Source organism: Lepisma saccharinum, chromosome 10, assembly GCF_977018435.1.
Source record: "Lepisma saccharinum chromosome 10, izLepSacc3.1, whole genome shotgun sequence".
In the NCBI taxonomy this organism is placed as follows: domain Eukaryota; kingdom Metazoa; phylum Arthropoda; class Insecta; order Zygentoma; family Lepismatidae; genus Lepisma; species Lepisma saccharinum.
In genome coordinates this window covers 18,016,113-18,304,470 of record NC_139238.1, presented here as the reverse complement: position 1 = coordinate 18,304,470, position 288,358 = coordinate 18,016,113, and the positions used below count along the sequence as shown (strand labels likewise).

Sequence of the window (288,358 nt, the reverse complement as noted above, 5' to 3'; positions counted from 1 at the left end):
ATGGGTATTACCGTGCAAATTGTCCATCGCCATGTTCGTGCACTTCATTTGACCCAATAAGGTGAATAGTGACACTCCCAATGCCGTTCACTTTATTTAGTTTTGCTCCTGTAGGTGAAACTAAAAATGTTGTTTATAATGAAGTTTTGAGTTCAATTAATATTATAGTGAATCTGTAAAAGATTTTACTTTATAATTTGTATACTGTACTTATACTTTTAAATACGTACCTGTAAATAAAATTAGTTACATTTTACACTATAGTTAGAATTCATTATTTTCCTGTCTAATAGAAGATTGGGATAAATCAGATCAGGTTATCAAATGAAACAGATTATTGTGGTCTGAAACTGCCATAAACTACGATACATGTATGTGTCACATGATTTGTCACATTAAAATGATGTTCGGAATGTATACGCTCGAGGGTGGGAGAGACGAATGAGTGCGAGCGAGTGAAAGTAGCTTCATGCAGTAGTCTAGTTTCTACAAATATCAGAAAGAAAGTTAACACGCTTTAATGCACTTTATTCTTTATGTAAAAAGAAAAACTTGGTTAGGGTAATGTGTTAAGATTTTCTTGACAAGAGTTTCTCTCTCGTTCTTTTTCTCTCATTCTCTCTCTCTGTCCCTCATGCCCTTATTCTCCCTATACACTCCCTTACATTCTCTCTATCAATCTCATTCTCTTAATGTCCCTCTCTTTTTCTTTATGTCTCATTCTCTTAATCTCCCTATATGTCTCTCTCTTACATTCTCTGTACCAATCTCATTCTCTCTCATTCTCCCTCTATATACAATCTCTCTTACATTCTCTCTCTATCAAGCTCATTCTGAGTCACATGACTACCAGGTGCTTCACTACCTCCGACTAACACAGAATTGGTGTGGTGGCAACGTCGTCGCCTTGTAATCAAGGGATCCCGGATTCGATACCCGGTAGAGGCACATGGCACAGTGGTTCGGATCCCACTTTAAACTGTAGGTTCAGTCTCGATTAGCCTTCTTTCTATGCACAAAGTGGACATAAAACAACAAATGTAGAAATTCACAATAAAATAAATACTACCAAATTAAGAAAAGACGAGCCAATAAGACGACTGCCCGGCGCCTCCACCACGTTCCGTTCCTGTAGGGAACTGGGATCGAATCTGGGTAGCGTAGCTCATTCATCACTCACCCTCAACAATAGCGCACTCGATATTCGTGGAGAGCTTAATGGTAACGCGCGAAAGGCAAATGGCAAAACACAACACTGACTGACAATTGTCGAACTGCTTGGCCTGGATCAGAATCGTGCAACGGACCGCCGGACAATCGTCTTACTGGTTCGTACTGCCCAAAGCTCCCTAACCCCTCACCGCCCGTTGTTCCACTTATTTATTGCAGTCGAATTTTCCTAAGCAATGCAGAGTCAGTAACCTGTATCTTCTTCCTCGATTACACCTGTTTACATATTTACACCGTTGGTGACCCGGTAAGCTTAGGTAATGTCTGACAAGGCATTCCTTAGATACGAGGTGTGGCTAGAAAAAAACCGGACTGTTGCTAAAAAATCTTTTATTGGTTATTTTGTACAATACGAACATTATCCTCTTCAAAGTACTCCCCTGAACTATCGATACACCGCTCCATACGAATCTTCTATTGCTGGAAGCAGTGCTGGAAATCATTTTCCGAAACCATGTTCATGACCTCCGTCGCTTTTGTTTTCACACATTCTACGGTCGTAAATCTGGTTCCTTTTAGTGCTGATTTAACCTTTGGGAATAAAATAAAGTCGCACGGAGCGAGATCCGGCGAATAGGGTGGATGTTCTAACACTGGGATCCCATGCTTGGCCAAAAAAAAAACCTTGACTGACAATGCCGTGTGGACAGGAGCATTGTCCTTATGAAGAATCCATGACTTGCTTTTCCACAAATCAGGTCGTTGTCTTCTTGGTCGCTCACGAAGGGTCGTCAGCACCGTAATGTAATAATGTTGGTTGTTTTTCAATAGCTCGAATACTCAAGCGACGATCTTTTCGAATCAATTCACCGACATTTGCAATGTTTGATTCCGTGTTTGACGTGCAAGGCCGTCCAGGACGCAAGTCGTCGACGATCACTTCTCGTCCCTCTTTAAACCTTTGAAACCACTCAAACACTTGCGTGCGTGATATACACTCATCTCCGTATACTTCCTTTAACAAACCATAAGTTTCTGTGGCGGATTTTCCGAGTTTCATAAGAGACATCAAATTAATATGCTGTTCCACTTTCACACTTAACATTTTTCCGAGCACAGATGTAGGGTTCACTTCGTCCACAAGCTACAGCGGAACTGATTGCCGCGCACCCTTGGAAATCACACAGTCCATAGGCAGGATATCACGTTATACACTCATGCACCGCTTGACCCTGACGCGCTTGCAGTTTGTCGACAGCAACATCAATCCGGTCTTTTTTCAAGCCACACCTCGTATTTACTGTCTGGAATACAACGGTTGGTGTCTGGGTTTTGGAGCTTTTTCATACTGATATTTCCTATTATTTATGGATTGTTACGATATTACTTCCAAAATTAAATCCTTAGTTATAGGCTCATAGAAACAAACTAACATAGAAAAGGTATCCGGCGAGCAGCGGATTAGATTTTATTTTTTACTGGTAAGTACTACAACTGGTACAGACAGAAAACGTGCTTCATCATTTTTTCTTGCCGCTCAAGAAACAAGTGCATAAATTACCCTTATGCTGCAGCATACACGATCAGTCAAGGACTGAATAAATAAGCATTTGTCCTCCCCTTTCCATCAATCACCCAAAGGGGTAAGAGTCGACTTACAATGTTTAAGAAAATTGGCGCTATAAATTCGTACTCCGCAGGAACAGGGCCAAAACAGGAAACGGGGTAAGAAGCCAGATGCAAAATAAATATGGATCCGATTTTAACTCACGTTGAAAGCTGCCCTGGATGCAACCAACCCCCCTCCTCACGAGAATTCCTTCCGCGAGGGAACGGTGGTGGGGGGTAAGTTGATCATAGCAACGTCTACGCGTGTTTATACCCTTTGACACCCCCAAGAATCCATGGTTTATTTGGCTAAAGAAATAACTCGTCTGCCGCTACCAGGAGCGATGCCTTTTTGTCTTCTTTCGTAAACCTTGACAACGGTTCCTGTTGCCGATAGGACAGTGAAGTTTGGACCCTGTCAAAATCTTGCAGAAGGAAGGAAGAAAAAAGTACTGGAAGGGGGAAAACCGCTGCAGTGAAAAAGAGGGAAGAAAAGTAGAATTAAAAAAAGGGGTAAAAGGGAAGGAACAACAACATACAAGAGTGAAAATAACCATACCTTGTGCGATGATGGTCGAATTTGGGAAAGAATGCATCTGTTTCGTAACCTTTTTGTTTTACTGGGTTTACCAAAATTCAGGACTGCCGAACAACGTAAGAAATGTTAAAGCCGTGTTGAGGCCCGTATCCAGAAGCTCATCCCTTATCAGCATCCGCCATCTTAGAGCGAAAAGGTGGTGAGTAGAAGCCACGAAGATGAATTACAACTTATTTACAAGATGTTTAATTCTGCTAAGGGTAAAATTAATTACCACTACCAACGAAACATTTGTAGGATTTCGGGGGGGGCCTTGAGCCCTTCAGAGGCCACCCCCTGGCTACGTGCATGGCAGTATTGGACCTTTCGTTTGCACCAGAAACGTTGTCGTCGAAAATTAATTTGATATTCCACATTCACATTCTGTAATATTACATCTGTTTAGAATTCCTTCCAAGAGCATTGAGTAGTGTGCTGTTGGAAAAAGAGAGAGGAGACACAAAAGTGGAAAATGAGAGAAAAGTAGAGGGAGAGTAGATGATGATAGAGAAAAGTGAGAGAAAAAGTGAAAAGAGATAAAGGGGAGAGAGAAAGGCGGGAAAGGGAGCGAAAGATTAGACAGAGGAAAAGGAAGGGGGAAATGGGAAAGAGAAGTTGGAGAAAATGAGAAAGAGAAAAGGGACAATCAAGGGAAGATAGGGAAAAGGACAAAGGTAGAGGGGGTAAAGGGAAAGGAAAAATTGGAGAGGAAAGGGGAAAAGAAGAAAGGTAGAGGGAGTAAAGGGAAAGGAAAAAGTGGAGAGAGAAAAGGAGAAAGGTAGAAGGAGTAAAGGGAAAGGAAAAAAGTGGAGAGAGAAAAGGGGAAAAGGAGAAAGGTAGAGGGAGTAAAGGGAAAGGAAAAAAGTGGAGAGAGAAAAGGAGAAAGGTACAGGGAGTAAAGGGAAAGGAAAAAATGGAGAGGAAAGGGGATAAGGAGAAAGGTAGAGGGAGTAAAGGGAAAGGAAAAAGTGGAGAGGAAAGGGGAAAAGGAGAAAGGTAGAGGGAGTAAAGGGAAAGGAAAAAGTGGAGAGGAAAGGGGATAAGGAGAAAGGTAGAGGGAGTAAAGGGAAAGGAAAAAGTGGAGAGAGAAAAGGGGAAAAGGGGAAAGGTAGAGGGAGTAAAGGGGAAAGAAAAAAGTGGAGAGAGAAAAGGAGAAAGGTAGAGGGAGTAAAGGGAAAGGAAAAAAGTGGAGAGCGGAAAGGGGAAAAGGAGAAAGGTAGAAGGAGTAAAGTGAAAGGAAAAAAGTGGAGAGAGAAAAGGGGAAAAGGAGAAAGGTAGAGGGAGTAAAGGGAAAGGAAAAAGTGGAGAGATGAAAGGGGAAAAGGAGAAAGGTAGAAGGAGTAAAGTGAAAGGAAAAAAGTGGAGAGAGAAAAGGGGAAAAGGAGAAAGGTAGAGGGAGTAAAGGGAAAGGAAAAAGTGGAGAGGAACGGGGATAAGGAGAAAGGTAGAGGGAGTAAAGAGAAAGGAAAAAAGTGGAGAGAGAAAAGGAGAAAGGTAGAGGGAGTAAAGGGAAAGGAAAAAAGTGGAGAGAGGAAAGGGGAAAAGGAGAAAGGTAGAGGGAGTAAAGTGAAAGGAAAAAAGTGGAGAGAGAAAAGGGGAAAAGGAGAAAGGTAGAGGGAGTAAAGGGAAAGGAAAAGGTGGAGAGGAAAGGGGATAAGGAGAAAGGTAGAGGGAGTAAAGGGAAAGGAAAAAGTGGAGAGAGAAAAGGGGAAAAGTAGAAAGGTAGAGGGAGTAAAGGGAAAGGAAAAAGTGGAGAGAGGAAAGAGGAAAAGGAGTAAGGTAGAGGAAGTAAAGGGAAAGGAAAAAGTGGAGAGAGGAAAGGGGAAAAGGAGAAAGGTAGAGGATGTAAAGGGAAAGGGGAAAAAGTGGAGAGAGGAAAGGGGAAAAGAGATAAAAGGAGAAAGGGAGTACTACAGGGAGAAGAGAGAATAGTAGAGAGAGAAAAGGGAGAATGTTAGGAGGAAATCGGAAAAGAGAGGACAAGGGAGGGAGAAAAGGGGGAAAGGGAGAAAGGAGAAAATTGGAAAAGAGAGAAAGGTTTAGAGAGAAAAGTCAAAAGGGGGTGGGGCGAACCGTCAATAACTGTTCGCAGGAACGTTTTTTTGTTTTAGGGAGGATACCACCATATACCTCCTACCCCCGACGGACTAATTAAGGCCAAAAATAAAAAATGTGCAGGATTTCAGTCCTTGCCAAGATGCAGCACACGCTATGAATTTTCATGGTGTTCATTGAGTAATTGAATGGCAAGAAGTGCATCAAGGGTATTTTCAACATGATGGCGCCAGGTGCCACGCAACAAAATGACTTCCTGGCGCTGATCCAAAGATAAAGCGACGGTGTAATTTCCTGAAACTTATGGCCACCGAGACTACCTGACTTAACACCCCCAAATACTTCTTGCTGTGGCGGTATCATGAGGAAAACGTGTGCGCTACTCACTCTCGGCCATTGAAGGAGAACATTACAAACAAATTCACCGGTACCTACTGACAACACACACTAACGAACGGCCAGAAACCTGGACGACGTGTCCTGTTGTGCCTTCAGGAGAAGGGAGGACATTTTCAGAATGTAAAGATTATTAAACTTTCTCTTTTACTCTACATTTCAGCTGTAATAACGTTGCTAGCTTTATTCTTGTTCACATACTTTTAAGATGAAATGTGTCAGTTTTATATGAATCACCCTGTATATAGATAAGTAGTAGATTTTGATTAGGATCACACAGCATGGCGTTGACAGTGCGTGCAAAAATCTATGCGTACTACTAATACACACAATCAGGGACTACACTTGTGATCAGCTGGACTTATGCTATTCCACAAATAATCCATTTAAAATTTTTGACAATTTATTTGATAGGCCAGCTGTTTTTATACAAATGTTACTGATCTTCATTAGACGTAAGCCAGATAATGAATACTTGTTTATTTTAATCTGCCCATGCAATAGTAACCATAATAACTCATTTACCAATTATAATATTATTATATGAATCTTATTAACATATTGATTATAAATATTATTATTATTACATGTGACACACTTGGTTCCGACCTCCTCCAGAAATATAATTTTATATATTAAAATAAATTGGGTCTTGTGAAATATTTTAGGGGGTGGGGAGATTTTCCCCCACCAATAATCTTATCCTAAAAATCCTCCCAAACACAAATTTTCAGGGGGAACAGTCTGTTATAAGATCGAAGACAAGCAATTAGTTTTAACTTCAAATACATTTTACTAAGAAATAATTTGTGGGTGTTTGTGAGTGTTGCAATAATAACAAAGTATGCACAATGAAAGTAAAACAACAATGCAAGAAAAATATAAGTATGAAACCTAATTGATATATGTTAATAAAGAACAAACATTAAACTAAAACATAATAAAACAAGTTCGATTTATGGACAATTTCTAACATTTCGTAAAAGAATGTTGGCTACTTCATAAATATCTGCTATATATAAAAGTAACATATGAATTCCTTTGGAAATATATTTAATAATATTACATATTTAAATATATATTAAGTTACTTTTATATGTAATATAATAAATATATGTCTCATATAATATATATATTTATGTGCGTGTAAAACTTCAGATCTTCCCCTCTCCCACCAGTATTGCCCTGGAGTTATTCACGTCGACATCTAGCGGTTGATTCCAGAACTAGGATAAACCGGAGAGAGAGTATCCATGGTGACAAGCTTGTGGACGGTTGGGTGCATCGGAAGGGTAAGATGAAAAAAAAGAGCGCGCTGGCAGTTGAGAGAGGCGCTGCAGACGAACAGCAGGCAGCATCGGGATGTAAACAGTATGACCTTGAGGCGAGGGAAGGTCAGGAGAGATCTTGGTGGGAGGGAGAGTCACATGAGGGGGGGAGGTCCACACATCTAAACACACGAGAAGGGAATGGCAAATGAAGGATGCAACAGGGCGAGGGAGAATCTTGCTGAATGAACGAGATGGAAGATTGATTCTCAGGGCTTACAAACGCGGGGGCTGACAAGACTACGGGCAGGGTGCGAGACAGTGATGTGCGTCTACGCGTAAACAACGATAGCCTACATTCAAAACGTAAACTATTTTATACACGTAAATTACGTAATCTATGTAAACAACATGGCAAAAGGCGATAACTTAGCAAAGGGCGCCGTGGAATTAAAAGAAAATTATACTGCCTATCAGTTGCTGATGTGTGAGGAGAACTTTTCATACTCTTTCTTCCAAATTAGAACAATTTCTCACCTAGGAAGAAATCTAATATAGGAAATATTCTAGCGTTTTATGGGGGAAATACCAATCTTACCTCACGACTATCTGTTGTTGTTTTTTGCATACTATTTATCTTCATAGTTGATAATAGAAGAGAAGAGAAATTTTGTTGTAAAAGGATTCTTTTCATTTCGTTAGGAACCAATACAGTTGAAAATGTCACTTTCCTTCATGAAACCCTTGAAAATTAATTTAATGCACTTTAGATTGTCTACGTAGTCTATGTAAACTACAACCCAATGTAACCTACACGTAGATTACGTGTAGACAACGCATGTAGACGTAAACTTGTAGTTTGCGGCACATCACTGCTCATTGAAAAATGGTGGGGGGAGGCAGATCTACATCTTACACACACGCACACAGATATAAATTATTACATAATGCAAATATGCAAACATTATAAATGTTATTAAATATAAAAAGTAAATTACTAAATATTTAAAAAATCATTATTGTTAATTGCATGTAAAGGATTGATGTTAGGTATCTGAACCGAACCCAATATGGTCTACTTAAGGTTGCGATCTTTTCTAATAGTGTACAAAGCCAGAAAGGTAAAACTAGTGGCAAGATCAAAAGATGGAACATTCCTGGACATTTACTGACAATTGGAGCCAGTTCCAAATAATAACATGAGTGCAGTGCATATTTTCTTAAAAAGTAACGTTTAGCTCATATTGGGTGCGTAGGTACCCAATATAGCCTAGTAAAAAATTGTGTTATTTCACATTAAAAAAATGCAACAGAAATTGTAAAGAAAGTACCACAATGTTATTTTATAGGTAGATAAGTGTATTGATACACTTAAGTTTATATACATAACGACATAATGAGATTACACAAAGAAATGGTGTTGTTTACAAACAAAAGAAAACAAGGGAGCGACATCTTACAATTTGTCACTAGAAGGCCATGGATTACAAATCACAGTCTGGGCAAATGAAAGGTCTTTCATCGTCCTTAGTGACACTTACACACTCTACGTGAACATAAAAGTAACAAATGTTACATTTCCTTCAACATATATTCATATGTAGGTCATATTGAGTGTAGTACCTTACATATTGTTATTTTCTCCTTCGTTATAAACAGTACTGTAGATTAAAATCTAAACTAAGTACCATAATATGGACTAGAGATATAAACACCTATCACTTAGAAGATGCAGTAAGTAATAAGTTCCATATGAAATTTTAGGTCACGTAGAACACAGTCACGAGGTTCAGCTATTTCGCTTCTGTGTCCTCAAGTTACTGCACTGTAGGTGCAGCCAACAGGTTCAATCATGTCTTTCGGACAATCTAAATGACATACTATCGTCATCTGTGGAATTAACCTTGTAACCACTTGGAAACAAATGGGCCATATTGGGTGCTTGGCCATATTGGGTTCAGGTACCTTATATCAGATATTTATAAAGTAGCAAACTAAGTACTCTACTAACTGGTTAGAGATGAGGATAAATTACAAACTAGTTGGAATAGTTTTATTATGTGTAGGTTTTTGTTTAGTTTTTTGCTTTCTATTAATAGTAAATCAATTAGATTTCACAATTATATTTGTCTTGCATTCTTGTGTTACATTATTGTGTGCAGTGGCGGCGATTGGATCAAAACTGGGGGGGGGGGGCAAAGACAGAATATTTCCCTTTCTTGATAAGGTTTAGCAAGAGTGGCTAAAAGTGGAGGAGCAACCGGCCCCATCACCCCCCTAATCGCCGCCACTGATTGTGTGTATATTGTTATTGGTGTAAATCAGTTAATGACTTCTTGAAAGATATATATGTTCTTAGTAAAGTATATTTGAAGTTAAAACTAATTGCTTAACTCTCCCCGCAGAAAGTCTTGATGGGAGGGAATTTTGAGAGCAAGAATGTTGGGGCGAAATCCCTCGTCCCCCCAAGGCTTTCGCACCCTGATGAAGGGTGTGCGGAAGGGGTTACAGTCAGATAAATGTTAATTTACTATTTAGTGCATTCATTTTACGTCGTAGACTGTGTAAACTGTTAGTTATGTAATCTACGAGTGAACCGGATGTAGGAGGGCGGGCTGAATAGTAATGCCTTCTATTTTTTTGTGACTGTGTAGACATTTAGGATTTTGAACAATCATGCATTGTACTCTTCAGACTTACCCCCTTCTCCATTCCAAGTTTCAAACTTCTATCACCAGGGGTTGCTGAACTAGAGCGAGGAAAATGGCAGCATGTAACCTTACTATGTCAGTGCACCTGAAACTGCGTGTGGTGACAGAATTTCTAACTGCAGAAAATGTGTCTCCCAATTGACATTCATCGGAGAATTAAGGCTTTTTGTAAGGATGAATGTGTAACGTGAGAAATGTATGATGTTGGACTGTTCATGCTCACAATGAAAACCCCTGCTGAGGAACTCTCAACGTGTGTGACAAGGAACTTCTTGAGAGTTAAGAGTTCCTCGGCAGGGGTTTTCATTGTGAGCATGAACAGTCCAACATCATACAGTACTGACGTTACACATTCATTGCCATAAAAAGCCATCATTCACTAATGAATATCAATTGGGGGACACATTTTCTGCAGTTAGAAACTCGGTCACCACACGCAGTTTCAGGTGCACTGACATAGTAAGGTTACATGCTGCCATTTTCCTCGCTCTAGTTCAGCAACCCCTAGTGATAGAAGTTTGAAACTTAGAATGGAGAAGGGGGAAAGTCTGAAGAGTACAATGCATGGTTGCTCAAAATCCAAAATGTCTACACCGTCACAAAAAAATAGGAGGCATTACTTTTCAGCACGCCCTCGTAGATGTAGACACATCACTGCATGTCTGCAGGTTGTGGATAGCTATTCTTCCTTGCCTCAAATTGATGCTCATCACTTCATCAGATGTAATATTATATCATGAATCATGATGTAATAATATCAGTACTGATATGAAAGCTATTGGGCAGAAGCATCACCAAAAAATTGATTCAGCGGATTTTAAAATAATTTTCTGTATTTTTCTACCAAGCTGTCGCACCTGTTTCCGAAGATACCAGTAGTATAGTTTGAGAAACTCTTATAAACAAATCAAGGGGATATAGGAAGGCAAACGTGAGGCACAAGAAATTTCTTAAATAATTTACACAGGAGGCTAACTACAGCAAAAAGAAAGGTGTAGTCAATAAATGGTTCAAAATAAATTGTTTCAGAAATGTGCTGTAACTAGGAAGTTGAACCTATAGCATTTTATTGTTTATTAGTGTTATTATTGCCAAGAAATGCAGTGGCACAAGGGCGGTGCAGAATTTAAAATAAGGAGTGTGTAAGCATATTTTAACACTCTCCACTGTGCCGCCATCCAGTGACGTATTCTGAAAAATTGACATGGTTCACCGCAACGATTCTTATTTATTGTATGCCTATTACGTTTATGCATAAGTTCATAGCGCTTGTGTTTGACATCACTGCGATGTTAGGAGTTTGTTTAGGGCATTCCAGCGTTACGTGTGTGACATTTTACACACAAAATTTAACTTTCTAGACAAGAGATTTGATTAAAATGTTCATAATGAACTGATTTAATACAATTTTGAAGTGCTTGATGGTGTCTGGTAATAAATGAAAGAAGTTGATTATGATGCCATAGGCTGAATGCATAGAAAGCTTTAACCAAAGTGCGTTACGTGTGTGACGCTTTAAAAATGTAGCAAATTTTGACTTCATTTGTCTGCGAAGCATATAGGCTGCAGATGCTAGTAACTTTATTGGTGAAATGTGCAAAGTATATGCATTCACAAACATCTAAATCTTAATCCAATTAAAAACGGCTTTTAACGTTCGTTCATTGGAGTGGCATTGTTGTGCATGTGAATAAGCATTGAATTTTGCAGATTTGAAGGAAGGCAGTGTTATTTGTGTGCTAAAGAACAATAAGTGTCAAGTGGGGGAAAAAACGAACACTTCTGTCTTAGTTTAACAGAGGAGCATAAGCAGAGGAGGCTGGTCGAAACGCTTGTGCCGTGTGGGGAGAATACCAACGGAGAAAGCATGGAAGAAAATGGTTTTGTCATTTCAAAGAGGGCAATTCTGACTTCAGTGATACTCCAGGTTCAGGAAGACCCGTTTAAACGCTCTATTTCACGATGATCCACGTCAGTTGACCCAGGAATTAGCAGCGAATGTCGCCATTAAACCATCATCGTGTTACATCTGCATTCCATGGGTAAGGCTCAGGATACCGCACGCTTTAAGTGAAAACAACAGAAATCAGAGAGTAGGCCAGGAAGACTGCATCAAGTGCTGCTGCAACACGATACTGCACGCCCACACTCCGCTAACATAAGAGCTGCTATCCACGAGCTTGGTTAGGATGTTATTTCACACCCTCCTTACTTCCCCGATCTTGCGGCCTCGGATTTCCACCTTTTCAGCTCTCAAACCATCAATCTTCAAGGAAGCTCCTTTGGTGACGAAAATGCTTTTCAAACTAGGTTTGACGACGCTTTTAACCCCAAATCAGCTGATTTATTCAGGCGTTGAATTGAAAAACTGCCCCAGCCAGGGGTGCTCACAGGAGGGGGGGGATTCATGACGCGCCTCCGTCATGGGAAAGTTTGGGGGGGACAACATTTTGTAGTTTAGCTACCAATTCTATATATCTTCACACAAAAATGGGGGGAATCGTTTCGTTTGATTGACTTGTTACTGATGTTTAGTTATGGTCATTATGTAAAGTTTTTCTACCTACCTGTGGGTGATCGCGGCGAGGGGGTTGAAATGAAACACCACCTCTTATGCCTGTACAATCTGTTCGGAAGACAGGGGGTGTGGCACGTGATTTTCGCATTAATACAAGGTGAATCAAGCTGGCAAACTGTTAAGAATAAGTTCAGTACACTAACAATGGCAGTGATCCTAAGCAGTTTTGTACGTTTTATGTTAGCAAACATGAAAGTGAGCCATGCTTTTTCTTTCTTTAATCTTTTAATTTCAACTGCAATGAAAGGTTTCGAAGTCATGCGCCTTATTATTGGCATCTCGGCCAGTGGTTAACAATGTCTGGTGTTTTGTTTGTGGTATCCCTGTGCTATGACTGACTGGATAATTGTAAAATGCTGTCAGTTTTCGTCGTCTAAAGCTTCCGTATATCGAAAATTTAATATTTTAAAAATTAAATCAAATTTATCGACGTTCAAACAAAAATCGATTACTGCGTGTTTATCCGAACTATATTTGCGCGCCGCATGTGTTTGGGGGGGGGGGGGTATGATGAACAATTCCTTTTGGGGGGGTTGATGAATGACTTTCGGGGGGGGCTGCGTCCACGGATTTGGGGGGAAGGGCACCCCTGGTTTCAGCGTTGGTAGACAATCATAGACAATGAAGGAAAATATATTACTGACTAATTTCGGTCTTTTGTTCATCGGAAATGAGAATGATTTTAAAAAAAACATTTGCCACTGTTAAAAAAACGCTACCAACGTATGCATCAACCTGATATTTATTATACACCACATCTAGATTAATCAGTTACAATAGAAATAAAACAGCAATGCAGGTATGCAAGTATAAAGAAAATACAGAAGTCCCCTTCACCTTCATGTAGCAACACTGCTTCTGCCAAGCGCGGCACAAGAGCAGAAAGGTACAAGCAGTTTCCTCCTGGCAATGCTGTTTGCAGCGGTGGAACTGACCCCACAGGACACGGTTTTAAATAGCCACTTGCCCACTTTTTCTTTGGCTCCTTCGTCTCTCCTTTAAGTTTTTAAAAATAATTTACTTAAATTCTGGTTTAGAAGCTTGTTCTAATAGTTTGCATAATATATCTAGTCCGTAGCAAGGGGTTAGGTTAGGAGGGAAAGGGGGGCTGAGTCTTTGGGCGCCATTCAATCCCTCTTTCTAAAAGAGAAGGCAACAAAGTCAGAATATGCGACGGAGAATAAGAAGAACTGCCTTAGATTGCCAATGGATACGAAGAGGTTAAATAGTCTCTCGTCATTTGTCAATTGAAAAAGAAATTTACAAATGGTGAATTCTGATAGGACGATCTACGATTTTGCTTCTTTGAAAACAAGAAAAGTTAAATTCCAATTATGTTCTTTCTAAGATATCAGTCGGGTTTTATAAATTTTACTTAGAATAATGTGTAATATATATAGTTTATAACGATCTTATTTTTTTTCAAGCAGAGTTGAATAATTTTAAATCACAATTTTTTCTACTGAAAATATACTTACTGCACACCTTTACGTAATCTGTGCTGCACACTGCATTATTTATTTTAATTATTATTCTTAACCTTTTTTTCTTATTTTACTTGTAGGCTTAACACTGCTGGAATTGTGTTTCACAAAGTAGTAGTGCATATTTAAAGATGTTAAAGTATTCTTAAATATGTTAATTTTTTTTTAAAATCAGAAATGCAAACTACAAATCTTTAAATATAACCTATATTATATAACCTAATCTCAGATGTAGAAAGTAAATATCACAAATTATGGCAGATTAAAATATTGAAGGAAGCAAATAAAATGTCGGTGCATGATGGTGCGGAGAGGTGAAGGGCCCCAAACTAGGGATGGCCAGATCCGGATCCTGGCGGATCCGAAATCCGGATCCGTTTGCCATCCCACATGCGCTTCTTTGGAAAGTAAGAATGTGCTTATAACATATTGTTACCTGCTAATATATATATATATATATATATATATATATATGTTCGATACCCGGTGGAGGCACATAGTGGTTCGGATCCCACTTTAAACTGTAGGTCCAGTCCCGATTAGCCTTACTGTGCATAAAGTGGACTTAAAACACCATCTCAATATTATATATATATATATATATATATATAATATTGTAGTGTGACGTCGGGTAAGGTATTGGATCGAGTCACGCCGGGTTGTAGCTTAGATAAATACGATAGGATTTAAGTTTGAGTTTGTGAGTTTGTGTAGCAAATTATGTCATCCGTATATGCAGATATCTCGAAACTATCTATACCAAATAAAAGTATAGATATTATATTGTTTATGATTTGACTATTTGTTTTCAATATATATAGTGTGTGTGTGCGCGTGCGCAATTTGTAATTAAATAATACACTTACAAGGGAGGTCTAAGTCTCCCCCTCCGATTTCCATGAAACTTGGCAGGTGTATAGAGGCCCCCCTCAAATGTCAAGATGAGGAGAAACTAAAGTGGGGATCTGACCCCGAAACCACGTAAATATGGCATAGGAAGAAACAGGGGGCATAGGGCCTCTCTATACACCTGTCAAATTTCATGAGAATCGGAGGGGGACACAGGGGTCAGATGATCCTCACGTCAATTTGTCCTCATTTTGACATTTGAGGCGGGTTTTGCCCCCAAAAACAGTTTTTTAGCCGAAACAAAAAAAACTTGTATTTCTTCCTTTGGGCCCCTCTATACACCTGCCACGTTTCATGGAAATCGGAGGGGAACACAGGGGTCAGATCCCCACTTCAATTTGTCCTCATCTTGACATTTGAGATGAGGTTGCCCCCTAGAACAAATTTTTTGCCGAAACAAAAAAACACGTATTTCTTCATTTGGGCCCGTTTATACACACACCTGCCAAGTTTCATGGAAATAGGAGGGGGACACAGGGGTCAAATCCCTACTTCAATATGTACTCATCTTGACAATTGAGTGGGTTTCACCCTGTAAAACCGTCTTTTAGCTGAAACAAAAATTTCTTCCTTTGGGCCCGTTTATGCACACACCTGCCAAGTTTCATGGAAATCGGAGGGGGACACATAAGTCAAATACCCACTTAAATTTGTCCTCATATTGACATTTGAGGGTTGCCCCCTAAAACAGTTTTTTCGCCGAAACAAAAAGAAACACGTATTTCTTCATTTGGGCCCGTTTATACACACACCTGCCAAGTTTCATGGAAATCGGAGGGACACAGGGGTCAGATCCTCACTTCAATTTGTCCTCATCTTGACATTTGAGGTTTTTTTTCTAAAACCGTTTTTTAGCTGAAAAAAAAACACGTAATTCTTCCTTTGGGCCCCACTATACTGCCAAGTTTCATGCAAATCGGAGGGGGACACTTAGATAACCTCCCTTGTTAGTCTTACACTTTTTAATTATTTAACACTGCATATATTATAATGTTTTATTTTAATTTGTAAAACTGTAACTGTAGAACAATTGTATAATATTTGTATAACATTTCTATCTTGTTATATGTGTTAAAGGTTTCATCCTGGAATGGAATGTCTCACATTTATGTGTGTTTTCATTTCCAATACATTCGAATGAATACATATTCGTTTCAATGGCAATTACAAAATCACCTCTGACATGTGTGCACGAGTGTGTTAGCCGATGCGTAGCAAAGTATTTTTGGAACAACACTTGAAAAAAATTCTTGTAGGACTAACGAAAAATTTCTCTGTAATCGAAGATCATAATACCTTTTAAGGTGTGGTAATATTATAATGGGATTGAGATACGAAACTCTCGGATCCGGATCCAGATCCGGAACTTTCGGATCCGGATCCAGATCCGGAACTTTCGGATCCGGATCCAGATCCGAAACTTTCAGACACGGATCCGGTTCCGGAATTTTCGGATCCGGATCCAGATCCGAATCTTTCGGACCCGGATCCGAAGTTTTCAGACCCGGATCCGGATCCGCGGATCCGGAACTCTCGGATCCGGATCCAGATCCGAAACTTCCAGACCCGGATCCGGATCCAGATCCGGAACTTTTGGATCCGGATCCGTTTGGCCATCCCTACCCCAAACTACAATCCTGCTTAGGGCGCCAAAATACCTAGCTACAGGGCTGTAATATATAATGAGCAATTACCCATATATTGGAGCTAAACTTGTAAAAATACATGGTTTACCGGCGATAACATAGAGAGCACGCTACTAGTGCCATCTATGTTCAAGAAATTCCAAAGCGAATGTAATTTCGCATGAACTGTTTGTGTAGGAAACAGCATCCCCTAAATTTCGTATTCTTTCCGTTCACGACTTCAGCAAGGATGAAAGAATAAAAGAAACCAAAAAGCAAACAAGGCAAAAGGAACTTCCCTACCCCTTGTACAATATAGCAGGACCATTGCACAATCAATACGTCGAAAAAATCCACCCGCCGTAGCAGGGAATTCGTGGAGGCACGTGATCCGACTCTGTGATTTCGGTCACGCATACAACCCCACGTCCGTCTTTCAGTCTGTCTGTGGCAGGATGTGCTCAATGCGTGTGTGTGAGAGAGTGAAACAGATATTCTGTGTGGTCCGCTTTGTTCCTGTGGAATCACAAGTGTTTTTTTTTTTTATTCTCTCTGGTGACGTTTCAGAAAGCCAATTATGTGCGAAGCGGAATAAATTTTGTTCTAGCCATATCTGCAGCTACATCTATCTTTATTTGCTTCACTTATGTTTTCAGAAGTGTTCAGTTGTTTTTACTATAAACCTGAAACAAATCGGTTCGTCCGTGATGATGATTGATTTGGTTTATTTCACCTCGCTTTTCTGCCAGTTTTGACTATAGTGCTGGCATATCCAGTTGGCGGCTGAGAAGCAACGAATCAGCGATCAGTTGAATTCTCTTCGACTGACATCGGACATTTTCGAGTAACAAGGTACCGAAAGTTTCTGGCGGGACGAAACAAATGAGCGTCGGATACACAACATGTTGCCAAACGTATTGTAAAACGGGGGAGAGAATTGATCAGCGTCGATTCTAGATAAAAGTTGTACAATAGTACACAAAACACGGAAAAATAGTGCACAAGACACCCAAATACTGTACAAACAAGCTAATACCGTAAAAATAACTGGCAAAAACAGACGTTTGGCAACGTTGTAACGGGAGAGCGATGTTACCCCTACAACAGTAGCGTGTATTGAGTCCAAGATCTGGGCTATCCACTATGTCACGCGGACCTAGGCAATGAATAGAAATAAATTTACCAACTCCTAAGAAATCAGGTTGCCAACTCCTAATAAATCAGGTTGCCAACTCATAGGAAATTAGGTTGCCAACTCATAGGAAATCAGGTTGCCAACTCATTGGAAATCAGGTTGCCAACTCATAAGAAATCACGTTGCCAACTCATCGGAAATCAAGGTTGCCAATTCATAAGAAATCAGGTTGCCAACTCATAAGAAATCAGGTTGCCAACTCATAAGAAATCAGGTTGCCAACTCATAAGAAATCAGGTTGCCAACTCATAAGAAATCAGGTTGCCAACTCCAGAATCAGCATCATCATCTCACCGATATGAATAATAATATTTACAATTTCTGATCGATTTTTCTCCTGAATTTTATTCTTTAGACGTCAGGCTTCGCTGATAGCCTAGCTAGCCTAGAATAGACGCTTCTGCACTACAACTTTTACTTCGCAACTGAGGTTGTTGACACTCATCGAGCCCCCACCCCCAAAAGACGATTGGTGGACAGATAGAGCTACGTAGGTCCGCCACCAGTTGGACCTGCGATCAGTATAATTGCGAAGATGATGATGAATGATGATATGTTTAAAATTGGTGAAGTGACACTGAAAGAACATCCATACCCAGACCGAAATTCGAACCCGGTGTCCCTCGCCATGAACCTAAATATATAATTTCGTACTATATAAGGGCAGGAACATGATAACTTCAGACCAAATCAGTGATTCTTGAGGAAGCAAAACTATTATGGGAGGAAATAAATATGCCTCGCTTGCCTTCACCCCCTGAAAAAGTCGAGGACGTCAATGCTCCTGGCGTCGTAGGACGTTGTAGTAACCACTCCGTCACGGAGGTCGCTTTGTTCATTGCTATGATGTCAGAATTAGCCCTAAACCCTGTACCAGCTAACTGTAGACCAGGCGAACGAGAACAAGTCTCTGCGCAAGTAGTGACGCGAAAAAGTCGAGGACGTCAATGCTCCTGGCGTCGTAGGACGTTGTAGTAACCACTCCGTCACGGAGGTCGCTTTGTTCATTGCTATGATGTCAGAATTAGCCCTAAACCCTGTACCAGCTAACTGTAGACCAGGCGAACGAGAACAAGTCTCTGCGCAAGTAGTGACGCGAGACGGCTCCACCAATGAACAGTGAGAGAAACGGGATTGCGCAATGGGCCGCTGGAGTTGCCCGATTTCCCTGCTTCGCTCTGTCAGCGTTGCAAACTTTTGAAAGCGACAATACCGTACGCACATGACAAAAGGGCCGTATTTTTGTCTCCAGGTCCGTACGCTTGGTTTAAGAATTTCTTAGAGAAATATTAGAGATAAAACAGCAAGTGCCGTGCATTTAGCGTACGGACTAAGGTCTGAACCGTAAATCCGAACATGCCATGAAATTTCCGTACATGTACAGTCAGGACCGTACGGTTGGTAACGCTGCGCTTTCACCACTCGATTTCCCTCCTCCTCTGCCGTTATACGTGGCCCTGCTCTACAGTTAGCTCGGACAGGGTATAATGTGGAGCAACAGGGACACTTGCCTTAGGTACGGCGATTCAAAGGGCCCCTGGGCGTGACCCGTTGAACATGTAAATAAAAAATATATAATAAAAATAAATATATTTCAAATGCAGCTATACTCCATGAGGCCTTAAAAAGATCGCGACAATATGGTGGTGTGTCTGCGAGAACCAATCAGGTCCGCGAATGAGCTAGCCCGGTTGCCACAGCTAGCGCGCTGCTGCACCCTTCTGGAAGGATGAGTGACCTCTGTCTCTTGCTACCTCGGCCTGTTTGTTCAGCTGAATAACAGACGACACGAGAGTATCGGCAACAGTGTGCAAGCGACGTCTGCTGTTAGCCCGCGAAGCGCTCTTTCTAAGGCCTCCTGCACTATAGTACTTTGGACTCATAATATTCGTTATTTCAAACTCATAAAAAAAAAAGACGAACTGTTTTGACATGTTTAGAAATTTCGGACATTACTTTTCTGCCACTTTCAGTTAATTGTGACGCTGAGAAAGAATGCTGTTTGTCCACAAGGTGATCGAGTTAAGTGGTTGACTTTCGATCTCGCCTTCGAAGTTCGCGGGTTCGAATACAGGCTTGGACATGGCTGCCTGTGAATGTGTCTTCACCAGAAACACTATGGCATGCTTAATTTCAACGTAACTTGAACCATTCTACTGTTTCAACCCAAAAATGTTTGGTTGGCGATTATGCACACCCGAGGAAAGCTGGTGTACAGACAATACCAACTCCCCTCCCCCCCCCACTTCCTTCGCTAATTCTCTCTCAGTTATTCAATCACATTTGCTGCGATTCAACAAATGCATGAAGTCCCTGATTAGTGTTGCCCACGGGACGAGACGGGACAGGCTTTTAAAAATTCGAGACGAGACGAGATTGACCATGTGTCATAAGACAAACGAATATTTTTCGAGACGAGACAGCATTTCCACGAGACTCCACGAGACGAGACAGGCCAAAGTCTCGTCTCGTGGGCAACACTATCCCTGATAAGCCATAAGAATGGGTCTAGATTTTTCGGTGTTATAATTTTCTAAAAATGGTGTTATTTCAATTACTTTTTCGTTGTTATTTTCCCCAAAATTCGCGTTTTTATCGTAGCACACTCTTTTTTGCGAAATATATCTAAAATTATAGTTTTCGGGGGTGGGGAGCGGTGTTGGAAGTGGGATAAAATTTTAGAAAACGTGCCCGTTATACACGCATAAATGTGGAACATTTTATTTTTAAAAGTCTAAAGAACACAAGAAATGTTGAATTTTTTTAGGAATTTTTAGTTTTATAAGCACAAAATGTGTTGAAATTCGCGAAGAAGGTCACAATTCACATGCTAAATTCGCGTTATTTCGCGATTTGGAATACATGAGAAGTGTGTTTAGAACATACCACTGCATGTACCCCCAAAGGGAGGCTTGATGGGGTTATAGCCCCCCTTTGGCCCAGTATTCCTAAAAAAACGTCAAAGGTAGGAAAATATGACAACATGAGGACTGACTGCTAAGAAAAAGTACACATAACCCCTCCCTTCCTGGGCACGCCACTGTATACATAAACACACTTTTGCAACAACATTTTTCAGTGGTGTTATGACAAGGGCTCGGAAGTTGAGGAAAAATCCTTTTTTTTCCTAGTGTCCGAAGATGAGGCCCAACATAATATATGTTCATTTTGGGTCATTGTAGGCCCGAAAATGGTGGGTTTTATTTGTCCTTTTTTGCCCTTTTCGGCGTTTTTTTTGGCTTATTGGTCCTTTTTTAGTCTTTTTTTTAGGTCTTAACGGCTTTTTTTGCCACTGCACCTTCTTTCGACTACGTTTTTACTGCCCATTCTCAATTCGAATCATCATCAGATCATCACCTTTTAAACATCCTTTCTGTAGTAAAGAAATAAAAAGAAACAAAGAAAGAAATATATTTGAACCATCCCTGAAACGAGAGAAAAACATTTTTGGACGACTGAAGCAGGTACGGTACAAGGTCCTCTAACCTTAACTTGCCTGGAAGGTCGCGCTGTAAGTGACAACTTTTTCTTGTTTTGAAGCTTTCAGTTTTTTCGCACTGTGTGTTCCATACCACCAGAATTTTGTATTTTTTTATTCATTAAATATGTAATTAAAACTGAAGTTATTAATTAATTTGGATCACATTTATACGTCCTTTTTTCCGTTTGTGGTCGTTTTTTTTATATTTTTAGGTCTTTTTATAGGTCCTTTTTGGCAATTTATAGGTCAACTTCCTTGTCCTAGTTATGACATTTGATAGAAATCAAGGCCCCTACCATTATGGCGTTATGCATCGGTTGCAAAGGGGGTGACTAAATATGGAAATCCAGTTTCAAACCTTGTGCGGGTAAAAAAGTGAACGAAGACGAAAATGCGTCACCGAAACACTATCGGGGGAAACCTACCATCACACAAATTATGAGCGATCACTTTATTGTTTGTGGAAGGTGCCAGTGATGTTTGTCTATGAACCAGTCTTGTCACGTGCTTCTCTCTTGGCCACCAAACGTTAGAAGCGTCTCGTCATTCATGTTCGTGTGGGGGACGCTGGATTCTCCGTGCTGGAGGCTTAAGATAACCAGAATCACGTGAAGTCTTCTGTTGGGAGTTTTCATAATGCACCCTCAGGTGTGTACCTCCACGCAATGGACTCCACAGGAGCACGCACGAAGTACGAAGGAATCCCGGCGTGTGTGCTTCATTCATATGTGCTCATCTCTTTCTTAGTCAGGCAGTCCTGCCATATAATGTGTCGTCGATATGCACATGATATTGAAAATGTGTTGTTTTCTTTTTTTAGTAGTCCTACATTTCGTGATCAAGAGATTCCGGTGGTTTGGTTTGGACTTGAGAACTGAACCCTTGAGTTCGTGACGTCGGCTAATTATGTAGCAATTAAAGGTTTGCGTTCGAGAACTTCTGTTGTCTGCTTCTATTGAAATCAAATGATGTAACTCCCACTACAGGGAAACGTGCGAAACCGAAGCACGGAATTTCCTGCTAAAAGTCTGCAGGTCATCACCCACTGAGACGCCGGAAGTAGGTCTGTTGAGTTATGTTGCGCTTCCGGTGTCTCAGTGGGCGTCAAGCTTAAGTTTTCTTTTAAGTGTCTGTTCGCTAATTCTAGCTATTCATAATAATTCATCCCCATCGTCGCGATTGGTTTCAAGTGACAGAAAAGTGATATTTAAGAAAATACAATACATATAAACGCCCATACATACACAGCGGAACCCCGATTTAACTTTTTCGGATTTTATACTTTCCCGGATCATACATTCAATTTAATTTCATTCATACAAGGAACAGTCAAATGAATCATGAATTTGTTTTATTTTCTTAGCTAGTAGATTTCTGCATCTAGAGTTGCACAAGATTGATGCATTTTAGTATATATTCATTGCTGATCTACATATATTTTCAAGTCTTGACTTAATACCTGTATATCTCAGGATCTTTGGGATGCACATAGGGTAAGGTCTCATAAATTGTACCACTTCCAGAATTTTTCAGATTTTCATGGAGACTGTAACAGCTTATCAAAATGCAATGATACCATACAGTAGCCCGTCATGTAGGCATGTATATATAAATTGTAAACAATTAATATGTTTTGGGTTTAAAGGCTGTGACGGAAAAAGTGTGAAGATGCAAAGTGGTACAATTTATGAGCATGTACTATAAATTGTACCACCAGACTTACAAATCGTACCATTAATACGAGGGTTGCTATTTATGTAACCGGAATAACAAACAACAAAAAAAATGTATCACTGAAAATGGTTTTATTGTTTTTCAAAATATTCTCCATGATAATCGATGCACTTTTGCATACGTTTGAACCAAGCATTTTGTCCATTCCGATTGAGGTATATCGAAAACATGCATTTTGAACGCATCAATCGCTTCTTCTGGCGTCGAAAATCGTTGACCACGTAGATTATTCTTCACGTACGGGAACAAAAATTATTGGGCGCTAAATCAGGTATATACGGCGGATGACCCATCAATTCAATGTTTTCACCGATCAAATACTGAGTTGTTTGGACCGATGTGTGACAACTCGCATTGTGAAGAATGATCCTGCGTCGCTGGTTGTTTTTGCTGATTTCCCCAAAGACTTCTGGCAAACAAATGGTTGTGTACCATTCTGAATTGACGGTTCTACGATTCTCTAGTGGCACTGCAGCCACATGTCCATTTTTCCCAAAAAAACAGGCGAACATTTGCTTCGAAGTGCTTCTTGCACGAACAACTTTTGTTGGGTTTGGCTCATCTTGGAACACCCACACCGTTGACTGCTGTTTGCTTTCGGGCTCAAATGCATAGATCCAAGATTCGTCACCTGTGTAGATGTTATACACGGCTTTTGAAGCACCACGATTGTATTTTGTGAGTATTTGTTTGCACCAATCGACACGAGCCTTTTTTGAGCGATTGTCAAATTATGCGGGATCGAACGCGAACAAATCTTCTTCACGGCTAAATGATCATGCAATATCATATGTATGCTAGTCATACTAATGCACAGGGATGCCTCAATCTCAAGATATGTCACATGACGATCTTGTATTATCAGTTCTCGCACAGCATCAATGCTTTCTGGCACAACAAACGATTTTGGACGGCCTTCTTTAGATTCGTCCGTGAGCGAACGACGGCCACGATTGAATTCACTAAACCAGTGATATACAGTGCTTCTAGATGGTGCTTCATCGCAAAAAGTTGAAGTGAGTTGATCGATGCACTGTTGTTGAGATAATCCACGTCGAAAGTCGTAGAAAATCATTGCTCGAAAATGTTCTCGAGTTAATTCCATTGTTGGCCTCCGAAGAAATTTTCAAGTCCCTGTAACAAACAAAAATAGCATCCGTAAGCACAACGTTCTGGGTACATGTACCATAGAAATGTCCAACTTTACGATGGATATATTAGATGTTACCTAGCAACATTAGTGTTGCCAGTTCCGGATACATAAATAGCAACCTATGTAACATGCAGGACCGTTAAGTGTGATTCAGTAATGGGACTTTAATTACGACATAGAATGCAATAAATGCTTGTTACATATTAATATATTGTAAAAAGAAAATAAGTAAGCTCTCATATAATTACTTGACAAAAGCAAATTGTTAAGTTTATGTAACCATCGGTCCAGGTTATTTTGGTCCACATTTATCACAGTAAAATACTTTCTTCTTTGCACTTACTCTCGCACACCTTGTATGAAACCAGACACTACACTTCAAACATTTGATCATATCTTCTGTCTTGTTTGCGTCACAGAATTTGCATTACCAGCTAGTCGAGTTGTCAGCTTCTGGCAATGTTAGTGATTTCATTGCACTACCCTGTGAAGGTTTTCAGTTGTCCGAGATATGTTTTTTGTAAGGACTACTGTTAAGCACCACAGATGAAGAATTAGCTCGGCTTCTCTTTCTTCTCTGCAGAACTGGAACTGGTGATTTCTCTGGGGTCACTTTCGGCATTTGGTTAGGAGATTCCTGGCTGCGACGTTCTGGTGTAGCTGGCGCTGCTTCTGCAATTTGTTGCTCAGCTTGTATTTCATCCCTACAATCTGGCTCCAAGTGAGAAGCTGTGGGCACAAAGTCTGAATCCTGGAAAACATTAGGATCCAAAGGCCAAATTCCGGTATGTGAAAAAACAGTTATGGAATTCTTCACAGTTGCAGCTCTACCATATGCTTCTCCCAGCAGCGTTGTAACTCGTGCCGGAGTAATGTTACTATCTCTGTTTGTGCGAAGCCATTTGTCAGCTGCTTGGTTATAATGTGTGTCCAGTGGTTGTGAGTGGTATGTGGTGGAAGGCAGATCATTATCACACCATTATCTCCGGCTAGATTTATGGCTTGGAGATTTTTGGTGCGTGTGGCATGTCCATTTAAAATCAACAGTACTTTCCTATCGACAGAGGGCCTTGCGGTTTTGATTAAGTGCTGCATCCTCTGGACAAACAACTCACTTGTGATCCGTCCACTATCAGAAATAGCAAATAGTGTTCCAGGTGGAGCACCAGGCTTAAGATCATCACAGAACCTCTTCCTCTTACAAATAAGCATTGGGGGCACATACATGCCGGCAGCACTGAAACAGCAAACGCAGTTGGTATTTGTTCCTCGTTCCCCGCTGGTTACAGTGCCCACTTGGTGCTTCCCTTTCCCAGCAAGGACTTTTTGCTGTTTTTGAACAGTTGAGACACTAGTCTCGTCCACATTGAATATCTGACGAGCCTCAAAACGATTTTCACCAATGATCTTCGTCAGAATATTAAAAAAATTCATTACATCATCTTTATTAAACCCAAAAGCCATTGCTGCTGAAGTAGCCTCTGGTTGACGGAGGGACAGACTCGGGTGGCGAGACATGAAACTGTAGTACCACTGTTTCCCAGCTTTCCCGTTTTGCAACCTATGTTTGATACCATTGGCTTCAGCTAAATCAGTGGTTTCCAACTTCAAAAGGTCCGAGGGCAAAAATTATATCCAGCAGTTGATTGGGGGGCCGCATTTTTTGGGGGGGATTAAAAATTACAAAGATTGTAAGTACAGAACAGAAAATTGAGGTCGATCTGCTTCTTTCATTAAAGTTGGAATGTCCACTTCAATTTCTGTATTTGAAAGTCTCAGAAGGTGAGGCAGTGAAGAATCTGCCAGTCGGCTTCTGTAGCGGTTCTTGATGAACTTCATTGAAAAAAAAAACACTTTCACACGTGTATGTACTGCCGAACATCGATGTCATTATTTGCCCAAAACTACGAAGGTTTGGAAAGCGTTCCTTTGAAGGGTATTTGAAAAACTCGGGCCCCTTTTCTTGCCTAGTTTGAAGGAACACATCGCCTTGCAAATCACACAATTCAAGTAGGAGAGAAAAGCTTCTTGTTCTTCGATGTTAACTCCAAGAGGATTGCTAAATAGCTGGATGCTGCTTTTAAGTTCTTCAAAATCTTTAAATCTGGAGTCAAACTCGTCCATTATTTCTTTAATATTTGCACGGAATTCAGAAAAGTCCAGTGTTTCTTCATCTCCTGCTAGCCGCCAACAGCTTGGAAAATGGACCAGGTTATTCCTCTCCAAAGTAACGTTGAAAATCGTCAGTTTATTACGATTCCCTGCAATTCCGCATAGCGAAGAGGTGGGAAGCGGGCAAGTTCATTCTGCATAGTGAAGGGGTTGAATGCATGGTGTGAAGAGAACGTTACGACACTTTAGATTCTTCTGATGATCATTATTGACTGCAAAATGAATTCTACCTGTGATATCGTCTTGATCACAGAGCTTCCGTTCATTTAACAGCAAAAATAGAACGTACTTTAATAAAATTACATGAAATTAATGTATTTTGCAAACAGGCTTCGCGGGCCGCAAAAAAAGGCATCGCGGGCCGCCAGTTGGAAACCCCTGAGCTAAATCATATGCTAATTTCTGCAGATCTTATCGAGAGCATTCAAACACATGGGATTCCATCTGAAGAACATAACTTACCAGCTCATCCTCCAGTTCACTAGGGAGGTCGGTGCCACGTCCAAAACTCTTGATATATTCGCAGGCTTTCTGGTTTTTGTTCTCCAACCTCCTCTTCAATGTGGGCTTCGGAACGCCGTAAGTTCTGCATATTTCATTAATACCAGCATCACCATTTCGGAAGACATCTAGTGCTCTCATCATATCTTCTTGCGACCACAAACCATATTTCTTCGGTTTCGCCATCTACAACAGTAAATAATAATAATATAAATCATACTAATAATAATAATAATAATGCGAGTAATAATAATAAGAAGAATACGAATACGAATAATAATAATACGAAGAAGAATACTAATAATCAGTATTGTTATTATGAAAAATAATTATTCTTGTAATTAGAATTACGGAATTCCTTCTTTACTATTCTGCTGATTAAACTTGTATAAATGTCCATCTCTAATTATTTTTAAAAAGTTCCTTTAAAATGTACAAAAAAGCTAGTGGTACAATTTAAACGACACGCCCATTTTCTTTCCAGCAGAGGCCCATTTTACAACGAAGTAAAGCCATTTCAAGTAATCCTGCCCTTAAATATTAACATACGTTAAGTTATTTATATTTGACCTGAGACTGGATTCAGACTTACCTGTGCGTATGCAGAGGCTTAGATGTTCGAGGAATTATTTACTTGTGAACCACAAAAATGAACAAGCTGCTGCTTCCAAGGCAATACTGCTTCTAACTGACCCGTCTTCACACGAGCTTCTCAACTTCTTCTAATACGCAATCATTCCAATACGCAGTGCCACTACTTGGATAGGTCGCCAGATATGCGAGCGGTACAATTTACATGCCGGTACAATTTATGAGACCTTCCCCTACAGTCACTGATGACTCATTGCGATGGCATTTCCACCCATTTGCCTGCGAACTTAAGCCATTGTCGGACGTACCTCTCCCTCCATTCGTAAACTTGCTGGCATGGTAATCATGCATAGAGATATTAAATATTCATTTGCCAGAGAATTTCTGTAAGTTTTAAGCTTCCAGAGGGCAAGAGACCACTGCTCTTCACTGGTGCAAGCGCGTGAAGCCCGCGCCATCTTTAAAAATGGCGAAAATGGTGTTGTGATGCTCACTTGATCAGTGTTGCATCCTTGACCTTGAGGTCGTTTTGTAAATAACAGTTGATACCTAATGTAAATTTGACCTGTATACAGTCTGTTATATAATTTTTATCGAATTTTGTCATTTGACTCATGATCAGAGTCGACAAAAATCATGATTTTTATTTAAAAAATCACTATAGATGATTTTTTTATTTAAATCGGATTTTTTTATTTAAATCTATTTTTGTTAACATGCTTAAAATTGCTTGTGTGGTTTTTGGCAGCATGTATATAAATGTTTTTTTATAGTAAATGGCAGTGTAAAATATTTGAATTTTTTATTAAAGCAAATAAATTATATGTAAATGTACATTTTTCTGTTTCTGTACATATGAACCTATTACGGAAATGTTTGTTGAGTATGTTAATGAAACTATAATACATAATTTCAGTATTTTTTTTCCAGTAAAATAAAAAAATTCTGGATGTACTCTACAATTGTTATTTAAAATATTTTTTAGTCTTTGTTGCTGAATTTTGGCAATTTTTTAAACAATAGTTTGCAAAATATCAGCTGTCATATTTATTTACAGTATAATGATAATGACACTATTAAAGGTATAACATAAGTATATTGTATATTTCTCTACACAGAATGTTTGCTATTTCTGCCTATAAAAATTATTTAATTTTAAATCAAGATAAATTTAAGTGTGTTTATAGTTTGCACATTATATTTCCTTTCGTATGAGCTTCACCTCATCAGTACATATATTTTGTTTCCTTTCTTTTCCTTTCTTAGAGCCTAATAAACACTATTAAAAAATTACGAGATTATTGTAGTTTCACTAAAAGTGATTCTGATATCTACAAAATCCTTATGTACGTTATTCTATAAATTATATATTTAAAGTGATTTAAAATCAGTGTTTGTTTTTTTTTAAAAAAAAATCGCCTGATTTAAATCAACCCACCTTGCTCATGATACATTCAGAAAAGTGTCGCTGGTACAGTGGGATCTATGAGTATTACCGTGCAAATTGTCCATCACCATGTTCGTGCACTTTATTTGACCCAATAAGAGCTTCAAGAATAAAAGAAGTCAAAGCAAGCTGTTGACAACTTCTGCACCAGCATACATAAAAATCCATCGCTTAAGAACACACAGGATGTAAGAGAAAAATTAATGAAAATAGTCATGGACAATTTGTACGATAATACTCATGGATCCCACTGTATTGTATATCCTCCAATCCAAGATGCAGATAAATGCGAAAAGGACATGTTCTACAGTTCTTCAGGGGACAGTGGACAAACACAGGGGACATGCAAGGCATTTAATGATCGTAGTAGGAGGTTAGAATGGCAGGGTAGGAAATTTAGAACAGAGGCGCCATTGGTGTATGGTGGCAGACATGCAGCTGAGAATCGTGTAAATACAACGTAGATAGACTGATTAATTTCTGCTCATAGGGAGTAAGTTCATTATTTACCCACAAGCTGATTCATTTATTTTATCAACTTCCATAAACACAGGGTTACTATAAATGATTAATTCGATTTCAAAACACTGTATTTTCCAAAGTATTGCGCATACAGATATGAATGATACATGAAAGTAACTGTAAACTCTCCAAGTTTGCATCGTGACACACCAGTTCGCAGCACGAGTGCAGTGCCTGTACAAAATTGCGACAAACATAGAATAGAGTTGTTGTGTGTTGGAATATGCGAGATGTTCATCTGTTATTGCATTGCAGCGTGCATTCAGAAGAGAGTACAGAAAAGAACCAGGGAACGCATCAATGCTTCTCTGATGACAATTAACAGGGGATTGCTACAAAATGTATGGGTGGAACTCGACTACCGCTTGGATGTGTCTCGTGTGGCCAGAGGGGCACACATAGAACATTTGTAGAATGTGAGGAAAACTTGGTGAGTTCATATCTGTATGTGCAATACTTTGGAAAATACAGTGTTTTGAAGTGTTTTTGTTTCTATAACGATATAAATTCGCATCAAAATCGTCTGATCCGTTCAATACACTCCTCCCACTTTTTCCTGTGATACTCATGGCTGGTTTTAACTGCAATATATGTGAATATATTGTAAATAAAGGAGACTGTGCAGAAGTGCTCAAGTGAAGACTATTATGCGACGCACATGAAATTATCTAGATAATGCTCGTTGCTGTTTACTTCCAGCAACACACCAAACCAAGCATAACCCCCCCCCCCCAGCGTATACGCTCTGAAAGGTCCCCCTTCCTTTTAAAACACGAAGTAAGCGTGTTCGCAGATTGGCGTCCGCTCGACAGACCGCTTTTACCAGACTTCGCTGGGAAACAAGCCTCTGCATGCACCAGTGACCTCTTGCGGACGGAGCGAAGGGACGATAGCTCGCAGTAACGTTACACAGACATCCCCCTTCGCACGCGTTTTGCCAGGCAGCAAGGGGGCAGTCGTGCGTGGACGAGGATCACGCCCGGGAATGGTGATTAGGTCCCCGTTTACCTGGAAGGGAGCAGGAAAAAAATGATAACTTACTTTTTCCAGGAAAAAAAAATCTCCTCAAAGATCTCGCTTCGGAGTGATATGATGACTACCTGGAAAGTGATCGATATTGATATTCATGGCATTTTTTTCGATTTCAGTGAGGTGAAATATGGGTTTGGTCAATCTTCAGAAGAAAGAATTAACTTGAAACTATATTGCAAGTGACATTTTTGTGTTTCCACGCCGCTTTTCTACCTCGCCACATTAATCGCGACGACGAGATAAACAAATGCTCTTTAAGGCGAGGAGGGACAATTACGCACTAGTTGTGAATTTATTTCAATATCATCGGATTGGGCACTGCTATTTAAAAAAGGGTTTAGTATGCAAGAGAGTATGAATTTCTCTCCATGTTGCAAGTGGAAACTGTTTTTCAAGTTGATTAGTAAGCTAGGCACGATGTTTGAAAAATATGATTAATAAGAATTTACAGAATCCCATGTATTCCTTATGGGAAATCGACTTCAACTTCAAGTTACGGCCAATCAAATGGGAGTTTCGGGGCCTCCCCCATGGCGCAGTGGTAGCGTCATTACCTTGTAATCGAGGGGTCCCGGGTTCGATACACGGTGGAGGCACAAGTGGTTCGGATCCCACTTTAAACTGTAGGTCCAGTCCCGATTAGCCTTACTGTGCATAAAGTGGACTTAAAACACCAAATCAAACCAATGGGAGTTTCGACTCTTCCTAATACTATGATATAGTTTAACGTGTCCTTTTTCCATCCATGTACTTTTCTACGTCATTGAATGTTTGATATTCCCGAGAGAACGAATATAATAATGGTCCCATAAACCTAATGCATTTCTCCTTGCCTCATACGGCCATCCTGGCAGTGTTGCCGAACCTGGTGTGCATAAAAGAGCTATATTTCAACATTAATAGAGCTAAAAATGACTTTCAAGGAGCTAGATTAACGAAGGCTGCATAAAGTGCCTCCTAGGGTAATTTTAGGTGTCAGAGGGGTGGGGACGCTACTATTACCGTTAGCTTTAAAGTGATGGCAATTTATTCTTAGTTTTCACCGCCTAGATTTGCCGACATCACCCACCGACTGTAACGCGTCTGACTACCATGCTAAAGGTCCCGGGTTCGATCCCCGGCCGGTTCAAATCCGGGAACTTTTCTAACGATGGAAGCGGCCCCGGCGCCCACCCAGCGTCGAATAACATGGGTACCTGGGGGAAACCCTGGGGGGTAAAGGCGGTCAGGGGCGTGATGCTGGTCACATCACCCCCACTCACGACCGGATCAAGAAAGTGTGGGGCGTTACCCCCACACCCCCTATACGCCTTCATGGCGTGGTTCTATGCACAGGGGAGCACTTTACCTTTTATCACTTTTACCCATTTCAATAATCCAATGATGTTCATATGAAATCGAAAATAAAGGATTCCCGGATAATAATATTGTCATCTTCACCTTAGCAACAGCGCTATATATAAAAATACCTGGGGAGGAAAGAGGGGGTGGATGACGCAGCCTATATATGAATATCACGTCACGTGCAAAATGTACACTCATGGCAAAGGTTGGTCTTTATGGAACGGAGCCAGTGGTGGCATCATGGTGGGGCAGAGGGCGGGTGCCACAGTTCACAGTCAAACGAGTGAAAGAAAGCCAGATCTAGCTCCAAAAGAGCGAGGTTGGCAACAGTGATCGGCAGCTGCCCCAGCGAGAAAGACCTAGTGGAAATTGTCCCTCCTCGCCTTAAGTCAACATTTCTTGTGGTATTTAGGGTACCTTGCATGCAGTGGCGGCGATTAGGAGGGCGAGGGGGGCCAGTTGCCCTCCCCCCCACTTTTGCCCCCACATTATGCTAAACTTTATCTACAAAGACATAGTAAACAGCTCTTGGCCCCTCTTCCCCAGTTTTGGGACCCAAACGCCGCCACTGCTTGCATGTGACAACCCTCAAGAATATGCTCCCATCTACCCCCAATACCATTTTTTTCTGGCATCGTTGCTATCAGGATCCGAGTACTCGTAAATCTAAATCAATTATTTCCTGAAGTGTATTGTTAAGTTCTCTTTTCCTGAGCCCATTGGTGAGGTCTGTAGAGTTTAGTAACGTCGTTACTTGCCATTCTGATCTGCTACATTGGAATCTGGTTAGTTTTTCTCTTATCCTCTCTCTCTCTCTCTCTCTCTCTCTCTCTCTCTCTCCCATTCTCGGTCTAACTCTTCTCTCTCTCTACACACACATTCTCGTTTTGCATTCTCTGTCTATTTATATTTATTTATCTTTCTCGGGGTTCACACGTGAACTGTGAAGATAATTTTCCCTGAGGTTTCCTTCGCTAAGTTTTTCAGAATAATCAACCCCCATTCCCAGAGTACTCAGTTCACAACCAGGCCCGTAGGCAGAATTGATCTCCAAGGGGGGGGGGGGCTCACGGGTTATCAGGGGGCTTATAGGTTATCAGAGGGGGGCATTATAAACGAAGTCCATTTTCAAAAGTTTAACAATATTATATGAAAGTAAAGTATGTGTGTGTGTGTGGGGAGGGGGGTTATTAAAGTTAATATAGGATACGGAAAATCTAGAAGTATCATTCAAATACTCGTAGTATATAGCTTCAGTTTATTTTCAATATCTTGCGTGTACTTTTTTTGCAATGAACGTTTTGTATAGTACAAGCACCAGTAACTGTAACTGAGAAAAACTATTCTAATTACTTCCTGCTACCTTGACTTCGGCTCGTAAATCAGATGAACGAATGTTATAGTTGTTTGTATTCTGTGAATTTAAACTTCAAGTTTTGAGCAAAATAATGTCTGCTGTCTATATTTTCACTCGTCGCTGCAAACAAATTTTACAAAGTAGTTTTACCAAACTTCAGAAAGGGGGCTGACGACAATGCCAGGGGAAGCTCAGCCTCCCCCGGCTCCTGCCTGGCTACGCAAAACTATTTTAAATTTATTTTACATTGGCGTAGCGTAGTCGTTAAAAATATTTTTTGGTGCTTGAAAATTCCTCACGAGGCTCCTTTGGTTAGCGGAACTCCCTGAAGACGAGACACAATTCTCGATTTAAATCTCCTGTAGGTTTTTTTTTTTTACCGTATTTACTTCCAAATGTGTTCTCACCCAACTCACTTTCTTCAGGTTTGTGCGTAAGATACTTCGAGGAAACGTGGAGACAAAAGTTTGTTCCTCTTTTCCTGGAACTGTTCCTGTCGCCTGCCTTCGTGCTGAAATTATTATCCACAATCTCTCTCTCCCCTCTTTTCCACATTGCATGCAAGGTTACCAACCCCCGTATTCTATCACCGAACCTACTACAGCTGTTTCAAGCAACAAGATGATAGATGGCAGCACCAAGGAAGAAAGTTAATGTAGGTTGTTACATGGATAAGTAAAAACAGATTGTGAATCGATTTGAGATATAAATATGGGAGTTAATTACAGAAATATACTGGAGTGAAAGGCAATGTACAGAAAAGGAAAGCAATGTAAGAGAAGAAGGAAGAAAAGTGGCATAATCAAGAAAGAATAATGATTCGCTTTAATTAAATTGATGCATTACGGAAACTGGTTCGAAGATATCGGTTTACTTGTCATCAATTTGCGTGCTATAGCTTACGAATAAATGTACACAGTCAATTGTTCCACTCTGTCACCATAGACAAAAATCTATGAACACAGAATAATTGTTGCATCAAAATATAGTTTTATATTAATTCAAGAAACGTGGTTGAAACCCGAATCAAAAATTAAAGCCTCTGGATACCACTGGATAAGACACGACAGAGATGACGGATATGGTGGAGTGGCCATAGGGATTAAAAATAATTATAGGTATGAAGTAATAAATTTAAGGAATATGCCTGATAATATTCAAATAGTTGGAGTAACAATAGATAGTACTACATTTGTTACACTACATAATCCACCTTCGTCTAAATTACTGTATTCGTTCTGGTGTAATCTCTTCCAACAACTTCCGGCAAATACTTCTATTATAATCGGAGGGGATATTAACGCACATCATCCATTGTGGGGTTGTTATGGTTCAGATATGTCAGGGAAATCTCTGTGCAGATACATTCAAGAGTCAAATGTAACAATACTAAACGATGGCACTCCCACATACGTATATCTCAAGACCAAATGAAAATCCTAGTGCCCCTGACATAACACTCGTGACAGAGAATATAGTTACCGATATTAACATGAGAGTTCTGCAAAATCCATATAATAGTAATCATCTTCCAATTTTGATATCATTTGATTCAAATATAGATACAACACTTATATCTAGTAATCTTTCCGAAAGACCAACACGTCCATACTATTCTAAAAAAATTAACTGGAACGAATTTTCAAGACATATCAATCTCTCTACTGAAAATTACCAACAACAAACTTTAGGGAAAGATTAAGAAAACTATACATCACTAATTAAAGAGAATTTGAACAGATCTACAATTACCGTCAACGTGACTCGAAAAGAAAGATTGCTCCGTGGTGGACGACAAACTGCCATAAATTGATAAACGCTAGACAAAGTGCATTCATCAAATATAAAGAAAACCCAACAATGAACCATTTCTTGAAGTACAAAGAAACAGCAGCCAAAACTCAAAGGTACTTAAGGCAAATTAAGGCAGAGTTTTGGAAAAAGTTTTGTTCCTCATTAACAAATGAATCATCCTTAACCACAACGTGGAAAGTTATTAACAGAATGTCTAATGCCAATAATATTAGTAGATATCATGGAGGCGATATAAGCAGTAAATGGATAACAGAATTTCATCAAACCCTAACACCAGACTCCATAATGCCATATTAAATTGCTGTTGTTGAGTTGGTGTTTTAAGTCCACTTTATGCAAAGTAAGGCTAATCGGGACTGGACCTACAGTTTAAAGTGGGATCCGAACCACTTGTGCCTCCACCGGGTATCGAACCCGGGACCCCTTGATTACAAGGCGGCGACGCTACCACTGCGCCATCGGGGAGGCCCACCCCTTATTAAATTCAATGAATGAATCCACACCATCAAGATTGGAATGTCCATATACCAGTGCAGAAATAAGAAAAGTTATAAGTGAAAGGAAACCTTCGTCGTCACCAGGAATGGATGGTATATCATATGAATGTATACAAAACTTACCGCAACTGGGGATAGATAAATTATTAGATCTTTATAACGTGATATGGAATAGTGGACAAGTTTACCTTCAATGGAAGGAAATTGTTATAATTCCAATCCTTAAACCAGGAAAAACACCAGGATGTTCTAAAAATTATCGGCCAATAGCACTAGCGTCATGCTTATCAAAAATTTATGAACATCTTATACTTAATAGAATTACTTGGTGGATTGAATATAACAATATTACCAAAATATCAAATGGGATTCAGAAGAGGAATGGGGACAATAGATGTTTTGACTACACTTATTTTAGACATATGGTTGTCAATTGTTCGTCGCGAATTTTGTATAGTTGTTTTTTCTGGATCTTTCTAGTGCATGTGATGCAGTCCTTATAGATTTGCTTGTTAAAAAACTAAAAAATATCAATCTTGCTAAAGCAATTTATTAAAAGTATAGTTGGATTATTACTACAGAGAAAAATTTATGTTCGTTACGGTCATCAACTTTCGAATGCTCGCACAACTAGTCAAGGACTTCCGCAAGGTGCTGTGTTAAGTTCAACATTATTTAATTTGTATACTTATGATCTTGGTAAACAAGTTTTGAAGTATGCTAGATTATTGCAATATGCAGATGATATTGTTATATACAAAAGCAGCAAGAATCTATCTGATGGTATAGAGAAAACACAACTGGCTTTAAACGAATTATGCACATGGTGTGGTAACAATGGCATAAACATTAACGTAGAAAAATCTTCTGTAATTGTGTTCCATAGAAGAAGATTACAAACTCCAGTTGTGTTAGACATTAATGGATCACACATAAACAAACTAGGACATACAAATTTCTTGGCATTATGTTGGATGATAAAGTGAAATGGAAAGCCCAAGTAGAACACATGGAAGAAAAGGCGCTTAAGGCGTTTAACATTATAAAATGTCTCACAGTCAAGAAAAAGTGGGGAGCAGATCCTAGACTAATCCACATTGTTCACAAGCAAATGCTAAACTCAAGATTAGAATATGGCTCCTTCTTGATTAACAATAATCTAAATTGGGCATTTGGGAAAATATCTCAATACAATATCATAGTTTATGTAGAATCTTTGGTCTATGGAAAGGAACACCGAAACATGCTACGTTTGTTGAAGTAGGAGAACCACCATTCCATCTACGGGCACAATATCTTGCGAGAAAATTCTTAATGAAAATGATGTCTTAAATATCCAGACCGATAATACCAAAATTATCATTTTTACAAGCCTTAATGTCATCAAACCGTACAGCTAAATATAAATTAAATCTTCCAATCTTATTCACAGCATACAAGTCGATTAAGGATTTCATACCGAAAGTTATTAGATTTTCAACGTCTCCGTGCTTTACAACAGACTATTTTAAATTAGCAACAATACTTTCCGTTCACTTTCCTCCATATCCAGATAAAGATACACGAACGTCAATGCCAAGTATGGTGAATAACATATTCATGGAATATGTACACTCTGTAGTGCATGAAGATTTTTACACAGTATATACAGACGCATCAAAGTCCGCAACTAGTAACACAGGAGCTGCAATATATTGCAATAATCTAATGGAATACAAAATCTACCCATTACCAGCAGAATTTTCAATATTCACGGCGGAAGCGTTTGCTATTCGTCAAGCATTGTTGTATATACAGGAGAAAAACCTCAAGAGGGTAGTGATCGCCACTGATTCAGCGTCAGTCTTACACTCCCTGGGATCGATAACAGCTGATTACTATGTAGACTGGTACATTGTTAATTTTGTATCACAAACTAACCAACTCAGGATACAGTATTTCTTTTGTCTGGACTCCTGGGTATACATCCATAGAAGGGAACCACATGGCAGACGCATTAGCCAAGTACGCAGCTGAAGAATCAAGTCACCGATCGCTTCGGATTAAATTTTCTGCAAAAGCGCTAGAGTCGCATGCTAAAACAGAATTGTTGAAAAGTTGGCAGAAACAATGGACAATTACAGGGAAGACTAATGGGAAAAAATATTATTCAATTCAACCAATTATACCTAAAGAACCTTGGTATCAAGATATTAACCTTTCAAGAAACTCTTTAACAAGTCTTCTTAGTTGTCGGCTAAATTACACCCTAGCCCCTAAAGACCTGTACACTACAGTCGGGCCGCGATAACAAGCTGTGTGCAATCAGAACGCAGAACGGCAGAACGTGACCAAATTCTGTCTCCTCGTTGGCTGCCATGTGGCTGGGGGTTTTCTGCGTTGCCACGTTCGCACAAACAAGCAGACAGGTTAATCAGCTGTTGGTAAGCTCGGGAAAAAATAAAACGTCATGCGAAATTAAGCACGTACGTATCAGTATGCTAATATATGTTATTTCCGTCGTTAAGTGATAAATTAACGAATCTAGAAGTTTGAATCTGAAGTTTCTTGTAGGCTAACGTTAACTTCCCGTGTGAATTTTACTTCCTGGCAAGCATGAAACATTTTCTCTTCCTGCTCGACACAGTAACCGAAAACCTTCACTGAAAGAACCTTTGTTGTGTTTTTATTATGGTACATTGCAAGCATCAGCTACCGGCATCTTTTTACTTGTGTTGTATCGTATCACAATTACCTACAAAAGAAACTACGTCTTGTGTTATGAACAACTGTGGCAAATCATTCTCCTTTGATTTCATGCCGCCTCTCTTTGCCTTTGTCACACCGCGACGTTCGTCTTTTTCGCAACTCGATACCGACCGCAGCTATGCCAGCATATTGTTTTTCTATACGAAACTCACCCTTTGATATGTAACGACATGGAATTTATTCTTATGTGACATTGTTGAAGCTTCAGAACGTATGTATTTCTTGGAAATTACGTATAAACAAATTACGTACAACTTGGTTTCGTTAACACGTTTTTAAATTATATTTTGCGGAACCTACAAAAATTTACCTCTGAAACAGAATTTCAGAGAAGTGAGTTACTGTATTACGGAGAAGAATTTATCAAGAACAAATCAATTGTGTGTGAATTGATTGATTGATTGAGTTGGTGTTCTAAAGTCCACTTTATGCACACTACGGCTAATCTGGGATGGGCCTACAGTTGGAAGTGGGATCCTGTGTACCAATTACTTTCTTTCTTCTTTCCGACATTGCAGTACAATTTCTCCAAACAACTCTTACAAACACACACACGAACGCCCGCTCACGCACAAAAGTATTCAATACAGAAATCGGACTGAATATTAAGAAAAACTCACTTCACTCAGCCAAAAGCTCTCCGCATATTAACGTTGTTCCTTCAAATATGAACAGAGTCGGAATGAGAACAATGGAAGTGTCCCGTTGTTGACTGTTTAACCAGATGTTTAATCCTACACGTGTTTCTATGGGCTCGCAAAAATTCTGAAGGAGGTCAATCCGACAAAAGCGCGTCGCTACCAGAGTGGGTGGTTCCACGCCGGTTGCTAGCGCGTCCCGACTGTAGAAAGATTGTTCAATTCCCAATCTGTTAGTGTGGTGCAACTGAAGGAACACCTGATCATATTATATTTGAATGTTATCTTAATGCAACTACGCGTGATTATTTCTTTAGAGACCTAAAAGAAGCAGGATATAATGTCCCATACGCCTTGTCAACACTTTTGAGGAACCCAACGAAGGAAATAATATATGTACTTAACCACTATATTGTGAGAGAAAATATTATATTATAAAATTATGAAATTGTAAAATTATAAAATGTAAAACAAATGTAACTGGTGCATAGCAGGAAAGCTACAACCAAATATACATTTATAAATATATATATATATATATATATATATATATATATATATATATAGTTTTATTATATAAATTCATCACAACACTTATTCCCAGAATTCGGAGAAAGTAGAAGCTATGAAAGAGGTAATAGTCTTTCAGCTTCTTCTATGAGGAGAAATCCGTCCCGAAGGCCAGTAAAGCTTCAAAGAATATATCTGGTCCACGCTTATTGTTAGTCAAACTTGGTAAACTACAAAAAGGAGTGGGTGTGGTGAAGATATGGTTAACAAGTTTTGAAAATTTACATCTTTTTACTAAAAGTTTGAGAAAAATATCATTGCGCACGAGAATTGCTATTAGTTATCTTCTTTTATTATTTCTTCGAATAATTCAGATCAATTCTCAACATCCTTAGGGACGGAAGACATCCAAAGGAAGAATTTTAGATGCGTAAGGTGCACATTATTTTAATCCTGTCTGAAGAAGCAGCACTCGAATGCTGCAAAGGATCTCTGTTATATTCTAAATTTATGAAGAAACATTGGTTTTACCAGCTCTGAATTTCATTATTAAGCTAGACAAAGGCCATTGATTGATTTGGTGTTTTAAGTCCACTTTATGCACAGTAAGGCTAATCGGGACTGGACCTACAGTTTAAAGTGGAACCCGAACCACTATATGCCTCCACCGGGTATCAAACCTGGGACCCCTTGTTTACAAGGCGACGACGATACCACTGCGCCATACAATACAAAGGCCATTGAAAACAACATCAAGAAATGTGATTAGGCTTATCTGAGGTTCCATGGAGAGCAGGCTGGGCTCTCTGCAGGGTTGCCCGGTCAAGAAAAAATAGATATTTCAAGAGTAAAAATAATTCATTCATTCTCGGGACGCTGTTGCAGTAAATGAAAATATCAAAAAGTGGTTCTCTAGAAACGTTCTTTCTTAATGCTCTGGTGAAATTTGAAAGATTTCTCTTCACTGGTTCTTGAGATAATTGTGACCAAATTCGTCTATGAGCTTACACAGGCTTCAAGAGAAATTCCCAAATCTTCGACGGGGTAATGAGATTACCTTAAGCAGAATGAGAACACTTTTGAACTTAATGCTTTCACTAATCAGAACATTATTTGTGGCATTATCTTGGTCGGACATATTATTCTTCAATGTTTCTTCTTCCCGACCTGTGCGAGGATTTCAGCCTCGTCTGAAAAAAAAATCCTACCGACGTCCATCCTATGGACCACAATATCAATTGCTGAGCCTTTGAAGATATTCCAGGAACATGTTGAGAATGCTATCAATAAGGGTCTCGGCATGCATAAAGCCTTATCACGCAGGTCATGATTTGACCAGAAGCGACAAAAAGTGAAAATGGCCACACAAAATTTACATATATTTGAGGCCGATCCACATGGTTTTGTATCACCATTGACATGTGTCCACCATTTTCGACCCTAGTTCAAAGAACTAAGAGAACAATTAGAGAAAACGTAGGCGGTGGCAGCTGAGTTTAGTGGTGTACTCCACGCTGATAATCCACCAGTTCACGCCTCCGGCATCGTCGTGAACAACGTGCATGGGCGTGGCTTTGAACTTGTTCCGCACCCACTTTACTCACCTGATATGGCTCTCTTGGACGATCATCTCTTTCCTAATCCCAAAAAGACACCTGATTTGCTACAGGACCGCATGGAAACTGTAGTTCTATTTACACGCACAAGAGAAAACATTCTATTCGGAACAAAGAAAAGTCAGCTGATAGACATGTGGTTTATATTGTGTTCATATGAAGGATTGATGACGTCATTAATTCATGACCAAACTCAAAACTTTTCAGTCGCGCCTCGTAAATAGTACACGAATCGGCTTAGTCGAATGACCTTACCTTTGGTGCTGGCGGCCTCGGGATCGATCAACTGTTGGGATGTTCAAAAATTTCCTCTTTTCACTGCATTATGAGAATACTTTGGGATCTACGAACCCGTGTCTAAAAAGCCATAAAACAGCGACGATGGGACACGATGCGCTGACAAGGTTTCACACAATAAAAGCCATCCTACTGGCTTTGACCAAAGGGCTGTTGCAAGAACTTGTTCAGAGAGGACGTTCATGGTGTACAGAACCAAATATTTTCCAAGAACAAAAATTAAATAAGCAAAATTCTTGTATGCCGTTTGTTGTCGATTGATTGATTTATTGTTTAAAGTTCACTTTATGCACAGATAGACTAATCAGGGCTGGGCCTACAGTTTAGAGTGGGATCCGAACCACTATGTGCCTCCATCGGGTATCGAACTCGGAACCCCTTGATTACAAGGCGCCGACGTTACACCATCGGGGAAGCTACAGCCGTTTGTTGTATAATATGAAGTATATTTCCAGCGAACTTCCATAAATGTAAAATTCGATTGTTATAAAATAGTTTTGTATTGTTCATAATAAAAAATTATCAGAAGCTTAGCTTTTAATCAGCTGGAGATAACATCGTCCTTATCCTATGAATATTGTATTTTTCTATTTATTTATTTTGACATTTAACATTGATAGTATAGTCTGGGGCGCCGTGGCTGGCTTACAGGGCCACCGCGAAGTGTTCCAATATTTTCACAGAAATGACACTGACTTTTACACATGGGTTTAGAATCCGACCATCGCATCAATCCAAATATGTGCTTATTTAGTACTTTTCACACATATAATGTTTCTGTATTTGAAATGTGTGTTTGACTAACTGAGCTTTGCAAGTTTTAGATAGGTCTACATTCTGACTAGGGCGCCACGGAAAAATCTTGAAACACTAAGGGCACCGTGAAACGAAAACGTTTGGGAACCCCTTGACCTGTTTCCTTTGTACGCCATTATTATTATTGTTCTTAATTTATTATTATTATTATTATTACTAAGTTCAATGCAGTTGCTACGACATTACATGGATCCAAGTATACAAACGAAGATCTAAATATAATTGTGGGAAATGTTTAAATTGGCTTCTAAACATTATGTAAAACTGTTTCGTTCTAGTTTTAGTATCCAAAGTTGTAAAGCCATTAATATAAAATTGTACAGTGGGATCCATGAGTATTACCGTGCAAATTGTCCATCACCATGTTCGTGCATTTTATTTGACCCAACAAGAGCTTCAAGAATTAAAAGAAAACTCAAAACAAGCTGTTGACAACTTCTGCACCAGCATACATATAAAAATCCATCGCTTAAAAAAACACATGATATAAGAGGAAAATTAATGAAAAGAGACATGGATAATTTGCCGAGCAATACTAGTGGATCCCACTGTACCAAGGATTATATATATGAGGATAACCAAGACCATCTTGAGGTTCAGGCCGCAGCGCTCAGTCAAGACGTCATCATCTGGAGGCGATCGTCTTAACGTTGTAAACTCATTGTCGTATTTTTATTGTAGAGAATTAAGGTATATTTATTTCTTTTATTAAGTTAAATTTTAACATTTACCCTCCCGACGAATATAGTTAGAAGAAAAATGTAGAATATTGAATATTTACACCAACATTTTCATTCAGGAAGTCACTATGGCCACCACAAAAAATCCTACCATAGCACAAAGAAAGAGTTGCGCGGAAAAAATAAACATTGTATTTCTTCAGAAAATATTATCCGGCATATTTGTCAGGTACAGTAAAACTCGTTACAGCTTTTGCATGAACATTTGTATGTAAAAATCAATGGATTAAATCAAAACCCCGCATGTTAGGTTGACCGTAAACTTGCCAAGATACTTAAGGGGGTTCTAAAGCCATACTAAAGCATAGGCCCAAATTTCAATGGATGAGCGTACAACTAATATAGATTCGGTAAGGAAGAAATTTTCCGATATAAAATATTGTTTTATTCACTAGAACATGTGAACCTTATAATTTTGTTACGATTAATGATATTTAAGTAAATAACAGAAAATAAAAGGTCTCCGTCATGTTCAAACTTCTGCGTACAGATGGCGCTGAAGTGGTAGTTTTGTCAATAGCGGTGCATTTTTTTTCCTTTTATGACTAGTATGGAATATTTGGTGATGAAACAAAGATCACATGTTCTTTCCGCAAGCATCTGAAACACTATGTGAAAAAATGAAAACATTTCGTACCTCCTGAGAGTAGTTCTTATCATTAAAATTTTTGAAGTGGCGTTTCGTCGCAATATACTCCATGGTGCAGATTTTAGCCAACACTGATGCTGAGATTTCACTCTGTGCTTTCTAACGATATGATCAATGCAAGTGCTTCGAAATTGTGAAAGTTAAATCAAGTTACCAGAGAATAACGAATCCAGTAAATGTTGGAAGAAGGAAACATCGGAAAAACTGAAAGGTAAGTCTTATATTTAAATGCTTGTTGCTTAATCCATCAAAAGCAAAACGTTTGCAATATGCAAGAGTGATGCACAATTATTACATGTTGAGGAAATACCTTCCGATATAATTTCTGTGAGAATATCGCTTCGACGTGTCTACATTTTCAACGCAGCACGCATTTTTACCTTACAAACGAAGTTGATAAATCTTTGCATATTGTAAAATCAGAAGAAAATGTTATTTTAAATTAGGCATAATTAAGATATTACAGTTTTGTGATTATTACTAGAGCATGAAATACCTTGATATAGATTATATTCTGGCATTAAATCGATATTGCACAAAATGCTCTACTATCGTTCCTGTGAGATGAGATTATTTTCGTATTTCACTGGTGCTATTGAAAAGTACGTACTTACATCGGAATTTGTATTGCAAATCAGTCGTTCATTACAGTTTCACTTTGCCCTTGTACATGGTTGGAACGAGTCGTTTCTGGCCCGTTTTGAACAAGATTTTTCTCCTTTATATATACATATATAGTTCGCAAGTGTTAAATGCATTAAGTAGGTTAAGCTAAGTTAGGTTGGATTGGAATAGATTTAATGTGAGATCCCCGAATTTTGTGCAAGTTCTGGACAACGTTCTGTTATCTTCTTTCACAGAATCAGGTCAGAAAACCGGTTTTGTAAGCTGTATAAAACTCTTCGGTTTTCTCGTTCTTTCATAATTTTGAACGCCTTGTAATGGTAGTGCAGCATTTCCAATAAGTTCAAGCTTTATGTATTTAAAGTGTAAAAGTACACCCTAACAGCTAAAAGAGTAAAGTCCTAACAGTCTACCAAACAATAGTTTGCGTGTTTACTGAGAATTTACAAATTAGTATAGATTAGGAAAGTTTACTAGTTTACATATTTTACAAGTGCAAAGCCAATCATTTATTTGTGGGTAAGATTGATTGATTTTCAGAGAAATCATAATTTGTCCTGATTATGTTACGAATATTTTATTCAATAACCTACTGAAGTCCAAGTCATATTTAACATGCACTGTAAAGATAGATCTGAATCTGAGCTGATATAGTGAATCAAACCTTTAATAATTTTGTTATAACAGGACCACTACGTTAACAATTATGGTGTAATTTAGATCAATTATATTCACATCCACTTACACAATATCTCTAAGTTGTTTTCATTTTATTATTAACTCAACTTGTCTCAGGTTGTAACAATGTAATGAAAATGTTTTTGTTTTTTTTCATCTTTGTTAAGTTCATAGCCTCATATACCATATTAACAATATTTTTATTTGCTCCTTTTGCAGATGAACATTTGAGAATCCATTTGATATGTCTTCTAAGAATACCTTGAAATTTGTAAAAAGGACAACAGATTTGACAAACAATGGCAATCCAATACCGTGGAAGTTTGTGGATATGCTTCTATGGAATCAAATTCGTCTTTGTGGATTGTTTGACCTGTACACAATTTGCACATACATGGTTGAATGGTGATGGTTTACAAGATATCAAGAGTCCAAAATATACTCAAGAAATTATGTTGCAAGACTTCTTAATATCTGGTTGCAAGTAGTCAGCAATTGGGAACGGTATATTAGAGAAACTGAAAATAATAGGAATGGTATAACGTGTGTGTCTTGTCTGTCAAGTTATAGCACACATTCCTTGAAATTTTTGCTAGTTCCAATTGTTAAGGGTATTTGCCCATCATTGCTTTCTGAATGGGATGATGATTACAAGACAGCAAGAAGCATACGTATTTATGAAAGAACGACATAATGTTTTGCAGGATGAGCAAGAAGGAGAATGAAGTTACATTGAAACAAAAATGTTAATGTGAATTTATACGTATATCCCGAATATATAGTTTTTGTAGTCCTTTCATGCAATGATTTTTCAATGATTTGAATTTTATTCTAATGGTAATTATTACCATATTGTATCCAGTGGCGTGCGGTGATAAATCACGCAGGGGAACAGGTCACCTGCACTTGCTCCCCATCGCATGGGTGTCTTAATATAATACAATAGATCAAGTAAAATTCAACCCTTATTGAAATGTCAGAAGTGACAAACATGAGGCACGTTAAAATTATATGACAATAATAATTTTAAAGCAAATGTGATATAATATAAAGAAAACATTAAAAATAAAATTGTTGATGCGCAACAAAGAAAAATTTGATAATATAAATTTATGAGTCATCAGAGAAAGAAAATAATATTTTGTCGTGACCTGTTTCATCCCTTTATTCGTAGATTAAGTTGACGTTTTTTCATAGAGTTGAGTATTCTTGTAATTCAAACTTTCTCAATCCAATAATGGCACACAGATGGTGGAGTTTTTCATGACGTTCGCTAGATTAGTCAGGGTGGCTACTATAGGACCATAGTAAAATTCAAGTATAATTCCCGGTTTTCAAAGCGAACTTTACAAAAATTCAAGCAGATGTTTTCTCTATTTCAAACTAAGGTTTTACAGTCTCTCACCACCCACACTTATACACACAAACAAATACTTATATTAACAATATATGGTTTGTGCGATTCCAATGAATCCAATAATTCTAATTCACTTGGGCGGTACATATATATAATTTAAGGTGCGGAGTTTACATTTGTCATTTCACATAGCTACTCGGCAGTGGCGTGCCCAAGGGGGGTTGGTAGGTGTTATACCCCCCCTTTGGCCCAATATTCCTAAAAAAAGAACGTCAATGGTAGGAAAATATGACAAAATGAGGGCGGACTACCGAGAAAAAGTATAGGTAACCCCTCCCTTACAAAAATCCTGGGCACGCCACTGCTACTCGGGACTAGAAATACATCTACAAACACAAGTCACATATGTTACGGGAAATAGTAACCTACGAAAAATAGTTAATTCTATAAGAATTTTAAATTTACCTAATCAACTTCAAGATATTTTATCTTGCAATAATCTTCAGTCTATCAGATGGATTGTTCTTCAAAGAACACTAACAAAGCAAATGGATTGAGATAATTCTGTTTTATTTTCCACGCAGCTTTATTTACCTTCCTCAATAAAAATAAAACCTAAACTGTGAAAAACTTATTTCAGGTCATTAATAAATATGTATAAATTCAATGGAATTGGGATTTTAAAAAGTTGCAATTTTTCATGTCTACAGAGAAAATTTCAAGCAGAATTCACGCACAATTCCCGGAGCCAATAATTCACGCATAATTCCCGGAATTCAAGAAATTCCCAGTGAGTAGCCACCCTGTTAGTAGAAGTTGTTAATGTGACAAAACCCGACCTGTTCCAGACTCCCTTCTCAGGATCAAACAAGGACAACAATATAATTTGCCACTGGAAGAATATCCAGTTAATAATTTTACAGAGTTGTAGTAATTTGTTTGAAATTGCCCTGTGTATGATTTCGTTTTAGTTTTTAATTCAGTTAGAATATGTGTTGGTTTGTTGTATTTTCTGCAAAGTTGAATGAACTAAAGGCTTTCGTCCTCAGCCGGTCGATCATACAACACTCGCAACATTCGCTTCTTGTCCTGCCACTGCATGCCTTGAAACTTTGGTCTTGGGGTTGGTGGAACAGGTGGATGTGAGCTGTTCCCTCGGAAGCTATTTCCCAGCGTTTAGCCAAGGCATTTAGCAGACGCTTAGACTGTAGAAGATTTTTCCAGTTCGTTATGAATGTCAGACGCAAGTTCTCAACGAGATTAGGAAGTTATAGACTTTCTACACTCAAATGTATTACACAGTGGTTCGGATCCCACTTTAAACTGTAGGTCCAGTCCTGATTAGCCTATCTGTGCATAAAAAGGACTTAAAACATCAATTCAAGGTTTTCAAATAAATAATTTTCTTATAGTATAGTAATTTGAGCTTTAACTTCCATTGTAACACTGTTAAGCCTTGTTTCCATGTTAATAAAACATTAAAATGCTGACCAAGGAAAACTTTTATAGTATAAAAAAATATGCATAAAAACGTAACGTTTCCGCCCTCAATTGTGAATATTCGTCTGAAGAAGACCCTGGAAACATTACGCTTTTATGTATATATTTTTTTATACTATAAAAGTATAAAAAGTCATGATTTTAATGTTTTTTTAAAATTTCCATCTTCAGTTTTCTTCCAATATTGCGAATAAGAACTTTTGCAGGTTTTAATATACCCGAAAATATTATAAACTAAAATATTATTTGGTCTTATCGTCATCCTGAGAAAATGGAACACTTTTTTGTATCAATTGGAATTCTGCAAGAAAAATACATTAAGAAACTGAAATTTACGGCCTTGTGGAAAAATTAACATTACTACTTTTAAGCATTTTTCAACAATGTTTATAATTGAAAAAATTGAAAATGTGTTTTATCTTTAATTTCATTTTACTAATACAGGGTGCGGAAAATGGCGTTTCAACAATAAAAGCACGGTGCGTTGCGTTCTACCCAAGAATATTTTGAACGGTCACTCCATACAGAAGAAAAGAACTTCGCTGGAGGAAACGAACGAAATCAAGTCTCTGCGCAAGTAGTGACGCGAGACGGCTCTACCAATGAACACGTGAGAGGGAACGGGATTGCGTGGAACGGGTGAAAGCGGCTGTAGTTACCAGCTTTCGCAGCATCGTGCACTGCTTCGCTCTGCCCACTCGATCCCCCCCTTCTCTGCCGCTATGTGCAGCCTTGCTGCAGCAGAGATAGTCGGGACAGAGTATAAAGTCTCCAATCAATGGTAGAAAGTACTGTCATACAAAATGAAGTGTACAGACAACGCAGGCACGTATCCAGAAATTCCTTTCGAGGGTGGCTGAACAATATATTTTTAAGGGGTATAGATATAAACTCTCAAGTGTATGTTTAAGGTCAGTGGTGCCCTTTGGCATTAAGAGGCCATAGTGCGGAGACAAAAAAATGGGAAGCAATTGTCCCCTAAATAGTAGCCACCGTTTAAGGCTGCCATTTTAATCTCAACGTGTTTGTCCGTTTCTTCTCATCAGGCATCAAAACAACTTTGGTGTCTGAATGTTTTCACGAAGCTGTTACACAATGGATGGACAATCCACTCGACAATGCGAGATTCAAACTGTGGGCTGCGAACTGGACGCACACAGTTTTCGAATATTTCTCCCTGATTCGAGCCTGAACACCACTAATGTGTCTTGTCTACCCATGTTTGCAGCTCTTATACAAGCTGAAACCCACCAAATTGTGCATATTCAGGCCTAAGCACTCGCAAGTGTTCGAAATTGTCCGTCACAGCTTCCGCAATCTTGTCATATATCGGCACGAAACAAAGGAAGTCTTATCGAATAGAGATGGATCGAGAAACAATTAATGCACAGTGGAAACCCTTCCGTTCCAAACACATCTAATGTTTCGTCTTCCAATATGATAAAATGCTCACTCATTTATCTCCAGTGGCGTGCCCAAGGGAGTGAGTGTTGGTGGGGGTCATAACCCTCCTTTGGACCAGTATTTCTAAAAAAATGAAGGTCAAAAGCAGAGAAAGATGGTAAAATGAGGACTGACTACCGAAAAGAGTATACGTAACCCACCCCCCCTTTCGAAAATCCTGGGTATGCCAGTATAGCAACGGCACGATATACCAGAGACCCTGGTTCGGGTCCTGGCAGAGCCTGAAAATTCCGCTAAAATATCTACATATGCAACATCTTCCTGCTATCTCTTCTTGACATTCATAAAATTTTCGGCTGTCCCTTTGTAGTAGTTAAGTGTTTGAGTGTGTGTCAAACCCAGTTGGCTTAAATAAAAGTCATTTTTATCCCATGAAAGTCTTGGACTGCATACATGAAATTTGGCCCGGGCACAAATAAAATTACAGTTGATCTGTGCAACTTATTTATGTCTTAATAAACCGCCCCAATATCCGGTACTCGTGAAATGTTCACTTTAGAGACCTTCGATCTCTTCGGCTCATGCCCCGAACTAGGACTACACTGAGGCTCCTAGTCGGCAATATCTTCAACTTTGGACACGAACTGGAACTAGAAGTAGACTTCCGTAGTTTACAGGAAATTGCGTCACTAGTCCTCTTCATTTTCGAATTACTAACAGATTCTGTTGTACTGATCAACCGGGAAATTGAAGCCGGGTATTTATTTATGTCTTCATTATATTCTAGAATGTTCCGCAGATAAAACCTTTCGTTAATGTTACCAGTAGTTCGACTCCACTTCTTATTTAAGAATGTTTCCTTTTCAGCTTTCCAAAGAATAAATAATACAAAGAATCGTCCTACTCGTGGCAGGCTTTGTTGTGCAGCTTCTAAATGATGACAAATCTTTACACTTAACTACTCGCTGCGACAACAACAATAAAAGCGCAATAAAAGTTTACGTGCAATATTGTCAACAAAAGGGTTATAGAACATTCTCCTTCTTGCCTCGATAATTACGCTCCTTAAATTATCGTCACAATATTCAAGAAGCCAAAAAACTAATTTATCCAGTGTAAACTGATAGATTTCCTGCGGGAGCTCGACCCCCAGATCTCCACCTTGGATACGTGCTATTATCAATAACAGGGTTATAGAACATTCTCCCTCTTGCCTCGATAATTATTTCTCTCCATCGTCACATTATTCAAGAAGCCAAAAACCTAATTTTATCAAATGTAAACTGAAAGATTTCCCTGGGGAGGGGCTCGACCTCCCTGATCCCCATCTTGGATACATGCTATTATCAATAAAAAGGTTATAGAACATTTTCTGTCTTGACTAGATAATTATTACTCTCCTCAAATTATCGTCACATTATTCAAGAAGCCAAAAACCTACTTTATCTAGTGTAAACTGAAATATTTCCTGTGGGTGGGCTCGACCCCCCTTATCGCCACCTTGGATACGTGCTATTATCAATTACAGGATTATAGAAAAATTTACCTTGCCTCGATAATTATTTCTCTTCTTAAATTTTCGCCACGTTATTTTATTTCACACACACACAGAGAAACCAAAAAGACCCATTTTATCTAGTGTAAACCGAAAACTTTCGGGGGGGGCTCGAGGCCCCCTTGGATACGTGCCTGAGTCAACGCAGCATTTGCTTCAAACGAATTCACAAAATGTTTTCAATTATTTCAATTACTGTCCTCAGTTGGCCCGTTTCGTGTTTAAATTAACTACACTCATTATTGTATTTTCTTCTCTGCATTCAACAAATACTTAATATAAAACAACGGATTTTATATTAATATTTAACTGAACTTATTACTGTATTTTTTTCTCTCTGCGTTCTAATATTAAAACAAATACTTAATATAAAACAACGGATTTTATATTAATATTTCGACTATTACTACCTTCCACTGATGATATATTGCTTATTTCTCTAATAAGAACATATAACTAAAATCTCATGATTATCAATTTCCCTGATTTACTACTATTTCTTTTTAATCCACTAACTCACCTCTAACCAACATGGCTTCATCTCACATCGAGTACCCTTATCGACCAACCTGTATGTATCTGCCTTGATTACGCGGAGATCTGGCAACATGGCCCTCGGTTGCCATGGCAAACGGTGCTGCCATCTGTTATCGAAAAATTACCACAAAATTGCCTTTAGTACGGCCTTAATCAAATTAAATTTTATTTAACTTTACCCTAAATTAATCAACCAGATAATGCAGATATTCTGTATAGCTATACAATCTCAATACAAAAACTTAATTTATATAACCTTTCAAATTTGTACAAGGGCAATGTTACATTTCTGTGAATAAGGACTAAACCTAAATCACTTGCACATTGTAATTTCAACCGTTTTGACTTTATTGAACGAAAGATAATAAGCAAATTGAATCTTTTCATTGTCGCTAGTAAGATCTGTGACCATAACTTAAGAGTTAAAAAAAGAAAGCAGATTAATATTTCGATCTTAGCGTTCATTTGGAAAATAAACATTTGGAATATTTCCTCACACTGTGTTTACACTCTGTTGAAAAATCGTGAAGAATGTTAGTGAATTATGAAACAATAAACATTATCAATGATTTAATAATCAAAATTACGAACATCGAAGCTTCACAAAAAACAAAAATAAAATAACAGTTCACTTGAAACAATTTTATAAAATTTACTACATTTGTAGTTCATATTAACATAACTAGGTAATAAAATGCTTTTTGTGTAAAAAAACATTTGTGTTTGAAACATAAGTAATATATTCTTGGATAATTTTACACTCGAATATTTCATCGAAGTTCTTGTTACACATTAGTACTCTTGTATTTGAATGCATAACATATCTTCCATTCGTTCGCCTCCGATTAGCCTAAAGAAGCATAAAAGCGTAGTAAAATAAGAATGTCAGTGTACACATGTATCAATTTGGATCAGTTGTATAGCTTTCTCTCATTAAGCATATTTCGAAACTGAAAATTTGTGTAAATTATATGAATATGTTATCGAATGCTTGCATAACATTTAAACTAACAAACTGCTTTGGTAGACATAACCGTAATATTTTAAACGTTGATTAAATCTTGAAACAAATTATTTTGCAATCATAAGCAACAAGGCATCTTAACATTAATCTTAACGTTGTAATTCAGGGTAAATTATTTGATATTCCTTAAACAATTGTTGACAAATGATAAAACTTGACCGAATCTAAGATTATATTAGATGCCTATTCCGGATACATGAAATCTTTTGATGTAGAGATTTCATGTGTCCGGAATAGGCATCTAATATAATCTTGAACTATTTCTGATATTTATTTATGAGTATAAAACATTTGTTACTTGTATTTTTTCGTAGGGACCAAATCACATGGAATTGCCCTAAAAAAATTCTCATTTTCAGCAACATCTTGAAGAATTGTCAACGTTACTCTTACCTTTTTCATCATAATTACCTCTGCAATTGAGCACACAACACTTACACAATACCTTTTGTACATTTACGCATATTTACACGTCATGTAAACTTGAATACAGTTCTTAAATTTTCATTACAATTCCATATTCACTAAAAAGGTCCAACATTGATTCCCAAGAAGCAAATCGAACATGGCGGCTATCTCGCCTCCAGTTGCTGACGCTTAGTCACGTGACCAGAGCAAGCCATTAGGCTTTCAGATAGAGAAGGTAATGGGATAACCCAGTTCCATAAGCCATGGCGAACGCGAAGATAGTTGCTATACGACATTTCCGTTGGAGACGGAAGTCGCTAGCGCCTTCAAACTGTTTGGACGAGAACTAAGAACCCTAAAATAGACAATTAATGGGATCTGCCCTGACAAGATTTGCTGTCCGTCCATGACCAGAGGCTAACTTATAAAACGATCGTATAAATTCAAGATATTTACACTATAAAGTATATTTTTATTGCATTTTGTGTAGTGCTGCGTTACATCGTGTATATTGAAGCACTTGTAACTTTTTAATAAAGCTGTTGTAAATATTCTAGACTTTCATGAAAGATTGTGACGCATTTCAATACTCTCAAAGTTGGTTATTGACTAACCTGTGGTAACCACAGGCGCACCTCTACATATTTTATTTTTCTTCTTATGATTGACTTCTGGAATGGGAATAGTGTATATCTCCACAACGCAAGATTGTTAACAGAACATTAATACTCGTTTAAAGGAGTATTATTATTGGACAATGGTAATTATAGAGTATTACACGACATATATAAAACCTAATTCCTAGGAAGTTTTTCATTGCGATTCAGTGTGCTATCCCTTGTTCTTAAAAAAAAATAAAAAAAAAATGTTTGTCCAGTTTCTTGCGTTGGGTGCATTCCTTCTGCTTACGATGAAAACAGGATTCGGACGTTGCACACGTCAAACTAACAAAGAAAGACAAGCGGAATGCGGACAAATAGCAGTCGGCTTTTGGAAATGTTTTACATTCACCACCAATCATCGTCCTCATTATCCTTACCATCAGTGCCGTGGGCTGATTCTTCTTCTCTCAAATATACAAAGTACTCTTTTGTGGAGAGATTTGTTCCGATTATATACGTAGTAACTTGAGTTCTTTATATTCATTTCTTTTATCTGCGCGAAGGGGAAGCAAACTGAACATCACCGTGAAATCCTTTGTATTGTTTTTGAAAAGAAATCTCTACTGCATATCAACCTCGTCATGTACATTTACCAATGATTACAGTATTGGCTCGCACCGCGTATCCTTTGCGGTTTCTAGCCACCGTCACTGCTATTTTCGATCCTGGTTGCAAAATTATGTACGTCTTGACGGTTTAATGCTCGGTAACTTGAAATCACTTTGGCTAATTTCGCTCAAATGCAAAACCAGGCCCGTCATCTGATCTAGTTACTGAATGAATTTCAGCTTAATATCTCTACATTGTCTGTACTTATACACAGAAAAGTAAACTCATTAAACAAGGGCAGTAACTCGGAACACAACAACATAATAATAATGAGGTAATGCTAAAAGTGATGGAAACAATTTTGATGCTTGCAAACTGTCCACAATTCATGGGCGTAACTATTGCCGTAACTTTTGGTGGAGGGCAGAATCAAAAAGTTTTCCATCTCATAAAATAGCATACAGAATTATTTTGCTAAAGAACTGTTACATTTGCGAAATCCTAAAAATTACTCTTTATTACTTTGCTCCTCATATCTGTGGAAGTTAACAAAAATATCCTTAGCTTGAAAATTTTAATAAACCTGAAAAGTTCGAGAAGGCAAGTGCCCCCATGCCAAGATACGTCTATGCACAATTCATTACTCCTTTTCAGAAATATCACATATTCAGAATGTAACCCTTGAAAACTTGTATGTGTACCTATGGATTATGTATAATGAATAAAATTGCTGTACACTTGATTGACTTACATGTGTACAAATATGCTTTCTTCGTCAAGTTATGCAAATCAAAACTGGTACAAAGTAGCCTTTTGTCTAATTTTATAACGAAACAGTTTTGGCTCATATCTTGGAAAGTAACATAACCAACCATGCCCCCCAAGTGCATCTATCCGAACTTCTGCTGATATAAGCTACGTGACGTAAGAGACTCAATACCCACAGCAACATGCAAAAAACAGACGGAATTTTCCATGCCAAGAAGAAAATTCGAGAGGATGTTACAAAACGAAAGAGCCAAGTATAAAATAAAAAAAGGGTTAAAAAGAACAGCCGGGCTGGAGTGGAGGTAAAAAAATCCACAATTTTAAGAACCACTCGACAACACAGGCAGTCAACGGTCAAGGTCAAGCGGAAACCAGTTATCACAGTCCCACCCTCGCCTACGTGCACAACCCCTACAAAAAAAAAAAGACCCTCTCTCTCCCGAAAACCCCTTGCCTACCCTTGGCGACAGTGCAAGCGGGCGACGCGAATATAGGACCTGTTACGTATGCTGACTTCATAACTGTTGAAAGCGTTAGCTTAGCGAGGTGTTTCGAAAGACCACCGCTTGGCGTCGCCTTGTTCCGGAACCAGAAATTATCAGCACATCCGTACAAAAACATTATTTTCTAGACAAATTTATTGTATTTAATGTCGTAATTATTAGATTTATTCAAATATTTTACTTTACCTTGCTGACCTTACCACACGAAAGAAGATTGATTTTGTTTTTTATGGATGTATACAATTTTGCAATTTTTAGGTCTAGTCTACGTCTTGGCAAAGGCGCCACTACTGGAGTTCCTTTCCAGTTTTGTCACGTTTTTCAAGTTCGCCATCGCTTTTATCTCGGTGTTGAGAGTAACAGCTCTCTTCGCCCCACCTAAAGAGGGGGGCCAGGGGCCACTTGCCTTACCCTGAGATATATATGTAAAGAAGTTCGTGTAATTCGAATGGAATCATATTGACTGCTGTAACTAGGGGTCCGGGGCGAAATTATTTTGCCGGGACGATATTCGGAAGGTAATTTTTATAATCTCGATGTTCGGGAATGAAAAATATGCCTTTCCAGAGCAGGTAGGAGAGCCACGGTGAAAATGTCGAATTCTACACACTAATTCCTCCTCAGGCCTCAAGTAATTGGTTTTGCAATTCTGAAATAAAAACTGTCAATTTCAAGAAATTTCAGACAATTATAGTACAGAAACTACCATGAATTAGCCACTTTTAAATACGATCATTTGGAATTTCTAGACAGTTTGGGATCCCGAAAACTTGGAAAATCATGTCGGGATCTGATCCTGACAATTCACGCGCCGTAATTTTGTATTACTTTTTTTTAAGTATCCTTCGGCGCGTAAAAACATGAACCAGAAATACCATGAAGGAGAGAAGATATATATCTCTGTTTAACGTGAAAGAGTACAAAGAGACAATGAACTGTTCATCAACAAAGCGATGAAGTCGAGGCCAGGCCGGCTCGGTAGCTCAGTGGTTATAGCAATGGCACAGTATGCCAGAGACCTAGGTTCGAGTCCTGATCGAGCCTGCATTTTTCGCTGAAAATTTTTACGTAGTACAGCTCCTGTGTGTGCCTAATCTACAAAGTGATAGACGTTTGTGGTAAGAAAGCAAGGCGAATCCAGTTTCTATTTAAATAGTGGACTCAAGTCTCAACTTATGAAGAATGTCCAATTCAATTTCAATTGTATTACTTGTATAATAATAATAATAATAATAATAATAATAGGTAAAGTGTAAGTTTCTATCCCCCCCCTTTCACCCCGAGAAATAATCTACCCTCGTTTTAATAAGAATAAGGTTTTTCAGAGTGAAAATACAACTCTACCAAACTTAAAATCAAAGGAATTACAAATTCCCTTTCACTTGCAAGCCAATGTGTGTGTGTCTGGGGGAGGGGGGATGGGTCAAAAGTTTTGTTGCAAGTCCACTTATGCTCAGGCTAATCAATATAATCAGCGCTCTAAAAGCTTGCGTTTTTCGTTGTACAAATTATTATATTTTTTCAAAAATACACAAATGTAGAAAGCTTATAATTTTTTTCTGCCCTTTTACGGCAATTAATTTATAAAAGAATACTAAAAATGCATCATGAGATTAGTACTAAAATGATTGAATTTTCTATGAATTCATAACGAAATGTTTTAGGTAAACAATAGTTTAACTGCAAATTTAAGATTGGGATATGTTGATGCTGGCGTAGCGAATTGCCTCACTTTTCGTAAGTGTTTTGTTTCCATGTTGGTATTTCCGACTGGGGCTATTTCACAGTGATAATGCCATACTGGCCTAACCTTTCCGATTCTGTCAAGCTTCTTGTAATTTACTTAAGTATCCTAGTAGTGAGAGTGTACTGTTATTCCAAGACCGGCCGTGCCTACAGCTCAAAGCAGTATCCAAAACATTGGACAATGTACAGTCACAGACACATCAAGGTTGTAACAACAACACAGACTTGCAATGGGATAGTTGCAACCCAGAAGTGTCCGTGACTGTACCTTCACCAGGAGGTCTCTCTATCTGTGTGTATGCATTGTCGAATTTAGCGGAGATCACAGGGGCACTTGCCCCATCCCTCCAACGGCGATGACTAAGTATTATGAAAGTGACGATAACATTTACACTCCAACTAACAAAAAAAGTTCTAGGAACATAAAACAGAATCCTTCAATAATATCCTTTTCCGCACTGCCAACAACAACAAAGAGTTTAGTGCAAATAGGCTAATCGGTATTACGTCTATTTGAAAATGAATTATGCCGCAACTGAATATCACATCAAATGCATCTTGATTACAGGCCGAAAACGTCAATGTTACGATAATACTGTTAATAATAGGCTACCAGTGATGTGCCGTAGACTATAAGTTTACGTCTACATGCGTTGTCTACACGTAATCTACGCGTAGATTACATTGGGTTGTAGTTTACATAGACTACGTAGACAATCTAAAGTGCATTTACATTAATTTTCAAGGCTTTCATGAAAGGAAAGTGACATTTTGAACTATATTGGTTCATAACGAAATGAAAAGAATCCTATTTACAACAAAATTTATCTTCTCTTCTATCATCAACTATGGAAGAAGATAAATAGTATATAAAAAACAACAACAGATGGCAGTCGTGAGGCAAGAGTGATCTTTTTTCCATAAAACACTAGAATATTTTCCTGTATTAGATTTCTTCCTAGGTGAGAAATTGTTCGAATTTAGAAGAAAGAGTATAAAAAGTTCTCTTCACACATCAGCAACTGATACGCAGTATAATTTTCTTTTAATTCCACGGCGCCCTTTGCTAAATTATCATCTTTCACCATGTTGTTTACATAGATTACCTAATCTACGTGTATAAAATAGTCTACGTGTAGAATGTAGACTATCGTTGTTTACGCGTAGACGCACATCACTGTAGGCTACATAATGGCAGGAACAGAAGCGGCGATACGAGTTCTTGGACCCCGGATTGAATAATATAGCCCTATATACGGAGCCGACCCTAGGGAGGGGCTTCAAGGGGCACCGTGCCAGATGAAACTAATTGTTTCTGTACGGTTTATTACGAGTTATAGGACTGTGGTCCTTCCAATTTAGCAACTAACCTGATTTTGCTTTACTTCATGGATTGTTTTGACACTAAAAAGTATCCAAAATTACTGAAATCATATTCTAAACGAAGAAATGCATAAAAATATTCCAATTAAAATAGTTAATATTCACCATTATAAAATGAAATCATGAAGCGAAAGTAATATTTCATATGAAACTATGTAAATTCGCTACAGTCTCAAAATTCATTGAAAAGCAAACAAAAGAGAATTGTAGTAGAGAATGTAATTGGATGTGAATAAGAATTGCCACTTGCACACGTAAGACAATAGTTTGATACTGAACGCAACCAGTTTTGTAATAAAATATAATGAACGTCGGACAAGTGACACATCGGAAATGAAAAGTAATACTAATTTAGAATCTCTTATTCGCCTCCAACACAATTGGTTTTTAACGTCAACATATTCTGCTCATTGCTCGTAAGTAATAATACGAAATATATCCATTAATTACTTATTAATTTAATAATGTTTATGACACCTGAAAAATGTTGGTTACAGGTCCCGAAACGCGTATATTTTATGTCCCAGGCCCCGCACCAGGGTGCGAAATCATTGAAAACTGGTGGGGGGAGAAAGTTCCTAATCTTCAACCCCTCTCCCCCACAAACCTATGTGTAAATTATACGATTTGTAATGTTATTAAAAGTAAAAATAAATTAATTAATATATATTATTATAATTAATTAGGCTACATAAAGGAAATTAATTTGTTACTTTTATACATATCAGATAGTGTAAAGCAGATAACTAATTCCTTTACTAACTGGTTAAAGATGTTAATAAATTATGAAATAGTTGAAGTGGTTTTATTATGTATAAGTTTTTGATTAGTTTGTGCTTTATGTTAAAATAAACCAATTAGATTTTAGTTATTATTGTCTTGCATTCTTGCTTTACTTTTATTGTGCGTATTGATGTAGATTTTTTAATGATCTCTTGAGAGAGAAATAGCATTCAATACTAACAACTACACTAATTTGTGTGTTTTAGATATTATTCTTAGCAGTGACGTGCGGTGACGTCGACACTTGGGGTAGCAATGAGTGGCGTGCCCAACGGGTCATAATCCCCCCCCCCCCTCTTTTAGGGCCCAGTATTCCTAAAAGAAGAACGTCAAATACAGGAAAAATTGCAAAGTTAGGAATGACTACAAAAAATTGTACACATAACTTCCACCCACTTTTGAAAATGAAAAACGATTTGATTTGACTACTGAGCCAGAGATGCCGGGTTTGAATCTCGGCTTGGCAATGGGTGATCTTTGTGTGTCCCTTGCCCTTCATCAATTTCATCATATCGTCTTCGCGATTATCCAAATATGGCGGAAAGCGAAGTAAAATAAACCAAATCAAACAATCAATCAATGAATGATTAGTGTTGCCCACGGGACGAGACGGGACAGGCTTTTAAAAATTCGAGACGAGACGAGATTGATCACGTGTCCCGAGACAAATGAATATTTTCGAGACGAGACAGCATTTCACAGCATTTCCACGAGACGAGACAGGCCAAAGTCTCGTCTCGTGGGCAACACTATGAATGATTTTATTTGATTCGCTTTTTTATACATTAGGTTAATCGCGAAGATGATACGACAAAAGTAATGAAGGGACAAACACAAAGAACACCCATGTCCAGGTAGGGTTTCGAACCAGGAACTCCTGGTGTTGTAGCGCGCTGTGGTAACCACTCCCCCACGGTTGGTTGATTTGATGGTTGATTTGACGTTTTAAGTCCACTTTATACACAGAAAGGCTAATCGGGACTAGACCTATAGTTTAATGTGGGATCCGAACCAATATATGCCTCCATCGGGTACAGATCCGGGACCACTTCTACTCCCCCGCGGAGGTCGACCGACAACAAACATGTGAGGAAGGCGCTAACCATTCGGATACGTGTGTATCGGTAAAGCAAAGTGCATTTTTCCTGAGTAGTAATTTTCAATTGATTTTTTTTAATACCATCTTTATATATAATATGATTAACGTTTTTTCAAAAATTTTGCATTGCTCGATTTCCATAATTTCCCCATCTCACGATCTCGTTACTGAAGGATCTGGGCTCGAGCTCTGGCCTTTGCATGAGTGTTTATTTGCAACCACTCTTCGCCTTTTAATTTATTCAACGTTCATCGTCATGGCAGAAATTAGGTAAAGCGATGGAAGAGAGAAGAAAATACAAATAATTTCCTCCCAGTGCATCTGCAGGGCATTGTGAAATCAGGAGCCTAGAATTCTCTGTTTATGATTTTCCCTCACGACTTTCCAAGCTCTTAAGATACTTATTCCGATTAAATCTATACAGCTAGAAAAAGCGATGGGTAACAAAACACAACTTTAAACAAACAATTTTTCTACTTTCTTCAATGATATTCATTTGGCTTTTTGAGTTCTGGGATAGATTTTTCATTTCCAATTTTCTCATTATTCACTGCAGGCAGAGTACAACACATAAGAACACGAATGCACGCTCGTCACGAATCTCGGCCTGAATTGTTCTTTGCGAGCTCCCTTCATCAATTTCATCACATCATCACTCATCCTCATTTTCGCGATAACCAAATGTGGCAGAAAAGCGAAGTAAAATAAACCAAACCAACAACAAGAATTAGAACGCGCGTTTTCTTGCCCAAATTAATACATCCGTATTTATGACTGTTTAGCTTACCCATTTTTTATTGGAGTCCAAGAGATTAGTATATTTAAATAAAACACTACTAAAACGAGAGCAAGAGAGAGCGTGAGCAAATATTTGTTATTTAATCATTATATATTCCATATTTTTTAAAAAAATCATAAAATTTTTGTCTGCACATAAGACGTTCCAATTGCATAAATAATAAAAGTACATCCCATATTATACATACATATTGTACAACGTATAAAAACTAGTGTAAATACAGAGGACAGAAGTACTGCAGAAAAATTTCCCCTTAGTTCTTTAGAGGATTTACAAAGGAAGCGAAGGGAATCCGATCCCCTATCTGTCCTATAGGAGATAGACTGGAGGACCTGAAAACACGGGCTTTCAACACATGTTCAACCCATGTTGATTACCGCGTCTGTTGTTATCCAATCAGCTCGTGAGTGATTTTGTGCAAGTCGAAAGTTTTATTAATTTTTACTCCCATGTTCATTTGAGAGGTAAATGCGTCAAGTCTTCTATGTACTTAATCTTAAGTATAGCAGTTATCTTTGTATGCAATTGGTAAGTAATGGATGGGAATACGTGATAAATATTTATCATGAAAAAATAATCCCTAGTGACCCCAAAGTGGACCCCTTGTGTTGTTGTGCAGCAAGCACAGAAGGAGATTTCGCCCACGTTTTCTAATCATGGAATTCTGGTATAGGTTTCAAGAGAATAGGACGAGAACAGGGGAGACACTAAGAACATGGAATGAAGATAAGATGGCCAGTGGCATGCCCAGGAGTTTCGAAAGGGAGGGGTTATGTATAATTTTTCTTGGTAGTCAACCCTCATTTTGTCAAATTTTCCTACCTTCGACGTTCTTTTTTTAGGAATACTGGTCGAAAGGGGGTGTTATAACTCCCATCAACCCCCCCTTGGGCACGCCACTGAAGATGGCCATATAGATTCTATACGATAGAAAACGATGATCTTGAAGAAAGCTTGTAATACTATGTGTTTAACATTTCTGAAAACGTTTTATTTTATTCCACAGCCATTCATGTATCGTTTTTAAGCTTATATCACTATAATTTAGGCTGTTGCTGTTTTTAATTGTACTAAATACAAGGGGGCCCAGTTTAGGAACTTTTTTAAATTGCATCACTTCGAAAACATAGAATTTTCGTAGTGAAGGCATTTTTTTCTTCGCTACAGGAGGGGACATACTGAATAAGTATATAACATACTATTTCAGGCTCTTTAGTTTGGCTTCATGGTATCCTTGATATGCGCAAAAAAACAAAATGGGGGCCCACATTTGGTACACTTCCTCTATTTATAATTGTGTTGAATTGGATGACATTTTAAGCGGTTATTTCATTCTTTAAGTTTCTTTATTAACCCCACTGAGAACCATAAAGTTCACTGAAATGGCTGCGACGAAAACACGAAAACGCGAGTTGTTATAGAACACGCACACACGCACATGGAAACTCTGTTCTGTAGCAAGTTTCTCCCGTATTTCTAGAAGTTTATCAATATTTCTTTTCCCTGCGGTAACCTTCCTGGAAATAGCAAATTGCGTTATCTTGCATAGCCATGCGTGCGTGCGGTATGGAGAACTTGAATCTTTCCAAGATAAACAAGTTTTCTGCAAAAAGTTCAACTTTCATTCGCCAGATGGCAGAACAGTACAACGTCTTTAGAAACGTTATCATTCATATGGTTCATATAATCTGCCACGGTGTGGCGTTAGCTACGCTAATATCACTACCAGCGAGTTAGAATATATGTATAGAATATCGGATTGGGTCTTCTCTTTTTGCCCACCCGGGAACAAATTCAAGGCATAAATATTTACACTTTAGAAAAATACGAGTAGCTGTTTGTTTCAACTTCCTTCAACGAAATTTAACTTCATTTTTCTTTACGATGGTAGTACATGGAAGAACATTTTCCTTAGTAACATTTTTGCAATATCTTAAACCAAATACTTGCCTTATAGTATGGCCGAATTGATAGTTAAAATTGTGAATAAATTATTTAATATTATATTCTTTGTCGTCCGATAATCGTACTAGTCATTTTGGTTCAGTAATAATTAACAAAATTATGGTTTGCTAATGCTACAGGATTTGAGTTTCCGTTTTAAGCTCACCTTATGCACAGTCACAGGCCCGTACCCAAGAGGGGAGCCAGGGGGGCCATGGCCTCTATCGAGCCATGAAAATTTTTAATTTGAACGTATAAAAAACTACAAAATTTACGTTGATGGTTTTTCAAATTTTGCATGAATTTTGATTTTGTCCTTGCGCAAATGAATAGGTTGTTTCTGGACAGAGGCAGACTCTAGAAGTCTGCAGACTGCAAGGCTATGAGACGTTCCGATTTAGTCGGGACAGTCCATTCCTTTTAATCTATGTCCCGACTTTTTCGTCTCGGCTCGGACACTACTTGCTATAAGGGAAGAAAGACTCTTCCGCCACTACATACATTGTACTGGTTATGTAGGACTTTCTGTAGAATACTGTGTCCATTATTAAAATTGTCTGAACTTTTTATGAGTCAAAAACACTCGACAAATAGGAACCCTTTGATTGTTGAATGGTTTCGTCTATTACAGTGTCACTAATGTTGCACATAATTAGAAGAGAGGGGAATTTTCTATACTCTTTACATTATGGAAGAAAGGGTCCTCAATCACTGCAATACAAAACCAACCATATAAGGGACACTTAGCTCTCCACCTACACTGAAAGGTCTGTGATCCCTTTTTGCCACCACTGAGCAGAAAGATAAAAAAAAACTTTGTTTTCTTTCTCCAACATCAGGGGTTTCTGCAACTGATGTCCATTCTGACACTCAATGGCTTAGGGTTCAATAATATTATGTAAATAGGAAAATCCACTTCACAGCAGAATCGTTGCTAGATTTTTGGGGCAAGAAATTGGCTGAAGTACTTTTAACATGTATTGTTATTTGTCGAAAACACTCAAGAAACTAAATACATTATTATTTACGAAATTCTGTCAATCGGAATTTGTTATACTGCAACTTTTCTTGTTTTCTACTTTTAATTGTCTTGAACATAAATACACAGTGGTGTGACCGTACAACAGACAACTTTCACAGTGTGCAAAGGACATCAAGGCCAAAATATTCGATCCTATCCGTTGAAAATGGCATTTTCCATCCCACATGTATGCAGCCCATTTAATAGCTTCTTGGTTGCCACTGGCATTTATTTTTACTGTGGAATAAGATTCTAAAAGCGAAAATACACCATAGAAACAATATTATGCCAGCAGACACACTGCCAGGGTGAAGTTACTGCCGTTCCCTTCAGATAATTTATTTACAGGGTTTGTACCGACTCCAAAGTCCTGGACAACTGGAAGAGCCAGGAGAACAAGGCTAGGGCTGAGGTCATTGGAAACAAATGATTTTTGTAAGTAGTTTCTTCTGTAAAAATGAATAAATCTGTCCGAACAATAGTAAACTAGTACCAAATGGATTTATATTTGCATAAATTTTTAAACCGAGGGGTGCAATTGCCCCTCTCAGCCCTCTTACAGGTGCCCTTGGCCGTCAATATTTGCCCCGCTAGAATTGATTTTCGTCCAAGGTTGGGGGGCATCCCCCCACCCCCCAATTGTTGAGGGTACCTTGAAAACTTCGGACTGAACAGAACGGCACCCGAGCACTGACTGCTTACAGTAAGGAGCTTTGTACAGCGATAGATAATTTTAACGATTTCCTTTCCGGAATTATTCTCCCAAAGGCTTCATGAAAACTCTCCATCCTTCGTTCCTCTTCCTATTGGTAACAATCCCAACGATGAGAACGAATGATGATGAAAATTGAAAATGATGAGAGAACATTAACAAAGGAACATTATTTATAAAATACGCTACTTAGATTTATATTCCTCACCCCTTTTTCCATGATCCAAAAGTCATGTTGGTAACTCCTGCAACCTTTCTGCTTTCAATGTTCCTCGATTCTAGCTACTTCACACTCCCCATTGCACAAACACAACACTTACACGTAAGAATATACTAGTGAAAATCTACGCGAACTGTGAAAACAATGAAAACTCCATTCAACCATGTTTAAAGTTTGCGCTCCGTCGGAAAGCACTCTCTACCCGTCTCTAAACCCGCAATGCGCTACCAGACGTATGTCACGTGACCCTGAAAGGCATTTATGATACGCCTCATACGAGGGTCACTATTTATATTTTGAGCCTAACAATGAAAAAACAGGAATTTGGCATTGAAAACTGCTTTATTGTTTTTCGAAGTATTCTCTTTTATGGTCAATACACTTTTGCATTCGTTCGAACCATTTGTCAAAGCAGTTTTTCCAATCTTCTTGAGACACCTCCACAATATGGTTTTTGAACGCATCAACGGCGTCTTCCGCCGACGAAAATCGTTGTCCACGCAATTTATTCTTGACATTCGGGAACAAGAAGAAGTCATTGAGTGCCAAATCAGGACTGTACGGCGGATGACCCATCAATTCGATTTTTTGACTGTTCATAAAGTCTGTTGTTAGACGAGATGTGTGACAGCTGGCATTGTCTTGATGAAGAATGATCCGACGGCGTTTGTTTGTTTTCCGTATTTGACCGAAGACCTCTGGCAAACAAATTGTTGTGTACCATTCAGAGTTGACCGTTCTACGTTCCTCTAAAGGCACAGTTGCCACATGACCAGTTTTCCCGAAAAGACAGGCGACCATTTGTTTCGATGTGCTTCGAGCGCGAACAACTTTTGTTGGATTGGGTTCATCTTGAAACACCCATACAGTCGACTGCTGTTTACGTTCCGGCTCATATGCATATATCCATGATTCGTCACTTGTTACAATCTTATATACGTCTTTTGAAGCACCACAATTGCATTTATTGAGCATTTGTTTGCACCAATTGACGCGAGCGTCTTTTTAAGTTTTTGTCAAATTGTGTGGGATCCAACGAGAACATACCTTTCTCACAGCTAAATGATCATGTAATATTTTATATATGCTGGTGGAACTAATGCCTATGGTTGCCTCAATCGCACAGTATGTCACATGACGATCTTGCAGTATTAGGTTTTGCACAGCATCAATGTTTTCTTGAACAACAACTGATTTTGGACGACCTTCGCGAATCTCGTCGGTGAGCGAATGGCGGCCACGATTAAATTCGTTATACCAGCGTTTCACAGTGGCAAAGGATGGGGCTTCATCGCCAAATGTGGAAGTAAGTTGATCGATGCACTCTTGTCTTGATAATCCACGTCGAAAATCGTAAAAAATCATCGCACGAAAATGTTCAAGAGTTAATTCCATTTTATTGTTGTCGCGCAATCTCCAAGGCAACATAAACAACACAAATGAAGCTATTGACAAAACATTTGAATAACTTATGGTCAATAATGCCAGACGATTCCGTGCAAACGTCAAATCGCGCCTAACTTCAATCAGTGTTGCCAAGGCTCAAAATATAAATAGTGGCCCTCGTAGCAGCGAGGTACATAGCACAGAGCTTGTTTCACTTCTGGCTAGAATCGCGTAAGCCTGCAGGTTTCTTTTCAGCCTTTCTATCAGTGCTATCGGCATAGAATTTACTTCAGGTGGCCGAAATACATTTTTGCAGACAAGTTCTTCTTCGGTGAAGCATATTTCTCCTCAAGTCATACGAAACATATTACTTCTAAAAATGGTTACTGGCCAAATGTTTTGAAATAAATTTAAAACTTATATTTATCGAAATTTACCATAACCTGTAGTGCAAAATAAAAATGAGATAGAAGTATGATATTCAACGTTTCATATTTTTCACTTGATGTAGGTTCTTTAACTTTATTTTCAGTTTGTTTTTCTTTCTACGTGCACAGTCATTATAAATTCTGATTAAGTAGTTTTGTGCAGATAAGTAAAAAAAAATACAATGTACAGTCACGGACAGTTCTGGCTTGTAACGACCCTATTGAAGAAGCACTGAAGCAAGCCAGCCATGTCTGACCCCCAAGCGCCTTGTGACTAGACAACCCAATCAGCATTGCAATTCTGCGGCTTGTATACCAGTCACGGGTATACATCTCTGTAAATTGAGTAGTGATGCCAAAGAGAAATACGAGATGAAGATTGTCGATCGTAATGTCTCTTGTTCTCGACTTGCAATAATACTCGGTCCACGTTACGTTCCATTATTTAATGTTGTTTGGGAACGAACCTGACGGACGGGGTTTATATTTTCACTCCTTTATATGCATAAATTCCATATTTTACAATTATATTAATGCTTTGAACGAAAATAATACCCAGAAAAACATCGAACACACGTGCACACATCATTTTCAACACATTCTGTAGTCAAGGTTAGTACACAATATGAAAACTGTAATTTTAATAGCCGACTCTACCGACTGTCGCTGACCCGTTCACCGGAAAAGACAAGCTCTGATGCCGGGCCGCTTGCCGCCGAGTCTCGTAGCGAATCTCAGGGAATGCTCTGTAGAAGATTACATCAGTTGTACAGTAAATTTCAATACTTCATTAACGTGCAATGATTACAAGGACAAAATGTGTGTGACATTAAATCACACACTGAAACGGAAAGATATATTTTCAATTTTGTACTTCGAAATAACCACGTCTTGATAAAGATGGTGATCTTCTAGCTGACCATTATTTAGTAATTGCTAAATTTAGAGAAAGACTCTCAGTGATAAATCATAAGCAACAAAATCTAAAAGTTCTAAAGTTTGATACAGGAAAGTTTACTGATGAAAGAATTAAGAAAGATTACCAAATTAAACTGTCAAATAGATTTGATGTTTTGCAGGATTTAAATGATGATGAAAATATAAATGAAACAGACGTAAATAAGAATTTGGAGCACATACGTAATGCAATAGAATCAGCAGCTAAAGAAAGTATAGGATACCATAAACCGAGAAAAAGTAAGCCATGGTTTGATAATGAATGTCATAATCTAATAGAAATAAGAAATCAGGCTAGACTTAGGTGGTTAAATAACTCTGATGATACAAAACTAAACAATTATAATAGAATAAAGCGAGAAGTTAACCGCACGTTTAGAAGTAAAAAAAGAGATTACTTGAAAAGCAAAATTAACGAAATTGAAACAAACAGCAAAAATAAAAATATCAGAGATTTATATAAAGGTGTAAATGAGTTTAGACAGGGGTGGCAACCTAAAGTAAACTTGATAAAAGATAAAGATGGTGATCTTCTAGCTGACCCAAACGATATTCTAAATAGATGGAAGAACTACTTTAATGACCTTTTAAATGTTCATATAGGAGATAAATCAGAAGTAAATGAAGTCCACACAGCAGAACCTTTAGTTCCAGAACCTAACTTGACTGAAGTTAAAGATGCTGTTAAAAGGGTAAAGAATAACAAAGCACCTGGCATTGATTTAATACCAGCTGAGTTAATTAAATATGGTGGAAATTCATTAATATGTCAAATTCATAAATTAATTTGTTTAATATGGAATAAAGAAGAAATCCCTCAACAGTGGAAAGAATCCATAATTGTTCCTGTGTTTAAAAAAGGTGATAAAATGAACTGCAATAATTACCGTGGAATTTCTCTACTCTCAACAACATATAAAATATTGTCTAACATTATTTTAACAAGACTAACACCATATGCTAATGAAATTATAGGTGATTATCAATGTGGATTTAAACGTAACAGATCAACTACAGATCAAATTTTTCACATCAGACAGACACTTGAAAAAAATGGGAATATAATCAAAATGTCCATCAGCTATTCATCGATTTCAAAAAAGCATATGATTCTGTCAAAAGAGATAAATTATATAATATATTAGTAGAGTTTGGAATACCTAAGAAGCTTGTTAGTATGATAAGAATATGCACCAGTGAAACAGAAAGTAAAATTCGTGTGGGTATTAATATGTCTGACAAATTTACAATTCATGATGGGTTAAAACAAGGAGATGCATTATCTCCATTGCTCTTTAATTTTGCCCTGGAATATGCTGTTAGGAAGGTAAAAGAGACTAAAGAAGGACTAAAATTAAATGGTGTGACTCAGTTGTTAGCATATGCAGATGATGTAGACTTACTGGGGGATGATGTGAATACAATTAAGAATAATGCTAAAATATTTTTCAAAACTGCTAAAGAGATAGGTTTGGAAGTTAACAAAGACAAAACTAAATATATGCTTACAGGCCGAAACCAAGTGTTATGTAATAATCAAAATCTAAATTATTGATAACAACTCGTTTGAACCAGTCTCCAAATTCAAATACTTAGGAGTAATATTAACAAATTAAAATTATATTAAAGAGGAAATAAAAAGTAGGCTTAATTCAGGAAATGCCTGTTACTTCTCTCTTCATAAACTTTTGTCTTCTCGTTTAATATCTAAGAAACTAAAAGTTAAAATATACAAAACAGTAATTTTGCCTGTAGTATTATATGGATGTGAAACTTGGTCCCTTACATTGAAAGAGGAACATAAATTGAGGGTATTTGAAAATAAGATCCTTAGGAAAATCTTTAGACCTAAAAGGGATGAGGAGACAGGTGAGTGGAGAAGGTTACATAATTTAGAACTACATAATTTGTATTCATGTCCAGATATTATTAGAATAATTAAATCAAGAAGACTTAGGTGGGCAGGCCATGTGGCACGAATGGGAGAGGAAAGAGGAGTTTACAGGATTCTTGTTGGGAAACCTGATGGTAAGAGACCTGTAGGAAGGCCAAGACGAAGATGGAGGGACAACATTGAGATGGACCTAAGAGAAATCGGTAGGGATGGAAAAGAGTATATAGATCTTGCTGAAGATAGGGAAAGATGGAAGGCCTGTGTTGCTGCAGCCATGAACCTTCAGGTTTAAGAAGGCCAGGGAGTTAGTTAGTTAGTTAGAAATAACCACGTCATTTTATTACCGACAAAACATTGCAGTCTCGGTCTCGTTTCGAGTTGTAAGTACCTGTCTCGTTCTTGATCTCGTGTTCATAGTGTTGCCCACGAGACGGGACAAGCGTTTCAAAATTCGAGACGAGACGAGACTGACTACCTGTCTCGTCTCGTTTTCGAGACGAGACACGGGACGGGACGAGACGGCTCGTGAAAAGTCTCGTCTCGTCTCGAAAGTCTCGAAAAAATTACAAACAAAATAATTAATCAGTTACTCGGAGTAAAGGATATTCTTTGGAAACCCAAATCAGCGTCTATTACATAAAAAAGGCTATCTTATTTAGTTTTTATACTCTTCCGAAATCCAGTATTCCTTCCATTTTTCAATGTATTCAAGCTTAGTAATTTTAAGCTGTAATAGTCTACTCCAGATAGAAGTACTTTGCTAAAATACCGATTCAGATATCTATCTGTTTAAAAATATTGTTAGAGAGAAGTATTCTCGATAATTTCTTTGAATGGAAAATTTATGAAAAAGTTTGTAAACCTTTTCGAAAATTACGAAAATTGCGGGCTTTGTTTGCTTTTCCATAGTAACGAAATTTATTATTTGTTTATCCTTAAAGCAGCTTAAATATATTTAACGCCTTTAAAGTAAAAACTACTGCTATAACGCGCAGGGTGGTATTTGTAGGGGGATGGGGGATTTCCCCCTCTTGGTACTTGTATCCCCCCCTCTGCTTGATAAATTTTATCCATGGAGGGAAATGTTATATGGCATTAAGTCATTATCTCATGCTGTCCCTAGACAGTCAGTAGAATTTCCCCCAACTGGAAATTTCTTAAATACCGCACTGAACAGTTAAGTGAGACATACAATAGTTGTTATCTTCACAACACGATTATTCCCGTACAAGGAATAAGGAATATTCCACATAAAATCGTGTCATCTAAGGAACGGACCTAAAGCAATTTTTGTAGTCTTCTCATGGAAGGAAGTGATGCGATTTTTTACATGTAACCTCCCTTGTTAATTGTAATACAGCGTGAGCACAAAAACACTCCCTGGTTTCAAGATGTCATAAAATTAATAGTTACTTGAATATTTTGATAACATTGATACCCAAAGATCAGTTAACTCAAAATATTTTAATATCTTTCTTTTCAGAATCGCTAGTTGTGAATTCGGTAGCTAGAGGGAAGTAACATCGAAAATGGCCTTCACTCCGCAGCAAAGAAGCTGGTGCGTGTATTTGCCAAAACAAGCAGTGTTGTGAGAGTGCAGCGTGCATTTAAACGGAAGTTTAATGTTGATCCACCTACACACAAATCCATTCTGCAGTGGCATAAACATTTGTTGAGAGTGGATGCATTTGTGCTCAAGAAAAGAACATTCTGGCCGACCGTCCATCTCTAAGGAAATTGTGGAGCGTGTGCGAGAAGCCTTTGTACGCAGTCTCAGAAAATCAACACGTCAAGCCAGCAGGCAGTTGCAGGTGCCACAAACTACCGTAAGCAAGATTTCAAGGAAGCGCTTGCGTTTTCACCCTTACCGGCTGCAATTGGTTCAAAAGTTATATCCACAAGACAAGGTAAAGCGACGTGAGTTTTGCGAGACTATCCACACTTTGATGGAGGACGATGAAACCTTTCTGACAAAGATCATTTTTAGTGATGAGGCGACCTTCCACTTGAGTGGAAAAGTGAACAGGCATAATGTTAGGATCTGGGGAAGCGAGCATCCGCAAGCCACTCTTGATGTGGAACGTGACTCTCCCAAGGTGAATGTTTTTTATGCAGTGTCAGAGCGTCGAGTGTACGGTCCGTTCTTCTTTAAGGGGCCAACAATCACAGGTGAAAGCTACTTAACAATGTTACGTGACTGGTTAATTCCTCAACTTGCTGCAGTGAGAGGTGACTACATTCTCCAACAAGATGGGGCGCCCCCACACTGGCATCAATCTGTACGCAGCTTTCTGAATGACAACCTCCCACACCGTTGGATAGGACAAGCTGGACCCAATGATCAAAATCTATGCAAGTGGCCCCCACGATCACCGGACATGACAGTTTGTGACTTTTTCCTTTGGGGGTTCGTGAAGGACCAGGTCTATGTACCTCCACTACCCACAACCTTGAATCATCTTCAGGAACGCATCAGTACAGCTGTCAACTTCATCACACCGGATACGCTTGAGAAGGTGTGGCTGGAGCTGGATTATCGTCTCGATGTTTCCCGCGTAACAGGTGGCGCGCACATTGAGCATTTGTAATTCCAATGAACACTACGAAAACTTTATGAGTTTTTACAACTACTGTGAACATTTTTGTAGAATACTACTTTTGGTATTAAAGTTATACCCTTTCAAAACCAGGGAGTGTTTTTGTGCTCACGCTGTATTTCCCCATCCAAACGCCCTCGCGGTCAGTAATCATTTTCTCTAGGTACTATCTCACCTTTTAACTTTTTATTAAGCATTCTGTCTGTTTAGACATGAAATTTCCCAGCGGAGGGAGAATTCCATCCCTTCAAAATAATCGGCGAAACGGGAATTCCCCTTTCGCCGAAATTTTTACTTGGATGGGAAATATGATATAATGCGCCTCTGGGTAATTGGGTGAAACGGGATTCGGCAAAAAGGGAAGACATGGAAACTAAAATTGGAGCAAAAAAACACCTGAATTCTGTGAGGAAATGTAATCAATTTTTGCCATAACTTCCCTGGGTGATCGTTATCCTCTCCTGCTTGTCGCGGCGCTTCGGTACGAAGAATTGCATTTATTACTGTTGGTTCGTTCGCAAGCGACACTTCTCGCTTTTCGCCTGTCCTGTCTTGTTTGTCGCATAGGTCAGACCGAAGTAAGAAGTGACCAGACCAAAATAACAACCTATGTCAATTTCCGAACCTAAGTACCACTACTAGCTGCACGTGTCGCTGGGAAAAGGTATTTTTTATCACTGCCCAAATCAACATCTCATTTCTAATTAATTTCTTGCGTCTGGTAAGCATTCTCTTATTTCTCCATATTTCTGGATGTTCCAACATTTCTTCGATTCTTTAGCAAGCTCTTTCGAGTTATTTCTGTAAGATTCCCCCTCGCAAAACGTAATTCGCCACACGATGCCCGTAACGAATTTGCCCAGGCTATAGCCTCGTGTTGCAGGTATCTTTACTTGAAAAATCCTGAAATTTCTTCAACAACTGCTACCCCAAGGGCTTCCTGCCATTCATCCTTGAGCCAAACGATGTGGAGGTAGCCACTGCCATTGTTTAAGTGTATAGGTCCTCTTCCAGCCTTATTGGAGACAATCGTCATAAAATTCTCGCCAGCACAAACAGTTCATTCATTGCGACCCCTCTTCTCAAAATCAACAGCTCCATCCTCAGTACTGGTTGCAAACTCTAAAGATTTCACACCAAAAAACTGCTAATATGCCAATATAGTTAGATACTCTTCGTTAACGTAAAGAATCTATATTGCCTGAAGTCAAAGGAGTAAAAAGCGACATGCAAGAGGCAAGAGGCCTGCCACTTAGAAATGAACCCTCAGTAATAAATATAACCTTCGAACCGAAGCGACATGACGAGCTGGACGTGTCGCTTGTCGCTTTCGTGTCGCTCGGACTTGACGGTTTTCTAATGTAGTGCATCGTGTCGCCTCTCTCCGTTGTAGCGCATGCGTGGGGAAAGCCTGCTTAGAGACTAAAGGAGCTTGTGTCGCTCGTCTCTTCGGTGCGAAACTCTTGTGTCGATCCAACGCAGGCTTCCACGGCGTCTCATGCCGCCACGGTGTGCAATACTGCTGTTGATGGGCTAGTTCCCAAGCAGCATGTGCCGCGTGTCGCTTCGGTTTGAACTCTCCCTTACATGAAACCTTGCAACCGAAGCGACGCAGCAAACTGTTCGGGGTCGGTTGTCACTTGCGTGTTGAACGGATTAGACCGTTTTTTGAATACCGTGCGTCATGTTGCCTCAGACTGTGAATGCTTGCTAATAAACTGAAGTTGCATGTGTCACGTGTGAACTACCATGTCGCTTGTCACTTCGTTCTGAACGCTCTCTCAAGGGAGCTTCCAGACCAAAGCGACACGCGACAGGCTAGAAGCGACAAGCAACCACATGGAAACGAACCCTCAGTAAATGTGACCTCCCGAACCGAAGTACCACGACAAGGTGTTCGTGTTCTTTATCGTGCATAGTGTAGCCTCGGTCTGTTAGTTGGTAGTCCATACTATGGGGTGAATATTTGCCTATATACGGAACTTCGGTGCAAACTCCCCATGCGGCTTGTCGCCTGTCGCTTGTTGCTTCGGTCTGAAAGCACCCTTAGCGTATGATGGATAAAAGAGTTGATTGAAGGCAGAAAAACAACAAAGTAGATTTCATTCTCTACCTATTGGTAATTAACAAACATTATATTAAATACTAGCTGATTGCCCGTCGTTGGTCGGGTATTTATTTATCCCAATCTTCTATTAAACAGGAAAACATTGAATTCTAACTATAGTGTAAAATTAACTTGGAGTTTAACGGCATTGAGAGTCTCACTATTCTTCTTAGCGACCCCAAAAACTATGGATTCCACACTAATATCGGTCGTTTTCGATTATTTTTACAAGTCACCCCCTTCCCATCCCCACCCCTAGGGGTGCTTAAGGTGTCTTGGAGTTGAACGGCATTGGGAGTGTCACTATTCATTATAACGACCCCGAAAACTATTGATTCCACACTAATATCGGTCGTTTTTTTATTTTCTTTATATGCCACCCCCTTCCGACCCCACCCCTAAGGGTGCCAGGGGTGTCTTGGAGTTGAACGGCATTGGGAGTGTCACTATTCATCTTAGCGACCCGAAAACTATGGATTCCACACTAATATCGGTCGTTTTCGATTATTTTTACATGTCACCCCCTCACCACTCCCACCCCCAGGGCTGTCTTACCATCACAGTATTTCTTTCGAGATTTCAAGTGATACGCGTACCAAGTTTGGTTGAAATCGCTCCAGGCGTTCGAGAGTTATGCCGGAACAAACACACACACACACATACATACATACATACATACATACATATACATTTATTTATTTATTAATGTCCTTATGGTTAACGAACCTTATTTATTCTCAATATACAGTGAACAAAATATTTTAAGGTTTTACCCACTTTCGGGAATAATATTTTGTGATGTCTTCCACTTTTAACTTTTCTTGGCATAATATCCTGCATTACTTTCGAGACGAGACGAGACGAGACGGGACAGAACCCTTCGAGACGAGACACGGGTCGAGACAGACGTATATTTTCGAGACGAGACACGAGACGACACGGCATTTTCACGAGACGGGACGAGACAGACCAAAGTCTCGTCTCGTGAGCAACACTACGTGTTCATTTGTCGTTGACTGTTCCGTCTGGGATGGATTTATTTATTATAGTTAACTTCAGTCGGTAACGCGTCTGACTACCATGCTAAAGGTCCCGGGTTCGATCCCCAGCCGGTTCAAATCCGGGAACTTTTCTAACGATGGAAGCGGCCCCGGCGCCCACCCAGCGTCGAATAACATGGGTACCTGGGGGAAACCCTGGGGGGTAAAGGCGGTCAGGAGCGTGATGCTGATCACATCACCCCCACTCACGACCGGATCAAGAAAGTGTGGGGCGTTACCCCCACACCCCCTATACGCCTTCATGGCGTGGTGCTATGCACAGGGGAGCACTTTACCTTCTTCACTTTTCCACCACTCATCGCAAGGATGAGGATGAGTGATGATATGATGAAATTGATGAAGGGTCACTCACAAAGAACACCCATGCCCAGGTCGGAATTCGGACACTCAGTCTCTCCTAGATTTTCCAGAGGTCTGTTCTCGTTCTCGTCTCGATTATTACAAGCCCGTCTCGAATTTCACGAACTCGTCTAGGGCTCTTCTCAGTACCAACCCAACTCACAACAAAATGTTCCAGTTTTGACTCCCGACCTAGGCAATGGGAATGGGACCTTGGGAATGTCATTTCATCGAAATGGAAATTGTCAGGTGGCACTTTGGGGGCAGCTATGGGGATGTTTGCATGATGTTTGTTCGAGCTTTTTGGGACAGCTGAGGGGTTGCTTCTATTGTTAACATGGAGGAAATTACAGACAGGTTGAGTGATACTTTAGTTAAGTTTTGCTGGTTGGTGATGAGGTTATATCCTCCTGCACCCCGACTTCGAACACTGCTTATCGTTAATCATCCTCATTGGCGCGATTAGCCAAAAGAAAGGACGCAAGAGAAGAGAGCCGACTTTCTCGGCCGAGTGGTCAGCAAGCGTGATACGACGACAGGTGTAACGGATTCGCATCCAGGCCTGCGTAATGGTGGCCTAGTGAGTGTCAAAGTCATTATATCAAAACTAATTTTCATCGTCGCGATTAGCGAAAAGTTGAAGAAAAGCGACGTTAAATAGCAAGAATCAAAATAAAAAAGGTGAAAATGAAGAGAAGAGAAATATAATAAATTAACCACTCGTTCCCATCGTTACAATTAGACAAGGTGACAGAAAAGCGACTCAAAAGTAGGATAAATACATAAATTTGCAAAATATATGCATATGAACTGAAGAAAACTGTCGTTTGCTGTGGGATTTTTTTTTTTTAAAAAAAAAAAACACCGCGTCACTACTTGTTTTGATTGATTTGTTGTTTTAAGTCCACTTTATGCACAGGAAGGCTAATCTGGACTGGACCTACAGTTTAAAGTGGAATCCGAACCACTGTGCCATGTGCCTCCACCGGGTATCGAACCCGGGACCCCTTGATTACAAGGCCGCGTCACAACTTGTATCGAAGAAATTGACTTGTAAACCAAAGTGTTTTAAACGTATTGTTATTTTAAAGTATGTGAATAAAATATGATGAAAATAATTGTAATTCCAGAAATGAATTCTTCTAACAATAATTTCTTGCCAGTCAGAACCTATGTATTGACACTTGGCAATTAGCAAGGATGCTAACTCATTTCTAGTCTGTGGTTGTTAACGTGTTCATCCATAGACTGCTTTGTTACTTTAATGGAAAGACACTCTATCGAATGACTGAATTATAGCAAATGTTGCAAGTGTTAGGATATAATGCATCTGAAAGAAATTAAGCACACGCTTTAGCATTGGAAGTTATTATATACCAGTGAGTGTTGTGATATACACACAGTCAGGCACGTATCCAGGAATTCCTTTCGGGGGGGGGGGGCTCAACACCATTTTTTCTAAGGGGTATAGTAAGAACCTCACAATTGTGTGTTTAAGACCAGTGGTGGCAATTGGGTTCCAAAACGGGGTGGGGGGGGGGTGCGGAGGGTGTTGCAAGGAAAGTTTACTTTCTCTTGGTAGCCAAGGCTTAACATTAAGAGGTCATAATGTTCAGGCAAAAAAAAAAAAAAAAATGGGGAGCAACTATCCCTTAAATCGTTGCCACTGTAAGACTATCATTTTAATCAGAATGTGAAATCGGAACATTTTTTACCACTCGACTCCTCTGTGCCGGAACCATCTCAGTATGTGGGTTTGTCCATTTCTTCTCATCAGGCATAAAATCATCTATGGTGTCTTTGAGTGTTTTTACGAAGCTGTTACACATGCACGGGATGGACAATCCACTCGACAACGCGAGATTCAAATTGTGGGCTGCGAACTGGACGCAGGCGGCTCTCGAATATTTCTCTCTGATTCGAGCCTGAACACCACTAACGTGTCTTGTCCTCCCATTTTTTCAGCTCTTATAAAAGCCGAAACCCAACAAATTGTTCAGATTCAGGCCTTAGCACTCGCAAGTGTTCAAAAATGCCTGTCACAGCTTCCGCCGTCTTGTCATATATCGGCACGAAACAAAGGAAGTCTTCTCGAATACAGGTGGATCACGAAACAATTAATGCACAGTGAAAACCCTTCCGTTCCCAACACATCTATGTTTCGTCTCCCAGTATGATGAAATGCTTACTCATTTATCTCTAGTGACGTGCCCAAGGGAGGTTTGGTGAGGTAATAACCCCATTTGACCCAGTATTCTTAAAAAAAAAAAAAGGAACGTCAAAGACAGGGAAAAAATGGCAAAATCAGGACTGACCACCAACAATAGTATGCGTAACCCCTCTCCCTTCCAAAAATCCTGGGCACGCCTCTCTTTACATCGGACACATTTTTTAAAATCAACTCACCAGAAGTTTTTATCATCGTATTGGAGATTGAAGTAAGATGCGTTCTTCCTGCAGGTTTGGATATGATCCTTAAGGGTGCTGTCGTCTGTCTGCCTTCACACCTAACCTTAACAAGGCCCTAATTTTCCATCCTTGTGACTTGGATTTTCAAGACTTAGGAAGGTTTCAGACCGAAGGGACACGCGATACATGTCGATTGGAATGGGCCAATCAACAGCAACGTTTCACACCGTAGCGACACAAAAGGCCGCACAAACCTAATCTTTAGGCGACACGGTGTGAAATCTCCCTTATTAGGCCACTGTCATTGTCACCTCGAAGTAGTAGCTCTTGTTGACCACAGAAAAAAATATCCTCAACCGGTGATAATGCTCCTCAGTTTTCTTCTCTCTCCTATATTTTCTGTCTTGTTCACTATACAGGCAGCACCTTACAATTTGATATACACAGGACATGTACTATGTAGACATTTTAACGAAAAATCGGTTGAAGTCAAGGATGGCTAGGTGGCTCAGTTGGTAGAGCCCTGATTTGGGTCCTGGCAGAGCCTGCAATTACTGCCTAAAATGTCTACATATGCAACATCTTCTTGCTTTCTCTTCTCGACATTCATAAAATTTTCGGTTGTCTCTTTATGGTAGTTAAGTGTTTGAATGTGTTTCGAACCCAGTAGGCTTAAACAAAAGTATCGTTTTATACCATGAAATTCTCGGACTGCATGTACGAAATTTAGTTCTGGCAAAACTAAATCATCTCTCAAAACTTTGCTTTTCAGTTGATCTATGCAGTTTATTTCTGTTTTAATAAACCACTCCAATATCCGGTATTGCTGAAATATTCACTTTAGAGAGAGACCTTTGATCTCTTCGGCCCTCGAACCGTGCTAGTACTACACTTAGGCCCCGGAAGTTCCGCTGTCGTCAATGTCTTCATTTTCGTATCACTATATCTTATAAAGCAATCAGAGGACGTTGACTGATCTGATCATCAATCGACTGTGTGAATTGTCTCACTTACCTCTGAAATCTCATTAACCGATTCTTTGTACAGATCAACCGAAAAATTGAATCCGCGTATTTACATCCTCATTATATTCTAGAACGTTCCGCAGATAAAACGATTCGTTAATATCGCCAGTAGTTGACTCCTTCTCTCATTCAAGAACGTACCCTCTCCCGCCTTCCAGAGATTAGAAATTACAACGAATCGCCCTACGTGTGGCGCTACCTTTGTTGTGCAGCTTCCAAATGCTGACAAGTTTCTACATAGTGCTCAAGTGCGCTGCGACAACACCGAAAGCTCAAGAAAAGTGTACGTGCAATATTATCAACAACAGTTTTATAGAACATTCTCCGTCTTGCCTCGATAATTGTCTATCTCCTTAAATCATCGTCACATTATTCAAAAAGCCAAAAACCTTATTTTATCTAGTGCAAAATAAAACAAAATCATGGGGGGGGGGGGGCTCGAGCCACCTCAACCGCAGCTTGGATACGTGCTATTAACAATGACAGGGTTATAGAACATTCTCCATCTTGTCTCGATAATTATTTCTCCCAATTATCATCACATTATTCAAGAAGCCAAAATCCTAATTTTATCTAGTGTAAACAGAAAAAAATTCTGAAGGGGGCTCGAGCCTCCTGATTCCCACCTTGGATACGTGCTATTGACAATAATAGGGTTATAGAACACTCTCCGTTTTGTCTCGATAATTATTTCTCTCAGATTTATAAATTTATTATCTTCACATTATTCAAGACGCCAAAAATCTAATTTTATCTAGTGTAAATTGAAAAATTTCCTGAGGGATGGGGGGCTCGAGCCATTAACAATAACAAGGGTATAAAACATGCTCCGTCTTGCCTCGATAATTATTTATCTTCTTACATTATTTTCACATTATTTAAGAAGCCAAAAAACTAATTTTATCTAACGTAAACTGAAAAATTTCCTGGGGAGAGAGTCGAGCCCCCTGTGCCCCATCTTGGATACGTGCTATTATCAATAACAGGGTTACGGAACATTCTCCGTCTTGCCTCGATAATTATTTCTCTCCTTAAATTATTGTCACATTATTTTATTTCACACCACAAGAAATCAAAAGCCTCATTTTATCTAGTGTAAACCTAAAACTTTCGGGGGGGCTCGAGCCCCCTAAGCCCCCCTCTGGATACGTGCCTGCACACAGTAACCAATTACTTTTTCTTGAAGCTTTCACGGCCCATGCTAAGTTTACGGGGCGAAGAGAAAGCCCAACTGGCCCTACCTGTAAGCCTTCATAATAGATGACCTACTTCAATCCTTCAATGACGTACAACGGGAATTTCGGCAATATTTGAAGGCGCATTCTCCAGATGGAAAACAAGTATCGCCGAGATATCTTGCACATCTCATTTCTGTATCATTATGCGTAAAAAGAATGGATTTGAAACGAATTTCAGGTCGCAATGAAAATGTGTTCATTGTTTTCGCGACCTTTAGGAATTCCGAGCACTCCCTACTTGAACTGGCAGCATTGAAATAAATACCAAGATTTCACGTATCGCACCAAAAGCAAACACCTTCTTCGTCAGCGCCGTATTTCGTCTTCTGATGTCAGGCTAAATGTAACTTGTTTATGCTTATTTAAACCTAACAAGCCTAACTTAACCACAAAAGAATTCCGTGCTTATGTCAGAAGACGAAATAGGGCGCTTGACCAATAAGGTGTTTGGGTTTTGTGCGATGAGTCTACTCTTGAATATAGCTGGCAACATTGGCACCTCTTTACAATCGTCAACAAGTGAAAGGTGCTCGAGTGAAATTGCGGTTGACAAATATCTGAGATCATCGGAGGATTCTCAAGGTATATTTCAGTTTTTACTTGCTACACAAATTGCAAATATTGTTAGTGCCTGTATTGCTCTGCATGGGTTCGACATTAGTACTACTAAATATATAAATCATCGTATGAGACGATGCTCCTCACATGCGGTCTGCCCATTGGATTGTATCCTCCGAGCTGAAATGTTATTTTCAACATTTTTTTTAAAAAATTAACCAAACATCAAGAAGTAATCGTATCAAATCTGGTGGCCGCATCTGATCCAAGGATTAAGAACATTTCCATGGGAATTGAAACTTGCTACGTGCAAAAATAAAATTAAAAGCTTAAATAGAACGTAACTGAAGATAAATCAATTTTTAGTATAAAATGTCCTGAAACCTGAAGTATTCACATAAAATCTAAATATGTAAGTTTTTAAGTTAGTTTCTGAATGTTTTTGAAGTAAATTGTTTTAAGAAGTAAATCTTAAAACAATTTACGGTACTTGTTTACTATCCTTCGGACAGATTTCGTACATAGCTCCACGAACCATTTCCGGTAAGGTTAGGTAGGGCCACGCATATGTTACAATAGTTAAAAATTGGTTTCGAAAAAAATATTCGTAGCCCCACACCATTCTCGCATAGCCCCATGAAACATTGACGCATAGCCCCACAGGTGACCGAAGGATAGTAAACATTTACCCTGAAGATGACCGGACCCCTCTCCGATTTTCTTCATATTTGGCATACTTACTAATTGAGGCCTGCCAATGATGAATCTGAAGTTAAAATTTGTCTGAAATGTCTAGAAATTGCAAAATAATTGCGAACCATTGACGTGTGTTTAGATTAGGCAAACATAGTTAAAATTTCGTGTCGTGGTAGTATCAGGATCTAGAAATTGCAAAATAATTGTGAACCATTGGCGCGTGGTTAGGTTAGGCAAACTAGTTAAAATTTGGTGTTGTGGTAGTATCAGGAATATATATATTTGCTTGTGAAACAAAACTGTTTCCATTCCGAAAACTAACGCCTTATTTTCGCTTATTTTGCAATTTCTAGACTTTTTCGACAACTTTTAACTTCAGATTCGTGATTAGGAGGCCTGAATTAGTGAGTATGCCAAATATGAAGAAAATCGGAGAGGGGTCCGGTCATCTTCAGTCGTTCCCGTATTTCTTCAATTTTACAGGAGAAAGTACTTACCGAAATTATTTTATCTATACTTTAGGAAGGTCTTGGAAGTGTGTTTTCCCCTAGCTTAAATTTTTTTGCCGGTAAATCATGTAATTTTCGACATGAATTTCAATCCGATGCACGAAAGCTGTTCCCTTGATGTCCGTCTACTACGTGAACCAAATTTTTGCGTGCCTTTAATGACGTAACAACCAGTCAGTGTTTCCAAATACATGGTTTTGTAACTGTGTAACAGTTGTAGAACATAAATAAACGTGCGTTACTGTTCATTTCTGTTTACGAACTTGCGACAACATGACGTGCACATGATGCATGGTGAAATTGCACAGCGTTGAAGATCCAGTAGAATTTGTAATTCACCATGGAATTGTGAAGGAATTGGAATGTCCCAAAAAAATAAATTATCTTCAATTTTTCTAATTTTAAAAAACAATTTTAACTATGTTTGCCTAACCTAACCTTGCCATCATGCATGGTTCGTGGGGCTATTTATGAATGGTTCATGGGGCTATCCCTGAATTGTTTGTGGGGCTATCCGTGAACGGTTCGTGGGGTTTTCGAACCTGGGAAAAAATATTTTTCTAATTTTAAAAAACAATTTTAACTATATTTGCCTAACCTAACCTTACCGTGCATGGTTCGTTGTGTTTTCGAACCCGATAAATTATATTTTTCTAATTTTAAAAAACAATTTTAACTGCTTAACCTAACAGAACCTAACCTAACCTTGCCGTACACGGTGATTGATGAAACCAACACGTATCTTGAGCAACCCAACAATGACACGTTCTTTTTTACCCCAGTAAGTAGCGAACAAGTACGTAAAATTTTTAACAAAATGAAATCAAAAGCGTGCGGTTATGATGGCATAAACCTAACTATTTTACAGTATTGCATCCCCTTTTGCTTAGAAGCTCTTACGCACATTATTAATCTTTCCCTTTCCAAAGATTGGTTCCCTCAAGAGTGGAAAAAATGCGAAGTAACACCTATACCTAAAAAATCCAACCCCACAGAAATAAAAGATCTACGACCTATTAGCATTCTATCCACAACGTCCAAAATACTTGAAAAAGTAATTTATGAACAAATACTTTCACATATTCAAGGTTTCCTACCACACTTTCAATCTGGTTTCAGAAAAATGCATAGTACTTGCACTGCGCTGGTAGATATCGTAGACAATGTAAGTAAAGGAATAGATGAAAATGAAGTTACACTTTTAGTCTTGTTGGACTATTCAAGAGCGTTCGACTCGATCAATCATGAATTGCTATTGGCCAAACTGTATCACTATGGCGTTACCGGAAACGCGTTAAATTGGTTTCGATCATATTTCGGCAACAGGAAACAACGTGTGAAATATCGGGAACCGGAAGTCACATACTCTAAATGGTTAGTTGTTCAACAAGGCGTCCCTCAAGGAAGTATATTGGGTCCACTACTATACATGATTTATGTAGCTGATTTCGACCGCGCTGTCCAATATTGCCACTACCATCAGTATGCTGACGATTCGCAAATCTATATTCAGTGTAATACAAAAAACCACGATAATGCGATGACCAAACTTCAATTCGACCTTGATGCTATAACAAATTGGTCACGGAGAAACTCTCTTCAATTAAATCCATCAAAATCTTGCTTCATGACCATAGGAACTCATGGTACACTTAAGAAACTTCACAAAAACGCACCTTCTCCTCCAACTCTTGGCAGTATACCGCTATCCGAAGTGGTTACAAGCAAAAACTTGGGGATTGTGTTCGATAGACACTTAAATTGGGAGCCACAAGTCGAATTTATTGTGAAAAACTGTATGGGGAAACTTAAATCTTTGTATCATTTAAAACATGCTCTGGACGCTAATGTTAAAGATCGTCTTATGCAATCACTCGTCCTATCCACATTAGACTATTGCGCTCCAGTGTACAGTAATATATCCCAGGGCTTAAACTATAAACTTCAAAAAATTCAGAATTGTTGTATACGTTTCATATTTAACCTAAACAGAAAGGAACATGTATCCCCCTATTTAAAGAAACTTTCTTGGCTAAACATTAACAATAGAAGAAAATACTTAACACTCACCTTGATGCACAAAATACTTAAGAGTGGCTCCCCAAAATACTTATCCGATAAGATCTGTTCTCGTAGAACATCAGCCGAACATAATATCCGCAACAAGCACAATCTAAAAATCCCCAAACATAAAACCGCCACATATAACAAGTCCATCATTGTTACAGGGATCAGGGAATGGAACAAACTGCCTGCACCATTGACTCACATTATTTGCCATCAAAGTTTTAAGAAAAATCTGAAGAACTTACTATTGTCCCAACAACTTAATTAACCTTCATATGTTAACAATTGCACCTGCACTTATACATCATATAATGCATACCTAACCTACCCCCCCCCCCCCCCGCATACACATTGAACTACCGAAGACTTATTACTTATCTTTACTCAACAGTATATATACTAATCTATTCAATGTATTATTTTATCATTGTATAATCTTTATGTTATCTTTATTGTATTATCATGATCATTATGTGTTTTTTTTTCTTTCTTTTTGTTTTTATTCATTTATTGTATCTTTGACAAGGGTTGGTTGTAAGAACGGCCCATGAGGCTGAAACACGCCTGCTTAAATAAAGACCATTCTATTCTATTCTATTCTATTCTATTTTTCGAACGTGGAAAGAAATACAAAATCAGTAACATGAAAGTAGGTATTTTTCTATGACGAAGGTTTCAACACTGCATAACCACTGATCATGGACAACGCTAGTCAAGATTTCTCCACCATATCGCGTGTAACGCAAGCGAAGGCGAACAAAAAAAAAAATACTAGATATGTCTAAAATGGAGATTATTTGCGTGGAAAAATTGAAATGCCACCTTCAAGAATCCTTAGGAATGCAGAATACGTATGTATCAATGTGAAAAATAAGGGAATTAGAGACGTTTGGTGGTTACTGAAATTTTACTTTTCTTTTTTTCAAGCAGCCATTTGTTTACTGTCATCCACTTCATGTGTATCAGGTGCACTATTTAGTGTCTAAATGTGTTCATTCTTAGGTTGGTTGTGTTTAGAATTAAAATGATATCCCTAAATGCTGAAAATAATAACCTAATAACACAATATCCTGGTTTTTCTTGTATGTACGTATTGCTTGCATGATAGAATTATTTTCCTGTAGTTTACGGTTATTACAAGCATAAGAAAACAGTTTTTTCTTTGTGACGTTTCAGGAGAACACACGCTCCTTTCATCAGACATTTATTTTCATTTTGACTAAAGATACAGTTATAACAATGGTTAGTAATTTTTAAACAAAAAGAATCTGTTATATAATGGATGTTGTCAATGTTACATTGTTGTAATATAGCAACTTAACTGTGAAAAAAGCAGTCTATTTTATTTTTATTTTAGAATTTTTTAAATTATGAATCCCAAATATCATCAGGTAATTCAAATTCACCATTGTTTTCACAAAGTCTCTTGATGTTTTCTGTTACATTAAATTTTAAAGATGGTGGCTTACTCCATTTGTGAAAAAGAAAACTCCACACTGGATCTATGTTACCATTTTCATTATTTAATTTATTCCAGTGTTCTTCTGCAATGAACGAGGCTTCCCAGACATTCAACTCTGTGTTTCCCGTTAATCTTTTTAAAACCCTTCTCTTTTTAATCAAATGCTTCTCTTCGATGATATGAGTTGACAAACCCAGTAGAATCATGGGAAATGGTTCGATGGTTTACTGTATGTGCAAATTACAATTACTTTATATTTGATGGCAAAATCTATCAGCAAAATAATGGTCTATCAATGGGAAACCCAGTATCCGGAATCATCTCCAGCATTTTCCTTCATTACATAGAATCTCCAATTGTTAATGCGATAGGTGCGGATATCAAACTCTACATCAGATATGTAGATGATGTGCTAATTATTGCTAAAAATGAGAACACCATCATGGACGTATTTAAATCGTTAAATGAATCACATCGTCGCATAAAATTCACTTGCGAACCCATGAATAACAATGTAATTTCTTTCCTTGATCTGCAAATTAAGACAACTGACTCAACAATTCAAACATCAGTCCATAGAAAAAAATTAGCGGGGGAAAAATACATCCATGCCAAATCAGAACATTCGCGTATAACAATGGATAACATATTTTTAAATTTTTTCCTGAGAGCACAAAGACTATGTTCTAATAATGAGGATATCAAAAATGAAGAAGAAAGGCTCTTTAATATAGCAAAAGAAAATGGCTTTCACACTAACAGAATAAACCAAATCAAAAAACAAGTTGCAAGAAAACTAAAGGAAAAGAGAAATACAGACAAAGATGAAAAATCTGTTGAAAAGAAATTTGTGTGCATTCCATTCCACAAGGGATTCTCACATAAAATTGCAAAAATTTTTAAAAGTTTTAATTTCAAAATTGTTTTTAAAGCACCAAGAAGTTTGGAATGTACATTTAATGAATTCAAAATGAGAAACTCGCTACCAGATGTGGAAACCACAGGAATATATAATATAAGTTGTTCATGTTCAAAAGATTATGTGGGACAAACAGCAAGGAAAATGGCAATAAGATGGCACAAACATGATTTGGACATTATAAATCTAAACCCAAGAACAGGTTTGTCAACTCATATCATCGAAGAGAAGCATTTGATTAAAAAGAGAAGGGTTTTAAAAAGATTAACGGGAAACACAGAGTTGAATGTCTGGGAAGCCTCGTTCATTGCAGAAGAACACTGGAATAAATTAAATAATGAAAATGGTAACATAGATCCAGTGTGGAGTTTTCTTTTTCACAAATGGAGTAAGCCATCATCTTTAAAATTTAATGTAACAGAAAACATCAAGAGACTTTGTGAAAACAATGATGAATTTGAATTACCTGATGATATTTGGGATTCATAATTTAAAAAATTCTAAAATAAAAATAAAATAGACTGCTTTTTTCACAGTTAAGTTGCTATATTACAACAATGTAACATTGACAACATCCATTATATAACAGATTCTTTTTGTTTAAAAATTACTAACCATTGTTATAACTGTATCTTTAGTCAAAATGAAAATAAATGTCTGATGAAAGGAGCGTGTGTTCTCCTGAAACGTCACAAAGAAAAAACTGTTTTCTTATGCTTGTAATAACCGTAAACTACAGGAAAATAATTCACAATATCCTGGTCTTGAACATGAAACCCCCTTCGAGCCTCACATGGAAATCTGCAGAAATTCTTGTCTGATTGCCGGAAACCAACAATGCTTGCTCGTTTAAGTAACTGATACTTAATAAAGCTTTTGGTAACGGTTCCAATTGTGTTATGCTCTTTTTCAAAATCTCGCAGCAGAAACACTAACTATCGTAGGACTTTGGCAATCATTGTCACACGAAATTTGAACCTTTTTAAAGTATTTAGCAGTGTTTCGATTTCGGAAAAGTACTTGTTAGTGTTGAAAAAAATACCTTACACAACAATGTCTCCTCCAGATATGCAAGGCATTCTCCGTTCATGGAAGCGAAAGGAAGCATCGTGAAGTACTGCTGAGGTAATTTAAACGTTACAGAAGCTAATTAGCACAGTTATCTCCTGGAAAGCACAGATTATGTGAAAAATAAGATGTTGAAAGTACCTTGCCAAAAACTCACATTTTGCAGACTACAACCGCTAGACGTTCCTCTCTCCCCAGATGTTCGCAGGAGGTCCGAAGGGGTTTCGTGTTTGAGAGAAACAGTAGCGACATCTATACTGCAGGAGGCCTTAGAAAGATCGTTTCGCGGGTTAACAGCAGACGACGCTCGCACACTGTTGCCGATACTCTCGCGTCGTCTGCTCCTCAGCCAAACAAACAGGTCGAGGTAGCAAGAGGCAGAGGTCACTCACCCTTCCAGAAGGATGCAGCGCACTAGCTGTAGCAACCGGGCTTGCTGATTTGCGGACCTGATTGGTTATCGCAGACCCACACCCATATTGTCGTCTGCTGCAAGCCCACGAAGCGATCTTTCTGAGGCATCATGGAGTATAGTAGTGGAGCGATTTTACAATACCGAACCCTTCTCCAATTTCGTTCATATTTTGCATACTCACTAATTAGGGCTCATAATCACGAATCTGAAGTTAAAATTTGGTGCTCACGTGTGGAACTTGCAAAATAAGGGGGTCAGTGATCGCAACCGACAATGCACAATTGCTCATTATTTATCGCAAGATTTTGTGTTTCGAATACTTAAAGAACGAAATATATATTCCTGATATACTAAGACCCAAAAATTTAACTATGATTGCCTAACCACATGTCAATGGTTTGTTGGACTAGCGTAAATGGTCCACAATTATTTTGCAATTTTAAGATGTTTCCGACAAATTTTAACTTCAGATTCCAGATTCGTCATTAGCAGGCCTCAATTAGTAAGTATGTCAAATATGAAGAAAATCTGAGAGGGGTCCGGTCATCTATTTACCCAACCAAAACTAAGAAATGGCTTTTTCCAAAGCAAAACTTACGGAAAAATGGACATTGTACTTCCTTCCTTCCTTCAAAAGACACCATCTTCCTCACATGAACAACTGAAGGTCTCACTTATCGCACAACACTTTATTAACGTTCTTGTGTACTGAATGCAATGTAAGAAATAACTAGTCTTACTTATCGTACAACACTTTAGCAACCTTCTGAATGCAACGTAACGAGTTGCGAACGTCACTTGTTCACATGAGAAAACATGGCTGCTTCGTTGTTTATGTATGGACAATCACCGTGTTAATTCACAATGCTATTTTACAATTTCTACACGTGACCACCAAATCTTAACTGCAGATACGTCATCAGGACTCCATAATTAGTGAGTATTAGAATTATTAACGAAATTACTTTTTTTGGTATTGTAAAATCACAACCTTCTACACGTTATGTTGAAAGTTCCGCACGAGAGCGTCAAAATTTAACTGCAGATTCGTGATTAGGAGCCCTAAATTAGTCAGTATGCGAAATATGGACGAAATTGGAGAAGGGTCCGGTATTGTAAAATCATACCCTAGTAGTAATTAGGGGTGTGCGGGATGGGAAATTTTAAAATCACGATAGCCAGGAAATTTTCGAGATGGGGGAACGTTGAAAATTTTTCCAGCAGCCACCCCCACCCATACCGATGGATATACAGCAGTTGTTTTTCAGGGCTAAACAAAAAAATCATAAAAATTTACCCAAATTGCCCACTGATTCCGGGCTCCGGCCCTGGGGTAATTGACCTACCGCGGCCCAGCCTTCGTTCCGATATGCACCGGGTATGTGATATGCAAAATCAGGAAAAGCTTCAAACTCAATACTTCACTAGAAACAGGGATGTGACTGTTGAAGAAAGTCTGCTGTCATGGGGAAAGGAAATGTTCATAATGAATATAATCTTCATGTACCTTGCAAATTTTTTCCCTTTCTAGTGGAGGTACAGACTCAAATGACATAGGTACTACAAACACATCCAATGTACCACTTTACACACTTCACTCTGCAACTACGTAGAAAATGCTTATTTTGAAGGTGTACATGAATATTTCTTAATTTTTTTTACATATTATAGGTTATTTGGTTAGATATTTTGTATTTAATGATGTTAATATTATTACATTGTTCGGTTAAAAGTGCTAAAGTTGGTAGCATTATAATGTGCACATGTTTTTTTTTCTTGCCCCACAGACCATTGCAATCAAATATCTTGATTTCAGTTTCACGTCAAACATAACTTTGCTAAGATTACTATAAACATTTAACGTAACCATAAAAATTACTATCAATATTAACAACATAAAATGAACACCATTAAATCTAGAACTTCTAATCAAATAAATCCGATCATATCTGTAAAAAAAATCGATAGTAAACAAATGTACATAAAATGTGCATTTTTATGCCATGTTGCTGTAGGGATGAAATTTGAAGTGGCGCATGAGTGATGATGTGATGGTTTGTACCTTGGTTAAGGCATGGATGTATCATCATGGCCTCCATTGACACATGTCTTCGAATAGCAAATTAACATAAAATGTTTTCCTTGATTTTCCATAGGTGAGTCACTATTGATGAAATTGATGCATCTCGAATTCACTCCTTTTTTTTTTATTTACTCCAAATAGAGTTAGCTCTTCAAAGTAAGGGGCACATTTTTAGAGTTATATTCCTCTTACACAATGATACATATGTCTATGACATTATTTCCTATTTGGGTATGAATTTACAATACCGGAAGTATCTCCAATTGCTTTGAAAATGTTGTGCAGTAAGTGATTTGCATGTGAGAAAATGCCATCTTGTGTAAAGGTTGAAAACATGATTGCCCCATGAACCATTCATGGTAAGGTTAGGTTAGGCGAGCATAGTTAAAATTAAGGGTCATCATAAACATAGTTTTGAAATTCTAATCATTGCAAAATATATTAGTTTTCTTCATAAATCAAGGGTGTGTACTCCGTTCACGGACCCACTTTTTTCGACTTATTTTGCAATTTCTAGACGTGACGTGACCAATTTTTAACTGCAGATTCGTGATTACGAGGCCAAAATTAGTGAGTATGCCGAATTTGAAAGCAATTGAAGATACTTCCGGTATTGTAAATTTGCTCCCCTATTTATATAAGTTTACACCATTTTTTTGCCCTAGAAAGGATGAGCAATGTTTTTCACATGGGTTGGACTAGGAATAGAAAAATACAGTGTGCCCGTTCACCATGGGGCCTGTAATTTTTCACCTGCCATTTGAATTTTCAAATACAGTTCTAAAAAAATGTTGTTTTTTTTTAGTAAATCAAGTTCCCATGAAAATGTCCATTACGTTTTTTTTAATAACGGGTACAGTATATTTTTTTTTGTATTTGTGTTTTTTAATATCACGTGTACCATTAAAATCGGAATAACAAGCATGCCATTATAGATTTTGTACTATTGGTAGCCAAATATTATAATCTGCAGTGATATGGTAGATTTGGCCATGTATTGAAATGTGTTGCATACTTACTTCATTAGGATGTTCTCTCCAGTCCAAGAATTAGTTACTTTTAATCCAATCTTGTATTAATTACTAAATTAAATGTTTTAAGGTCACATTTCAAAATGAGTAGCTTTATCTTAGATGGATTCATGGTAAACAATTAAGCCTTGTTTCCGTGTTACAAAAACACTAAATTTGCCGACCAAGCCAGTTTTATTTATGCAAAAAAAAAAAAAAAAAAAAAAAAAAACTATACATAATGTTTAGACCAGGGCCACCTTTAGATTAAGGAACAAATTAAAATTTTAATTTGTTTAGTCTGAAGAAGGGCCTGATACAGGGTCGAACCATTACGTGTATAGTGTTTTTTACATAAATAAAACTACCTTGATCAGCAAATTTAGTGTTTTTGGATTCACTGCTTTCATAGCCTATATTAAGAACAAAATGCTGGTTCTTGAAAAAAGGGCTCGTCTGATTAGTTGTTTTTTTTTCTACTCCTGGCTTAGACCATTCAGTGCACGTGTACAGGGAGCACAGCATGGGTATTCTATTGCTAAGTACATTACTCTGTTGTTTCCTTATTGTAAACATTGTTTTATTGCAGATGGCCAAGGCAAAGAGTGACAAGAAGGGAAAGTCCGCTATGAATGAAGTTGTAACGCGCGAGTACACAATCCATATGCACAAAAGGCTGCATAAAATTGGGTTTAAGAAGAGGGCACCAAGGGCAATAAAGGAAATCAGGAAATTTGCCAAGCAGCAGATGAGAACCGATGATGTGAGAATCGATACTCGCTTGAACAAGCAAGTTTGGTCACGTGGCATAAGGTTAGTGGCTGGTGGGATTTTTTGTTTTTAGCGATGCTTTTATTCAGAGCTCAGAAGTTGATGAAGCAGTCTTTTTCTTTGGTAAAGGGGGAGGGGGAATGCTAACATAACATAGTCTTCAGTTTAGTTGCTTCCTTGATGGCAGACAATGCCGTCACCTTCTAATCAAATCATCCAGATTCAATACCTGATGGAGGCACATTGTACAGTGGTTCGGATCATGCTTTAAACTATAGGTCCAGTCCTGATTAGCCTATCTGAGCACGAAGTGTACTTTGACCAACTTTTTTTCCTTTCAGCTAGAATCAGAAAATATTTTGATTTTTTGGGTTTGCTTCAGACACATTAAGTCAAATTTCTTAAGAAATCACTTAATGTTGCAGGCAACTTTGGTATCAAGTGCATTTGCACTTAATTGTTATATTTTCATTAGCTTCGGTAGTTTAAACCTCCAAACATCCATCATCTATGAAGAATCAAAGCTTGCATTAATATCCAATAATTGTAATTTTTGAAATGCTCATTTTATAGGTAACTTTTGAGAAACTTTCTGATTGTACGAACACCCAAATGCAAAAGAAACAGGAGGCAAATTGTTCATTTTCATTGATTTTTTCACAGTGTGGTAATCATGAGAAATTAAAATGCCATTAAGCATAGGACATCATTTGCTTACTAACAGAAGAATTCCATACTTTAAAACAACACAGGGTGTAGAATAAAAGAAGAATGGAAATAGTGATTGACAGCATATCATTTTTCCCCTTGGCTTTACATGTCCATACTAAATAATGTATTTTTTTAAAAAAAAACACTAAAAATGCTTACTTACATTTAGTGAGTAGTTCTATGTTGGTTGAGCAACGTTTCGGGGTTCTGAGATACCATAATGGACGACTAGAGGCGAGACGTTTTAACAGTTTAGGAGTAGACATTTTATTGCGTCTTCGGGGTTGCTTAATGGGAGGGATGCCGACATTGGAAGCTTTTTTCAAGGCTTAAAAAAATGATTTGTAAATCTTGTCTATGTCCAAATGTACCTTTTAACCTAACCCTTGTTTTAAAATAAGTGAAGCCTGAAGAAGGGGAAAGTAGTAGCATTTTTTGTGTTTTTTAAAATTTACCACAAGTGAGTAATACGCACACGTGCTATTATGTATGTCCATACTAGGAGTCAGTGTTTTTTCTGTGCCCCCCCCCCCCCCTTTATAAGGAAGCAAACAACAGATGCCTGGTTTCCTGAAACTTACATTTAAAAAAAATGCATCTTCAGAGGCTTGTTTATTTTTCAAAATGTAGGGGGACAAGCAACATGTTGTGGAAGTGTGGTTGTTTGTTGTACTTTCCTGTATGTTTCTTAGTAAAACTGACACACTGCTTAATCATACATTGAAAAGGGCCACAAAATGAAAAAAGGAGATATTGGAAATCTAAAAGTATAAAATGACGTTAGCCCCAGATTTCCACACATAATAATCCAGGTCTGCGTGGGAGTCATCCATAAATAGTTTGTAGTTAACTGCATTATGATTAACATAAGATTATCTTTTCCAGGAGCGTACCATTCCGTATAAGAGTCAGATTGTCTCGGCGTAGGAATGAGGACGAAGATTCACCCCACAAATTGTACACATTGGTGACCTGGGTACCTGTACCAACATTTAAAGGACTTCAAACAGAAAATGTGGATCCAAGCCAAGATTAATTGTATGGAACTATGAAATAAACTTGTATATTCGGTCTTTGACATATACATTTCTAAATTCTAAGTTTCAAAACACACACATTCAACCCATGCAACTAAATGTTGTTTTGGGAAATAGAAATTCATCCAATGGTGGCTGGCCATGAGAGCTTTCCAGGGATGGAAATAAGTCAACGTTACCGATCAATTTGATTACAGCCTAGGGATAAATTAGCAATTTAAGAGAACTGGGATTTTATTAAAAATATATATTAACTGGCCTCCAGGTCTCCATAGCCAACCCTGGCCCTTTTTTGTGAAGGTTAAAATTAATTTCATTATTATACTAAACAGAAGTGTAAAAAAACATTAAAGTTCAAAAATAATAATAGAGGAAAATATAATTGCTGGAAGCTAAAACTTGTCCTTATTGCACTTCATTTATGTGGATGAAAGAAGTTAGTTTCCTGCACTGCTTCAGAATGCATCATCTTCCATTCCTTCTAGTAGAAGTTTTGCCATGTTTACATCCATCTCATACCTTCTATCGTGTGAGTATGGCCTCCAAGTTCACCTGATTTAACCTACCAGACTTTCTCATATGGAGGAGCATGTGTACATGAATAAATCATTTCCGCTGGAGGGTTTACGCGAGAACATGTGACAGATCTGGCTGTCACTTTCACGAACATGGAGTGCCGTGCCGAGTTGTGTTGTGTTGTGGTTGGATGCTCCACCACATGTTACGTTTGTCACCCATTTCTCATCCTCTCAGGTTAAGACATACCAATGTTTGGTATTTCCACTTAATTCTCTGAATGTTTGTGACAATGGTTCTACATTAGCATGCGATTTCGATTGTCTAGTGCTTTAAGTATAGTTTAAAGCACTAGATGATGGATAATGTCCAATTAACATTGCATGCTATTTTTTCCACCAGTCTTGTTAGCAGTTTCTCGAAAGTCGGGGAAATGAAAATTGGTCAAGGAAAGTTGGAGGAATTAAAATCAAGTGCAAGATGCAGTGAAGAAAGGTTTCGGTACTCTTTTGTAAGGGAGCTTTCAGACCGAAGCGACATGAGTGTTTCATGCTGAAGCAAGAGAAGCTACATGGGCCCCATACAATCTGTGTGCCTCTGCTACAAACAGATTGAGGCGACAATGCATGCTATTGAGAAAATTGTCCCCCCATACAAGCTATAAGTGACATGTACATGTTACCGGCCAAGCCTCAAATTTAGGGGATTGTGTAGTCATAGAAAAAAAAATACTTCCCCCACAGAGCCTTATACCAGTAGGCTTATGGGGGAAGTATTTCTTTCCACGACTATACACCATATTCTAGGTTTATAAGTTATAAAATATCCGTATTTACTGTTCGAATAAAAGTAATTTGACAAAGGGGCATTTTTCACCATTCATGAAGTAGCTTAGGCCTGCTTTAGATAAAATCATTTCCTTAACATTTTTGCTAGCATAAATACTTCCAAAAATAAGTAGCATTTTTTTATAGTAGACAATAATTTACGTGGAACCATTTCATGTTTGCATTCTAGTTAGTACTTGCAATTGCAATGTGAAGGATGTAGAAAAAACATTGTATGCTTTTCATGCAGTATAAATTATCCAAAGTTTTGCAGTTTTTACTTAAATAACTATTTCCTCTATTAGTTACTGTATTAATGAGACCTCATGAAAAACAAGTAACTAAGAGGTTCTTCCATATGTATACTGTATGCTATAAATTCTGTGTTTAAGCAGCACAATTGATTTGTACCGGTTCAAATCCGGGAACTTTTCTAATGGAAGCGGCCCCGGTGCCCACCCACATCGAATGACATGGGTACCTGGGGGAAACCCTGGGGCGTGATGCTGATCACATCACCCCCACTCACAACCGGATCAAGAAAGTTGGGGCGTTCCCCCCACACCCCCTTCATGGCATGGTGCTAAGCACAGGGGAGCCCTTTACCTTTTACCTAATACGGTTTCCTAGGAAACCTTTTTCCTTTCGGTTGAATAGTTATCAGCTTTTAAAGATGTTACATTGTTTATTGTAGATTAGGCACACACAGGAGATGTACTACGTAGAAATTTTCAGCGAAAAATGCAGGCTCGACCAGGACTCGAACCCAGGTCTCTGGCATACTGTGCCATTGCTCTAACCACTGAGCAGGCGAGGCCAGGCTGGCCAGAGACGCGGGTTCGAGTCGAGCCTGCATTTTTCGCTGAAAATTTCTACGTATTAGATTGTTTACATCACACTTGGCCACCACTACATCTACCCTTGGGATGTAGAGCTCACTTCTGATTGGTTATGCTACACAAAATGCTAAGATAATTAGGACTGATTCTGTCAAATATGTTATGGCATCAAAATGCCAATAAAGTTTCTTCACTTTACACAGTAGAATTAGTTTGACAAATTTTAAGGAAAATGCTTTAGTCTTACAGTCCTGCTGCTCTTATATCCGGCATGGGAACCGCCTTTGTGGCAGTGACCCTTTGTTCCCATGTTTAACTGCGAAGGAACTTGCGGTCAAACAGTCAATTATGCCCACCTTTTGGGCAAGAACTGACAACGTTAAAAATTCCCCTCCCCAAAGCAGCCAGTAGGGAAACAGGAGATTTTGTCAAAATAACCATTCTGCACTGTGATTGCACACTGGTTAGTACGGTGACTCCACTGTAAGTAGTCTTAATAGAGTGCGTTCGTTTTAGCTCTGGGCCGAGATAGTATGCGAATTACTTTCAACAACTCTTATAACGCTGGTTAGTACTCGTTATGCAATATAAATACAGAGCATTCCCTGACATTCGCTACAAGACACTGTGGCAAGCGGCCCGGCATCAGCACTTTTCTTTCCCTTTGAACGGGTCCGCAACAGTCGGTAGAGTCTGCTATTAAAATTACAGTTTTCATATTGTGTACTAACCTTGCAACACATTCCTGGCATCTCCCAAGGAAATTGGCATTTACACATGCAAGTTCGTCTACTGTAATTCTCCCGATTTCTCGTACAATACTCTTAACTCACGGATTGTGTGCAGATCGCCTTTGTATACTTTATTTTTTAGATTTCCCCATTTTTCTTTCCACTTTCAGAACTGACCCTGTTACTCTAAACTTTTTTACGAGGTTTAATATAGTGGTCCTATATGGAATGGGAACACCAGGAAATTTCGTTGCAAAACGTCGTCTCACTTAGAGGCCTGCATAGTCTGCCTTTTACCTACCCACTGCCCGCGAGGACAGGTATACCTGCTCGCCTGCCCACGGCAACGAGTCGACTTGCATCTTTACCCAGGTTCTTGGTCTTCAAGGTGCTCTGCGCTTACAAGGTAACTGGGCATTCAACAAGACCTGGGCGCCTGCAAAACCTGCTGGAAGGAAACAGCCCTCCGGCAGCGTGTCGCTCCACGTGGATGGCTGCAGCCAGTGTTGCCTACTTACGTAGCTCCTAAATCCTACGAAGTCCTAGGAGGAGCTCTCTCCTCCAAGGAGAATTTATATACTTAGCGATTTCAGTTTATTTTAATAAACATACATGCACCAACGGAAGATAAAGATGATAATACTAAAGATGATTTTTATACAGTTAGAACAGGTCTTTGATAAATTTTCTCAGTATGATATGAAAATTCTGTTAGGTGACTGTAATGCACAGATTGGCAAAGAAGAGACATTTAAACCCACGATTGGTAAAGAAAGTCTTCATGAATTAAGTAATGATAATGGTATAAGATTGATTACTTTTGCAACCTCAAAAAATTTAATTGTGAAAAGTACCACTTTTAAACATAAATATACTTGGTCTTCTCCAGATGGTAAAACTCATAATCAGATAGATCATATTCTCATTGATAAGAGAAGGCATACTAGTATAATTGACGTTCGTACACCTAGAGGTGCTGACTGTGCCAATGACCATTATTTAGTAATTGATAAATTAAGACAAAGACTCGCAGTGATAAATCATAAGCAACAAAATCTAAAAGTTCTAAAATTTAATACAGGAAAATTTGCTGATGAAAGAATTAAGAAAGATTACCAAATTAAACTGTCAAATAGATTTGATGTTTTGCAGGATTTAAATGATGAAAATATAAATGAAACAGCAGTAAATAAGAATTGGGAGCACATACGTAATGCAATAGAATCAGCAGCTAAAGAAAGTATAGGATACCATAAACCGAGAAAAAGTAAGCCATGGTTTGATAATGAATGTCATAATCTAATAGAAATAAGAAATCAGGCTAGACTTAGGTGGTTAAATAACTCTGATGACACAAATCTAAACAATTATAATAGAATAAAGCGAGAAGTTAACCGCACGTTTAGAAGTAAAAAAAGAGATTACTTGAAAAGCAAAATTAACGAAATTGAAACAAACAGCAAAAATAAAAATATCAGAGATTTATATAAAGGTGTAAATGAGTTTAGAAAGGGGTGGCAACCTAAAGTAAACTTGATAAAAGATAAAGACGGTGATTTTCTAGCTGACCCAAGCGACATTCTAAATAGATGGAAGAACTACTTTAATGACCTTTTAAATGTCCATGTAGGAGATAAATCAGAAGTGAATGAAGTACACACAGCAGAACCTTTAGTTCCAGAACCTAACTTGACTGAAGTTAAAGATGCTATTAAAAGGCTAAAGAATAACAAAGCACCTGGCATTGATTTAATACCAGCTGAGTTAATTAAATATGGTGGAAATTCATTAATATGTCAAATTCATAAATTAATTTGTTTAATATGGAATAAGGAAGAAATCCCTCAACAGTGGAAAGAATGCATAATTGTTCCTTTGTATAAAAAAAAGTTGAAAAAATGAACTGCAATAATTACCGTGGAATTTCTCTACTCTCAACAACATACAAAATATTGTCTAACATTCTTTTAACAAGACTAACACCATATGCTAATGAAGTTATAGGTGATTATCAATGTGGATATAAACGTAACAGATCAACTACAGACCAAATTTTTCACATCAGACAGACACTTGAAAAAAGTGGGAATATAATCAAAATGTCCATCAGCTATTCATTGATTTCAAAAAAGCATATGATTCGGTCAAAAGAGATAAATTATATAATATATTAGTAGAGTTTGGAATACCTAAGAAGCTTGTTAGTATGATAAAAATATGCACCAGTGAAACAGAAAGTAAAATTCGTGTGGGTATTAATATGTCTGACAAATTTACAATTCATGATGGGTTAAAACAAGGAGATGCATTATCTCCATTGCTCTTTAATTTTGCCTTAGAATAGGCTGTAAGGAAGGTAAAAGAAACTAAAGAAGGACTAAAATTAAATGGGGTGACTCAGTTGTTAGCATATGCAGATGATGTAGACTTACTGGAGGATGATGTGAATACAATTAAGAATGATGCTAGAATATTTTTCAAAACTGCTGAAGATAGGGTGACCAGACATACTCTTTTTAAGAATTAGAATTAGAATTTAAAATTTTGGGAGCGTCAGCACTGAGGCTATTTTGCTCCCGTCACATTATATGGGGGCCAGCCCCTTATCATTACAAATAACAACTCTAACGTTGTATCACTAAAAATCTTAAAATGTTCTGACTTCTGTTAAAAGCTGAGGCTGTAAACGGGCACTCAGCACACACAAGGACAAAAAACAGGACAACACACACAAAATTATACTGGCCATAATGCCAGTCGCCAGAGCCTCGTTAGTCTTTAGTCCAGGGTGCACTACGTGGAAGTGAGGTTGACTTTTGGGCGCCCCTTACACCCCACTCTTTTTAAGAGTATTATACTCTTTTAGAGGTTCATATACTCTATACTCTTTTCAATTTGCAAAAATCCACAAATATACTCTTTTCCATAAAAACGAAGGTAAATATGATATTGAACAACATATAAAATCGAAGTCACACACAGAATGTTCATCGGTTTCTGAGACACGTAAGTTGGATAGTTTCTTCAAGTGTATTGATGGATACAGTAAGTCAATATGGTTTGGAAACTAAGGTTGTTGGATTTGTAGCAGATAATGCACCATTAAATTTTGGTAGCATAAACAAGACAACATCAGGAAATAAAAGTGTGCACAGAGAGTTACAGTGCAGATTAGAAAAAAATATTTTGCCGTTTATTAAAATTTCGGTAAGGATTCTTCTATTTCGCGTTTTGTTTTTTCGAAGCAAATACTTAGAAACATGGTCACTTCATTGTTTTGAAGATGTCAAGAAACTGAGGTATTTACTCCTTGACTCAAGACTTTCCTATGAACAATTTCAAGAGACATTTTCATATATCCATCAACAAGCAAAACATATTTCAAATTCATTGGAATTTAATGATAATGGTATTTCAAAAGCCGTTGAAAAATATCATGAAGGAGGGGGGGGGGGAGAAAAGTAGCAATGATGGGTAAGTGGAAGTCAGTGTACAAAGATTTAGTACAGGCTTGGTCAAATTTAAAAGTGATTGTGCCTCTTATAAAATTCTTGTTTACTCTACTCTGGCTGGTACAAATGTTGATTGTGAAAAACTCTTCAGTGTTATTAAAACTTATTGGCGAGAGGAAAAACGTACACTCCTGGTGTCAACACTCGGAACAAGTAATGAAAGTGATATTTAATGTAGACGTGACCACAATTAAGGACGATTTAAACATACTCAAGAAAGCAAAATCATCCCAAAAGTATGAATGATGGTGCCCATTGGTGAGAAAGTTTTTGTAATTAGCTAATTACATTAGACCCTTAAGTAATTTGAATCTGTAGAGTGTAGGCCTATTTTATAGGGGCTATAATAGAAGCAATAACAAATAGCCACCCTTATTTTAGTTTTCTTTTTATATTTTGTGCATGCGCACCTTCAACCTATAGACTATACTCTTTTTGGTCAACAAATATCTGGTCACCCTACTAAAGAGATAGGTTTGGAAGTTAACAAAGAGAAAACTAAATATATGCTTACAGGCCGAAACCAAGTGTTAGGTAATAATCAAAATCTAATTATTGATGATAACTCGTTTGAACCAGTTTCCAAATTCAAATACTTAGGAGTAATATTAACAAATGAAAATTATATTAAAGAGGAAATAAAAAATAGGCTTAATTCAGGAAATGCATGTTACTTCTCTCTTCATAAACTTTTGTCTTCTCGTTTAATATCTAAGAAACTAAAAGTTAAAATATACAAAACAGTAATTTTGCCTGTAGTATTATATGGGTGTGAAACTTGGTCCCTTACATTGAAAGAGGAACATAAATTGAGAGTATTTGAAAATAAGATCCTTAGGAAAATCTTTGGACCTAAAAGGGATGAGGAGACAGGTGAGTGGAGAAGGTTACATAATTTAGAACTACATAATTTGTATGCATGTCCAGATATTATTAGAATAATTAAATCGAGAAGACTTAGGTGGGCAGGCCATGTGGCACGAATGGGAGAGGAAAGAGGAGTTTACAGGATTCTTGTTGGGAAACCTGATGGTAAGAGACCTGTAGGAAGGCCAAGACGAAGATGGAGGGACAACGTTGAGATGGACCTAAGGGAAATTGGTAGGGATGGAAAAGAGTATATAGATCTTGCTGAAGATGGGGAAAGATGGAAGGCCTGTGTTGCTGCAGCCATGAACCTTCGGGTTTAAGAAGGCTAGAGAGTTAGTTAGTGCGATTTCAGTTAAGCGTAAGCAGTTTTTATCTTATTGCCAGGAAATGCACGCAATATTACAGCTTCATTTATCTAAATGAATGATCGAGGAAACAAAAATCTCCTCACTGAAAACTAATTGTTTTTCATTGCATGGTGCCTTAACCAGTCACTCAGTGGCGCAACCAGAGGGGGCAGGGTGCATTGCTCACAACCTTGGATGGAAATTAAGTCTAGCGGAGGGGTCAGGGTGAGGGTCAAACATTAAAGTACAAGAAAAAACAGGCTGGCAGAATTAAAGAGTAGCAGGGCTAAAGGGTACTCAAGATGGAATTAATTTTCATATTTTTCTTGCATTTTCCTTCCAGACGGCCAAGGGCACCTGCAGAGGGGGGATGGAGGGGTAATTGCAACCCCTTGATTTCAAATTTTATGAAAGTAGAAATATATTATAAAATATTATACAGTCTCATCAAGTTCAATGCCGTAGCAAAGGGGTAGTGGGAGTCGGCCCTGAGCGCCGAACGATCTAAGTGAGAAAAGTTTTAAAACAGAATGATATGGCGGCCCGTGATATCATTTGCTATTAATGTTGGTTTGTTACGAGTTGGATGAATTGATTATGTAATACGTCGCTCCATGTCAAAAGAAAATATTGTAGATGGAAATTTTACATGCCATATGTATGTACATTCGGAATGCATTTATCATGCACTTTCTCTCTTTCAAAAACAGTTTGTGTGCTTGTTTTCCATTATTAGCTAATGTGAAATTGAAGTGTTAAAAAAAAAATTCTAATCCTCTGTTTCAACACAAATGCGTGAGAACCGACTTCTACCCCCTTTTTGCATGATTTATGAGGATAATAATGCCTTTCATGCTACTTTATTACTATTATTGTGATTGTTGTTGTTGGCACGTTTATCCAAGTATTAGCCCCCCCCCCCCCAAACGAGGGTAACGGCAATGCCCCTGGCTGGCTACGGTCCTGGTGTTCGCAGTAGAACAGTGTGTTGTTCGACTCGCGACCTCTGAGTCGAATGTGACATGTTTCAGTCCTGCCCTATATCACTATATATACGTATATTGGTTGTTTACGACATCTACTTATGGATCCTGTGCCACAGAAAACCTATTCCAATGTGTGTGTGTGTGTTGGGGGGGGGGGTAGCAACATTCGTAAATCTCATTTCATTGGTGATGTGGCTTACGAAGCTTTGAGTTCCCTTTTTTAAGTAGTGAAAATCTATTGCAGTTGGCAAAACTGCAGAACGGTGTGGGCCAGGTGCAGTTTCTACTCGAAGCAACTACGTCATGCAGAGGGAGGGGCGTGCAGTTGATTGAATGAACGCAATGAGACCTACTAGGTATCTTACGACTGCGGGTACCCGGTGGGTTTTCAATACCTGCCAAGAACAATCCGGGCAGATGGTCAGGCAAGGTGCTCAAGCGAGGGTGTTGCGCAGGTTGCATGGCATTTCAGGTGCAATGTCTCTCGAACGGGTCTGCTCCAGGTCTTGTGCAGGCCTCTGGTCTCACTTCTCCACAATTCCTCTTTCCGAAGTAACACTCTAAAAGATAAATACTTTGTTGTAATGTAAACTTTTGTGGTGCCATATTAAGCCACAATCTTCAACACATGGACACAACACAACTTCCGAGGGAAGATTATACTGGCGTCAGACTGCATTTTTCAACAGAAAGGGAAAGAGCAGAAAAGCAAAGACTGTAGCTTGCAACTGTTGTGGACCCGTTCACCGGGAAAGACGCGCTGATGCCAGGCTGCTTGCCGCCGAGTCTCTTAACGAATGTCAGGAAATGCTCTGTATAATTGTCTGCATGCTAGTGATATGTGCGTAAATAAGTGAGACGTTACAGGATGAAAATGCTGGCAAGGCACAGTGGTTCGAAACCCACTTTAAACTGTAGATCCAGTCTTGATTAGCCTCACTGTGCATAAAGGACTTAAAACATTTAAATTCAAAATCTGTGCCATGTCGCATGCTATCTCTGCCCAAAGCCAAAACGAACGCACTGTACATCATATTCCTTATACCATACATGCCAGTTTTGATTGAACAAACACAAACTATCCCTTCACACTGCTGTCTGATGCTCATCACTAAGCCAATTTAACCACTTGCCTGATTAACCAGAGTTAACTCTGGTAAATAATATGTAAAGCAAAAACAAATTCAGAGTTATCTCGTTAAAATCGTACAACTACAGTGCACTTTACTTCCTACCCGGACAGTCTCGTTTGAGCTTTAATAGGTGTTAATTCCCATTTTGGCCACTAGGTGAAACGTGTAGATAGCTTGTTGAGATACTGCTGCCATCTACCAGATTCCCGTGATACTACGAAGTTGTCGCCATTCCAGTGACGCGAGAGGAAAGAAGATTCGTCGCGAGTCAATATACTATTGCCCACATTGCGATGTTGCACTCTGTGTTAGCCTATGCTTTTGGGTTTATCACACTGTGGGTAACATTTGATGTGAGTCAGTATGTGAGAGACTGTAAACTTGGGCAGCATTATAATGTGAAGACATTTTATTTTTGACAGTTTATATGCTATTTTCAAACATTTGTAGTACTTTCCTTATATGTATGAGTTAACTCTGTTTAATAATTATGGAGGATTTTTGAATAGTTTTGTGACCTTATTTGACCCCAAAAATAGAATTTTGTTACAGTTCCTTAATTGCTGATATTGTTAAATTACAAACACAATAAAAAAATATGTAAAATATGGACCATTTTTGGGAAAATAATGTGTCAGGCAAGTGGTTAAGGTGAACAATAAGATGGATGCACACTGTGAATGCGATCATTGAAGCTTCCTGCCTTGCCCTCTCCTCTCTTACAACACTCCAGCACTGCTGCTGACTACACAGGCCACACTTGTATAGGAGAGCACCCTTCCACAATTACAACAGGTGAACCAGGCCTGTTTCAGCATGTTTTAGTGGTATCTTCTTGGAACAAGGTGTTCAAAGGAAAGCAAAAGTCCTTGTTTTCAGATGTGCAAGAAACCTTTGTGTGATGGAAACCAGGCCCAGAGCCAGGAATTCTTTGTAGGAGGGCGAAGTCAATCCTATACCTCACGTCAGGTCAAGTTTGCAGCAAGTTTTATGTATTCACCCGCACGAGAATGGAGCTCAGAATCATCCATGACAGTCTTGCCTGAACCTCCAAGCTCTTCGTATCGCAGACAATGAGAGAATCTGCAGTATTGCCAACCCCTTAACACATTAAAACCCATACAGGCATGTCAAGCGAAATGAATGTTTACTTCTTTTTGTCTCCCTTAAAGTACTTTCTGTGCATAGATTATGCAATAAATGTGTCCTTAATATAAATCGCGAAATATCTTTGAAACATAGGGGCATGTGTGTATATGTCGAGCACGCAGAAAAGAAATAAAACAGGTAAAAGTAAATGACAGGCCACCTCTTGAATTTAATGCAGAGTTATTGTTTCTCGTTTAGAAATAAATTTATGTAAATTTTGGTTGCTTTGTTCGCAATGCATATGTTACTATAAGATACACGCCCTTCAAGTTTATACTACCAAAAAAGCATGATTTGTTATTGGTGATATAGCTAGCTATACAATGTAGTGAATTGTCTGTTACTATTACTCTGTTCGGTTTCAATTTATGAATCGCGTCACTAAACCAGGAGCCAAATGTTGGTCTGTCCATTTCTTGGTGATAATCACCCTTCCCTTTCTTTGCATGGAACACTAAATATGCATCATCTTCAACAAAGCCTTCATTGCCGCCAGTTGGTGAAACAATAAGCCTCCCCCTCCCCTGTTGGTTGCTTCAGCACTGTTGGTGGTTTTGCACGTTCCCATGCTTGAATCAATGTACGCCAGCGTTAACATGTTTCTTTTCACGGCAATATATTTTTAATACCGCGGAGATTCTTTTGTCGTCAACAACAAACAATCTTTTCCTACTCCTAAACTCAACCGCAAATCATTCAACACCAGAGACATAGTTCGTGCGCACATTGACGGCAAATCACCTCATGCCCTGTTTTATTTTGGTCTTGTTGCTGTAAGTAGGAATATGTATTGAAAACAACTTGTTTGACTTTTGAAGAAGTTTTTTTTTCGGATGAAGCTCAAAATATCACTCTGGCAAAGCCGGACACTGAACAGGAGACCTCAATTTAGCCATTCTCGCCGCTGTATAGAACGATTAGTAATGAATCACGATAAAAGTAGGGTTAAAATAGTGGGATAATGTATCACTGATTCCACGTGCTCTGCAACGGATTCAGTCTCGCTCGACTCGCTGTTGATCTTCAGCACAATATAAACTCCAGTTGGCGAATCTGCGGATTCAAGTCCGTCTGCACAGTGATTGCAACCAATCACGTCCATACCTGCTAATGGATGTATTATTTTGTCTGTATATTACAAATTAAATAACTCTTTTCTTGCAAGTGTGCAGTTGTGTCGGAATGGAACCCATCTCTAGCAGAACTATATTCTGCGCACACGTTTGGATCTACATATGCAAAAACCTGCTGCAAACTTAACCTGACGCGAGACTTAGAGGGGCCAATTTCTTAATATATTGTGTCGCATTGGCAGATATAGCAAGGTACACAGAGGCACTTGCTCCCTCCCCCACAAGAGATAAGTAATAGAAAAGGGATGATATCTTGAAACTGCAACGAACAATAAAAACTTTGAGCAATATCAAATAGCAACATTTCGATAATGATCTTTCCAGATTGTCAAAGAATCAGTGGCGTGCGGGGGGACTGGTGGAGGACTGGTGAAAGACAGGAAAATATGGTAAAATGAGGACTGACTACTTAAAAATGTACACATAACCCTTCCCTTTCGAAAATCCTGGGCACGCCACTGCAAAGAATATAAAGTTCAACATAAATAAGCTAAAAGGGACTGTATCTACTTGATATTTACAGGTCGATAATGTTAATAGATGATAAATATGTACCAACAGCTTTGGGCACCTCTGCACAACTGATTAAGTGAGCCCTTTATAATTCATGCTTCATAATGATTCCCTCTGGTTTCCAGTATGCAGATTTTTACTCGCAAAGGAATCTAATTTGAATCCAACAACACCATTGTGTTGTGTTATGGAAGAAAAATTGAATTAATTAAATAATAATGGTTACATATTATCTACACTTTGATGGATTGTGTAAAAATTGGTAATACATTTTTATGTACTTGTTAAAACATGGGTCCCTGAGTCCACCACGGACTCTTTCCTTCAAAGGGGACTCTTGCATCACTACAATGTTTGCCTACTGGTTATGTTAACCATTTTGCAAAATATTGTGTGAATTGTATTATGTTATAGTTGAAATACATGTTTTGACACCTGATAAACAAATAGGAATCCCTTGATTGATTAGTGACGTCTTTGATTACAGTGTCATCATTAATATTTCATATTAAGTTTCATAGAAATAAATGGTTTTAATAGGGTGCGAATAACTTGATGGGGCACCATGGCATTTTTTAACATTTTTTTTTACTATAGATCATCTGGCTCCCAGGGCAGATTCCCGCCACCCCATAGCTATGGCTCTGAAGTTGGACTAGAAGAATACCAGACATAGGGAGCAAGAAAATTTTCGAAATGTATTTTTATTTGTATAAAATTTGAAATGGGGGGGGGGCAATTGCCCCTTGCAAGTGCCCTTGGCTGTCTGAAAGAAAAATGCAAGGAACACGTAAAAACTAATTCCATCATGAGCATCAAATTGTCCTGCTATTCTTAGATTCTCCTATTCTTGTTTTTTTTTTTACTTCGATGTTTGCTTCCCCTAGAATGAACTTCCGTCCAAGGTTGGGAGGGAGGGGGATATGGCCCCTGCCCCTTGTGGTTGCGGCACTGTCTGTGAGTGTCTCTTCATCAATTTCACGTCATCATTCATTATTGCGATTAGCTAGAAGTGGCAGAAAAGCAACTCTAAGTAACAAGATTCAAATATCCACTCCCTCCCTCTACCACATGAATCACTATTACCAAAAAGGTAGACTTGGGAAACAAAAATTTAAGCAGTTCCAAGTTCATAGCAACACATCCAAGAAAAACATCTGACACCGTCAGGCACCTTTAATACAAGACTACTCAAAATGTCACAATTGTTCTAGATACTGAAAATTGCGAAATCGTATTCCGAAGTCTGGATCTGGAAGGGAATTCCCCCCTCCCCCCAATCATGATACGACATTATACAGAATCCCATACACCCTAGTAAATCACAAAATCAATAAGTGTCTATGTTGCTAGAGTAACACATGATATAATTGTAAGAATATAGAGAATTTCAGGTAGGAATGTGTTCTGTATTTTCACAGGGGGGGGGGGCTCTAGCTACGGGCCTGATGGAAACAAAAGGAAGCTCCGACGAGTGACAACCTTAGCCACGTATACACAGGCTGGCCTGACAGAACCTACTTCTTATAACTAGATTTGCTATTGGCTAACAATAGACAAACTCTTTGCATGCAGTTTCTACTCAAACATTATGTATTTATGCAAACTCCATGGTGTCTTACATCAATGTAAAGACTAGATTCTGGAGAATACCTGGATATTTTAATCATTCCTTGCAGATGAGAGGTTAGTGAAGAAATAACATCAGAAAATGGAGTAGTTTTTCAAGAATTTACAAAAATTTACTTTAGGAACTTCAATGTAGTTCTTACCCCGGTATACGATAGACACCAGTATTTTTGTTTCCTAACTGCTGTCACAGTAACAAATGATAACCTTCAATGATCAGTTTTCACCATGTAAATTATCTTAATATTTTCTTAAAAATGTGTGCTAAAACTGACAGTGTTACGAAGGCTTCAGTTTTTCATGAATTTTCTCAAAAATACCCAATTTTCTTGCATTATTTCTTAATTAACCTCTCATCTGTGTGCAAAGGTAAAGATAAAGGTAAAGTGTTCCCTTGTGCATAGCACCACGCCATGAAGGCGTATAGGGTGTGTGGGGGTGGGGGTAACGCCCCACACTTTCTTGATCCGGTCGTGAGTGGGGTGATGTGATCAGCATCACGCTCCTGACTGCCTTTACCCCCCAGGGTTTCCCCCAGGTACCCATGTTATTCGACGCTGGGTAGGCGCTGGGGCCGCTTCCACCGTTAGAAAAGTTCCCGGATTTGAACCGGCCGGGGATCGAACCCGGGACCTTGAGCATGGTAGTCAGACGCGTTACCGACTGAGCCACCGTGGCCACTGTGTGCAATTAGTAAAATATCTATTTATGCACCAGAATCTAATCTTTACACTGATATGCGATACACCTCACTATTTCGCTCATTAACTGCTGTCACTGTAACAAAAGTTATCCCATTCTGATACTTTTTCAATGCAAAAGAATAAGAGGAAGTAAGTTGAAAGTTTTGTTTGGAAGTGTACATCCAGGACATTGGCTGCTAGTGATGTCGCTCCTTAACCAGTCCATTGCTTTAACGTAGCTCCCCAATTGCAATCACGATGACGGGTCAACAAATATTGGGGCTACCATGGGAACAGCTTGTACCAAAGATGAGAGTGCTAACCATTTGAATACACGAAAGTCCACATGTACTGGTTCCATATTAATCTAATTAATAAAGTACTGTTTAACAATTATATTCATATTTACTCGTATGTACATGAAATAAATATAGGCTTTGCAAAAATATATCACAAATACAGCTTTTGTAAAAACATTAGGAACTGCAATAGAGCACCATACTAACAACAAAGAATTCACATCTGTGGACGTCGTCCTTTAAATAATGCCTCAATAATTTTGGTTTCCTTCGGTCCAGAAACAGCAACGAAGTGACGAGCGAAAGAGTCTGTGAACGTAGACATCCTGTGGCCAGTGATCAAACCTGCTGCGTGAGTCAGTTCTTTGAAGCCTTCCACACCTGCATCTTGATACACAATGAAGGGTTTCGCTGGGTTGTTGGTTACCACATAGAGAACCAACTGCTGCGAAGGAAGGATTGCAAATTGAACTGACGTAGGAGTAGCTGGGTGCAGGGTGATCCAATGTTGGAAGTAACCACTTCCAAAGTCAAACCTGAAAAGATAAAATTAAATAGTTTTGTTTTATTGTTCGTTGTTACTAATAGTAACAGCTTTCAAGTAGTAAATATTTATTAGGAATTTGCCGATACTGATAAAATTTCAGATATAAAATTTACCGATACCGATATTCTACCAATCAGACTTAAAATTCCAAATGGTCCTTGAGGAACCTTAATAAATGCATGTTTCAAGGTGACTGCAGTGCAAAAGAAGTTGCAAAAACTACCAAATTTCAGATTTTTTCAGCTTCTAGTTTTTGAGTTATTAACTTTAAAAAAAAGCAAAGATCTCAAATTTGACGACATTTTGAAATCTTTAAACAGCTGTAGATCAAAAACTATATGACGTAGAGAGCTCAAATTGGTGTAATTCTCTTCTGCTTTTAATGAGCTTTAATTTGAAATGCAACCAAAAAAGTTTCTTTGAAACCCCCCCAAAAAAAACATTTTTTTTAAAAATATGTGTTTGTGTAATGAAGAAATTTTATAATGGGATGGCAATGGGTTCCTATGTAAATTAATTTTTTGTATTGTAATGTATGAGAAATTTGCTAAATTTGTTGACTTCCATGTTAAACCATAAGTTGAGTGGTGGTTGATGTTGAAGTCTCCGTATTAGTCTATTTTATAATTTTTGGGCTACAAATAATATGAAAATTTGTAATATTTATCACTTTTAATATCTGGTAACTAAATCGATATATATATAGAGATTCAGGTAGAGACTGCCACCAAAAGAAGTCTGACTATTTCTACCACCCCCCCTTCAACCCACCAGCCGCCACAAATGTTGAAAGTTTATAACAAATTGCAATATTGAAGTCAGGAATGTTATTGAAATGATACAATCTATTAATTTGTGTGTGTCTGTGCGCATGTGCAGAAAACTAGGACATGCTGACGAAAGTTTACATTGTATAAGGGACATAACAAAGCCACCGCAACTTCATATAAGATTCATTGCTTGTACCAGAGTCAACTGTCAGCCTTTCTCACTCGCCAATTTTTACGTATACAGTTTGAAACCATTATTTGTGCCCTATCACTATGGCCACTCTTACCTGTGAATCTCGACACATCCTCCATATGGAGTACCCTTGATGTATCCAGAGACAATTGCTACATAGTGACGTCCTTCAAAACTGATGCTAGACACGCCAATTGGATTGGGAACCTCGATTGATTGGTGGAATTCAAATTTCCTGGATACATTGTTGTATTTCCATAGATCCACTATGGCTTCCTGAGGGTAGGCTTCAGCATTTGCAACTGCTAGGTACAGCATAGATCCAGCAATTCCAGCAACAGCCTAGAATTATTTTTTTAAAAATTAGGTAGCATGAGCAATGAAGCTATTCAAAATATCTTACTTTTAAGAAGCTAATACTTCAATAAAATTTCACAAAGACTGATATCTTCATGTATATTTAAATGTAACATTAACTTGACTATGAAACCCTGGATGAGACTTCATGGATGCAAAGAGAACATATCGTCCATTGAGAACGTAAATGTTCCATCTCCAACTTGTAAACAAATTGATATATTCTGGCCGTGGTCTATTTGGGATGCAATTGTTTCGGCCCTGCTAACGTCTGATGTCTACATACAACCAATATTGATATACGTGGGTTGGAAATTTAATAGTGGCAACACTGCTGTATATACACCATGAAACTAAACCAGTGCTTCTCACTTATACCATATGTTAGTTTGACACCTAAGCTACCTCCCAGTAAATGGACTCTTCCTTCCAATACTAGGTACATGCGCAGTAATGAGGAATAGAGTATCGGAGTTGGTGGACTAAAGTTGCGGTCAGAACCCCACTAATGTGAAAGTTCTGGTTATTCTTGCCGTACCTCCAGGACAGACCATAAATGCAGTGTATTACTGTTTATTTTTGGAAGATATCCTGTGACCTGCGTTGTGAAAGAGGGGACACTTTCTGCTGAATCCTCCCATCATTTTGCAGGACAATGCTCAGGTTCATGTAGTGCAACCTGTGGCTGGTTTGTTACCTCAATGGGGCTGGCAGATGCTTTACCATCCCTCATAATTCCCAGACTCAAGCCCTTGTCACTTTGATTTGATACCTAAGATGAAGGGCATTCACTTCCGAACTGTTCCCGAGATTCTTCAGGCAATAGACCGATCCATTCAAACCATCAGCAGAACAGGCACTGCTACAGAAATACTACGACTTCCACATCGCTGGCAACTGATGTAGCCACCAGCATTGTGTACAACCAAGGGCTGTAAAAGTTTCACAGAGGTTATCTCTTTCGTATCATTTGTAAACTAATGGTTGCCACTATTAAATTTCCAACCCACGTATTTGGATTGTTTTGGTTCATATACAAAATTTTGAAGCAGCCACGAGAATGTAAACTCCAAACAGCCAATGAAACCTTATAAATTCCCTCAACACGCACCATGCGAGTATGAGATAAACCACCATGCTCACTTTTTTGAATAGTGAAATCAAAGTAGTTGATTGAATTTATGTATTTTACTCTGCTACTGAATGACAAATTTATAATGGAATTGTTTCATTTCCATTATGGAGCAACTACCTAATCTCATTTCTAAAACAGATAGAACACTGGCATTCTCAAATCAAAGTTAGGGAGATTTCAGACCTAAGTGACATGGGGATCATAGGCATGTGCACAGGAGGCAATGGGGAGGGGGGCAATTCTGCAGATTTTTTTTTCCACAGAGGGACAAGCAAGGTATTTTTCCATGGGGCATATTACCCCGATAATAGTGTTGCCCCCTCAAAAAACACCACTTGAATTTGAAATTATTGCATTAATTAAATTACTATGACTTAAATCAAATTATATGTGTGAACTATATACTTTTAGGTTGACATTCAATTTCTAAGGGGGACGTGTGGTCATCCTTGCCCCCCCCCCCCCTTTCCAGGCGTCCATGTCCCTACATTATTTAACTCGCCTAGAAATTTAGTGTAGAGGAATCTTATCGCCGATATTAAACAATATTATGCTCTTAAAGAAAATTTAAATATTTTCAAGCAAATTCAAGTTTAAAGCAACTATGGGGAAAGGGGGTGCAGTGGTGCAACCGCAGGGAGGGCAATGGACATTGCCCATCCCCAACCTTGGATGGAAATCAATTCTAGGGGGACAAATATTGAGGTAAAAGAAAGCAAGACTAGTCGAATCTAAGAGTAGCAGGATAAAAGGATACTCAAGGTGGAATTACTTTTCACGTCTTTCTGGCATTATTTCTTCCAGACAGCCAACATCACCTGCAGGGGGCACAAAGGGGCAATTGCCATTCTTGATATCAAAATTTGTACAAATAAAAATGCATTTTGTACAAAATATTTGCTTGCTTCGCTCGCAAATTTTTTCTTTCTAACAGTCTTGTCAGGTTAGGCCTGAACTAGGGGGCAGAGGGAGTTGGCCTTGAGCACCGAACGAGTAAAAAAGAATGCCACAGCATCCTGTAAAATACTTTGTGCCATAACAAATCAATATTGTTTTTAATTTGCAAAAATTGGAATCTAAAATTTTTCTTGCTCACTTTGCTTGCAATTTTCTTGTTTTCTGTAATGCATTAAAATTACCAGAAAAAGAAGTTGTAACTACTAAGTACTTCAGACTCTTGCTGCTAAACAGTTGTGTGTTAAATGCATGAACACAATTCTTTGGACAGAAAAGAGTGCGGCACATTCCAGAGACAATTTATTTATTTATACGTTATGGTGCCTCTCTATGTTTTTGCATATATGTATGTATGTACCCATGAATGCAATGAAACTAAACAGGGACATAAAATGAGGTTTCTCTTTCCCAAGTGAACTTTCATCTAGGCTTTTGCCCCCCTTAATCAGAGGGTCTGCGCATGCCTATAATGGGGATTTCACATTGAGGTGACCAGTGACACAGGCCTCCCAGTTCATAAAAATAGATTTTGGTCGGGTATTTATCTTCTGGCAATGTTATTATGAGTAGGAAGGAAAGGAAAGGAAAACTGCCACGAAGAACATGGTCTGTCAGTGACCACGTGCAGGAGTGAACAGCGTAATTTTTGCTTAGCAACATTTCAACAGGTTTTGTGAATAATTGAACGAGTTATAATTTGATGTGAATTAAAAATTCACTCAAAAATTGAAAAATTGGTAAATAAAAGAAATGAGCTTAGTACTTTTTAGATGATAAATATTTCTTCCGATAGCCTGGATAAAACACTGGCGTCCAATCAAACAACGCATTAAAAAAAATACCATAATGTTTGTAATTTGACCACATAAAAGTGAAATTGCCCAATGGTGATTTTTACCTGCACTGGATAGTGGGTTTCTATTTGCTGATACAGGTAAAATTCCTCCATTCCGATCCCTGTACCATAAAATGGGACGAGTTTCTCACAAAATATGTCTGAGAAGCTTCCAACAACACGAGTTAGCAAAATACAGGTTTCCAAAGTATCAGGCAGCACAAAGGGAACTGCTGAGGTGCTCCCATTGTTGAATATACTGTGCACTGTTTCAGGAATTCCCTTCTTGTTGAACAGGAAGAAGTAGCCAACAGTACTGTATGCTGAAAAGAAAAAAAAATATACAGTTTAGTTATATTGGCAGATTCTCAGTCACATCATCTTGAAATTTTATCAGACACTGATAAAATTCAGACATAAAATTTACAGACACCAATTAAGTTCAGACAAAATTTATGGATACTGATGAAGTTCAGACAAAATTTATGGATACTGATGAAGTTCTGACAAAAATTTACAGATATAGATAAAGTTCCAATTTAAAATTTACAGGCACCGATAAAGTTCTGATATAAAATTTACAGGTACCGATAAAGTTCTGATATAAAATTTACAGGTACCGATAAAGTTCTGATATAAAATTTACAGGTATCGATAAAGTTCCGATATAAAATTTACAGGTATCGATAAAGTTCCGATATAAAATTTACAGGTATCGATAAAGTTCCGATATAAAATTTACAGGTACCGATAAACTTTTGACAAAATTTACAGACACCGATAATTCATAGCCCACCCATCCACACAAAATGTAAAAAAAAAAATCCACACTAGTCCTCAATTTATTTATGTAACCAGCAGACTAACGAGTTTTGACTGAAAATAACAAATTGTGTGTATTTATAAATTTTCTCCATAAAATCAGTGTTCACAAGTTATGAGTATTGAATAGGGCTTAGAAGGATGGAAACTGAAAATAGATTGTATTTTAATGAGGTAAATTCAATGTGAAGTTGTGCAAGATGGCAACAGAATGCATGGGCTATCTGCTGAAGTAGCTGCGAGCTGCAGTTGGACCTTGCGCTCAAATATTTCAGACACTTTCGTCACCATGTAAAAATTTCAGTGAAAAATGTAGGCTCTACTAGGACCTGGGCCAAGCAGACCATGCCATTGTTCTGCCAACTGAGCTACCGTAGTCAGCCTGTAGCCTGATTTTTCCCTTATTTAAACTAAAGCACAATTAGGAATTTATCGTGACACACATATAAGAATAGTACCTCCTCAATAAGTGCTTTTATCAACTCTTGACTTTGTCACAACTTGGATATATCCATATGGCTATGTCTCTTCTTGCCCATTGATCACCTATAGACATGTGAATATTAATTCCAACTGCAATACTTGTTTCAACTCCTGTGCTTTATGCTAAACACACACACACATTACACACATGGCAGTCTGTAATGTGTTAGCCTGGAACACCCAGATCTCAAGTTGGGAAGGGAGGGGGGGGGGGTGAAGCTGAAGGTGCTGCAGCCCCTTCTGAAATTTTGAGAAAATCAAATTTTCCAAATGGAAGCAGGAAAGGCCTCTGGTAAAAGCAAAATGGTAAATGCAAAGTCCCCTGAAAATCACCCCCAATTATCATTTTTGTCTTCAAACAACTTTTAAAATGAAGGTTAAAAAATATATATTTGCGAAATATTTCGTACTGCATCCCGTTCCCTCCCACGTAATATCTACCTTCACAATCCCAGCCCTCCCCCCCAAAAAAAATCTGCATATGCCAGTGGTGTGCTCAGTTAGATGTTTCTATCTTATTACTATTTATTCTGAGCTACCGGAGTCTGCCTTTAGTCTGATTTTTCCCTCATTTCAACTAAAGCACAATTAGGAATTTATCGTGACACACAGATAAGGATAGTACCTCCTCAATTTTATTTTCTGACATTTTAAAACTACATGTCTAGCCAATCAATCTGCTAGCTTTCTGAGTGTCTAAAATTATACATTTTAAGATATAACTGTCTACCACTTGCATTCAAATGAAAATCAATTACTATGTGTTTATCAAAATCATTGGGGAAGACTTGGGAGAATTTGGGGAGACTGCATCCAGGGTCTTTGGGAGGGGAAGCCCTAGTGTGATGAAACCATGAGAGTGGTAGCAACATTTATTGTGGTGATTCAAAACCCCAGAAAACAGTAAGTAGATTAATTTGTATTAATAGTTGCAAGATGCAAGCTGTCAAGTGGGGTGACACTTGGGTAAAACATTTAACTTACCTGGTGCATTCCTGTAACTTCGCCTTCCAACTCGCACTTTCTCATTTATTTCATTTTCAATCCTTGTCAAAACAAACAAGTAGTTGTGATACATCCTGTAAGTTTTAAAAAATATTCCAAATATTGGATTTTTGATTTTCACTTGCGGTTGAGCTGGAATGAAATTTAAGGAACAAATTTTAATGCACATGCAACCTTTGATAATGAATGAGAAAATTTTGGGGTGCTTTGGCACGTATTGCCATTTTGCAACCTTATAAGTAGGGCTCTGATAGTTATGCACTAAAAAAATGCTAAATATGCACTTTAAAAAAACTGTTTAATTTATAAATGCTGTATTACAAACTATGAAATATTACATGCCAGGCAATGAATATGTATTATTCTGAATGCTCATTCGCTGTACAGATTTTTTTCAATTAATATGGTTCTGCGTTAAACACAATACATTACAGATCAAGATCATGATTGCATTTGATAACAACATGTATTCTCAAATTTTCGAACTTGAAACTCCTTCAGTTTTCAGCTAGAATAGTCTTATATTCAGAAAACACACGTTCCATGACTGTATTTTAGGGCAACAAAGTCAGACACATCAAGTTCCAGATCATCCATTTGTATGCAGAATTTTGCAAACTTTCACCATTGTTGCATACCCACTGTTCTTTTTCAATACTGCATCCAATTTCTGTACATACATAGGATCTTCAACCTGGGTGAGGGCCTCTTTAACGTCTTCTATAATTTTGATGCTTCTTTGAAGTTGTAACTTGTTTGAAGTTGTTGAAAGAAGAAAGACAGAAAAGATTAAGAAAATATAAAGAAAAGAGTAGCGAGGAGAAGAAAAAAAAATACAGTATATGCTTGGTGTTGGTTGTGGGTACAAAAATATGCACATCAACTTATTTTCATACAAATATGCACCTGCATATGAAATATGCATTTTTAGTTAAAAATCCTTAAATATGCATTTGCATATGCAAAATGCATAATTATCAGAGCCCTACTTATAAGTGTAAAAGGAACAATCCCCTTAAAACCCTTCCTTAAAGTTAAAAAAGGGGTGTAAACAGCCCCTTTAGATAGGCTAAAAGTTCAAAGTGATAATCACCTATATTTTTGTTACATTACATCACTTTTCTGCCACTTTTGGCTAATTGCAACATTGAGGATAAGTGATGATTAGATGATGAAAGAGACACCCGCCTGGGAACTTTGGTGACAAAATCACTTAACATGCTCAGCCACAGAGCCGGCGATAATCCTCTTCATTTACTACAATTTTGTTATACTGTTTAGCATGAAATGCACATTTCCACTGTGGTGGATTTAGTTTTAATTCCATTTTCTCATTACATTATTGCATTACAACAGAGAGAGATAAAATGGCAGAATTTGAAATGGATAGGACACACGTTAAGGTAAATGAGGATATTGAGAGAGATTGGAACCTGCAGGGTACACGAAAAGAGAGAGACCTGGACAGACATGGCGAAGATCTGTTGGAAGAAATCAATTTGTGGAATGAAGTGAAGATGATGCTATATGTTTCACAAGGGACAATAGGATTTAAGTCTAGTCCAAATAACTCAATTAGCGTGTGTAGTCCAATCAAACTGCTACTTGCTCACAGTTGCATCCAGCGGCGGCTCAAGGAGTAGAGCTGCCGTGCCATGGCACTACCCTCAGAAGAAATTCATACATCGCCAAGTAAAGTTAAATGAATACATTGATAGTTTACAGACAAGGAGATTCGAATCTTGCAATCGGTCAAGCTGACGTGACGACAGCCCCAATCTCCTCACTGCATCGCCAGCTGTTTCGTTCGTACCCTCGCAAGGCAACAGTCCGTGCCACGGAAGAGCTGGCCTAATCATGGACCTAACCAAGTTGACACACGTGCAGAGGGTTGAAGTCTCAGCGAGGAACATTTCCACCATGAGCCGAGAAGAAAGTGGCAAGGAGCGGGGTTAGCCCATAAGAAACTGTGCCAGTCTTAGCCTGGCCTGGCGAGGGAACTTTCGCAGTGTTGACACGACACAGTTGCCACCTTCAGAAAAAAGTCTAAATACGACTGGTTTGTAAGACCCGCTGGGGAAGTAATTTCTGCCTACTTTTGGAGAAACGAACCTAATATTTTTCCAATGAACATTTTTGATAATAGATAGATGCACCAAGAGGGCCATCCAGAGTTTTTTGAAAATATCCTATGATGATGCGAGTTTCCTTTGGCATTTCGACAATTTATTTTCATAACAAAGATATTTTCGACATCCAGTTAGAATACGTGTGCATGGGGGAGAAGAAGGTGATAGGATTTGTTTTTTCCTTTCCTCTTGTAATTGTTATATTTTTAGGGCAGTTTCCTGTAGTGTATAAAGATAGGTTAGTGAGTGAAGATGAATCGGATTAGTACGTTACTACTTAAACACATGTTGTTTTCCACGTTACCAAATGAGGACAAACATCTTGGCTAGTGGCGCAACCTCAAGGAGGGGGCAGGAGGGAGGTTTTTTTTTTTCTATTTACTTGATCACGTTGGCACTACCCATCATAGTTGCTACCGGCTTCCACTGGTTGCATCTAATACATACTAATATCTATCTATATATATAAAAATCTATATAAAAATGGATGTGTGTATGTTTGTTCCGGCATAACTCTCGAACGCCTGGAGCAATTTCAACCAAACTTTGTACACATGACTTACAATCTGTAAATAAATACTGTGGGGGGTAAGACACCCCTAGGGGTGGAGGTGGGAAGGGGGTAACACATAAAAATAATCAAAAACAACAGATATTAGTGTGGAATTCATAGCTTTTGGGGTCGCTAGGATGAATAGACACACTCCCAATGCCTTTCAATTTATTAATTCTTGCTCCTGGAGTTGAAACGAAAAATGTTGTTTATAATCAAGTTTTGAGTTAAATTAATATTATAGTGAATTTGTAAAAGATTTTACTTTATAATTTGCATACTGTACTTATACTTCTAAATACCTGTAAATAAAATTAGTTACATTTTACAGTATAGTTAGAATTCATTATTTTCCTGTCTAATAGAAGATTGGGATAAATAAATACCTGGACAATCAGCCAGTTCAAAACTACAATAATTTAGGGCTTGAGATTGGAAACAAACAAAAAAGGAACAAGTGTTCCTCTTACCTTCTTCAACAAAGATCTGCAACTCACTATCCCAGTTAAGAAAAGATATCAATCCATACTGTGAGGTACTGCCTTGAATAACTGCTACACGACCACTAAAATTATCATTCAAGTATATTGGAGCAAATACTTCGATGTGGTGTTTCTTTATTGTTTGGAGCAATTTATACTGAGTAACATAATAAGCCTTACCTGTTAGAAAGAAAGAAAAATGATTAGACATTGCTGTAGCCACTGAGGGAAAAATGGCTACATCAAAATAAAGACTGGACTGGAACAAAATTTTAACTAATAGAGTATCAACATAAAGTTAACAAATATAGTACTGATTCTACATCAAATGAGACCCTTTGCCTTCTTATTGCATGTGAGGGTTCACTGCACAAGTAGTGTAACTCCATTCAAGAGAGTTTTGAGAAAAAGGCATTTTTAAATTACTTAGTACTATGTTTAGATGTTGGAGCACAAACACATTGGTGCCTCTATGAGAAAGAATTGGAAACTTAGGAGTTACACAGTCCAACAATTAAGTAATGAGACTGATTTTATATTGTCCCACGTGTGCATTCTATCTGTGAACGCATTCATGATGTTGTGTGGTCCATAATCCACAACCTGGCAACACCTCATGCACTTGCGATGGGCATGCTGGGAATTATGCCACCATGTCAAAGGAGGTGCAAGGGTGTCGTCACGTAATAGCTATGGAGCAGCGAGTGAACATTAAGTTTCATGAAAGACATTCTGAAAACTGATTGCGGGAATAAACATTTCTTGAATTCTCTTGTTCTGGAGGACAAAACAGAGCATTATCACTACGGTTCTTGTACAAACAGACAAATCGCAGGATAGAAGTTGCAAATTTACCAAGAGGCAAGAAAATGCAGCTCGAAAAATCAAAGGTGAAGACAACATTGTGTTTCTTATGACATGTAAGCCCATAGTGTACAATAACTCATTGGTGACTTATTGAAGACGCAATATACATGTGGCTAAGGTAGGATATGCCATTGGCTAGGCTTCTGCACTGGGTGAGCGAGGAGTTTGGCGTGGCAGATCCTTGCCGACTGGGGGAGACGTAGGACTAACTGGACACAGGCTGAGTATACTGTATATCCGTTAATCACCCTTTTTAGGCCTGCACGGCCTGGTATAATTTGCCTAACGTTTATATAGTTATGTCTACCTTTTGAAAATGCTAAAGAGGATATTTAATTTTTAAGGGTAAATTGCTCCGGGTCATGAAGGCTGTGGGGGTTTTGGGCAGGGCTGCAGTTGACTCATATAGCCATTATGTACAGACTTTTGACAATTTAATTGGACGGACTGTTACAATTTAATGGGGAGATTATACATGGTTATTATTGTTGAATAAACTAAAATGTTGTTCTTAGGTGTTTAGATGGGTTGTGAATGAATCTTGTGATGCATATATAAATGTGGAAAGTATAATCTGATTTGTTAATAAATATTATGGTTGAATGAATATTAAGCTTTACATTAAATAGTTCAATTACCTACTGAATGATAATTAACTTCCACTGCGCCGATAATATAATCCACATCTCACTTCTTTTATTATTTATAAAGGGGAAATAAGAGACGTACAGGATTATAGACAGCAAAGGCATTATTCATAATGTATTTGTTCCAGAGGATGAAACTAATTGGGTGTTGCTATCGTAGTGCTCTGGATGAGAAAACTGACCCTCTCTGAGCTCAGTTTCCTGAGGCAGGCAGTTGATTCTTGCTCCACGATAATGTACGGTGCCAGAGCAGTGTTTGTCTGTGTATTCCTGGTCCAAAAACAAGAGGATGTGTTGAATCTTCCTCCCTACTCTTCAGATTTATCCTCCTGTGATTATTTTATGTTCCCGAAAGTGAAGCTGCTGCTGAAATTATGGTCTTTTGAACACAGGACCATCCAACAGGTTGTGACGTCCAGTCTTCAAGTCATACCACATGAAGACTTGCAGATGTCGTATCGATCATTGGCCAGCTGTGCCAAATGCTGTATTGATGCAGGAGGATTGTTCTTTGGGTAATAAACAGGCAATGTTCAATTATTTTGTTTCCTTTTCACAATATAAAATCAGTCTCGTTACTTAATTGTTGGACTGTGTATTTCTAGCAATGTTGATATGTAACTCAATTTTCTATTTCCAAGGAAAGTGTGCTCTGAACCTCTCATATAACTAGATGACTTCAAAGGGTTTTGCCTTAGAAAAATAAACTATATTTTCATATATTTACTTTACAAAAACAGGGGATATAAATTATACTAATAAATCTCTGAATGTTAGTGACAATGGTTCTTTATTAACATGCATGCTTTCGTAAAACATAGTGTTAGTACACACACTAGACAATGGCCAATGTTAAATTAACATTATATACCAAAAAGGTAGGGGCAGCTTAAGGGTGGAGCAACCCAGGCAACCTGGGGTACCATCATCAGGGGGGTGCCAAACCAGGGCATCCTCCTTGACTAACGACAAAACCTTATTTCTGATTACATAAGCATGGCTATTTGAGTTTATTTTAAGTCCTTGTTATGGACAGAAAGGCTAATCCCGACTGCTACAGTTTAAAGTGTGATCTGAAGCACCATGTCCACACCACTGTATGTGCGGCTATTTATTTTCAAAAGAGTTGGATTTATTTTTGACAAGAATTTATTGGAGTTACTGCTGAATAACATAAGTATATTGCAAAATCATGTCGCAATGTAAGGTAAGATATTACTGTTATTTTGACGTCATTATGTAGTTATTAAATAAACACATGCCTACAATAAACATGCTCGTTAACAGTAACACTCATAGTATTTTAAAAATAAGGCTGTTATGTTTAGTCATTATCACTTTCGAGGCTGATGACGCATGCATGGAAATTCCCCAAGTATGGGGCTCATTTTAAACAAAATGTAACATGTTGGAATTTTTTTTAAAAAAAAAGTTGTAATAACACGATAAATGCCAATGAGGGCTCGTTTTATTCAAAATTTCCAAGGCTTTCGTTTGGTAAGGTAAACATATCGATGTGTACCCATTTTTGGAAGCAACTTTCTTAAAGTTTGGCTAGCTCCCATCCGGTAGCACTCATCGATCTGGGCAAACCACCACTTTTCACTGATTGCCCCAAGTTATGTAATGGCGAATACATAGTATCAAAACTATAATACAAATAGTATCTTTTTTAAAAGAAGAAAACTCAAGGTCAAGGAGAATGTTTATCACAACTGACCGGAAACTACATCAGAAATTTGCCCATCGATCCGAACTGAAAGCTTGAAAGGGAGTAGGATTGTTCACAAGGGCACAAACTCTTACACCTGGCTGTCCAGAGAAAGGAAGAACATTCCCCCCCCTGATATCTATCCCCCCTCTTAACTTCTTCCCACTGCACTGCACTCCCATTATCACTATCTTCATTCTCCTTTAATTCTTCTTCATCTTCCCCCTTTCTCTTTTGGTTCTTCTCAGTCATCTTCTGGCACACCCTGTATATCTTCAACTTCTGTTTCTTTCCCCGTGTCAAACCCCTCCTCCAACAAGTTGCGAATTTCTCCTGGCCGAAGAGATGCCATCACAAAAGACACTGTCTTCTCACGACAAGGTTTCAAAAGCACTTATGTTCATAGCCCGATAACAAGAGAATGATTTGTGCAGCCAAACTCCTTGCCTGCAAGTGCGTATTACATTTCACCCATGCCTCTCCCCTCCCCCGAAGACCGTAGCCACCTGTGCGGCACAGATGCACTCTCAAATAACTCTATACAGAAAGGCTTCCTCCCACTCCCAGCCTGTTGCTACGTGGAAAACCCACGACAAAGCTCTAATCCCTTTCTTCCTTCCAGAGCCAAATTTACTGCGTAGAGGTGACGCATGTTTAGAACTTGAAAGACTGAGCCCTTTAACTTATAAAGCCTTGAAAAACACGTGGGCTTTTGTTGTGCCTTTTAACAATCTGCTTGGCGACACGACAATGACGTCAGAGTCTACCTGGCGATGACGGCAGATGTGAGGTGGATGCTTGGAGATTAAAGCCAAAAAGATTCAGTGTTTTTTTAATATTTTTTTATTCGGTTTCCTGTTTATTGAACATTTATTATGAAGATATATGTTTGCCGAAATATTCATCAACCGTCCTTCAGTTACTTTTGTCATCTGGAGGCTCTGCCTCGAAAGGGTTAAAATCATATAGAACATGGTTTGTTTTGTTGGAGGAAGGTGCCAAGTAGGATGACCAAGGTAGAAGACAAGGGGTGCCAAAAATTCACCTCACCCAGGCGAAAATTTTATCTTGAACTACCTCTGCTTACAAAGCTTACATTAGCTTACAAAGACAACACTAAAATTGAATTATGCACTTCATTGCAGCCTATTTACAGCAGTGCTTAACGTGGATGGTGAATGTGGTGGAATGGCATCCAGCTAGGAAACATTATGCACAATATCCACCTTCCCCACTTGTCTCATTGTACCCATGTTAAAACTAAGGAACATCTCTCAGCTAGCCCCAAGCCTCAACAAACAAAAGTCTTAATTTCAGAAATATTAAATTTTATATAGAGTAGCATTTGTTTTTAAATTGCATGCATAGAGCAGCCCTTGTGTTAGGCTAACACTACTGAAACAGCTCCATTTAAGGCTTAAAGATGCAATAAATACTTCTGTTTGATTAGTAATATTCTACCAAAAACAAACAAACAAACAAACAAACAAACAAAAAAAAAAAAAGGAAGTCTGCAAATAGAAGCTTCTACTTACTTGACAAACTCTTCCCTACTAGTATCATTTTTCCTAATAAATTCTGATACTCCTTTTGTAGGTCATTTATTTGTAGTGGTGATTCGGATTGTTCAGGAAGGTTTGAAATGTTTAGTCCATAGTAGAGGCCAAGGGCTATTATGTTATCTGCAGACAGTGGAGATGAGAATGTTTTTGGAGCAGAAAATACTAAGTCTCTGTTTTTATAAGCCTGGAAAAGAAACAACACACACACTTAATTTGAGAGGTTGGAAAGAAAATTTAGAGATTTTTCATGGTGAATGAATAGCAAATTTGAGTCGCACAAACAAAACTTCAAATCTATCTACACACATTTGCTTGTAGACTTACGACCAATTTTTCCATGACATACATCCCAGGTTGTTCTTTTAAATTAGGCACATGCAGGAGATGTACTATGTAGAACTTCCAAAGAAATGCAGGCTCGACCAGGACTTGAACCTGACTTGAACCTCTGTCTCTGGCATACCATGCCAGCCTGGCTTAGTCTGATTTTTCGCTGCTGCTGTTATGCCTGTGTGGAATAGTCTCTGCTACTGATACCACAATGGGATCTGTTGCCTTTGAATACTGTACATGTTACCTGGTTCCTCCCATAGTGATGTTAATGCTTTTAAACTAGGCACACACGTCGACGTCTCTAGTGTTTCAAAGGCAACAGATTCCATTGTGGTAGCAGAGACGATTCCACACAGGCAAAACCAGGCTGGTTCGGTAGCTCAGTGGTAGAGCAATGGGACGGCATGCCGGAGACCTGGGTTCAAGTCCTGGTCAAGCTTGCATTTTTTGGCCAAATTCCTATATTTGAAAAATACATTTTCCTGTCTGTATCCATGTTTCTGAACACCTACATCAACTTTGATTTCACCACTGGCAGTGAATTGTGTCATAGATTAATTCCAGTTTCGTTTTCTCAAGTTTATGACCACCATCTCCTATGCACTCTTTATTCTCATCCCAGTGAGCATGGTACAGGGATGCAGCATTAAGATCTGCTTAACACATTTCAAGATGAATGGTAAACACAAAGGAGACACAAAAGATCGTGCATATTTCACAAGACAAGGTTGGAGGAAGAAGGTTTTCACCTTTAGCTGAAGGATAGTGGTAATTGATCAAAAGCAGGTTGCAACAGTATGAATACCAAAAACATTACTTTTGGACTACTCCTAATTCCATCATTCTTTCCCTCCAAACCATACATGCATCGCAACATTATTTGTAAAATGAATTTGGTTTTGGAAAATTTATCTCCTTAATTATCCAAAATAGCACCCTAACATTAACAGACTTTAAAAGTGTCAAGTGACCTTAGGAATATGAAATAATATATGCATAAAACATTACAAATCATACTACACCAAACTATATTAACCTTGCACATTACAGAATTATTACAATGAATTCATGCCACTCCTTTCTAGAGTAATAAAAAGTCCAAAACTACTAATGAAAACCTTTACTTTCACCTCTAGTAAATATAAAAGCTACTGATACCACTTTGAACGAATACCTATTCACATTCCCACTGATACCAATGCTAAACATTGTAACAATTATAAGTTGAGTTCAGAATGTTTACAAACATTAATATACAAGTCCACTGCAATTATACCACATCAATGCAGTAGCAAACCATGGTCTTAAAAAGAAGACGAGCAATAATTTACTTTAAGAGTAGTCCAGGGGCCCACTTGCCCCAGTTTACCTAAGGTAAAAAGACCTGAGATTTGTCAAGATACAAAACACGTAAGTGATGATAGTAATAGAACTGGTAGTAGCAATAGTGATAAGGCATCCTCACCCTGCCCCTAATGGCCATATTCCTCATTTCAAATTTCTTGGTCACATTATTGAGACAGCAAAATGCTTGTTATTACTTACAACTTCCTGTTCACAACTGAAAATATCCGGGTTCAGTTCGGAAAATTCACAACAAACAATATCAGAAGATAGTTTGCAGTTTTGCACCCCAACTTCTATTCAAAAGTCATCAATTTATTGAATTTACTTGTAAACTTTGTGAAACAGCAAACTTTAATTACCATGTAAATAATTTGATAGTTGTCAACACTGGTGACAATTTGAGCTGGACCAAGCTGGCTATAGACATTTCATTCTGAAAACACCCATACCATTCTGTCCCAACTCCTAAATGTTTTACAAGTTTCAAAATTTGCAAAATTAAAATAATTTATAATTAAAAAAATTATCTGTACGGATTTTAGAACAATGATCTTATTTCAATTGAAGAGTCCAGGGGTAAAAACCTGACAAGTTAAATTTTCCTGTTTTTAAAAGAAGAAATTCAAACTTTCAAGACCTGCTACTTTCCCCCTGTATACCCTTTTTAAACTTTCACATTTCTCAGGATTTCCTTGTCACCATACAAAACTACACTGATGGAGCTATTTAATGCAATCGACAACAGCAAATCTATAAAATTTTACTTAAGTTATTCTTCCTGTACTCTTCAATTTTAATATGATTACTAATAAATTATTATTTTTTTGCAATCTTGTTGATGTGTTGGCTTCTGTTAGCAATATCTTCATCTGCTTTCAGCTGGGCCTGAATATTTTTGAGAAGCTCAAAAGCTCTAAAAGCCTAAGCTTTCTGAGAACCATTGAGGGTCATATTTCCACCCAGATTTCACCTTGTTCAATACAATGCTTCTGGTGCCTTGGTTTCCCATATAGCATGCAAAAACAGAGTGGTTGGGCTTTGCTTACCACTAGGCTGCAGAGGGATTGTATGGTTGTAAATTTCCCCAAAATCTAGTGCAATGAAAACTAAATACAGCAAGAACATTAAGTACATCAATATTTTAATAGTGCAAAGAGTGCTTGCATTGCTAGGATAATGTGACATTGTGAAAGTGCTGCACAGCATTTTTGCAGGGTGTGAAATACAACCAGACTTGAGGGAAAGTATTGGTAATTAAATTCAAACCATACCGATATACATATCAGCAGTGGCGTGCCCAAGGGGGGGGGGGTTGGTGGGGGTCATAACCCCCCCCCCTTTCGGTCCAGTATTTCTGAAAAAAGAACGTTAAAGGCAGGAAAATATGGCAAAATGAGGGCTGATTACTTAAAAAAGTACCTATAACCCCTTCCTTTCCAAAATCCTGGGCACGCCACTGCATATCAGGATCATCTCAGCCCTATGTGTGACACTTCAAACCTAAAATTGTTCTCATCAGGGTTGTTCAAAGCTCAGGAACCCATAAATTCTAATGGGTTCAACAACAGGACTGGAACCTTTTTTCCTCTCGCAGAAATTTGGTCCAAGTTGTATAGTTTTATTTTAATATGGAACTTTGACAGTATTTACTTATCCTGAAAAAAAAAGTTCCTGGACCGTATTTAAATTGATCCAAAAAAAAGTCCCTGGATCATATTTAAATGGATCTGGACCAAACTGGAATACTTTACAGGTAGAAAGGTTCCTATGCTCCAGAACCCTTTTACACTTTCCGATTTTCTCTCCTGGACTGGAATTGAATTTATTTAAAATTCCTGGACTTCCACAACCCTGGTTCCCACTGATTACTTACAAGTCTTCGAAGTAGATCCATAATGTCAACATCATTAAGGAATCCTTCGATATTTAATCTTTCAATGAGCAAGCTGGTCCTGTCTGGCGAATAACCCATGAAGGTTTTCTTCCCAGAGACAACCTGTGGCTCCGATCGAAGCATTATGTGTTCTTTATCGAAAACCAGATCATTAACCAGGCCTTCCACTCTGCAACAAAAACATGCATTCATCGTCAATATGTCACTTAAAATATGTGACGACCTCAATTAAAATTAATATTTGTACTTAAATTAAGGCTTATCGCATTTGATTTATTTTTTAGATATATGTGTGTGTGTTATAATATTTTACAGAACTAGCAGCAGAAAGGTGAAATTAGGTGAAGGTCAATGCAACTGCTGGTTTGTTCTATCATAAAATTTTAAGTGCATTTTCAGAGACAAAATATCATAATTCACAATAGTTGTACCGTGTGGTCATAATTAAAATCCTGCTACTCAAGAGTCACCACCTGGTTGAACTGTGGCACTGAAATCTGATTCACAGCGAAAAACAGATTGTGGAAATGCTTCGTGCAACCATTGATCATGCTGTATTACATATTCACCTTGACCTACTTATTGAACACTGCTGTACTGACATAAAACTAAAAATTAAAGTTTTTACATGTCTGACTTTTTGGTCAGCGCCACATTTCCATCTGGTGGAGAAAATTTGAACAATTCTTTTTTAAAATCAGCATTTGCTTCCCCATGGCCTCCATAGGCTCTATACCAAAGTTCACCACAGTTGAAGCAGGCTCCAGGACTCTTGAGTAGCAGGATTTTAATTATGACCACACGGTACAACTATTGTGAAGACACTCGTGGTGAAATCTAAGTCCTGGGCTAAGTTCTATACATTTCAGAATGTCCTCAGTAATTATTAGCTATAATTTTACCATGACCCATCTTTCACCTGTATATTGTATTTTGAGAATGGGGCTTTAGGGAACAAAACTCATAGAATTATCTGAACACTTGCACTAAAAGCTGTCAGTAACTTTTGAAAAACTGTGCATGGTTTAGGAAGGGTAGGGACAAGTCACAATTTTTGTGACGATGTTGTATCCCAATATGGATGCAAAATGAAGTTCACAAGCAGATGACAGAAGAATGTTTTTCCTGCAGGGCATCTGTATTCTTTATTTTTAACTTGTTTTACCCTAATGTTTTAAATTTGCACTCCTTGATTGAAGACAATATCATACTATCGACTTTTACGTAATTTCTATTTTACTAAGAACTCCTGTGCAATCTTGCATCTTGTGCAAGCAGCCACAGGTTTGATATACAGTGGGAATATTGCACTTTTGAGGATGACAACCTACTTGAAAAATTGTAGCATAATCCAGTTGGGAAAGTCAGATGGGACTATGTGCTTGCATTTGACTTACTAGTCATTGGCCCTCAAAGTGATATTTCACCATGAACTTTAGTTTAGCAGATCAATGGATTTAGCAGGAGGTCACAAGGACACATGCCACTCCCAAAAGAGAAGATTTTAGTATTATGAAAAGTGATGGTGGTGTTATATCTCAACAAGAAAAAATGTTCAAACAACATACGAGGTGCATTTCAAAAGAAAGGGCCGATGATTATATGAATCAAGAAAAGAAGTTTAGCAACACTATATTAGTGGTTACAAACACCTACACGTCCACTTCATTTTTCAACATAGTCGCCATTATTTTCCAAGCACTTTTGGTACCGTGGAACAAACTATTTTATACCCTCTGCATAGAAGTCGCTGCCTGGAGGTAAGCCAATCCAACACCTGAGTTTCTTCAAATCGTTGAGACGCAAGTCACTCTTTGATGGAGAAAGAGGCGACAGTCACCATGTGCAATATCCAGACTGAGAGTAATCAAAAAGCTCCCATCCGAACCTCTGAATCGTCTGGAGGTGAGAGCAGTATGAGGTCTAGCATTGCCTTGGATAAGAACAGTTCCCCGAGTGCAGCAGTCCTAGTCACCTGTTTTGAATGGCACATCTTAGTTCTGATAGTGTTTCACAGTACATCTGCGATGTGATTGATTCTCCCGGCTCCATGAAATTCACGAAAAGAATACCTTGTTGGTCCCAGAAAACAGTTGCCATGACATTTCGTGCAGATGGAGTTATCTTGAACTTTTTTGCCTTTGGAAGATGTGAACGCACAACACCATTGCTGTACTTTTCCTTCACTCATTACACTAGGACCATACACTTCACACAATTCTCTCTGAATTTTGGCAGCATTATGACCAATGGACCAGTTGATGTTACTGCACAGGTGCAATTCTATCACTGTTGCCAGTCACTTTTTATAAATAATTGGCCCTTTCCTTTGAAATTTGCCTCCCTTCCTCAACTTCTTCAAACTATTAAAGAAAAGAAGGTTCAAGGCTAATCGGGACTGGATCTCTTGACAATGAAATGTGTCAGTAGCAAAAATTAAGTCAGACTTCTTGATTAGAAGGTTGGCACTATAGACAGCTTGCCTATAGCACCAAGAGAGGGTTCTAAAGCAGTGATTTATCCACACACCAACACCCTCTAAATTTCTAAGAAAAAACTGATAGTTATTTTGCACTCAATATGCCTATATACCTCCTAAAATCTACCTTTCATCCCTCAGATAGAAATTCTGGACAAACCCTCGAGGTTAGCAATTTTTAAACACACAACTCACCTCATATCCCCAAGAGCCAAGCTTGTGAACTTTTTCTTTCCTTTAACTGTGAAGTCCCCTTCCTTCTTCAAGGCAAACTTGTTCCAGTAGGGAATGTCAACATCCTGTATCTTTGTGCCACTGGTGACCGTTAAGTCTCTTGTCATGACAGCGTATATCACTTTCCGGGCTGTTACTTTGTTGAGAGAAGCATCGTATCGCATTACATCATTTGCTATGTCAATGTCATTAATAAGCCCTTTCACTGTAAAATGACCTGAGGAATGTAAAATATGGAAATTATAATCTCCACAAATACACAAAAGAGAGGTATTTTATTTAGCATATTGATACAAATTGAATCTTACTGATACTTAAATGTTTTAACAATTTAAAGTTTTCAGAATAACTGAATTAACTACATTAAATAGTGGCACACAACTTTCTGAAACTTTGAAAATTGTAGTTCAATCTGGATCTCTGACATGCATGACTGTGCCCTACCACTGAGCTACCAACCAATGTCCTCACAATTTCCAAAACTGTGCAAGTTTTTTTTTAATGTCCAATTCAGGTATATTGCAACTTTCCTTTGTTATTGGATACCTTTTGACAAGTGAATGTTAATGCCATTTCCATGTAATTAAGGGAACTAATTTAAATGAATCAGTTATTTGAAACGGCTAATTCATTTGCACACTTGTTTGGTACCTCAATGCTAGAGCATGAGAATCAATGCCAAAAGCTTGGGGTTCACTAGCTGGTTCAGACAATGTTCACACAACTTTCCAATATATTATAATTGTTCGTATAAGCATTGCATTGCAACAAACATGTCTATCTGTTCCGCACCATGGCTGTGCGGTCTAAGGCTCTGACTAAGGGATGCACACAGGTTCGAGTCTCCTGGGGGAAGTGTTAACAACTTTTCTCCGAAGAGATTTCGGCCTGAGTATGGAACTGGTGGCCACCCATCAGTGTGTGGAAATTGTGAAGCCACGAATGAGTAGCTTCACCAGTCATAGAAAACCTACAACATCGACTGGGGGTTCGTTGTACTGACAGTCACCCCATAACTGGTGAGAGGTCTGGTGGCAGTGAGGTCAGCAGTCAGTAGGTAGACACTGGCCTTCATGGAGTGTTAAAGCCATGGGTTGTTGTTATGTCAATCTACCAGTTTTTTTTAAAAAAATATATAGTTGCATAATGTAAAAAAAACAAACACGAAAATGCTCATTTGCCAAACAATGTTACTGCAAAGTTAAGTGTATATACTCCAGTACACTGTTTTCAATCTTTGTGAGACCTCAGCCTGGTCAATTCTATTTTTTAAAAATTCATGGCTGATCCTAAAAATTTTACTCGTAAATACCTATTCTAATATTTTAAAACTTTGTACATTAATTAATGCACCCTTGATATTAAATATTAATGAACAAATTACTGCATAATCAGAGAGAGTTATAATTCGATTGTGTCCAGGCTTACTGACAAACATAACTAATTGCCAATGAAACTTGCTGCGCAAACAAAAATGACAAAATTGTGGAGAACCTCTTGCAGCCAGGCATGGTTGATACCAGAGCCCGGCGATTGAGAAACAGTTCCAGTATATTTGAACTAAGGGTAAAAGTATTGACTGGTATCAATGTCAAGCCCTTGACATTGTCCCTATACAGAAATGTATGTACAAAAATTGTGGCTTTCAATGTAACCCTACAAAAAATAATAAATTCAAACTGATACTTTAAGATATCGAATCAGCCCCCATTTTAATTTCAATAATTTAAATTTACCTGAAAACATTTATAATAGCAAATTAAAGGTAACAACATTTCATCACTTCACTTGCAATATTGGATTAATATTTTAAATAAATTCATTTGTACAAATTACCAAGCAATTTTGGTTAAAACAATGATAGAATGATTGTGCTATAAATATAATCAGGCTTAAATATCTTACCACCAGTGTAGAGTTCTTCGAATGAATGTTCCGAATAGATATTTTGGGGTATACCATTTAGCAGAACTCTTCTCTCAAATGCTGTCAAGTTTACGCCATTCACTAATCCACCAACATTAGCTTTGTTCGCATGGACACTTTTACCAAAAGTAACACCACCACCGAAGTCAAATGATCCAAGTATGGTGTCCTCTCTACTCTTGCTAAAATAGTTCTCCCATAGTTCTTGAAGGTCAACATTGTCGACTAGACCCTGAAAATTAATGAAGATTATGTTAGGATTATTTGATATATTTTCCATACTTTTCGATCAATATTCATACAATGCGAATTGCATCAGACATTTCTTTGTTGTGCATTTTAACCCTTCCTTAGGTTTTCTTTACTGCACGGCCGTAGGCAGGAAAAAGTTTCGGGGGGGGGGGGGGGGTTCATTCATAATTGTTCCCATGGGCGTCACCAGAAATTTGAATATAAATAATAACAATAATTGTACAATAATTATTAAAATTTCACAATAATAAAACAATTTTATTCCATAATAATACTAATAATAATTATTATTATATTATTGTTATATCCTTGAGGGGGGCTCACTCAATCCAGCAGATGAGTGAATATCCAGCACAAGTTTCTTTTTGTTTTTTTACGTTTCATACAGTGTGTACTGAAATGCACAATTATTATACTTCGTCATTAAACTTTAGACACCTTCAAGAAAAAGCTTTAAAAGTTAGATGGAAATTTTAGTCAAAGTTTTTGTTGTTTAACTTTAAAATTACATTTTTGGAATTTTGAAAAGTGTGGAAGCAGTTATTATTTTTAAAAACTTAGCCTGGTGCATGGATTGTAACCTCAATCGCGAACGTAGCGCTACGAAACTGGAGATCCTAGGTTTGAACTCCTATCAAGGGGGGATTTTCAATTTTATCAGACAGGAAATTTAAAAGCTGGAAAGGGAATTTTGGGACAATCATAAGGGAATCTTCAGTCTATATTCCTTGTGACGCAGGAACAACACTGGCAAGATGACAGCAGAAGTGAAAATGGAGGGGTTGCGGGTTGGTTACGATTCTGAGAATAAATCCTGTTTCACTCAACTTTCAGAATTCCAAATGTATGAAAATTCTAGCTCGATCGTTTCAACATTGTCTCCTTGTATTTTTGTGATGCTTCGAAAAAAAAAATTGAAAATTTGTTAGAGATTTGGTTTCTGAACTTCCATTAATCCAACATGTCAGAAGTTTCGGGGGGGGTTTGAACCCTAGAAACCCCCCCTCTAAATACGGCCATGCTTTACTGTCTTACATTTTGTGCTGGAAAATATACATTACATTATTATTAAAACAGCACACTGGTTGTCATGTTACATATAACATTATGAAATATTCAGGTTTTGTAGGACAATTAATAGAAACCCAACGACCTGACAAAGTGAAATTGATTGCAAACATCAATAATAAATAGAAAGTTAAAAGAAGGCATTAGAATTATAAAACAAAAAATAAATTAATGTACAATGAATTTTGAAACCTTTATTTCACATGAAAACCAACTACAATGGTTTTGCCTTAAAATGTATGCAATTAGACACTTACCCTTAAAAAAACACAGTACATGAATTATACCTTTTTATTCATAAAAAACAAAATGGGGCGATTCCATGGTCAATCAACCCATACAACCAAAACTAAAATTTCCCTATCAATATATCAAAACATTGAAATTTCATAATAAAAAGCCTGAATTTTCTGAATATTAATTTGTTTTGTTTGTTAATTTGCAAATAGGTATTTAAAAATTAGATTTTTTCAATGTTATTTTTTTCTTTCAAAATGCTGCATTTTATTTGATTTTCTGATCGGTTTTCCAGCTAGCAGAACATTCTGGTAAACTCTTTAAAAATAATGCAGAACACAATAGCAGGATCTTCTCCCCAGATAATAAAAAAAATATTCATATTTGGCATTTCTATAGATTAGTCACCGGCTTCTCAGTTGCATACTGACATATTGTCACACACGTCACAAAAAATTATACTTTTTAATATGGACAAAAAACTTTGGCATCTAAAATAAACTTTTTTTCTCAGGATAGAGAAGTCACCTAAGGGCTAACTTTTAACACCACAAATAATTCCTTCCCGTTCCTGGAAGAAGTGGAAACAACTGTGTCGCACACATCACCGAGAAATTATCAGGCACATCAGTACAGTTCAACCCAGTTCTTAGAATTCCATTAACTATTAGTACACACTATGATGTAGCATTCCTACTGCTAGGATTTACTACAATACAAATGACTACTAACACTGGTAGTGTTAGTTAATTAATGGTTAATTAAGTTTTTAGCTTACAGTTTCTTTCGTCCACATCTGTTTGAGTTACAGATTTATAGTACTGTGAAAAGGGTGGGAGCTGGAAAGTGTATTATGCATCATGGGAAATATCTTCACCGTAAATTAGCTTTTGTTTGCTATTCATTTATTTCAAGTGATTTTCCTATGTGAAAGTCCAAATGTACACAATCCAGAATTTAAAAATAAGTTTATAGTAAAATTACTAAATAAGTATAAGAGGTCATTCATCTCGAAATATTCTCATACATTCCATGGAAAAGGAACAGTATACGAGATTGTTAGAAGAGCAAAATCTCTGCTGAGACAGGCAGTCATGAGCAAAAAATACTGATGTACTCGTTCAGTCTTCTGAAGACTTTGCATGTGCAGCTAGTAACATCATGAAAAAGAAAGTTGCCATGCATGTTTCTCTGTCGGAAATAGATCACTTCATTTCAATTGCCCATTCATGGAAAGGTAATGTGTCAGTTTACCCAGATATACAAAAAAAAAAAAAAATCATGTCATTTCAAGCTCATCAGATGGAATTGTACAACTCTTTTATTAGACTCTTGAGTTTCATCACAACAAAGATACCCAACAATATTCAGGTGGACATCTGGTATTTAGTGTGGTATGATTGATTGAGTTGGTGTTTAAGTCCACTTTATGCACAGCAAGCCTAATTGGGACTAGACCTACAGTTTAAAGTGGAATCCAAACCACTGTGTGCCTCCACCTGGTATAGAACCCAGGACCACTTGATTACAAGGTGATGACGATTAGTGTGTTATGAAGACAGGGTATACCCAGTAAAAGTGACAGCTATTGACACTAATCTGCAAGAGATATTGGTATGCACCATGATTCCATCTGAAACTATTGGAAGTGGCCAGCTGCTGAGGACAAAATTGCATACCCAGTCACTAACATTGTAAAACAAAATGTCTCCTCCTACTGTTGTAAGTTCACGTGGTCAGTTTAAATTCAATGACATTTAAGTAATGAAACATTGCAAAAGTGTTATGTTTAATTATAAGTTTAGGTATTATGATGTTGCATCAAAATTATTTTGTTAGACGTACCTCATTTATTTATTGATTAATTTATTTTACTTCGCTTTCCAGGCACGTTTGGCTAATAGCAAGGGACACCCACAAAGAAACTCATACCCAGGCTGGGATTTGACCCCTGCCATTGTAGCACACTGTGATAACCACTTCACCACGGAGGTCGGCCAGTTTGTCAATAAAATATTTTGTGTTGAACATGCTGTATTTCAACTATTCTGACTAATCAGAGTTGCCAAAATTTGAAAGTCACACGTGTCACAAAAATTATGTCACACACATCACGAGAAACATAATTTTGTCACAAGAAAATAAGAAAGTGTATGAAAACCAAACCTGCAAGGAATTGAAACAGCACTTCTCTGGTACATTTGACAAAAATATGGGCAAAATACAGACACTTCACAGAGTTTGCTTGTCAATGACTCGGAGAAGCAGAGAAGTCTTTTCACTGCACAAAGGCATTGACTTCCATGCAACAATCATGTTTTACGAACAACTGCTGGAATATTTCATGGTCAGTATGTGGCCCTTACCAAATTTTTTTTTTTTTTAAAAGAAGCAAGTAGTTTTATTCACAAATATATGAATTGAAACAAATTACTTTCACATTTTCCATTCAAATCACACACGTCACCGTGGAATCGCCCAATGGCAGAATAATACATTCAATTACAAGTTCTTTACATGAATATGGATCAGTAAAATTGTCACTAATGATATACCTATATCAGCAAGTACCAATAGTACTTTTAACTTGCTCCTTCCTTTGTACAGTTCTAAAATCACTTTTAGGGGTTTTTAGTAACAATAACTAGTGACAATACAGGAACCTCGATTCGATGTTTCTAAGAAGCTTGAGACTAAAATTTATGATATGAAAAAATGTAAAATATGGGAAAGAATTTTATATTTTGTTATATTGAGAACAGGAAAATTAAGTTAAAAGAAGCAATGTAATATTGTAATTTTTTACTTATTTTTACAAATAATATATTTACACTAAATTAATATTACCTCCACGTTCACTTCATTCTGGAAATTTAGAATATTGCCACGGACTTCTCCAGACAGAACAACTTCCTTATCAGCCAACCATATGTTCTTTTTCAATTCATCAAGGTTCACGTTATTCAACGAGTTTAAAACTTCTGGTTCTTCTTTAAAAAATACTGAACCTGTAAAAGAAAAGGAAATTATCAAAACAAAAATTTTGAATTTTAGGACTTTTTATATTATTGTTAACAAGTGTTTTAGACAGTGCTCGAAGTGGAAATTCCTGGGGGAATGCTCAGTTGAGTTTTGAGAAGAATGGAAGATGCTTGTATGAATCAACATGGAGACAATGCAATAGGTAGGGGATGCTCATGCAAATTATCTCAGCTGGGGTATAGCATCCGTCCCACTTTGACAGATCGTTTTAGCACTTGACTCTATTGATTTTTAGAGTATGGACACATCAGCTATTTTTGCCTGCCGTGCAATGAAGCCCCTTAACAAAAACAAAATTGAGGACAGGCAACCAACAAGAAAATAAAATATGTCTTTTGAAAACTTAATCAATTTTTATAACTAATTCATTCACTACTTAAGGCGAGGAGGGACAATTTCCTCTAGGTCTTTCTCGCTGGGGCAGCTGCTGATTACTGTTGCCAACTTCGCTCTTTTGAAGCCAGATCTGGCTCTTTCATGCACTCTGACTGAACTGTGGCACCTGCCCTCTGCCCCACTATGATGCCAGCACTGGCTCCGGCCCATAAATACCAACTTTTGCCATGAATGTACATTTTGCATGTGGCGTGATATTCGTATAGCTATAGGCTGCGTCACCCACCTCTTCCTTCCTCCCCATGTATTTTTATATATAGCGCTGTGGCTAAGATGAAGATGACAATTTTGTTATCCTGGAACCCTTTATTTTCGACTTTATATTAACATCATTGGATTATTGAGATGGGTGATGCCGCCAAATCTAGGCGGTGAAAACTAAGAATAAATTGCCATCACTTTAAAGCTAATGGTAATAGCAGCACCCCTCTGACAACTAAAATTACCCTAGTAGGCACTTTATGCAGCCTTTGTTAATCTAGCTCCTTGAAAGTCCTCTTTAGCTATATTAATGGTGAAATTTAGCTCTATTATGCACATCAGGTTTGGCAACACTGCCAGGATGGCCGTAGGAGGCAAGGAGAAATGCACTAGGCTTATGGGACCATTATTTTATTCGTTCTCTCGGGAATATCAAACATCCGATGACATAGAAAAGTACATGGACGGAAAAAGGACACGAACTATGTCATAGTAGTAGGAAAAGTCGAAACTCCCATTTGATGAGCCGTAACTTGAAGTTGAAGTTGATGTCCCATAAGGAATACATGGGATTCGGTAAATACTAATTCATCATATTTTTCAAAAATCGTATAAGGCTTAATAATCAACTTAGGAAACCGCTTCCACTTGCCAGATGGGGAGAAATTCATACTCTTCATTTCTGACGGAGATCTTTTTAGTAGCATTGTTCATTCCGACGATATTGGAATAAATGCATGCCTGGTGCGTAACTGTCCCTCTTTGCCTTAACAAGAAACTAAAACTATACTGTTCCAGAGGATAAAATCTCCATTGTCTACTGAAAAGCTGAGGCTACTCAGAGCACACACACACACACACACCCAAGGAGCACATGATGACTACAGATGGTTATCTTGGCTGTGGATCCAGGTGCCAGATCCTTGTTGGTCTGCAAGAAGCAGTTAGGGGGATGCATTACACATAAGTGAGGTTGACTGTTGCGTGCTTTACCAGACTGTCATCCCTTACACCCCACATGAATTTGCTTGTGTGTGGAATATTTCTTATGGTTTCTTACTAGGATTTGCTGCTATTTTACATGGAGAATTGGGCAGTTAAAACTTATGTGCTGGTATTACCATGACTGACCTTAATGGTACGGTAGAACATATACAGGTTACAGCCAACACGTAAGATTGTTCAGCCTAACAGATGAAGAGCTCATGTCAGGGAGAGTATACCACACAGCAGCAACTGCCAGAGGAAGATTTGGCATCTGAAGAGCCGATTCAAATGTGGGGCCACTAGGAACCATGGGTTTGAGCTTTGGCCCATGCTCTTCACTATCCAGAACACCACCATCTGGTCATCCAATCCCTAGTCCACAATGTTACAGAGAAGTTTGATTGAAGATTGAAACAAGAAATTGACCAGGTAACCATGCCAAGATGCAAGTGACAAAATGGTAAGACAATCAAGATTAGATTTATTTTTCTCAGGATAGGGTCAGAAAGATGACTTGGTTGCTGTAACACTAAACTTTCCAGTTTAGGAATGCCGGTGTTCACCGTTTGGAAGTAACTAGTTGTGATGCAATTGCGAGTAATGCTTCCCTTTTTTTAGGAATTCTATAGCTACTTTTAAAAGTAAGTGTCTGTAACGGAGTTATTTTTTTGAAATCGACAGTTACTTTTACAGTTAATGTACAACACTTTAATTGTAAACTTGAAAAATTGTAATGTGGGGAAGAGCTAAGTTTGGAAAAACTGCTCTTTGGATGTTAGGGTGAAAGGATTTCATGAAATCGCCTAAGAAAGGAAGTTAGGCTTTGTTGCATGCTAACTTTAAAACATCCACACTTTACTGCACTTTGTCATTACTAATTGAGCATGAACACTTTATTCTTTCTGGGTGGGTTGATGCATTAATTTGGAACATTGTAGTCAGAAGTCATTGTCAAGGGAGTAGATCTTGCTGTTCAAATAGAAGAGAAAGAAACAGGGGTAAGTGAAATTGATGCCACCATATGCATGATTGATTTCTTAAATTAAAAGCCACAGAAGGAAATAACAGGGTATTTTTCATGAACCTAAATGCATTACTGTACAACTTCTGTGTAGCACACACTATTTTTGATACTAGGCCAGTTTACACAATTGATATTCTAATATTTACCTTTTATGGTCAGATTTGCAAACCCTTCTTTCTCCTGTGAGCTTATGAAAGAGCACAGTTCATCGGTGTCCACACCAGATATATCCCCTTTGACGTGCACATTTCCTTCTACGATGAGCTCCTTAATATATTTGGTTTCAGAAATTGCTTGTTCCTCTGATGAATCTAAGGTAATGGCTTCTTCAGACAAATCAATGCCTCCAACGGTTCCTTCAACAGTAACTGGACCCAAAGACGTCACATCACCATCTGAAAAAAGTATATACATTGCAATAGTGGAACTGATGAATTTATCCAAAACTTTTTTTTACAGTATTTTGTTGCTTTACAGTGCTTTGTTGGTGTGACAAGTATTTTGCATTTGTAATTTTGCTACTTAAATCACATTTCTGCCACTTTTGGATAATTGTGATGAAGATGAGTGATTGTTAGATTTAATTGATGAAGCAACATGCAAAGAATACCCATGTCCAGGCTGGGAAATTTGGTGGCAAGATCAGAAATTGTCCACTTGAGGCTCAGGCTGGACCTTTGGCCGACACAGGGCAGCTTTTTCTGAATTTTCCTCTCTTCTTGAAAAACCGCTGATATTCAAAACTCCGGAAAATTACACCTGCTTAGAATTCCTTCCAGAGCATTCACATACGAGGGTCATCCAGAAAATAAAGACAGTTTGGTTATACAAAATGAAAAACAATATTTATTAGAAAAAAACAATTCTGTTGCAAAGCTGAAGCTTCCTTCACTTCTCTACATAATCACCTCCTACATTTAAACATTTGTCATATCTGGGTACGAGCTTCAGAATTCCCATGTTATACTCTTCTGCCGCCAGTTCATTAAGCCAGGTGGTCACTGCATTCTCCAACTCTTCACCACTTCCAAAACGATTACCGCCCAGAAATTCTTTCACCTTAGGGAAAAGGTGGAAATCGCTAGGAGCAAGGTCCAGACTATAGGGTGGATGATCAAAAATTTCCCATCCGAATTCATCCGGCAATTCTTGAGTTGCACCAGCAGTATGAGGGCGGGCATTGTCGTGCAGAAGCAAAATTCCTCCAGAAAGCATTCCTCGCCTCCTGCTTTGGATGGCTCACCATAGTTTTCTTAGTCTCTCACAATAACGATTTGCATTGATCGTAGTGCCTTTTGGCGGAAATGCGCGAGCGGTCTTTTGTTTGAATGCTGTGACCACCTGGCTTAATGAACTGGCGGCAGAAGTGTATAACATGGGAATTCTGAAGCTCGTGCCCAGATACGACAAATGTTTAAATGTAGGAGGAGGTGATTATGTAGAGAAGTGAAGGAAGCTTCAGGTATGGAACAGAATTGTTTTTTTTCCAATAAATATTGTTTTTTTCATTTTGTATAACCAAATGGTCTTTATTTTCTGGATGACCCTCGTATCTTTTTTTCGATATTGTCTAGATAATATCAATGGTTTAATAGACTTACTTTATTAATTTTATTGATTTGGTTTATTTTACTTCGCTTTTCCGCCACTTTTGGCAAATTGCGAAGATGGGAATGAGTGATGATATGATGACATTGATGAATGGACACTCACAAGCACCTATGCCTAAGCCAGGATTAGAACCGGCAACCCCTGGCATCATAGGGTGATGTGCTAACCACTCCACCATGGGGGGGGGGGGGGCAGCTTTAATAGACTTACGTAATCACAAAACTATTGAGAATATCCAGGCAACAGCAAAAGCAAACTACATGAAGATTTATGTGAATGCTCTAGCATACTTAATTTTCCAGATTTTGGAACAATATAGCAGTTTTTCAAAAGGAAAGGAAAATCAGAAAAAAGCTGCCTTCGAGGCAGCCAAAAGTTTAGCCGAGTCTTTAGAAGCCGAAGCCAGGGCAGCTGTTTTCAAATTTTCTTAGCCTTTTAAAATACATTAAAAATACGAGGGGGTACCCAAAAAAAATTTAATAATGCTGCACTGGGTGGAGCTTCCGTAGTATGAATTTTTCCCACCAGGCAAGCATCTAGCAACTCGTTGCGAGTTCAGTGCACCCAGTGGCTTGTCTCTGGTCACGGTGATTTTTTTCGTAAAAGCAGTTTCGCTCGCACCTCATTTTTTGTGATGGCCGATGTAAGAGAACAGCGTGTGGCTGTGAAATTTTGTTTCCTGCTTGGGAAAAATGCCGCAGAAACGGTTGTGATGTTGAACACAGCTTACAAGGACAGCGCTATGGGGAAAACTCAAGTATACGAGTGGTTTTCTCGCTTCAAGAAAGGTGACATGTCGATTGATGACAAACCCCGTTCTGGACGTCCGTCAACTTCCAGAACGGACAAAAATGTCTATAAAATTCGTGAACTTGTGCTCGAAGACCGACGACGGACCATTGAAGAGCTGGGGAAGTTACCTGGACTATCTTGCAGCTCGGTTCAGCAAATTTTAACAGAAGGTTTGGGAATGAGAAGGGTCGCTGCAAAATTTGTGCCTCGGAATCTGAGTGACCAACAAAAAAAGTGTCTAGTGGAAACATGCCGTGCTTTGAAAGAAGAGCTCAGAGCTCAAGTTTTTGGCAAAAAACAACATGACTCTCTTGCCCCATGCCCCTTACTCACCTGACCTTGCTCTGTGCGACTTTTTCTTGTTTCCCCGAATGAAGAGGGACATGAAGGGACAGTGATTTGACGACGTAGAAGAGGTGAAGAAAAAAACTAGGAAGGAGCTGTAGCCATCACAACAGATGAGTTTAAAAAATGTTTCCAAGAATGGATTCAGAGATTGGACAAATGTATTAAGTGTCATGGAGAGTACTTTGAAGGTGATAAGGTTGTTTTGAAAAGAAAAAAAAATACATGCTTTTAAAAAAAAATCCTGTTTGTTTTGGGTACACCCTCGTATATAATCTCAATAGTTTCATGGCTACAAAAGTCTATTAAACTACAGATAATATCTAGACAACAGTGAAAGCAAACCCCACAAGGATTCACATGAATGCTCTTAGGAGAAATTCTAGGCACATGCAATTTTCTTAAATTTTGGAATATCATAGATCATAGTGGTTTTCAAAAGATGAAAATTCGTAAACAGCTGCCCTGACTGCAAACATCCAGCTGAGTCTTAATGCACATGTTCATATATCCAGCACGTTATGACGAGTGCCTCACTGGTTAGTTCACAGTACAAGGATTCAAGCCATAATAAACTTGTGACAAACATGTTTTGTCTCTTTTAACGGTCTACCAGAACTTAATTTCTGAATAACCCTCAAAGGTAGTAGGTAGAAACTTCTCTCCTAGAAAGATGTGAATGTGTGTCAAGGCAGAAAATGAACATACTCACCATCATTGAATTGTTATGAACATTTCTAAATTTAATAGTTGTACAGTTAGTATATTTTCCATAATGTGAGTCTTTAGGTTAGATCTGATATTTCTTAATAAAACTAGTACCAGTCAAGAAAGTCAAGAAATTATGCTGTTGGTCAAGAATTTTTGCTTTTTTTTTTTTTTTTTACAGTATAGTGAATTTACATTGTTATATACTTGTACTGGGATTTGATAAAATTGAATATTTGGAAATCTAAAAATTGTATTGAGTTGTGGTTAAGACTTTTTCCTTTATGTCTTAACAATTACATTCTTATATGTGTGAATTGTTGTAAAAATATTTAAGTAATGTGGCCATCCTCCATCTAGGATGAAGTCTGAAACATTAATTTTTACATGCATATCAAGTCTAAATCTCTCATTAAAGTACAGCTTCAGTTTTCAACTTAACCACCCTTGTGGTTTTCATTGAATAAAAATATATATTTTCGTAATTTCCAACTTTACCTAAGTAGGGGATGATTAAATAAATGTTAAGGAAAGGGGGGAGGTGGAAATGTCAAGAAAAAGGAAAAATATGTCAAGTCATGAAAAAGTCAAGAATTTTGTATTTGTTATTTTAGTAGACACCCTGTAGCATGTATACTATATATTTTTTTTAAATTTAAAAGTTTTAGTTCATTTTTGGCCACACACATTATACAAGGAGGTGAATAATCACTCAATATTTAAACAGAATTTCTCATTTGAGAAATCTTTTAATATTTTATTCATTATTACAACAAATTCAGTCTGAAAAAATAAATAGGAAAATTATAGGCTGGTAAAAAAATTGTTAACATTTTGTTATATTGAGACCAGGCAGACAAAATTTATTATACAAGAAACAGTATAATCCAGGACAGTAAAATGGGAGCTCCACTGTAATCACATTTTAATAGCGTCATGAATATTTCTATTAGCAGGATAATGCTACTTAACTGACTTACCAAACTGTACATATGTAAATGAAGCATCGTCTGTTGTGCGTACGAGACCATCCATCTTATTTTTGAAGTTTTCATCGTTCAACAATCCAGAAGTTAAAACAATGCCTGCTTCAGCAGACACGTTATGCAGTGTGACATGTTCTGATATTGTTTGATCTCCTTCAGTAAGCAGCCATGCAGATCCAAAATCTTTATGACTAATACCATCCATGGTACCTGTAGATGTAGAAAATAGAGAAGTTGTTGAGGCATCTAAGAGATATGAGGTAATAAAAATAGCAATCTATGTACACACACATAGCCACGGTATCTCAGTCGTTAGGGCATCTGAGCACACCCAGGTTCAATCTCCGGTGGGGGAGAACTGGGATTTTTTCACCTGTTCAAGTGGGGGGGGGGGGGTAAAATAAGTGTACAAGAAAGTGTGACTAACCACACACCCCTTCATGGCATGGTGCATAGCACAGAGAAGCACTTTGCTTTGCTTTTATTTTATGTACACACACACACACTTACTTACTTACTTTGTCCCTTGTAGTATAGTGGCTAGAACTGTTTTATTTTAATGCCAAGCTCAATTCCCAGTACACACACACAGTGCAGTGGTTCAGATTTCACTTTAAACAGTCTAAATAGCCTATTTGAACATAAAAGTGGAATTAAGGGAAGGCACTCACGCAAGTGGCCCCTATAATGTGCCTTCATGGCACAGTGCTATTTGCACAGGGAACTTTGCCTTTTTACACACATGAGTTAAGCTTATTTTAATGATATAGTGCAGTAGCGTCTGCAGGATTTTATTATGCTTCAATTAACAATACTCTTCATTAATTAATACTTTTTTAAAATTAATTTAATTAGTAATAATACAACTACTGATGCTTCTACTGTTACTACTTATATCACTACTATCATTAAGTAGTAGAGATCTACATAAATATATTTATGAAAGCAATAGAACAAAATGACTTTCTAGACATTCGATTTTTAACAAATTCTGGGAGCATTTTTTGTCTGATCAACTAGGTGAGACAATTTAAGTGTGAAGAAAATCCACAAAAACAAGAAAATATATTAAAATATATTGAAATAATCAAAGTATGGAACTCATCCAAGGAGCTGCGGTGGTTTGGTCGGTAGAGCATTTGACAACCACGTGAGAGATCCAGGTTGGATTCCCAGAATTGGTTGGAATTTTTCCGGTTTCTTCCCTGCATAAATGTTGCCCATAATTCATGCGATAAACAATGGGAAGGCAGACTGGTGACTGTATTCTTGTCTGCCTAGTCTTTGTCTATACACAAGCTGCTTACAACAAACCAAGAACAACTTTAGTTAAGTCTCATTGTTCACACAAAAAATACACGTTCATTGAACACTGGCGTACGTAGAGGGGTGGGTGATGGGGTTACAGATCCTACCAAAATTGAGAAAATCAGAATTTTCAAATAAAATTTCATTAAGAACTTTAAGAAATCAAAATGTGTAAATGTGAAACCTCTTTTATAGTGAATCCTGGTTACCATTTTTGTCTTTGAAAACAATTTTAATAGACTGAAAAGCTCCAAAAATACGAAATATTTTAATATGCATCCTGCCCTCCAAAACGAAGCCATGTGCTATCCACATTTACTATCCCGAAAAAAAAATCCTGCGTACGTCAGTATATTGAACAATGTTGCAACTGTGATACAAAACAACTTTTTTCTATTTAAAATCATAGTTGCCTTAATTTTATTTTCAAGGCATTCACTCTGAAAGACACGTGTGTTTGGAATGCTGTGCTTTTTTTCCATGCTGCATAATAATAGTAATAATTCAAATTATTATTATTAGTAGTAGTAGTAGTAATGTCGCAGATCTCCGACTGTGATAAATTGGCCATTTTATTTTTTTTCCACCATTTTTCATATTTCACAAGCTCAAGGGGAGGGGGGAGGGGGTTAAAACCCAATAAGCCCTTCCCTTGCATACGCCACTGATATAGTGAACCAGTGAAATAACGCAATACTAACTAAACTAAAATGCATGGCACAACATCCCTCTAAGGACCAGGGACTGCTATGTGGAATTGTTATTGTGCAACACGTGGTCAGCACATCAAGTCCCATCGCTGTTGTTTCCTGGCTACATCTTTTCAAGTCCAATTGTCCTCATGATGCTGGATCAATGCCGAAAATTTGGAAACTCGCAATGGAAATCTCGAACCTGGACTGCTCACACCAAAAGGCAAGAGTCCTAACCATTTGGCTACGAAGGAGACATGATAACTTAATAGTCTTTACAAAACTAAGCAAGGCTAGCACATTAACAATTAGACATATTCATTGTAAACAGGTATCTGAAGTTTTTTTTTCTTTTCATTATTAGATTTATTTAGTCTTATTTTTCATGACACAGTTGAGGCTAAGAAGCCTTTTCTTCCACTAAACGATGATATATATCAATAATGTTTGATGCTATCACAGTTTAGAAGAGTACATATCATTGATGGCTTACACGAAGAGAAATAATGTAAAAATTAAAATTAAAACTTAAACTTATAGAAACGATACATTACAATAGTAAAAGTATTAAAACTAGAGCCTACAAGGTTGAGTTGTGGCTGAGGGAATCTGATTGATGGAATTGATTGATTAATTGAATACATTTATTTTACTTCGTGTTTCTGGAAGTTCTGGCTAATTGCGAAGATCAGGATGAAAGGTGATGAGTAGTGAGGTGAAGTAGATGAAGGGACAATCACAAACATACATGTATGGCACACAATACAAGTCCCATTGAGGATTATTATCCAGACGCCAGAGCCTCGTGAGTCTGCAAAATTCAGTCCAGGGTGTACTACGTGGAAGTGAGTTTGACAATTGGGTAAACTATGTGGAAGGGTTACCCCTTATACCCAAAGGACTGTCAACCTTCATGGCAAAGTGGATATGACAGCATGCTACGATGCCAGGGGTCCTAGGTTCGAACCATGCCAATGGACATGGGTGTTCTTTGCGAGTGTTCATCAATTTCATCATATTATCACTCGTCCTCATCTTCGCTATTAGCCAAAAGTGGCAGAAAAGCGATGTTAAATAAATCAATCACTCTAAAAGGACTGAGAATCTGCTTTGGAGATGAGCAGGTTCTTTTTTAAGTACTTGCCTAACAGAACAGAGTGGGAATATGAACTACATTAACATTGCTTGAAAAACATATGCGAGTCTTACGTTGCCTACACTTAGTGATAAAAAAATCACACTGGGAAGGAACAATTGTTCAACATCACAGAGATAATGTCAAGTCCAGTGGTTTTTATACCATGAGGTTACCCTGATACCAAATTGACAGATTCTGATCTCTTGAAGGGATTGCTTTCAAATGGAAATCACTGAAATCTCTCGGATCTGTGTACACCTTACTTACGATAGGATCCATGTCACTGGGTTGTAAAAACGGGATAACACACATGCTTTCAAATGAAACTGTGCAAAATGATATGCGATACATGCAAGACAGAAGCCATAAATCATATGATCCATACATTTTACAACAAAGAAAGAAATTGTGTTGGCATTTTCGTGAGAGGAACCAAGCATTGAAAAAAAGCTGCAGTACCAGTCGCTTTCACCTGTATACTTGAACGGTTGTGATTAGAAATTTTATGACTGACCTGTGCATACCATCTGCTACCTACAAATTCACTACCTTTTGTGCACACGTGACCTTAGACTTACCCTCATAAGAAAAGCTTTCCACTTGAACAGGTTTCGTGAAAATTAAATTTCCTTCAATATAGTTATCTTTCTGGTTGGCCAAAAGTTGCTTCAATCCAAATAAATCCACGCTTCCAACTTTTCCCATGACCGTGAGATTCTTGAACACCAAGTTGCCTTCAAAATGTTTTTTACCTTTTACAGTTTGAGTACCTGAAAAGAAGGATATAAGAATCACCAGGATAACTTTGTATCAACATTTAATAGACAAAATACAGTTGAACCTGAGTTATACATACATATGTCAAAGTGAAGAGAAAATAATATGCATAACTGAGAAGTACTTACAAATCTGATTTGGATACCATGTCATATCATTATTAACATACTGTAATTGTATCTATTTTGAGAAACAAGATATACGGAATACAGGCTATTTCTGTCAAAGTTGTAAATTAATTTATCTAAAAGTTTGATTCTTAAATGCATTACATTTTCCACTTTATTAGTGAACAATTTGATACTGAAATACTACAGTATACACTGTAGTTTCATAGTTTTACTACCCAATTTTAAAAAAATCGTCTACAATGGCATTTATCTGCAGGTATTTGTTTTATTTTTATGTGGATTAGCACCCACTTCCTGTATAAATTGTACTTTCTGGTCTAGTGTGTAACTTTTACTATTTCTGTTGTCCATAGCTGACCAGTAGTAACTGAAAACTGTCACTTCTGTGACATTGTTGTAGCTTGGTTACGTACAAATCAACTGTATTTTATGAAAATTAATATGTATAACACCGAATTACGTATAAATGCATTATGTACAAATAAGGTTTAATTAACAAGTTTTTAAATTATATTTTGCCAGGACCTACAGTAATTTAAGAATAAAACACGCAGAACTGAGTTACGTATGTCGCAACTGTACCTACATAATCATAGGTATATGAAAGTTTCTTATAAGCTTCTTGTAATCTCCAGACATTTCTACACCCTATCCAGAATGGTTGGTTTGGAAAAACAGAGGGGGCAGTTGGAGTTAACTGCAAATCATTGTTCCACTGAACCTACTGAAAAACAACAGGTTTACTCAGTCTGAGATTTCTTTTAGAGTTTTTGTTTTTAATTCCACTTAATGCACTTATAAGCTAAGTGGGACTGGACCTACAGTTTAAAGTGGGGCCCGAACCACTAACACCTCCACTGGGTATCTAGCATGGCACCTTTGATTACAAGGAGACAATGTTATAACTATTATTGGGTAGGCTTTTTACTCAAATCTATTAATCGGTAATTCACAAAATGATGATAGATACAGCTGTGTATCAGATGAATGGACCAGCTAGAGGTAGAGATTTGGACGCGAGAGGAGACCAAACTACCACCATCAGAAAAAAGGTTAGTCCCAAGTAGGACTGTGTGGACATGGTATTGTTCTGCATACCAAAAACTAGAAGAATTCTGAAAACATGCAATCTCTTGAAGTTAATATGTTTTATGTTTAGTCAAAAGTGGCAGAAATGTGACATAAAAAAGCCTAATTCAATAAATCAATCAATCAACATGATTAACTCTGTCAAGAAACATCTTTGTTGTGGCTGAAAAGTTTCATTAAAACACCTTCTCCAAACAATCAACAATACTGAAATGTCGCTTCTTGGTATCTGCTAACCATGACATTTCAAACTCAAGCTCCTCTCCCTCAGTTCTTCCCCTATCTTGCTGAGAACAAGTGTTATTTATTTAGACATTAAAAAATATTGTTTTCTTTCCGCCATTATCCAGAAACTTCCCTTACTGCTATATAATTTGCATTATGTATTTGGGTACCTGTTTAATATTACTCAAAGCATAGATCTGGCATGCAATGTTAATTGCACAGATCTGTTATATAAGTGCATCTGGTACTTGCATATATTCTAACATTACTTTTCAAGAGAACACCTCTCTCATCTTCAGATGAACAACTTTCTTAGAAAAGATATTTCCAGCAAAAAGAAATCGTACACCTGAAGACAAGAGAAGTGGTACTCTCTTGAAACAGTGTTAGAATCAATATATTTAAAATTACTACACAATGGATAATGTTCACTTAACACTGCATGCTAATAAAGAACCATGCCACTAATATTCAGAGAATTATGCACCGATTTTCTGCATATAGTTCTTAACTATCTCATAAGCAAATAAGCATGAAGTTAGAAGTACATCAACTGTTTACTTCTATTGATTTCAGTGCAAGACTGTTATAATGAAAGTTTTGATAAAAATGTTTTTAAACAAAACAAGATTTCATTTACTGTAACAGTGAAATTTCAATTAAACACCAAACTTAAACCTCTTATGTGTATTGCAAGTTTTATTATTTTTTTAAAAAAAATTTAAGAGAGTATGTAGCTCTATTCATTAACCATAGTAAACAAGAGTACCAAAGCGAAGCAAGAGTAAATATGATACAGGTTATATCTAATAGTGAATGTAACGAACATAGAATTACTTACCATCTTTAAACAGCAAGTCTTCCAAAAGCAGATTTAAATTAATTCCTCCAATTGTATCAGAAACATTCAAGTGATCAGCTGATAACTTGTCCCATATTGTTACTGGTCCCAATATTGTAGTCTTTGCACGAATGCTTTTGTTCCCGTCAGTTGTCAATATATCATTCCAGACAAGATCGCTAAATTGAACATGTGCTGCATCAATACTGGAAATAAATATACATTTAACAGATATCAGAATGTAATTTGTAGTAACAATTGTGGCATGTTAATATTTGTCTGAGACATTAACTTTGAAGGTAATTTAAAAAGCTGATAAAGTAAATTACTGTAATCCATATTAAGTAGTAAGAATGATGTTGTACAGTTATGAAACAAAAATTCACAATTTTCTTTAATATTTTTGGCAGATGTTACAATTTATACACGATACATAATCCGATGTGTTCTGTACTGCATCTTACCTCACTGTGGATATATTTTCACAGGTTTTGTGTCCTGTAATGACCTGGTCTCCATGTACTTTTAGTACATCAGTAGCAAAATCTGCCAATTTCACTCCATTTAAAGTCCCTTCCAAGTCTGCAGGGTTCACAAGGTGGAAACCATCTGCAAATATTTTCTTTCCAGTCACCCATTCAAACTTGCTGTCTCTTCGAAGCCAATTATTTGGAGATACACCATTTATTGTGGAAACGTTTAAATTTTGAATCTGAAATTAAATACCATGAAGTAGAATGAATTTTCTCCTGACATTACAAATGTAGCAGCCTGAAATCAAGAAACACTACTAACAAGGAAAACGTCTTGAAACTATCAGAATAGGATGATAATGGGACCAGTGTAGTGTGACATTTTGCAACTTGCCAGAACATAGGGGTTATGCCTATAATGTGTGCAACCAGTTGTGTGCCCAGGTCATAACCCCCCCCCCTTTTCGGCCCAGTATACCTAAAAAAAATCTACAAAATGATGTATGACTAGTAATGAAAGTATACACAACGCCCTCCTTTCGAAAAACCTGGGCACCTGTACAACCACATATAGACAAAGACATTGTTTATTGTTCATTCCCAAAATGAATACTGCAAATTATTAGGGGCTTCACTGCCTTTGTGCGCTCTAGGGCCAACTGCGGCTGTTTCAGGTTACCTGTTACCTATGGTGCTTCGACTTGTTTTCAGGTCATGGCCTCCCCAACTTTCGTCCTTCAGAATGTCCTGTCTTGGGCTGCTCTTCTCCAGTTTCTGATGTGAAGGATGGAGTCTGCGTCCTTCTGCATACTCTTCTCCCAACTGATCCTTGGTCTTCCTGCAGGTCTTCTTCACATATTTCCTCCTAGCATAATTTTGGGATTCGGTGCTCATCCATTCTAGCTACATGGCTAGCCCAGTTTAGTCTTTATATTCTTATGTACATGGAGAATATGTTTCAGGTATACGGCAATTTATCATTGCTATTGGGCATCCTCGAACCTGCTAAACTAATGTCATCTCACCGTAATTGAGGAACTTATTCAACTGATTTGTGAAATACATTGTACCTTCACCAATTGTATAAGAGATGATTGATTTGTTTTTAGTTTGTTTTTCTGAAACATTTGGCTAATTGTGAAGATGGGAATGAAAAGTGATGGGATTAAATTAATGAAAGGACCATGACAAGCACACATGGACAGGACACAACTCAAACCCCACAGAGGATTATGCTAGCCGAGAGTCTAGATGCCAGAGCCTCATTAGTCTGCAAAATGCAGACCAGGGGGAAGAAAGGTTGGCATTTGATTGTCTTTAAAAAAGAGTCACCCCTTACACCACATATAATAGCAGAGTTGTCTAAAATTGACCTACCTTTACGGATCCCTGCATAGTCATTTCAATAGGGATAATAGCTTCATCTAATCTCAAGCCATGGTCTAAAATTCTCATAATTGACAATTCACCCGTTGAATCAAGTATATCACCACTTTCAAATTCGTTCTGAACTGACACTTCAGCCAGAATTGCTACATCTCCTGTGAAACAAAAACATCTATTTTAAAAATATTTTAGTTTCAAATATTATATCTGCTTATGTGGATGCAAATACCCAAAGTCTTTGAAAGAAGATCCTTCAACATAACCATTAGGAAATAAAAACTACAGGGTCTACCATGAACGAACAATATTTCAATCAGCACTGTAAAGAACTTAAATATTTATCACATTCACATTTCAAACTTAACGAGAAATAGACATACAGGAAAATAATTACAACCTTATGCCTGAAACATCTTGCATGTAGGGATTGGGCAGATTAATCACTTCTCTATATTGGTATCAGCCGATATAGGTATACTGGTGTATAGGTAAAATTACAGATTATTTTACCGATCCGATATATCTATAAATATCTTAAAACTTAATGCAATATTGTGCCATTTTGTTATTATTTTTATGGACATAAACATATAATCTCGAAACAGCATTTTGTAGGTTTGGCGCGTATTACTCACAAATCCAGAATATAAAAAAGGAACGTTAAAAACTGTACTTACATATGCGAGTATATTGTTTCTACTGTAGAACGACGTTTCAGAGATTGACTATCTCCTTCTTCAGGTTCGTATAAAAAAACTAGGTACTTAGCATAGTACTGCGTCAAAATGTAATATAAGGATTGTGGAAAAGGGTTGGTTTGGATATATTTAAAATATTATGTTTTTGCTCTAGAGGTATGTAAAAAGCTCGTCGTTCACTAAAAAAGAAAAAAGGGACAAAGCCTGGAAGATTGAACCCAATATCGGTTTCCACGTCACTCCGGAAGTTATACAAGCTGCACGGGAAGAACGTGAATTTACGTTGGATTTGTGACGTAATAAGGGAAAATGAGAAAATAAAGGGGAGGGGGAAACATTCGTGGAGAACTGACCTTCGTGTGGATTAGGATGCACAGTTGGGTAGGAATGGCCGAACCTGCAAGTTGTATAGTGATTCATGCAGGTTTTTTAGATTTTTAACTTTTTTACATGAGAATAGGTTTATTGTGCATGTTTTTTTTTGTTTTTTTTTTAGTGAATGACGAGCTTTTTACGTACCTCTAGAGCAAAAACACAATATTTTAAATGTATCCAAACCAACCCTTATTCACAATCCTTATATTACATTTCAACGCAGTACTATGCTAAGTACCTAGTTTTTTTATACGAACCTGAAGGAGGAGATAGTCAATCTCCGAAACGTCGTTCTACAGTAGAAACATACTCGCATACGTAAGTACAGTTTTTAACGTTCCTTTTTTATATTCATATAATCTCTATCTCATTTTTTTAAAAAGTAAATGTCTAAATATACAGCTTTTTTCATTGCAAAATTTTGGTTTATCTGGTAATGTACATTTATTAAAGGTCAGTGAACCATTTGGTATTTTATATAGGATCAGTAGAATATCAGTTATCGGTAAATTTTTTATCTGTACTTTATTTCATATCGGCCCATCCGTACTTACATCAAAACATTACCTACCTTCAATTATCAAATCACCCTCAATCACAGCAACTGCATCTCCATAGCTTATATTCAGCCCATTTATACCTCCAGAAATGACACACGTATCTGACAAATGGATTGCTTCAACTGTCTTCTCTCCTGTTATGGTTTGGTGTTCCGAAGAGTTAAGGAGCAAAACATCCAAAGTTCCATTATGTACATCGATGTGGTTTAATTTATGCTCCACAATTATTCTCTTGGCTATTAAATCTTCTTCAAGAGTCCAGTTGCCATCAATAGCATAATGGCCATCTCTTATTAAAACCAAATCGTCCGGAACTTTGACACCCGAAAGTAACCCATCAATTTGAGCTGACTGTACTGTAAGATCTTCGAATGTATACATTCCTGGAAAGAGAATAACAATCTTGCAGTATAATCAAGTGTAACAGTTTACATGATTGTAGAATTATTAGTATGATTGATTGAGTAGGTATTTCAAGTCCACTTTATGCACAGTAAGGCTAATTGGGACTGGACCTACAGTTTAAAGTGGGATCCAAACCATTATGTGCCTCCACCAGGTATTGAACCTGGGACCCCTTGATTGTAGCAATGATGCTACCACTGCGCCATCAGGGAGGCAATTATTAGCATGATTCTTGTTTTACTTGTAATGAAAAGTAAGTTGAAGTAGCTAGTAATTGACAGTATTTTTTTTTTATTTCCACTAGGGATGATGGCAGTGGTTTATTCTGCAGATACAAAAGCAGTGACATCAGAATTTAGTTCTGGTGGCTCAAAAGTGGACAAAATATTTTCAGGAAGGCTCTATTTCGATGGTTATGTTAGCTAACACAGGGTGGTCACTCTAGGAGTGCTCCCCCCGTGCTTTGCACCATGCTATGAAGGCATATAAGGGGTGTGGAGTTAGTGCCCCACAGTTTCTTTATCACGGGGTGAAGGTGGGGGTGATGTGATCAGCACCATGCCCCTAGCCACCTTAACCCTGCAGTTTCCTCCAGAAACCCACTTTACATGACACTGGGTGGGTGCTGGAGCTGCTTGAACAGGTGGAGAAAATTCTGGTTCTCCCTCACTGGGGTTTAAACCCGGGTCTCTCGCATGGTAGTCAGATGCCCTAACGAATGAGCCACTATGGCTCTGGTCACTCCTCTAAGACCATGATAAAATTCAAGTATAATTGCCGGTTTTCAAGGAGAACTTTCCAAAAATTCAAGAGTACAAGTTCAACCTTACGTTTTACCACCCACACACAAATGTAGCCTATTAACAATATAAAGGGTCTGTGCGATTCCAATGAATCGAAAAATTGTAATTCAATTCCATTAAATGGTATATATATTTAAAATATTTTAAGGTGCGGAGTATACATTTGCATTTCACATACTCAAGACTCTAAATATGTATATCTAGTACAAACACAGATGTCACAGATGTTACGGGATATACTAATCTATGAAAAATTGTTAATTGTAAAAGAATTTCACACTCAAATTTACCTAATCAACTTGAGATATCTTATCTTGTAATATTCTTCTGTCTTGTCAGATAGATTGTTCTGCAAAGAGCACTAACAAAGTAAACAAATTGAGATAATTCAGTTTTACTTCCCACGCAGCTTTCTTTTCTTTTCCTTCCTCAATAAAAATAAAAGCTGAACTGTGAAATACTTGCACATCAGGACATTTATAAATATGTATAAATTCAATGGGATTTGGACTAATAAAAGTTGCAAATTTCCAATTTCTACGGAGAAAAATTCACGCAGAATTCCCCAGAGCCAATAATTCAAGGAATTCCCAGTGAGTAGCCACCCTGTAATATATCGTATATCACACACACACACACACACACACATATATCCAGCAAATGTTTTGTCACATGCATATCCTTCATATGCAGAATATGCACTGAATTTGAACATATTTTTTTATTACCATGGGTACGCACTGCAACTTCCTAAATGCAAAGTGGAGTGGCCAGCGAGACACACAGCTTGTAGCAAAGGAACTTTTATCTGGCCATGCATGCATGACTTACTGCATCACACAATGGACTTATGCCTACGGGTGATGTTTGCAAGTTATGATTTAGAACTGAACCACAGAGTTTGAGTCCTAACATAATGAATGACTAGACACTATGAAATAATCTTTCCGTGGATATCAAAACATTTGTAAATTTTTAATAGCACATGGATATATACCATATATATATCTAATGGATATCCATGTATCTGATCTGCAAATTGTGGATATCCTATGGAGATCCCTTGGAGATTTGTGATGTATATACAAATACAAAATTTCCATTATTTTACACTAATATTGTGTGTATTTTGTGATTACACAACACATTTTAATATTGCAATTCTTTAATACTCTGAAGAAAGATTGGTAATTGTTAGAAATCACCTTCCCCTTCACCCGCTCAACTCTGGTCATAAGGTATCATGCTCCACTCAGCCCCTCCCTCTACACGGGAGTACGATGAACAGGAGTCACTGGTCTGCACAGGTTTTTTTTATATGTGGTTCCACTGTAAGAGTAACAGGAACAGAATCTGCTTGGACATAATTTAATTGAGAAAAATACACAAATTCTCACATTAATGCGTGAACAGGAACTTGAGGAGGCAGTCATCAACAGTGTACAAATGTTAACAAAAACAAGAAACCTACGAAGTCATGTTAAAAATTCATTTTGTATGAAATTTTTAAATATAAAAATAATGGAAAAATATAAAATTTGGTTTTGTATATTTACGCATAAACTTACCAGTAATTTCTTGATCTCCATGCGTTTTAAGTGCAAGATGATCAACTTTTGATACATCTACATCTGAGAGCAAGCCTCCTAACTCTACAACATCAGCTCGTAAGTTATGAAACACATTAGTTCCACTCAGAGTATGTTTTCCTTCAGAAGTCACAACTTCATCATACAATACATCAATGCTGACATTATTCAAATTTTCTACCTCGAAATCATCTACAAAAGCAGATTTCAGCAGCAAGTGGCGGCCTGGAAGCAAGAAAAACAATTTAGTACATGCAAAATAGTTTTATATTTAAGTATATAAGGCTGAGCTTTCAGTATCAAAGTATTGGTGCAAATTTAATCACCAATATTGGCAGATACTTGTCAAGAGGGTACTAACAGGCTATGCAATTGAGCAGTCAAAATATACGGGAAATTATGAAAAACAAGTCATTTTAATTAATTTTGGATCAGAATTATACGATAAAGTGAACTTCTTAGCAAAAATACAGTTATTTAAAAATTTCCATTATCTCAGCTTTTAAATATGAATATTTTAAAATAAAAAACTCTGGTAAATCGACGTAGTACAGTTGCAATGAAGTACTTATTAGAGTGTAACCAAAATAAGAATGCCGCTGGCAATTCGAACTGAAGTGTTAACTCATTTGTTTTCTCTCCTCGCCACTCCTTCTCTCATGCATTTTGACAATGTTGCACAAATTGTCAATGCAGGAACATGGGAACACTGCAAGCAGCTGATTGCATTGCCCATGTTCTCTCCACTCACGTGGTTGAAAATTCGACTACAGTGACATTCTTATTGTGGTCAAGGTGTATTTGTAAATATTATTAACTTCAAATTGTTCCAGTGTTCAAATACCAATAGCAATTCTAACAACTCAGCTTTAACAATAACAAAGTACAATCAGCCTGAAAAATTAAAACGAAGGTTCATTTTTATGCAGTACTTGGAAGTGAAAGGGGATGCAGGGATGGTATCCCTCCAGACAGCAAACCTTTTGCGAAACATCCCCAGCTGTCTCACTGTCACAATATTGAACCACAGGAGCATGCCCCAGTTAACCCAGAGGCTAGACCAAACATCTTTATACTTCAAATTATGCTTTTTATAAATTATAAACACAGAGGCTAATTAGGTTAGGGCCTGTACACTAAAAATTGCATAAAGGACTAAATTTGCATTATCTTGCAACTTAGTATGGACAAAAATGTAATGTATCAGATCATTATCTATGCTTATAAATATAGGCATGCATAGATCTAATATTCAAGCTGCTACCTAGATTATGTTTACAAACCTAGATTATGTTTACAACAAACTGATGAAGAAAATACTAATTTGTTCTCAAATATCAACTTTTTTTTCTGATTACAGGATTCTTGTTACCTTATCTGTTCTTGTATCTTGCTTCAGAGGTGATGTTCGTCACCAGGGATTAAAGAGCTCAATGCCGTGACCAGACAGGGAAGGTTGTAGGGTCAGAAAATGCAAGACACTAAAAATGAGCAAATATACTACTATAAAAAGAAGCCACACCCAGCTTAAGAAATTTCTTGGCCTGAAACTGAGAGAGCACTATAATCTAATTGTACTCCATCTTAACTCAACTTGTTACAGGGATAGGTGAAATTGCCTTTAACACTGTGTGAAAGGACTACCACATTCAATCTATTTATAGTTATTGTTTAATAATAACATATCATACACAATAAGATATACGTTACATAAAGTTAAAAGGCAGAATTTAAATACAGTAATTTCTCTGTGAAAAACAAAATTTTGGCAATTGATTGTGTCATGGCACCAGCTGTCTGCAACAGCCCTTGAGGGCTAGGGCCCACCTAACAATTGCCAGACTCACTCCCCCATGCCTCAGTAGAGGTGACCAATCATCCAACCAGTTACAGGGTGACTTGTAGTCAGCAGGACGACCCCCAGTTGTCATCGTAGGTTTTCCACAAGCAGGTTACGCTACTCATTCGTAGCTTCCATTCCTCATGATGGTGGGTAGCCAGCCACCAGTCTCATACACAGGCCGAAATATCACAAGAAAAGTTAGCTTTTCGTGCATAGCCCGAGCACAAACCCCGACACTAAGACCAGATGGGCACGGTGCCAGACAAGCTGAAGCAGTATACACCCAAAAAATTTGCTTAAGTACACTAAAAGGATACAAAAATGGAAGAACTCTACACCAACCTGGAAGTGTTTGATTTCCTTCTATCAGCAGCAAGGAATTTTCTGAAAACTTAACACCGTTGACAAATCCTTTGACAGTCATCTCCTTATCCAAGGTTACATTACCGTACACTGTAAAAGCCTTTGTAAATACTGTGTCATCAGACTTAAAAACCAAATTTTCAAAACTTCTCCCATTTACAAACATTGCCGTCAATGTCCCTTTCACCTCCAATTCGTCAAATTCCAATTTGCTAAATGCCGAGCCATCATCGACATGAACTGAATGAAGAAGGAATTCTTCCATATTTTCACCATTCAAAAATCCAATGTGGACATTCTCGAAGTTGCAATCTATGCAATTCACGTTGAGTTCTTTGAAAATTATAGAACCTGTAAGAATAATGAAAATAAATATATGCATTGGAGTATTTTAATCTCTCAAAAAATTTCCTGTCGTGTAAGGGTTTTAATAATCACTCCTTTATGGGATGTAAGGATGACCATCTCAGAAGGCAGCCGAAGGTCAACCTCTTTATTTATTGATTAAGGATCTGGAATCTGGTCCCCCAACCAGTATACTGTAACTGCCACCAAAGAATGGGATTCCCTTCGAACCTCTAACATCCATTCAGTGCCATAAGCTATTTAAACAAACTTTACGGGTCATCTACTAGCAAGCAGTTAATCAGGAGCAACTTTTCAGTTATACATATATGCATTGTAACAACCAGCAACAGTGTGCACATAAGCTCTTATAGCTATTAACATTCTAAACTTCATTATTTTATTTTACTCTTTATTACTTTTTTTTTCATTCATTGTTCCAGCCATGGACGTCCGCAGGATTTTTTCCAGGGAGGGGCAAGCAAGGTATTTTTTTCAGGGGGGGGGGCAAGGGACACATATTTTCCTCCAAAATAGAGTGCCCCCTCAAAAAACACTATTTCAGTCTGAAATTATCATGTTTCTTCAACGAATTTATAATAATTAACATAAATTACTGTGATTGAAATGAAATTATGTGTGAAATATATATTTTTTACGTACACATTTTCCAGGGGGGCCACGCCCCCCCCCCCTTGCCCCCCCTTCCGGACGCCCATGGTTCCAGCTGTCATACATGTACTAAAGATGAAAGTGACTAACATTAGATATCTATGAACCTTAGTTTATACATGTAATCTTTCTCTTTTTTTATTCAATTTAAATTTTTATATTCAATCTGTATACATTACATGAAATCAACATATATATTTTTAACTATTACATTTTCTGCATTGTAATAATAAAGGCAGGGTTTGTTGTAAGAGGGGCCCTTGAGGCCAAAACACATCTACTCTAATAAATACAATTTTATTATAATTCTCTGTGGGACCTGTGTTTGTGATTGTTCTTTCATCAATTTCATATTATTTTTCATCCACATTTTCACAATTAGCCAGAGCCAAATAAAAATAAATCAATCAATCACTCAGTTGTGTCCCATGGCAGTGCTAGAAGGAAGAAGGGAAGCAGTCTCATTTGGCAAACATTAATGCATATTGGTCTAAAAGAACATTTATGTAGTTTTTGTTTTCTGAAGAGGTGGACTGGTCAAGCAGGCGATGTTCACCTCCTGTCTCTGCCTCTCTGGGTTTTCAAGTTATCTCAATCAATTTAGCTATCATTCATGCCATTCACACATTATTACATGCACACTTAACACTTACAATTCATAATTTTAGTTACTCAAAATATAATCAAAAATAAAATAAAAAAACTATGTCTTAGAAACATCACCCTACAGCATAGATGAATTTCTACAGAATATCTAAAACTACTTTCTCTGTCTCACCCATGTACATAATCAATTGGACATAATATATATATATCAACATGTATGAAACCTTAATTAATCTGATGTGCATCCCATATATGTAATCTAGTGGATGTAATATATATTTGAAACTCAATTATGCTGATCTATATCCAAAATGTGTAATCAAGGGTATGTAATATATATTTGTAACTCAATTATGCTGATCTGCATCCCAAATATGTTATCAAGGGTATGTAATATACAGGGTGACTTATAATTAGATGTATTCCCTGAAAGGGGTTAAAGCAACATTTGTACCTTGTTGGATAGCAGATAACCCAAGGAAGTAATTAAAGTAATTTGTATGCTTTGTGTCATACCATTTTTGTTATTAATACGTTACCAAGTAAACTAAGAGTGCATTTTTTTATCATCACTTTAAAGTTTAGACCCACCCGTTAATTACATGTGATTGTTATTTGGGAAAAACTTTTTTTTTCAACGAACCACTCATTTATTAGCTATCAGAAAACGCTGATATAAGTTCCATAAAATGAGCAGTTTTTTCTCAATTCATCTTTTTATGTGGAAAATTGTCATTGTTTAAAGAAACAATAGAAATTCGATTATCTCGAAAACTACTAATTTTCAGACGGGGTATCATATGGTCAAATTTATTGCAAATTGTCTCTACTTTAACCCCTTTCAGGGAATACATCTAATTACCAGTCACCCTGTATATTTATAACCATAACTGATATATACCATGTATGTAATAAAACCGATATGTAATAATATATATTTGTAACTAATTATACTGCATCCCAAATAAGTAATCAAGTGGATTTATTTGTACTGAAATCATGCTAATGTTTATATGTAACAAATGACGTGCTCTATACTGCTGCAGATAGAAATATCTACAATGTAGTCAACAGAACAAGAATAAATTACAATTACAGTTACAATTAATTACCTTGCACTAAGTTGGTTCCATTCTTCTTCATAGATTTGTCTATAAGATCAATATTTCTTTGAATTTCGTCCTGAGCATTATATAAACCTTCACTAACCTCATTTAAGTTTTTCAACAAATGTGAATCCAAAGTGCCCTCTGGGACTTTCAACTGGAAAGAAAGCGATAAATTATTGATAAAATACAGGCCTACAACACAACATGCAAACATAATTTTTGTAAGTTACATTCCTGCTGGGTTTTGGCAAATGTTTCTACTAGGGCTGAGCCGATACAGATGCCGATGTATCGGTATCAGTTGGAATTCATCTATCAATACCAGCCGATACTTTCAGATGCAAGATAGCCACACAACACTTTCACGGTGTAATTATCCTGGAAAATATGCAAAATTCAAACTTGATTTTTATTTTGCACCAATTTTGCATAAAAAACTATTTTGTGATTACATAATATCTATTTTAATAATTTGATGAATTCTTGAACATTCTACAGCAAATTTATTGGTAAATTGCTGCATATGATTGGAGAAGAATATTTACACACCAATATTGATCGATATTTTGAAAACATTTTAACTACTGCAATTTTCTAGTATCGGTATCGGTGGGAATCTGTAAGAGTATCGTCGGCATCTGTATCGGTTCAAAGTGGTATCGGCTCAGCCCTAGTTTCTACCTCACTTCTTTTATCATGACAACGGAAGAAGGATATCCCCAATATGTTGATAGCCATTTTGTGGCAAGTTATTTCCATGCTGTGTTGTGTATTTGTAGTCTGATTTTAAATTATGAAAGAACATACTAGTTTTAACACACCATGGACAAAAATATAAATTCTATGTTACACTATGTATACCTAGGGATGTGATCAATCAGATCAGATTTCAAACCAAATTCTGACTTTTACAGGTTTAAAGTAATTTCAAATAGATTTGCAGGCCATTTCAAAATGCTTCAACATGCTAATACATGAAAGTTAAATCTTCAACTTTGATTGCTAGTCAAATAATGTTAAGTCAACATTGTTGAAAATAAAGTAAGAAAAATATGAACATATCTTCACACAAAATATCTACAATCAAGAAGCTTGTTGGAGAAAAATGTGAAATTGTTCTTTCTTTAAAGTCTAATCGTCGTAAGCACAAAACCATCCAATTTCCCTAACATTTGCTAGGTTTTTGAATGATTTTGAAATTTTCCATAATGTTTCCCAAGGTTTTTTTTTTAATATATAATCAGCCAAAAATGGCATATTGGAATTTAAATTGTCAATAAATTAAACAGATTCTGATATTCAGTATCTTACTTTCAAAATTTTAATCATAGAGGATACATTGATTTAGTTTTAGAAAGTTTAAAGCAGTACAGTGTTCTCTTGTAAGGAAGAGCCTGACAAATGTGTTTTTGAGTCTCTCAAATATGTGAAAACTTTCTGCACCAGAATATTTATAAAACACAAACAGTATTTTTTTTTTGTTTAATAATCATGTAAATCAAAATTAGTTAAACATTAGAATCTGTCAAAAAATTTGTGCCTCACAACCTGTAAATTTTCTACTCTATCACATCAAATAGACCTATTACAATTGTTTGCCATGGTGAAACACTGTTCATTTTTTGAAGTTTGATTTGTATCAATATACAAAGGCTGTTGCAGAGAAGGTGAGACAGATTTTTTCCTGGCTTGGCAACACTGTGTATGGTTTCGGCACTAGTCGCGTCGTGTTTCCGTAGCAAGTCACATGTTGCGAAATCACGTTGGTGAGCAGCTGTGTTGATTTACGTGGAACGTGTTTCGTTTACCCTTCCAGGTTTTTTGTGTATAACATTGCTTTTCGTGATGAGTATTCAAGATGAACAGCGACATGCCATAAAAATTTGTTTGCGTTTAGGGAAAAGTACAGCGGAAACATATGCAATGTTTCAACAGGTATATGCCGATGAAGACAGACTGATTAGAGCCACAGTATTACCAAGGAGTCACAGACACTGCGCCAGCACGTAGCAAAAAAGAGGCCGTATTTGAAGAACTCCTTCATATTGCAAAACGATAACGCACACCCGCATACTGCACGGGCTTTTCAGGATTTCGCGACAGAGAAAAATAGAAATTTTCACGTGTCCAGCATCCAGCCGGATCTTGCACCCTGCGACTTTTGGCTATTTCCACTCTTAAAGGCAGCTTTACGTGGTCGTCATTTTATGACGAACAAAGAAGTGATCACCGCAGCGCAAGTTTTCTTCAGTTCGCTACCTGACGACGACTTTTCAAAGACATTCACAAAGTGGCAGGAGCGTGTGGATGCTTGCTTAGCTGTCAATGGTGCCTATTTTGAAAAAGATGTACGTCTACTCGATATGGCTGATTCTGAATAAAAATTTTGTGGTTTGTAATTTTTTTGTTTCATTTTAATAATTCTTGGAGGGGACCATGTACATGCTTGTCTTAACTGCTACGCAGTCACGACTTTTTGACCTATTGCGCTCATTTTGGTCTCAATCAGCAGCTAATGAACCAAATTTTCACCCTAGTACATTTGCTAGCCAATGGACGTTGCTGTTTTCCTATACAGGAATTAGTCTCACCTTCTCTGCGACAGCCTTTGTAGAATAAAGAATATTGAAAATGTAAATAACACAAGGAATATAAAATAAAATAATATAGAATAAGGAATATGAAAAACTCAAATCGTAGAAGGAATATTGTTTTTATATTATTTATACCGTACACATGTAAAGGAATTTTTCTTCAGCTTTACACACACCAAGGCCATAGTTCGAGGTGGCCCCAGAGTGAGCAATGCCTAATGAGTCAACTGTTTGCCAATCCTGAAATTTACAAATCTATGCACACAAGTGTATATAAACTACATAATTGTCCACCCTGAAAGAATCGTCACCCACATGCTTCCAAATGACCCACATGCTTCCAAATGAACCATCGATTACATAACACATGCTTACCAATATATTTTGATTATTTATTTTAGTACATATAAGTTGTTCGGAGGAGATCCGGACTTCCTGGACCCCCATCCCCGTCCTCGTCTTATTTTCATTTTTCTTGCTTTCTGTTCTCCATTCTGAAATTTCGATTTCCGTCAGAACAGGCAAACATCAATGTTTTGCCCAAGATTCAAACTCTGTCCCTCTGAAATCGTAGCTAACCACTCCACCACGGAGGTCACTTTTTTATGTGGGGGGTCTTCTATAGGGATGGCCGATATTGGAAATTTGATTTGTGATATATTGTCAAGAAAATATCATCACAGACGATATGATACAATATTTTTTCCATATCGTGATATTGGCAATATATTGCAGACACACGATATACATCACCAAATATTGTGATGATATATCGCCGACACGATATGTATCACCAATATATCATGACGATATATCGAAGACATTATATAAACTGCTCGCCATTAAAAATGCAACACCCGGAAGGAGTAATCGGAATTGGACGAAATGTGCACAGTGTGTAGAGGAGAGGTGCAGAAGGAAATGATTAGGTGTTCAAGGCCATCATGCATCATGTGCGCCTGCCATGCCATCTGGTAAGTGGTACCTGTAGCAGGTCAGATAGGTGCAGACGAGCAGTGAAAGTGCATGGTCATGAGTGGTGTGTTAAAATTGGTCAGCAATGCCACGGCGTCGAATACGGCAGCAATTCCAGCAGGTTTCCCAGTTCGATCGTGGCCGAATTGTTGCATACCGTGAATGCGGATTATCCTACCGTGAGATCGGTGCCCGTGTAGGACGGAATGCATCCACAGTGATCCGTGTGTGGAACCAGTGGGTCTAGGAAGGCACTGTAGAGCAACGTAGAGGTTCACAACGTCCATGTCGGACGACTGAACGAGAGGACAGACATCTGATATGCATGGCCCTTACAGACAGAACGGCCACGTCAATGAGGATTGTACATGAAGTACGGGATGTTTTACAACGTCCAGTGTCCCCACGAACCGTGCTTCGTCGTTTGGCAAACCGGGGAATTTTTTCCCGGCGCCCACTGTTGCGGATTCCTCTGACGCTAGAGCATAGGCGTTTGCGCCTGAGATGGTGCCAAGACCGTCGTGCATGGATGGCGGAGTGTAATGCTGTAGTGTTCTCTGATGAATCCCGCTTCTGTATACATCATCATGATGGACGTACACGCATGTGGCGGCACCGTGGCACTAGGCTTCATGATGCCTGCATCATGCATCATCACACAGGGCCTTCATTGGGTATCATGGTATGGGGTGCCATCGCCATAGGTGTTCGTTCACGTCTCGTACACATTCAAGGGACATTGAACAGCCAACGGTACATCACACAGGTTCTCACCCCTGTTGCTGTCCCATTAATCCATGCACTGCATAATGACACTTTTCAACAGGATAACGTGCGCCCCCATGTTGCAAGGAATGTCCTCGCATTTGTGGAAGCTAACCACGTGCCCCTGCTTCCTTGGCCAGCACGTTCGCCGGATATGTCGCCAATTGAACATGTCTGGTCCATGGTGGGTCGCTGGCTGGTCCAACTCAGGTTTCCGGCATGTAATGTTGAAGACCTCTGGCACTGTGTGGAAGAGCTTGGGATGCCATACCGCAAGCAGACATCGATAGACTCATTCTGTCCATGTCTCGCCGTGTTGAAGCAGTTATTGCCACCCGTGTATATATATATATATATATATCACCAAAATATTGTGTCGATATATCACCTACATGATATATATCACCAAAATATTGTGATATATTGTCTAGTTAATATCGCCTGGATGATATTATTTCAATATTGCGATATATCATCTGGATGATATATATTGCCCAACACTACTCTTGAGTTAGCACGTTTGCACACACACACCGATAACATCGACTGCGACCCTACCTCGATATAGTGCACACCAAGAAACAATGGGGCTAAATGGGACAGGAGGCGCACACGTAGCCCGACACGACAAATTTCCTGGAAGGACCTTTCGATGGTCTGTATGCATCCGGAGCTCCCCTCGACACATCGAGGGTCGGTACCAGCCCCTGCACCTCGGGCAATGAAAAAGAGGACACAGACCCAAGCCATAAAATGTAGCTATAGAGCGACCACAAGGGAAAAAAAACCTTGGATGAAAAGTCCCTGCGCAGCTTCCCCTTCCTCCTTTCAGCTCGGGCCATAAGGAAGCATTGTCCACTCTCCCCCACGTGGGAGTACGGTGCACAGGAGTCGCGGGTCTGTGCAGGTTTCTTTCCTTGTCGTTCCACTATAGCTGGAAGTTGTTATTAAGCAGGCTGCAGCGATGCCAACCCTAGCATAATGATGCTAAATCTAGCACAATATGAGTTTCCTTCACACCTAGCAGTCTGATTACATAATGGGAAAATCTAACATAATTTGAAAACTTGCTCCCCTGGGAGGGGGAAATCGCTTCAAAGAACGATATTTTGAGAAAACAAAATGACATATTATATATATATACACACCTATATCTTATTTCCATTCTAGGTACATTCCGTTTAGTCCAGTCCCTGGCCATAAGACAGGCAGAAATTTTGAGGTGGACGAGTTCTCTCTTTTAATCCTGCCTAAAGAAAGAAAAAAATCTTGGGTGGACATCTGGCATTCCGGGCCCAAGTTTTATAGTGAACATAAATTAATGATGGCCACCACTTCACGCAGCAACAAAGGAAATAGATCATAACTGCTTTAAAATTTGTTTATGACAATTTTGCATACAGATTGTTTATGACAATTTTGCATACAGACATATTTTGTTAAGAATTGAAAACAGAACAAAATATATTCTTAGTTTTTTTCATATGTTGCACTGTTATGGAGATATATCCAGTGAAAGAATTGCATACCCTTTTCTGCAAAGATTTTAAGCAATATTTTACACTGTACTTGACATTCCGGCATATAAACGGCAAAAAATTACTGCCTGTGATACTTTGTTGGTGCCTACTATTTGCGATTAAAATTACCACCTGAGTGCTAGGGTTGCTTCCATTGTAGCCGCTCTATTAGTCTATGGGCCAGCCAAGATGTTGGTATAATTTGGGGGTACTAATTTTCCTTTATACCACAGTTAAATGGGTGTAAAAAAAATTTTAAAAAACTTTCAAAATGAAAGCTTAATATATGTTCTATATTTAATGTTATCTTTAGTTTTTCAATAGGAGTAACCATTAAGTAGTTAATCACGGATTAGTAAAAAAAATCCTATTTTTTACTATTAATTTTATATTTATCATTAAGGTGGTTCTAAAGCCATGTTAAAGCATAGACCCAATTTTCTAAGGATAATCCTACAACTAAGATAGATTCGGTAAAGAAGAAATTTTCCAATAAAAAAGATTGTTTTATTCACTAGAACATGTTAACGTTATAATTTTTTTACGATTGAAGGGATTTAAGTAAATAACAAAAAACATAAGGTCTCCGTCATGTTCAAACTGCTGCGTACAGATGGCGCTGAAGTGGTAGTTTTGTTAATTCCAGTGAATTTTCTTTGTTTTGTGACTAGTATGTGACTAGTATGGAAGATTTCGTGATGAAACAAAGATCACATGTTCTTCCCGCAAGTATCTGAAATACTATGTGAAAAATGAAAACATTTCGTTCCTTCAGAAAGTAGTGGTTATCATTAACATTTTTGAAGTGTCGTTTCATCGCAATATATTCTGTGGTGCAGATTTTAGCATACACTGTTGCCAAGATTTCATTCCGTTTTGTAAAATGATATGATCAATGCAAGTTCTTGAAAGAGTGAAAATCAAACAAAGCTCCCAGAGGATATCGAATCCCGTACAGATACGAGAACAAGGGAACAAATATTCCACGGAGGATGTTGAAAAGCTGAACAAGCTCGAAGGTAAGTCTTAATATTTAATTGCTTGTTGCTTAATATTATCCATCAAAAGCAAAATGTTTGAAATATAGGCAAAATGTATAATTTATTTATATGTTGAAGAAATATCTTCTGATGTAATTTCAGTGAGAATATCGCTTGAAAATAATAAATGAGGTAAAGAAAGTAATTGAAAGCAGTATCACGATACCAAGAGAAATGAAGAAAAAACTTATTGTCAAAAATTCAACCCTGCCGATTGCCTTTGAACTACCAAAAACTCACAAACCGAGAACTCCAACACGACCCATCATTGCAACTTTCACACATCCTGCATACAAACTATCCAAATATTTAGTTGAAAGACTTGCTATAATTAAACAAAAAACACCATTCAGTGTTAAAAATGAAGAAAAAAAATATTGTTTGGAATAATGAGTATCGTATTGCAAGTTTTGATGTGAAAATTTATATCCTAGTGTCCCAATAGAAGGTGCCACAGATTCATTATACAGATGGCTTATTGAGATGAAGGTTAACTCAGAAGAATCACGGGAAATGGTTCGATGGTTTACTGTATGTGCAAATTACAATTACTTTATATTTGATGGCAAAATCTATCAGCAAAGTAATGGTCTATCAATGGGAAACCCAGTATCCGGAATCATCTCCAGCATTTTCCTTCATTACATAGAATCTCCAATTGTTAATGCAATAAGTGCGGATATCAAACTCTACATCAGATATGTAGATGATGTGCTAATTATTGCTAAAAATGAAAACACCATCATGGACGTATTTAAATTGTTAAATGAATCACATCGTCGCATAAAATTCACTTGCGAACCCATGAATAATTAATTAATTTCTTTCCTTGATCTGCAAATTAAGACAACTGACTCAACAATTCAAAATTAGCGGGGGAAAAATACATCCATGTCAATTCAGAACATTCGCGTATAACAATGGATAACATATTTTTAATTTTTTTCCTGAGAGCACAAAGACTATGTTCTAATAATGAGGGTATCAAAAATGAAGAAAGGCTTTTTAATATAGCAAAAGAAAATGGCTTTCACACTAACAGAATAAACCAAATCAAAAAACAAGTCGCAAGAAAACTAAAGGAAAAGAGAAATACAGACAAAGATGAAAAATCTGTTGAAAAGAAATTTGTGTGCATTCCATTCCACAAGGGATTCTCACATAAAATTGCAAAAATTTTTAGAAGTTTTAATTTCAAAATTGTTTTTAAATCACCAAGAAGTTTGGAATGTACATTTAATGAATTCAAAATGAGAAACTACCAGATGTGGAAACCACAGTAATATATAATATAAGTTGTTCATGTTCAAAGGATTATGTGGGACAAACAGCAAGGAAAATGGCAATAAGATGACATGAACACGATTTGGACATTATGAATCTACACCCAAGAACAGGTTTGTCAACTCATATCATCGAAGAGAAGCATTTGATTAAAAAGAGAAGGGTTTTAAAAAGATTAACGGGAAACACAGAGTTGAATGTCTGGGAAGCTTCGTTCATTGCAGAAGAACACTGGAATAAATTAAATAATGAAAATGGTAACATAGATCCAGTATGGAGTTCTCTTTTTCACAAATGGAGTAAGCCACCATCTTTAAAATTTAATGTAACAGAAAACATCAAGAGACTTTGTGAAAACAATGATGAATTTCAATTACCTGATGATATTTGGGATTCATAATTTTTAAAAAATCTGAAATATAAATAAAACAGACTGCTTTTTTCACAGTTAAGTTGCTATATTACAACAATGTAACATTGACAACATCCATTATATAACGGATTCTTTTTGTTTAAAAAATTATTAACCATTGTTATAACTGTATCTTTAGTCAAAATGAAAATAAATGTCTGATGAAAGGAGCGTGTGTTCTCCTGAAACGTCACAAAGAAAAACTGTTTTCTTATGCTTGTAATAACCGTAAACTACAGGAAAATAATATTGTTTGAACCTATCAATTTCTTAAACACTGCATGACTTTTTTTTTTTACTTCCAAACTAAGTTGATAATTCTTTGTAAATGTAAAATCAGAATAGAATGTTATATTTTATGTTAGGCATAATCCTAATAACTACAGTCTTGAAATCATTACTATAGTATAAATAAATATACGTAGCCTAATATAGATTATATTTGATACCAATATTGCATAAAATGCTCTATTTTCATTCCTGTAAGTTAATTTCCAAACCTAGGAAACTCGTGCTATTCACATGTACAACATCGGAATGCTTATTACAAATCAGTAGTTTGTTTTAAATGTTTTTTACTTTGCCCTTGTACATAGTTGAAACGAGTACTTTCTGGCCTATTTTCTACAAGAGTTTTTCTCTTTTTATTTTTGAAGCAGCTCTTAAATATTCATATGTATTAAGTAGGCCAGGCTAAGTTAGGTTTGATTCGAATAAATGTAATGTGAGATCCCTGAATGTTTGCAAGTTTCGGACACAGTTCTGTTATCTTCCTTTTAGATACAAAATTAAACTGGTCAGTTCATACCCAGGAACTATGTAAGAAACTTGCCAGTGTCTTATATGTATTGCGGAAATTAAAAAGGTCTGTAAGCAAGGAAATGATGATCTCTGTGTACTACGCTCTTTTCCATTCACACTTACTGTATGGAAATTTACTATGGGGAAACTCTACAGGTGCAAGGAAGTCTTTAAATGGCAAAAGAAGGTTATACGTTATATTAAAGGAGTACAGGATATGGAGTCATGTAGGGAATTCTTTAAGGAATACCGTATTATGACAGTGCCCTCTATAAATATTTATCATAGTTTAATGTACATAAAGGAAAACCTCCCCAGTTTTAGGTTGTGATCTAATGTACATGACTATAATACAAGGCACAATCTGAATATAGAAATGCCGTACGCTAGACTATACAAGACTCAACAAAATTTTAAACATAATGGAATGAGATTATTCAATTTGCTACCAGCTTCTATACGTAATTTAGAAAACAAGCAGTTTGCTAAACACATTCATAAATACCACAAAAAGAGAATTTAATGAAGCTAATTTTAGTTACTTTAACTACTTAGTAAGTAGAGAATCGTGGGATGGCCTATACTACCAAACTGATGTGAGTGAAGCATAAGAGACATTGCTGTCTGCCATTTCATACTCATTTAATTTAGCATTTCCCAAAATAACAAAAAAATTATACATTGAAAAAAAAATCAAATTGGATAACACCAGACATCAAAGAAAACTGGAAAGATTTCATCATAATGAATAAATGCAGACACCAGTTCAAAAGTGAAACATTCAATTCATATCTAAAGGAAAAAAGAAGAGTTTGAAAACTCAGGCAAAAAAAGACTATAATAGCAATATGATCCTAGACTCAAATAACAAACAAAAACCCTTGTGGCATATTGCAAAAACCGAATTAGGTATGGTAGGGAAAGAAAAATACAAAGACAACATATCACTAAAACACTAAGGCAAAAGCGTGGTCAATCCCCAAGATGTAGCATCAACTTTCAATAAATACTTTAATGGGATAGTAGAAAAAATAACAAAAAACATCCAAAAACAAAATCATAAAACTAGTGATATAACTAAAGTAGATTCTAGTATATACTTACTCCCAGCAGCAGAAGGAAATATTTAGATTAATAAGTCGCTTGAAAAACAATTATTCTGCTGGCATAGATGAGATACCTGACATTGTAATAAAAAAATGTGCCGCACACCTATGTGGCCCAATACGTCATGTAGTTAATCAAGTCTCCTTACCGGTAAATATCCAGAACAGCTAAAGACTGCCATAATAAAACCTCTGCACAAGAAAGGGTCAAAAAATGAAATGAGTAATTACAGACCAATCTCTCTTCTCCCAGTCATCTCAAAAATACTCGAAAGGGTTATGTACAATAGATTAATAACATTTTTCAACAAATTTTCTATCATTTCAGAACAACAGCATGGTTTTTGCAAAGGAAAATCTACACAATCTGCTATGCACACATTCACAGAAGCAATTAGAGAAATTTTGGATAAAAAAGAACACTGAAGAACAAAGAACCCCCTCTCTTTCTCTCCAATATTTCTGTTTCTATCTTCCTTTTTCTCTTTCTGTTTTTCCTATGTCTTCTTTTTGTTTCTATCCCTCTTTCACTCAACTATATTTTGCTTCTCTTCTCCTTTCTCTTTCCTTAGTATTCCGTGGTCTTCTCTTTCTCTTTCACTGTACTACTTTCTGCTTCTTTCCTCTAATTTCTGCACTTTTCTTTGTCTACTTTCTGTTTCTCTATTTCAATCCACTATTTCATCTTCTCTTTTACTCTTCACTTTCCATAATATTCATTTGTCTTGTGTTTGTTTCTCACTCTTTTCTCTGCACTATTTTCTGTGTCTCTCCTTCTGTTTTCATTCTTTGCTCTTCCTTTCTCAACTTTGTTTTCCTCTCTCTTTCACTCCACTACATTTGCCTCCCTCCTTCTCATTACCATTTTTTGTGTATCTCCTCTTTCTCTCTCTCTGCTTTTCCTTCGTCATCTTTTTGTTTCTCTTTCAATCCACCACTTTTGCCTCCTTTATCTCTTCTCTCTGCTTTTCCTTTGTCTTCTCTGTTTCTCTATTATTTTCTGTCTCCCCTCTTTCTTTCTTTGCTTTTCTCTTGTCAACTTTTTGTTTCTCTCTTTCACTCCACTACTTGCCTCCCTTCTTCTCTTTGTTTTCCCTACAATTCCTTCGTCTTCTCGTTGTTCCTCTACTATTTTCTCTTTTTTCTTGTTTTTTTTTCTTTCTCTGCGTTTAGTTTGTCTAATTTTTGTTTCTCTCCCATCCCATCCATTTTTCTTCGCCTCTCCCTGCTTGTCACTCCTAGGATTCCCCCATTTCTCTTCCATTTCTTCTTTCTTTCCCTATAATGTTGTTTCTCTCTGTTTTCTCTTCTTCTTCCTCTCGCTCTCCATACTTCTAAAATTATTTTTGTGTACATCAGTCATTCCACTTATTTTTTATTTTGTAATTCACTGAAAGTAAATGCAATATTTCTTTCGCCAACGCGAGCCTTAATATGGCTTACGACAATGTAACAGTACAACAATGGTCACGTGATAATAGTTTCCATAGATCATATCTTACAAATATGGATATACAAAAAAAAACTGTCTTTGAATAGCAGATTTAGAATTAATTGCCTCTTTACAATTTTCCAAAGCCTAAATTTGGCTAACAAGATCAAGAAGGTAAGTGTTGTTTATGTATGTAAAAATTAAAATGTGAACTGTGATCTCATTCAAACTTTAACAATTGAGAACCTCCAAGAACAATTGGACCAATTCCACTTTTTTCTGAAGTTGATTTTTTAGGGTTAAAGTACTCTTTATGTGCCGGGGCACGTGATGAAATAAATTTAAGTGCAAGAAACTTATTTTGTGATTGAAAAACAATTTTAAAAATTTCTACTCCATCGAAAAATTTCCTCCACAGAGGTGCTAGGTATTGTTGACAGGGGCGATTCCTCCATGTAGGAAGTGAGGAACTTCCTACAGTTCATTTATACTATACTTTTTAGGAGTTTAATAGTAATGAATGTTATAAATTTATGAGCTCAATGTACGTATAATTGACTAGGTTAGCTACTGTCAAGAGTTGACTGCTGTCGCTCGCTCCAACTGCAGCTCAAAGACTATGGACACACAGGTTTTTCTGCACCGACTGAGGAACCTCGTTGGTAGATGGGTGAGGAGTGGAAAAGGGGTAGGGGGAAGGTAGATCCAGTCTCGATTAGCCTATATGCGCATAAAGTGGACTTAAAACTTCAAACAAGTGCAACTCAATGTTTGCATTGTGCAAATTTGGTTTTTGAGCTATATCTCAGTTTTCTATTGTGCACAAACTACACCGCACAACAGCAGACAACTTTTCTTATGTCTAACTTATATTCCCTTTCTTCTATTTCTTCATTTTCATCTTCCTTCTGCTACTCTATTTTCACATAACTGATTGTTGTCGTCAACTTCTGGGCATATTAATACGACACCCGCACTCAAATCTAGTCAAAGGAAACGCAAGGAGTATATATACGCTTTTCTTACTACAACTGTACATTGCGGATGGTTAATATATATATGCTGTCCACACTTAAGGAGTTAAAGTTTGCAATTGTATAAGTCTTTGTAATGTAAAACATAGTGACTTAACTTTATTTCTTATTATATCAAACAGATCTTGCCTTAATATAGTACACTGTATTGCAAATGTATTTGTCCTACCTACACGTCCTATAAATTTGCGAAAAAAATCCCTCTAAATCCAGATTTTTGCCATTTCTGTGTATCTTTATAACAGCGTTGCGATTAATTATTTTCTGGACCATTATTAGGGACATTGCATTTTCGCGATGCATGAAATCGCAAAATGTGAAAAAAAATGCAACTTTGAACATTCTGCACGTAACTACACACCCAATGACGAAATATGCATGAGTTTTATTCGTGAAGTAATGCGAAATGTGTGCTTTTCCACGAAATGAATGCTTTTTCACGAAATAACCATGAAATATCATCAAATTAAGTAGAAAACATGCAAAAACCAGCAATCGAGGTTGTGCGCGCAAACTCGATTTGTAACTAAACATTTTCTAAAGTTTCCTACCACTTGCAGCTGAAGAACGTTTTATCTTTGATCACATCATGAAGAAGCTGCAAATTGGGATTTTCCATGCACATAATCTCAGTTCGAAAACTTAGCTCCCTGCCGAGCTGCATTCCTCTCTTCCCCCGAATGTCTACTCAACTTCCAGTTTCATTGAACTTGCTAGCTGTAGCAGCGATAAGATTAGTCTGTTCCCGCACATCAAGGGAAACAATGGTGTCATTTGTGTTCAGTCATGAATGAATTTTGTTTATCATCATGTGATTTTCAACATGTGTTTTTGTATGTGCAGTAGTGGTTATTTTATTTGTTGGACCGCAAGGATATCCTTTAAATACATACAATGAATAAATCACTCGAGATATGCAATTTAGAAATGAAGTGATTTTGTGTTGATGTTTTGTTTTTGGTTGGACAGCTAAGTACTTGTGTATATGTACAGAATATAAAAATGAAGTAGTTTTTCAATTTATAGCTCTTTTGTATGTTGTTTCCTCTCATGATGAAAAAGTGTGTGCCAATATTTTTTTCCACCGCTGGTATATACCGCTGATTAACATTTTATTTACCGCTCTCCTCAGTTTTTATTTACCATAAATTTGTCTCCCTAACCATTATTGAACAACTTAAAGGCCAAATTGCTTTAGCGGAAAAAGATGACTAGTCGAGTAGGTCTCCGTAATATGACACGCACTGAAGAGAAGGCATGTGCTTCAGAAATTTCAAAATGCAATCTACCACGTTAACAAGTGAAGGGCCAGGGGGAAAAACGATGAATGTTCATTCGAGACAATTTGCCAGGAAATTAAAAACAAAGTATTTCTTTCCATAAGAACGTTAATATATGCCAAAATAATAATGCGTTTTTCAGGCACTTCTCATCGTTTCCCAACCAAGGCCGTTCTCATTCTTATAGTACAGCTTCTGAACTATCAGATGGCGTTGCGATCTCAAAATGGGCGAAAAATCGACATTCATCGTTTTTCCCCCTGGCCCTTCAAGTATAATAATAATAGGCAAATTATTGAGTGGACTCTAGCTCCACGTGCTCATGTTAAATTTGCTGCAGTAGTGAATTTAGCACACATGCAGTTTTACTGAATATTCCAGCATGCATTTTCTAACCTGATTTTAAACAATTTGGCAATATGCATTGTTGGAGCACAACAATGCTTGCCTCTTAACCATTTCCATAGAGGTTATCTTCAAAAGACATTGAAATAAGATAGCCTTTCACTCACAGTAAAATAATGTTTTCTTGCAACTACAACTCAAGTAAGCTAGCTTCATAGATGTGTGTTACACACGCAAAACTTTTTCCTGTTTTAAGACTGCATATACATTTTTCATGCATTCAATGCTGGAAATGTAAATTCCCAGCTAAGGGAACCTGTAGGCAATTTCTTAGCTAGGAGATGCTTTACACAAATTTTCTTCTCTGGAAAGGGGTCGGGGACTGGCTTTCCCCACGTTGACAGTCTTTAAAAACAATGTATTTATTAAATTTCCAGAAATTTAATTGTCAGGCTGAAAGTACTTTCATACTGAAGTCTGATAAGTTAAAATTAACAAATGCAGATAAAACCGTTCTTATGCTGTATTAAGTGCTTTCCTCACAGCCTTATCGATTCCAACTTATATTTTTAAATTTGTCAATGCAAACGACACTGTGTGTTACATTCTTATGTCTCTCAAATCCACACTTGGTATTATCTGTTAAAAAATTCTGAAAAATAGACTTACGAGATTCACATCATTCAAACATTGCACAATACGGCTCTCTTCCAATTTCCTCATGCCTTACCAATCTTCCTAAGCTATAATCAGATCTTGTTCATTTTTATAACCAACTTACAAAATAAATTGTACATAAGTAATGATATTCTGAAACTGAGCTCTGTTTAATCTTGGTATTAATACTAGTCTACTATTATTTCTTTCCTGTACTGGAAATGTCATAAATAAAATAAATAAATACTTTCAAAACTCAACGCAGAATTAGTTTGAGTGCCAAAAGGAAAAAACAAGGAAACTTTACACTGGAATAAGTTTGCAGTTTTATGAATGGTTTTCAAAATGTAGACCATGCAGATTTCGGATCTGCTTTAGCATTTTGAGAAGGTGTCCAACATGGCAGCCAAAATGCAAAGGATAAAATTATTAACACGCTACATGATGATGGTTTGTCTTATATTTTTGAGATCATGGAATTCTAAACAATGGTGAATTAATTCGAAGATATGATATTTATCCTTCTGTTATTATGTAGTTTAAAATATTAGCTTTTCGTTTAATTTAACGTTAACATCTTGAGGTTCATGCAAATTATTAGATTTTGTACATTTTAATACATCTAAGGTGGAATTCAAATTCTCATTGATAGAAGCAGCTTCAACAACTAACATTCATATTCACTAAACTTCTGTTATTGAGGGAATTAAATTAATTGATTTACTTTGTAGGGTGAATAAGAAGAGTTATTTACCATAAAACGAAGATCGGAACTGATATTTTGTCTGTTTAAATACACCTAACGTAAACTCGTGAAAATTAACAAATTTTAAACTATATTTTTTATTATTTATAGAAGCTAGGTTTCCTAAATTCCAGTGTTACATACCCCCATTTCCTTGCACAGACTAAACAATGGAAAGGTAGATGAGATTATTATGAGATCCCTTAATGTGGATCTACATTCCAATTCCGAAATCCTATTCAGGAAGTGTTCACAGCTGTTTCTGTTGTGTCTACATAGATATAGCTGCTTAAGAAATGAGAGATCATTTTGTAAAATTACATATCGCTTCAATTTGATTTTAAACTTGTTAAACATTTAGATATGCCCTATAAATGTGGTAAAATGGTAATAATATACATTGTTTCACAGAAAGAGTTGTTGCATGGCCTGAAGAGTCCAAGCAAATAGGTTTCTCTTCTGGAAAGAAGTCTCGGCACTCTTCGAGACTTCCACAAGGCTGCCTAAGGAAACACAGAAGTTCCACAACTATACTGGACATCACGGCGTCTCCTAAGAAGTCAATGAAACTGAAGAAGTGTGGTGCATATGGTCCTGATTAACATCGTTCAGAAGGAACTGCAGGCTACAGCACCTGGCAAGAGGAGTACTGTACAAGCAGTAGGTGAGAATTCCTTTTCATATTCAAGAAATCTTACTTGTTATTCAGTGTGCATTCAAACAGAGTAAGAAGACAATTAGCATAGTCTCCGTACACTTCTGAGATCATGAGCTTCGGGAGAGATCTGGACAACCTTCTGAAAATATTTTCCCATATCACTTCAAGACTCGAGAAGCGATCGAGATGATAATTGGGCTATATGGAGGCGAGACAGGAATTTGTATCTGTAGCTTAGAATAGGGGCTTGAACACTGAAATGTCCCTCTAGCAAAAATCAACCAATTGTATGGAAAGAGACCTCTGGGAGCTAGCATAGGGTGCACCTAGGATTGGATCAAAGCAATTTCTTTGAAGTGAACTCCAATGACGTGCTTTGTCATTGTTAAGAGTTGTTGACTTGCAATCAAAAATTGTATCATGATTAGGGTGTGGGAATTGGGAAAGGTGACTGGAGTGTATCATTTAAAATCTTCTTATGGTTTATATCAACTTTTGCAGAGGCCTTAGTATTCCAAATTTGGTTTCCTGAGAAATTCCAAAATAGGTGCTTCTTTCCAAGGATAGTGTAGTCACTGGGTCATTTTGTATTCCTTAATGGTGTTGCTTTATTCGTGACTATCAGTTTTAGAAGAAAATAAAAATGTTGCTTTGTAAAGAAAGCAAGGTTTAGATGCAATTCTTACACTTGGCTGTTGTTCAAAATTAGTGAAATCTCTGGGTGTATTTCAAGCTATTGTTCTCAGCAAACCACTGTCGATATAATCAAAACCCTCAGGTCATCTAAGAGTTTAGAGAACGCATATTCCATGTGTTAGGTGCTTCCAAATTCCGTAAATTGAATGTATTTGTCTGTAGCTTTGAGACAGCGTATAGCACTAATTGGCATTTGTATTTGGGAGAAATGGGTTGATGTGTTTCAAGATGATAGCTTTCAAACTTACAGTAACAAAACTTTGGTACACTTTGGCGGTTGTTTTGTTTAACCAAAGTTACACCAAGTTTCGTGAAGTATTATTCTGCGTTCTTAAAAGTCTGGAGCCTTCTCTTACATTTAACTTAAGTTGTTAATAAACAACATTACAGCATGGATTATTTGTGTCTCATCTTGTACCTTTCAGAGGCAATGCAGTGATCCAGCAACAGATTCAAAAAGATGCACGTCCGAGAAGGATCAGTCGTAGACGATTGGTGAGTACCATTTCTTAAATTTCTCTATAATTGTGGAAACTTCAGACCATAGTTCGCATTCAAAATTAAATATACCCTTAATGAATTTGGATAACAATTTTTGGCTACCTACTCCTAAAAATCTCATTTTGCTGTTTTTGCAGTAAAACTTACAGGAGCTAAACTTAATTAGTATCAAAATTGTAATTGCCTGGCAAAGTGCAACAGATTTAAATGTGAACTGAGAACTTTAGCATAAAAAATATTTCTTTGTTGTTGGTTTTATTTTCAGGTCAATAGATTAGCTACATTTAATGTTATTTTCCCAAATAACAGCATTTTAATAGAATAGCTTAATTCACTTTTTATATACTAGTTTCATATCACTGAAAACGTGCTTGACGTCACAATTTTACATTTTATGATTTTCTTCAATAGTGGCATACGTGTATACAGTGGTGTGCACAGGACCCTTGGTGGTCGCATTTCATAAATCGACATAAGATAGGTGAGTAAAATATTTCCATGTCTACTAACAAAAAAGGTGCATAGTGTCTCCACAATTTCTGGGATGCTGCCGACTGTTTCAAATGTAATTTTGGTACAGATGCGTTACGTATAATTGCACAAATACACGACATTAAATGTACATGTTACATGTAAGATCAGTGCTGGCGATTAGGAGGGTGTGGGGGACATTTGCCTTTCACTTTTCCAGTTCTTGCTCCCCTACTACGTTCTCGTAATGCACAGCCTTGTCTACAAGAGAAAGTAAACTGCCTCTGCCCCCGTAGTTTTGGCACCAAATTGCCGCTACTGTGCAAGACGTAAGAACTGTTATGAACAGGAATGGTTCCAATGCAGCATATGTAACAAGAAAAATACAATGCATTTCCTGTTAAGTTTCGGTTTTAACTTTAGGGTGCTTTAGCCTTAACTTCAACGAAGGGGGCGGGGGCTGCCAGGCCAACCACTTCTTGTTTTTTGATTATTCAACTCTGAATATATTTATAAAAATTGAAAATAAATTACATTCTTTCTTAGGGTGTTCCCAATATTTCTGTATTACTTTTGTTGAAAAAAATCATAAAGGTAACGTACATAGTCTCTTGTGGGCCTTTAAGCCCCTCCCCCTTTCCTTTGGAGTGTTTTCAGACATAAATGCATGATTTACTTTACTTCGAGTTTCTGACACTTTGGCTAAGTGTGAAGATGAGAATGATGAATTGGGGGACAATCAGAAACAGATATGGACACAAGTCCCATAGAGGATTATACTGACCATGGGTACAGTCACCAGAGACCTGTTAGTCTGCAAAATGCAGTCCAAGGTGGAAGTGAGGTTGACATTTGGGTGTCTTAAAGGGTCGTCCACATGGCACTCATGCCTGTAATGATGGTAATTTTTATGATTATATTATAATTACTACATAAAACTGTAAATAAACAATAAAAGCATTGATGCAAAAATAATATGCTTTATTTTAGGTTTAGTGAATGACAAAATGTGTGTAAAACGCCCATTCTAAAATTGGTTCTTACTTTTTTTTGGCTCAGTCGGTAACGCGTCTGACTACCATGCTCAAGGTCCCGGGTTCGATCCCCGGCCGGTTCAAATCCGGGAACTTTTCTAACGGTGAAAGCGGCCCCGGCGCCCACCCAGCGTCGAATAACATGGGTACCTGGGGGAAACCCTGGGGGGTAAAGGCGGTTAGGGGCATGATGCTGATCACATCACCCCCACTCACGACCGGATCAAGAAAGTGTGGGGCGTTACCCCCACACCCCCTATACGCCTTCATGGCGTGGTGCTATGCACAGGGGAACACTTTACCTTTTTTTTTTTTATTAATGATGATAATTCTTTTTGTAATTATTATGTAATTGCACCTTGTAAACAACAAAGAAAGCAGTGATTCAATAACATGATTGTTTCCTGAAATTTAGAGATAAAATCATGTGTAGCAACCAACCTTCTCCCATCTGAGGTAAGTTAGTTTCTTCTATAGCACAAGTAGATCATCTCTAACAACATGATTTTCTCTTTCAGATTCCGGATAAAAAATAAAATTAAAAAACACATAATTTGGGAAAAATTTATAGATTACTGCTCTTAGATCAAATAATCTCCCCCTCGAATTAAAGCCTGTTTTGGGCCAGGAGAAAAACTGGAGTCTGTTCTCTAAGGGTTCCTTCAACTGTAGGGGAAAGGGTTTGGGTGGGGGTTACAGAGGGGGAAGAAACAGCATTGCGGAGGGGTGAATGGTCCTTGGGGAACAACCCAGGTTGGGAGGGACGTAGGCATCAGTGGGTTGCTGAAGAAGCAGTCGTTGGTGAAAACTCCATACTTCCACCCTTTGACGAGCCATGTGTTAACGGCTCCTCTGGAGCTCCTGGCTGTCATTGAGGTGGTAAACAGTTCTCCTCTGTTGGCGTTCGTGAGAGGCAGGGGAGGCCGCCCCCTCTCCCTTTTTAGTTGCCTTAGGAAATAAGCTGTAAGGGAAGGGTTGCAGGGGATGTAGTGGTTGCGTGGAAACTCGCAAGACCCTCTTCTACTCTTCACACTGCTCGGTCCTCTGTCGCCTGGAAGCAGCTCGATCTCCCTTTTCGTTTCTCCAGTGACTCATGGTGCCACATTCAGAACAGCCAGTTGGAAGTAGTTGAAACTATCTGCCGCATTCTACGTGCAGAGGATTTTTTTCTAAATTCTAACTCCAAGGGCACAGGAAAATGATTCGAATTAAGCGAAGCATGCATTTTTAAAGACAATCAATAAAATTAAACTAATGTACTGCAGCATAATGAACAATAATGAACATGCAGTGGCCCTTACCGTAAAAATGGCCGTATTTTGTGCATGATCCTATAGTACAAGCAAAAAACAATTCCTCACACAACAGTAATTAAGCTACCAGCAAATTAAAAACATGTTTAAATGTATTAGAAATCAAAATCAAATAAACATGTAACAATAGATACCTTTTTCACTAAAATTTGTAATTTTATTTGTTAGTTTCATTTATTGCGTGTGACTAGTCGTCACTATAACATTCGCTTGAGATTCAATGTGCCAAGGGTCGACATTGGGAACAATGTACCCTGATTAATCACACAAATGGCAACGGAGGGCAGATGAGAAGACTTTCACATATCATTAGCCAGTGGGGAAGCTGGTTGAAGGACGAACACAAAAGAGCGTGGACATTTCCATGTATCGAGGAGACAGTGGGGGCTGCATACCAGCAAACAGGAACGTTGTCTTCCCTACAACCACCTCTGCTTTCGTGACTTCAAATTACCCATATAAAGGGTTTGAAAATCCGAATGACATATGAATTTTTAACATTGGTTTCCATATGTATTTCAAGAGGAATTAACTTTATTTTTTTTTACCTCTCTGGGTAAATCTGGACAAGGATGAATGATAAAGCAAGAGATGGGACAAATCCAATCACGAACTCAAGCCCTCAACTAACATTGGAACCCGCCTGGCTCTAACCACTTGTCATCGCAGTCACTGATGTAGACTGGATACTGTGCATTAATTCACTCAGTATTTTCTAAGCCTAGGCTGAAAGGACTTTCTTAGGAAAGATACAGCACCAATTTTCTTTTTTGTTTTTGCATGTGGTGGGATAAGGGAGGGGGGGAGAGGATACTGCTCATACAATAAATATGAGTGTATATTATAGACTTTTATTTACTTGGGAAAAACATCTTATAAACCTCTATTCACACATTTCTATTCCTATAAACTTCTAAACTCACTTCAGCAATCATTATATTGAAGATGATAAACACAAATTCAAAGTTATTAACATTTTCTCCGTAATCAACAACTATAGTGCAGTCACTTTAGGCAATTTTTTTCTAAATAGAGGAACTAATTCATAACAAACTGAAATTTGGTATGTAGCGTCTTTAGAGCATTAATAACAACATACCAAAAGTCCCCAGCGAACACCCGTACGCTAAGTTCGCCATGTTGAAAAATGGCGGACAATGGAAGTTTTCAAGAAATAAGGGAACTATAATTCATAACAAGCTGAAATTTCGTATATAACATCATAGTAAAATTAATAACATAAAAAATCTTCAGCTTTCACTCATATTGGAAAATGGTGGACAATGAAAGTTTTCACGAAATAAGAGAACTATAATTCATAACAAGCTGAAATTTGGTGCGTAGCTTCTTTATAACAACAGTAATAACATATCAAAAGTCCCCAGCGATAATTCTGCCGCTAAGTCAGTCATATTGAAAAAAAGTTACTAATAGCCCTTATGTATCTACAAGATATCAACGTGTTCCACATTTCTTCAAGGACATTTTACACTGCTAGGTAAGGGCATATTATCATTTAAAGTAACACGCAGAGACAGTAGGGTATTCTGTACTCTGCTTGGAGTACTTACGATAGGGCAAATGGTGTACTGATTGATTGAATTACTGTGTTTAGTATCTCGCCGTAGGTCTCTCAACAATTTCGGTCAACAGGGCAGGTTTTTTTTTTTTTTCGTGATTTTTCTTTTAGTTATTTGACGTAGTTTTTACCTGCCTAGGTTAATCAAGAACGATGAGGATGAAATGAAAGTTAAGGAAATAGATGGGGAACAAACTCAATGTTCATGCCTTACGTAGGATTCGAACCTAAGACATAGATTCCCAAAAGCAACTGGCTACTGAATGTGAACCACCACGAGCCACTGGACCCCAGTCCCTGTTCTTTCACACTTTCTCTAATTGCCTATTTCATAGAATAGTTCCTCATTGGTTAGACAAATGTGCGCGTTGTTGTCATGCTGCATCCATTCAGTCATTCTCATCATTTTATTTCATTTTTCTGATTTTTTCGTTGCTGTTGTACTATGCGACAATGAAATTGAGTGATGAATTTATTTGATTCTTGTTACTTGGCTAATGGCGACTGAGGATGAGCGATGATTGCTTTGGTATACTTTACTTGGCTTTCCTGTCACTTTTGGCTAATCTAGAAGATGAATGATAACATGATGAAATTGATAAACAAAACACCCATGCCAAGGCATGGATTCGAACTCGGGACCCTTGGTGTGGTAACCCTGTGTGAAAATCACTAGTCACGGACTTCGGCAAGATGAGTTATGATTATGAAATTGTTGAAGGGGCACACACAAATAACACCCATGGCCAGACCGGGTTCAAACCCTGAGCCCCTGAATTTGTAGCGCACTGTGATAATTACAGACGGAGTGATGAAGTGAATGTTAATAGAACTCACAAAAGGAACATCCATGCTTACTCAGGATTCAATACGAGAACCCTTTGCTTCTTGGAGCAGGTGCTAATAGCCTTGTGACATTACCACTGAACCAATCAATAGATTTCAGGATCCAGGGTTTCCTGATGTGCCCTCTAGGCACATCAATATAAGGATGAAATATTTAATTTGTTTTTCACCTTCATACAATTTCGTTGTTGTTCCTTTGCTCATGATCTTCTTACTCTCATTTATCACCTGTTCTCATCCACTCTCTTTTCCATCCTATCACTTCACTCGTCCGTTACATCATCATCTTGCATTTCAATTTCATTATCTTAAGTCTCTTTTTCACCTCTACATTAATCGCAACAATAAGGATGAATGATAAACTGATGAAACGTCCATTCCATATCTAGGGACCTTGATTATTCGGTGATAACTTTTCCTAAAAGTGGTATTTCTTTAGTTTTCGATGTTATTTCTACCCAAAATTTGCATTTTAATTTTAGCACAGTTTTTTGAAAAATATTTGTGTTAGTGTTTTTCTTAAGTACACTTTATGCAGTAAGTCTAATCGGGACTGGAATAAAGTTGAAAGTGGGATCCGAATCTCTATATGACTCCACCGGGAATTCAACCCTGGACTACATGATTACAAGGCAAAGACGCTTCATCAACAAGATGCCATCGGAGAAGTCCGTTTTGCAAAGATAGAATTGTAGCTTCATTGTGATTTTTAAACCAGTATTTTAATTTGTAGGTCACGTGGTCTACAACTATACGTGACAGTTTCAGACATTGGGAAAAAAATTTGATGAAGTTTTCTTTCATTATTTCTCGTACGACAAATACCGGTGTTATGGCTTTTGAGTAACGGTAGGTGGGCACTTATCACCGCGGGAACGGGATCTCTTCGCTCGATGACGTAGAATATTTCTTGCTCGACAAATATAGATGTTATGGTGGTAGGAGCACACTCGTCTTTCCCTTTGAACTTCGAAGTTCCACCACTTTGCTCGGGGATGCACAACGTTCCCATGTAGAGCGAAAAGTTGTGTAAAACATAGATTTGCACGTGGCTTCACGTAGCTATCGGAATTATTCCATGCACTAGTATTTTTGCGGAGGATAAAATTTTCGAAAACATGGACTTTATACATGCGTAGATATTGTAATTTTACGTTTCAAGCCTAAAACACAATAATATTGGATTTTTGCTGTATTTTTCCTTTTTTAGGCACAAAATGTGTTGAAATTCGTGAAAAAGGCCATGATTCTAATTTTATGCTAAATTCTCGTTATTTCAAAATTTCGAATGGAGGAAAAACTTATTCAGAGCGTGCCACTGCACATATACAAACAATTTTTGCAATAATTAACATTTTTCGTTTTTATCGTGAAAAAGCAAGGTCCCTACTAATTCTGGATCAGAACATGTGTGTCACTTTCTTTGTGGATCTACATTGTTCTGAGGCACTTTTATACATCTCTACAATAATAACAACAAGGGTCAATGAAGAAATGTCCGTGCGTTTCACAGAATTTGAACCTAGGGTCCCTACTTTCTTGGTATTCTATGTTACCACTCTGCCACTCTCTTCATAGTATCTTAGAAAAGGGGACTGGCTGTCTCTGTTCCATCTTTGCCTCTTGTTGCCATGTTCACAGTGTGTTTAATCTAGAGGAACGGTGTGGAATGTCCATGTTTCAAATCCAACACTTGTTGTGTTCACACTGCATCCATGTTTCATTATGTCACATATCCACCATTATTCAACATTTGAACTCTTTCACATACAATTAGTTAACATCTTCACTTACTTCAATCCAAATCTCTCTAGATCAAAGTCAAACATTTAACTTTAAGGATTAGTGTAGATGTAAGGTGGTAGCAAAAGTGAAGGTTACTGTTGGAATATAATATGGAGATTACATCCTGATGTGTATTATATAAGGAGTGCAGTAAGCAGTTCTGTGAGCAGTAGGAAGAAACGTTCCGGTACTCATCAACTTGGTTTGGTGTGTTCACTTCTTATTGTGTTTATCATAAGAACTCACAGTTATTTGTAAGTCATTTGTCTCTCTCTTTCCTTGTATCTTTCATGTAGCTTTCGTTCTTTTCTCAGTTTTAGTATATGTTCAATCCTGTTACTTCTTCTCTTCGACAGTTTATACTATTTCCTCCTTTCAATTTTTTGTGTATTTTTTTCTTTATTCTTTCTCTCTACTGTTATTTCTTTTCCTTCTCTTTCTTTCTGCCTCTTTCTTCAAATTTATTTTCTTTCTTTCTCCCTCTGTGGCTCAATTAATTCTCTTTTGCTTCCTCTCATTCTTCACCGCTTCTTTCATTTCTCTTTTCTCCACAATGAGATGTAAACATTATAACAATATAAATTATTTAAGGATGCAGCTTTTCCAAATTTGATAATTTATTTGAAAATCTTCTGAGAGAGCTCATGTAAGAACTATTAAAAATGTCGCTGTATATTCATGAGTGACACAGCACACACATTTCTTTTGTTACAATAGAAAGATTTAACTCATTAAAAGGTGCCTGTACGACATAACGTTGTTATATGCCAGGAAGAGAATACTGATAATATAATTGAGAATTCGGTAGCGAAATTTGTGATTAGAATGAAATATACGTATTATAAGTAAGAAAAAGAAGTACTGAAAAGGTTCTGAGGAAATAATAATATTGCAGGTAGAATTAAGATACAATGGAGATATAGAATGAGGAAATATACATAGGAAAGGCCTAGGATTAGAGGGCAGGTACGAGATAAGAAAAAAAATGTACTGAAAAGGTTCTGAGGAAATAATATTTCAGGTAGAATTAAGAGACAATGGAGATATAGAATGAGGAAGTACGTATAAAACATACAAAAGTCCTAGGATTAGAGGGCAGGTATGAGAAGAAAAAAGAAGTACTGAAGAGGTTCTGAGAAAATGATAACAATCTTTCAGGAAGAATTAAGAGACAATGGAGATATAGAATGAGGAAATGTGTATAATACATAGGAAAGTCCTAGGATTAGAGGGCAGGTACGAGATAAGTAAGAGAAAAGAAGTACTGAAGAGGTTCTGAGGAAATTATAATATTTCAGTTGGAATTAAGAGACAATGGTTATAGATAGCCTTTAAAATGAGGAAATACATATAATAATAGGAAAGTCCTAAGATTAGAGGGCAGCTACGAGATAAGTAAGAGAAAAGAAGTACTGAAGAGGTTCTGAGGAAATTATAATATTTCAGTTGGAATTAAGAGACAATGGTGATAGATAGCCTTTAGAATGAGGAAATACATATAATAATAGGAAAGTCCTAGGATTAGAGGGCAGGCACGAGATAAGTAAGAAAAAAGCAGCATTGAAGAGGTTCTGAGGAAATGATAATATTTCAGGTAGAATTAAGAGTCAATGGAGATATAGAATGAGGAAATACATATAATATATAGGAAAGTCCTAGGATTTGAGGGCAGGTACGAGATAAGTAAGAGCAAAGAAGTACTGAAGAGGTTCTGAGGAAATTATAGTTATATTTCAGGTAGAATTAAGAGACAATGGTGATAGATAGCCTATAGAATGAGGAAATACATATAATAATAGGAAAGTCCTAGGATTAGAGGGCAGGCACGAGATAAGTAAGAAAAAAGCAGCATTGAAGAGGTTCTGAGGAAATGATAATATTTCAGGTAGAATTAAGAGTCAATGCAGATATAGAATGAGGAAATACGTATAATACATAGGAAAGTCCTAGGATTAGAGGGCAGGTACGAGATAAGTAAGAAAGAAAGAAGATCCTCTAAAGAGGTTCTGATGAAATGATAATATTTCAGGCAGAATTAAGAGGAAAGGGTTATTAAAGGTAGGTTTATAGAAGTGGTAGGTTAGGTTACGTGAAAGTTTTGGTTAAAACAAAGATAGTTTAAGTATTTGTTGATATTTCGATTTGTTAACACATACTCATCAACTGTCATCAATGTAAGATTATGAATTTCAATTTCCTGCATTTTCCCTTCTTCTCTGTCATAAGGAGGTTCTGGCATAGGCATCTACAGGGTTCTTGATTCTTTGGTTACTTGCGATAAGTGACTCGAAAGAAAGGATTGTGAAACAGATTTCAAATAATAAGTCGAAATAGTTAATTGTTAGTAAATATGCAATGTTTATGTACAGAGCATTAGTTCATGCTATACACAGATGATATAAAGGAATGGATGATTATGAAAACAAATAAATGTCCAGACCTTTATTCTCTTTCAAACTTAGGACTTTAGGCTTTCAAAACCATTCTAATATCAGTTCATGGCTTAGGTTTCCCCTTCCTGTAGACGTCCATGCCAGTCTCCAGCTTCTCTTCTTGGTGAGGGATGAGCACTGGCATCAAGAGACAAGTGGAATGGCGAAGAGGCTGGGTCTAAACATGCTGTTACACTAAAACTATCTCCACACACCAGAGAGTTTCTGTGTTACCACTATTTCTGAGGTAGAATAATGGGTTTTTATGCTTACTTTAGTGAGTAAGGGGGTCTCCGGCTGCTTAGAGGTGGCTGGAAACCCTATTAGTGAATAAGGGGGTCTCCGGCTGCTTAGAAGTGGCTGGAGACCCTATTAGTGTGTAAGGGGGTCTCCGGCTGCTTAGAAGTGGCTGGAGACCCTATTAGTGTGTAAGGGGGTCTCCATCATCAAACATCAAAGTCTCACTCAGAAACCCATCAGAGGGTAGAACTCCAGTTCCGTGGAAGCATAAAATAAAAAAAAATAAAATAAAAGGAGAAAAAAAAAAGGATGAGAGCAGAGATCTGCACCAAATTATGCAGCTATCCAGGAATAAGGAGTGCAGCATACACAGGTAACTTTTGTAGTACTTTATATAGTACAATGTAATGTAATGTAACTCATGTAAAATAGTTTAGTTTACACATATTTTGTACTTGCATGAATTAAATTGCCGAAATTAAATTCCATTTTGCATTTTTGTCACCAAATTTCATGTTTCGAAATTTTGTAGCCATCATCTAGCATACGATTCTATGTAAAGATCACAGAGTGTTTAATAATTTGGCTAGAAATTACGAAGTTTTGCTAGCAATTACAAATACTAGATCGTAGATAACTTTAAACCTATGTACGCGATTATAGTGTATTTCTTTCAGTTTACATTGTTCAGTAAAATATGCGTTGAAAATAATTTAAAGTTTTTTTCTTTCAGAGTCGTGAGAGAAAGATCCTGCAAGAAGAAAACATCAAGGACAATTAAGACAGTCTCCTACGATCCCAGGTGCTATTGTAAACGTCAAGGGAAAAATAAATCTTTGTAAACAATGCATGTTTTACCTTCAATATTTATTGCTAGAGTATTTTTGTAACATAAGGAGAAACGTGCACGTCGATTCAAGTAGGATGGTCTGCGCTGCTGGCCTACAGCATTACAGTTGTAAAAACCTCTTCATGAACCTTTAATTTTTCATTTTTCTTCCTATTAAACCAACAGAACAAATCTGTGAATGGTGACCTTGAACCATCCACTAAGAAGACACTTTATGTGGAGCAAATTTTTCCTTAAATATGGGTACCAGGTCTAAGACGTCAGTTTTGCGAACAGCGTGATTGATTTTTTGATTTAGTTTATTTTACTCCCAATTACTGTCACTTTTGGCTAATGGAGAAGATGAGGTTGGCATAATGAAATTGGTGAAGGAACACTCAAAGACCAACCATGCCCAGGCAGGTTGTGAACAACACGAAGTGTCTATGTGCAGGCATTATTGTATTATGCCCAGGCCTGTAGCTAGAGAGGGGCAGCGGGGGCAACTGATTTGCCCCCCCCCCCCTGTGAAAGATACAGAACACATTCCTACCTGGAATTCTCACTAATCTTTACAATTATATCATGTGTTCTCTAGCAACATAACAAAGAAACTTATTGATTTTGTGATTTATTATGGTGTATGGGATTCCGTATATTGTATCAGGATTGGGGAGAAAAATTCCCTTTCAGGTCAGGAAATGATTTTGCAATTTTCAGTATCTAGAACAGATGTGACATTTTGAGTAGCCTTTTATTAGAATTCCTAATGTGTTCGGATGTTTTTCTTGGTGTGTTTTTATGAACTTGGAACTGCTTAATTTTTGTTTCCCAAGTCTACCATTTGGTAATAGTCATTCATGTGGTAGAGAGAGGGAGTGGATACTTGATTTTTTTTTTACTTAGCATTGCTTTGTGCCACTTCTAGCTAATCACAACAATGAGTGATGTGAAATTGATGAAGAGACACTCATAAACGGTGCCGCAACCACAGGGAGGCAGGGGGAATTGCCCCCCCCCCCCCCCCCAGGCCCCCGATCTTGGACGGAAGTCCATTCTAGACGAAGCAAACATTGAAGTAAAAAGAACAAGACTAGGAGAATCTAAGAATAGCAGGACAATTTGGTACTCATGATGGAATTAGTTTTTGTGTGTTCCTTGCATTTTTCTTCCAGACGACACTTTCAAAGGGGCACAGAGGGGACAATTGCCTCCCCCTAGATTTCAAATTTTATACAAAAAAAAATACATTTCATAAAATTTTCTTGCTTGCTTTGCTCGCAATGACTACTATTCTTATAGTTCAAGTTCGGAGCCATAGCTATGGGGTGACGGGAGTCGCCCCTGGGAGCCAAACGATCTAGATATTAAAGAGAATGCCATGGCGCCCCGCAAAATTATTTGCACCCTATTAAAACAATTTAATTCTATGAAACTTAATATGAAATATTAATGATGACACTAATCCAAGAAGTAATTGATCAATCAAAGGATTCCTATTTGTTTTGTCAGGTGTCAAAACCTGCATTTCAACTATAATAATTGCGTAATACAACACAATGGTGTTGTTGGATTCTCGTTCGATTCACTTGTGCGTAAAAATCTTGCATACAGGAAACTAAGGGGAATCATTATGAAGCATGATTAATAAAGGGCTCCCTCAATCAGTTCTGCAGAGAGGCCCAAAGCTGTTGGTACATATTAATCGTCTATCAACATTATCGACCTGTAAATATCAAGTAGATACAGTCCCTATTAGCCTATTTATGTTAATCTTTATATTCTCTGGCAATCTGGAAAGGTCATTATCGAAATATTGCTATTTGATGTTGCTATATCTGCCAATGATACACAATATATTGAAAATTTGCCCCCTCTAGGATTGACTTCGCCCCCCCCCCCCTACAAAATTCCTGGCTACGGGCCTGTTCCAAAAACCTGACTATTGCACCGATAATACACATCTATGCAGTAATTAGACCATAGAAAATGGTAAAAAAAAGCATAGTAACTTACACTTTCAGTCAGCAAGGATCCTACATGGACGTTACTTTCAAAATGAAGGCTACCATTGATTAATACAGTTTCATCATCTAGTTTTGGAGCGGCTCTCAGTCGAGCTTCCATGTCTTCCAAATCAATAGTATCCAGTTCACTGAGTCTATCATTACACCATTCCCCAAGATTTCTATGCAGTTTTCTCAGGTCGTTGCGATATTTGAACTTCAAATGGAACACATTAATTAAGCTCCCATCACTTTTGTTATTAGCAATTGCTGCAAAGTAAAAGAAAAATTAATAATCAATAATTATATAAGAATAAAAATTACCATACATAAAATAATGTGATCAAAGTGGACTTCATGATTAAAGTTTAGCCGTTTTCATATTACTATTCTCTGAGTGAATGTATGAAGATTTTAAAACAAAACTACATTAGACCAATGTGCAATAGTCACAATAGCCTGCATATTTCGTTTAAATGTCTTAAGTGTTCATAGCTTAAGTTCTTCTTTTAAGTTTAATTTATGTACAGAAGGCTAATCGGGACTGGACTTACAATTTAAAGTTGGATCCGATCCACTATGTGCCTCCACTGGGGCATCTAACCCAAGACCCGTTGATTACAAGGCAACAAAATATCCAGTATGCCATTGGGGAGGCACTTAGTGTTTATGACAATTTGGAACAATTTTTAAATTATTGCAACATTCAAATGTTGCTACAATTGTACCAGTTTTGGTTCATAGTTAGGGTTACCAGACGTCCAGGTTTTCCCGTACATGTCCTACATTTTAGCCTTACGTCCGGCGTCCGGGAGGAATTTGAAAAATATCACAAATGTCCTACATTTTGGGCGTTACAATAATATTAATTAGGAAAATACGTATGCGTTTCATTGAGCAAAGGGAAATCATGCAAGTTACAAGTCCATTTCCCAAAATGAAAATAAAAGTTTGTCCTGCTAGAGAACAAACAAGAAAACTGAAGCAACTAATGAACAAAGTTTTGGGTCAGTGCCTGAGCGGAATTTCTTACCTTGGGGTTTATACTGATTGAACAAGGTGTTTTCCATTCTTATTCAATATTTTTGATTGTAAAGCAGGGGGCATAGAGAACAGAGTTATTCAGGGTGTCTACCAGTCACGAAAGTCAAGAAGAAGTAAAGACATCAACAAGTAGGTCAAAAAGTTAATAAAAATCAGGAAATTATACTTGTGGTCAAGATTTTTTGCTATCACAATTACCGACTGGTTGATTTAGTTTATTTTACTTCACTTTTCTGACCCTTTGGCTAATTGCGAAGATGAGAATGAATGGTGGTGAGATAAGATGGATGAAGAAACAATCACATGCACATAAAGATGACAACACAAGTCCCTCATAAGATTATACTGGCTGTGAATCCAGATGCCAAACCTCACTAGTTTGCCAAATGGAGTCCAGGATGTACTAATAGATGAAGCAAGTCAGCTTCACTTTTAATCTTAACTGCCATTTGGTAGGGTTTCATATTTGCTATGTGCGAATTACTCACAAGATTAACAATATAAATTACAATTTTACTTAAGTTTCTTGCGAGTCTGATAAGTTCTCTTCAATTACGACGTTTCGAGAGATAACTTCTCTTCTTCAGGTTTCAATGTTATAAGCCAGTGTTCCGCAACCTTTTTCTACTCACGGCACACCCCAGACGGGCCTAGACTCAACACGGCACACCAAAATGTCTGTCCCCTCAAAATCATATGAATCTTAATATAATTACGAAATATTACGTCGTTATGTAATCAATTATTATTATTACCATTGTTATTATTATTATTATAAATTTATGAATAGACTTATGCATTTATTTAAAATTTATTAACTTTAATTCAATGTAGAAAATACACATTTCTAATACGAATTTTAAAGTAAATAACTCTACTCATATCTTCAATGTGATACTTGAGCCTGCTTAGCTGCACACAGACGGCTGATTCGTGGCAGAATCGTTGACAAAGCAAGCCTCATTTCTTCATCGATGGATTTGAGTCTCTCTCTCTTTGATGTTTTAATTGCAGTCAACGTCGAGAAGCCCAGTTCACACAAATACGTAGTTGAAAATGGTAACAACACATTAACTGCCATCTCGGAGATAGCCGGGTATTCACTGCTTATTGACAACCAAAATGTATCCAAAGGCACTTCGAAAAATTTTAATTTGAATGTTCTGTCTGCTTTCAAATCTGCCAGTTCCTCTTGTAAGCGTAAATTTTTCAGAAGATATTTCGAATCCACACTGAATGGATCACGAACCCAGTCAAAATCTTCAACGCTCTCTCCAAAATATTTTTTGAAAGTCTGCTCCAAGAGTACTAAATGTTCTTTAATTAAGTCCATCAACACCTTGTTATCGTCAGCAAGGGACCATACAGTTTGGAACATCTCACACGATCCATTTTCAATTGTCTGTATCCACAAGTTCAACTTATTAATAAATCCTTGAATCTTATCCATACTAGTCAGAATATTTTAGTTTCTACCTTGCATTTTTCTGTTTAGTTCATTCAAGTGTACGAAAATATCGGAAAGATATGCCAACTTAGATACCCATTCATCATCTGCAAATAAATCCGCATACTCATGCCCCTCAATAGTAAAAAATTAAAGTACCTCCTCTTTAAGTTCAAACATTCGCGTTAACACTTTACCTCGAGATAACCATCGTACTTCTGTATGTAGCAGAAGTGTAGTGTGCTCTGATCCCATTTCTTGACACAAAACGTTAAAAAGCTGCATATTTAGGGGCCGCGATTTGATGAAGTTCACGACTTTTACTACTTCGTCCATCACAATTTTCAGAGGAGATGGCAAAGACTTAGCAACAATGGCTTCGCGGTGAATAAGACAATGGTCGGTTCGTAAGTTAGGATTTACTTCGCGTACTTTACCCACGAATCCTTTCACTCGGCCTGTCACAGAAGCGGCTCCGTCTGTACAAACACTAACGCAGTCCTCCCATGTTAATTCATTACGGACCACATATTCATTAGCAGTGGTCGGAAGTAGCCCGCTACTTGTAGCGGCGCTACTGTAGCTAGCTACAAAATTTGTAGCTGTAGCTGTAGCGGTGCTACATTTTGAAAATTGTAGCTGTAGCGGTAGCGAAGCTACAAAATTCCTGTAGTTGTAGCGAAAATTTCGCTACAGCTACATTTCTTCTCAGCATTTTGAGATAAATTTTGAATGTGGCAACAGCGTCAAAAAAAATTCGACAATAACGCTTACTTTTGTAGGAGGTTCATAAAGACAAAGTCTATTGTGTACATGGAAATACGGATAGATTATAAAAAATCTTGATCGTAGATTATAGATACTGGCATAATTTATTTCATTAGTATCTGAATAATTATAATATCCAGAATACTATCCGATATATATGAATACATTCTGGCTAACAGCTACGATTTTTGAGGTGCATCACTATTTTGAGGAGAATTGTGTGTAGTTTGTGGCACCACTGGAAAAAAAATTGCCTAGTTTGCGCCACCACTGGGACGAATCCTGTGGATATCCCTAGTGTAAGATAACAAAATGTCATTAATTACTGTGTAAAACACAACTTGCAGTGCAAACAGGAGCGATTCATTTTCCACTAAAATGACAGCAATAGTGTCAGCAATCAATGGCTCAGTATGTTAACAGAATTGACATTTGTCAGGATATAGGATCTCACCTGCAAGAGATTATTGTTACAAGAACGATGCACATACACTTTCTGGAATTACAATTACTTTTGTCATAATATGTGTTCACAAATTTTCAAATTACAATGTGTTTGGAACACACTGATTTGCACATCAGTTTCCTCAATATATTTCTGTTTCGCTTTTTGGTTACTTTCGCTAACCATAACAATGAATATCAATGTTTTATTTAGTAATTCCCTTATCAAGAGTCACTTTCTGCCATTCTTGGCTATTTGTGAGAATGAGGAAGAATGATGATTGATGATGAGCAGCGTGGGGAATGGAGGAGCAGGAGGATCCATCCTACAGGCGTCTTTCCCAGTTTTTATTTTGAGTCCACTTTATGCACAGATATGCTAATCAAGACTGGTTCAGAATCACTATATGACTCAAATCAATATTTATTCTCAAGGAAAATATGTTGATATATAAATGTAAATAATTCTACCAAATTTTATGTGTGTATAGTTGTAATCATTAATTTTGTGTCATCCTAATTGCACTACTCATATATCAAATTTCAATTGATCTGCCGCTTGTATAGGTATGTTATTCTCAAACACTTTATTAAAAATAAGTAACTGAAGTAACACTGCTATCAAAATTACCAAATGACAGGAATAATGATAATAAATAACAGAATCTATTTTCCAGTAAGTACAACTATCATACTAGGGTTGTTTTAATTTTTTTTATGCAAAAGTAGCAAAGTAGCGAGTAGCGAACAGGAGTAGCATAGCGAGCTACTTTTTGGAAAACGTAGCTGTAGCTGTAGCGAAGCTACATTTTGAAAGAGTAGCTGTAGCTGTAGCGAAGCTACTTTTAAAATGTAGCGTTCTGATCACTGTTCATTAGTCGTACGAAATATTTCTTCACCGGGTGCTCGCTCGGGTAGTTCTTTGCAAAAAAAGAAATTATTTGCAATTACATCCCCATCAACATACCTTATGTAGGAAAGAAGTTGTGTGTGACCGCCAATATCGGTGGACTCGTCGATCTGAAGTGAGAACTTTCGACTGCTCTTTATTTTCTCCTTCATAATGTCTTCGATGTCACTTGACATGTCACTAACTCGGCGGCTGATTGTGTCAGCAGAGAGAGGAATTTTTGAAATTTCAGTAGCAGCTTCTTAACCCAGGACTATTTTTACCATTTCTTTACACGCGGGCATTAACAACGTTTCTGCTATTGTGTGTGGTTTTTTGGCCTTTACGATAAGTTCGGCTACCTTATAGCTAGTTTCCTGTACTTTTTGTGAAACACGTACCGACGTAGTCATGAGCGTCACTTGTTTTTTATTTTGTTCCAACAACCGACGAAAATAATTCACATCTTTACTTAACAGAGAGGAATGTTTTGTTGACAAATGTCGTTTTAATTTACTGGGAACCATAGCAGCATTACCGAGTTTTTCACCACACACAACACACTCAGAGATTGGGCATGATTTGTCACCACACCAAAAAAACCCGGATGATAATAGTTATCACTATATGGCCGGTGAACTACTTTCTGTTTCTTCTTTTCGGACTCTATGGTTTCACTACTTGCACTCGAGGACGGACCACTCCGTACAAGGAACTTATCCATATCGAAAAAAGAAAATAGTAAGACTGGTGTAGCAATCCAATATTCGCACTACTGCAGAGGACAGCTGTGATAGAACTGAACTGAAATACTGTAATTGTTGTCTGACAATGTGTGGGTCCTTCGGCGAAGGAAAAGAGCAATAAAGTTTAAGAAGCGCCGACAAACAGGCACAAAACAGCCAGCCGTACACAAAAGATGCAGTGTTACGAACAAAGAACTTGCTTGAATAGCTAGCTCTATTGTATGATTGGTGCGGGCTGTTAAAAGGTTTGCTAAAAGTCTTACGTGGCTTTCTTTGCGGTGAACACAAAGCTTGCCGCCTGTAACCCATCAAACCGGCCCAATATTACAGGCGAGAATACATATAAGATGAGCAAACTATAACAATATTGAGTAAATAAATTACATTTAATTTCTATGAAAATATAACAGTTATCAGCAAGAATAAGCAAGCACCTTCCTACTTAAAATCAACAATTAATTTCTTACAATATTACAATAGTAGGTAAAAGTTCGGGTCACACCTTTCACCTTGCGTCACACCGGTTGCGGAACACTGTTATAAGCAATTCATAAAGTCATAGCTTCATCAAAATATTTCTTCCATAGTCAACAGAATCAAGGGTTAGGTGAAATGTTGTTTGGTTGACTATGGAAGAAATATTTTGATGAAGCTATGACTTTATGAATTGCTTATAACATTGAAACCTGAAGAAGAGAGAAGTTCTCTCTCGAAATGTCATAATTGAAGAAAACTTATCATACTCGCAAAAAACGTAAGTAAAATTGTAATTTGTATCATTTGGTAGGGGTTTTTCATTAAATATCTTGGATATGCATTTTCTTATTTGCTAATTTCCAACTTTACCTAAGTAGGGATCGAATAAAGGTTAACCAAGATGAAAAAAAGGTGAAGAAATGTCCTGATAAAGACAAGAATTTTGGATTTGATATTTTGGTAGAAATCCTGTAATTATACTAAAAATACCATTTAAAACTACGGTAATTGCTGAATATTTGTCAGCCATTAAATGTCATAATGCAAATGTTGAGAGAGTACTTTCACTACCATCATCACAATGGACTCGCGAGATATTTTTTTTCATAAAGTCTGTAAAAGGTTTGGTGCTGGTCCCTATAATTTCGAAGATTGAATGTTCAGTCTCTCATCAATATATTTTGACTAAACCTGCAATTTTGAGAAAATTTTCTCTTCTGAGAAGTACCAGTTAAAACATGTAGTAGAAGTGCATTGTTTAATATATTACAGTACATTTAAGAATTTGTTAAGAATTCACTTTTTTAAACTGAAAAAGTGTAATTTTTAAGTTACTTTTTAACGTGTTCTGTAGAAATATGTATTTTTATTGCAAATGTTTTGTGTCCTACATTTTGGGAGAACATGTCTTACATTTCCTTTCCTTTATAGCAATCTGGTAACCCTATTCATAGTAGTTATCAGCTCAGCCCTTATATTGATAGAACATTCTGAAGTACAAGGAAAGTGGCTGTTTAGTTATAGAAGAAACACCCTATCAAGTGTGTGTGTGAGTGTGAGTGTGTGTGTGTGTGTGTGTGTGTGTGTGTGTGTGTGTAAAACTGGAATGCCTGCTGCTTACCGATTGCAAAATAAGAGTTCATATACAGGGTGTCCACATGAAACCTCCCAGATTTCAAATTACAATTGTGAGGGAAAGTATTCGACATAGAGCCTTGCGGTCTGAGGAGACAGAGGTGGCGGTAATATTTTCTAGATCCTCTGTGAAGGGGTGGTCACTTCACGACTCCTTTCATCCAACCTAGTACCTTCACCTTAATTTCATTTTTGCTTATCTTTCGTCGCATCTCTCGTCGCATCTCCCCCTTCCTGCCTCGCTACCTTCGTTCGCCCCTCTTCACCTTCTATCTGTCGCCTCCCTCTAATCTTTCGTCGTTTGCCATCTTTCATCCACATATCCTTAATTCTTGTCTTTGTTCGCCCCCTGTCTCTCGTTGCCGCTTTATCATTTGTCGCCCCTATCTTTGTTCGCCCCTTATCTCTCGCCTCTCCATCCTTCGTCATTCTTATCTTTGTTCACCCTCTTATCATTCGTCATTCTTATCTTGGTTCGACCCCTGTCTCTCGTCGCCTCTATCCCTCATCATTCTTATCTTTGTTCCCCCCTTTATCATTCATCATCCCCTTATTTGTTGCCTCCTATCTTACGTCGCCCCTATCTGTCGTCATTCTTATCTATGTTCACCCCCTTACCATTCGTTGCCCCTATTTTAGTCACTCGAACTCGCCGATAAGCTTCCTGCTACCCCATAATGGTAGTTCTTCGTATAATACCACAATATTTGCCTTATTGAATTTCAACCGTGCATATTATTGAAGAAATAAAATGAGGCCCTTAAGAGTGTCACCCCCTCCACCCACTTTTTTCCCACTTTTGTATGTTTCTTAATTGACATTATGTGTGATATACTTCATTCCAACTGTGTAAATTATTTATCAACATGTGAAAAAATAAAAAAGGTCCTTGTTGGAAGTCTCCCACGATGCCCCCTTAAGGGGCTCGGAGGGGGTGGTTGCCACCTCTGCCCCCCCTTTAATCCGCCCTTGACTTTAAGGGCCATAGTTTTTAACTACATACTTGATCAAGTCCACAAAAAACATGTTAAACATATTGTAATATATGAGGCACGCTTAATAAAAGACCAAACGCCCAAATACAATGTAAATGAAAATAAAACAATAAGTAAAAAAGGATATGATTATAATAGTTTACATCAAGTGTTCTCAGGCTACAAGCCACAGTAAGTTTGTGTTTTCTTCCAATTGAGTGCACATGTTGCACTCATCAGGAAATGCAGTGGCGTATGCTGGGTTTAAAACCTGGGCTCTCTCTTTTTATCATAATGTTCAAATATGAGCCTCTTTTTCGTTCAATTTCTTGGATATTAAGGTGATGTGACATTGCGATTAAAATACATACATTACAATTTACTAATAATTATAAAAATATCACAGTTTCATTAATATAAAAACAATAAGGAAAAGGTTTCAAATATTTCATGGTTATTTATAAAATAGAGGCCCATATTGTGAAATATTTATGTAGGCCTACGTGCAAGAATAAAATATACGCGTATAATAAACTTCTTACCTTGAATATTTAATTTGGACAGGAACTCCATTCTTCTCTTGGCAACCTCTGTGGTAAAATGGTTATTAGCACAGCGCACTATGACGCCAGGGGACCCGGGTTCAAATCCAAGCATGGACATGGATATTCTTTCTGAATGTCCCTTCATGAATTTCATCGTATCGCCACTCATCCTCATCGTCGCGATTAACTAAAGTGGCAGAAGAGCAATGCAAAATAACAAATCAAATCCATTCTTCTCTTCTTTGCGATGCCAGAGGCCTGCATATCTTCACGATTTGAAGTTTATCCTCATGCAAAAGCAGAGTAAATTGTTTCGGCAATAGTTCGTTAATTATGTCATTCATTTTCGTTCACTACACGACGCAGCACAGATCATTCAAAACATATATACGTAATTCACCCACTCAATACACTTAAGAAAATCCACACAGTAAGAAGCCTAATTTTCTTAAAACTTCCTTCAACGCGATTTCCACTCGCAAAATGCCCTTTGTCATCTCCGGCCAGTCACGTCTACCCCAGCCAGTCATAAACAAAGCAGCATAGGGGTTGAAAACATCGTAAAGCGTGTTGGTTGAAGGTCGGCAGCCTGTGAGTTCTGCATGTGTTCGATGGGACAGTGTTGTTTTGGCCTAGAGGACAAATTCCCTATCACATGCCAACCACTCTTTTCCCGTTCCTGTAATAGTAGTTTAGTTTCAAAATTTCCCTTACCTGGGAAAATCCCATGCTGGTTAGCGCGTTCGCATCGCTGTAAGATTTTACCGCCATTGTAAAATGAAGAGTTCCCTGTCTAAGAAGCCACTACAAATATGTCACCGACCATCTCAGGCGCTGGTCGGGGAAGAATTTAACCGCTGAAGCCTGGTGGTAGTTTTAAAGGAAAGGAGTCCATCCCCATGTATAGAGCGAGCACAACGAAAACAAACTTTGAACGTAAAATCCTGTGCAGCCTTTTCAGCTCGGGCCATAAGGAAGCATGGTCCACTCTCCCCCTCCTCTCCTCGCAAGAGTACGGTACACAGGAGTAGCGGGTTTTGTTGTTTGAGACTGAAGCATCAGTCACATTTGATAGTCTATTATTTTCTGTATTTAATCTGGGCTTCGGCGATAGCCTAGGTAGCCTACAATATACGTGCCTGAGGAAATGGTTGGTTGATTGGAGACCAAGTACAAATGTAAATAGGTAAGGGTGAGAAAGCAGAGTTTAGACTGCATCCTGTGGTTGGTTAACTCCTGATTCCGGTGTCAAACTTTTATGGAGAAGTGGATTCCGAGCATTGCTGAACTATAGTCTTTCCAATGTCCCTGTTGAGATTTTTGTTTTCTTGGGCAAATGACTACTTTTATTCTTCTGTCCAAGTAAGCAGCATGTCATAATCAAATTAACTAATAAAGGAAATTCAATTTATGAACTTGATTACACTTACAGACTAAGAAAAAAATATTTCACTTACACACTAAAGTATCTCCTTCAAACTTAAAAGATCTCATCGAAGATATTCCTTCTCCAAACACACCACGTGTATACTGGATGCTGGCTTCCAGAAATCTCCAACCATTATACTGAAACATTTTTATCCCACTGTATGCACTGGCAACAAACAGAGCAAATTCACCTTTGTCTCCCTAAAAAGAAACAACATTCAATTCAGAGATACAAAATCACCGCAATAATTAGGAAGGTGAAAAATTATTAATAAAGAATGGACAGGTCAGATTAATTAGCACTATATGATAAAGTCATACAGAAATTGTCTAATTTTACAGATCCCATATTTCTCTATGTAGCCAGTAATTTCCATGCAGAATAGATATATACAGCATGTCCCAAAATTATTTTCAGGGTTTCTAGTAGTTTGTATATTGCAACAGACAAAGGTAAATGTTTATGTATTGTACATGTATGATAAGAACGGCTGTGGCAGTTTGCTACCCTGAGCGATTATTATTTGTTTCCCATCAATCACAGCAGTGTTGGTGTATTACAAGTTGGCGAACAGATGGTAAGTGTTTACTGTCTCCTCCTTCATTTTTATTATGTATATAAAATGTATTGCCATTTAATTACATTACAAATCAGCGATCAAAAATGTTAACTCCACTCGCAACTAATAGATCAATCAACATTAAATTTTTCATACTATGGGAATGAGAGACACTGTAATAGATAATTGAGGTACTCAAGTTTTCCGCGAAGCTGTTTTAAATTAAATTAAATTTTTTGTATATACAGATATAAAATGGTAAACATTTCATGAAAATCTGAATAATTTCATTAACTCTTACTGTGTGATAACTCCGCTTGCTTTAGAGAAAGATGCTCATTAGAAATTTAATTCACAAAACCAGGGTACATCAAAGTTTGCAATCGAACCAGGAATGGGCAGATATGACATTTTTACTGATATAAAATTAAGTAGTGATAAAATTTACCGATATTGATATTCTACTGATCTGATACAACTACAATGTTTTCAGAAGAACCTGAATGGTAATGTAATTTCCAATATTAATGTATATAACCAGGTGACTGCAGCATGCCTTGCTTAAAAAAGACAAACTGCACATTTAAATACACTTCTCACAAAAAGTTTGTAATTTTCTTATATTAAACATTAGGTGATAGACATGGCCTTGAAATGCAACAACACATTGTATCTGTCTGCTGGACATTCTGGTATCACCTATTGCCTAATATAATAATATTCCAAACTTGTTGGGCCTAACATAACAATATTCCAAACTTTTTGTGAGGAGTATATTTACTTTACTAAACCAGGGAAAATACAACTTTTCACAATCATATAAAAAATAATAACAAAATGACAGAATTTGCACTACATAACAGGCTATTTGATCAGTTCAGGAGTAAAATTTGATAGCCCACAAAAACATGGAATCCAGAAAAATACAACTGAAAGTTTGCCCATTCTACTGTAGTTTAAAGATTATCCAGATGTGTGTTTCTGACAATTACCAGCCACTGAGTGAACTTCCATTTACTACTGTATAGCAACTGGATCAAATGTTAACTCAATTTCAAATTAAGTATGGATTATCAAGTTTCACCCTTCAGCCACTCATTTATAGAACTATTGGATTGCAAATCTATCAGCAAATTTATGGATATACTGATGAGCTTATCCAGTCAAAACTGATAAAATACCAATTAATCTGTTGAAAAATTGATTAATGAATTTACAAAATATGTTTGTGTGTTCCCCCAAAATATTACATCAAAAAAAGTTGTTTACTTGCTTGTAACAACCATAAATTTTGAAAAACGTTCTACAGTGCAAGCAATACATACATACAAGAATTAACCTATTGAAAATCAAATACCAACAGTAAGAGAATAGTCATTCAATTAAAGTTCACGATTTAAAATAAATATACATTAGTTAGAGAGGTGATGAATCATTCAAGATTTCTCGCTAAATGCTTAGCACTTTATTTGATTTGTTATAATATTGATTATCAGTGTAATCAGTAAGAGTGAGTGGGTGTGCATGTATGTGGGGGGAGGGGGATCATTAATATATTTCCATGCCAAAACGAACACTGAATGTTGCCTAAGATGTTCTTGTGAAGTGCTAAAATTATGAGATTGCAATGGTACTTGTAAAAGACATGAAGCACATTAAAAAGGCAGAAAAGGCTTATAAAGTGCATCACGTGTCTATCTGAGATCTATAAAAACTTAGAAAGAAATCTAATCTATAACAGAATTTGATACCATGCTTAAAATAGACACAAAAGGGAGGAGCGAGTCGTAACTACATGCCCCACACTCTTTCCATAACATAAATGGATGTTAAGAAATTTTTTAAACAATAGTTGCATGCACAAGGTGTATTAACCATTTGCTAAATAACAAAACAACACTTACTTTGACAGGTAGGCAACTGATAGCAGAATGAACTTGAATGCTCTGAAAAGGCACAAAGTAGTCATCAGCAAGCTTGTATATTATAGAGTTTGCTTCATAGTTTCGCTTTCCAAATGGACCTGAAATTTAGAAAGTATTTATATTATGATTCCACATGTTCATATTACAGAGTTAACTGTGTTAACAACAAGTAAAAGTTAATAAATTCCCAGGAAAGTGTTTTTCAGTGAATCCAAATAATATATTCACAACTACGTCAAAAAATGTTAAATTTATATTTTTGAGAAATCACAGCGAACATTCTGCATTAACAGGGTGCAAATAATATGGCGATATCAGATTTTCCCCCCACTAGATTAAGTAACTCTGAAAACAGAGGCAAATTCATCTCTACGATGATTTCATTCCCCTCCTTTCCTTTTTGACTATAATGCAGATCTAAGGGTGAATGCATAATATTTGTATTTCTGTTATTTACAGGGTGTCCACTATTTTGTGAAAACAAAATTCCCTGACTTTTCCAGGTTTTCCAGACCAAGAACAAATTTTTTTCAGACCAAGTCATTAGTGCAATTAATGTACATGAACATGTATGTACAGTAGCAGCGATTAGGGCACAGTGTGGGGGGGATTGTCCCCCTATTTTTTGCCCCACCAGTATGGTCTGTTAATGCTATCCCTTATCAACCAAGAAAAAAATAACTGTCCTTGCCCCAACTCCAAAGTTTTGGCACCCAGTCAAAGGTGATATACGTAAGAAAATCAGAGAACTTGGATGAAAATTCACACTTAGTCACACTCAAGTTTAAAACCATAAACTATAGTGCATCAGATTAATCTTTTCACCAAAAGCATACTTTATCATCTTCTACCTGTATATTTATGGGAATTTACCAATATACTAGCAAGCTTTCATTATCACATTATGTGAAATTATTGATGGCCTCCCTTTGCCCCTTATAGCCATCAGATCCACCCACACATAAAATAATTGTTTTACCAATTTTTTTGTAGTTAATTTATTTCCATAACAATTCAGTAGTTGCAAGAAAAATAATATATATGTTTATAAACTGAATGTAATTTTATTAAATAGTTTGCTTCCTTTAAAATAAATGCACAATTTGAATACTTGAAATGTTTTTTTCTAACATATAGAATTGGCGTTCATTAAAATGTGAAAGTTTCAAAAGAACACATTACTCTAAAAACACAACTACACTATTTTCTTAATGCTTTCATCTTTTCATCAATTTCTTGGATTTCTTTTGCAGATCTCTCGAGGATTTTAGCTTTCTTTGTGCTCAGTTCTTTCAGTTCTGCCATACTTCTATTAATCTCTTCTAAATGAGTCTTCTGAGTTTCTGTTGTATCATGCTTCCTTTTCAGTGGTTGCATTCCATGCTGCATGGATTAAAGATTTTGTTACAGGGACTATTTCAATCCCTCCATAAGTTACAATTGCATCATGTATACATCGCTGGGCAATAAGCGAGTCCTCGTCAAGATTATCCACAAGGCATTGTTTACTTACAGAGAAACTGCGCTCAACAGAAGCATTTCCATGTGAAAGCATTAAAATCTTCTGGACGAACAGTATAAAGGCACTGTTGTTACAGTCTTCAAGAACTGTCATCCACATCTGATCCAGCCGATCAACAGCAATGTCAATTTTTTTCATTCTTGAAATCACACTGTCATTACTACATAAGTCAGTATAGAACCGTTTTATATCATCTGCAGCAGGGGCAGAAAAATGGCACTTTTCAACTAGGACTTGTAATGCTACATTTACTTGGTCTCCACCTACTTTTCCATCCAAAACAGATGATGAAGAGACATATGCTGCACCATATGCGAGCCTATATTTCAATGGTGATCTCATACATATCTTCTTACACAAACATTGTAATATTTTCAGACAATCTTCATGAAAATGTAACACCTGAACGTCAGATAGTTTCACAGATCTAAATGCTGCTCGGATTGCAAATTCCAATGTCAACTTCTTTTGCAGAACACACACTATATGGATCAGTTAGATTTAGTTTCAAAAGATCTTCAGAACTTAACAGTTGGGCTGAAACGTTCGTAGGCTAACATAGTAAAAAATATTTTTTTGACAAAATTCGATTTTATTATTCAATATAGTTGCCTTCGAGGGCGATACAACGATTATAGCGGTCATACAATTTTTCGATGCCATTTTTATAGTACGATTTCTCTTTAGCCTCAAAATAGGCCTCAGTTTCGGCGATTACCTCTTCATCAGTGCTAATTTCTTTCCAGCGAGCATTCTTTTAAAGTCTGCAAACAGGAAAAAGTCACTGGGGGCCAGATCTGGAGAATATGGTGGATGGGTAAGCAATTCGTAGTCTAATTCATATAATTTCGCCATCGTTTTCATTGATTTGTGACACGGTGCATTGTCTTGATGAAACAGCACTTTTTTCTTCTTCAAATGGGGCCGTTTTTTCGTGATTTCATCCTTTAAACGCTCCAACAACGTTATGTAATAATCGCTGTTGATGGTCTGGCCCTTTTTGAGGTAATCGATGAATATAATACCATGTGCATCCCAGAATACTGATGCCATAACCTTGCCAGCCGACTGTTGCGTCTTTCCACGCTTTGGATTCGGTTCATCACGTGCAGTCCACTCGGCTGACTGTCGATTGGACTCTGGAGTGTAGTTATGGAGCCATGTTTCATCCATTGTAATATATCGACGGAAAAATTCGTGTTTATTACGGTTGAATATCGCTAAACATTGCTCTGAATCATCAAAACGTTGTTGCTTTTGATCGATTGTGAGCACGCGCGGCACCCATTTTGCACACAGCTTTCGCATGTTCAAATATTCATGCACAATATGTCCAACACGTTCCTTTGATATTTTTAAAGTCTCAGCTATCTCGATCAACTTCACTTTACGATCATTTAAAATTATTTTGTGCACTTTTTTGATGTTTTCGTCGGTAACAGCCTCTTTGGGGCGTCCACTGTGTGCATCGTCTTCGATGCTCATTTCGCCTCGTTTAAATTTAGCAAACCACTTCTCAACGGTTGATTTTCCTGGTGCAGAGTCCGAATAATGTTTATCAAGCCAAGCCTTGGCTTCAACAGTAATTTTTTTTTTGCCAAAAAGCAATGCTTTATTAACACACGAAATTCTTTTTTATACATTTTTTCACAATAACAAAAGCTGCTTCACTCACAATGCTATATCTCACGAACTAATTATCCGGCAGCTGTGAAATTTATACACGTATCTTTTGAAGGTTAGTACTAAGTAAAAATCCCATGGATTTAATTCTAGTAACGCCATCTATGAGTCAGCCTACGAACTTTTCAGCCCAACTGTTACAGCTTAAAGGAGAATGGACTTCTTTATATACCTGGACATAAGGGATTTCAGTAGCTTGAGGAAATGTTCATAAAGGAAAGGTACCATTGGTGAATCAGACTGAAACCTGACAAGAAAGGGTTCTGTATCAGCTGCAATAGTCGGAAAGAAAGCTAGTCTGACTGGTAACAGAGGATTGCTCACTTGTGACTTAATAGTTTTAAAACTCTCACACCTTGGTTGTTCCTTGGTACCAGAAACTCTGTCAGCATAGGTTCTCAGAAATGGTAAAAGGTACTGCACTTTTACCACCACATTTCCATTGTCTAACCACAGAATTGGACAAAACTTTTTTGGAAAAACTTTTGATTCTGTAATTCTTGTGAAATCTGCTCTCAGAGCTGGAACATTTTTAAATAAATTGTACACTGCTCTTAAGAATACCACTACGTTCCAACCAGAACTCTGAAAATATGCTTTGAAAGCACCATGAAAAACGAAGTCCGCAGTTTCCTATTTCCAGCAATGTTGTACACTATGTTTTCAAATTGATACCTTTTATACCTTCTTGAAATGCCAGTAGCAAGTCACTAGCTTTGGTATGGCCCAGAAACACTGAACACATACAAGGTCTACAAAAATACAATTATTTCCAGAAAAATAGTAAATTTCCATGACTTTTCCAGAAAAAATAAAATTCCCTGACTTTTTCATGTTTTTTAGACTGGTAGAAACCCTGATTTAGTGTTGCTTTTGGCTAATCGCAATGAGGATGAGTGATGATGAGAAGAAATTGATGAAGAGACACAAAGAACACCCATGCCCATGTTGGGACTTGAAACAAGAAACTTCAGTGGCAAGTTTAGAAGCAGACACGTAGCCAGGCAGGGGTCAGGGGGCTCAGCCCCCCCCCCCCACCGAACTGCCATCAGCTCCCCCTGGCACTGCAGTCAGCCCCCTTGATATTAGGTAAATCTATTTTCTGTAATTTGTTTGCAATGAAGAGTGAAAATGTAGATAGCAGATATTATTTTGCTCACAACTTTGGTGAAGGATAAATTCACAGAACGTGAACAGCTAATACATTTGTTCGGAGAAGTCTTAAGTAGCAGCAAGTATTTAGAAGTAAATGAGTCTTCTCTAGACTCTAGGAAGTTCTTTCATAGGGAAGCTTCTTTATCTGTGCCTTCGCTGTCCCTGTTATAATCTGTGGCTTTAAAGTCATCATGGAAATTCTCTCCGCATCTGCATCACAGGTCAACAGCTCCCAAGTTTTCGGAACGAAGGGGAGTTTCGTTGCTTCGGCCGGAGGTGGAATGTACTGTAGGCACTATGATTGAATATTGTGCATTTTTTCCTTGTGCGATATAAATATCCATTTCATCAAAAGTAGTATAGTGTGTGCAGTAAGGGATTAATTACAGTTGCAGTCAACACTTCAAAAATAGATTTCCTAAAGGATATAAAAAAAAGTAGTATTTGTATGATATTTCTATTTTTTTTGGAACTCCCTTCCTCCCCCACACATAATTTCTCTGTAATCTTGAATTTTATTTTAATTTTAATCTGTTCCATTGCATGGGTTTTTATTCCTTTTGTATTTTATTGTACTTTCTTGTTCAATTTCTTTGTAATCTTGAATTTTATTTTATTTTTATTTTAATCTGGGATTAGGTGGCAGACCAGCAACAACTGAAACTCACCCAGCAATAAAGTCAATTCAATTTACCTTCATTTAATACTCTTAAAACTTTTGAAAATTGGACTTTGTTTGTTTACAAAGCCCCCCCTCCCTTCTGATAACTTGTAAGCCCCCCCTGGAGAACAGTTCTAGCTACGGGTCTGTTCAGAAAAGTGCTTGGCCAACGGGCCAGCATATATTGTTAAAAAAATGTAATTATTTTGCAAGAATGTACTTTTTTTATTATTTTGCACAATTGTAAGAAAATGGTGCTGTATTGCTTACAAAAATGTTAAAATTGATGTAACACAGATGAGACTAGATTACTGTAATCCCTAAACGTGAATTAAATTAATCAATGCACACATTAGGAATGGCAATTTTGCCATCTCAATTTTGCTGTAACTCAATAGAACACATCTTAATGCTACATTTTGTTAATTTCATCTACGCTGTTTATTGTCATTCAACAGCTATTGGGGCACATGTTCTTAGTAAATAGCATAAATTGCACAGATGCCAGGAAGAGGTGTTTCCAACTCTTCAATAAATGTGAGTGTTGTTACTCTCTGAATCTTGTGCAATATATGTGTCAAGTTACACAAATGCAAAAAAATTTGCAAAACATTATTGAATCACCAAATCAAGCAAATTTAAGTTTCAAATTTTTAATTGTATTTAAGTTTTACATAGGTGCATATTTGTAAATTCCAACAGTTCCTGATATTGTTGCAAACTTTGTTGATGCATGTACATTGAATTTAGATGGCGCAGCAATGGAATAGAATGGGCAAATTTGTTTCTCTTACTAATGAGGTACGATAACACTTTCATAGGAAATGGTCTCGTAAATGTGGTAAGTTTTACTCTGGCCAAGGGGCACCAACACTTTAAATCATAACCTGTTTAAAGGATGTACTTTAAAAATGAAAATTTTTGTTGCTGTTGCTAGAGAGCATATTTAATCATAGACATCCAATATCACCTACTATGAGCGTCCGGAAGGGGGGGCAAGGTGGGGCCGTGGCCCCCCCTGGAAAATGAAAGTCAACCAAAAAATATGTAATTCACAAATATAATTTCATTTTAGCCACAATAATGTGTGTTAATTATTGCATGAACAAAATAAATTCAAATTTAAGCAATGTTTTTAGGGAACAACACTTTTTTGGGGGAAAATTTTCCTTAGTTTCCCCCCCTGGAAAAAATACCTTCCTTGCCCCTCCCTGGAAAAAATACTGCGGACGTCCATGTCACCTACCAGAGAGAACTGCTTAATGCTTACGCAACATTTATATTTTTGAAACAACTTTTTTAACACATTTTTAAATTATTATTATTATTAATTGTCACATGAGAACCAGACATAGCTCCAATTTATCAAATTACAGGAGAGTGAAAATAATGTATTCTTAGAAATATGTCAGACTTAAAGAGTCTGGAAATTGGAGATACGTGACTCCACCTCACTGCTAAGGATTAGAAGTCGAAATGTGCCCATCTGACTAAATAGAGCTCTTCAGAGGAGATATGTTTAATAAAACCAAAAAAAAATGCATCTTTGAGTTATGTTCTCATATGACGAAATATGAGAAAAAATATGCATATATCTAAGATTACTTCATTGGTCTAATATAATTCACACATACCCTTGTTACGAATTACGCAAAAAGAAAATTCATTTTTTTTTATAATTAAATATGTTAACATTGGGTCACAGTTAGAATTAGACTCAAATATGTTTTGTTTTGTTGAAGAAAACTTGCATTAGCTGTATAGAGTACACTGATATATTAACTAAATAGTAAAATAACCTGTGGCGCAAGAGCACATGAGGGCTAGGGCCTACCTACAGACTGCCGACTCACTCCCATCTGCTGAGTTACGGGACGACATGTGGTGAGCACTACAAACCCCCCAGTTGTTTAGTTTCCATGACCGGGTTACACTACTTATTTGTAGCTCCCCAATTTCCTCAGGATGGAGGGTGGCAACCGGTCCCATACACCAGTCAAAATCACAGGAGAAAAGTTGTTACCCTTCACCCAGGAAACTCTAACCTGCACGCGTCCCGCAGCCGGAATCCAAAGCATGATGCCTTAGACTGCACGGCCACTGTGCAGGACACACTGATGTATTAGAAAAGTAAAAAAAAAAGCTAATGCTTGACAATCAACATGTTTCTCCTGTATTTTTCTTTTTCAGACTTATTATATAAACACTTACCTTTCTCAAACATATTGGCCACAACTATGAAATACTCCATCATACGCTTATTTTGAAAGCTGAAGAATTTGATGTCCATAGCTCCATGAGTTCTGATCTTCTGGTATGACACAAATCTATTATCATGCAAAGCATATTTGAAGATTTCCGAGTCTATGTCAGTCTCCCCTAGAACAAGATAAACAGTTGATTGATCATTGATCAAAGATGTATCCTGACAAACTGACTTATGAGAGTGGGCTGGAAAGTTATAGACTTCAATCATAGTAACACTGTTAAGCCTTGCTTCCATGTTCAAAACAATTAAATGCTGTCCAAGGCAAAATTTATTGTAGAAAAAAAATTCCTATAATAAATTTTGCCTTTGTCAGCATTTAATTGTTTTCAATCATAGATTGCGACGTTATCAGTAAAAAAAATTCTAAGATGGTACATCTGTTATAAGCATGAATGTAAAATTGCATTACATCAAATAGTGTCTTCAATACAGCTGTCTGAAGCAATTTGTTTATTCCTTAAAATTGATAAAATTGAATATGCAGTGATAAAATTCTTTGTGAAATTCATTCTAAATTCGTAAACGTTTATGGAAACTCTTCCTATTCAACAATTAAAAAATGGGCTGCTGAATTTAAACATGGCTGTACCAGCCTTCAGGATAAGCCACATATGCAGAATATCCAGTGCAACAGCAGAAATCATTGAATGATTGAGTGTATTTTACTTCGCATTTCTGCCACTTCTGGCTAATCATGAATATGAGTATGAGTGATGATATGATGAAATTTATGAAGGGACATACAAAGAACACCCATGCCCAAATGGGATTCAAACCTGTGACCTCTGGAATCGTAACATGTGGTGCTAACCACTCTGCCACAGAGACCGGCAGAAATCATTGAACAAATACATGATATGGTATTAGATGACCGGCGAGTTAAATTGGGAAATTGCCGAGACTATAGGTATTTCGAAAGAATGTGTAGGATATATTTTGCATGAAGCCTTGCATATGAAAAAGCTTTGTGCAAGATGGGTGCCACACTTGCTAACAGTATATCAAATATACATTTGTATTGAAATTTTTGAACAGTGTATGGAGCATTTTAACAAGAGTAAAACTAATTGTGTGTGTGGATTTATAACTATGGATGAGATTTGGATTTACCATTACACACCAGAATCAAAATAGTGGACAGATGCCAGATCTTCAGCACCCCCAACAAAGTCACTTCCATCAGCAGGAAAGGTTATGGCATTGGTATTTTGGGACCCTAGATTATTTTATTTATTGATTTATCTTTAAAATGATAAAGTAACAAGAAATACTGTTCCAATTCTTTGACCAGACTAGATAAAAACATTCACGAGAAAAACCCCAGTTTTCAGAGGAAAAAAAGTTTCATCAAGACAATGCACCCGTCCACGAAAGTGTTTCGACAATGGAAAAATTAAGGAATTTGAACCATGAATTGTTGGAACATCCACCTTATTTTCCAGACTTGACTCCCTCCAACTTCTTTCTTATCGCAAAACAAACTCTTCCTCACTGGTCCGAGTTTTTCATCAAATCAAGATGCATTTGCAGCTTTAGAAGGGGTATTTTGCAGACTTTACGGAAAACCACTTCAGGGATAGAATAATGTCGTTGGAGCATACTGGAATAAATGTAAAGTTGTCGTCCTCATTGCAACCTCACTTTACTTCAAAGAAAGTTCTGAAAAATCAGTTTTCTTCTAACAACTACATGTCAATTCCACATGGAGTCCAGTAAATCGTCCCCTCAAACCTTTCCCACCAATAGCGTCCCTCCAAGAAATTACAGCTCTTGTCAACTCCACGTGGAGTAAATGAGATTTTGCCAATTCAGTTTAAGAGATTTCTGAACGTGAAGTTGCAGGTATCTTTGCTAGGTCGTTATTGTGTAGTGCTATTTTTTTTAACACGTTGACTGCCATGAGACCTGAAAGTGGTCTCAAGTATAGTCATTCATGAAGCCGTGATATCCACTTGTGTGTCTCACCTCAGCAATTGCTTCAGGCTGCGATACCCCTATATGAGTTTCACTTGTCATTTGCTAAATGAACAAAGATATTGTTTTGGCTCCAGAATGTTACACTATACACGTAGCCTGGCCCTAGATAGCAACAGGCGATTACAACAATGGCGTACAAATGGCCGTAACATTGTAGTAATAAACCTAGTGTTCTGTGATTATGTATGATGACTTTATTTTGTTGATTTTCAATTTTCAATTTTTTAATGCATCGTTGTTTGACAGTTGTATTCAGGCAAGAATTAAACAAAGGCGAAAAATAAAGGAAGAAGAAATTAAGACTATATTCTGTGTGATTGAACATGTAGATTGCATTTCGTGCAATATTTTATGGAGGAAGCACTTCTGTTGTTGTATGTTCTGTTGACGATGGATGAACAAGAAGCAGAAAATGTGCGTGCAATACTGGACGAGCTTGATAGTTCAAGTGATGGAAATTCGTTATTTGAAGAAACAGAAATCATGGTTTCTGATAGTGATCCTGAGTTTGTGATAAGTGCTGGGAACGAGTCTGACAGTGATTCTATTTCCTGTGACAGTGACGAGGACAACTCGCCTCAGCGAAACTTATGGGGGCCTGTGGGAACTAAAAAGGATTTGAATGACACTCCATACAACCCAATAAATGAGCTAGTTGGAATCAACGAAGATATTGTAGAAACAATGTCAGACTGTTTAGCTATGGATTTCTTTGATTTATTTGTAACAGAAGAAGTGATAAACCTACTCATAGAAGAAACAAATCTTTATGCCTTCCAGCGTAAACTGGTGCACGGCTGTTTAAGTGTGTTGATACCAATCCGACCGAAATGAAGCATTTCTTGGGACTTTTAATATGGATGGGCATTGTTCAAATGCCTCACACCTCAAACTATTGGAGCAAAGATGAACTATATGATACTAAAATAAAAAATGTAATGTCAAGAAATAGATTCGAGCTTCTCTTGAATATGTTCCATTGTGCTGATAATAGTAAACAAAAGAGAGGGGACCAACTGCATAAAATCCAAGGACTCATTGATATGATAGTGCACAATTTTCAAACTGTAGCGATTCCTGAGGAAAGCATGTGTATTGACGAGAGCCATTTAAGGGACGACTTGTGTTCAGGCAGTACCTAAGAAACAAGCAGCATCCATATGGTATAACAATTTTTAAGTTGAGCGTTCGCGATTATTATACCTAGCACTATAAAGTGTATGCAGGAAAAGAATCAATCGTAGGAAAGTCTGTTGCTTCCAAAGTGGTTTTTGATCTTAGTGAGCAATATTTTGACTTCGGTCGTACATTGTACGTTGACAATTGGTACTCTAGTGTAGAACTAGCACAGGAGTTGAATTCATGAGGAACGCATCTGGTTGGTACATTGAGATCAAACAGAAAGTTAAATCCAAAAGACGTTACGAAGAAAAAGCTGAAGAAAGGTGAAATTTGTGCGCAACAGAACGACAGGAATGTTGTGGTGCTGAAATGGAAAGACAGATGGGATGTTTTGATGATCCCACAAAACACACTGATGAGATGAAAGTAGTGAATGTGAGAGGAAAGAAGTTACTAAACCAGAGGCTGTAATTCATTACAACAAAGGAAAAATGCTTATAGACTTAAGTGATCAAATGAATGCTTATTCGAGTCCTCTTCGACGTTCCATCAAGTGGTATCGAAAGATAGCACTTGATCTTCTTCTGGGAACATGCACTGTTAACGCACACACTATCTATAAGGCTGTTACTGGTAAAAGTATCAAAATAACTGAATTCAAAGAAATTATTGTGAAGAAACTTGTCCACATATGTACCTCACCAACATCACCCAGTATTCCAATTAGTAATACTTCAAAACATGAGCTTCAAAATCTTGGGAAACTGGCTAGGTGTCCTGGTTGCTACAAGAAAAAAGTAGCCGCAGTAGGTCGTACAGCCACGCAAAAAAATGCGAGGAAAACAAATTTGAAGTGTATTGCATGTGAGATGACAATGTGCAAAAAGTGTTTTTTTTTTTTTTTAGAAGCACGCTAGTTCTGCAAAATAAGGATAGTGAGATTTTATTTAGAGAAACTTTAGTACACAGATTCATGCACAAATATTTGACAGATTTTTTCCCTCTGTTTAACAGTTTCATTATCCATCATATACATAATTCTATGTGGTCCTCTTTTCAATACTTATTGTAAAAGAGTACAACATGGATAAATAAATAAATAATTTGTCTAATTTCTTTTATAAAATTATGAAAGAGTAGCATAAGTATAAAAGGATATAAAATAGTAGCATAAGTAAACAATAGATTATAAGATATGTATTCTGAACAATAATTGCTTGTAGTCTTTCTGTATTAATGTGAATTTGAATAAAAAAGGTTATATTGTGCAGGACTTAAGTCAGTTCCTAATAAAAATGTGAGACACAGAAATGGGTCTCATGGCCCTCGGATCAAAATTCTCTTCTCCAGGCCACGATACCCAAAACTGGGTCTCAAATTTAAATTGAATTTTCAACGGTTTTTTGGCTTGTTTTGAAATTTCTTGTGCTTCACAGATCTAATGACACCAACTCAGGCATGGCGTGCATGTAACCGGTGTTACCGCAGGTAACAGCAAAATGTAAAGAAATTTAAAAGTTTTTTCCTCAATAAAATAACATTGTTAAATAAGTTAACAGACAGCATTGCAGTTGAGTGTATATTGCAGAGGACATTTTTTCTGCAGCCGACAAAAGTGAAGAGACAGGCCGTTCCGCTACCCCCAAAAGGCAACAGGAGGAAAGGGCGCCAATGCAAGGGAACAGCGGGGAAAGACTTGAGAAGGCAAGTGTGCTAGGGGGTTATTCATATGCCTGTTTAGGGACCCTGTTGCCGCTGCGGCCTACCGGAACAGCAAGTGTTGTCACATTGGATTTCCAGAAAAGAACTAAATCCTGCCTAAAATGGAATACTATTTCTCTGGAGCAACAAGAGCTAGACTGCAAAGCCAAAGCTGGATTTAACTACAACTGACACTGTTTAGTAATAGACGAAAAGATAAGTACTTGATGCGATTCGTGATTTGGACAAACCTTGCTCCAAAAAACTAAGTTGGCAACAGTAGTACGTACATCTGGACTTCCTCCCACCGCTGGAGGATGGGAATTCTGTCGTCTGCTCAAAGCAGAAACGTCAAACTGACCCAAATGTGTGGTTCTTCTTCCCCTTTCCACCTCTTTGCAAAGAAACAGAGATGGTTGACAAGGCTCGACTAATACTACTATTCACTGGATTCTCGCGGTAACTCTCTCATGAGTGGTAGTTCTTTCTAGGAGTGATTGTCGCTAAATAAATCATTGAGCGGATTAAAAAAAAATCCAGATCAAAGGCATTTGGGGGGGGGGGGGGGCAGGTTGGAGATAACATCTGATGGCCGGTAACATTTTTGAAAAAGTCACGCCACGCCACTGCACCAACTTGATCGATTTTCACAAATTGTTTTTGCTTGGCCTCACGATGTCATTCACACAATCTGGCCTTGGCAGTCAACGCGTTAATACAATATATAGACCTTGGGAGTATAACGTCGCAGTGAATAAATGGATGTCTAAACACTGCAGGCAAAAGTGACAACATCGCTTTTCAGAAAAACAGGTGGTGGCTCAAAACCAGATGTGTGTCCGGTCGGCTTCCTTTGGGGTTGTGTCAAAGATACCGAACTGGCGCTGCATAGAAGACTAGCACTATAATGACCTGAAGGTAAATTATGTTGAAAAATAATTTCGAAATTATAAATTTGTTCTTTCATAGTTAGGTTGAGAACTTTTCAGACCACTCTCGTAATTACTAGTTTACCATCTGTTTGTAATTCTCATAATACTGCTCATTATCTTCAGTACATCTGTGTGTGTCAAATCATGAAATGAATAAGCAATAATGTTTTCATGGACACTACTCACCTCGATTATTTTCATGGTTTGCTACCGCCAAGTATGTAGTGCTGCCAATTTTAAAAGGAGTTATGGATTTGGCATTGTAAGTTTTTATTGCTGAAATCAAGTCAAAATGCTGACCAAGCCATCTATAAATGAGGCTATCCGCTTCAAATACCATGTTTCCATTTTGGTTGATCTTGGACATCGCAACTGCCAGAAAGATCTGGTTTATATCTTCCCTGTAAAGAAAAATCAAGCATTGAGATTGAGTACAAATTTTACATTAAAACAAATTCAATATTATAATCTTGATGGATCCTTAAGTCAGAATTTTCCATCAGAGGTGTAAGTTCCCATTTAGGGGGGTTGTAAGAGTACATTTAGAGCCAAAATTACCAAAATTTGAGCCTTCGTGAAACTTTTTATGGAGTGTTGGAGAGGTGTGGATGAATCGCTGCTTCTGCTTTCAGTTGTGCCATGGGTTTATTATTATATCAATCTTTACACTAATTTTTATTCCCTCCTTGTCTTTTGTTCTTTGATTTTTTTAAAAAATTTTAACTACTTTGCCACTTGTGTTGAATCACAACTATTAGGATAAATTATTATTAAATTGATGAAAAGATACTCAGAAATACTCATACCAAGGCCATGATTCTTATCCAGAACCATTGGTAGCAAGATCAAATGGCAAGTCTATCTATCGACACACTCAGCGACAGAGATTGGTTATACCCTGCTGTGGCTGTAACTAAATCCAACGAATGCATAAATTTGACTAAAATTTAATTGCAAAATATCATTACATTGCCAAATATTTCTAGGTTTTAATTTTTTGTCAGAAAACCTGAGAAATTCACCAAAATATTGTTCATATGTAATGTGATAAAATCAGACTTGTTAAAGATGATTGAATTATTGTAAATTTAAACCAGACTTAATTGAGAATTATTTTTGGGGCTTAAATTTGTAGTCTTAGCTTATGAAGGCAATTTATGATTTATATTTCTTCTTTCTCAATTTATCACCTTGTTGCAAAAATATATGATTTGAATCTAGTTTTTTCTTAAATTTGGTTTCATAGAATGTTTTGCTATAACATCCTTTCAGAATTATTTGCATATGGTTCGAGTTGAATGTTTAACAGCTTTCAGTTCTAAAATCATCTCATGTGTATTTCACTGTGCCACACATTCTTGATCTTGTCCATAATTGAGATGAAATCAGCACCATGCCCCAGCCATCTTTACTCTCCAAACCTGAAACCAGCCATCCCAGGAATTGAACCTGTGTATCCATCATGAGCAGCAGATGCTCTACCATTGATGGACCAGCGTGGCTCTCTTTAAATCCCAGTCATAGTCGTAGGTTTCCATGACCGAGTTACGCTACTCATCTGTAGCTCCCAAATTTCCTCAAAATGATGGGTGGCAGGCCACCAGTCCCATACACTGGCCAAAATCTCAGAAGAAAAGTTGTTAGGCTTCCCCCTAGGAGACTCGAACCAGGGCACATTCCATACCCCGAGCCCAAAGCCTGATGCCTTAGACCACATGGTCATGGTGTAGGACTTACTAGTGTTAGTATATAATTATATTTTATAATTCTCATTCTCCCAACTTATTTCTGAAATAAAAATTAAACATCAGTAATAAAAAAATAATTTTAGACCAACCTTCATGAAGTAATTTGCAAGTTAGGGGTTGCAATTTAAAGCCTCCGAGATGATTAATAAACTTTTCTGAAAACTTACCACACAACGATATCTGTTGGATATTCTGTGTTCAAAGTCTGAACCCTCTCTAAAATCTGGTCACCATCTACAAACTTGTACACAACGGATCCTTCCAAGGGCTGTCCATTCTGTCCTGCATTGTATTCAGCTGCCACTAGAAATGTTGTTCCTTTTATATTGAAAGTTTCCAAGTCCACTCCTCCAATAACTGGTATAGATGTCAGGTATTGAAACTTGCCATCCTAAGAAAATAAAAATGAGTGATGACTGTTGTTCAATCAAACCTTAGAAGTTAAGACTTGAGTTTTATTCCCTTAATCTTTACACTTTTATATATATAAAAATTATAGAAAATTAATTTTATATTTGTGTATGTGCTGATTTAAATTTACTTTTGAATCAATCCTATGGCATAGACCGGCATGAGCATCTTGGGCCCACAGTCCCTCCTGAAATTTTGCAAATTATACTCTTCTATCATGGAATTTTTACAGAACAGCCAATTCTTATGAATTTTGGGGTACTGAATTTAAAAATGACTAACTGTTGCTGGTTGCTTTTACTTGTTTTATTGTTATGCAAGAGAACATACTGAAACTAAAGCTAAACTGGTATCACTGACAACAAATCGCTATGGGTATCTGAAAGTATCTGTTTGAATTATTTACCAACACCAGCCAATACTTTTCCAGCATTTTCGACTTTCACAGGCTCCGCAAAAATGCCACACATCTCTCTTGCAGAGTCTAATTATCCCGAAAACTATGAAAAATTCAAGGTTTCAATTTATTTTGCAACAATAGTGTGTGAAAAACTATTTTGTGACTACATAACAGGAATTTTAATATTCTGATGTAATTTTAGAATATTTTGAAGCTGATACTTTTAATTTGAATGCAACTAATATTAATAAATAGTTTGAACAACTTTTAATGTTTACAATTTTTAAGCATCGGTGAGATTTGATAAAGAGTATTAGAATCCATATGGGTATCAGCTCAGCCCTAACAAACCAAACCTGAAAACATGTCTTATATCAGTGGTTCTCAATCTTTACGAGATCGTGGTCTGGTAAATGCTTCATTTATGCGATATAATTCTCAGTGAGTATAGGTCATGTTTTCTCTGGTGTATTAAATGTGATTGGATTTCATAATTTTTATTATTACCTCAATTTCCAACTTATTTATGTTATGTATAACTACTGACGTTTTCCATGCCTATGTACTTGGTATTTTGGAAATAAACCATTATTATTAATATCTTGTAGTTTCCTCAGGCCAATATCATTAAATTAATGTGATAAGTGCTGTCTAATTGATATGATGCATTTTGAACACCGAAATATTCCAATTACTTGAACTTAATTGGATTTTGATGATTGTAGGAGAAAAATTGTTTCAGGTGAACATCTCGAGGCCCAGTATACTTGATGCCATGGCCCAGTTGAGGAACACTGTCTCGTATGTAGGAACTTTATTTTTTGCAATCATGATAATACCAAAGAATTAATTGTTCCCAGAATTTGCTTTGCTGGAACCTTCTGGAGCAAGACAGTCAATCTCTCGTTGCACTTAGCAGCAAAAACAGTCATTTTTTATGATCAGTGAAGATAAAAACAATATATGGAGTGCTGTAAACTGCAGCCATGAGAAAGACTAACCCTCGGTACTTATTTTTTTTCTTTTCATAAGACAAAGAACTGGGTGAACAATTGTTATAGTTTTCGCAGTAGGAAGAAATTGAGACTGCCACAAATCCAAGAGTGAACACTTACTTGCAGCAAATACAGAACCATTTCACTTGCAGGTTCACTGGATGGAGTCTTGCCATTATTTTCCAAAGCAGCTGCATACCACAGTCTCTGTCCATTCTGAAAAACTGGGAAAACAACCAGATCCTTTGGGAAATTTGTTGGTATGTTAAACTTCTCCTCAATGGCATTCAGTACGTACACACCTAAAAGAAAAGAAAATGTCAGCCCAGCATGACACATGCACTTCACCAGGATGCACTTGGGGTAATATTACAAACAAGCAAAACTCCAAATTGTAGTTGTTTTAAACCATGGTAAACACCTTCATTGATTAAACTAATTTTATTAAGTTTGAACTTTATTATTGCAAATGAAACAAAGACTTTCAGCTGATTCAAGGTCGTAACAGTATATGGTTGTTTTTCTTGTATGTATATGCATTGCTTACATTGTAGAATTAAGTCTACAGTTATTAAGCTTAAAAACAGTTTTTCATTGTGTTGTGTTTAAAAACTGTTTTTATGCTTGTAATAACCGTAGACAGTCGGTAATGTGTCTGACTACCATGCTAAAGGTCCTGGGTTCGATCCCCAGCCGGTTCAAATCTGGGAACTTTTCTAACATTGGAAGTGGACCCGGCGCCCACCCAGCACCAAATGACATTGGTACATGGGGGAAAGGGGGTAAAGGTGGTCAGGGGCGTGATGCTGTGGCCCTTGAAAGCAATGAATTATGGTGTTCTTTGTGGTTTAATTTGTAGTGTGGGCATTTCTAAGAATGTTTTGGCTTTCGATACACAACTGATGATGCTTTCCGGACTTAGGTTTTAAATCATTGTTCAGTCAGTAGGGTACCTAAATAATATGCTTGAGATTCATGTTATGGAGGTGATCAACTTTTCCATCTGTTTCTTATAGCTCTGGGGTTCACCTTGGTTCTCATCAGTTCACCCTAGGAGAGTTACAGTTTGTGCAAGCATGGTGCTGGTCATGCAACCTCCACTATGATAGAGATCAAGAATATGAGGAACCCTACCTCCACACCTCTCAATGCCCCTTCATGGAATGGTGCAAATACAAAGGTGGTGATTACTTTTTACCAACCTGCTGGCTGATATTGCTATGGATGACAGATTAATAATGCTGTCCTGTTTTGTAATGATTATAGGCAGTAATTTATCCACATACCCATATTTTTTTCACAAAGATCCAATTTATGATCATTTTGGCTCTAAATTTAAATTTACACTCCCTGCCCCCATTACAATGTTGTTCTGGTTGTTTTGAGATCGGTGCAGGCCCGTAGCTAGAACTGACCTCCAGGGGTGGGGGGCTCATGGGTTATCAGGGGGGGGGGGGCTTTGTAAAGCAAGTCCATTTTTCAAAAGTTTAATAGTATTAAATGAAGGTAAATTATGTATGCCGGGGGTCATTAAGTTAATTTAAAATATAAAATTTAGAAATATCATACAAATACTACAGTTTTTTATTCTAAAACATCTCTTGAGGTGCTAATGACTGCCACTGACATCATTTGATGATACAGATATTTATATCATACATATTAAAATGTACAATATTCACTTCAATCATAGTGCCTACCTTACATTCCACCCCCGGCCAAAGCAATAAAACATGGGATCTGTTGACATTTGACGCAGATGCGGAAGGAATGTGGATAATGACAAAGTCACAGATTTTTGCGAAACAGGAGGCTGCAACAGGGGCAGGGAAGGTACAGATAAAGAAGGCTTTGTATGAAAGAACTTTCTTAAGTCTAGAGAATCTTCTAAACTCTTGCCGCTGCTTAGACTTCTGCTCAAACAAGATGAATGAACGAAGTTGTGAACAAAATAATATATTCTGTCTACATTTTCACTCTTCATCTCAAACAAATTAAAATACAAAATAGTTTTACCTAATGTCAAGGGGGCTGAACCCCCCCTGCCCCTGCCTGGCTATGGGCCTGAATCGGTGGCATGTCTAGTTATTTTGTAATTGGTTATCTTATATCACACCCTTTTGTACCAGCTTCTCTTTTAAAAAATAAGTATATGTTATGTTGCATGGTAACAGTTTCATATATCGGAAACACATTTCTTCATTTTTACAGAAGAAACTACTTATGGAAATGAGTTTCTCTAAGGTTTACAACGTTCGCCGAGGTATTTTCTTTCATCGTGGAATCTATTTGACCGGGAAATCATGTATTTTTCAAGAGAAATATCTCACCGACGCACAATTGCCATTGCTTTCCCTACGTGAACCAGATGCTGCATATGTTTGATGGCGTAACCCCCAGTGAGTGTTTCCAGCCCCCCTTTTTTTTAACTATGTTTGCCTAACCTAACCAAACCTAACCTTATCGGAATGGTTCGTGGGGCTGTCAGCTACCCGTGCATAATGTACAATTTGCACACGTGACGAACACGATAGTAGGTATTTTCGGTGAATAAGGTTGGAAACACTGCATACCCACTACGGTAGTCAAGTTTTGCCCGCCATATTGTGTATTATAAGGTAGCGAAAAAAGGAATAACAAAACTTACTCTCTATGTGAAAAATTGTGCTTGTTTTCATGTGAAAAGCATAATGGCACCTTGAACTTTGTTCCACAATACACAATTGGTAAGTACAAACCATGCGAAACACAAAATATCCGATTTTAATGTGTCTCCGATCTATGAAACTGGTACCTAAAATGCAGTCTGAGTGTTTCCATCGAGCGTCGAGCACAGGATCCCTTGATTACAAGGAGACAGCTGTAGTAGACGCGATCAGGGTGGGCCTGCCAACTTATGGATAGCGCTGATTGAATTGCTTTATTTTGCTTCGCTTTAGCATAACTTTTGGCTAATCGCGAAGATGAGAATGAGTGATCATATAATGAAATTGATGAAGGGACTCTCGCAAACACCACCCATGCCGAGATTTGAAGAACGAACCCCCTACGTGGTCGCGCTTTGTGATAAACACACAGCCACGGAGATTGGCTTTATGGATAGCGATAATAGTGTCAGACATTGGCAATGAGTGGTGATATAATTGATGTTTTATTACATCGAAATCCTGGCCAAAGGTGGCTTATACAAGCGTTTCTGAATATTTGAATTTCATTCCCTTGTCAAAAGTTGAATAAAGAATGCCATCATTCGTTTTACATTTGTGCACGAAGGTATACATAATGCATATTTCAAGAAAAAAAAATGTTAAATCCGAAAAACTCATTTGTTTCTATGAAAGAATAACACTAATGAAAAATTGAGCATACACAAAAATGAAATACAACTGGTGTGCTACTATTTCAATATGCCTTCCCTCCAGAACACGCCCATCAGCAAAATTTTCCAGTCAATGAAGCCCGAAACTACGAGTCCGTACCAAGGAATATAGAAGTATTTTAGGAAGAGCATTCCGAGACACGGAGCTCTCCCATTGGCCAGAAGCCGCAACGAGCTCTGACGTGACCAAGGGGATCTGTCAAGGGGCGAGGCTCGCGTAGCAATGGAAGCTTACGGGAAATATTTTCATTTTTAATTGTCCATATCTTGGTTCTATTAACAATTTGAGGCAGAGTAATAAGCAAAACGCAAGGAATAAGACCTAGGCAATAATATGAAGAAGTTTACAGCACGCAATTACAATAAATGGCGTTATACAAATCAAACAAAAAGTAATCACGACTATCCTCTTATATCGCCCCTACATTGAAATCTCAAGTTGCGTATGGGTAAATAAATACAATTTTACGTATTAAATATTTCGCTACCACACCAATACTTATTATCCTTCATACCTTCAAATTTTCACAGATGTTTGTTATTAATAATTTGTTCATTATAATTTATATATCTAGTAGGCCTATACATAGGATGTCGCTGTCGCTGTTGTTATATGACGTCGCTTTTCTACGTTTTTAGGGTAACCGCAACAATAAAAATGAATGATGAAATGATAAATTTGATGGGAGCGTAGGCTAGATGAGTGTGGCAAGCACTGGCGTACGCAGGGGGGGGGCTTCAGGGGCTGCAGCCAACCGAAATTCTTAGAAAATAAAAAAATCAAATGAAGACAGTAATGAATTAAAAAAAAAACAACTTTAAAATGACCCCCAATAACTATTTTTGTGTTTGAATAACTTTTAAAACGAAGGATTAAAATGGTAATTGGAGCTCGTATCTAATGAAAATAGAACAGCGACAACGGGATATCAGCGAAATTGATTTTCGGCTATACATTCTATGAACCAATCTCATTCTGTTCAGTAAAGGTTAGATTCATGGCACTGAACCCGCGTACAATTTGAATTGAATTAACATAATCCTTGAGTGAGGTGGAAATGGGTTTTGGATATTTTTTTTGTAGATGTGAAAATCTTTAACTAGTGATGCACACATGCTTTCGCTTACATTAAAGTTTACACTATGGTAAATTGCAGAAATATTCTACCTAAACTGATTTGTGTTTAAAAAACCGTAACATCAAAATATGTTTTTTTAGAAATTAATAAATAAATAATAAATGGATAAAATGCAATGTCGTGGGAAAGCGTAATCCCTTAATAAATTCAAGAAAACTCGTGCCAGCTCGATGGCGAATCTGGTCAACCGCGTGTTCGACTTTGAATCCCATCACTGAAGTTCCCGACTTCACTTCACGTCGTGGGCATTTATGTTCTTTGTGCCTGCCCTTTCATCAATTTTATGTGATCAACACTCATCGCCGCGATTAACCAAAAGTGGTAAAAAAGCGACGTCAAATAACAAATACATGAACAATAGGCCTGGCTTCTGTCTTGGTTTAGCAATGTGATTTGTTAATCACTATACGGTGGAGGCCGAGGCGGAAATAAATATCAGTAAGAATAAAAATTCATTACAACTTACCCTTCCTGGAGACTTATGATTTTGAAGACGATGCTACCCACTGTCGTCTTTTTTTCGCTGCACTTGCTTCCATGGACTTGAGTTTCATTAGTTTATTCAAATGTCGAATTCTAATAAAAGTTCTTGTTCTGACATACAGGGAAATAATCTTTTCGTTAACTTCAGGAAATTTTGACTGAAGTACTGTCTTTAAGAGTGTCCATAACTTTATGTTGCTTGGAAACAGTTGACCCATGGAAGGATGCAAACACAATCTCAAATTGAATAACTTTTTCCATATCCAAACCACTACGTGCCTCCACCGGGTACCGAACCGGAATCCCTCGATTATAAGGCGCTGACGTCACCACTATGCCATCGGGGTGGCCCTCAAAATAGAAATAGATGTGGTGCCAGATTCCTTAAAGCCCCAATTGGTACACTCTGCAACAGCACAAGAATGTTTACGTTTGGCACGCTTATTCATGGTACAGACACCGAATAAACGTAATACGACCTAAAATTACTGGCTTTAATATTCAAGACAAACAGCACAAGCACTTCTGTAAACGAATACGTGATCGCTACTACTGGACCTGCAGATTTTTCTGACATCTGGGAGAAATCTGTGCCTCGAAGTTGGCTTATACCGAACAATGAAAGCCATGTCGCTTTCGGAAACTGGAAGAAATTACTTTCCATTTGAATGTTCCCAACTGCAGGTATGAACCCCCTCGGTGTACGTCAAATCGTCTATCGTATATCCCTTACCTGGAGGAATCGCTAGCGTAACGCTCTATGGACTCAGAAGCGAACCTTGGTTGAGGCATGGGTGTGTATCATTGTGTGTCTTATCTATTTCATCTTTCATTTTCATTTCATTGCCCTAGTTTGCTCTATATGTCAAAAAGCGACGTGAAATAATAAAACAGATTGATTGAATTGGCGTTTTAAGTCCAGTTTATGTACATTGAAGCTAATTGTACCTACAGTTTAAAGTGGGATCCGAACAACTACGTGCCTCCACCGGGTACCGAATCCGGGATCCCTCGATTATAAGACGATGACGCCACCACTACGCCATCCGGGAGGCCCTCAAAATAGAAATAGATGAGAACGTTAATTGGTTCAGTAACGATCTCGCTACCCAGCGAAGGTTTAAGGCTCGAGTCCCGCCTGGACATTGTGTCCCTTTGCGGGTGTCCATCAATTTCCTCTATTCGTTACTCATCCTCGCCTTCCAATTAGGTAAAAGTTACAGGAAAGCAACCCAAATATAAGAAAAAAATATTTGCCTTGTAATGACGCAATTTGACAAGGACGACGGCAAGATATTTTCACAGGAGAGGCAGAAGTGCTCAAAGAGGGAAAGGTTTTGGAATGTTATCTCTAGTTAAGAAAATCCTCTTAAAGAAAATTCCCCCACTAGGATAAATTGCATAGACATCCTCCACCCACTGCATTTTGTCTATGATTTTGCAATATACTCGAACTTATTATGTTATGCAGCAGTAACTTCAATTAATTCTTGTCAACAATAAGTCGCCCCTGCAAAGAAGTTGCTGAAATTCTACTGCTGGAAATTTTTAAGATACAACACTACCTGAATATATGTACAATATATTGACATAATTTGATGCATGTTTCTTCCGTATCAAAAAAAAAAAAACAACTACGTGTTAAATAAAAATTAAATAAGAAGGATACTGTTATAGACATTCGTATTATTGAAACTGATGGCAATATTTGCATTCATACGGCTTAGACGTTTATTATTGCGTAACTGTAACTTCATAATAATAATAGTTTTATTCACACGCACACAACACCGAAATTTTGGAGCTTCCTGTGGATGCAACTCGACAGGACTCATACCACTGCATTTACATACTAGTGACTAGCGAGGCTCTGGCGTCTGGACTCGTGGCCATTATAATCCTTGGTGGGGCTCGTATTGTGTTGTCCTTACATGTTTATGATTGTCCCTTCATCCGCCTCATCTTATCACGATTCATCCTCATCTTCGCGATTAGCCAGAAGTAGCAGAAAAACGAAATAATAATAAATCAATATGTATGTATGTGTCGTTCATTTAAAGACGAATTTCTACTGGGTTGATCGCTACTATGAGGATGAATGATGAACTAATGAGTGGAGAATGGGACAAACATTGCTACATGCCTTACTATGGTTCAAACTGGGGCCTCTGGCTTCCTAAAGCGTTATGCTGTCATGGAGACCCGTTATATACATGTAGAGGGACTTAGTTAATTCTTTCCGTTCAATCTTACTCTCTCGATCCTGTTGCAGTTATGTCCATGCTATAATTAATTAAGTTAGTAAACTATTTGCATGAAAATATGCGCACGAGACTCTACTCCCACCCCCCTCCAGCACACACAGGCATTTCAAATTGTTTCACTTTACGATTTTTCGGGTGTTCTCTATTGTGCTCGTCTCAAGATGAGACTCTCATCTAATAATCATTTAACTTCATTGCTGTGTCTCGTAATCATGGGGTCGATACCCGGTGAAGGCACATGGTGGTTCGGATTCCACTTTAACATGTAGGTCCAGTCCCGATTAGCCTTACTGTGCATAAAGTGGACTTAAAACACCAAATCAACCAATCAACCAACCAACCAACTTTATTGCTGCGTGTAGAAGTGTAGACAAATAGTGTTAAAGAACCAAAGACATTGATTCCCTTTTTGCTGAATTCAGCATGAATTTGTTTGTTTGCCATCCTCAGTTAACTTGAGAAGGTACGGGAAAGTAGTGAAGAAGAACTACATGTTATAAACATTGCTTCCCAAGAGTTATAATCGCCTCCATGAGGCGATAAACTTGTATGATTTTACATGTTATTAAGCGGCCCGCAGCTGAGGGATCCCCTTTTTGACGTCACTCTAGCAGAAGACCTTCACGTGCCGCCGTAGCGCGGGAAGCCGGAATAGCACCCCCTGAGTCCGTACTACGCTAGCAGACGACGTCTACGCTCGGGTGTTTTCGTTCCCGCAATTCTTTGCGCATCGTATTTTGCAACATGGCTCAGGTTGTCAACAAATCCACGTGGTAGTTCGACACGTACATGGCAGCAGTGAAGAACAAACGGGCTTTTGCAGCACAGCTAGTGCTTTGATGCAACGCTTAAATTAGTGAAAGTTAAATTCTAGTTATAATAATCATGATGTCGTGTACATATGATGTCGAAGACAATGAATTTTTGGATTTCAAAGAACTTGAGCAACAAATAACTCAGTTTGTAGATCGAAGTGAGTTAACCGAGATGTTTCGCATGCAATTGACAGAAGTTGAAATGCTACAATCAATGTTTTCCAATCCAGGAGAATTTTGCATCGATGATCCTAGTGTTATTGCAGACATGAATGATTACATAGACGAGAAATTTGGAGTGTGCCCAGTTCAACTTGATTTTACAATCAACTTAGTTTTAAATAATAAGGTAAGTACTCTGTCAAACCATTTTTGCGTTAGTTACTTGTAGAATTCAACGTTTTTAAATCGATACCTTGCACGTAGATAAGTGAAAGCTTTCACATAAGATACAGTGTGCTGTACGAAATTGTCGAAACGAAAGTACGATAGTTTTTACTTTCAGCATTCTTTGTATTTATTTCCTTTGTATACCTTTCCAATTTCGTAACATTTCTCAGGGATAGAATCAAGCTACTATATCGTACATTGTAATTCCGATATAATTCTTATCGAAATTGTGGTTTAACGGTATATATGAAAGATTTTAAGCGACTTGAATGACTTTTCATTCTAGTAAACTTGTGATGACCTTGAATGTTCATTTGTTTATACTTCATAAATGCACTTACATTCTAAGTAGTTTATCTGAATTTTGAACGTTCTCGATACATTTACGCATTAAAGGCAGTTTATAATGCATCTTATATTTCATGGAAGTTGTTTACAAGTATCACCAATAAATCTCCAAAATGATACTTGCACTGACTACAAGGCCAAGCTTTTGTTTGAGTCAACATTTTCAGGTAGTCTAATCTAACTCGTGCTGTTAGTTTAAACAGAATCTGAGATATTACTGCACAATGGAGTGCATGGTATTGCAGGTTATAGTTATAAAATGAAAAAGCACAAGGGGGTCACATTTCAGAAACCCAAGATTAGTAAATTCGCTGATTTGGCTTTAACCTTAGTATTTTTTTCTTTGTGCACACAAAGCCTAGTGGGATATTTTAGTACTTAAAAAAGATATTTATACATTTTCATTGGCAAGTGCAAGGCAGATGTTTTCAACTACTCTCCACGATTTACATAATCAGCCCTGCACATCTTATTTCTACATTGATACAATGTTCAAGTTCTATATCTTGTCACCTTTCTTTATTGTTTGGTGCAGACTATTCTCATCACTTGACCAAACATCAATTTTAAATTAAAATTACCAAACTGAATAACAGAGATTGAGAAAAAGTAGCACGTGTATAGCATTATAGTTACACGGTATTGTATTTATTAATGATCACAACAGCAGTGTTTAACTTTGGGTGAATATTGGGGAGGCAGGCAGAACATGAACCTCAGATTTCAGGTATAAACGTTTAAATAAAGTACCCTGAACAGGTAGTATGGTATAGTGAAAAAACCTTTCACTCATTTATTTCCTAATTATTTACATTTCTACTTACCTGTTATGCATAGCGGAACATTTCTGAACATGGGATTTTGCTTTTTTCACTGAAAAAAAGGGTAATTTTTCACATTACAAGTATTTATTGTTCGTTGCTAATTCGCTTTCGTTACACACAATATGGCAGGCAAATCTTGACTCACATTGTCTATCGTCAGCTGATATGCAGTGTTTCCAAACTCATTAACCGAAAAATGCCACACAAACTATTCACAGGTTTTTAAGCGAAAATTTATCCACAAACTATTCACGGAAGGTTAGGTTAGGCAAACAGAAAATTAATTTGAAAAAAAAAATGCTCGCACGTCATCTTGTAATGAATGCACGGAACATTTGATTCATGTTGTAGACTGTAATGGTGGCAAGAGCTATCGTGCATCAGAAATATATTAATGTCGAAAATACATGATTTACCGACCAAATAAGTTGAATGAAGGGAGAAATCACTTCCCTGAGCTTCCAAAAGTCTACAGAAACTTAGTTCCGTAAGTAGTTTCTCCTATAAATTTGAAGAAATGTGTTTTCACTATACCATACTGTTACCCCTGAACATGTGAATTTTAATAAGCATGGAGATTTGGAAAGGGGGGGGGGGGGTGCTCCCTTGCCCCTGTTGAGTTAATGCCTGTGGATCACAGGAAAGGGTATTTTCAAATTTATGTTATACACAGTAGTTGAAATGATAATTTATCACAATATTCTACATTTGAAGAAATGATATTTGAACTTAGGGTATATGTAGCATGTTACACTGATTGCTCTACCATGGAGGCTGATAATACCATTTTAAGTTACAGTATTTAATATTTTATGGAAGTCTGAGTTCATATACAGCAATCACTTTTTTGTCACTATGTGGCTACCCAGTTGCCTTTCTACACCTATCTCTGTAGTTAGGAATTGCGGAATGCAGACAGAAGCACTTTACTTCCAACTCTGCTACAATGGTTCAAGGGCCATAATTTCAGGCAGTATAGTGTATTACCTGTAGAGACTGATAGGGCATTGTTTTCCCTCTATGCCCTTTCATTTTATCCAATTAATTTGAAGGAGAGATTTCTGTGGACATGATACACCTGCAGTATTGCCACCATAAGTTTTACATATTGCATTTATGCATAATTGCACGATGCAGTCATGTGGTTCAAAGTTTTTATTTATGAAATGGTAGTGTTATTTGTAGACACAAAATGCTTGTGCACCAGGAGTCCTTGGTTCTAATTCCAGTCTGTGGGTGGGTGCTCTTTGTTAGTGTAGTTTCATCATGTCACTCATTCTCATCTTCACAGTTACCAAAAGTGGCAGAAAAGCAAAACAAAATATACCAAATCAACCAATGAACAAAATACTTGAAAATGTTATGATTTTCTTCATTTTTCTCGTGTGAAAGATATAAGTTAGTAAAAGCAAGAATCTCTGTTACCAGTTTTAGTAATATTTATTATTATATGGACATCTTGTCTGCAAGTGCTACACAATACAGTTGGGACAAGCATACAATAAGAAATGTGTGTGTGCGCATTTTCCACTGAAGATAAATTATTATTGCAGAAATTACACAAAATATGTTGTCATCAGGCTCATAGCCAGAATTTTATTGGGGGATGTATCATCCCTTATCAACAAAGGTGTCCCCAGGAATATTTGTAGAGGGGGGCAGGCCTTTGATAAAACTTGATTAGTAGAAATAATAATTATTACCACGGTTATAATTGTCATTTTGCAATAATGACTATTACAAGTTATTAAAAGTAAGCAAATTTTAATCCAAATACATTATTATTATAATTATATAAATGGAGGGACTTTGCTACTTAACCCACCATATGAGTGATATTATTTTTTTTATTTTGTACAGTTAGTGTACTGAAATTCATAGTTATTGTATTTTGTTCAAAAAAGACTAAACATTTTACTCATAAAGTTTATATTGTGTGACCTCTCACAAAGAAAACTATAAATTTTGGGAAGTTTATGTTGTGTGACCTCTCACAAAGAAAACTATAAATTTTGGGAACTTTGGATCCATTTATTCTTTGGATTAAATTGTAAAGTATAAAGATATAAGCAGGTTGCTCTATTATACACTAAACTTTTTTTGATCTATTGTTTAATCTTGCTAAGGAAGTTAAATTAATTACCGCTATAGGTACACTATTTAAATTATATATTTGGGGGGGGGGACTTCAGCCCCTTAGCCCGCCCCCTGGTTACGTGCCTGCTTGTCATCCATCAACTGTTACTCCAAGTGTCAAATATCTTATGTTGTTTTTTATATATGTGCGCGCATGTATGATGTACAGTCTACATCAAGTTGCAACCAAGGTTAAACCTTTTGACATTCTTATATTTATTACATATTTTGAATTTTCATGTGTTAATTGTGTTTTGTGCGTGAGTTTCTCTCAGAATAGAGCACTGTAATTTGTGGCTCATGATACCTTCTCAATTTAGCCACTATTGAATTACCTTTTAACATTCGATACACAGAAACCTTCTTTTGCATGTAATTTTTAAAGCTGAACGTACACGATGAAATGAACCATGAACAACACATTGAATTCCATTCCTAAAGAAAGTGACATCAGGGTACATGTCATGTTTTCTCGAATTTGTGATTAACATTCGAGAATTTCTAATTAGGAATAGTTATAAATAAAAGCATCTACAATAGACACAGTGTATCAGATTACATTTATAATACTGAGAAAATACTAGCCACAGTGGTCTGTCGGCAGGGCGCCTGATTGCCACGTGGGAGACCTGGTTCGATTTCCAGGATGGGTGATGTACGGTCGAATTTTTTCCAACCTTGTTCCCACACAAAACGGCTCTGGGTCTCACCCAGCTTCAAATAAATCGGTACCTGGGTGTAAAGGCAGCCAGAGCATGGTACTGATCACATCACCACCAACATGGCTGATAGAATGTGTGGGCCCTTACACCCACTTCCCCTAAATATACTTCATGGGTTAGTGCAAAGGGCACGGGGAACTTCTACTTTTTATAAGAAGCAATGTAGGTTATTTCTTTGGAGTTTCTTATACGTCTAGCTAAGTCTTCCTTTGGAAAGAAAAGTATTATCTTCGTTACCTCTAATCTATTATTTCTTTTTCTTGCCATACACACACCCACCTTTTCGTAAAATGTGGAATTGTTAAGTTTTTCTTTGCCCCGTTTGAACAGCAATTTAATTGTGTACACACAGAATTAAGAGCATTAGGAACTAATTTGTCAATGTACTGTTCAGCATGTCAGTATTATAACCATGATGCAATTTGTTTCACTTTTTATATGCACGTTTAATTTTAACTTTAGTAACTTTTATTTGCAATGGTGCATGAATAAAATTTACTCACACACCAAGACCTGAAGATCTACAAGTTGTACAATATACAAACCCATGTGGCGTGTGCAAGGCATAGCCAGTTTTTTTTCGTGAGGGGCTTTGATAATATCAAGAATCTAGTGTGTGGGAAAGCTCTGAAGGAAAATAGTACTGATGTAACAATTCATAAAACACTGCATTTGCAGAATATTATTGAACACATTAAACTCACATGGCAGAAAACTAATTTTCATTGTGTTTTTCAAAGATTAAGCCTGAAAAGTCACCCATAGGTCAAACGGGAGTTTCACTTCTTTCCTGAACATGAAAACGGAAGCCAATTGACAAAATGTTAATGCCATTTTAGTTCAACAATCCCAGAATCTATTACGAGTGGCTACTTTCGTTTCTGTAAAAATTGTCTTAATATGACAAAATTTCGGGAGGAACTCTGAACTTTTCGTGGGGGCCAGTGGCATAGTGAAGTTTTCTGTGCCCCCTCCTGCCCAAAGTAATATGTTTGGGGTCTTTGATGCCAGTGCGGTGGACAGATTTACATAGTTAACAATTGTAGGAGCAGGGAGAGGAGGACATTGGCTGGGCAGCTGCTAGGCCATTCGTGGGGGAGCTCCCCTCTTCAACCCTCCACTCCTCATCCATCCCTTTAACACTCATTCAAGTGAAGTGTTCTTTCAGAATTATTGAGCCCATGGTAGAAATAGGTCCTGCGCCGTGACTGTTCCCTCTCAAGTGTCATGCTTTGGGCTCCAGGTATGGGACACACACAGATTTGAGTCCCCTGGGAGAAGCTTAACAACTACTTTCCTGAGATTTTGGCCTGTGTATGGGACCGGTGGCCACCCACCATCGTGAGGAAATTGAGAAGCTATGAATGAGTAGCGCAATGTGGTCAACTGGGGGGTTCATCGTGCTGACCACACGTCACCCCCATAACTGGCGAGTGTAGCTGTCAGTAGGTAGGCCCTACCTCTCACGGGCTGTTGAGCCTCAGGTTATCATAGTAGAAATAGAGGCATGTGGGTATATCAAAAGTTACACAGAATACATTCCTTATATTGCACACACACACTAGTTTCTTAATCTTTATTTTTTCTATAACAAACTTTATCTTTTTGTTACAGGTGAAGTTAGAAGTTTGTGTCAATCTTCCCCATGACTATCCTGCCAATGAACCAGATATATTTATACGTTCTGATAAATTAAGTCGTAATCAACAGCATAGTTTAAATAAGGATTTAGCTGATTTTGTAACATCCCTTGACCGTGGTGAAATTTGCATTGGTTCAGTTGTTGGTTGGCTTCAGGAGAATGCATTGAACTATGTGAAGATTGAGGAGCCTGTTGCTAAGAATGAAGAACAGACAAAAGATGGTTATTTTGCTCGCTATTGGATCTATTCCCATCACATCTACAGCAAATCAAAGAGGAGGGAAATTCTGGATCTTGCCCACGAGTATGAAGTCACTGGGTTTTGTTTGCCAGGGAAGCCTGGGATTATTTGTGCTGAAGGAACAGCCAACAATTGCAGTGAATGGTGGCACAAGGTAGGTGGACATTCTATTATAACTTATTAAATATATTTATATATACCAAACACTAACCTGTTACAAAATTTCACTTCTGGAAAGTTCTGCAATATTAATTTTTTTTACCATTTTTTGTGATTATAATGCCAAAACAGATTTATATACTTCCTGATGGACGAATCGTTATATTTCCAGGGGTTTTGGCTAAATGATATCCCACTTCCATTGAAATGTTTCCATGTTGCCTACATAATCACACAACAAAATGCACAATATTTTATGTAGCCAAAACATGCAAAATAGGTGCGGTGCGTAAGTATATGAGAATATTACTGAAGTATGTAACAAAAAGTATACTAATTTACTTTCTCAATGTTTTCATTTTAAGAATTACCAAATGACCTTGAAAACGTTGATGCTTGTGATAATTTATAGAGCTGCGGTGGTCTCGTTGGTAGGGTGTCTGACTGCCATGTGGGAGACCCAGGTTCAATTCCCAGGGTGGATGATCTGGTATAGGTGTAGTATGTCTCCACATTGGAAGAATGTAGGTGTGATATGTGTGTATGTTTCAAGTTCTTTATTTGTGTATGTTTTCTGAACTATGAATTTACTTTCTTGTTAACCACGTTAGGTAAGGTTAGGTAAAGGAAACATACAAAAAGAAACAAGATGTGTACATTTCCTTTACGCATACATCAATTGTGGGACAATAATTATTACTTTCTTTCACTTCAGATCCAAGAAATGTAATATAAACGTAGTTGAGCTCTCTCATCTAAAAAAAGGACTTCTCCTATATGAAGAAATTAGAATGCTCGTTAATGTCGTCGCAGAGCAAGCTGTCCTTTTTCCCACAATTGACGCATGCGTTCAGGAGATGCCTCTGACATTCTCCACAGAGATGGAGGAGGGGGGGGGGCTCATGCACTCCCTTCTAGACCTCCATGTACACCTTTGAGGCAATTAGCAACCTCTGCTCCAGCACTAGAACAATTTAATTCATTAAAAATAACTACGGCGCAAGAGTAAAAAACTGATGGAAATAATAATATGCAATTTGCCTGATAATACATGCACATCCTACTGTACACATACATACTTTAATTACATACTTTTTTTCAGGTGAAATGCATGAATTGGAAGAAGATCATGTGCAAGAAAAGGGAATCATTTCCTTTTGAAGGAGAGGATGTGTCGCCACACCGAAAGTTTGACACATTTCAAGAGGTCTCTTTCGACAGTGGCAAGACAAAATCCAGGGAATGTCACATGAACATGGGTGACCTATTCAGGTATCTGCAACTACATGGCTGTGGATACGTATTCAAGGATTATTTTGGCGTTGACGGACGAGTTAGCTCAAATCACTGAATAATGACATCGGCCTACTTTTTCCCTTTACAGTACCCACATATAAAAACTAAATAAATGAATAAAGATAATTAGCATTTGTACTTACCAATGGGATCACGTGTGATTGAAGTCAAATTGTAGTCTTCAAGTCCTCGTCTAGACATGTGGTGGGATTGGAAAGCATGTACATGTTTGATTTGTTGAACGTAAGCTTCAAGCCTGTGGTTAATTTGTTGCATTAATTTATCATTGCCTGCAAACAATAAAAGAGACCTAGTCAATTAAATTATTTTTATTTTGTTTTACGAAAAGGAAACCTAAATTGTTGTTTACTGTATATGTAAAGAATTTGTTTTGACTGATAGCGAAGATGCAGATTAAAATTAGGAAGTGAAGTTGTTTACTTTTGTAATGAATTTTTCCATTTATGGTTGGAAGATTCTTTTTTTACATTTGTTGAATTTTGGACGTCAGTGTTTTGGATGGTGATGTAAAAGTTATTCATGTATGAAGTTAAGAATTCCTGTTTGTGGCATAGTCTATTGAAAAATGTGTGGTTATCAAAATTACAATTTAGGCAATGTGGAAAGACAACTTACCTGTTGTATTGTGTGTTTCAATTTCTCTGTCAAAAGTGTCCACAAGAAAGCTTGTGGTTTGTTCCAGTAAAGTGTCTAAAGATATAGATGCTCCTGCATGGCCCGGTGGTGTTCTCCACAAGAGAACCACAATAGCACCAGCCAAATACTGTTGAATGCTCATTATGTTTGGAGACCAGAGTATCTGAAATGAACGAAAGTTCAGTCATATGCACAAATTACTTTGGAAGCTTTTTTTTTTATATAGACATGTACATTTTTCACATGTTTTTTTGTATTCTATGTTGGTTTTTATTAAAATAATTGTAATTTTATTTCTTGCATTAATTTGTTATTTTCCCTTCTAATTATGTAATGTGTTTATATCCTCAAGGCAATATCTGCCTTTAGTTTATTACATGCCAAAGATATTCAGGGAGTCTACGGACCGAGGATTCCTTGAATTGTGCCGAGTTATTTGTTTCCATTATGCAGAAAATGACCAGAATGTACTACATGAAAGTGAGGTTCACATCTGGTATAACCCATCCAGGAAGTTTTAGTTTCATTAACACACTCAACAAACATTTCCATAGTAGGTTCATATATACAGTATCAGAAACAGAAAAATGTATATTTACCTATTTTTTTAAATTTACATTAAGGGGCCTTTACTACTAGAAAAAGCCTTCCATATGGTTCCAAAAACCATACAAGCCATTTAATGCGTAAAAAAAATAATTAAATTTTGAAAAATCGGATTTAAATAAAAACATCAAAAATTATTTTTTTTTTAAATAAAAATAATCATTTTTATCCACCCTGGCTTCATGTAAGGTTTAGATTTTGGCAGATAAGTGTATGGGTGGTCACTTCTTTTCGGGGGGGGGGGGAGATACTATTTATTCTTTCCTTAATGAATGGCTTCATATTGTGTGGATGTCTCGAGGGTATTTGAGTAGTTGCAGATTTCAAGGAGAAGGTGCCACTTTAAACTAGCAATTAGCCTTAACTATATTTTTTTCAGTTTTAGACAACTCAGGATAGGGGTTCGTTTAATTTTGGAGGTAACAGAAATATTTTAGATGTCCCACAAGGAGAGTCTCCTTAACTCGTAATTTAGTTTTCGATGTAGTTTAGTGTAAAATGTTAATACAAATTACTTCTTCGTATAAGATTTTATTTTTCTCCTTGAATTTGTGGAAAATTTGACTTAAGAACCTGAAATCTATGATCCTGATCATTATCATAGAGAAACCACCCTAGTATTGGATATTTGCTGTCCCATGTGAAGAGTTCTTGGTCAACCCTATTTCCCCCTCTGCATCACAAGTACATAAAATAAGGCTTATTAATAACACATTACTAAGGAAGGAGAGAGAATTTAAAATACCATCGAGTTTAATGTCTCAAAATTACTTGCCATAAATTCTGTTTTAGGTGCACATATTCCCAGCGATACTATTTGTTTAATGACCAAGAAGTTCAGTCCAAATACAGGGTGATCCAAAAGTATCTTAACATTTTCCTTATATCGCTAATGAATGGTTTTCAGGATGGGATAAGAAACTGTTGTTTTCCAGCAAGATGGTGTATCGCCCACATTTTGCCAGAATTATTCGGGACTTACCTCTCGATAGGTGGATCTGCCATGGCTCACCAAGACTTTGGGCGGCTCGCTCTCAGATCTAACTCCCTTAGACTTTTTCCTCTGGGGTTTCATCAAGTCTGGGGTGTACCAAGTGAAGATGAACACCATAGAGCAACTGACACGGCGAAAAGCTGCAGCAACAGGGGAGATCACGTCAGCTATGTTGGAGCATATGGTCTGGTCTACGCAAGAGAGGTGACTGCTATACCTAGACTTACAAGGCCACCACATTGAAATGTACTGAGTGTGTTCTATTCTAGAGTACTTTCAGCAGTAATGTCAATTTTGTCAAAATACTTTTCAATTAAAATGTCGAGAGTTTTGAATCACCCTGTTTTATTTTGAATGGTTGACTTATTGAATATACCAGTCTCCTTCCTCCAGCGCAAACATATCGACAGTAGATTGTGAATGTGTGCTTGCGCACGCAGTCTACATTTTTTTCGGGTGTAGTTACTAAAGTGGGTTCCAGCCAAGTGGTCAGTATCTGGGTAGCCTAATTTTTTGTGATCTTGCTGGTATAGTCTGTGGCAAAGACAGTCAAGTTGTTCATCTTTATTTTCATTATCTTTTCATTTACATCCTCGCTCAGTTCTCATCAATCTGTAATTGCAGCGAAGGCACGGGAGAAAATTAGTAAGGGTGTCATAACACTAACACAACCCTAGTACCGTACTGCATATTCGGACAGAAAGGCATTTTATGTCCCGGGATCTCTGGACTAAGTGAACGAAAACAAGTCATCTGCGCAAGTAAGACTGGAGCAATGAATGCGTGAGAGTGGAGGGGAAAACGCGGCTGCAGCTACCAAAAGTTAGCAACAGCATGCACTGCTTTGCTCCACCCACTCACTCTCCTCTGCCGTTATGCGCTTTTTTCTTGGCTGGGGGATCTGCCCTCTCTGGCACCGTGACTGGGGTACCTGTAGAATACACACATATACGTAATTTTAAGTGCTGCGTGTAATGTTACTGCCGTGTCGTGCAGTGCTGCTCTGTCTACTGAGAAAGCATTTCCGAGGCCTTGCTCCCACCTACTTATAGTTTGAACACGACGCACAGACGACCTTGAATGTTCTCGATCGACAGATCCAGCGAAAGGCCAAAGAATGTCTGAATTGGTTTGTTTTAACAACGTGCAAAAATAACGCGCGTTACTGGAGTGTCGTGAAGATGAACTGTGATGTGTTCTGGTTTCATTTCACCAGCGATGTTACGACAAAGTTTTATTTGATATCGTACAGATAATGAAAGATTCATTACCCTGTAATAACTAAGCTTGGCTATGTAAAAGCAAAGCGAAACATTCTGTGCCTGTTGGGTTTGTCTTGGGAGTTCTGTGCGATCAGTGGCGTGCACAAGGGGGGGGGGTTGATGGGGGTTATACCCCCCCCCCTTGGCCCAATATTCCTAAAAAAAGAACGTCAAAGGTAGGATAATATGACGAAATGAGGGCTGACTACCAAGAAAAAGTATACGTAACCCCTCCCTTTCGAAAGTCCTGGGCACGCCACTGTGTGCCATAGAGTATCAAATTTCACATTAACACGTAATATCTATTCGACGAGTTAGTTTCAATTACACTCTGTTTCGGGAATCTGTGGAGCAAGCAGTGCACGCTGCTGCAGAGCCGCGTTTTCTCATCCATGCACTCATTTTCCCCTTGCGCTGAAACGTATTTTCGTTCGTTGCTCCAGATATTACCCCGACAGAGTGTAGTTTCAATTAGAAACTTGTATTAAACCCGGAGACCGGGGCTAAATCGAGAAAATTAAAAAGAAAACAATGTTAGCAACATCAAAGAAATGCTGATAATCGTATGAGTATTATAATAACTAAAGGCAGCTCAATGCAAATGATAAGGAAGAAAGACGTGAAACAGGAAACACCAGCTGTTCTTTCTCCACCCACCGAAGCCTTGATCTTCCTCAGTGATGTGCCGTAGACTATAAGTCAGTGACGTGCACTGAGGAGTAGCTAGTCTAGCAGAGATAGATCAATCAATCTCACATCTCGAATTATATTCAAATCACAATATTTATTGTCTTGTTAAAGCCACCACAGCTCATACGCAACACTTTCTTTTCCACGCGCTTCTCGTCCATCGGTGTTCTCCGCGGACAAAGCTGGCTGGATACCCTAGCTCGCTCTTCTTCCGCCAGACCAGTTTCCAGGTAGAAACGGCCGGCCCAAGGAAAAGGAAGATTTCTACCTACCTCTCTTGTCCCCTCGCCCCCCGCTGCAATGGTTGAAAGCCCAGGCTTTCAGGTCCCCCAGTCTATCTCCTATAGGACAGATAGGGGATTGGTTTCTCATGGATTTTTTGTAAATCCTGTAAAGAACTCAGGGTAAAATTTTCTGCAGTACTTATGTTCTCTGTATTTACACAACCTTTTACACGTTGTACAATATGTGCGTATGTATAATATGGGATGTAGTTTTATTATTTATGAAATGGGAACGTTTTATGTGCAGACAATGATGTTATGCTTTCTTTCTTTTTTTCTTTTACAAATATGGAATATATAATGATTAAATTACAAATATATGCTCAGGCTCTATCTGACTCTCGTTTTAGTAGTTTTATTTAAATATACTACTCATGGTCTATAACAGTCATAAATACGGATGTATTTATTTGGGCAAGAGAACGCGTGTTCATATTGTTGTTGGTTTGGTTTATTTTACTTCGCTTTTCTGCCACATTTGGTTATCGCGAAAATGAGGATTGAGTGATAATATGATGAAACTGGTTAAGGGACCTCATATGAACAATCCAGGCCAGGATTCGAACCCGTGATGAGTGCGCATTCTTGTCCTATGTGTTGCAGTGAATAATGAAATAATTTGGAATAAAAAATGTATCTCAGAACTCAAAAAGTCAAATGAATATCATTGAAGAAACTACAAAAAAGTGTGTTGTGTTTTGTTACCTGTCACCAAATCAACCAAGCGTGGGGGACTGGTTATCATAGCGCGCTACGACACCAGGATTTCCGGGTTCGAACCCCGACCCAGGCATGGGCGTTCCCTGTGCTCGTCCCTTCATCAATTTCATCGTATCTTCGCAATTAACCAAATGTGACAAAAAAGCGACGCTAAGTAACAAAAATGAAATCAAATCATTGATTGATTGCTCAATTTGGTTCATTTTACTTCGCTTTTCCGCCAACTTTGGTACAACAAAATAGATGAAGGAACACACACAAAGAACACAAATGGCCAATCCGAGATTCGAACCCAGGATCTCTGGCTTAGAGTCAAATCAAATAGTTTTTTACTTTCGAATGTGGGTGTACTTTTTTCTGGTACTCATTCATAATTTTGCAATCTTTTCCTGTTATTGACATTCTTCTTTTTTGTAGGAATACTGGCCCTAAAGGGAGGAAAGGTGTGACCCACACCAATCCCCCCCTTGAGCACGCCACTGACTGCTACCCCAAGTGTCGACGTCACCACACGTCACTGCTATAAGTTTACGTCTACATGCGTTGTCTACGCGTAGATTACATTGGGTTGTAGTTTAGATAGACTACGTAGACAGTCTAAAGTACATTAACATTAATTTTCAAGGGTTTAATGAAAGGAAAGTGACCATTTTCAACTATATGGGTTCCTAACGAAATGAAAAGAACCCTATTTACAACAAACCGCAAAAAACAACAACAGATGGCACTCGTGAGGCGAGGATGGTCTTTTCCCCATAAAACACTAGAATATTTCCTATCTTAGGTTTCTTCCTAGGTGAGAAATTGTTCGAATTTGGAAGGAAGAGTATGGAAAGTTCTCCTCACACATCAGCAACTGATACGCAGTATAATTTTCTTTTAATTCCACGGCGCCCTTTGCTAAGTTATCACCTTTCGCCATCAGTGACGTGCGGTGACGTCGACACTTGGGGTAGCAGTCAGTGGCGTGCTCAAGGAGGGGCGGGGTTGGTGTGGGTCACACCCCTCCCCCCTTTAGGGCCCAGTATTTCTAAAAAAAAAAGAATGTCAATAACAGGAAAAGATTGCAAAATGATGAATGAGTACTAAAAAAGTACACGTAAACCCCACCCACATTCGAAAATAAAAAAAAAAAACGATTTGATTTGACTACTAAGCCAGAGATCCTGGGTTCGAATCTCAGCTTGGCCATGGGTATTCTTTGCGTGTGCCCCTTCATCAATTTTATCGTATCATCTTCGCGATTAGCCAAAAGTGGCGGAAAAGCGAAGTAAAATAAACCAAATCAAGCAATCAATCAATGATTTCACTTCATTTTTGTTACTTAGCGTCGCTTTTTTGTCACATTTGGTTAATTGCGAAGATAATACGATAAAATTAATGAAGGGACAAACACAAAGAACACCTATGCCCAGGACGGGGTTCGAACCCGGAAATCCTGGTGTCGTAGCGCACTGTGATAACCACTCCCCCACAGTTGGTTGTTTTGATGTTTTAAGCACACTTTATGCACAGAAACAAAACAGGTAACAAAACACACTTTTTTGTAGTTTCTTCAATAATATTCATTTGGCTTTTTGAGTTCTGAGGTACATTTTTTATTGCAAATTATTTCATTATTGACTGCAGACCTAACTAACTCTATATATAGCCTTCTTAAACCCGAAGGTTCATGGTTGCAGCAACACAGGCCTTCCATCTGTCCCTATCTTGAGCAAGTTCTATATACTCTTTTCCATCCCTACCGATTGCCCTTATGTCCATCTCAACGTTGTCCCTCCATCTTCGTCTTCCTACAGGTTTCTTGCCATCAGGTTTCCCAACAAGAATCCTGTAAACTCCTCTTTCCTCTCCCATTCGTGCCACATGGCCTGCCCACCTAAGTCTTCTTGATTTAATCATTCTAATAATATCTGGACATGAATACAAATTACTTCAGAGTACAACACATAGGACAAGAATGCGCACTCATCACGGCTTCGAATCCTGGCCTGGATTGTTATATGTGGTCCCTTCATCAATTTCATCATATCATCACTCATCCTCATTTTCGCGATAACCAAATGTGGCAGAAAAGCGAGGTAAAATAAACAAAACCAACAATATGAAGACGCGTTCTCTACAAACAACTACAAACTCGCATAGACCAGTCTCTCGTTAGTCTGCAACAATGTAGTCCAGGGTGTTGCCATTTGGGCATGTTCAAAAAAGGATCACCCCTCGAACCAATAAAACAGACTTGGGTGTTGTAAAGGAATTTTAGGTAGATCCCAGAAACGTCCTACTTATTCCTACAGGGAGATTGTATTAATACCTTCTTGACAGTGTTTCCCCTCACTTTCCTTTTAGGATATCCTTATTAGCGTAACGCGCTGTAGGGGAGTGGCATATTCTTGTAACTATTTCGGTTGTTTGCAGTGGCGGATCCAGAAGTTTCAGTTGGGAGGGGCGATTGCAGCGCCTCACTTAATCGAAATCAATTTTAAACTACACTTGCACTGTTTTATATAAACTATATAGGCATATCGTACTGTAAACAGAAACCGAACTATTGTACTGAGTACGGTTTTACAAAAATCGGGCTGCAATAGATGGTTATCATCAAAGTCTCCATTGCCACAGTAAACTCAACGATCAGATATGAAGAATAAAGTGAATAAACATAGACAACAAATACCGATTCCTTGAAGGGGTCTCGAATTAGATTCTCTTTTGAGGGATATTGCAGTGGTTCGGATCCAAATTTAATAGACTGGACCTAGAGTTTAAGGTGGGATCCGAACCAGTGCTTCCACCAGGTATCGAATCAGAGACCCCTTGATTGATTTGGTGTTTTAAGTCCACTTTATGCACAGTAAGGCTAATCGAGACTGGACCTAGAGTTTAAGGTGGGATCCGAACCAATGCTTCCACCAGGTATCGAACCCGGGATCCCTTGATTACAAGGCCAAAAAGGTTACCAGTGGGCCATAAGCCCAAGATCCAAATTTAAACTGTAGGTCCGGTTCAGATTAGCCTATCATGGGAATAAAGTGGACTTAAATCAAGCTTTAAAAATTTTCGGGAGCCTGTTACACCCAATGATGAAAGACGGAACATTTAAGTCTTCAAAAATATCAGGCATAATAATATACCCAAAAACTTGGCAATTTGGCAGGGGCGATCGCCCCTATAGCTCTCCCCGTGGATCCGCGCCTGGTTGTTTGAAGTTTTTTTTAAAAAAAAAAAAATTCACGAGAGAATAATCTCAAGGACGTACTTAGAGAGTGGTCCAGGTTGTCGGACTCCCGAAGAAATTGACCAAGTCCAAAATTAAATAAACTAATTACAGTTTACAGTCGTATAATATGAAGTTGATTCATTTCCCATAGAACAAAATACACAAGGATTAAACTGATAAACAGCTCTGGTTGACAATGCCTGCGAAATTATGCGTACCACCACTGCTAATAATACGCATAAAAATATTGATCAAGGACGTAACAATCTGTGTGTATTCAATAAATAATCAATTTTTTATGACAATTGCTTGCGTAGGAGAGCTGTTTATATAATTTTAGTGGTCTTAACTATAAATAAGTCAAAATGAATTCGTGCTGTTATATAATTTACCCATTCGTGTAATAAAAGTAGTTATAAACATTATTATTGCATGTGGCGGACTCCTCTCGAAATATACGAGTAGATCTACATACGTGCCTGATTTATAAAAACAAATCTTTGGCAAAGTATAATAGATTAATCACGACGTTGCCAGTGTCCCTTAGTACTGTAAAACAAAGTCGCTTGCTTGTAAGCAAACATATAGGAAACTTCAAAGTTCTTCACAGAAAGCAAAAGGTTGTCTGGCTAGTTATCACCTGAAAACTGGGGAAATGCAATCAAACTAGCCGCGAGAAACCGGCTCACCTTCAGAAGGACATACGGTATTTTTACGTGTGTGTGTGTGTGTATTTCACTTACTGAGCTTTTAAACCTCAAACATTCACTCATGTCAAACAGTCGTCTTAACCGAAACACTGTACATCCACGGTAACGCTTCCTGCCCATTAATTTTACTTGTCGTTACGTGCTTCTGAAAGAGAAGCAGACTTTCAGTCCACTGGGGTCGACACCCCTCCGTCGTGGAAATTTGCGCTATTAATCATTAAAGAAAAAGATGTTTTTATCGTCTATAACAGGAATGATCTTAATTTGATTAGTATATTCTACCAAAATATCCTAAACACAAAAGAAAAACGAGTTAGCTCCAAGATATTGGTGTAGACATGGACGTCCGGAAAGAGGGGGGGGAGGGTACGGCCCCCTTCCTGAAAAATGAGTCCTATTTCACACATATAGTTTCATTTTAAGCACAATATTATACGAGGGGCGTTCAGTATGCTCTAATACTCGCCCCCTTCCTCCTCATGTAGAATCATAATTTTAACAAGTGTAGAAAATAGACATCTTATGATGACTTTATGCCGAAATGCAAGATGTTTTAGCATGTACTTTTTCCTTGGTCGGTGTTGGCAGTAGAGTATCTGTAAGATTAGAAGAGAAGCAGAATGACATGTTCAAGGCAACTTTTGGGCATGTATCGCGTAGATCCAGAGGACCTTTTGGCAAGATTTGCGACTGTGGACGAAACATGGGTCCACCACTTTGACCCCGAATCCAAACAAAACTTCATGCAATGAAAGCACACCAGTTCCCCAATCCCAAAGAAATTTCGTGTTCAACAGTCAGCCAGAAAGGTTGTGGCAACTGTATTCTGGGATGCCAAGAGGATACTGCTGTTGGATTATCTGGAACATGGAACCAACATTACGGCCCAGTATCATGCTGACCTTATGCCAAAATTGCGAGCTGCAATAAAGAGCAAGATACGAGGAATGTTGACACGGGAGTGTTGCTGAAGCAGGACAATGCTCCCGTTCATAAGTCCGGGATGCAATTGATACAGCTGGAGCTGAATTGGTGCCTCGTCCACCCTAGTCACTTGATACAGCTGGAGTTGAATTGGTGCCTCATCCACCCTAGTCACTTGACCTAGTCCTAAGTGACTTCCACTGGTTTCCACATTTGAGGCAGCATCTCCGTGGGCAGGTTTTTCGGGATGACAATGCCATCATGGATGCTGTGAATGCATGGTTGCAGGAGCAAGAGGACATCTTCCAACAGGGTATAGAAGCTTTGGAGCGGCGATGGACAAAGTGCATTGAAAGAGCAGGGGACTATGTTGAAAAATAACCATATTTTCATTTGTTATATTTTGTTTTTTTGGTGAGTATTAGAGCATACTGAACGCCCCATGTATGTTAATTATTGTATGAACATGATAAATTAAAATTGAAGCAATGTTTTTTTTCGAGGGGACAACACTATTATGGGTGAAAAATTCCTTGCCTGCCCCTCCCTGGAAAAAATTCTGCGGACGTTCATAAGTGTAGACCGTAGAAGCCAGGTCAGAATATCATATTCTATGATTTAAACCAAAGAATAAATGGTTCCATACGTTTCCAAAACTCCAGGACAGACTTTTTGTGCGAGAACTAAAATTTCCCCTTAATGTTCAAAGCTTTTTCTTGAAGCGTGCAGAGGTTAACAATAAAATAAGTATGCATTTCAATATATTAACAGATGAAGTGTAAAAAAAAAATAATTAAAAAACCGCTCACTCATCTAGAATTTCCCAAGGTTATAATAATGTTATTAATAATCTGACAATAATATTGTAGATGTATTACTTTATAACAGTTACTTATTTATAATTAATGATATTCAACTTGATATCAGCGGCTTGACCCCCCCTACAAAAATTTGTGGCGACGCCCAGGTTTCAAACAGTCCCTGAAATGAAAATTGTTAGCTGAGGGAAGTTGTTTTACACATTCAAGTTTGTGTAATACATCTACGTATTCTCCGAAATATCTTTATATTGACACTTAAGATACACGTCACAATTTTGTTTTATAACGCTCTCTGGTCACAGTTTTAAAAGTTGCCCCTTACGATGCTATCGCAGAGGAGGACAACCACGTGTCGGGTTTGTTTGGACTCAATGTAACGTCCATGGGTACCAAAAAGTACCGATTGGCATCCTATTCTCTTTAATGGGTACCTTAAAAGGAAGGGGGTACAGATAATCTGAGCCTGATACTGAACAACACTTCCAGTAAATCTAAGATCGAGAATGAATGGTGTCTCACTTCGACCCTATCCCGTATATGCCTTCATGGCAGGGTTGTTCAAGGTTCTGGGATTGTAAATAAATTCAATTCCGGTCCGGGAGGAAAAACCAAAGCGTAAATGGGTTCTGGACCGAAAAACCTTTTTATCATTAAAGTATTTCAATTCGTTACCGGAACCTTTCTTCTGGAACAATTAAAATAAGGTCCAGATTCGGTATTGCAATTAAACAATACGCTACTTGGACCGAATTTAAATTGTAAGAGGAAAAAGATTCGGTCCTGTTGCCGAACCCCTCGACTTTTAACAACCCTGCTTCATGGCATGATGCATTGCACAGGGGATAGCTTTGTGACCCCAACGATGAAGTGATACCCTTTTTTTTATGCGCCAAAAAGGAGTTGATTAATTTTAGACGTCTCTTCAGGCTTCTCCTTAACCGTAGCTTATCCGAGGGGAGCTGTTAGACCACACCACCTCTTATTTTTCTATTTTTTAACTGAAAATTTTCATAAAAACTCAAAATAAATTACACTGCTCCCTAGGGTGTTCCTAATATTTCTGTATTACTTTTGTCCATAAAAACTAGGCTATTTTTTGTAATTATTAAAAAGGTAAAAAAAAGTAAAGTGTTCCCCTGTGCTCAGCACGACGCCATGAAGGCGTATAGGGGGTGTGGGGATAACGCCCCACACTTTGATCCGGTCGTGAGTGGGGGTGATGTGATCAGCACCACGCCCCTGACCGCCTTTACCCCCCAGGGTTTCCCCCAGGTACCCATGTTATTCGACGCTGGGTGGGCGCCGGGGCCGCTTCCAATGTTAGAAAAGTTCCCGGATTTGAACCGGCCGGGATCGAACCCGGGACCTTGAGCATGGTAGTCAGACGCGTTACCGACTGAGCCTTATAATTAAAAAATAACTGCACATATATAATCAACAAAGCGAAGTAGTAATTCATTAAGAAAATGGTTCCTTGAATTTTAGTGCTAAAAAAGTGTGGGTCTTAGAGCCACCCCCTTTCATGTAAGTTTCTCGTACGGCACGGGTAAGCTAGGATTCATTCGCCTACGACCAAATGGAAGAAATCTTGGCGTCTATGGCAGCATTGGAATCACACTTTTCCTTGTCGCATTGTTGAGCGAGGAGAGGGCGTAAGCAGGGACGGATTAAGACGAAATTGGGCCTGATGCTGTCACGCCAAAACCTAACAATGAAATACCGTCGGTTTGTTCTGTACAACTATCTTTCAAAGTGAAAAATTAACTAGGTCGCACTTGAACAATAATAAAGTGGCAACAATCGCCAAGATATTGAAAAAACGCAGCTAAATTACTAAGTAAACTGTTTAACGTAAAATTGATAGCATTAACTTGAAATCTTCCGTGAACAATAAACACAACGACGTTACAGCGCAAAGAATAATAATAACTGTATAATAAGTAACGCTGTGTTTAAACGTCCGAAATTGGGGCTCCAAATTTCATTCTAAGATTTATTTCAAGGTTAATATAGCAAAAGAAAACTGTTCAGCTTTCGGAAAATTCTAGTCTGTTTTCATCTAGGCTTATTTCAGGAATGGGCCTAATGCTTCAGCATCAATAGCACCCACCTTAATCAGTCATGGGCGTAAGGTGAGTGACACTCCCGTCTGAGAATTCCTGACACTGTACTTCGTGGCAGGTAAAGATTACACACACAAGCTCAAAATAACCGAACGTGTAACACGAGATATTTTGAGCGATCGTCTCACTTTCCAAGGAACTCGCCGCCATTGATTCCAGGCTACGCATTTGATTTCCCAGGGGCCATTGACAATCAACACGGAGGCTCCAACTTCTGGGACGAGGTTTCCGTAACGACTTATGCATTTGAAAGCAGCGTGGCCTCATCCCCCTCCTTCAACAGTGAATGGTGAAACAAAAAAAATGCTGCATTTCGATTTTACAGTGAAAGTCAGTTGGTCACACACACCACCATGCCTGGTTGCATTCTCTTGGTGGATGATTCACGAAAGATGGCAACAATGTATGCGTTATAGCTAATAGGGACCTCGATTTTTTTGCACATGCACATTCTCATTTTCGCGATTAGCCAAAAGTGGGTTTGCTCTATTTCGCTGTAAGATACCATTCAAATAAATTGTTTTACGATTACAAATTTCGAGTAATCACGATTTTAGGACCAAATGCACTAATTTCATATTCTATAAATTTACTCTATTTTCAAGGTATTACATATTTTCCGATTATAGTACACTTCGCAACATCTTATTTGACCGCCCCGAAAGAATTCTAAGTCCCGAAATCGTAAACTTAGCAACATTGCACTTCAGCTCCAGATGAGAGTAGCCAACTTTGAGTAGGTCCTTCCACTAGACGAAAAACGCTGCGGTGATAGGTTTTCAATTTAACACTTTCCATGAATTTAGAAACTATATACCGCTATTATAATACACAATAAAACAGAAATAATAAATTGGAAAAAGAACCTTGAAGGATATTTACGATTCTGCTTGCTCGACTTGAAAATTGGGGGGTTTGAAACACTGAAAAGAGTTTTTCTCCACCTGGAGGAAATTGCCATCAAGTTTGTGCAGAAACAAGCAAATTTGTGAGGAGTTCATGAGACATTTTATTTACAATACCTTGCATAATATCGAACAGTTCTCAAAAACATATATTTTACACGACTTGTCGAGAAAATGTGCTTGAAACACAGGAAGGTGGGAGTTTTCATAAACGTCAACATGTTTTTAAGGGTATTATGTCATGAATTTAACATAGAGCAGTTGGTTAGGCGCTGCTGACCTCATTTTTCATCAAGCGTGAAAGGTCGCGGGTTCAAATTCCACCCTCTCCTCTTTTTTTCTTTTTTTTTTGTTTGCTGAATAGATACCGTTGATACTAGAATATTTAAAAAATGAATCCGATGAACACTTGAGGGAAGTCCCTTCTGCGCATATTTCCCCTTAGAAGTTGGAGATTTCCAGTATTTAAAGTTAAAACTTTTCTTTTTAGTTATTGTTCATATGTTGAGTTAACACACACATGATTAATTCACAAATCACATATATGTATTCAGGATGCAACATGTAATGTTATTTAAGTTATGTCGTTTGCTGCGGGACGGCGTAGGTTCGAATCCGGCTCTGGTCGGAATTTATTCGGCCTACGTATAGGACGGTGGCAACCAACCATTGTGAGGAAATTGGGGAGCTTCGAATGAGTAAGCGTAATCCGGTCCAGGAAACCTACTATAACGGCTGGGGATACGTCGGACTGACCCCCGACTATTCCAATACTGGTTGCAGATCTACACACTTAGGGCCGGTTGTATAAACATCGCTAACTGGAGATCAGATTTGATCTACGATCCGGTAGTGAACTAAGTTCAAGCTTCTATCATGTTGTATAAAGCTAACTGTCGATTTGTCGATCTTAGATCAAATCCTGATCTTGGGTCAAAGAAATACGTTTGGCAACGTGGCAAATCCAGACATGTCGCTAGTGTGCGTGTGATGTTGCCAATTGTCCAACACTGAACAGTAAACATTTTAAAGTCGGTTTCGGAAAATGCATGTATTTAATATTTGAATAAAGAATAAATCTGAGGTGCTGGACGTACTAAATATTCGAACATGTTGCAAATTTAGTAAAATCACTTAAATTAGATACTAAACTGCCATTTATTGCTTGTGCGAGTTCCACGTGGATGATTTGTCATTGACAACGAAAACAGCTATGGGTTCTCGGTTGCAAAGGGGAGAAGAATATGCTTGCATAAATAGAATTTTGTAAAGAAATCTGAATTTCTTTTTAATGTTAAAAAGAGATATAACAACTTTCTTATACTCGGATTTGGAGCTATTGTTCATGTAAGGAGATGTTTATTATATTTATTTTGTTATTACACAACATGTTACAGGTGGACCATTAGTTCCTGTAAGTAATATACGGAATTTTCCTTGCACTTGAATAGCCTACGTTGTGAAATGTAAAATGTGTTTGCGTTTTCCCGAATGGAAAGATGTTGAAACAACAGTGGCGCTTGTCCTCTCGGATGTAAATTATGCACAAAATAAATAATATTCAAAATAAAATATGTGTAATTTATATATCGGGAGGAGAGAAAGCTTTACCAACTAAAATGCAACGTGCTCGGTTCATAAAGCAGTAGATATATACACTACAACCAAAGTTACATGATCTGTTCCATTCTGCGGACAACATTCAATTGCAATAACACTTGGCTGGATGCAGTAAAGCGAAATGGTGATATTTTTATTCTCCCTCTTCATCCCAACGCAAGTTTTACAATGATATCATATCAACAAGAAAATGTAGCGGGTCTATTTTCGGTTTGTATCAACACTCGATTGTTCTCAAGTTACTTTTCTCTGATCGTGCAATTAAACAATGTTAGAATATGCTCTTGCAGTCATTGAAGGCAAATTTCAAGGAAAAAATACATGGTATTTCAAACAGTAAATAACAATGAGACACGATATATGGAAAGAAATAAAAAATAAAGAAATATTTATCATTGTTCACCTCGTTGTGCATGCTTCTTCTTTATTATTATGGAAACAGGATTTTACGAATTGATTCTCCCGTCTTGCCGCATACGTTCACTTGCAACACATTTTACAAGCAAATATTCGTTAGTACAGCCATGTTACAACAGCTGAACTACGGTCAATGTCTGCTGATCGGAGAAAAATCGTGGATCAACTTTGATCGCAGATCGCAGGGACTGAATCTCAGTTCAACTTTTATACAACACAAAATCATTCAGCGTAACTGCAGATCAATTTTACTGGCTAATCGAGGATCAACTGTTTTATACAATCGGGCCTTATAGGTGACGAAGGAAAGCGTGGGAGGGAGACCGGCAGTCGGTAGGTAAGCCAAGGCCCTTCAGGGTTGTTGCGCAAAGGATTATTATTATTGTTTGTTCTTCACTGACACTTAAAATATTGATTATTTGATTTCGATATACTAAAAAAAGATATACAGTTATGTTAAGTAGTGATGTAGTGAAGTACTGTAACGAATGAGAGCGTTTAATGAGTTCAAATTGCTAAGATTGGTATGTCCGTTCCTTCATAATGACTGTTGTCAATCCCTTCACCACCATCTTACCATGCGTCTAAAACTAATAGTAAATCGCTAATTAACATGAATAAATTGTTATTGCGACGAAGGCCGATTCGATAAGAAACTACTAATAAGTATTTATATAGTGAGTGACAAACAAAAAATCCAAAACCTCATAATGATCGTTAATTACTCACTGCTTTGTATCTAAAATGTTTGTCTTCTTTGAACAGAAAGTACGAGTATCAGATATAACAAACTTTCCGCACTAACTTTGCAATATTCGAAACCACCATTACAGACTTAGCTCTACGTAACTTGATTCTGCGCATTCCACGTAGCATGTGACTTCCTCCTATCATCGAAATAACTATCTCTTACTATTTCCTTTCCTCTCGTGAAATACAGATACCAATGTTAACTTCTTAGCACGGTAGATACACTAAACACCCAACGATATACTCCTGAAAAAAATCCTGCCTAGGTGGAGAATCGAACCTACGACCTCCCTCGTAAGAATCAAGCACGCTACCTCTTCTCCAGGTAGCTCGTTAAAATTTGTTACAAGTTTGAAGAAACCAATTCACACATAATGTCTGATCTATAATTTCCTCATGGCAATTTTCATGAGGAAACGAATTCAGATAAAATCGAGAAACCCTGAAAGGGAAAAATGATGAACATGTCTATTGGAGTTTTGTCTTTTTTTGTAAATTGTGTAAAAATTCCGTGTTTTGAACAAGCAATCGTTGAGTTACGAAGTATTTTGTTGTTTGTTTAAAGTTGGAACAGGAGAGCGAAAAGGAGTCATTTGAACCAGACCCCGTTTGACAAGAAACTTCAGCTTTTTTCCAAAGACTGTATGAAAAGAGAGAGGAACGTATGAAATATAAAATATGTGTGAAATTGAAACAATGGAAACCTTGAAAGATAATACTAACGAACTTCAAACTATGAAAAACATATTTTCGTGGTGGAAAACTCCAAGTCATTTTCGAAATATGAACTTCATATTTTTCTTTATTATGAAGTGGAGATATTGGACGATATGATCCCTCAACAAGAAAATTTTAAGTCTGCTACTTCCAACTTTTTCAATGGTCATAATTACTAATTAGGGTCCGGAAGTTGATGAAAAATCAACTTTTATTCTGACCCTTAAAAACAATGCTAAACCTGATATCATGTCCTTTTCCCTTCAGTTAGAGCCGGAAAACACTTTCTATTTTACATTTTTTTCATTTTTCGGCCTTTTTTGGCTTTTAGTTTATTTGTCAGTATTTTAACAGTTTTGGTTGAATATTTACTTATTTTTGAGGTTTATTTTTCTCCTCCCATGTAGGGCCTCCCCCATGGCGCAGTGGTAGCGTCATTGCCTTGTAATCAAGGGGTCCCGGGTTCGATACCCGGTGGAGGCACAAGTGGTTCGGATCCCACTTTAAACTGTAGGTCCAGTCCCGATTAGCCTTACTGTGCATAAAGTGGACTTAAAACACCAACTCTCCTCCCATGTTGTTTCGTGCATTTTAAATGCATTTACTAGTAAAACTTTCATATTTAGATTTCTTGACATGGTTCTTTTAGCAAATTCACCATGAATCGAAAATACGGCAATGGAAAAGCATAATATTAAACTTAACTGAAATGTTTGGCAATGGATTAAAATACTTTGTGTGAAGACTACTTTGAGGTTCTTTTTCTGGACACTATTATCGCTTTATTCTGTAGTTTTAAAGTAAAATTAGTCACAATATTAAATGCAATTACACTCTGGTATACGCGAAGCAGAACTGTATTTTCGGATGCTGGCCGACTACACTATCATAGAAGGCCCACTCTGAAAAGAGATGAATTGGTTGATTTGGTGTTTGAAGTCAACTTTATGCATAGTAAGGCTAATCGGGACTGGACCTACAGTTTAAAGCGGCTTTGGACGAGAATGCTTATCTACATTTCTTGGATATTTCCGTTGATATTTATGCGATTTATGTCCAGCATTTCCGGATGCAGAAAGTTGACATGTAAGTTCTTAATATGTGTTAACTTATAACAGCTTAATGAAAGGAAAAGTATTTCCTAAAATCCTGCCAATCACTGAAAGATTAAAAACATTAGTAGAAGCATTACTTGAGGCATGCACAGTGGCGACGATTATGGAGTGTGGAGGGGCAGATGACCCAGCATTATGCTAAACATTATCTACCAAGGGAAAGAAACTGTCCTTGCCACCCTCCCCCCCACCTTGCCCCATCAGTTTTGAAACCCAATCGCCGCCACTGAGCATGCATCGCATAAATATTTACAGTAATATCATATAATATTATATTACGTTATTAGAACACTTCGTACTCGGTAAATAAAAAGGAAAAAAATAATAAGGAAAGAGTGGGGTTTGAACCTACGATGTTTCGATCTTGCCGAAAACAGTAAAAACGAAAGTGCTGTCATCTAACCAACTACTCCAGGAGATTGCTAACAGAAAGCTCAGTAAAACACGTTAATCTCAGTTGAAGCAACATTATGCCGGAGTTTCGAACCATTTTTCGCCAAGAACCAAGGAAAAGGCACACTTTGCAGAATCGTTTGGTGTTGTGCAAGGTATCTTTACTAAACACTTCGCATATAATCATCATAAATTTGCCTTCTTGCATTCAAATCTGACCGCAAGTCTTTCCAGGTGGATGAGAACCTGTTCAGTGTTTCACAATGCACATACATTTTCCTATTTTCAAATTCAGAACGAAGAATCTTGAAATATTTTCAACATTCGTATTTGTACTTAACATTTTTTTGTCTACTCATATATTTTATTACTGCTTTAGGGTATCTTTACTTTATGGAATGTGAAAGAATGAAAAAATATCACGAGCGTTTTCATTCAGGAAGAAGAAATGTTGCAAAGTTGGCTACTCTTAGTTGGCTCTGAAGCGCTATGCTGCCAAATTTACGAATTCCGGACTTTGAAATTTTTCAGGGCGGTCAAATAAGATGTTGCGAAGTGTACAGAAAATGCCGCATTTACGCCATTGACAAATCTACAAATGACTGCGCGCGCGCGCAATTAATTGGAAATATAGGTACAGATAAGTCTCAATAAATAGTGGGAAAATGCCGCGAAACTGTTCTTCCTCGAAACGTTTTATTTCATATTTTGCGTTGGGGCATGTCAGCAGTATGTGCGCACACTTGCAGGAAATGAAGGAAAGTCTAGTTGACCCTTACAGCTAACCCAGGAGATAAGATATCAGAACTTCCGCTGGTGACTCAGTAGGTATTTTAATTTGTCACTCCCATTTATATTGTAAGCAGATTCACTTGTATCCAACTCCCCAAACACCGTGCATGATATTGCTAAGCATAGCCCAAAAGCTATCTTAAATGCAACGGGTGTTGGAACATTTAAATCTCGAAATTGAGTGAAATGCGGGGGGATGGCATGGTTCAAGTCCTGATTCGAACATCACTTCGGTATCTTCGAGAGGAAGCCGACCGGGGGACGCGTTTCTGGTTTCGAGCCACCACCTGTTTTACTGAGAAGCTCTGTTGTCACTTTTACCTGCATTAGACATCCAATACGAACTGCGACTACGTTATACTCCAAAGGTAGGTAACACAACCTAGCAAAGACAACTGCAACCTCAAGTTATGAAATCTCTAAAGAAACTGAATTGGCAACATTTCATTTACTCCACGGGGACTTCAAAAGTACTGTCAGTTCCTAAAACGGACGCTATTGGTGGGAAAGGTTTGAGGAGAGGATTTACTGGGCTGTACGTGGACTTGTCAAATGGTTGACACAGGGGTAACTGATCTTTCGAAACTTTCTTTGAAGTACAGTGACGTTCGACTCAGGACTAACTATCACCAACTAGGAAAAATATTACGCAAACCATACCCCAGTTGTCCCTTTGTCTCCATATTATTAAACATACGAGCATCCTCAGGCTCAAGCAAACACTCACCCCCCCCCCCCCCACTAATCTGGGCTTTATAAAAAGAAAGTCTATACTTTAAAATCTACTGTAACTAAGAAATCAAAGACATATTTATAGAGTTGTCAAATGCTTTCGACTCGGAACCATGAATTTCTTGTACACTATAGATATACTTGCGTGGAATATCACCTCAGAGTTCTGAAAAGGTTCAAGGGTTACTTAATGAATTGAAACTATTTAAGAAAGCAAAAATAACTTGTGAAGTCCGTCAAAGATCTCCTGGACACACATTATTTGCAGATTTTATTAATGATTTATACAGTGCTATGGGTTAAACTTCTCTTTTATATGCTGAGAATCTAAAATAAAAGGAAAAGGAGAAAATACTAAATTTCAAGAGTAAAATTAATTATTTTCGGGACGTTGCTTCAGTAAATAAAATATTTTGAAAAGTGGCTCTAGAAAGTTTCTTTCCCAGTGCTCAGATAAAATCTGAAAATTTTCTGCCAACTGGTTCTCCAGATAATCCTGATCAATGTTACCAAAAAGGCATCTCATTAAAGTAATATTAGGTTATCATTCAGTATTCAGTATTCTTACTACAGAAAATATAAGTATTGTAATAAAGTGCATTGAATAAGTATAATAAAAAGAGAAATCTTCAATATCTGATGCTCTTTACACTTCAAATATCGAATTAAGTCCTGGAAAGAGTGGGGTGGCATCAATAAAAAGTGCTTATTTTCGTTGCTTTACGTCTTAATTTGTAGGAGGAAGTTGAGTATTTATATTCAACAGATAAATATTTGTTATGTCATCTAGAAATTCTCCATTCCCTTGCCTTATAAATGAGTAAAAACTAAGTATTGTAACAAATTGTATTGCATAATTGTTATAAAACTCGAAATTTAAATAAACCATTTAGAACTTCATGTATCGACTAAGTCCTGGGGGGTGGTCAGAAGTAACAAAAGGCGTTTAAAAGGGGAACGTAGTAAATGAAATGTTAATTGGTTGAATTTGTGTTTTAAGTTCACTTAATGCACAATAAGGCTAATCGGAATTGGACCTACAGTTCAAAGTGGGATCCAAACTACTATTCGTCTCCAATGTTTCAAAATTACGTCGCAGTGGATGAAAAATCAAAATTCAGTAGTCAACGCTTGGGAAAGACGTGAGAATATGGATGATTTATTATTAACTAGAGGAAAACAGAATAAGTTCCTGCTATTAGGATATAACAAAAGCAAAACTAAAGTGAAATGAAGTCCCAGCTTCTCAAAGTAATATTATTATTATTATTACAAGGCATTCCATGAAAAGTGGTCCTCCTCCATGTAAAATGAATCAATCTGGAAATTATTATAGTTTTTAATTGCATTAAAGTGTAAATGTTTGTGAATGCATGTAATTTGCATATTTCACCAACAAAAATTATTAACATCTGTAGCCTATATGCTTCACAGACAAACAAAGTCAAACTTGGCTACATTTTTAAAGTCCCGCAAACACATTTTCTTAAATGCTTATACACTTAAGCTATATCATGTGTCATCAGGGCTTTGAAGTTGAGGAAAAAATATTTTTTTTCCCCCTAGTGTCCGGAGACTAGGCCCAACATAAATATGTTCATTTTGGGTCATTGTAGGACTAGAAAAGGGTGGATTTTATCTGTTTTTTTACTTTTTCGGCGATTTTTGGCTTATTGGTCCTTTTTTAGCCTTTTTTTAGGTCTTAACGGTGTTTTTTTTTTTTTTTTTTGCAACCTACGTTTTTACTGCCCACTCTCAATTCGAATCATCATCAGTTCATCACCTTTTAAACATCTTTCTATAGTAAAGAAATTAAAAAAGAAATAAATATATTTGAACCATCCCTGAAACGAGAGAAAAATTTTGGACGACTGAAGCAGTCCTTTAACCGTAACTTGTCTAGAAGATCGCACTGTAAGTGGCAACTTTCTCTTGTTTTGAAGCTTTCAGCACGGTGTATATGACTAGACAGCACGCGCCTGCAAAGATCTCAAGTCAGATAAGGATAACTGAAGTTATTAATTAATTTGGATCACATTTATACGTCCTTTTTTCAGTTTGTAGGTCCTTTTTTTATATTTTTAGGTCTTTTTATAGTTTTTTTTGGCAATTTATAGGTCTTCAACTTCCGAGCCCTAGTCATCATCATACTAAAGTGTGTGTGTTTTTTTTTTGTTAGCTGACACCACAAAGTACTTCATAATTCTATGAAATCAGTTCATTGTGGATATTTTAATCCAGGCTCATGTCTAGAACCTTGCATTTTATGTATAAAATGTCATACGTAATGCTGGAATGTCCCTTTGAGTAATACGAAGAAGCATCCATGTACAGTAAACCCCCGCAAATATGACCTTTCACCAAAATTAAGGGCGAATGGCGCATCCTAATGAATTACCTGTGTTGCCTCGCATGAATCTCGAGCTACGGTTTAACAAAATATCTCCCAAGGCACCTGTTTCAACAAATTAAAACAAACTGTTTCAGAGAATTAAACCAAAGTGCAAGTTACAAAATGTACAGATATTTCCACAGCAAAATTTCCTCTCAGCTGGTGAACATTCAAGCACTCTACAACATGCCTTGTTTTCAATGGTCCGAGTTTCGACTGTGTGAGGATGTTTGCAAGTTTTACAGTCGTTACTGAGAATGTGTGTGGAAGTAAGTTTGAAGTCTGCAGAAATAAATTTGCTAGTTTCAAAATCACCGTGTGAATTGGTGAGAAATTATTGATCGATTGATTTTTATTTTACTTCGCGTTTTGTGCCTCTTGGCTAATTTGCGAAGATGGGGGATGAAATTGATGAATGGATATTTACAAACAACCAAGCCCGAAAGGAATTCGAACCTGGAACCCCTAGCGTCGCAGCACGATGTGCTAACACTCGGCCACGGGGTCCGACTCGTGAGAAATTATGTCGAGAAACATAAGCACTGCTTCTGCTGCTGTCTGAAAGGTTCTTTTCTCGTGCAAATACTGTAACAATCGAACCTAACTTACATATAAATAGTAGCACCGTAAGCGTTTAAGAGTGTACCTAAATGCTAACAGCACCAAACGTGACTCGCCTCATATCTCTATAGGAGCAGCGCTACATAATCAGAACTTTGGCAATTATCTATCCCTGTGGGTATGACTTGAGATGATCGGACCCTTCTCAGATTTTCTTCATATTTGACAGTCACTTATTGAGGCCTCCTAATCACGAATCTTGAGTTAAAATTTGTCGGAAACGTCTAGAAATTGCGAACCATTGGCGCTAGCCCCACGAACCATTGGCACGTGGTTAAGTTAGTTTCGGTTAGGTTAGGCAAACATAGTTAAAATTTCGTGTCGTGGTGGTATCAGGATCTAGAAATTGCAAATAATTGCGAACCATTGACGCTAGCCCCACGAACCATTGGCGCGTGGTTAGGTTAGTTTCAGTTAGGTTAGGCAAACATAGTTAAAATTTGGTGTCGTGGTAGTATCAGGAATATATATATATTTGCTTGTGAAACAAAAAAATTCGCGAAAATCGACGGTTTCCATTCCGAAAATTAACGCCTTATTTTCGCTTATTTTGCAATTTCTAGAAGTTTCCGACAAATTTTAACTTCAGATTCGTAATTAGGAGGCCTCAATTAGTGAGTATGCAAAATATGAAGAAAATCTGAGAGGGGTCCGGTCGTCTCAAGTCGTTCCTTTCTGTGCAACACATACAGTTAGACCAAAGTACTAGTTTAGAATGAACAATGTTATAAGCCACGTTATGTAGTTATCTATTTCGTAATTGATACGTACACGTATACAATGAATATTTCTTTCACGTTCAATAGAGCAGGTTAGCAAGTTTGCCAATTGATGTGCAAGGGCAATTTAATGCACTGTTTCAATAGCACAGTCTTGTTTTCTGCTTTCTTTTACTTGAGGATTGTGCAAATCGCATAAGCATGTAGAAAAAGTTTCCTATAGCCTATCGTGTAGCCATAATTTCGAAAAAATTCGATTTGGTAGTTTTATATAAATGATAGTTCTGTTCCAATTATTAACGTTTACAAGTACATTTTATACACAAGATTGGGATATAGTAGATGACAGGTTGTATGTACCGTGTTTTCCCACAGGATTCAAGGTTTTTAAACTCACAACCAGTTAACATACCCTTTAACCTCAATAAAAAGCTGCAGGGAATAGATTTAAGCTGTTGCTGTCATCTTACACGAGAAAAACTCCACATCGTCAAAGCACATTGGCACTTTTAAATACATACCTACTCGTCGAAGCAGCAGCGAGAACACAACTTGAGAGTATAAGCCAGTTTCGTGGTTCAGCAGAAGTGAAGCGCCGATTGCACTCTGATCACGTGACCTACGTGAACCGATCACGGAACTGGAAAGTGTGTGTCCAGTGCCAAGCGCGGATTTCGACTTGAGCACTTTTGTTGGCAGCAAACGGGGTTGCAAGTCAGATGGAGTCAAGGAAAGAAAAGACTATTCCAATACACAGCTGTATCAATTTGGAATTTCAATTAAGTCAATTTTGTTAATTTCGTTCTGTACGGGCATGGAAAATCCTACAACCATATTTAAACAGCATAAATCGATGAGATTTAATTCTTAATTCGATACCACGTTAAGGCGCAGATATTTTTCTTTTACAAATTTTGGCGATCTTAACTACACATAAGCTACATAATGGTCCTGCGCCGTGGCCTTGCTGTCTACACCGAGACGCCGGAAGAGGATCTGTTTCGTTCTGTTCCCGCGTTTCCGACGTCTCAGTGGGCGTCAAGCTTAAGGCGTCATGCTTTGGGCTCCGGCTACGCGACGCGCACAGGTTCGAGTCTTCTTGGGGAAGAGTAAAATATTTTCTCCTGAGATTTTTTTGGTCTGTGTATGGGACCGGTGGCCACCCACCATCGTGAGGAAATTGGGGAGCTGCGAACAGGGGCGCCGACTTGTCAAAATTATTGGCGGGGCTCTGATCACTGAAATAAAAATAATGAATGACTCACTCCCTCCCTTTTTTACGTTTTGGCCTCAGTGTTCTGAACCTCGTAAAAGCCAATGAATTCCTCAAAAATATCAAAATTTACATTCACAGTTCGAATGCAGGATGTCAATTGTTCCCGGATGGATATGTCACAAGTTTCGTCAACCATAATAGCAAAATATTCCCAACTTTTAATATCTGCTAGAGTGAGATTATTTCCATAACATCTTTGGCTGTTATGCATTTGAAGCTTCGGAACGAGTCACAACTCTCGTAGCAGCCAATCAACGAAGCGAGCCACTGGCGTCATCTCAACGCAGAACCTATTGCTAAGCACCCTGCTCAGGCTATACACGCCCACTAGGCTCGCTAGACAGACTCGCGTAGTGATGTTCCGAAAGTAATTCGACTCTACCACGGAGCGCAAAACAGATCTCCCTAATATATCAACGATCTCGTTCTGAATGTCATGTGAGAGCCATTTGTAGCTCGAACTCCCATCCACTCCTATCGTTCATTCACATCGTCTTTTGAAACTCTTTTTAGTAAAAAAAATTAACAATACTCATAATTATATACTTAGTATATAGTAATAAGTCATGTTTTGCTGTCTCTGGTCATACCCCCCCAAAAGTTAATGGTTTAGCGGTCTCAGCCCCCAAAGTTGATGGTCTAGAACATTTCAAATGTGTATATAAAGTTAAGTTTATGTGGCACAATTCAGAGTAAACTTTACAAGAGAAGCAAAATAATACATTAGATCCTCTTAAGCAAAATTATTTGGGGGCTCTGCCCCCACATCGTTAACACTGATGGGGGTGGCTCGAGCGCCCCCCCCCCCAGCCCCAAGGAGTAGGCGCCTATGGCTGCAAATGAGTAGTGTAACCGAGTCATGGAAACCTACAACCACTGGGATTTCGTCGTGCTGATCACACGTCACCCCGAATCTGGTAGGATGATACGGGTTATTATTATTATTATTATTATTATAAGCTACATAATGAATAGGGGCTGTGGTTTTACTATTCGTATAATAATAACAATGCAATATTAATGAATTTACATACTATTATGAATAAATCTATGCTAAATATGCATACCCCTTATGATAGACACATACCATATTTTCCTCCACAAAATAACCAATGGGAACATAAGAAGTGATCGCCTTCTTCAAGAAATTCACTTTCGAGTACCGTCCCACACCACAAGGAGCACTCAACTTTTCACATATCAGAAACCAAGATGAAGCCTAATACAGCGTTCTCTCTTCCACAGACTACCCGGCCAATCCAACACTACCAAACCAAGTTGATATTTTTGAAAACCAGTCACGTTTTAAAAAGCTACTGTGTAACAAAATGTAATCCACTTTATCTCATATGTATGTATGCACAAACGTGAAGTATGAAGGAAAAAATATGTATTTTAGTTTATGTTATTATTATTTATTGTTACTTCCATTGTTATTTTTTTGTTATTTCCATTGTTATTACATTCCAATGTAAAATGGCCAAAACTGTATTTGGAATTCTCTGGTAAATAAATAAATAAACATTATATTAACTCATTAATTTAAACATTTGTATTATTATTATTTTCTGAGACACTTGGTTCAGACCTCGCCCCGAGATACGTGCCTGGGAACACTTTAGAACATTTGGCAATTACCATTTTTAACCTTTGTTTTAGAAGATGTTCAAAGACAAAAACGTTAATCGAGGGTCACTTTAAGGAGGGTTTACATTCACCACTTTGGTTCTTCCAGAGTTTTTTACAGCAATAATTTGAAAAAATATATATTTCTCTTTAAATTTCTGTTTCGGCTTGAGCCTCATTAGTTCCCCCCTACGTACACCAGTACTACTAAGTGAGGAAATGTACCGGGCGTGCTGTCCAAACTTTCAGCCCATGCATAAAAGTGAAGTGATTGTGCAATGCACTTTTTATCGTTCGCCCAGAAAGCGAAAACAAGGACTATCGCAGAAAAAGATAGTAAACATCCTACATATTTTTAACTCAAGCTGTTCTCCAATCGCTTTTCACCTTCAGGTGTCCTGGGTGGAAAGACAAGCAAAGCACCTTCTGCAAGCGATCTCTCACGTATTCTCTGGTAGTGTGCTTCTGGGAGAATGACAGCCGCATAAACAACTAGCCCAGACACAGCTGGAGGGGAAAAATTATATGTAATTCCCTGCCAAACAGCGTATTCTGTAATCTTGTGTGAACAATGTGTTGCGTTGTACTGCGTGGAGACGGAGTTCTCGCATTAAGCCATGAAGTGTTGCTATTTTGGTTTCTAATCCAGTATTTGAAAACTTGTTCGCTCATTTACGTTTGCTGATTTTCTCTCCCGGTCAGGGATTGAATTTATTTACAATTCCTGGACCAGGGTTGACCGATCAAAAGTTGCCTTCTAAAAATGTCCGCGAGTACGTTTTGCATTGGAATGTCACACTGAGGTTGTAGAAAACGTAGCGCAGGTAATATATCAAAATGCTGTTGTTCTCTCGTGGGCCAGGTTCAAAAACTACCTTGTCGAAGAGTTACTGTATATAACGCAATGGACTATATTAGTGTGGCGTCACACTGAGTTCAAACAAACCCGTCACGTGTTGCTCTGGCATCCGATCCAGGAACCGCAGCCAATAGGAGCCGTCGATGAGGGAACGTGAGACTGCTGTGTTCGCAGCAGATATCACAACAGGGACGGGCAATACTGCTATAAAGTACAACCAATTGAAGGAACGCGCGCGAGAGAATGGAGCTACATGGAGAGGGGCAATGTGACTGTGGCGTTTGCGTTTCGCCCATTTCTACTTGTATGTACCTTAGATTCTCGAGGCAGCCAGGACCTGGATTAGTCTTTCATGCTCACAAGTGGATAATTGTTTATTGTCAGGTCCGTATTCGATCCAAGTTGCGTATTGTTTCATTTCAATACGGAGCTTGGATCCTATTTAAAGTGATTCGGAAAAAAAGGTTCCTGGACCGTATTTAAATTTATCCTGGAAAGGTTCCTGGACCGAATTGAAATTGGATCGGAAAAAGGTTCCCGGACTGTTACGTGCCCACATGAGTGAAACATACGGCAAACGATTGAAATAATGAATCATAGATGGCAGCACGCGGAAGAAATATTAGGATCGCCGATTAAAGCGACAATGTGCATGGGAATTGAATGAAAGTGTTTAGGAAAGCTGAAACTAATTGTGTTTACCTAAACTTATGAACTTAGCTTAATAACGGAGAAGGATAAAGGCGAAAGAAAGAAATGATCGCCATGTATAGCCTATGTGATTATATGCAGAGATTAATGAAGTCAGAAAGTGATTACGATTTTTGTATCTCTATCGTTCTAGCAGGAACGAGTTTTTCTGCTAAACATTTTGGTTGTTTCCCCGGTGTGGCGCCTACTCAGTGGCGGCCACTTCCGTTGCGGCGCATATATTGCAGACCCGGATCAAGGTCGAGCGCGGGACTGGCGGTGTCCCTTGATTAATCTCTCTTTTCTGCTTGTATTAGGCGGTGGCGCAGCAAGGCAGCGACCCGAAATACTATTATATTTCTTTGGAGACAATTAGCCAAAAGAAAAAGAGGTTGGCAATCTAATGAAGAAAGTTGGATAGATGAAGGAATTTGTATATCCATTAGAAGAATAAGTATATGAAAAAGCCTATGAGCCCATAGAAGAAGAAGCCTATGGAATCTAATTTACGAAAGAATAAATATATATATATATATACATATTTAGAAGAAGAAGTCTATTAGCCAATAGAAGAAGAAGCCTAATAGAAGTCCATTAGTATATAGAAGAAGAAGCCTAATAGAAGTTCAATAGTACATAGAAGAAGAAGCCTAATCGAAGTCCATTAGTATATAGAAGAAGTCTATTAGCCAATATAAGAAGAAGCTTAATAGAAGTTCATTAGTATATAGACGAAGTATATTAGCAAATAGAAGAAGAAGCCTAATAGAAGTCCATTAGTATATAGAAGAAGAAGCCAATTATCGAAGATTCTGTTGGGAAGAGGAAGTAGTCTTCACATACCGATAACCAGATTTCAAGAAGAAGAAGAAGTCCTTCACATCTCCATAGCGAAGAAGAAGAAGCCTTCCAGTAGATGTATTACGATATACTTACAAGAAATAATGTGATAAATAAACAAACAGACAGCTTCAAATGCAATCATGTATATAAATTGAATGTAGCCTGAAAAATTAAGAATATACGGTGCATTGTACCTTCTGTATTAGGTTAAACAAGTTGTATCCTTTCGTTTTTTCCTCAAATAAGTTATCATTCAGTTTTGGTAGCCCTGAGTGTCTCATGCTTTACCCTGACCTAAACCGGACTGGTGTCACCCTCTCCGCGACATAGCAGGACCGTATTTAAATTCATACGGAAAAAAGGTTCCTGGACAGTATTTAAATTCATTCAGAAAAGGTTCCTGGACCGTATTTAAATTCATTCATAAAAAAAGGTTCCTGGATCGAATTGAAATACTTTACAGATAAAAAGGTTATTTACGGTCCAGAACCCATTTACGCTTGCTGATTTTCTCTCCTGGACCGGATATGAATTTATTTAAAATTCCTGGACCTTTAACAACCCTGGGTATAACTAACTAACTAACTCTCTAGCCTTCTTAAACCCGAAGGTTTATGGCTGCAGCAACACAAGCCTTCCATCTGTCCCTATTCTGAGCAAGATCAATCCAATCTTTCCATCCTTAGAGATTTCCTTTAGGTCCATCTCAACGTTATCCCTCCATCTTGGTCTTGGCCTTCCTACAGGTCTCGTACCATCAGGTTTCCGAACAAGAAGTTTGTAAACTTTTCTTTCCTCTTTAATTTGTGCCACATTGCCTGCCCATCTCAGTCTTCTTGATTTATTTATTCTAATAATATCTGGACATGAATACAAATTATACATTTCTAAATTATGTAACCTTCTCCAGTCATTATGATGGGTATATTTTGAAAATTGGAAAAGAGTGTAACCAGTGGCGTGCTCAGGATTTTCGAAAGGCGGGGTTACGTACACATTTTAAGAAGTGAACCTTACCATCTAATTGTGCTGCTTTTGCCTTTTCCTGTCCTTGGCGTTCCTTATTTTTAGGAAGACCGTACCAAAGGATGTATTTGATCCCGCCAACTCCCCTGGGGCACTTCAATGAGGTTAACTAATACTAACAATATGTAAATAAATAACATTAACAATAAGTAGCAACAATATTTAGTAATTTCTAGTTAGAATCTTCAGATTCAATGAAATTAACTATAAGAAGTAATCAGCCTTGCCGATGGCGTAGTGGTAACGTCGTCGCCTTGTAATCAAGTGGTTCCGGTTACGATAACCGGTGGATGCACACTGCACAGTGGTTTGGATGCCGCGTTAAACTGTAGGACCAGTATGTACTTACCTGAAAACAGGAATTGAGTTGAAATTACTCATTTCAGAAAGTAACTACTTACAGTTACCGTTACTCAAGAAAAGTAACTGTTTATACTTATAGTTGATCATTTCAAAAGAGTAACTACTGTTTCTTTAATATATATTTTTTTAAAATTGTATTTCCTTTTTCTGCCACTTTTGGCTAATCGCGAAGATGAGGCGAGTGGGTATCAGTCACAAAGATCACACATCCCCAGGGCGGGATTCGAACTCGGGTCTCCTGGCGTCGTAGCACGCTGCAATAACCACTCCGCCACGGAGGTCAATTTCAGTTCATATCAAAATGTAACTACTTGCAGTTACAGTTTCTTATTTCGAAAAGTAACTACTAACAATTCCTCATTTCGAAAGGTGGTGTTCCGACAAAACGTACCACTTGGGTTTTCGCTGGTTATTCGTTAGGTTAGGTTAGGTCGATGAAGAAACAGTGAAGATGCTTGACGGCACTTCTTTCCTGTCAGCTGAAGATGGAGAAGAAAACAGAATTATAATTTTCTGCGGTGAGAAGGGCAAAGAGAGTTTGAAACGCTTTACTCATTTTTTCATGGATGGTACTTTTAAGTGCTGTAGTAAACATTGTAGTGTGGAAATACACTCTCAAGCCCCAGAATCAGCGAAGCTAACTCCTTTCTTTGTTCGTTGGAACAACCGGCTGAACACACTCTTAGGAAGGCCAAACTCTAGAAGAGTGAAGGACGTCGTAATTTGTTTGAAAGGAGAGGCCGAAAAATCAAACTGCATTTTTGAGGTCAGAGTTAAACATTGAAAGTTCGAAGAGGAAGAAGAGGTATATAAAGTATGACGAACGCCTTGAAAGAATACTGAAGCGCCATTATGAAGAAAACGGAATCCTAAGATCTTACACGCAGAAATTGGGATGAAACAGAACGATCCTCCGAAATGACAAGAAACAATATTCTTGCTGCTGACATAACTAAAATGAAAATCGAAATAAAAAACAACAAAAAAAACGAAAAGATAAAACAAAAGAAAAAAATGTGGACGACAACTTAACTACAGCTGATTTTAAACTCGCCAAAATAGCTGTATATGCATTATATGGTAATTTTGCCAGTCCAAAGCCTGGATAAAATGTGATGGAAATCAGCAAAACTAGAGAAAATTGTAAAATCGTAATTTCGGTAAATGATTTTTGTTGCCATCCCATCAAGTGGTACGTTTTGTCGCATCGCAAATATTTTAAGACTCATTTGAAGACCCTTCGCAGGTAGCCGCTCAGGTGGTAGGTACGTTTTGTCGCTGGTACGTTTTGTCGCGTATTCCGAAAGGTAACTAACTACTCGCACTTACTACAGGTAGGCCCGCTTTAGGCCGGAAGCATTTCCTGTAACATTTTTTCTAGCATAAATGCTAAGTAAATGCTTCCAAAAATCATATAGCAGATACTACTTTACACGGAAGCATTTCATGTAACATTTCGGTTAGCGTTTGTGATTACGATGTATAATATATGCAGCACGTAAGGCTCGTCGTGTTACACCATCTATGGTGAGTGCACGGTGTTCACAATTGAAAAAGCTAAAATATTCTTAAATACGTGTACTGTATATGTTATAATGTGTGTATTTAAGCAGCGCCATTGTTTTGTACCTAATACCGTTTTATAGGAAACGTTATTCCTCTCGGTTGAATAGTAATCGGCTTTTAAAAATGTGAGGTGATACGTTGTTTATATCTCACGCGGCCGCCATTACAACTTCACTCGTGACCTAGAGGTCGCTTCTGATTGGTTATGCTACGAAAAATGCTACGGAAATAGGACGTATCCTATCCTTGAGAAATGCCATGAAATATGCCATGGCATCTGAAAGAATTTTCACTTTACACTGTAGCATTTTATTGGTCATGGCATAAATTTTAAGAAAAATGCTAAGGAAAATGCTTTCGTCTAAAGCGAGCCTTACTCATTTAAAAAAGTAACAGCTTACAGTGACAGGTACTAATTTTAAAAAGTAACCACTTACAGCTACACTTATCCATTCAAAATAAACTACTTGAAATTGAGGTTAATTATTTCACCTCCCCGCAACTTTCAGTTGTGCCTCCCTACTCGTTAAAAAAAACCTTTATCTTCTAAAATATTAATTCATGCATACATTTATATTTGGTATAAACAAATATGAAAATACATACATGTAATTTGAATAAATGTAAAAACTGGTACTACATATTAACCCTTAATTTCCCACGTGCGGTCTGACAGACCGCTAGCGTTTATTGTTATTCTGTTGTTTATGTGTAGGGGTGGGGTAGGAATTTGCAGCGCTGTCTAGCTGTTCCTGCATTGGTTTACGTCGTCAGTACCCACTTGAACATGACCTTGAGCGATATTTATAGCTTTTTTGTGCTTAGCGGTCTCCGAGACCGGACCTGGGCCTGTGTGTTATGGATTCATTACCCGGCCCATCGTCTACTGTGTGTGTTACAGACCCTGATTTTGAGGATACTATATTAAAATGGTTTGAGAATGCTTTAGGAAATGATGTGGGATCAGACCCCACCCCTACGCATAAACAACAGAATAACAATAAATGCTAGCGGTCTGTGAGACCGCACGTGCGGAGTTAAGGCTTAAATGCTTAAGGTGTTAGGTTCGGCTTGTAAGATTTAGATCCCTTTGCATAAATAATACATTTAAAGTGTACTCATGCTAAGATAACCAAACCTAACAGACCTAACCTAACAACATAAGCATTCCTATAGCATTCAGCAGTTAAGTATTTCTTTATATTTATTTTAAAATAGAGGTCTGTGAGACCGGACCTGGGACAGAGTTTGACAAAAACATGATCTGGGAAGTTAAGGGTTAAGTTAACAGACAAACTGTAAAACTATGCATAATTGAAGTGCTTATCGAACCTATCAGCAAACAACCAGCACGCCACACACTAAACAGCGTCTAAGATGAGTAACAAAACCAAAATCTCTCTATTTTCTGTCCGGTTTTAGTGCTAGCGTAATAATAATAATCGAAGGTGAAAGAGCTCTTATTCGGGAAAGGTGTTTCTGGTTACTTAGTTTCATGGGCGTCCGGAAGGGGGGGCAAGGGGGGCCCGTGCCCTTTCCCCCCTGGAAAATGGAAGTCATACAAAAATTATGTATTTCACACATATAATTTCATTTTAGCCACAATAATATGTGTTAATTATTGCATGAATATCATAAATTCAAATTTAAGCAATATTTATTTTAGGGAACAACACTTTTGTTGGAGAAAATGTACCTTCCTTGCCCCTCCCTGGAAAAAATCCTGCGGACGTCCATGCTTAGTTTGGGTGATAAAATTGAAGCTTTAACTCTTCTGCTAGTATACCTCATTCTGTAAATACAAACCAATATCGGAATTCACAAACATTTGTGTCTGCCTCGGTTTTAAAGTCGACGTCGGGATTAATCATCTAGGGGTGCTAAGGGGGTGAGGAGAGGTAAAAGTAAGAGTTGCTTCGCATTTTCTTCACTGTCGTCTACCCTTCCGCAATGTAATTAATTACTTGAACTATTCATCTAATGAAGGTTTTCTTCTAGTCTGATAATTTACTTTCTGCTTTTCTAGTGATTAACATTTTCTGTTTGCAGTTGTAGGGGCATAAAAATATAATATGTTTCGTTGAAAATATATTTTAATGCCGAAAGGAAAACTTTTGTGAACTATCGGTGTTTCGTAATTTATCGCGAACCTCCGCCACCACTCGCCACTCTCACTTCTTATACCCTCTCACTCAGCTATCATTTGTCGTTGGTGCTTCTGCTGAGTGCGGTATTCGTCTTGTCCCTGGAGTGAAGGATATACTTTGGAGTGGTTGACTAGGTTCTAGGAATCTCCGCTTCTACACCAGTTTAAATAAGAAGATAAGCAAGTAATATAAATCTCGGTACCTAATATAAAACCGAGATGTTTGAAATTAGGGTTTGAGAATCTAGAGAAGTTTTCGAGAAGCATACATAAGTATAATACAGAATAAGATTCATATGATAAATATAAAATAATATATAATACATAAAATATAGAGAGAATAATTCAGGGTCCAATAGGGCCCAAAATATTGTCATCATTCCTACTGCGCCCCCGCACCGCGGGGGTTGCGGGGGTACTATTTACGCCACTGCTCGCCGTTCGTTGCCGAAAAGGGCAATATAAGCAACCGCCATTCTAGAAATTCGTCTGGGGATGGAGAATTATGGAGGTTAGGTAAGATCACCGTGGGACTGACTCTCAAACTCAAACCGCGCTAGTTTTTGGTGACGCCACAAAGAGGATAAGAAGGGTGTAATTATGAAATTAATGAAGGGGGTTTATGGGTAATAAACCGAGGTACGCTATTGTAATAACCGCCTTCGGACCGGAGCTTAACGGCTTTCTGCGTAGTTCGTAGGGACGCAGCTTGGCGCGAAAGTATGTGAATCAACTGAAGCCTAGAATCGATAAACAACCCGCCTCCCCATTGGTCCCGTCTGGGTGCCAAGCTCCTTGCGATGAACGAAGTTACGGGTAGCGTACGAGGAAATCGGAGCCGAATGGCGTACTACGTCAGTGTCACGTGATTCGCCTCGTTCGATTTTCGCACGTGCAAAAACAAATCCCGTCCTACGTATCCAGAACTTCCTCTCTTTTAGGCGTTTACCTTGCTGCAAAATCTATCACAACCAAGGGCGCCCGCAGAGGGGCGCTTGCTCCCCCTTAGATAAAAGTTCATGTAATTCTACTGGATTGATTGATTGATTGATTGATTTAGTTTATTTTACTTCGCGTTTTGTGCCTCTTGGCTAATTTGCGAAGATGGGGATGAGTGATGAAATGATGAAATTGATGAATGGACATTCACAAACAACCAAGCCCGACCGGGATTCGAACCCGGGACCCTTGGCGTCGCAGCGCGATGTGCTAACCACTCGGCCACAGGGTCGGGCGTAATTCTACTGGAATTGTATATTTTATTACAAATAATAATGTTTTCTGTGATTTACAAGGTGGGAGTTACATCAATTCACTGCCATGTCCAACAAAATAAAGAGACAACGTTTTCACAAAGACATTATGTTGACTGTCATCGGCGTCTAGAAGGGGGGCAAGGGGGGCCACGGCCCACCCTGGAAAATGAATGTGTACTTAAAAATTATATATTTCACACATAATTTCATTTCAATCACAGTAATTTATGTTATTATAAATTCGTTAGAGAAACATAATAATTTCAGACTGAAATAGTGTTTTTTGAGGGGGCATCACTATTTTGGAGGAAAATATGTGTCTTTTGCCCCCCCTGGAAAAAAATACCTTGCTTGCCCCTCCCTGGAAAAAATCCTGCCGACGTCCATGTTGACTGTTGTAACTAGGGGCGTGGAGGAGGACGGAAAATTTTCGGACGGGACGGGATTGAGAAGGGAAATTTTTATAATCACGACGTCCAGGAGTGAAAAAAAATCGCCATTTTCCGATACGGTTGGGAAGGTATATCGAAGACCGGATTTTTCCCGGCCTTATCTCTGCATAAAGCGATAAGTGAATGAATACCTGGGAAAAACTCATGGGGTAAAGGCGGCCGGAGCGTAGTGCTGATCACATCACCTTCAAAAAATGGCCGAGATCGAGAATGTGTGGGGCTCTACCACCACATTACTCGTATATGTGCCTTCATGGCACGGTGCAAAGTGCACGGCGAACTTTACCTTACCTTATACCTTAACATAGGGTTGCTATATTTCATAAGTGAAAATCCGGGACACCGTTGAGGGGAAAGCTGGCTGTTGGAGAGAGGGGAGCCTGGAATCGACAAAGTAGTATACATGAAACACCATAATTATTATGGGCAAGCACTGAAACTACCTTAGGGTTCCAAAGATGGTAAGATATTTCAGAACGATTTTCATGGACCCGGAGGAAAATGAAAACATTACCATATAACGTAATATTAGAAGGTACGTTTTTGCAACAAAAGTCACAAAAATTCAAGACATGAAAAGAATGTTTAGAAAACCATTTTGTACCTTAAATAATTAATAAATAACTAAATTCGTGAGAGTATAGCGTTAATCATTTCTGCTTTCCCACCCTATTCCGGGACATTAGTGCGTCCTCAAGATACTTATCTGGACACCGGGACAAATTATAACATTCCCGGAAGTATAGAAAACCCTACCTTAACATCTTGCCTGGATTCGAACCCAGGATCCCTGGAGTTCAATTACGATTACGTTGCGAAATTACCGATAGAAAATTAGCCAGACCGGCAGGAAAGCTACCTACAGCAAGAAAAAACAAAGAACAAACGAAGTAGTTCGCTATGAGCGCTTGGTGTCAGCCACACAGGGCCGCCTGCATCAGTTCAACTAAGCACTCTGGAACAGAACGAAAGCAATTTACCTTGAAATTCCAGAGACTAAAAGAACAGAGGGCGATTGTGCATGCGAAATTAAGAAAGAGAAATGCGTCGCGGTACTGTTACACACACGCCTTTCTGTGAAGGTCAACCCGGACGAGTAACGCTAATCGAGATCACGTGACAGGGGAGTAACAAGATATTGTCGTGCCTTGCGTGCAAGAGATTCCGTACAACCACAAAAGAGGGGAATTGAAGCTGTTCATTCACTTTATATCAAGGGGCTACATGCACGTTTTTCTATTTTTAATTCTTCCCCGGATAAAGTAGTCTCTTTTATGAGGGGGATGCTTTATAACTTCACACATGATGTATATTTATGAAGTGCAACAGGAAATATCACATAATAAATAAACGTTTATCATTCTATGTACAGAACAGGACAATGACATTTTATTGCAGGGATATACGGCATATAGTAAACACTCTACTTTCATTAAACACCACAATTGAGGTCTATTGTATTTCAGTTTTAAAATAAAAACGTAGGGAACAAAAACAATGTTTTTCTGTTCATTTTTCACTTTTCTTATGTGTGTTTCAAGTTAATTATGAGTTATGTGAAAATAATATCCTTAAGGGCCTCCCCGATGGCGCAGTGGTAGCGTCCTCGCCTTGTAACCAAGGGGTCCCGGGTTCGATACCCGGTGGAGGCACGTAGTGGTTCGGATCCCACTTTAAACTGTAGGTCCAGTCCCGATTAGCCTTACTGTGCATAAAGTGGACTTAAAACACCAAATCAATCCAATCCAATCCTTAGGAAAATATTTGAACCTACAAGGGATCAGGAGGCATGTGGGTGGAGAAGGTTGTTACATAATTTAGAACTACACAATATATATTCCTGTCCAGATATTATTAGAATAAATAAATAAAGATGACTTAGATGGGCAGGCCATGTGGCACGAATGGGAGAGGAAAGAAGAGTTTACACGAGTCTTGTTCGGAAACCTGATGGTAAGAGACCTGTAGGAAGGACAACGTTGAGATGGACCTAAAGGAAATCGGTAAGGATGGAAAAGATTGGATTGATCTTGCCCAGGACAGGGACAGATGGAAGGCGTGGACACAAAACATGGTGCAAGGAAACTTACCGCACTGCAACTCGCAGACTCTCACTCGCATAACCAAACGTTCCTTATTCCACAAGCTACCGAATCGAATTTAGGTAAAAATGGCAACGGAAAAAATGGCAAAGTGAAAATGGCAAGCGGAAAAAATGGCAAAGGGAAAAAATGGCAAAAGGAAAAAATGGCAACGGTAGAAATGGCAAGAATAAAAATGGCAAATACGAGCCTATTACGATTTTACGTGAAAATTGAGAAATTATGTATCTTGCATTTCACAGTTTGAAATTAAAATTTAATATAATTTAATGTTTTTTAACATTAATTTGTCTTTGAATGGAAACATTTTATTTGATGTTTCCAAAAATAATGCCGTTTATTTCTTTATTTCTTTTGAAACATGTGTGATTGATGTAACTTAAGGGGAGTGCAGCATTGAATGGGTTTTCATCTTGACTGAAAACAAGTTTACGCTTTACGCGCACCTGCCGACCAGTCACACATGTTTGTTACTAGTAGGACTTCAAGTCAGCTTTTATCTAACCCCCTCGCACTAAGAGGGACGAACTTGTTTACTTTTTTAAAATGAAAATTGTTAAATCTTGGAAAGCTGGAGATAAGCTCTTCTTTCTACAAGAGTCTGATCTGAAGAATGTTATAAGGAACAATTTCAAGTGTCGAGGAATTCTAAAAACAAAATTATTGAAACAAAATCCTGTGTGTTCCTATGACCATAATCATTCGCCTGAATATGATGCTGTGAAGGTTTAAGAAATTCAAAATATTAACCCTCCCTTCATATGAAATGTCATTATATGCGAGAAAAAATATTGCGCTACGAAGTTCAATAGAATATACATATAACACTCGAAATAATGAGCTTCTAAGGCCATACTTCACAACACGTTGACTGCCATGAGACCCAAAAATGGGTCTCAAGTATCGTCATTCATGAAGCCGTGAAACCCACTTGTGTGTCTCACCTCAGCAATTGCTTCAGGCTGCGATACGCCTATATGGGTTTCACTTGTCCTTTGCTAACATGATCAAATATATTGTTTTGGCTCCAGAATGTTAGACTATACTCGTAGCCTGGCCCCAGATAACAGCAGGCGATTACAACAATGGTGTACAAATGGCCGTAACATTGTAGTAATAACCCTAGTGCTCTGTGATTATTTATGATGACTTTATTTTGTTGATTTTCAATACAACAGGCCACATTAAAAAATGCATCCTTGTTTGACATTTGTTGTATTTCAGGCAAGAATTAAACAAAGAAGGAGAAAAATAAAGGAAGAAGAAGAAATTAAGACTATATTCAGTGTGATTGAACGTGTAGATTGCAATTCGTGCAATATTTTATGGAAGAAGCACTTCTGTTGTTGTATGTTCTGTTGACGATGTATGACCAAGAAACAGAATATATGCGTGCAACTTGACGAGCTTGATAGTTCAAGTGATTGAAGTTCGTTATTTGAAGAACGAAGTCATTTACAAAAAACAGTGAGACACAGAAATGGGTCTGATGGCCTTCTGATCAAAATTCTCTTCTCCAGGCCACGATACCCAAAACTGGGTCTCAAATTTAAATTGAATTTTCAACGGTTTTTTGGATTGTTTTGAAATTTCTTGTGCTTCACAGATCTAATTACACCAACTTGATCCATTTTCACATTTTTTTTTTACTTGGCCCCACGATGTCATTCAGACAATCTGGCCTTGGCAGTCAACGTGTAACATTAGTTCAAGAGGAACCCGAACATGGCAATTAAAATATTCAATAACCTACCAAATGATATTAAAGCAGGAAATATGACAAGTTTCAAAAACAAATTTTAAAAAACTATTAGTTAATAACGATATAGCGTAAATTGTAAATTATAGAAATTTTGTAACTATATTTTTTATCTGAACTGTACTGAACCCTCCAAATACCAATGTATATGGTTTATATGGAGTAATGCAATTCAAATTCAAACATCCTACAGAGTAAAGACTGTAGGCTTTATTGTGGAAGCTAATCAGGTGCATCCAGCAAGAAAATGAAGCAGTGGTAGCGATCATTCTGCACGCTGAGAGAGGACAACTGCCAAAGAAGAAAACTTGCCATTTTCACTTTGGCCATTTTTTCCGTTTGCCATTTTTACTTGGCCATTTTTTCCGTTGCCATTTTTTCCTTTGCCATTTTTACCGGACATCGCCGAATCAGTTCCACAACGTTTCAAAGTATACCCATATCTTCAGCTCATATTCGTCTTTTATCACCAACTTACAAAAAAATTGTACATAAGTAATACTATTATGAAACTGATCTCTGCTTATCTTGGTACCGTTTTTTTTCTTTCTTTTTGTTTCTAATTTCAACACTAGCCTAGTGTTTTACTATTATTTCTTTCCGGTTTAAAGTGTCTTATACTGTATTGGAAAATTTCAATATTTTAATCAATCAACAGTTATTATCAATATTACAGGTATTTATACAAGGGAGAGTCTTTTTTGTATCTAGTAGATTTCTGTACTTAAGGTTGCACAAGTTTGCTCCACTCTTAACACAGGCCTATTGTTGATCTACATACTATATTTTCAACTTTGAGTTAGTGCTTGTACACCTTAAGAAGAATAAGTGTTCGGGGTCCACGTGCACATATCAGCCACTCCGAAGGCCTTGCCACCCATGTGCCTTCGAACTGAGGCCATTGTCGAACTTTCTCCTCCATTAGTAAACTTACTGGTGTAGTAAGCATGCACAGAGATATTGAATTATCATTTGCCGATAAATTTCTGTAAGTTTTAAGCTGACAGAGGGCAAGAAACTACTCTTCTTCACTGGTGAAAGTGTGTACAGATGGCGCATCTTTAAAATAATAAAAACGGCGTTTAGAAGCTCACTTGATTAGTGTTGCAGCTTTGAGGTCGTTTTGTAAATAATAGTTGATACCATGGGCGTCGCCATATTCCTAGGGGGTGGGGTCGAATCGAAGATGTCGAGGACACCCCTTCCCCTCAAAAATATTCTGATACAAACCAGTGGTATATGCAGAAGTTTGTCAAATAGGGGTTCATTTTTAAAATAATTGCATTATCGGTATTTTAAATTATGTTATTGTTATTATTATTATTACTACTAATACTGGTAGTAGTAGTACTAGCAGCAGCAGTAGCAGTTTTAGTTTAGTTTATTTTAGCATCCAATAAGTTTATTATACCTAGATATGAATAATATAGTACTTGTTACAACCAAGATTACATATAATAGTTACTTCGAACATTAGTAGCAGTTGCAGCAGCAAACGTAGTAGTATAAGAAGCTTCAAAACGTGTGAAAGTTACAAATTAACAGAGTTTCAGTGTTGCAAATTATGAAAGTTTCGTACCAAATTCGATATCTCAAGACCATTTTTAAATAATGACGCAAAACGAGGTGAAATAAAGTGCTTCGTTTATAAATTGCCATAAATTGTAAAAAGTAGATGAAAATTTCCAGGGGGGTCGAACAACCGGTTCGACCCCCCCTCTGCCGACGCCCATGGTTGATACCTGGTGCAAATTTGAGCTGTATACAACAGTCTGCCTACAATTTTCATTGGACTTTTAAGGTTTTCATTTGATCCTTGTAACATTTTACTATCCTCGAAGTACTGGAAGTTGAAACACTCCCTTTATTTCACTGTAAAATACGGTTGTGCTCGAATAAAATGTGTCACACACAAAACTGCGTCGCAATGTAGCGTGGGACTGTTCAGGTGCAAGGGGAAGACCTTTCAGCACCCAGGCTTTGATCCGGGACAGGCCACAGAGGGTTGGTTTGGAATGGATAAAATGGGGGGCGGGGGGAGAAGAGAAATCGATCAGCATGAGTAAGCGCAGGGCGAAAGGAGGGGGACATTGGGGGAGGAGACTAGGTCACACATGTTTGCGTGTGTGCAACGGGGTAGGGAGACCCTACTGACATAATTTTCCTCTTTATGCACTTCCTGCTACGTTCTGCTACGTTCCTCCTTGCAACGATGAATTCGAAAGCTTTGCATTTGTTATTTTATTCAGCTTTTCTATTTCCCTATGCTATTATCATTAGGGTGTATACAATTTTATCTACCCTTGGGACCAAACCAGAAATTCTGTGCCACCGCTCTCTGGACACTGTTCCCAAAATTGTCAATTGACACAAGTATGTTGACTCCAGTTCAGTGACGTATTCTATTCTCCATGTTACCTCCATCTTGAATCCAATAATGCATAAAGTGCATTTTTAGAGGTTTATACAATATAAGGTTATTACAGCCATTATTCCTATTAAAAAAAAGCTTTTCTTTTGTTTGGTGAGGGGGAATGCGGGGGATGGTATTTTTGGTTTGGTTTGGTTTAAATGCATTTTTATTTTACTTTGCTCGAACACTAACTCAACTTTATTTTCATTATTTAAAATACAAGCTTTCTGCTTTTTTGTAACTTGAAATGAACTATGTTAATTTCCAGGAGGCTTCCACCCCCTTTCCTGGGCCCCATGTGGAAGCAGAGGCATGTCAGTGTTGCCACAATCTGAGGGCCAAATTTCCCTTTCCAAGGGATAAAATTTCCCTTTCTCGTTCAAATGTTTCCCTTCATCTAAAGTAATCGTGTAATAATAATAATAATAACAATAACAAAAGTTATGATAATAATTAGTAGCAGTAATAGTTGTAGTATTTTCCCCGTTAACCTCTCCTTGTGTGTGTGTGTGAAAACCTTAAATTTGTTACATCACCCATGATAAGTGCATTAGTCATCCTTATCATTGCTATTAAGTAGAAGAGCGACGTAAAATAATACAAAATAGAAATTCAAATAGTCATAATAGGCTTTTATTCAAATGAATAGAAATAAGAAGTGACCGGAAAAAATGTGAATACGAAACTGAGACCTAACGTAATCTGTATTAACATTGAGCCAGGTGTCTTCAAATTCCCTAATTTTTTCAAACATTTTTATTCAATTTACCTCTTGCCTTTTGGCTTAAAATTCGGTCCAATTTTCCTTGCAAAAAGGGAAATTTCCCTTCATATGGCAACACTGAGGCATGCAACTCCAAACATGCTGTTTTCGGTATTGTCTCCTCTGAAGAGGAGTCAGATCCCCACTTCTAATCCTTAGCAGTAATGTGGAGTCCCGAATCTCCAATTTACTGACTCTTTTTAAGTCAGACATATTCATAAGAATGCATCATTTCCTCTTTCTTGTAAATTTGATAAATTGGAGTTACAACCGTCTGGTTCTCACACGACGGATATATGTTTTATTGTTTACAGACACACACACACACATGCACTATATAGCCGAAAGTCACCGAACACCCAAAAGTGTGAATTTGGCGGTAGTATCATGGTCTGGTCTGGGGTATTTTTTTTTTCTGGTTTGGGTTCGGGTCATTAGTTTTGATTAGTGGCAACACGAACAGTGGTGTTTATGAGGACATTTTAGGCAGTAGCATGCTCGTAACAGTTTGGAATGGGACCCTTTTCTCTATCAGCACGATAATACCCCTGCCCATTGCATCGTGATTTGAGGACAAATCAGCTGGCCCGCTCAAAGCCCCGACTGCAACCCCATACAACATCTTTGGCATGAACTGGGGCGTCGGTTGCGTGCCAGGCCCATTCAACCGAAAACCAGCCATTAACTATTCACGAGGCTACAGGACGAACGGGGAAAAATCCACAAGCAATATACCAGACCTTTGTGAAAAGCCTGTCCCGAAGAGTAAATGCTGTAATAATAGCGAAGGGAGGACCGCCCAGTTACCTTACCTGGCTGGGGTCTTTGGAATGAACACCATTGGGTGACTTTTGGCTATATAGTGTACCTATCCCATTGAAGGGAGAAAATTCCACGTTGGTTGGGGAGGGGAGAACAGCAAAATATTTAATTAACTTCTCTTTCTGATGTATATACAGCAAGCCAACATATCCCTGTCTCTGTGCTCGATTTACATTTGAAGAAAAAACACAAAGAACCCGAATCTTTTGCAATCTTCAAACGCCTTAGGATATCTTGGCTTCAGAAACATTTTTGTAAGAGTTGAATTTTACGTTTTCGTAGTCCTGCTTTTGTCAGAAGCAGGTGAATAACTGGAGATACTCTGCAGCACAACATTCCGTCGATTTTATCAAGGGTAACAAGATAGAGGCATGATTAAAATGTCATGGATTTGTTGCGTAGAAAACCGGTTCTGACTAACTTTCTCCCTCTCGGGATATCGTAATATCGCGTCGTATTTCCCTACGCATTTTGCTTTCTTGCCGAATGCCTTAAGGGAATTCCTGCCATAGTGGCCGTGAACAGGCAGGAGATGATGAAAAACTCCACTTGATTTCAGCAGAATGTGTGCTCGTAGATAGCACGCATAAAGTACAACGACCTTTTCATTTCCCGTGAGCGCAAGATATGATATGAGGAATTTAATTACTTTTGTATTTTCTCTTCGTAACGTTTGCGCCAATGGCATTCAATTTCTGTTATGTAAACAGGTAGAAGCCGGGTTTACAGTGCAATGGGTTGCATGTGGTGTCAGTTCTTGTCTGGGATGGTCAGTTCTAGAGTTCACAGTCTTTGAACTACCATTTCTCCAACTCAGTGTGCAAATTAACGGGGGGATGCAGGCAAGGGATTCGCCCCCACAATAAATATATATCCGGCAAAAGAAAATTATTTTTATTCCTGCCAAGGATGTTTTTATTCCCCTCAAAGAACACGAATTGATGAATTGTTGTTTTAAGTCCACTTTGTGCACAGAAAGGCTAATCGGGACTGGACCTACAGCTTAAAGTGAGATGCGAACCACTATGCGCCTCCACTGGATATCGAACCCGGGACCCTTTTATTACAAGACGACGACGCTACTACTGCGCCATCAGGGAGGCCCAAAGCATATAGTGTACCGTTTCTTAACTATGTTACCAACATAACTGAAAAATTAATCATGTCCATTAACGGTTCGGTCATCAAAGATTTCCCTGGCGAAAAATTTGAAACCTGTCGTGTCTCTTTGGTTTTTAAAGGTTGGATTTATATCTGAACGTTTGATTAAAAGTGGCACGTGTCGCTTCACCGACACCGGTCTGAAACTTTTCGATGAAAATTTTTTTCACGAAATCGAACGGTACACTTGCGTTAACATGGCGTTGGCTCCTTTTGTCTCTGATTACTGTAGCAACGAGATTAACGACTAATGACATTGACATGACGTACTGTATTACAATTAATTTTAAAAATATTTTACAGAGGACTATCTAAAAGGTCCCGGGTTCGAATCCCGGCCTGGGCATGGATGTTTGTGAGTGTCCATTAATTTCATCATATCATCACTCATCCCCATCTTTGCAAATTAGCCACAAAAAAAGTGGCACAAAAAGGGAAGTGAAATAAAGCAAATCAATAAACAATAGGCGATCTAAAAATAAATAAACGAGTCGAAACGGTCCGTTGCTGTTTCTGACGAGACAGAACGGGAAAATTCCAGATATTCACGAACCGGAAAGTCGTCCCGGTTCGAAAGCTCCCTCACGGGTGTGAAGGTTGAGTCACACCATGGACGTCGGGTGAGGGGGGGGGGGCGAAGGGGTACGTAGACCCCCCCCTCAGGAAATTGGCAGCATTCCATTACAAAAAAGCAGAAATCTTGTTTTTTTTATTGTTATTTACGGAAATGGAGTCCATCTGGTTAGTATTCAAGCAGAATAACCACAGTAAAAACTGCATTAGATCGAAAAATTGAGTGTAAAATACAGGAACCAGGTTATTTTTCTTATGAATCCAAATAATAAATAGTTTCTCAGTTTCCAAAATTCCAAAAATTATAGTTTTTTGTGAGCATAAACTTTATGAATAAAATTTCCTCATAACTTTTTAAGGTTTTTCTTGAATGGCGCGTGTTAAAGTTAATAACAAACTACAAAACTATGGACTTCAGTACACTAACCGTATGAAATATGAAATCTTAATGATATTCACTCATCTGGTGGATCGAATATAAGTGTCTTCCCAGGGATATAATAATTTGTTTATTTTTATTAGTGTATAGCCTAATAGGTCTTTATAACAATTATAACCGTGCTAATACTTATTAATGCTAATGAAGTTTTATCAATGGGCCGAACCCCTTTACAAAAATTTCTGGCGACGCCCATGAGCAACACCCATTCTCGATCTCGGCCATATTACTGCTGATGTAGTTAACCAAAAGTGGCAGAAAACCGACGATAAATACCAAAAATACAAGCACAAATTAAAGAGAGGGTTATGAGAAAGAAATCAAATTACTGGAGAAAATAATGTGTAGTTTATGAAAACGGAAGAACATTGTGTAATTTCCTTTGTCCACCGTAGAAAAAAAAATGAAATTTCCTTAAGGCGTTCTTGGTTAGAGTTTTGATCCTACAATAGTTCAAAGCTAATGTCAGGATTTTTTTTTCTGTAAAAGAATAAGAACACACAAGCGTGCTCTAAGCGGCAACATTGTGCGTATTCTTATATTCTTTTATTTTTTTCCCAAAACAAAAGAAGCACACCTGCCTTTTGCACATCAGGTGCGTCACATGACCGCTTTAGACCACAGGCTAGGAAGAAAGAAAAAACAACCCACATGTTATCTCCAGAAGCACAACTCTGTTGGAATTCAACGACGCATTTCAAGCGAGCTGTAGGACTCATACCCCCTCCCTTCCCCCCATTTTTTCTTAAAGACAGCAATAACTAGGGAGACAAATTTATGGTAAATAAAAACTGAGGGGAGCGGTAAATAAATGGTTAGATCAGCGGTATATACCAGCGGTGGAAAAAAAATTGGCACGCACTTTTTCATTATGAAAGGAAACAACATACAAAAGAGCTATAAATTGATAATCTACTTCATTTTTATATGCTGTACACATACACAAGTACTTAGCTGTCCCAAAAAGAAAACACCACCACAAAATCACTTCATTTCTAATTTGCATATCTCAAGTGATTTATTCATTGTATGTATTTAAAGGATATCCTTGCTGTCCAACAAATGAAATAATCACTACTGCACATACACAAACACATTTTGAAAATCACATGATGATAAACAAAATTCATTCATGACTGAACACAAATGACACCATTGTTTCCCTTGATGTGCGGGAACAGACTAATCTTATCGCTGCTACAGCTAGCAAGTTCAATGAAACTGGAACTTGAGTAGACATGCGGGGGAAGAAAGGAATGCAGCTCGAGAGAGAGCGAAGTTTTCGAACTCAGATTATGTGCATGGGAAATCCCAATTTGCATCGTCTTCCTGATGTGATCGAAGATAAAACATTCTTGAGCTGCAAGTGGTAGGAAACTTTAGACAAACGTTTTGTTACAAATCGTCAGTTTGCGCGCACAACCTCGATTGCCGGTTTTTGCGTGTTTTCTACTTAATTTGATGATATTTCACGGTTATTTCGCGAAAAAGCGTTCATTTCGTGGAAAAGCACACATTTCGCATTACTTCGCGAATAAAACTCATGCATATTTCATCATTGGGGGTGTAGTTACGTGCAGAATGTTCAAAGTTGCATCTTTTTTTCACATTTCGCGATTTCGCGCATCGCGAAAATGCAATGTCCCTAGCAATAACTATGGCCCATGAATGTACATAATGGAGGGTGAAGGGATTGTGGGATCGAATTTCACCTCTTCTGGACTTCGTTTTCCTAAATATTTCGCTTCATTTTCGAGCCCTTTCAGACACAACGACTTCCGTGCGCACAATGATGAATTCAGTAGGTGACCCGAGGGGAATCCCCCCGGAAATTAAAAAGTCCCCCCCCTGAAAATTTCAGTAACCTGGAAGAGCATTTTAAAATTGCTAAGAAATTTAGCAACCATATTAACTTTCACTTACCGCAAAACGTACTTTTGTGTTTTTCAATAAGCACTCATTTAGTCTTCTTTATACATAATTAAAAGTCAAAATAATGAATGAATTTAAATTATCCTCCGTTTTGATAGCTGCTAAATTAGAAAATAGGATGGATCAGGATACGCTTCAAACTTGAGTGAAGGTGTCATCCGAGGGGGGGAGGGGGAGCCCAGGAAGTTTCACTGATGATGCAATCCACACACCTTCTGTAGAAGGCCTAGTCGTCTTAGTTTGCTGTAAATGTGTATTATTGCATGCTGTAATATTATTTTATTGATTCTCATAATTTCATTCTTAAAATGATGGTCAATTATACCGAATTATACTTAATTTAATTACATATCATAAGCAAGTGGGATTAAAAATATTAGTATTGTTTTATTGGTATTTTAATATGACATTCCCCCCGTGAATGTCCCCCCGGAAGAAAGTAGCTGGATTCAACACTGCGTGTACATGTCCAATCGGACGACACAGGGTGAACATAAAGTCCTTCCCTGATTTCAAACATTTATTACACAAAAAATACGATAGGTAGAGACATGTATTTTTTTTTTTTTTTTTTTTTTTTTTTTTTTGGAAATGGCACCAAAACAAAACAATTATTATGTCAGGCACAGACATGTGTTTCCTAAATGTTCTCCAATATCACAAGTTTGTTGCTTTGTTCATAAACGTCAGCATGTGCGTCATTTGTTGCGCGCAGAATGTCTAAACGACACTCAATTTCGCTGCCTGTGTTAGCCAACGTCCCCTCAGTCACCGGCGACAATAAAGCTCTTTGTGTAAAATTTTAACCAACCACTGTTCTCTCAAGTTCTCTTGGGGTACAACGAGTCATTTCCGAAGACTGCAATGAGACGCTGGGCGCTCTGCGTCCACAGTTCCTTCACTCATAGCAGGACTACCTGTTCTGGGCATGTCAGCAACACTGGCAGTCTCCTTAACCTTTGAATACAATGCTTTGATGCTTTTAATATCAGGAGAATGTGCAGGGGTACCGGTTTCGAATCCCGGTCTGGTCATGGGTAGGGTGACCACACACATACATAAAAAAAAAACAGGACAGAGCATGGCGAAAAAGGAGGACAAAGTCATAAAAAAGAGGACACCGCAAAAAATGGCTATATATTTGCCATTACTCATAATTTAATCAATATACAAAAATCTTACCAACATTTTGCTGACAGATGCTTTCCAGAAGATCTCTTTCAATAACTTCATCTTACCTTTAAGCAAAGAAAGCAATCTCCTAATCTGTTTTTTAACAAATTACAAAGAATATCTATAGCTTGAAGCACAGAATTTTACTCCTTTTCTAATTCTTGGATATTAGACTGAAATATCTCAAGTGAATGCAAATGTAACAAGTAAGATTCGCTTAACTTATTTCGAAAAGCCAAATTAAAATTTTAGGTAGTTTGGATTGGGTAGAGAAATATGATTTCAATGCCACGAACATTTCTAGCACTCTTTCAACAGCAGAGGAAAGTGACAACCACCTTACACTTTAAACCATATTCGTTTCTTCCATCCTTTAAAGCTGGATATTTTCTTGCAAGATCATTGTTGAATTTACACTTTCGCTTCGTTATTTGATGAAAGTAAATATTACTTTATAATCAAAATTCTCACTACGCATTTCTGTATCGCGTATGTATGACTCGAAATGGAACTGGCTGACCTCTGTGGGGGAGAGGTTAGCACACCGCGCCACAACGCCAGAGGCCTCGGATTCGAATCCCGGCCGGGGCATGGGTGTCCTTCATCAAATTCATCATATCATCGCTCATACTCATCTTCGTGATTAGCCAAAAGTGGCAGAAAAGCGAAGTAAAATAAACCAAATCAATCAACCGACAAGGAACTGCACAGACTACATGCGTTCCAGCAGTCTCGGCGCTTAATACTAATGACAGGGGTGCGGAAATTTGCCTATTTTATTCCTTTGTAGTAAACCATAGGCTTTCATGTTTAAACTTTAAAGTTCGTTTCATGGAGTTTCTATTTCGAAAACACATTTTTATAGTGCATATTTTGCTTAATCGTGCCAAAAAAATGGATATTCTGCAATTTTTGCATACTTCAGCTTTTTCTTACGTGCATTTGGCTTTCCCTATATTGCAAGATGTAAGGCTTTGTTGATGTTGTACTGACTGAAATCTGGAATTCACCAGATTTGATGGTCTGAATTGGTACGTTGATTTAATTTTTTTTGTTACAATGGTGCAAATTGTTTTTTCATCATTTGTCCAAATTCGCAGTCGTTAGCACAAGCTCTTTTTGTGAGAATTACTTTAACAGACGATTCCCCGCATAATGTGAATTTCGATCAAAAGAGTATTATAGTACGTTAATCGCTAGCGCACTTTTATGTATAAGGTCTTTTCTTAGTTTATGGTGCTTTTTAAGAGCCTATTTTCATCATTTTGGTGCCTATTTGACTGCCTATGACTCAGTCGGGAAAGTGATCGTATTGAGCTCCCAGATGCTAGATGAGTATTGCTCGAATATTTAACGCGCCCCAAATGAAGCATTCTGTATGCAGCACATTTGCTATGGTCAATGCTATACTCTTTCCAAAAAAGGAGGACATTTACCGATTTCTAAAAAATCCGCCCGGACGCCGGACAGACACCTAAAAAGGAGGACATGTCCGGATAAAAGAGGACGTCTGGTCACCCTAGTCATGGGTGTTCTTTCTGAGCCTCCCTTCATTAATTTCACCGTATCAGCACTCATCCTCATGATTAGCCAAGACTCTCTCTCCCTCGTTCTTCTGGCCCTATCAACCGTATGTTGATTTTAGCTACGGTGACCAGACATACTCTTTTTAAGAGTATTATACTCTTTTAGAGGTTCATATACTCTATAGTCTTTTCAATTTGCAAAAATCCTCAAATATACAATTTTCCATCAACAAGCAAAACATATTTCAAATTCATTGGAATTTAATGATAATTATATTTTTGACACTTACTGTGCAATTTCAAAAGCCGTTGAAAAACTTGAAGATTGGGGGGGGGGAGAAGAAAGAAACAATTTTTGGTAAGTGGAGGTCAGTGTACAAAGATTTATTACAGGCTGGGTCAATTTTAAAAGTGATTATGCCTCTTATAATATTCTTGTTTACTCTGCCTGGTATAAAGTACATTCCTGGTGTCAACACTCGAACAAGTAATGAAAGTGAAATTCAATGTGGACATGCCCTGTGAAGAGTTTGGACTGGCAATAAAGGACGATTTAATCATACTCAAGAAAGCAAAATCATCCCAGAAGTATGAACGATGGTGCCATTGGTGAGAAAGTATTTGTAATATTGTAATTACATTAGACCCATAAGTAATCTTAATCTGTAGAGTGTAGGCCTATTTTATAGAGGTTATAATAGAAGCAATAACAAATAGCCACCCTTATTTTCGTTTTCTTTTTATGTTTTGTGCATGCGCACCTTCAACCTATAGACTATTATACTCTTTTTGGTCAACACATATCTGGTCACCCTATTTTAGCCAAAGTTACTGAATTACATATGGCGTATGAGTACACGTGGTCGAGAGGAATGCATCAGATAAAATCCGATAACATACGGTAAACGAAACTCTCCTCCTATTTACTAGTAGAAATAGGTCCTTCGCACATAGATACACAAAAAGACAATCACAAAAATCTTCCTCCTTTTCACAGTTTGGTGTACATATAGGTCTTTCTCGTTATGAATGTTCTAAAGCTAATTGGGACAACACAAACGCATACATCCGCCCCACACCGAGGCACGAGGCGGACCTCGATTAGCCAAGAGCCGTAGCAAATCGACGCTAAGTAACAAAATCAAATCGCATTATTCAAAACAGTTGAAAACAAATGACGAAAAATTAAAGAATGATTTCTCCCCCTAAAAAAAAACTGACTTATTTTCAGTTTCAACTCCTGGAAAGCCAAATGAAACTTGAAATTTCCCTGAAAGGAAGGGTGGCGAAACGAAAGTAGAGCGAATGACCACTAAATAACCGCTAATGCTCTTGTGAGCCTTCGTGCTGCGAAAAGCTACCGCACCTTACGTGGCAGCCCCAGACTGGATTTCGGGCCGAGTTACGCACGTCGCATTCTTGAACGCAATTCTCAACGCACACTGTACACACACACCCTAGC

At 37.7% G+C, this 288,358-nt stretch overlaps 3 protein-coding genes across 4 annotated transcripts; 2 read left to right on the top strand and 1 right to left on the bottom strand.

Moving 5' to 3' along the window:
* Positions 1-80,405: 80,405 nt before the first annotated feature.
* Positions 80,406-93,300, top strand: RpL31 (ribosomal protein L31). Its single transcript, XM_083130341.1, has 3 exons — positions 80,406-80,535; positions 91,330-91,553; positions 93,108-93,300. Exons 2-3 carry the CDS (start codon positions 91,330-91,332, stop codon positions 93,256-93,258), a joined length of 375 nt encoding a protein of 124 aa, XP_082986467.1. The 5' UTR covers positions 80,406-80,535; the 3' UTR covers positions 93,259-93,300.
* Positions 93,301-108,512: 15,212 nt separating this feature from the next.
* clos (closca) lies at positions 108,513-260,768 on the bottom strand. Of its 2 annotated transcripts, none has more exons than XM_083129614.1 (30): positions 260,652-260,768; positions 236,583-236,766; positions 236,090-236,236; positions 220,229-220,410; positions 218,470-218,693; positions 216,741-216,955; positions 210,765-210,932; positions 203,512-203,630; positions 201,077-201,248; positions 191,162-191,421; positions 160,775-160,925; positions 158,019-158,390; positions 155,813-156,058; positions 153,048-153,419; positions 151,395-151,558; positions 150,009-150,256; positions 149,545-149,750; positions 147,060-147,251; positions 143,338-143,553; positions 139,048-139,296; positions 136,099-136,259; positions 131,674-131,926; positions 129,730-129,985; positions 127,035-127,224; positions 123,455-123,665; positions 118,683-118,874; positions 115,510-115,662; positions 113,284-113,543; positions 110,031-110,278; positions 108,513-108,962 (listed from the first exon to the last, which is right to left on the bottom strand). In XM_083129614.1, exons 2-30 carry the CDS (start codon positions 236,743-236,745, stop codon positions 108,644-108,646), a joined length of 6,309 nt encoding a protein of 2,102 aa, XP_082985740.1. In that variant the 5' UTR covers positions 236,746-236,766; positions 260,652-260,768; the 3' UTR covers positions 108,513-108,643. The 2 variants fall into 2 exon arrangements, with proteins under 2 accessions (XP_082985740.1, XP_082985741.1); XM_083129615.1 differs by lacking the exon at positions 260,652-260,768 and adding an exon at positions 260,543-260,607.
* LOC145993803 (RWD domain-containing protein 2A) lies at positions 228,126-236,896 on the top strand. The gene is made up of 3 exons (XM_083129616.1): positions 228,126-228,537; positions 234,223-234,645; positions 235,753-236,896. The coding sequence occupies exons 1-3, from the start codon at positions 228,259-228,261 to the stop codon at positions 235,999-236,001; spliced, it is 951 nt and encodes a 316-aa protein (XP_082985742.1). The 5' UTR covers positions 228,126-228,258; the 3' UTR covers positions 236,002-236,896.
* Positions 260,769-288,358: the final 27,590 nt, after the last annotated feature.

Excerpts from the sequence above, each read along its gene's own strand:
- clos (XM_083129614.1), bottom strand. The coding sequence starts at position 236,745 with ATGAGCATTCAACAGTATTTGGCTGGTGCTATTGTGGTTCTCTTGTGG. Across the intron at positions 151,559-153,047 it reads GGGTGATTTGATAATTGAAG|GAGATGTAGCAATTCTGGCT; the intron begins GTAGGTAATGTT and ends TTTGTTTCACAG. Across the intron at positions 118,875-123,454 it reads AGTAGGGAAGAGTTTGTCAA|GTAAGGCTTATTATGTTACT; the intron begins GTAAGTAGAAGC and ends TCTTTCTAACAG.
- RpL31 (XM_083130341.1), top strand. The coding sequence starts at position 91,330 with ATGGCCAAGGCAAAGAGTGACAAGAAGGGAAAGTCCGCTATGAATGAA. Across the intron at positions 91,554-93,107 it reads GTTTGGTCACGTGGCATAAG|GAGCGTACCATTCCGTATAA; the intron begins GTTAGTGGCTGG and ends TATCTTTTCCAG.
- LOC145993803 (XM_083129616.1), top strand. The coding sequence starts at position 228,259 with ATGATGTCGTGTACATATGATGTCGAAGACAATGAATTTTTGGATTTC. Across the intron at positions 228,538-234,222 it reads ACTTAGTTTTAAATAATAAG|GTGAAGTTAGAAGTTTGTGT; the intron begins GTAAGTACTCTG and ends TTTTTGTTACAG. Across the intron at positions 234,646-235,752 it reads GCAGTGAATGGTGGCACAAG|GTGAAATGCATGAATTGGAA; the intron begins GTAGGTGGACAT and ends ACTTTTTTTCAG.